Source organism: Mus musculus, chromosome 12, assembly GCF_000001635.26.
Source record: "Mus musculus strain C57BL/6J chromosome 12, GRCm38.p6 C57BL/6J".
NCBI lineage: Eukaryota > Metazoa > Chordata > Mammalia > Rodentia > Muridae > Mus > Mus musculus.
Window position 1 is genome coordinate 100,527,466 of NC_000078.6, and position 234,159 is coordinate 100,761,624.

Sequence of the window (234,159 nt, forward strand, 5' to 3'; positions counted from 1 at the left end):
CACACACATAAACACAAATGAGGTTGATGTCATATCCTGAATTTTAAAGAGAAACCAGGAGCCGGGGAGACACATCAAATAATTTTAATGTTCACCTGAAACATTATACCTTGAATAGAAGTTAACAGTGAACGGTGAGTTTCGCTGTTAAATACGTGAGTAGAGATTGAGAAGCTGAAGTTATTCTGTCAGTTAATCTGTCAGTTATTAGGGAAGATGACAGCACCAGCTATCACCAGCAGTCACAGGCCCAGGGCAGGAGATGTGCACTCTGGCCGGTTGAAGAGTTATTCGGCTCTTTTCAAGACTTTACCCGCTACAGGATCAACTATTTTAAGACACATAGCCCAGGTTTGCAGACCTGCCTAGGAACTCCAAAGCCTGAAGCTGCACGGCCGAGCTTTTTTGAGGTCCAATGGGATGGACAGGAGCGGTAGCAACAGCCAATGAAATTACTTTCTGATGAAGTCATGGAGTCCCTCGGAGTTTCATTGGTGGCTTTTGGGAAGAGGGGCAGGGCTGTGCTGGGGTGGGGCTAGCACTGAAGCCTGGGTCAGATCTTGCAGCCCCAGCATCTGCTAAGGGGGATGAGTTATGTGCCACGCTTTCTAATCAGCTAGAAAAGAAAATCCCCTGGGAGAGGGAAATAAAGTCTTGTTGCCCACCCGAGAATTTTTTTCTTGCGTTTTAATCCAGCCACACATACTTTTACCGTTTAAAGATCTGGTTGGTCACCTTGCGTCTCTACGATGACCTAGTGACCTACTCCTCATCTTGAGAACACCCATCACTAGCTTTATTGTTGTTGTTTATAAGCAGGGAAACTCAACCCAAGTGACCTGCCCTGTCAGTGGAGCAGGGAGGACAACAGAAGCGAGTCCCAGGTCTCTGCCTTCCCAGGACACTCACTCACGACCTTGGGTCATGGCCCAGGACTTTCTCCACAGCAGGACAGCAAAACACTAGGGCCTGGTTGCTTTTAATAAATCATTTTTCCTTTCAAAGTACTGCCCAGAATAGTCTGTGGTCACTAGAAGCTGACAGCCTTGTCTATTTTAGGACATAATTTCCTGATGACAGTGAAAGTGGGTGGTGTGAATCTCTGTGGCAGGCACTACGTGGTTTTTCCCCACCAAGATGTCCTTAAAAAAAAAAAAAGGTGAATCCAGAACCTTTATGACACTTTCATTTAATAGAGCAACTGATTCGTGGCCCTTGGGGTCCAGGAGAAAGCTGACAGTTACGGGGGAAATGGGGTTGGGAAGGGCCCAGGACACCCTCTTGAGCCAGAGCAAATAGGCTATAAAGTCCAGTGTGCTAACTGAGTGGCAAGGCAGACACCAGAGCTCCTGTGCTGGCCAAAGAAGATGGACGCTTTAAGGGAGAGGTCTTTGTCAAGCTTTGTAGCCGCCTGCCCCCCACCCACCATCTCTTCTGTGTTTGAGGACACCCCCAGGTGAGGAGGAAGACCCTTCCTTACAAAGGGAAAATGACATGCCCTTGGAAATCAGGTGGACGGACATTCTGCCCTGCAGGTTCCTGGGCCAAAGCTGTTTCAGAAAGTACGGCTGGTAAGGCAATGGGGTTGAGCAGAGACTCCGTATTCTCTCAGGCAGTCCAGTCCCAAGGGATACCTGAGCCTCTGTCCTGGGCTGATCAGCTTTTCCAGAGCTGCTGGGCCTCCAGAGATTTATTCTTGCTTCCCTAAATTGGCCTGTTCTTGTGGCAAAGTCTGGGTTGATGGGAGAAGCCTCCTGAAGGAGCGGCAGGGACAGGCCGTAGCTGGGCATGAGGAGGAGGCCCGGGAGGGGAAATGGCCTCAGGTAAGGGGCTTGCAGAGCTGGGAGAGGCTCTAAAGCTTTATTGCAGATGAAGTCCTGAGGCTGCAGGGAGAAGTGAGTCACAGCCAGGTCACGTGGGGCATCCGGCAGCTCCTCCCAGGGGTCACACAGGGTCATGGGAACAGCAACATCTCAGTTAGAAGTCTTTCTGCAAGCGGGGGTTTCTTCCCTTACACCGCTTTCCCAGTGTTCTAAGATGTGTGGGCTTGTCTCCCTCAGGGGAAGACGGTCAAGTGGAGTGGAGACTTAGGCAGTGACTATGGCTTAACTCAGAGAGATACTCTGGGCTTCTCTCTCCTAGACAGCCGTTTGTCACCTCAAGTATTTCAGCTAGGGTAAAACCTATCTGCACTGAATAGTAAGGCTTTCAATGCCCTTCCCTGGCCCAGGACAGCTTTCCAGATTGTGCCTTTCAATGGAGGCAGCTCATAGCTCTGCCTCCCTAGACAGCTCAGAGTCTCAGAAGGACACCGAGCCCGGGCACATCTTTTCCATTTGGGAAGCTCTGGGGCCATATTGCAGTCCCAGGGGCAGGGACAGGATTTTCTTGGAAACAGGATTTGAGAAATCAGTGGGTAGCTGGGGATGGAGAAGGCTGAGAGAGCAAAGAGCAGGCCAGGGAGGGGCAGCCCCAGACATTACTCCCTGTTCTCCACGTCCGGGAGCTACAAGCTGATGCCTTCCTTTGCCTGTAGACAAGACAGACTTCCACGCTCAGCTTCCTCAGACCTGGCTGAGGTAGAAAGGAAAAGAGAGAACTAGCTGTCGAAGTCTGGGCTGCTAGTCTGTCACCACAGATCTCAAAGTGCAATGCACATGGACAAGCTGGGGACATGCGCCCACACCTAGGATGTAAGAAGCACAATCCAGAAAGAAGGTGAAGCAGGGCGTAGCTGACCTCAGCACTTAGCATCCTGGGTCCATGAGTCGTCAGGTCTGCTACTATGTCTGGCAGGTCTCCTCTCTGTATGGCAGCCCCTCAGTCCCTCGGACCCAGTGAGCTTGGGACCCCTGGGCACTGTTGGCCATGCCTTTGCCTCCTCATACCCTCCAGATGCCCAGCAGTCAGGGACTGAGTCTTTTTGTTTGTTTGTTTGTTTGTTTGTTTGTTTTGAGACAGGGTTTCTCTGTGTTCCCCTGACTGTCTTGGAACTCACTCTGTAGATCAGGCTGGCCTCAAACTCAGAAATCCACCTGCCACTGTACTGGGTCACTCCTATTTCTCCTCTGGCCCCCAGGGCTAGGATTCTCTGCGTCTATGGATTGACTGCTCATTTAAGCACGCCATATAAATGGTACCATACAATATGTAGTCACTTTAAACTGCCTTCTCTCACTCAATGCTCCAAAGGTTGCTTCATGTTGAGGCACAAAGCCGGACTTCATCTAACTGAGTGGCTGGCTGGCATCCCTTTGTGCAGATACCTCATCAGTTCGTCCATTCATCATCGGGGGTACACTGGGTTATTCCCAGTGTGGGCTGTTGTGAGTGAGGCTGTTGTATGTGTTGTCTGACTGTACTTTTTCACTTCACACAGGTTCCAGCTCAAGAGTGGAATTGCAGGGGGAATTTGTTGCTTTTCTGGTGCTGTGATAAAATGCCGTATCTAAAGGCAACCTGAGGAAGAAAGAGCTTATTTAGACTTACAGTTCCAGAGGGACAGAGGACATCATGTAGGGGAAGGCACGGAGTGATAACAGAAGCAGGAAGCTGGCATGACATGCCATTTTGTTAGTACACAGGAAGCAGAGAAAATGAACAGGAAGTGGGGTAACGGTATAAACCTTCAAAGCCCAGTGTCCAGCGACTACTTCCTCTCAGAAAGGCTGCACCTCCTAAAGGTTCCATAATATCCCCCAAACAGTTTCAGCAACTAAAGAACATGTGGTCAAATACACAAGCCTATTAAGGCGTTTCTCATCCAAACCACCACCCTGGACCACATGGTAACTTGGCATCTAACCTTTTCCAAGAACAGTCAGCCTATTTTCCTAAACAGCTGCACCATTCTATATTCTCACCAGCAAGGTTTGAGCTTCAGTGTCTTCAAGAAAGCAGGAGTTATCACTGATCCCTCTCCTACTCTCAGGCCCCCCAAATCGACACTATGACCTAAATAATATGGAACTCTATTAACTACAAATAAGCAACCAGTTTTGCAGTGCCCTGCCCCCATGCAATTCAGCTCAGACACCATCTACCTCATAAAAGGGCTAATCACTTCCCACAGGTCTCAGGTTCAGTGCCCAAGACTGTCCCCCTTGACCCCCAGCTTCCAACTTCAGACGCTGACTGAAGGCCCCAGGTTGTTCTGCCTGCACTTGTGACCAACAGTAAACCAGGTTCCCACAACTTCTTGATTTTCTTGATGAATTTGTAAAGCAGCCCATAGAATTCAAAAAGACATGTTTTCTGGTTATTAGAAAGAACACTACCAAGAATTCAGATATGAGGAGACCCACAGATGAGAAGACTTGTGAGAAAGGCTGTGGGGCTCCCTGCCATCTTGGGGGGGGTGTGTGTCTCTCTGCTGGAACTTCATGAATTCAGCTATCTCAATGCTCTGAAGACAACATCCTTTTGGGGGTGGCAGCAACCAGATTCATTAGCATACAGAAAGTTCTTATCTTTGGGAAGAGTCCAAGGATGATAGTTCTTTGCCAGGAAACTGGGATGAAGACCTCACGTGTATTTCTTAAAGTAGGCCATGGTTATGGTGTTTATTTCAGTAATCCTGGGTGTGATGGCACTCCTTATGACCTTGGTTTTCATTTCCTTAGTGACAATGAGTGCTATCCAGCATGCCTGGTGACAATGAGTGTTATCTAGCATGCTGGCTTTGTATGGTTCTGATTTTGCTTACCTTGAATTTCTTTTTCTTTTTTTTTCTTTTCTTTATTTCTCTCTTTCTTTCTTTCTCTCTCTCTCTCTTTCTTTTTTTTTTTTTTTTAAGAGGAGTTGTAAAAGTTACTTTGTTCTAGGAAGAAATCCCTTTTCAGTTGTCTGCTTATACACATCTGCCCTTCCATGGGTGGCTTTTTAACTTTTCCCATCATGATCACTGAAGTGCAAAGGTTAATTTTTATCAAATCTGGCATATTTCAAAATTTGTCACATACTTTTGGTAAGAAGTGAATGCTTAATTCAAGGTCATAAAGGTTAATGCTTATCTCTTAAGAGCTCATTGTTTTTATCCTAATGCGCAGGCTTCTGCTCCACTTTCAATTAGTGTTTTGTCTGTGGTGGGAGCTGAGGGTCCAAATCATTCTAAGATGTACATACTTATTCATTAGCATTCTAAGATGTATATACTTATCCATTAGCCAAGGCTCTGTGGCTCAGGGAACATTTGGTTCCTTCAATTGTGCTTTTCTGGTCCCCAAGAAGGCAGGGACCAGAGAAGCTCTTGGCAAGGTCATCTCCTATGTGACCAGAATTCCAGGGTCCCATTCTAGCTGAATCCCACCTTACCCTTCACTACATGTGCCCTCCATCACAGGCTAAGAACCCCACCATATTAGCACAGCCGTTATAGGTCTTTTGTGCTTTTTATAGCAATAAATGATGAAGTCATTCCAGGCAAGCAATAACAATGTTAATAGTCACTAAAAATAGCTTTACCCCAAAGTATCATGCTCCCTCCCAATATCTCCCCCACTTAGAGATCAGGCGAGGTGGCCACTGATGTGCCAAAGTGTCTGAGGTTAGACCCACAGCCACTGTCTGAGTTGTACACTCAGTAAATTTCTAGGTGCATCAGAGTTGGAAGAGATTAGAGAAGATGACCAGCATATACGCTTGTTGACAGAAGTATCAAAACACAGCCCAGGCAGAGAAATGCTGGGCCTAAGGTTGTGTGTACTGAGAATAGATGAAAAACTGCTCTGAATGTAGACAGCTTAGAAACCATCTGTTTCCTTGGTGATCTATATCATTCTACAGAGCTGACATTTGCTGATGGTAGCTATAGGCCAGAGCTACCCCTCCACTGGTGACTGGATGGTCTGAGGTTAGCCAGCTTTGTTCCGCACCTCTGTGTAGCAGTTTAGTCCATAGCTGGCAGCACCACTAGATTTAACCCCGAGGATTACAACTTCTTGGTCATATAAATAGCTAAGCACCTGTTTGAATTAGTTGTTGATCCATGGGGCTGCCTCTTAAGACTTCAGAACTGGTTCATATCAGCTGGAGGCACACACAACTGAGCTGGCCAAAGTTAAAGCACAAAATAAAAAAAATTTGGGCTGTTTGGGAGTTGGTAGCCGGATCTAAGACTTGATCAGGGCGGTGGTATCTGCTGAAGAATCATTGTGGTGACCCTGTACGTGACCCTGAGCTGCCTCCAGGCTCCCATCCTTCAAGTGGTGTAAGAGCTCACCATAGTGTTGAAGTGGCCCCTATCAACAAGATATACTTTGTGGTAAAAGTTGTTTCTTTCATTAGGGAAATAGAGTACAGGTTCCAGTGAGAGAAAGGAAAGCTTAAAAGCAAGGACTCAGGAACCTGGGAGATAGGGATAATTCCTTTAAATGATTTATTTTATAATAATAAATAATAATGGTAATAAATATATATACATATATATACATACATACATACACACACACATACATAGATGCATGTATATATGTGTGTGCGTGTATGCATCTGTACATGTGTAATTACAGATGTCCTGAGTCCTGAAGTGGGTGTTGGATCTCACAGAACTGGAGTCACAGGCAGTTCGAGCTGTCCCATGTTGCTGCAGAGAAATGAACTCAGGTCCTAGCAAGAGCAGTGAGCACTATTAGGCAGAGAGCCATCCCTCCAGCCCTGTACTAGCTGAAGAAACAAACCCAGAAAAAGACAATGGCAGGAAGTCATGACTGTGATGCTAAGCTGCTTCCTCAGCAAATGAAAGAACCCCATTGTGTCTTTTAAGCAGAAGAGAACTCCCTGTAGCCTCAATGGAAACATAAAAAACTGCACTGACCTTGCCACAGTGGAGGAGGGCTAACTCTTGCTGGCCAATATCTCCGTCCTAACTGCAGCCTGAGAGACTCTGAGCCAGTATCAATCCAGCTAAGCAACTCATGGAGGAATTTCAAAATAATAAGTGCTTATTTAGTCTCCGAGTCTGGGTGCTATTTGTGCTAAGGCAGCAGATGATTAATCTGGCCCGGAGTCTGCCTCTTTCCACCGACTCCTGCTGCCTCCCAAATCATCTAGCTAAGCTGTCTTGTGTCTTTTGATGACTGAGAGAAGCTGGCCTCGAGGGATGAAGGTGGCGAGCTGAGCTTCAGACCACAAAAGTGAAGAATAAGTGGCTGCTGGAGCAGAGCAGAGAGTGGTTTGAGGGAGAATCTGGGTGGGGAAGAAGCTAAGGGCCCAGGGAACCAGCGTCTGAGAAGGGCCGACGAAGGCCCAGGTAGCTGCTGCCCCTTAGTAGTCTGATTGGACATCTTCTTTCTACACCCGGCGGCTGCACAATATGGGCAGAAGGGAACAAGAGATGGATGGATGAATGGATGTACAGACAGACAGACGGATGGATGGATGGATGGGTAGAGGCCCTTTGAACCACAGCAGGGGGACAGTGTGGTTCTGAAACACCTATCCATTCTCCACAAACACATAGTGACTGAAGCCTTACAAGACAGCAAAGTACTGCTATGTACCCTGTCCTTTTATAGTAACCCTAATTAAGGAGAAACCAAACGGCCCAAACCATAAACCTCATCTACCCAAAGAAAATCCCCACAAGCTCGGGCCAGAGAGCAGATACGTACGCTTTATTAAGCTTTATTTTTTTTTAAAGCTTGAACAAATGCATCTTTATACCAAAACAGGTGAAAAGGAAGCCCCTGCTGTTTTGTTCAAAACAAAACCCATGCGGGAAACGTTCCCACCAACGCCCCCAAACAAGCACACAGCGCACATCACCAATGCATCTGGTTTTTTATTCATGTGGCCTTTTCTTAGCAGACCTGCCTGAACCAGGCAGGGGAAAACTCACTCCTAGACCCTGTGAGGATAAAATACACGCCCGCTGTAACAACTAAGGAGACGTTAGCGACAGGATCGTGAGGATTTTTAGAGTACAAATGTTTCTTAGCTCCAGACAGCTCACCTTTAATCAAAGGCAATCACAACTACCAATACAGGAAAGCTCCAAACACACTAAGACAACTATGAGTATTTAAAGCAACAAAAGGGACCAATTCCACTTAGCCCTCTTAAATGATCTGAGAAGAAAGCGATCATCATAAGTTAATGCATGGAGATTCTAGCCCTGCTAGGACCAATCAATTAAAAAAAATCTGCCATGAAGAATATAAATACAAAATTCAGGAAAGCATGTTAAGAAAAACTGCATTTACTAAATGCAGTTGGTGTTAACAACAACAACAACAAAAAGGCTAATAAAAAAAAAAAAACGGAAGAGGCATAGATTTATAAAGTAAAGTTGACCCCTGACATGACAAAAACTCTTTTTTGCATAAGATTGAGTTTCTTTAGGGAGGCAGAGGCAGAGAGAGAGGCAGAGAGAGGGGCAGAGAGAGAGGCAGAGAGAAAGAGGCAGAGAGGCAGAGGCATCTCTCTAAGTCCAAGGCCAGTGTGGTTTAAAAAGTGAGTCCAGGACAACCAGGGCTATTACAGAGAGAACGGAGAGAAACACTGTCTCAAAAAGCCAACCAACCAACCAACCAACCAACCAACCAACCATTATGTTCTTATTTCTTCCAAGGATACCTGTGGGATGGTAAAACCATGCCAGGAAGTTCGGTGGATAGAGCGGGTTGAGACCTGGAGACTCGGTGGGCACACGCCTGAGACTTGGGCAGCTCTCTGCTCCCTGCCAGACTCCTGGCCTGGAACAGGTGCCACACTCCCCACAGAAGGAAACCTGACCTCTGGTCATGTAAGCCCAGAACAGAGTTCTCTATGCTAATGAGGTACCTAGAGGCCCTGAGGGCTCATCCAATAAGCTTCCCTTCCCAGACATCTCTCCTTGAAAAAGGTATTTAATCTTGGGTCAGACCCTGAGGAGGAGATATGAACAGCCAATGAATGATATTAAATACATAAATACAGACTGTCTCTTTCATCTGTCACCGCCATGGGAAACATGGACAAGGCCTTCGCCCACAGAGCTGCAGCTAAATCTAAGAACAATCACCACTGAGACAAGCCAGTGCTCCCCTTTCCCCTGGCCCCAGGCTATTCTCAGCCTGTGGGTGCCCCCATTCTATTCTCAGCTCTTCTGTGACTCCCTACAGAACATGGATGTCCTAGAGTCTGAGAACCTCTTGGTCTTGGCCTCACTGAAGGCCAGGGATCCCTAAACCAGCTCCCATTTTCCCAAATCTCAGATTCACCTCCCCCGGCCCCCCAAACCCGAGTGTCCCTGAAGTCCAACACCAGCCCTGGGATAAGTGCAGTCAAATTCCCCTCATTTTGCCTCCCAAATGGTTGTGCCCTTGACTGTCAAAGGTTGGCCCCTAGACTAGCTTTCAAAGACTCAAAGACCTGTTCTAATTGGTACACCAAACTGATTCTTCTGCTGAGGTAAGAAGAAATAATATACTCCCAAGGCAAGTCTCACTTATTCCCCTCACGGATTCCTGTACACAGGGTCAGGGTACTTCTCTTGCTTTTTAACGCAAAGTGAGGGAAGGGTAAGAGGGGAGAGAAAGATGTGCAGGCAAAGGACCTCATCCTTCCAGGCAGGAAATGACAAAGATCAGTGAAAGGAAAAAATGTAAGCAATTCTGCCCACGGGCGAGGTGAGGAAGAGGCTCAGTCTGCTAAGAGGGTCTGCAGGCACAGGCGCTCCGTGCCTGTTTGGGGAATCATGACCGGACACCCCCAACACTAGACCGTTCTGGCATGAGATGAGCCTGCACTCACACGGCTGAAAACAAACTTTTCAAAAGGGCTACTGACAAGTACGGGCCCTGCACTTTGTAAATCTACCCATTCTGCCTGCAAAAGCTTCTGCCCGCCTGCCTCACCTCCACAGACGCCTAGGAGGCAGATGAGACTGTCCAGAAACCGGTTAAAGTGGCTTATGGTGGGAAGACAGATACTTATGCTAATGGCTTCGTATGGCAAGTAACATGGTGCCCTGACCGGGGCTCAGGTGAAGCATTGTGTACCTTAGGTGGGAGAAGGAAGGAATTAGATGGTGTGTGTGTGTGTGTGTGTGTGTAAAAGACCCAAGGTAAAATGATTTACTTACTGATGCCAATTTGGGGGCAGTAAGCAAAACCCAGGTTCTAACATTTCCCCCAAATGAACAAAGAGTGAATCCCAAGTCCAAGCTGTAGGATCAACATGGAGTCTCATGGTCTGGCATATATTAGAAATGGAGTCTCCTCAACAACCTTAGGTGGAAACACTGGCTGAGAATATTTTAATGTTATGGTCTGACTCTGGTCCTCTGTGTCCCTACAGGCACGAACAAACTCAATTCCTTTCTCTGGGACCTCACCAGTGCCCCCACATTCAGGTCCTAGCCTTACTTCCTCTACAACAATCTTGTTACCCTAGCAGGACACAAATCAAGCATAAATGCAGAGTATTAAAAGAAGAAGAAGAAAAAGAAGAAGAAGAAGAAGAAGGAGGAGGAGGAGGAGGAGGAGGAGGAGGAGGGGGAGGAGGAAGAGGAGGAGGAAGAGGAGGGGGGGAGGGAGAGAGGGAGGGGGAGTGGGAGGGGGAGAAGAAGAAGAAGAATAACAACAACAACAACAACAACAACAACAACAACAACAAGAAAGAAAAAGAAAGACATTCCCCCACCTCCTTCCCAGACACTATAAATGTTACATGAGAGAAAAGTAAAAAAGAGAAATTATTAGTCAGGCAGTGATGGTGCACACCTTTAATTCCACCTCTTGGGAGGCGGAGGAAGGCAGATCTCTGTGAGTTTGAGGCTAGCCTGGTCTACAGAGTGAGTTCCAGAAGAGACGGGAATATACAAAGATACTCTGTCTTGAAAAACCAAAACCCAGAAATAAAAAAACACCCCCAAAGAAAAAGAAAAGAAAGAAAAATGAGAGGGAGAAAGAAATAGAAATTACTTTCAAATTATTAGGAAATTAAGAAAAAACAAACAAACAAAAAAACAATAAGAGAAGGAACTCGTGGAAAAAGCCTGGAAAATCCTGCACAGCTCAGCTTCTAGGAAGAAGGCGAGACTGAGTGTTTGCAGCTTTTAAAATAACACGACTGCCTCCACATTTTGGGATGCTCTGGAACAAAAGGAATACATCAGAAGATGGGGTCAGCTCAAACTTCTCCAAAGGTTCTTAGGAAGAGGTCACATGGGTGGCTCTCAGTGACATCACCAGGAAGGAACCGGGCTTCTGGCAGGAAACTGCCTTGGTGTACAGCCAACTCAAATGACAAGACATTCTACACATTACCCAAGTGAGATGATATTATTTTAAACCCATACTCAGGTCTACAATACACACTACAACTCTTTACTAATGTACTCAGCAACAGCAAATACTAAAGGTTGGTCTACTTTACACCTGCAAAAGCCTCAGACTCTGTTATTCTAGTCACGATTCCTGCTTCTAAAGTTGACCTGCTAGTTAACAGGGTCTGCACTTTAAAATCCGGCTCTTTGTTCTGCCCATCTTTGGGGTTAATGAACCTTAGTGACATATTTCTTCCTGAACTGGTCCCAAAAGGAGGATGGTCAGATACAAATATCTACATTTTGCAGATGAAAAAATAGAGGCATAAGATGGCTGAATGATTCACTCAGTCACCACGTGTCAGTACAGAATTGCCTTCCTGATCTGATTTCACAAAACTGCCCTTTTCTTTAAACGTGGGAAATTTATCTTGAAAGAGTCTTCAAATCAAACCACTGATTTTCAAAATCTAGAGGGTGCAGGGAGCAAATATTTACTCATTAATCTACTTACGAGGAGCCTATCAAGAAGAAAGGCTTCCAAAGGTCTAAATTTCACTGAAGAACAGCTGGTTGGAGCCGAATGCTGTTGGGACAGATCACATTTACCTCTACAACACAAGAATGCACATTTCCTTTGCCACCAAGAAGCACACCTGAAACTTTATTTCCTCCATGCTAAAAATACTCTGAAGTCGAAGCGTTTCAGGAAGCCTCTGCTCGGGGGTGGGGAAAAGGTTATGAAGTGTGTACAGCAGTTATTAGGGACGGAGATCAAAGACCTGAACAGCAAGGCCGGCTGTCAGTCAACCACGGAGTGAGTGAGCTCTCTTAGAAGAAAAGGAATTTGCGATGCCATTTTAATTCATCTTCTGTCATGGACAAAATAAATCAAACCCTAAAACCTAGCAGGAAGAATAACCCAACAAAAATTTCCCATCAACTATATATAAAGCAAGCAAGCAAGCAAGCAAGCAACACATTTATGGTGTCTAGATAAAATCAATCAAGTCAGTAATTCCTTACTTCAGCGTGAAAAAACAAAACTCAAACCAAAGTACTTCCTCTATGTGTGTTGTGTTTCATATACTGCAAGTTTAATGATGTGGTCCCACCACTGTATTCAAATTCTGCCTTTGATGCTAAGTGTAAATACACCCAGACAATTATTTCTCGCTACAGTCACCAGGGCTTTAGGAACTCCAAGTGAACCATTTGAATCTGTATCTTTCGTGAAAAAGAACCTAACATGAATTTCTCATAACTTTGAGACTCACCCATCATTTTCAGCAGACAACACTTCAGTACAGGAGGGGGTCCCTGGCAGGGCAGATGGTCAGTTCTATGTTGTTAGCCAAATGTGTGTGTGTATATATATATATATATATATATATATATATATATATATATATATATATATATATATATATAAATACACACCTGTGCACTTCATAATCAATTACTTATGTAACTCAAAATATTTTAGTTAAAGATAAAGCATTAATATAACTAAATTTTAAATAATTACAGTGCAAGAAACCTCATTGCATGACTTTCATACTGCATGTGCAATTTTAACAATTTCCAAATATGCTATCAAATTTAAAATACAACTTTCTATTATAGACATTGTACTCTAACTTTGAAAATAGCCACAAACCAAACACAGAGGCAACTTCTAAAGACCTATCTAAGAAAGACTGCATATCATTGAATACAGCCACCGATGTTTATAGTTGTTTTTTTTTTTTTAAGATTTATTTATTTATTATATGTAAGAACACTGTAGCTGCCCTCAGACACTCCAGAAGAGGGAGTCAGATCTCGTTATGGATGGTTGTGAGCCACCATGTGGTTGCTGGGATTTGAACTCCTGACCTTCGGAAGAGCAGTCGGGTGCTCTTACCCACTGAGCCATTTCACCAGCCCGATGTTTATAGTTTTAAGCTTCATAACATTTGCTGCTCAAATTAAAATTCTAAATAGAATTCTCAAAAATGCAAAATTTTCACAGAATGCATTTGCCTTAGTTAGGGTTTTAGGGTGAACAGACACCATGGCTAAGGCAAGTCTTATAAAGGACAACATTAATTGAGGCTGGCTTACAGGCTCAGAGGTTCAGTCCATTATCATCAAGGCAGGAGCATGGCAGCATCCAGGCAGGCATGGTGCAGGAGGAGCTGAGAGTTCTACATCTTCACCTGAAGGCTGCTAGCAGAATACTGACTTCCAGGCAACTAGGATGAGGGTCTTAAAGCCCACACCCACATGACACACCTACTCCAACAAGGCTACACATCCTAATAGTGCCACTCCCTAGGCCAAACATATACAAACCATCACAATATTCATATTTAGAAAACATTCTATGGATTTTTCTTAAGAATTTGATTATTATTCTAACTTTAGAAAGCAAACATCAAAGCTGGCTCTGGTGATAAGCACCTGTAATCCCAGCACTTGAGAGGTGGAGGCAGGAAGATTAGAAGTTCAAGGTCATCTGTGATTGCATACTGAATCTGAGACCAGCTTGGGCTACACAAGAGGCTGTCTCAAAACCAAAACCAAAAATCAGAATCAAAATAAAAAAGAAAACATACAAAAAATAAGCAAAAGAGGCTAATGTCAGACTCAGAAATAAAAGCTGTGGCAGTGTTCTAGAACATTCTGACAGTAGACTATTCAAACTGTATCAGATGAAGTCATAAGCTGACTTAGTATAAATAAGTCTTTATCTCCCAGCCTAGTCTAGCTTTAAAAAAGATAAAGAACTAGACTATGATGCAATATGATACTTATTCATGTTCTTACATGTGGGTGTATTTTATTCCAAATTTATTAAGGAAAACATTTCAATAATTATCAGTACAAATAATTTTCAAAAAGTTTGCCACTCAAAAATTTAGTTCTAATTTTATTATATGGTAATATATTCACATTAATATCTTATGAAAAAACAATCTACAGTTTGAAAAAAATCTATTTATATTTGCTATTAAAAGCACTCTGAAAAATTTAAAACCTATTTTGTTCTCTCCAAAACAGTTTATCATTGCCTCCTCCAGAAACTAATGTTATATCATGTGACGTCTCAATCAGGGGATAAAAAGATCTTTGAGTTCAGTGTTACACTGATAAACTTTTTTAGGTGTTATGAATATAAATTAACCAAGCTAAAGACATTTGGGGGCTGGAGGTGTGGATCTTGTCTCAAACACAAAGACCCGGGTTTGTGTTCTCACCTCTAGCACTGTTTTTAAAAACTGGTAAATGTTGGAGTTATGAGAGATAAGAAAGATATTTCTGCAACTTTTAAAAGTATTTTGATTGCTTGAAAGGTCAGTGCTTCGAATGGCTTTGTGAGTATGTAACAGTTCAGTTAGCTGGTGCAGCTGAACATGCCTTTGAGAGCATCAGAAAACACAGGATCTAGAGTCCAGGAAGCCCACACCAAACAGGGACAGAGCTGAAAGGGGAATCCAGTGCTCTCATTAGGGCAACTAGCTCTCCGGATTAACCACGAGAGCAGGAAGCTGGATGTGTCAACAGCAACACACAACACTCTGGTCTGTTAGGTACTGGGAAAACATGGGCCCCTTCCCTCCAGCTAGAATACTGGTGTCATCTATAAGAGACTATTTTGTCCCCAAATGTGGTTATATCATGTTAATGAGGGCTGGGTGACATTCTTCAGTCAGGTGTTCTTGTTTGGGCCATTTCTCAAGTGACTGTATTTTTTCTAGAGGTTTTGTTGTCGTTTTGCAGAGTTTTAAAAATTAAAATGAAGGTCAGACTCCTCCGGTTTTCAGTTATTTGGGAAGTGGCAGGGGAAGGCTCCCCGAGGCTCAGGTGTTAAGAGGCCACTCTGGACAGCACATCTCCCCCCAAAGCAATCATTTCAAATGTGCCACTCAGATGTTTTAGAGTATGCACAACACCGTAAACTATTACAGCTACCTAGTCCCAGACCACCTCATCACCCCATGCCCTGTTCCCTCATTCAACAGTCTAAGTGGTCACCCCCATTTCCCACTCCCAGTGGTCTGTGGGAATCACAGACCTTCCAACATCTGTGGATCTAGATTCTGCATCTTTACTCTAAATGGCATTACGCAGTGTGCGGGCATTTGTGCTTTGAGAGCCACCTTTCCAAACACCAAGCCTCGGGTGCTCAGGGCTACTGCTCGGCCCTTGAAATGCATCTTAAGAGTTTTTAGAACTACCACATATAATGAAATTCTACTTTTTTTGACTGGCTTTTACCACGTGAAAACGAACTATAATCAGTAGTACAAACTATTAGGTGGCTGTGTAGAATCCTTCCTTACCTGGCGTGCACAAAGGCCCAGAGTTCAAGCCCCAGCAATACAACAATTACCTTTTGACCCTGTGTTTGGAGAAGAAAGATAATTCTTTTTTAGATTTTTCCTTTTTTCCCCCCGCTTCCTCTCCTTTCCTTTTCTTTCAACGGGGTCTCATTTAACTCAAGCTGGTCTCAAACTCACTTAAGTGGATGAGAAAATCATTCTTTAGCATTCCTAATAATAAGATTTATTTATTTTATGCTTATGAGTATTTTGATAACATATTTGTCTATGGATCATGTGTGTGCCAGGTACCCTCAGAAGTCAGAGAGGATTGGACTCCCTGGTACTAGGTTTTACAGATGGTTGTGAGCTGCTATGTAGATTCTAAGAATTGGCTCCTCTGTAAGAACAAGTGCTCTGAACTGCTTAGCTATCTCTCCAGCCCCTGCAATGAGGAAACTGGTCTCACGATCCTCCTGCCTCCACCTCCCAGGTGCTGAGATTAAACGTGCAGACACTCCAGAGTGAATGCAGTTTTTGAAGGAAGAAAGAATAAGAAAAAACAGTGAAACACTTCAGGTGACTGAAGTGTTTAATAGTGGTATGCACCCAGCATGCATTTTTTTTTCTTGATAACGCTGACATTTAAGCTATTCTGGAAGACTGACTTGAGAACACCAAACCACTTTTAAGCATCTTGATACATTTAATGAGGGCTTAGTCACCTGTGAAATGTTTTTCAAAAACTGAAGTTAAAATAAGAAGCCTTAGAGTACTGATGATCAGGTCTCACAAAAAATGAATTCCTTCCAGAGATTTCTTTGCTCTCCATAAATTTGTTCCTATGGGTTTCATTACTTTTTTTCCTTGTTTTAAAACAGTGGTGTGTGTGTGTAGGGGGGGGGGGAGGGGGGGTTTATGTGTGTTCGTGTGTGGTATGTGTACTGTATGTGTGGTGTGGTGTGGTGTGGTGTGGTGTGTGTGTGTGTGTGTGTGTGGTATGTGTAGTGTATGTGTGGTGTGGAGTGTGTGTATGTGTACACATGGAGGCCTAAGCTAACTGGAAGCTGAAAGAATTGGCCAGAGGTCTTGGCAGCTCTTGGTGCTGAGCAGACAAATGTGCGAATTCAGGATCATTATGGTAAAGTGGCCCCGATAAATACCCCAGATTTTCAGTTGGGCCAATTGAAACCCATAGCAGCCAATTGCTAGGAGTAACAGCTACGTTTAGTATGTAAGCCCCAATTCACCCAAACTCCAACCCCTGATGCAGTCATGATGCTCTGCCTACATTTCATGTAACAGCCAGAAGAAAATGTAGCGCTCATAGAGATCATATAACCCAGAGCTTCTGTGATCTTAAAACCACAATGTAAGATGCTTGATCAGCTCACGAGGCAAGCCAAAAAACAAGAGGAAGCGACTGAAACCTAAGAGAAAATGTGGACAACAGAAACAACCAATATGAGGTAATTCAATCTGATCTCTTCTTTTCTGAGAGCTGAGATAATTTTAATAAATATGTTCAAGAATATAAAAAAAGGAAGAATGGGAATTCACTAGGGACTTGGGTATATGGAAGAATCAACGAGTATTTTAGACCTTGACATAATATAGAAAATTAAATTTCAAGTTCAATAGACATAGGAGAAGAGAGACCCAGTGAACTAGAAGACAGGTTGGTAAAAATAGGTTTAACCACAGGGGAAGAGGATGGAAAAAATGGGGAGATAATTTGTAACATGTCTCAACTTTCTCCCTCCCATCTAGCTAGAGAAAAGAAAGATACTTTCTCTTTGAAATAAGACTTAGAACTGACTTTGCCACAGATTTTAAGGAATGTAACAGTATTTTAAAAGTGGCAAACCTAGGACTGCATATTCAGCAGTACACTTCAAAAATAAAGGCAACACTGAACTGTGCATTTTTAGTGTTTGATTCCTGCTGTTAATACATTGTATCCCAACAAAGGTGTTAGGAAAAATAAAAGCAAAATATTTAGAAAAACAAAAACCAAGAGAACATAGCGAAGGCAGGTCTGGCATTAAAAGAAGCACTGTGTCATATAATGAAGTTTTTAAAGTCAAGGACAGACCACATATGACAATGATCCTGTAAGAGGATACAAGGTAGTGATGTCATAGCTGTCTTCTGTCAAAAATGCTGATTTTTGCATGATGTGAACTCATCTATCTTTAAACTCATCTTAGATTTGTTTTCACGTTTAATTACATGTCTGTGTATGGGTATGTCCACCTAAGTGTGAGCAGCAGGGGGCCTGAGGCACTGGGTCCCCCTGGAGCTAGAGTTATGGTGCCTGTGAGCTGCCTAATATAAAAACTACAGTCCTGGGCAAGAACCCTGTGTACTTATAACCACGGAGCTGTCTCTACAACCCCACCTGACTCCGTTTCAAAAAGAATGCTCCAGACAGAAAAGATAATCTCAGATGGAAATACAGAAGAGTGAAACAGAATGGAGAGCAAAAAGGAGACAATCAAACATCAATAAAATATAGGCTTTAAAAATACATAATGCAAAACCTTGTATTTAAAAGAAGAGGGCGTAAGACAAATCTGAGTCAAGGAGGAAGTGGGACACATGGAAAACGAACGTTAATATGGCGGACTTAACACCAACCGTCAGTGATCACATCAGCTACAAACAGTTCCGGCATGCTTCCATTAAGGGTCACTTTTCCACACACATACAAAAAAAAAAATCCCCTTCTCACTGAGGCCAGGTAGGGGCTCATCACTGTACAGACTTATTAACTTGAAGATGGAAAAGTGATGCAAGAGAAAGCACACATACCAAGTGTGGGAACAACATAACTCCAGTGTAGTCAAGCAAGCCAGTGTCGTGGAGAGGAAGGGGGTCATCTGATCTAAGGCAACTGGGCTCTGGCTCCCAATTATCCACACAGAACCAGAGGAAAGTCACTCTTTTTCCTTCCTCCTTTATCTTTTGGTGAGATGGATTCTTAACTTGTCAAAAGCTGTGAAAGAACAGTTTTATCACTGATCTCAGCTTCAATTATTCTCACTAAGTTTTCCACCCCACACCGGCGGTGTGTGCCACCTCTGAGAGAACTATGCCAGCTGCACCTGGAGCGCCAACCTTAGGAATTCCTCCTCTGCGTGTACATGTGGTTTCCTCTCACACAAGTCATGCCAGTGAGGCTTCTAGAGCTGCTTCCCCCAACCTTGGTACTTAAGGATTCAGGTTTTAAGTCCACAGCATCTGTTGTCCTTCTCTCTCACCAAGAGACTATGTGCATTATTATGTCCTAAGTGGTCCTTTCACCCATGCTCGTAGTCTCAGCCAGCCGGACGACAGGAGTAGAGCACCTAAGGGAAACTGTGAAGAATGCAAATACTCACCACAGTCGTGAGTATTTAGTGAAGACAGCTGTCACATAATCATTCCTGCAGGAGGGAGGGGCTCATTTCTATACAACCACCCTCATAAACTGAAAACAATCACTGGAGGCAAAATGTTAGGTACTTTAATCTCACTGGGTTTTAAAGCAGAGCAAACTACATAAATGATAATTTCCAAATCTGTCTACAAGAAGAAATGTCAGAAAAATCAAGCCACGTTATTTTTTTTCAAAATGTGCTTACATTAAAAAAAAAAAACATTGGATTTCAAAGCAAAGATTTAAAAACCTTCTTAATGTACAAAGGGACAAGAATAAAACTGGATTTTCAAAATAGAGGAATTTTTATAAACACCTGAGTTGCAAAGTGTCATGCAACCCAAGAGGCTGAAGTAAACAGCACAGTGAGAGGCAGGGCCCCAGGTTACTATGATCTGACGAGCAGATGCTGCAAGAAATACAAGTCTTACTCAAAATTAAGAACTCAAAATCTTACACTCAGCCAAGTAGCGCTAAGAAAATACTACAAGCCTTCCTCCTATCCCAGCAGATGGATGACAGAAATGAAGCCTGCTGAATCCTGTCTTTTATTATAAGTCTCCTAATACAAAGTGTTAACCTTTCCCCATGGTTAGAAATGACAAAGGAATAGTTGGTTATCAATCAACAGCACCCACCCTGGGGGCTCCTTTTCAGCTCAGCATTAGGGAGAGAAGGAACATGGCACCTGCTTACTTCACAAATTCACCAGTTAGGATGCACAGTAAGCCAGAGGGAGGGAAGAATCCCTCGGGGTGAAATGAGCTAGTGTCTATGATTAAACAGGGTATAGAACTGGATGCGGAAAGAAAGCTCAGCAGAGTACAGAGGAAGCTCCAAAGCAAGTGACAATGACAATGATGGAAGCGAGGCTCATCAAATACTCTATGTCACCATCTCTTTTCCCTCACAGAAATCACTAAGCAGAGGAAGCAGGCCTGGATCTCCTAACCCCATCTCACCAAATAAATAACTATTCTTAAAGAAAACATTCTTTCCAAAGCATGTCACAATTGAGAGTGCAGTTACCTAACAAGACGGAGATAAAACTTGCATTGCTGTAGGAGTTGTTTTCTTCACGCAGGATATACAATACCTATAATATTGAGACACACTTCCTCTTCCTCTGTGAGTCTTATGGGTTCCCCCATCCTTAAAGTAACTAACAGGGGCCAGGCATGACAGTGCAATGCCTTTAATCCTACCAATAGGGGTGAATCTCTGTGCATTTGAGGGTAGCTTAGTCAACATAGTGAGTTCCAGGACAGACAGGGTTATGTAGAGAGACCCTGTCTCAAACCAAACCAAACCAAACCAAACCAAACCAAACCAAACCAAACCAAACCAAACCAACCAACCAAACCATCACAAGTGAAACCCAAACAGTGACTTGTATCTCACAAGAGCTTGCTGTGATGTGGCAGTAGGCACTCACATAGTATAATTAAAGAGTGAAAATTGGGATGTTTGGATTTAAGAAGACATTTGAGAGGCCAGCAGTTTAGATTAAAGATATTTCATCATAATAATTCTTCTAAGAGACAATTATTCTGACAGAATGTAAGGAACATGTTAAGAATTTAACTTAGAAGACCAAAGACTATTAGAGATGTTGCCAAGCACCCTAAATGATGCTTGTTGCTGATCTCTGGGAAAACACCTGAAAGTAATCAGAAGTTCTAAGAGCCAATAATGTGAAATTTCCAACATTTTAAGGCAGCTTATTCTTAATAAATCTAACAAAAGAAGAAGTCTGAAATAGAAGAAAAGTGGCTAAATGGGGTGGCATGCTGTAACTCCAGCACTCAGGAGGCAGAGGCAGGTGGATTTCTGAGTTCCAGGCCAGCCTGCTCTACAGAGTGAGTTCCATGACAGCCAGGGCTACTACACAGAGAAACTCTGCCTTGAAAAATCAGAAAAAGAAAAGAAAAGAAATAGAAGAACAGTGAACAAGTAGACAATAAATTATATGCTTTTATAAAATACTTGAGTTCATATTTAGATAAAGGATTTTCTTTATTAAAAAACAAACAAACAAATCACTCATTGTTACCCTAGTAGAATTCTTCAAAATATCCACCTTACATTTAAAATACAGCCATTTGCATAATTACTTAATTAGCAGTTAATCTCAAAAGAAAAAGGCAGTTTTCATGCACACATGAGCCTGCAACTTCAAGACAGATAATCGTGTTGAAATTCACTTCATTCCAATAGTTAAATGGTTTTTATAGCGGTTTGGAAGAACCGATGGATTTCAAGAGAGCTAAATTAGTTCATTCAGCAACAGGATCTGGCATAGTTATTACAAGAAAGCTCTCCACTTTAGTTTTGTTCCCCTCTCATATCCTTGCCTTTCAATATATTAGACATACACAATTACACCATGTGTGACTCGGGATATACAGTGGCATAAATTACATACAATGTAATCAATAAAGACTGGTAGGATAATTTGACTCTACAGCCAAAACAATTGTCAAGAAAAGGAACTTAAAGCAGAGATTTATTTTTCTCTCACCTACTTCTATTCACTTAATATTTCTGTGCACAGGAAGACGCATGGGATGCTCTGGAGCTGCAACTCCAGGCTTGTTGAGAGCTGGGTGACATGGATGCTGGGAACGGAACTCACATCCTTCTGCCAAGAACAGTGCCTGTTCTTAATTGCTGCCATCTCTCCAGCCCCTCACTTAGTATTTTTGTATGTAGCATTTCTATTGTTTCATTTTGATGTGAGCAACTAGAGGTTCTGTGGTTTCTAAAGGAGCCTTGCTGTCCACTAACAGAATCTGCAAGGGATCATTCCACACTGCCTTTCAAGCACTTCTACACCAGTGACAGTGACAGCAACAGCATCTTGTTGAGGTTTCCTGAATCTTTTCCAAGCTCCCTGTAGAAGATTCAATCAGTCTTACCAGTTCACAGACAGCAAGCTTCCTCTTCTTACTCTACCTGTCTTTTGCCTGTTTCAGTGACTATGGAATCCTCCAGAAGATACCAGGTGAAGAAATGAAGAACCCATCAATTTCCAATATTCACAATGACCTAATCAATCATGAGGGAATTGAACCCCTTTTCTGGATACTTTCTGTTGGCAACAGTCTCCTTAGTTTGTACTTTGTAACTCATATTTCCTACAGGATACACATTTACAAATAACTTCAAGAACTAACTTATACATTTCCAAATATAACCTAGATATACCCAGTGTAAAAATAAGTGGACATATTCTTATTAAAAACCTCTGCCCAAGGGCATCACATTTTTGTGAAACAGCTACATTTTATTAGTAATTCACACAGTTTCCTATCATTACTAGAAATGACCCAAAGCTAGTAGTATAAAATTTTTATTGACTCATTGAGGAATTATATAGCCATTTGGCCAGTCAGAGTATCAAAAAATATCCCCAGTAATTACTGTGAACAAAAAGTGAACAGGATAATATAATATCTTGAAAATATTTTAATATTTGCCATTTTGTTGCCTATACTATTAATATGTACATTGACTTAGTAATAAATATATTACCATTACACAGAATGCAGTTATTTTTAGTATTCATCACAGATTGAAATTAATGCTGCTATTACCTTAAGAAAGAGATAAATAGGTATAGTGTCCAAATTCCAAACTAATGCTAACGAGGTTATCATTAACACAACTGTCAAATAAACATGTTAGACACTATCCTTTTAAGCACAGTTCTTGTAAACATAGTGAAGATCATTTTTCTCAGTCTTGACATTCCATGTAATGGCTTTAAAGAAAAAAAAACAACATACAAATCCTATGACTTCCTTTTTTGCATAGGGAATTAATTAGTTTGTACTTTAAAATGCAGCAGTCTTTCAATGAAATATCTTCACGGCATAGCACTTGTCTGTATGAATTCAGAACGTTTGAGCAATAAAAGTGCTCTGCATAAGTTTATAAAATGCTCTGTGGATTTAAAATTTAACAGAAACATTTCAAAACAAGTATAGGTTATGGTTCTAAAATATTATGTACATAATCTCTGCCTACAGGAGGAGCTGGCTCGCTGTAGGGCAACACAGTGTACAGATGTGAAGCACAGTGTTGAATAGAATTCCCTTTACTTTCCCTCGGATGGGTGCGTAAGTGGCAAACGAGTCATCAGACAACACGTCCCTTTCTACTTGCTGCATAGAAAGCAGAAGAGAGATGTGAGGACAAATTAAAGTCAATAAGAAGAAGAATGGTAAAATACAGTACCTATGACACAGTGCACCTTCTAAGACAGACTGCAATACTCATACTATTTTATAAAGTGCCATATTACATAAAACCAAGAGACATGTACCTTAATTCCTGCAATAACCATTAAAACAAACAGGCAGGAAAGAGCAGTGTAAAATTAAAAACACACATAGCTCAGCATGCATCGCGGATGGGTCCCAGGAGCAAAGCATGGGGCCTTAAGCTCTTAAATACTTATTTCACTTTCTAGAAAACAATGAATAATAGCAGATTATCAGCATATGTGACCATACAATAAAAACAATAAGTTAAATTCTCTTTTAAGAAACAAGCCACACATAAAATTCATTATAGCATCTTTTTTGAAAACAGACCTTTCTCTCTGGTAAATCACTACCCAAAAGGTGCAAAGTCTCTTAAAAAATTTCCTTGTCCACCAGGCATGGCAGAAGTCTTCAAGTCTTCTTGGCAGACATCTTGGTGGAAACACCTGGGTGAAAATCTGTGACTTAGCTAACCAGTCACTAAAGTTACAGAAACCTTTGCTGTTTCAAGAAGAATCTTGAGCTGGCATCATGTTAGTCTGCTAAAAAGTATCTCTCACGTGTCCTCTATTCACAGTAACGCTGTCTGTCCAGTGCTTTTGGACAAGGATAACCAAATAGGCTTCCCCGGAAAATATTCGTCACGAGGCAGATTCCAATGAGAACAGCGAGACACATCTTTTAAAGCGCAGAACATACCTCAGGCACATGCTGAGGGAGCTGAGGTGCAAGGGTCAGTCTGAGAACTGGAAGAGGGTGTCTGGGTTACTGCCTTCGGTGGGATTGCTGGGCTGCAGCGTCTTGGTAGGCGTTGTCTTGCCGTGGGACTGGGAGGAGGAGGAGCGGGAGCTCTCGCTGGAGCTGCTGCGAGTCTCTGTGCTGGTGCTGGTCCTCTTCATTTTCCTCCTCTTAGCCAAAGGGGCCTTATCCACATTCTGCAGGCAAAATCCTTCTCTCTTATACTTGTTAAAGGCCTGCGGAGAAAGGGGTGGGTAGGGGACATGAGGATCACAGCACTCAGGATTCTCTAGGAGGTTTGACTTGAAGCAGAAGCAGTTTTTCTGGCAACCACAGTTCCAAGTTGCTCTTGGAACAAAACTCAGAAAAACGTTTGTATGAAGTTCTCATGACAGGGACAAAGTTGTCCCGTGCCAGTGTGAAGACAGGCCTCACACACGGCAGGCAAGTGCTGTGACACCGAGACACTGTGTGAATTGTACCAGTTGAGCTGCCCCAGAGCCATCATTACCTCTCTTTGTTGCTTTTCTTGTGCTAACTAAAGTATTTTATATTATAAGAGGAGGTGTTTTGCTTGTATGTATGTCTGTGTCTGCAGAGGCCAGAAGAGGGGATTAGATCACCTGGAATGGAGTGGAATTATCCACCACTGTGAGCTACCACCTAAGTGCTGGGAATGTAACTCAAGTCCACTCAAGAGCAAAGCAGTACTATTCATTATTGAGTCATCTCTCCAGCTCCTGTGTTATGCTAACTATTGAGACGGAGCCTCAAGTAGCTCAACCTGACCTCAGACTTGTAAGTAGCCAAGAATAACCTGGGGCTGATTCTCCTGCCTCCACCTCCCAGGTGCTGAGATTACAGGTGTGAGCTGCCACTATCAACTCTCTCCTGAATTTGTCATGTTGGAAAGTGCCAGTGATGCCTGACCGCCTCACATCACACGCCCCCAAGAAAAACTGGATTCCTGAAGCCATTCTCTCCGTTCCTTCACACTGCACAGTTATCAGATCCTCTTCTGAGGCAGGAGAAGTGCATTTCTTCTCCTTCCCCAGGATAATCCCTTCACATTCTTTATGCCTCTTTCAGCTCATCTTGCACCAATTCTGTGAACTCATTTGCCTCTGCTTGGGACAACTCATTTACTCCACTCCCTTCCTTCTCTACTGCGCACTAATAGTGCTAAGTGGTGGACTTTCACCCAGGCCTCAGTTCCCAATGTTCTGTTGTACACTGTTCCTAGGAAATACTTTTTCATTTGAGAGCGCTCTTACATACGTTTGAATTTTCAAATGTTCAAACATCGGATTACTGTCCCCCTCCAGAAACAAATTCTAAATAGCTAGTGTTTGGTGGGTTAGCAGTAACTCCAACCTGCCATGTGCTTTCTGTTCATGATATGTTCACAACATGAAGCAGTTTATAAAAACACCTAAATTTTAAAGTGCACAATTGTTTTATGTATTTATGGAGACTGTCTTCAAAGCTACCCAATCACAACACATGGTTCAGAGCCTTTTTAAGCCACACTCGCACACAGAACAGGGCCTTACATGAAAGGTTGCTTTCACACAGGTGTGCACAGCTGCTCCTGACGATCCCAGAATGTCTGGAGTCATCAGAGGATTGGAGGACAGCTGACTGCCATCCTGAAGCCATTCATTGTATCTCAAACCAGACATTTTCAGCCTTTTATTTGGATCAACTGTAAGAAGCCCTGCAGGAATAAGGCATTTACATTTTATAGCTTTCCACTTTAAACATAGTTTAACAATCAGCCTCAGATACATGGAGGTCAATTATGTTCTTGCAACATGACTGCTTCAATAAGCCTTTACCGCCTACATAAGTATTTTCATATATACCTAAATCTGCTTGAGGACCCTGGATTTTAAAAAAGGTCACAAGAGCTCATTTCTATGAGGCTGTAAGCCAGGACTTGAGGCTTTTCAAGCAGGAGAAAATAACCAGCCCTCAAAAGGACACCACTGGTGCCTTGGTAAGTTCCAGATAAACCAACACTAACCATCTTCTCGGATAAGGAATGTGGTAAGGCACTAGAGACTTAAGGGCAGGCACTCAAAGAGGAGAGAGCGGGAGACATAGAGACAAAGACAGCTATTCTGACCTGAGGGGACCAGTACAGCAGCAAAATGCACAACACCGGTTAAACACGGCAAACGTGCTCAGCCTACAAGGCTTTTAGGGAATGAGGCCTACGGGACGAGAAGGAGCTAGACTAAAAGGGCCACATGTGAAGAAACAGGGGCCTCTGGGAGCTTGACCGTGAGGAATCTGAGAACTCCGCAACAGCAGAGATGGGTGATGAGACAGGCCAGCCCAGGACATGCAAGGCTGGTTCTCAAGGCCAGGCTAAGGAGCTGGGAGCAAGGCTAAGAGAGAGTCTCCAAAGGACTTTCCCCTGATAAAAGGTATGACGACCTTTGTCCTTCTGTTGGTACAGAATTGACAGGAAAGTCATGTGGGCAGAAAGGAGGGAGCTAGGCAGTCAGGGCGACACCAAGGCTTCTGTTTCTGTGGTCTGGCCTTGAGGTAGTGCCATCGTTCTAAAGGAAGCAGACAGAAGTACAACATAGTTGGGAAAAGCACACAAGAAAAGACGAGGTTTGTTTAGGGTTTGTAGGAAGATGACAACAGGAGCCATGGTAGTGCATGCTGCAAATGGGATGAGATTATAAGGGAGAGTTCCAGAAAAAAAGACGACGAGCCACCTGGCAAGACTTGGAGAATCCTCATGGACTTCTGGAACAATTAATAAACACAGACTTCTGTACTGGGCACGGTGAGATTTCTCTAGTGCCTTACCTTGAATCAAATCTTTAGCCTCTTGGGATACATTCTTCCACGCTTCTCCTTCAAAGGAGAAGTCTCCCTTTTTAATTTTCTTCATGATTTCCACTGCACTGGTGCATGTTAAACTTCTGTCATGAGACTGGAATGGCACCTGCCCTGACAGCATTGTATACTGCCATGGTAAAAGAAAGTTAAAAAAATCAGAATAATTGCAAAAACCACTGTCACGCCATGACAGTAAGCTAATACTGACTCCATGAGCATAACTTACCTGCTACTACAGTAAGCACCAATGGATTTCAGAGACTAATGTCTGTCGCCAAAGTAACATTTCAAAGACTTGCAAAAGGAAGGAAGGAGCACAGCTTTTATGACATCACAATTGAAAATTATATTTATACCTAGAGGAGCCCCAATCAATGAGATCTCACAATTTTTGTTTAACAGCTAGCCATCAAATTCTATAAAGAATAACTTTCTACCTTTAATTGCAAACAGTATAGCAAAAAAAATCAAAGATATAACTACACACATATATGATTTTATATATACATATATATATATATACATACATATATATATATCTGTTTGAACATGTTTTATGTGTGCATATACATATTGACAGAACATGCACATAGGGGAATTATAAAATGCAAATGCAGAAAAATAGTAGACATTCAGAGTTGTATTCTCTTACATTCTCATTTAAAAAAACGAAAACTTTGAGAACAAAGAGAACCATGAGGTGAAGAATAGAACACTTGGAGAAACTGCTGTAATGGGATCATGTGCTAATTCACAGGCATGCTCTGGGTCCTGACCACTGTTTTATAAATATTGTGTTGTGAATGGAAGGTTTGATCTCCCCTAAATTTAGATATGATTATCCAACATAACTGTATTTAGAGAAAAGGCTCTTCTGGAGGTACTGAAGATGAAAGGAGGTTATGAGCGAAGGTCCTGATCCAATTAGTACCCTTGAGAGAATGGACGCCAGAGTCCTGTCTATTCAACCCCGTGCCACAGACGCTGCATAAGCAGAGAGCCAGCAGTCCTCAGAGGGAGGTCTGCACCAGACACCTTACGGCCTTAACCCTCGCAACCCTCTGGCCTTGCACTCTCCCACCTCTAAAACAATGAGAGACTATGTCTCTGATGTTTCACTCGCTTTGCAGTATTATGAGCAGCCCAAGCAGACTGTTAAGCTGGCCAAGCTCTACTTTAATTAGAGTTCTAAGCATTTCAAACAAGAACTGAACATTCTTGATGTACACTAAATTATAATCAAACCACATAGTATATATTTCCTTGGAGTAATGTATTTGATTCAATAAAGATAATTAATTAAAAAACATTCCAATTTATTAAATGCAAGATGAAAGAGGGGCATCTAATTCTAAAGTAAAATAAAGAGCTCCAAATAAATGTTGTGCTTGGTGTGCTTACTGAAGGGAAGTTAGGATCTAGACAGCTGAGACACATTCATTTTATGGGGAAATTAGCAAAACTCTTTTTTGATCATTTGAAATGATCAAAATCAGCTGCTGATTTTGCTCATTTTCTTCTGCAACTGTTTTCTTATGTATCTACAAAAGACGAGGCTTTAACAAACTACAACTGACGTCACTCCTAAAAAAAAAAAAAAAGCAGTAATTTTTTGTAGTATTTGATATCTAATGAATGATCATATTTTGTAATACGAACACTGCATTATGTAAGCTGGGTATATATTATAATTATAGCTATATCAATTAATTATATTTAGAATGTGAATTTAACAAACAATTTAAATTAGGTTTTGTGGAATTAGGATTCAAATAATACACAAATTCTGTACCTTAAGGGTTTCTAGTGCATGGTTTGCACTTTGTATTGTTTGTAGAGACAGGATTTCATACTGTTCCCTAGGCTGGCCTGGAACTTGGAAAGTCCTGTTGCTACCTAGCTGCCTGAGTGATGGGATTATAGGAATGAACCACCAAGCCTGGCCTCATGACATCTTTTTGCTTATAAATCATCTACTGAAAAAACTGGTAGTCTGTACAATACAGTGTGCACTGTAAAAAGAAAGCAGTGCCTGCCGTCTGTGACTGTGACTATGCTCTATGACACCATTAACCTGATTTTTATCCTGTTTTTCTTAAACATATAACCATTAAATCTATTAGGCAGGGCGGCTTCTACCTTGCCTTCCCAGAGGGTTGTTTTCATATACATACATACATACATACATACATACATGAAATTAATATATGTATATGTAAGAAATAATTAGGATATACTTAAGAGCTTGACTACATTTATTTGGATGTCTGAGACTCTTTGAAAACCTTAAAGGAGCTTGATGGTCACAATGGGCCTAAATTTAAAGAACCATCTCTTTTATAATGAAAAAGAAAATACAAAAAATGAAGGGCTCTTTTGTATTTATATGTTTTTAGGACAATGCTAATAAAAATATCATCAACTTAAGTCCTCAAAACTCTGTAGCCTACAGAAGTTGCTTATTTATTTTATTTAAACTTCTTATTCCTAAATTTGTAAGTTCAGTCTGAAAGTGATAAATGATGACTTAAAGTGCCCAGATGAAAGCCATATAAGGCTTAAAGAGCCAGCCTGCAGGGGCAAGTGGCTAGCCACTGGGAAACCCAGATGGAATACAGATGGCCCTGTGAAGGTAAGATGCTGGTTCTGAGGAGTATTTCAGGAACCCTGAATTGAGGGCAGGGCAGTGACAACTTGACATCAAAGCCATGTGCCATGAAGACAAGACTGACATATTTTACCACATGGAAATTCAAAAGCAAAAACACTTCTCCTTAAACTTTTCTAAAAATAAAATCAAGATCCTATTTACTACAAACAAACAAAAAAAAAGGTAAGCCACAGAAACATTTCCAATTATTGATAAAGACAAAGGTTAACTATCTTTATTAGAGCTTTCTCTGTAAGAAAAGCTGCCTAGAGGAAAATAGGCAAACTCATAAGTGGCAATCCATAAACAAAGAAACCAATGTCCACATGTATGGAAGAAGCTCAGACTGCGTATTAAAAGGAACGCCTACCAACATTAAGAACAGTGGTGTGTACCTGAAGGTTAAGATGGGTAACATCCAACATGCTCACATTGAGTTGATGATGTGCACCAACCCTAACAGAAGAAAGTTCAGGCCTCTATGTTAAAATGAAAACAAGGACACCTTCCTGGGAATCTAAGGAACTAAAGGCAAATGCAACTGTGTATAGAGAAAGATTCATCCTTATAGCTTATAATTAGTGAAAAAAGGGGGAGCAAATACTAACAGCTCATTACCAAAAGAATGGTTCAACAAATGTTGGAGACTCCAACTACAGGTATAATATAACATGTAGATTTAATGGTTAAATGTTTAAGAAAAACAGCGTAAAAATCAGGTTAATGGTATCACAGAGCATAGTCACAGTCACAAATGGTGGGCACTGCTATTGTAGAGAATAGTCCCTTGTTTGAAACAAACCAACCAACCAACCCCAGCCACCCTATATACATATGCTGTGTAGACAGGGTAGATTAAAAACCCATGTCCATGCAGTGAGAGAGGGGAGAAGCCTCCATAGCACTGTGCCAAAATGTGATGTGCAGTTCTATTCTTCGGCAGTGGCTGCAAGTTCCTCCGGAACATGCAGCATTACAGGACATATAAGACCAAGTCAGGCTATTTTGAGGTGAACATACTGGAGGTTTCTCTAGTTTCACATCATGCACACTTTGTGAAAAGCAGGTTCTCTCCATATTACCACAGGTACTATTTATATTTCTAGTTGTATCTATTAAATGTGTCGATTTATCCGAAACAATTCTTTTTTACTTACACGTTTAGTGTAGAATTTCAGAGAATATGTGTTTTTATTAAGGAGCCACTATTTTCATACTTTGCCTAACACAACACAAGCTTCTTTCAAAACAACGATGTATACTCTATATGAACCACTGCAACTTATATTTTCCAAAAAATAACTAAATTCTACATTTTTTCTATTATAGGATCCATGAAGCAGAAATATAATTAGTGGGACCACTGCTTGTTATACAGAAAACAGACCAGTACATGGAGATTTTTCATGAACTTAAGAAAAACAGCAGTGAGGGCTAAGCACCAGGCCACCAAAGAGCAGACCAGGCTTAATGGCTGGTGGGACAAACTCACCAGGATGACACCCAAGCTCCACAGGTCACAGGACTCATCGTAGCCATTGTGCGTCAAGAGCTCCGGTGCTGCGTAGTGGAGGGTGAAGCACGGGGTCTTGAGGGGCTGATTGTCAGGTGGCTTGAGGCGTGCAAACCCAAAGTCAATCACTTTAATTTCCAAATTGTCGTTTTCATCAGTGAACAACAGATTCTGTAGGATGCCAATACTCTGGTTAGATTCCCATGGAGATGACAGGAGATCTGCTGATTTCTCTATGGGATATGTTGTCTGTGTATTCTGGTGTTTGACCTGAGCACATAGTCTCATGGGACAATCTGGGGCGTGGGTGTCAGCACACCACTTACCTTCTTCTTTATACTGTTTTGCATCACTTCAGTTTTTGCAGTGTCAAATTAAATACTTCTTGATCACACATGCTTCTCCAAGCCAGTCCCTTAGTCTCCACTTTTTCCTCTGAGTCTGTTTCCCACTCCCTCAAGCATCTCACTTGCACTTGCCTGACTCCTGTATACTCACTCCCATTTAGAGAAAGAGGCTGCCCTAAACGCCTCACTATTTTCTCCCATCATGCTTTAGGGCACTTATCATCTCTCTATTTTTAGCTGGATGTTCTTGTCTCCATGAGACAATAATGATATAAGGGACAGGGACTTTGTGTTCATTTTATGATGCTATCCCTGGGGCCTGGCACAGGTACATACAGGTATAATTCATTTTATTAGACCGTCTTTTTAAAACAGTCTGCAGGTTTGTGGCAGCCCCATGCTGAAGAAACCATTCAACACCTCAGAGGACGTGCTTACACTGTGCCTGTCAGATTTGGGTATTTTCTATAGTATGTCAAGCTTTTTCATTACTATTCCATTTATGTGGTGATCTGTGACCAGTCATCTTAATAATTAGAGATTGGATTTATTCACTTTTGTTTTATGTATAGGAATGTTTTGCCTGCATGAGTGTCTGTGTCTGGTATCTTTGGAAGCCAGAAGAGGTTGGATCCTCTGAAACTGTAGTTACAGAAGTCTGTGAGCCACCATGTGAGTGCTGGGAATTGAACCTGGGTCGTCTGGAAGAGCAACAACTGCTCTTAACCAGCCAGCCCCCGTGACAAGTAATCTTTGCTATTGCTATTACTATTGTCACTGCTTTGGGGACTTTGAATTGCATATATGACAATGAATTAATCAAGAAACATATGTGTTGACAATATCACTGGACAGATGTCTCCCATCTCTCTCCTTCTCTCAGGCCAATATAATCCCTGGAATGTAATATTGAAATTAGGCCAATCAACAGTTCTATAAAGTGGCCAAATGAAAGGAAGAGTCATATATCCTGTAGTGAGAATTTTGGCTTCTTTAAAAAACACAGATAAGGTGGAATCCCAGGGTCGTTTTGATTTGCAATTCCCTGATGACTAAGGATGCTGAACATTTCTTTAGGTGCTTCTCAGCCCTTCGAGATTCCTCTGTTGTGAATTCTCAGTTTAGTTCTATACCCCATTTTTTGATTGGGTTGTTTGGTTTTTTGGTGGTTAGCTTCTTGAGTTCTTTATGTATCTTGCATATCAGCCCTCTACCATATGTGGGGTTAGTGAGGATTTATTTTTCATCCTCTGTAGATAGCCGAGTTTTGTCTTATTGATAAGTCCTTTCCCTTACAGAACTTTTTCAGTTTCATGAGGTCCCATTTATCAATTCTTGATCTTAGAGTATGAGCCATTGGAGTTCTGTTTAGGAAATTCCCCCCTGTGCCAATCAATTCAAAGCTCTTTCCCTCTTTCTCTTCTATTAGATTCAGTGTATAGGTTTTATGTTGAGGTCCTTGATCCACTTGGACTTGAGCTTTGTACAAGGTGACAAATATGGGTCTATTTTCATTTTTCTACATACAGCCAGCCAAGTTGATAAGTACCATTTATTGAAGATGCTTTCTTTTTTCCATTGTGTATTTTTGGTGTCTTTGTCAAAGATCAGGTGTTCATAAGTGTGTGGTTTTATTCTGGGTCTTCAATTCTTTTTTTTTTTTTTTTTTCAATTTTTTTAATTGGGTATTTTCCTCATTTACATTTCCAATGCTATCCCAAAAGTCCCCTATACCCCCCCCCCACTCCTCCACCCACTCACTCCCACTTCTTGGCCCTGGCGTTCCCCTGTACTGGGGCATATAAAGTTTGCATGACCAATGGGCCTCTCTTTCCGACTAGGCCATCTTCTGATACATATGCAGCTAGAGACACGAGCTTCAGAGGGTACTGGTTAGTTCGTATTGTTGTTCCACCTATAGGGTTGCAGATCCCTTTAGCTCCTTGGATACTTTCTCTAGCTCCTCCATTGGGGGCCCTGTGATCCATCCAATAGCTGACTGTGAGCATCAACTTCTATGTTTGCTAGGCCCCGGCATAGTCTCACAAGAGACAGCTATATCAGGGTCCTTTCAGCAAAATCTTGCTAGTGTGTGCAATGGTGTCTGTGTTTGGCAGGGGTCTTCAATTCTAATCCACTGATAAACTTGTCTGTCTCTGTACCAATACCTTGCAGTTTTTACCACCATTGCTCTGTAGTAAAGCTTGTGGTCAGGGATGGTGATTCCCCCAGATGTTCTTTTTATTGTTAAGAATTGTTTTTGCTATTCTGTGTTTTTTGCCTTTCAAGACAAATCAAAATGACCCTGAGATTCCACCTTACACCACCCAGAATGGCTAAGATCAAAACCTCAGGTGAGAGCACATGCTGGTGAGGTTGTGGAGAAAGAGGAACACTCCTCCATTGCTGGTGAGATTGCAAACTGGTACAACCACTCTGGAAATCAGTCTGGAGGTTCTTCAGAAAATTGGAAATAGATCTACCTGAAGACCCAGCTATACCACTCTTGGGAATATACCCAAAAGATGCCCTACCATGCACAGGGGCACGTGTTCCACTATGTTCATAGTGGGTTTGTTTGTGACAGCCAGAAGCTGCAAACAACCCAGATGTCCCACGGCAGAAGAATGGATACAGAAAATGTGGTTCATGTACATAATGGAATACTACTCAGCTATTAAGAATACAGACATCCTGAGTTTTGCAGGCAAATGGATGGAACCATAAGATATCATCCTGAGTGAGGTAACTCAGACCCAAAAGGATATGCATGGTATGTACTCACTAATAAGTGGATATTAGCCAAAAAAAAAAAAAAAAGAAGAAGTACAGAATACCCAAGATACAGTCCACAGAACTCAAAAAGGTCAACAAGCTGAAGGGCCCAAGTGAGGAGGCCTCAGTCCCACTTGGGAGGGAGAAGAAAGCAATCACAAGTTGGGAGGGAGGGGCCTGGGAGAGAACTGTGAATGGGTGTGGGTGGGAGGCAAGAGGGGAACCTGATCTGGTATTGTGTGAGGGAAAAGGACTGAAGCCCTGAGGGCCAGCAGAAAGAATGGCAACAGGCAACCTTGGGAGGTAGTCTCCATAATGTACCAGAGACCTGGGAGGTGAGAGACTCTCAGGACTCAAAGGGCCGGGACCTTAGATGAAATGCCTGACAGTAGGGAGAGGGAACTTATAGAGCCCACCTCCAGCAGGAAGACAGGACATCAAGTGAGGGATGAGGTTCCCATCCTGTCTGAAAGAACTGCAGGGACAAAATGGAAAAGCCTGAGGAAAAGAAGGGCCAGCGACAGGTTCAAAATGGGATCCAGCTCAAGGGGAGGCCCCAAGACCTGACACTATTACTGAGGCTATGGAACACTCACAAAAAGGGACCTATCATGACTGTCCTCTAGAAGACCCAACAAGTAGCCGAGTCAGATACAGATATTTGCACCCAACCAATGGATAGAAGCTGACGACTCCTGTGGTTGAATTAGGGAAAAGTTGGAAGAAGCTGAGGAGGAGGGTGACCCTGTAGGAGGATCAGCAGTCTCAATTAACCTGGACCCCTGAGATCTCTCAAACACTGGATCACCAACCAGGCAGCATACACCAGCTGATATGAGGCCCCCAACACATATATAGTGGAGGACTGCTGGGTCTGGGTTCATTCAGAGAAGATGCACCTAACTCTCAAGAGACGGGAGGCCCCAGGGAGTTTAGAGGTCTGGTTGGGTGGGTGGTGGGGACAGCCTCATGGAGATGGGGTGGGGAGGATGTACGGGATGTGGAACAGTCAGAGGGTGGACTTGGGTGGTGGTGGTGAATAAAATCTGGAGTATAAATAAATAAATAAATAAATAAATGATTTAAAACCCCACAGATAAGAATATGTTTTTGTTTTAATCCCAGGTATGAAATATGGGGCTGCTTCAGATTGTCCATAGCAGTTGACTATGATTTGCCTCACACTCTAGGAGGGATGTGATTTTGCCAGCTGCAGGTAGTTTCTGTGACTGTGTGTTATTTGGAATTCTGGGGACTTCTTAGAGGGTTCATAAATGCCAGAGTCCCAGGAGGTGGTTGTGGGTTAGTTGGTTGTGATTTGTTTAGTAGTTGTGCAAAAAGAAGAAACAACAAGAACAAATTAGATATCCTGACTTTAAAGATTAAACTTGCCCCAAGGAACTCAATGGCCCTAATCATCAGGAAATAGTCTAATGTCACCTCCTTTATGATCCCTGACTTTATTCATGGATTTTCCCCCCCTTTCCTCTCTATCTTTTTTTCTCTCTCTCTTATCTAGTGTTAGGAGGTTGAAAGGGTGGAAGAAAGAAGAACCCACAAGGTAGTAAATAAAAGTGATCTACAATATCCCTCACTTTAAAAGAAGTGCTGAAGTTCATCGAGGAAGGCAGGTAGAGAAGACGGACAGCAGGGGCCAAGAGTAAGGCCTCTTGTGCCGCCGGTTAGCTAAGTTATGAATGCACAGTCAAAGGTACTGAAGGAGATTAGAAGTGTAACTCCAGTGAACACATAAATGACAAAAACCAAAAAGGTCATCTTGTTCACAGAGAAAATCTGATGGCTCAAACCAGCCATGACATTCCCTTAGCTGACCTAGAAGCAAGGCCTTAACTCTTATTCTGTAAAGACAAAGAGGTGGGCCACCTGTTGAAAAGTTTGAAGCTATTTAGCAGAGTTGGCTCCTAAGGCTTACAGGAGAAAAGTCCTTCCCATGACAAGTCATGCGAGCTGAAGCAGCAGGTGCTGATGTGGAAGCTGCAGCAAGTTTTCCAGAAGGCAGCTGAGTTCACTGAGATTACAAGTGGAGAGTAAACTGAGCAATGCCTGGCTTCAGAGCTGCAAAGGACAGGGTGGTGAACCGTTAGAGAGGGGGTATCTGGTGATGCTAAGCTGAAGTCATTAAGTGGACCAACAGAGCATGGATGGCAGCATCTGTGCTTACAACATGATTTACCGATCATTTAACTGCTCAGAAAAAGACACCTTTCAGAATACATATGTTCATTAACCATGTAATGGGTCACCCAGAGCTCTGTGCTTAAACAAGGGTCTGCCAACACCACACCCATTTGGCAGCCCCTACATCAACTGTTATTTATGCATGCATGTTTTAGTATTTAAGACGTACACTTAGGGATATAGCTATCATAGGTCGAAATTCTTCTGATGGATCAGAGCAAAATAAACTGAAAGCCTTGTGAAAAGGATACTCTATGCCAGATACCATTAAGTACACTTGCGATTTCAAAGATAAAAATTCAACTAACAAGGTTTGGAAGAAGTTGATTCCAATCCTCATGGATGGTCTTGAGAGGTTCAAGTCTTCAATGAAGGAAGTAAAAGCAGATGTAGTAGAAACAGCAAAGAAACTATCATAGAAACAGAGCCTGAAGATGTGACTCCTTAGAGCATGAGGAGGAGTTGGAACAAGAATGTAGTTTCTTGAGTTGGTGTCTGCTGTGGTAAAGATGCAGTGGACATTGTTGAAATGACCGCATAGGATTTAGAATCTCACACAAACTCCGCTGATAAAGCAAGCAGTGGGAGAGTTGAAAACATGGCTTCCAATTCTGAAAGAAGTTCTACCACGGGTAAACATGCTACAGTGAAGTCTTTCATGAAAGGCAGAGTCAACTACTCCAGCAACAGAGCATCCTAAAGCAAATTAATCAGGCCTTACTGAAAGCTCAGATGATAACTAGAATTCTTCAACAATAGGAACAAAAATTTAAATTACGATCTTAATTTAAAAGATCTTAGTTTAAAAGGCATACTCAATATAGTATAGCATAAATAAAACGTTATGTGTACCATGAAGTAAAAAAGTTCCCAATTTGCTTTATTGTGATATTCACTTTATGGAATCCAGACCATACTATCTCTGAAGGGACTGCTGAATGAAATAATAAATGAAGGGCCAGAGAGGTGGCTCAGTGGGTAGATGCTTGCTGTACAAGCATAAGTACTTGAGTTCAAATCTCACCCTCAACACAAACACAGAAACACATAAATAAAATAAATATGTATCTACTGCAGTCTATTAATGAAACCACAGTGATCTGTATTATATTCATAAGTAGTTTTGCTAAAACAGGCAATAGTCTGATGTTTGGAGATCTGCCTGCACTGTTCAGAAAGTGCTGTGTTCAATCATTCATTCACTCAGGGCCCTACTGCTATGGCCGAGTGAATCCTTTGGAGTTCCAGATGTGCTAAGAGAATGCTAACTAACTATTGATACAGATAGCTTAAGTCAGTGTGTCAAAGTGAACCTGGCTATTTTGTGTTTAGTCAGTATTAAGCTCTTACTGTGATTAAAGGACTCCAGTTCTGGACAATCATTTACTTTCTTACTGATCTAGCTGAAGTAAAGAACATTTCACGTCTCATTGATACAAAGAAGAAAACCCTCCAGGCCTGTCTAACCCTTTGACAGCACACTGCTGATGTCTAGAAAGTTCATGCTCAAGAATGGACAAATCAAGTTAAAACTGCAAACGTCTGTGTCTGTATGTTTCTTGTGCTTTTTCTCTGGCTCCTTTTCTTCTGTTTGTTCATTCTGTCCTAGTCCAGATTGTCTGTTTTTACTTTATCTTATTTTATTATTTTTATTTAGACGCCTGTTTGTTTCCTAATGAGAGAAAGGATAGGGGTGGGAGGAGGTGGGGGAGGGAAAACCATAATCAGAATATGCTGTGTGAAAAAGTCTCAATAAAGTGAAAGGAAACAATAAATACATGAAAATAAACAGCAAAAGCAAGCACACAGAAAAATATCTAATAATGTATCAAGGCAATCTCTTTTGGGTTGGGCCACACTCACAGCTATCCTGGGGTTTGACATACTTAAACTAAACTTTTCACTTAAAGGAGAAAATAAAAGGCCTTTCTGTCCCACTCCACAGATACTTGCTCAGCTGTGACCATTGCCAGCCTACTCACAACAGACAGGAAATGGAAAAAGCCTTAATGTCCTTCAGCTGATGAGTGGATAATGAAAATGTGGTGTATATATCTCTATCTCTATTTACACACACACACACACACACACACACACACACACACACACACACACACACACACACACTTACTTCTATTTAACTGTAAAGAAAAATAAAATCATAAAAATGTCAGGTAAATGGAAAACATATTGAGGTACTTATATATCCAGAAAGACAAATCACATAATCTCTCTCATCTGAGGTCTCTAACTCCAGATTTTCAGATGTGAGTACCTGCAAAAAGTAGGAAGTAAGATGGGACCATTGAGCGGGGTGGGGAGCAGCTCCAGAGAGGAGGACAGTCGGACACAGGTGTTATGAAGGCAGGAAGAAATAAGAAAAGCAGGTAGAAGAGTTATTAATCTGAGGAGGGTTAAAAAGGGTAGTACAGAGGGTGAGGGAGAGAAAGGGAACAATGACTTTTAGGAAATCTATAGGAAAACATTATTTTATGTTTATTAAAAATACATATACAGAGGCTGGAGAGATGGCTCAGCCTTAGCTGCTCTTCCAGGGACCCAGGTTCAATTCCCAGCACCTATATGACAGTTTACAACTGTCTATAACTCCAGTTCCAGGAGATTTGACACACATAGATAAATATGTAGGCAAAACACCAATCAGTGCATACACACACACACACCCCTGAGATTTTCCAGATTAGTGGATTACATGTACTAGGGAGGCAGAAGCAGATGAACTGCTGAGCTTGAAGCCAGCCTGGTACACAGAGTGAGTTTCAGGACAGCCAGGGCTACACACAAAGACTCTTTTAAAAAACAACAATCAAACTATATACAAGTGTGTGTGTGTGTGTGTGTGTGTGTGAGGGTGTGTGCATAAAATTTAAATGAAATTATACTACTTTTGGTAATAATGATCTCCCCTAAGAGCCATAGACTCAGAGAAACTCAGTGCCAAGCATGGGAAACCTTCCTTACCATTGTTGGTCATCGGAGTTCAATAGACTCCCAAAACATAGGCTACTGCCATTGACCTTAGTGCCAAAGACTACTGCTGAAGAAGATACTACACTTCAGACACAAGAGTTGGGGGAATTGGACTGAAGCTGATCTGGAAATCTCCTCCTAAGGAAATGTTCCCATGGTATTCAAAGCTGCCATTCAAACTGCCAAGGGAGAAAAGCAATCAGCAGTCCTACCCATGTGTAATGTCTGTGAGCCACAGCAATGACCAGCATTGCTACATATACCCAAAGTTAACTGCTATGACTGGTCAAGGGCCCTAGAGGACAATCTGCTAATGACACATTCCTAAACCTATGTATTCTTAATTGTATTGTCATTCCTATATCCTTAGGTAAGTGTAGCTCTCACGTCTCATTAAAGAAGTCTCTCTCTCTCTCCCTTCTTCCCTCTCACCTCCCCCCCCCCTCTCTCACTCACACACACACACACACACACACACACACACACACACACAATTTCTGTTGAGACAGTGTCTCACTAAGGCTGACTTGAAACTTATGTAGACCAGGCTGGTCTCAAACTCAGAGTTTTTGCCTCCTGAATGGTGGAATTCAACGTGTATGCCACCATGCTCAGGTAAGAAGTTTCATTTTACAGCAGTCAAGAGACCATCACCAAAATCTACAACTGGTTAGAATAGAGAGAGCATCACACCATGGGGTGCTCATCTTCAATGGAGAGTTCTACAGCACGACTCCTACATTTCAGGCTCAGGAAACATCCCACAAAAGGAGTTGGGGGATGGTTAAGAGTCAGAGGACAGAACATTTGCTGTGAGAATGTTTTCTGTGTGTGACAGGGAGCTGTACCCATGCAATTGTAACAATTTAGTGGCCTACGTAAGAGCAGCAAATGACAGCATCAGTTGCTATTCCAATATAGATGAGAGAACTCTTACAAAGCCCTACCAGCCTTAGATGAACAGCTACAGGCAATTAATAGCTGCCCAGAAAGGGAAACTCGGTTTTCTCCAAGGATAAACCCTGACAGATTACCTAATCTCAAGCAGCCAGCAGGAGTGAGGGGGCAGGGTAGGTGGAGTGGGGAGAAGGTAAGTGCAAATGATGTAAAGACAGTACTCAGTTATGAAATTATAAAACAGAAAAACTTAATGTAAAAAAAGAAGGGGGTGGAAAAAACAAAGAAAGGAAAAATTGAAATAGTTTTCTATCATACAATGCTCAGACCTTGATTTTTGACGACTGAGGTCACCAATCATGGGTGTTTTCTTGGGACATATCGGTCCTTCAGCAATTATACTAGAGGTTCTCTGTGCAGTGCCAGGCGGTGTGCTACACATCTTACCAGAAGCACGTTTGGCTCCATCTCCACAGGGCCTGTCAAGGCTCTGGCAAGAACGGGTTTGTTCCACTAAGACTAATGAAGGAATTCTTTGGTCATCTTGGAGGAAGTGAGGGCATTCCCTTTACACTGGCGACTCTAACCCTCCTCTCATAGAACACGTAAAACCAGAGCTTACTGCTTACTTCCTCCTGCCCCAGGGTAGCAAGGGAAGTATCAGGACAGTTCCACATGGGTGTGTGCATGGCCAGGAAGGGACAAAAGTAACAGTTGAGCCACTTCTATCCTCATCTCGGTTTCTGCCTGAAAATACTATCATATACAGAACTTTCTTAATCCTTTAAGAGGATCAATATGAAGACTACCAAGCAGCCCTCTAAGAATGCCAGTCAGCTTCTAAATCTGTCTGGTTCTCACCTAGAGCTTAGAGTTCTGTCTATGTAGAAAAAGAACGCCATCTAACTATCTAAACAGTCACAACTAAAATGCTGCCTAGGAAAGGGATTCAACTTTTAGTTTGGAAATAATATACTCTGCCATTTAAAAGTCAAAGTGAGAGCTATAGTTAGGAAAGTGCTAGTTCAAAGGTACGTTTTTACTTTCCTAAAACCCAGTTTAAGAATAAAATGATGGTAGAACATATAGTGTAATCTGACATTTCTGCTTCACTTCAAGCTACAAAAGCATCTATTTGATCAGGAAAGGAAGAAGACAAATTTAAATTCTGCTGCCGAGGACATGTGCCTCATTCGAGACACCATGAGATGACAGATGGCCAGTTATCAAAGAATAAAACATGTGAAAATGAGTTCTATACAGTCATGGAACAGATCTTTTCCATTAAAAAACTACATGCCTGTTCCTTGTCTATCAAGCAAACGTTTAAGTAGTGTGCTCTCACATTTAAACTAGACAGCTCATCTCGGAGCCCAGAGCACCATGTTTTCAGTGGGTGTTACGTAGGAGAGTGAGAATTGGGATGAAGGAAGCCGAGGGGAGCTAGCAGAGCTGTGAGTTCCTACGACACAAGCCACTTCTGATTAATTACTAGCAATGGGAAGAACAGTAATAAAGTACTCAAAAATTTAAAACCTTTAAAGGAATAAATCAATTGTCTTCTGTACCCCTGAGGATCACAACTGTGGGTTCAAACTACTACCCACTAAAAACTTCAAACAAACAGACAAAAAAACAAAACAAAACAAAACAATCTACCCACAAAAAAAAGCAACAAAAACCCCTTCAAAACTGTACAGAATATGAAAAGATTTTTTGTGATTATTCCCTAAAATATACATATTTATCATTTACATCAAAATAGATATCATAAATAACTTAGAGAGAGGATTTAAAGTATACGAAAGGATCACGTAGGTTATATGAAAATAAAATAATATTCAATTTCATGTAAGAGGTTTGATATCCATAGGGAGCTTCGGTACCAATCCTCCACAGATACAGAGAACTGTATTTGAATACATATACTGTAGCTGTCCTCAGACACACCAGAAGAGGGCATCAGGTCTCATTACATGTGGTTGTGAGTCACCATGTGGTTGCTGGGATTTGAACTCAGGAATCTTCAGAAGAGCAGTTAGTGCTCTTACCTTCTGAGCCAATTCACCAGCCCTATGTTTCCACTTTTAAAATATCAATTTTGTTTGAGAAAGGTTTTCTCAGTGTGGTCCTGGCTGTCCTGAACTCACTCTGTCGACCAGGCTGGCCTTGAACTTAGAGATCTCACTTCCTCTGCCTCCCAAGGGCTGGGATAAAAGTATGTACCTCTACTGCCCATCTTTTTAAAACATTTTTAAATAATTTAAGCACAAGATTAAAAAAATTGCTTTTACAGAAATATTCTTTTTTGATTTAATAAAAAAGGAACATCAAGCCCATTAATATTTTAAATAGACTTGAAAATATATTATGATCACATAGAAACTAAAAATAATATCCTATTTTAGAGCAGAAATATATATAATTTCTCATTTGGTAAAGGATAATTTTTAAAAAAAAAGTCATTGGCTTTTGTTTTCCAAGCTCATTATTACTTATTTTTAAAAAGAGAGGAATTTTCATATTTTTGATACTAAAAATGGATCATTCTGAGTTAAAACCTTCTTAATTAGCCTTCTTAAGGAAATATAAAAAGTTGTTGCTCTGCACTGCTCTCCAGGTCTATAAATACCACAGTCGTGAGCATACTGAAGCACATATAGATAGGACAGCTTATTAAACCAAGGCAGGGCCTCGTGTGTAACTATGTAGAACAGAATCCCATACATTACTGTTTAGGAGCTATCAATTTGATTTAAAAATGTGAAAATTAAGGTTTCAAAATACACTATCAAACGAACAAACTCCCCAAGATGGAATACATATAGCAGTGCTTATTATTTTTTGCTACAAAATTTTCCATCGCTATTTTTAGTATACAACTGTTGCATGAAGCATTTTTCCCATAAAAGGCTCTCACACTTACAAATATAACCTCAAGATGATCAGCTGGCAAGAGGGGAAAAAAAGAACAAATTTATTTTAGACTGACACAGAAAAGAGAAGAGAAAGAAAAAAATCCTAGGAAACATCTTCCAGGATTTACTTAGTGGCCCAAGAGAAATAGCAAGCGTCCTAAAGGCTGACAGCTACTCTAAGGCTAGCGAACAAGGAGAGCAGGCTGAGCTGTCCAAGGTCACAGAGGCCCACCTCAGGCTTCAGATCTCTGTGCACCACTCCTACATCGTGCATGTGGCTCACAGCTGACACAAGCTTCCGCATGATGTAGCTGGCCTCAGTCTCGCTGAAGTGCTTCTTTCTCTTGATGCGCTCGAACAGCTCTCCGCCATTCAGAAGTTCCATCACAAGAAACGTATGAAGCTAGAAAGATGGAAAGAAAGAGCAACGTGGGGCCTTACTGAAAAGATACGGGTTACTCTATAGGTTATTTATTATTCAGCAACTTTAAATAATCCCTTGCTTAAACAACCTATAACAATCCTTGCATTTAAAGAGTTGAAGAATAATGTAGCTTTTTAGAATTCTATTTTAGCAATGAAAAATTTCAAATATTTCAGCAAAATCTTTACAGTCTTTTCCTTTACTTCATTTTATTTCTATTGAACTCTATTTTAATTTTGAATTTTTATATTTTCACTTTAAAAACTGAGAGCCGAGGTGACAAAATCTATGGTAAATAATGCAGGGGGTTGCTAAGTAGTGTTATATGCAACTGCTGCCACTCAGCTAATGGGTAGTTTCCCTTGAAAGAAAGATAGTGTTTGATAACTTCAGGGCTCAATGATTAATTACAGGATTTCTGAGAATATTTACTGCAAATACCCGCATCTCACTGTATATGTTTCTGTGGAAGAGACCTTCCTCCTGGCTGTTTGCAGAACAGAGTGTCCTTCTGGCTGCCTTTGGATCAAGATGTATCTTGGCTCCTCTAGCATCAAGTACTTCCCACCATGATGATAAAGGACTGAACCTCTGAAACTGTAAGCCAGTCACAACTAAATGTTTGCCTTTTTAAGACTTGCCTTGGTCACAGTGTCTCTTCACAGCAATAAAACCCAACTGAGACACCTTTATAAACTCTAGGACCCTCAGCAATAAAATGAAGGGGATAAGAAAATCTACAGGTGGAACTGAATGATGGCTCCAGATGCCATGTCCTAGCCTTCAAATCCATATCTCTTATCATAGATGGCAAAGGGGACTTTGTAATTGTAATTAAGGTTCTTCTATTGCTGGTTTTTGTTTGTTTTTTTTTTTTTTTTTAATTTGAGATGGGGTCTCACTTTGTAGACCAGGCAAACCTTGAACTTAAGTGATGTGCCTGTTTCTGCCTCCTGTCTGCTGGGATTATATACTACCACACTTAGCCCCTGATTAAAATTCTTTTTTTGAAAAGATGTACACATATATGTACATATGTATATATGAATGTATGCATGTGTTATGTATGTATGTATGTATGTATGTAAATAAGTATGTATGCATACGTGTCTACACACCAGAAGAGTGCATTGGATCCAATGGGACTATAGTTATAGATGATTGTAAGATGCCTCATGGGTGCTGGCAATTGAACCTAGAGCTTTGAACCACTGGGCCATCTTGCTAGCCCATCATTAATATTCTTGAGATGGGATGATTACCCTGAGTTACTGACCAGCATCTAAGGTATAAGATTAGACTATGCAAGAAGAGATCAGAGTAGTGCATAGAGGGGTAACAAGCTAAAGAAAATGAGTGGCCTTCAGAAGCTAAGTCAAGTATACAAGTTGTCCTTAGGGTCTCCAGGAGGAGCCAGCTCTGTCCACTCCTTGATTACAGATCAGAGAACCTGATTGTAGACTTGTTATCTCCATTCATTGTTTAACAGTAAACATATTAAGCTTGTGGTAATTTGTTACAGCAGCAGTTAGGAACATACAGAGGATATAAAAAGATCCCAGCGCACAAGTGAGCAGCACTACTGTGAAGGCTGAAGAGTCACTCTTGATCGCCATCACCCGTGGTTGGAAAAAAGATTGGATAGAGATGAGGGTCACCTATCATGGGTAAAACTCTAGAGACATATTTCAACAAGTGCATAGCAGCCAATTATTATATTTATACTACATGTGGCATTAGATCATAAGAAAAGCCCTATTCCAGTGACTCTTAAATTTAAAAATTGACAAAAATAAACTTTTAACATAAATTTTAAAACTTGGTATAGAATTCTTGAGATATGACATTAGTCAGAAGTTTCAAGATCCAAAGTTTGGACTGAGATACAGTGATCTGCAAAACTGCAGGTGGGGGTGTCTAAGGTCATCCATCACTTTCTTGATTGATAGGTGAGTTTCCTCTGTATTTGCACCAACAGGACACTGTCTTTAGTGTGCACCTCAAATGGCCAGGGTTTCACTGCTCTCATGAGAATCTGACTGAGTAGGTCAATAAGGCAGAAGGCAGTGGAGGTGCAAGGACAGCAGCCTTAAGGCAGTGGAGGTGCAAGGGCAGCAGCCTCAAGAGCTCTTGCTTCAAAAGCTTCTTTTCTCATAAGAACCAGGGGAAGGAGAAGATGATACCAATTTCAGATATTTGTTACCTGACATAACAACAGGCTGTGTATCTGCCTCCTCTGACTAGCATAGCAAAGTAATTAAAAGCTTGTTGCGTTGTGAAGTTGGGATGGTGGGGCTTAGATACCAGCCTTACCATTAAGGCTAACTAATGGTACCTAAACTTCTATGAGTTGTTTTCTGACTTCACAGTGTTAAGCAAGGACTAAGATAATACATGTAGAGTTTACAGTACAGCACCTGGACCACATACTGCATAAACGGAGGCAAAAGTTATAATTACGATGTGTTCCTGCTACCACCTGATATCACCATAATGAGTCACTCTTAGCTGTGGTACTCAGAACTGAGTCCCAAAAGCTACTCTAGTCAAGAATGTCACAACAATAGAATAATGTGTACCTGGAAGAGGTTCTCTTTTCTAGATTGTCACTGATTACTGATCCTGGTACAAGTCTCAAGACTTTTAGGAATCTCAGGTCCTTTGTTGTTAAAATTAGATTAAAAAAAAAAAAAACCATGTTCAGGACTTGTTTTGGTATTTGTGCCTTAATAGGCATAGAATGGTAACAAGTTAAGGTTCTAAGAAGGCTTTGATACCTGTCCATTATCAGAGAGAAGAATAAATAGCACAATTTCAGGCATGGGAGGTGGCAATGGAGGGAGCTGAGAGGTGCTATGGACCAGCCATGTCCAAGTGACAGGCTTCCGTGTGAGACTTCTGTTGAAAAGCAGAGCTAAGAGTAGAAGAGAGCATAGAACAACCTGTCCTGGGGGCTGAGCAGACGCTGCCACCTGGAACAAGATGAAAGGGAACATCTGTCTTTCTGCTTCCCATTTGTCCTTTAACTTGCACCATGTGGGCTTAAGAGTCAGTCTGTCTGATGCTAGAAATGTAAAGAATGTTGAAGGCTTAAAGTCACTAAGTACTGACTACGAAGTAATTAAGTGAGGGTGGATGGCAGCCACACTCACAATAAGCACACTGCAATCTGTGACAGTGGCACGAGGGCCTCTTGCCCCTCTGTATCCACCCATGCCAAGATGGGTGAAGTAAAGGATGAACTGAGGCAGAGGTGAGGGTGTGTGCGCTACCTTCTCTCCCCTTCCCAGAGGCTGGGTGATAGTAGACGCCCCTGAGCTTCACTCAGCAGCACCAATAAAACTGGTGAGAAGTTGAACCCTGTATCTGACCTAGCCCATGTGCGCGGATGGAGGGAGTCCTTGAAATACCTGATCGTGAAAAACTTCATGTAGTTTCACAATATTGGGGTGTCCTTCGCAGAGTTTCAGAGCTGTTATTTCTTTCTGAGTATTGGCTTCCATCCTACAAAATCAAATAGTTTTCCAGCAGAGTTTCACATCAGCGCTCTCTCCCTGATTGTTTTTATTTATAGTGTATTCAGAATGCCTGTGTCAAAGTCTCAAAATGACATATCCACAAAAGTAGTAATCATACCACCCACCAGGAAAGTAAAACTTTTTTTAAAGAAAATTATGACCTCTGAATTAGAAGAGAGCTAGTCATACAAAGAAATGGATGCTCTTCTTGCTGACAATTTAGCAATGGTAATAACCTGTTACCAGAACTAGCTAGCTCTGTTCTTAAAGCCATCAGGAAGCTTGCTAAATACTTTTGACTGCAAATATTCAACAAATAAAAGTCACCAAGCAAATCTGATTAAATATATCATTACCACAAGACAGTTTTCATATAAAACACAACAGATTCTGATTTGTCCAAAACTGATTACATCATCAGAGAACACTAGTGCTAGAAGTATTGGACCTCAGCTAAAAAGGCAAATAACTAAGCATGTGTGCAAAAAGTCTCGCAAAGGAAACAACTGATTTCCTTCTCCGTAATTTCCAGAACTTCCTAAGTGGTCAAAAGCCCCAAGAAAGACTGCTAGGACTGGCCATACCTTTTGCTGATTATTTTGACAGCAAATGCTTGGTTAGTTTTTTTGTGTACACACTTGCGACAAATTGAAAAACTTCCTTCTCCCAAAGGTTTGTCCTTCAGATCTAGGTCATAGTGTTGATAGAAGGGTGAGTCCTGATAAAAGATCAACATTATTTAATTTAATAAAAGATTGGTAGTAATACACAAAGTATATGTAAAGCTGTAATTTAATGTGAAATGATTCAGAAATTTGAAAGCAATAAATTAAAACTCATTTAGTGTGCTTATATTTTCATCTATACATTTGTCCAAAATATATCATGTTTTATCATGGCAAAAAGGAGCTCATGCAGGTTGGCAGTGACAATCTTCTGGGGAAAACACTGCTATTCCCACTTATTTACTCATTTTCTAAAGTTGCCTTTTAGTTGAGTGATAATCTAGTAAATTTACTAGACTTAAAAACATCAGTTGGTGTTTAAATATTCACACAAATCACAGATCCAAACTGAGGCAGCCAGACCTATGTACCTTCATCATTGCACTCCTGGCAACATTTGTCACTCCAGGACGGTCAACTCCCATATGGAACTGAAGAGGATCTATGACAGCTGCGTTACGCTTGAAGAGAATAGATGGAGCAACGAAGGAATAGCCCTGAAAAGAGAAGAGATGCTAAAGCTCAAAGCTCTGCACTCTCACAGCTAGGCACGGTCTAGATGGCGATCATTTCTTTTCATAGAAAAAAATGTTCAGATGAAGATAATTTTATTTGCATTCAGAATACAGCATTAACTCAATAGCAAATGCTTCTCAGAAGGAGATATTGCCATCTTCTGGCAGAACTAGCCCAACTCAAAAAATCAAGGCAGAAAGACTTCCTCCCTATTCCACTCCCAAATCTGATGCAAGCCTGTGAACCTTTTGCATTGCTGATAATATCTGTTTATAAACTCATCTGACCTCAGAAGAGGCACAGTCAACACATCAAATAAAGTGGCCCCAGAACTGTTTCAAACTACAAAAATAACAAGTTTCATAAAAGTTCATCTTTAATTTAGCAATTATTGAATCTGTATTCTATGTTTTCAGAATAACTAAACTTAAAATTGAGTTTTGGAAAATAATACCCCAGTGGAAGGATGATGTGGTAAGCCAGAGTGATAAATGACACATAATTACTCTGTGCAAGCTAGGGCATTTACTAGTTTACCACCTACATAGATCCTTGGCCATGTTCTCCAGGGTCATAGGACAGGTGAGAGGCACACTCTGAATAGCCAGAGCAAACCACACTACAGGCACTGTCAGTGGTCAGAGAAGTGCAGCTATGACACAGTTCAATAGGCACAGAGTATCTGCATCTGTAAACGAACATTTCCTAAAAAATATTCTGCACTTTTAATTTTTTAAAGTTAAAATACAAAACAATGTGCTTTATATAATATTTCACATACACACATCTACACATATTGCTGTGATAAAATACTGACAAAAACAAACAGGTAAACACTCTTACAGAGAGTCAAAGTGCTCACTACTCTTTCAGAGGGCATTAAGTTCGTCGCATAATCTACATTAGGCAGCTTACAAGCTGAAACTGCAGCTCCAAGGAATCCTATACAATATACATACATACATACATACATACATACATACATACACGTACAAAACTATAAAAATAAATCTTTAAACAATATTTTGGCAAAACCAACTTGGAGTGGAAGGACTTATTTTAGCTCACATTTCCAGATTATAGCCCATCATTGCATGGAAATCATGGACTTTAAACCCAAAGTCTTTAAAAATAAATCTGTTTGTCTCCCTCCCTTCCGTTTTTGATTTTTGTTTTTTTGAGACAGGGTTCTACTGGCAGCTGTGTTCACTGTGTAGCTGAGGGTGACCCTGAACTTCTTACCCTCTGGAACACTGGGATTTCAGGTGAGTGCTACCAGACCCAGTTTTATGCAGTACTAGAAACTAAAGCCAGAGTTTCCTGCCGGCTAGGTGAGCACTCTACATCTCTGGCCCCCTCGATTCAAGACTTTAAGAATTAGAGAGCATGTATAATTTATTATTCACTGAAGATAAAGGTCCAGGTAACACTGAATAGTTTAAAGAATGGAGTAAAAAATAAAATAGCATTATAATTTTCACATGAGCCTCAGCAGAAATGAATTTTCAAGTATAAAATGAATACCTCGTCATAAAAAACAAACAGAGGTTGGTTGTTCGAATGCACACCTTTGATCCGAGCTACGGAGAAGCAGAAGTTCAAGACGCGTCTGTTATATATAGTGAGCTCCAGAATAGCCAGGGTTACACAGCATGACCCTGTCTCAAATGAACAGACAAAATATCCCACTAAACAATCCAAATCCCAAAACTCCAACTTCTGTCTCAAAAAAACAAAACAAAACAACAAAAAAACCTAAAACATACACATTAAAAACTATAATAAAATCTATTTAGTAAACTGCAAACTTCCAGATAGTACCTCAACATATCTCTAAATTTAGTTCTGAAGAGATTATAGAATTCTTATTTTATGCCAACAAACCACCTCACTAGGAAAACTGGCTTTCTTCCAAAGCATGTCTGGCATGCTGCAACTTTACCTGAAACAGTCGCTCGGAGCTCTGTGGCAAGGCAGCGGGAGAGTAGGTGGGGTCCATCTCTGTGAACTCTTCAGCGAAGTTACTCACATCTAACTCATCCCGGATCACCGGCTTGAATGGCGCAGGCACTTTTTTGGCAGCTAAGTCATCCCACTTTATCTTCTAGAGCACAGCAAGAAGATTGGGACAAGTCAAAAAAAAAATCAAACTATATTATGAACAATAGATATGGTTACTTTGTTTTTTCTTTTTTAAAGACAGAGTCTTACTTGGTAGCTCTAGCAGGCTGGAACTCTCTACTGCAACAGTTCTCGACCTCCCTAATGCTGTGATCCTTACTACAGTTCCTCATGTTGTGATGACCTTCAACCAGAAAACTATTTTCATTGCTACTTTGTAACCATAACTTTGCTCCTGTTATGAATCATAGTGTGAATATCCATGTTTTATGATGGTCTTAGATGACCCCTGTGAAAGGTTTGGTGGTCAAACGATCCACATGTTGAGAACCATTACTCTATGTAAACTCACTGGCTTTGAACTGAGATATGCTTGCCTCTGCCTCCCAAGTGCTGGGATTAAAGGTGTGCGCCACCACTCTTAGCTAAGAGCACAGTTACTAGCAAGTCTGATTTAAATAAGAGTACATATTTCAAACTAAGGATTAAAAATATTTTTTTTCCAAGAATGATCCCATTTTCAGTCTGTAGTATGTGGAAGGTGCCTGAAGCTTTCTTAATGCAGGAATCTCAGTGTCCTCTAGAGGGCACCAAGACATAACCTCAGAGATAACAGAATAAATTACTTTTGTACTGAGCCTTGGCAGAAAAGAATTAAGCCAAAATGAAAGCCAACCAACCAACCAACCAACCGACCAACCAACATCTCCCCCAAACCATAAAATACTGCTATAGTGGTTGAAGTGTATTCTGTGGCTGTGATACCAACCCCTATTTTCTAGGGACTCACTGAGTTCTCCTCTTACACTGGTTTCCCTTTGGGTCGCTGGACTGATTACGAAGTAAAAGTGCCATGAGTCAAGTGTGTGTGTACACTGGAGGGCTTGCTATTGTAGCTCATTCAACCCCATTCAATATTGAGTGAGATACTGCCTCTTGTTTCCCATACACACTGTCTGAGTAACTAACTCGTTCTGTATTATTCTAATTCAATCCTCTGTTGTTTCTTTATGTGCCTTCTTTAAAATATTCTCAGTTCTTACTGAATTGAATTTTAAAGATTTCTTACTCAGTCTTCAAAACAAGGTGATACCATCATGCTATATAGCATTAAGACAGAGAAGCACCACCAGTAGGAGACATGATTTCCAACTTAGAGATGGATATTGACTCAGTGGTGGGGAAATGTGAAACCTACACTTGATGAAATTAACAAAATAGGTTCTTTTATAAAGGAAGTAGAAATAATTATGTGGTAATTCTTCAAGCTTTTCAGTTATGATGAGAGAGATAATTTCTTTCTTTTTTTTTTATTTGTCTCAGAAATAATCTGAGGCTCAGAAATAAGAGCTAAATATTTTTCACTGAAGTATTTGTTGCTAGAAGTGTGGACTAGAGTTCTGTCCACTTTCTAGCTAGTGTTCACTCCTCTGTGAGGCTGTGGTAGCTTCTGTTACAGCCATCTGCTTTGTGCTTCCCTGACTGAAGATACACCAAGAAACATTCTGGGCCAGGTGAAGTGGCTTGGCACAGTAAGGATGTCTGCTGGCCAACATGCCACTCTGAGTTTGTCCCTCAGCATCCCACATGGCTGAGCAAAGAACTGACTTCCATGAGTTGTCTTTTCTCCTTCACATGTGTGTGTATGTACGAGCATGAGTGAATGTATGAACACACACACACACACACACACACACACACGCACACACACACACACACAATATTTCTTAAAAATTTTAAGAAGACTCTTGAAAAATGACAAACTTCTAGAGGAAAGGGGTAATTTAAAGAAACACATTGTTACCAGAAGAATGTTCAATGTGTAGAAAATTGAATGCTATTATGATTCTTCCCACCTCTAGAGCATTGTAGAGAAAAGATATTCAGATCTTTGTAAGTGGATTTCTGGTCTACCCTATCATTTAAAAGTGAAAGCAAATACATAAATTAAAATTATTATTCCAAGCTGTCAAGAAGATAAGCACCTCCTATACTAAAGACAGACCATAATATTCACAAACTCAGGGAACAACTGAGAAAAAAAAGTTGTAGAAAAGAACAATAGAGCATTCTGTTTAATTTTACATACTTGTTAGTTTTTAAGCTCAAGTATGAACAAGATATAATGTATGTTTGAAAAGTAATAGTTCTCAGCCAATGTACAATACTGAGTTCATTTCATTCTAACATGTTTGTCTCTGTGTCACCGAACTTTAAAGATTTACAGTAATATTTTTAAAAAATGGGTGGAGAGACTAAAATTAACGTACTCTGTTCTCACAGAAGTGAAGAGACCTCATTTTCAATGAGGAAACCACCTCCCAGCCCCCAAACAGAGGACAAAAATCTATGGCCTCATACACACCACACAAGTGTTCCACCACTGAGCTACACCCCAGCCTTGCATTTTTATGTTTAATAAGCAATAGCAACACTAAGAAAGCTAAGCTGACATAATTGTTTCTTTGCTTGCTATACCCTGTTTATTGTTTTAGTGATAATACTGCACATTTTTACAGAACAAAAACATAACGTGGATGACTCTACCAGACCATTAAACACCAAGGCCATGCTTGTTGATCTGTGAAGTTATTTAAACGCTGTAGCGTTTAGGATGTTAGAAATGGAGGCCTTGCCACGCCAGGCTTTACCATTTAGGCTGAAGTTACCAAGCAGCCCAGCCATCCTCCCCACTGTTTACGCCTGTACTTGGAGAGAACTGAGACCATGGGACTGGCGGATGTGCTGGTGCTCTGTGGAATAGTGTCCCTTGGCTTTTTCATAAAAAAGCGCTGTTACAGGACAGAGAAAGCAAATGGAAATGTATGCCACCGACACTGACTGAGAACCAGGCAGGAGGGAATATTCTAAGATTTCTCCTGGAAACAGAAAGAGGCAACAGAATCGGTAACCAAAAGGTGGAACCCAGTACAACAGCTCATGAATCATACAAAGGATACACATCTCCTCCGTTCATGTGCAACCCCAAAAACCTACAGAAAGCACTGCAGAATTTACCAGCTTTGTCCAACCTACAGGCTACATACAACCCTTGATGGCCATGAATGCGGTCTAACACATTGAAAACCTGAGCATGATGAGACTTCAGGGGCAATATTTTGGGCAACGCATGTGTTCTATTCTTAAGCATATGCTCTGTAGCTGACAACATCCTGTCTTAGTGTCAGAGGCTGGATTCACTGTGGAGAAGATGTAATGCTATCACAACCTTCCCTCCTAGTGCTTTAGGGAGGGAAAGCCATTTAGGTCTAAACAAGTAGAAGTCTGCTCCCTCCTAAACATTATCTGTCATAATAAGAATTAGGGGACTAAGATAGGCGAAATGGGGAAGTGACCCCAAGGGGGATTAAATATACTCATCTCCAAAATTTCACCTCAAAGAAGAGATGTTCTTTGATTTCTTCTGCATCCCGTGGGCCACATCCCAATCGCTTCTTGGGATCTTTCATCAAGAGACGCTGAAGTAGGTCTTTAGCTACTGTGCTCATTTCCTGGGGATACGGAGGCTCACTTTTTAAAATTCTCCTGTGGATAGATAAAGTTTACTGTTAGTACAACTGGATCATGACGTTATAACAATGGATATTTTACTAAAAGTGAGTGTGGTGAAGCATTTGGAAACCGAACTACATATGTGAGAAAACTATTTGATAGCACAGGCTAGGGAGATGGCTCGGAGGATAAAAGCACTTGTTGGCAAGCCTGAGCACTTGAGCTCAAACTCTGGACCCACAAGCTGTCCTGTGATCTCTACATGTAGGGCAGGGAACATGTGTACAACTGCTCCCCCCAAACAAACAAGAACCTGTCAATCAAATAAATAAAGGTATGAGCAGGAATTAATGGAAGACCACTGGGCTATTCAGTATAAGTCAATCTTGGTAAAAAAAAAAAAAAAAAAAAAAACAAAAACAAAAAAAAACCAAACCTATTATCTCAAATATTTCACTTAAAAAAATGTAAAAAGGGGACCTGGGCTAGATTACACCTCCCGCTCACAGTTCAGCGTGATCCTAACAACTCTTCAACAACATCAGGAGAATTAACTCGAGAGAACTATAATCTTCCTCTACCGCACTTCTTCCCAATGAGCAGGAACTTTAAAGACCTAAAAGGCACCAGGGAAGTCAGCCAAGACAGGGCAGCCAGCACCATGTGACTAAGGGCTAAGTCTTGTCATCTGCAACTACAGGTTGGTTTCTCAGTGGCAAAAGCGTCTGTTTCTTCATGTGTTTCCACAACACAGCCCAGCCAGTGCATGGGAGAGTGGGAGTCAGACAGAAAAATGCATTCAGCACGGGAAAGTTAAAAGGCAACTATGTTTGTGTGAGAAGTGTATTCTATGATCATAGTTTTAATAATCCAACCCAAGCATACAATCTCACCTGTGAGGAGGCAGATCAGTGACTTAATGAGAGAAACAATGAGATCAGCAAGATGAGAACCTTTCTTAGCACAGTACACATCATGATAAGCTTCATTACTTTGGTTTACAACAAGATCCCGTGTTGTACATGTTAATAAGTATCACTGGGCTGGAGAGAGAGTGCAATGGGAAAGCCTAGGCTCGTATATGAGTCCCTAGGTTTAATATCCAGTATCACAAAACCATAAAACAAACAGAAACAAAACACCAACTAGAAATAAAAATAGGGACCCCCCCCCCACCCCTGTAAAACCTAAATATATGAAAGTATAGCCTGGTAAAACCATCGACTTAGAGGCAGGATGGAGGTTAAGGCTGGCTCTGCTCTGTTCTTTACTGGTTAAAGGATTCCTTTGTTTCTCAGTTTCCTTGCCTACAAAATGAGTATCTATCTAAAAGGGATATCACGACAGAGAATTTGTATCAGCCTGCTACTGAGAATCACCAAATAATATTGGAACTACAGTTTTTGGCAGAAAATTATAGCCATGATGTTAACTCTACTCCTAAAACTCTATTCTGGGAACCAAAGAAAAGAGTGAGACAGACAGACAGACAGACAGACAGACTCCATTCCTCTCTTGCTATCAGCTATCAATTCGTCTGCTGCTGCTCAATGACTGCAGGGTTTTCACCTCCAGCAGAGGCAGGCCTCTCGTTAGAGTGGCCTTTCTCAGAGAAAAGCATACACATCCTTTCCCGTTACTGTACTTTTGCTATACTTTTTAGAGGAAAGAATTCCTTGTGTATTGGTGACATCTGGTATTGTTGCATCAGGATAGAGAAATATATATCATGGCTGATGTCTCTTAAGGTTTGTAATACCTGCTAGAAGTCTGTCTACTATATACCTAGCAAAGATTAAGAGCAACTGTCAGTCCTAAAACAACACACAGGGCATAAGAACCTACCCCGTGGGTATGTCAGGAGGAGCATCTGAAAACAAGATGGTTCTGCTGCTATGCCCAGCCTGGATACAGGCTCATAGGACAGCGGCCCATGTTGGGAGCTTTTGTCCCGCACACATGAACCAAGAAGGGTGTGCAGAGGGCATGCCCCATATTCAGAGGTACTGGTGAGGTAGGGAGTACAACAGGAAGAAAAATTGGGCTGAAATCTGAAGGATAATTTCTGTGAAAACTGGTAAAGAAGTGTGGAGAAACACGAGTCAATCTCAAGTCACAATATGGCCAAAACCAGGAGTTAGCTTGAGAGTTGGTGATGTGCACCGCTCTTCAGATTGGGAGTGGAGAGGAAGAGGCATGACGGAGCCTCCAGGATGAAGGTGGTGAGGCACCCCTCCTTTGTGGTGTGTGAGGTGGAGAATCCCTGAAGTCTGCTCCTGTTGCCCAGGTGTAGGTCCAGGATGGATCCCTGCTCTGCAGGAACATAAGCTCAGGCTTCCCTTTCTCTTACAGGGCCTTCAGCCTACTGGGTAGAGAACTCAGAAGGAAGGGTGGGTTTCGGCTCACAGTTTCAGCCCTCACTCTGCTGGCTTTGCCACTATGGATGAGGCTGAACACCTTGATTGTGGTGGGGAACATGGAGCGGAGCAGAGATGCCTGTATCATGGGGACTCGAAAATAGAGAGAAGGAAGAGTCTAGGACAAGACACAACATTCAGAGGCCCACTTCCTCCAACTGGGCCCACCTCCTAATATTTCCACAATCTCTCAAAACAGCACCAACTACGAATAGAGACCAAGCTTTCAACCTCCAAGTCTGTGAGAGACACCTCCTATTGAAACCATGACACATGGTTGGGTCTTTATGCAACTTTACAATTTTCTTTTCTTTTCTCTTTTCTTTTTTCCCTCTCCTCTCCTCTCCTCTCCTCTCCTCCCCTCCCTTCCTTTCTTTCTGTTTGTTTTTCAAAACAGGGTTTCTCTGTATAGCTCTGGCTGTCCTAGAACTCACTCTGTAGACCAGGCCAGCTTCAAACTCAGAAATCCACCTGCCTCTGCCTCCCAAGTGCTGGGATTAAAGGCATGCACCACCACCACCCGGGTCAATTTTCTATTTCATGATGTTGTTGGCTCTCACAATCTGGTTTCTTTCTTTCTTTCTTTCTTTCTTATAAATTTTAATTAGGTATTTTCTTCATTTACTTTTCCAATTCTACGCCAAAAGTTCCCCCCATATCCTCCCCCGCATTCCCACTTCTTGGCCCTGGCATTCCCCTGTACTGAGGCATATAAAATTTGCACGGCCAATGGGCCTCTCTTTCCACTGATGGCCGACTAGGCCATCTTCTGATACATATGCAGCTAGAGACACGAGCTTCGGGAGGTACTGGTTAGTTCACAGTGTTGTTCCACCTATAAGGTTGCAGACCCCTTTAGCTCCTTGGGTACTTTCTCTAGCTCCTCCAAATGGGGGCCCTGTGATCCATCCAATAGCTGACTGTGAGCATCCACTTCTGTATTTGCTAGGCCCTGGCATAGCCTCACAAGAGACAGCTATATCAGGGTCCTTTCAGCAAAATCTTGCTAGTGTGTGCAATGGTATCAGCGTTTGGAGGCTGATTATGGGATGGATCCCCGGGTATGGCAGTCTCTAGATGGTCCATCGTTTTGTCTCAGCTCCAAACTTTGTCTCTGTAACTCCTTCCATGGGTGTTTTGTTCCCAATTCTAAGAAGGGGCAAGTGTCCACACTTTGGTCTTCGTTCTTCTTGAGTTTCATGTGTTTTGCAAATTGTATCTTGTATCTTAGGTATTCTAAGTTTCTGGGCTAATATCCACTTATCAGTGAGTACATATCATGTGAGTTCTTTTGTGATTCAGTTACCTCACTCAGATTGATGCCCTCCAGGTCCAGCCATTTGGCTAGGAATTTCATAAATTCATTCTTTTTAATAGCTGAGTAGTACTCCATTGTGTAAATGTACCACATTTTTTGTATCCATAACTAAGGAAGTGAAAGAACTGTATGATAAGAACTTCAAGTCTCTGAAGAAAGAAATTAAAAAAGACCTCAGAAGATGGAAAGATCTCCCATGCTCATGGATTGGCCGGATCAATATAGTAAAAATGGCTATCTTGCCAAAAGCAATCTACAGATTCAATGCAATCCCCATCAAAATTCCAACTCAATTCTTCAACTAATTAGAAAGGGCAATCTGCAAATTCATCTGGAATAACAAAAAACCTAGGATAGCAAAAATTCTCCTCAAGGATAAAAGAACCTCTGGTGGAATCACCATGCCTGACCTAAAGCTGTACTACAGAGCAATAGTGATAAAAAACTGCATGCTACTGGTATAGCAACAGACAAGTAGACCAATGGAACAGAATTGAAGACCCAGAAATGAACCCACACACCTATGGTCACTTGATCTTTGACAAAGGAGCTAAAACCATCCAGTGGAAAAAAGACAGCATTTTCAACAAAAGGTGCTGGCACAACTGGCGGTTATCATGTAGAAGAATGCGAATTGATCCATTTCTATCTCCTTGTACTAAGGTCAAATCTTAGTGGATCAAGGAACTTCACATAAAACCAGAGAGTGAAACTTATAGAGGAGAAAGTGGGGAAAAGCCTTGAAGATATGGGCACAGGGGAAAAATTCCTGAATAGAACAGCAATGGCTTGTGCTGTAAGATCGAGAATCAACAAATGGGAACTCATAAAATTGCAAAGCTTCTGTAAGGCAAAAGACACCGTCAATAAGACAAAAAGGCCACCAACAGATTGGGAAAGGATCTTTACCTATCCTAAATCAGATAGGGGACTAATATCCAATACATATAAAGAACTCAAGAAGGTAGACTCCAGAAAATCAAATAACCCCATTAAAAAATGGGGCTCAGAGCTAAACAAAGAATTCTCACCTGAGGAATACCGAATGGCAGAGAAACACCTGAAAAAATGTTCAACATCCTTAATCATCAGGGAGAAGCAAATCAAAACAACCCTGAGATTCCACCTCACAACAGCCAGAATGGCTAAGATCAAAAATTCAGGTGACAGCAGATGCTGACAAGGATGTGGAGAAAGAGGAACACTCCTCCATTGTTGGTGGAATTGCAAGCTTGTACAACCACTCTGGAAATCAGTCTGGTGGTTCCTCAGAAAATTGGACATAGTACTACCGGAGGGTCCCGCAATACCTCTCCTGGGCATATATCCAGAAGATGTTCCAACCAGTATTTATCTGTTTTTAAAACAGGGTCATCTCATGTAGTTCAGGATAGCTCTAAACTGGCTAAGAGTGACTCTGAGCTCTTCCTATTTCTATGCCTAAGGTATTAAGATTACAGGTGTGTGCCTTATGCATCACTCTTGGTGTTGTTATCAGCAGCACCTGTTGGGTATGTTTTAAATTATTACACATTAATTTTAGAACAGGATTAAGATGAACTTCATTTCACAGATTCACTGAGAACACAGTGTGACAAAGGAATCTAGAACTTTCCATGCATAGGCTCTAGGGTGCCACTGTACACAGTTGTCACCATCTGCTCTGCATGGCACAGCCCACGCTGTAGCTCCATTATGAATACCTCCCTGACAACCTGGTCCCCAAGGAACCACACCTCTTTTGTACTTTCAAGAGTGTCTTACCACTCACACATTTATCAAAACTTCCCACGTGATCTTTCATCTTTCTCCCTTATCTTCCCACACACTACATAAGTTTACCTAGGACAAGGTGTTTTGCTTTTTCCTTAGGAAAAAAAAATACTCTGCAAATACTTCACCAATTAAATCTGTTTCCTACTGTCTTTAGGCCATAATTTGACAGCTTTTTATCAGAAATGAGCCCAGGAAAAAAACACCAGCAGCATGAAAATAAGCACTTCCAATGAGACAGTATGAAGTAACTTTCCAGTCACAATGTGCTTGATCCCAGCCCAACCTCACAGTAGCTGAATCCTTAGGAACACAGCAGTTGGTGCTGTCTGCTTGTCAGGGTCGCAAATTTACCCAGTCATTGACTGGCCCAAATTGAGACCCATCCCATGGGTGAGAACCAATTCTTAACATTATTAACGATGCTCTGTTATGCTTGCAGACAAGATCCTAGCATAACTGTCATCTGAGAAGCTCCACTCAGCAGCTGATAGAAACAGATGCAGAAACCCACAGCCAAACATTAGCTGGAGCTTGGGGAATCCTGTGGAAGAGTTGGGGGAAGAATTAAGGAACCCAAAGAGAATAGGATCTCCACAGGAAGACCAACAGAGTCAACTAACATGGACCCCTTTGGGGCTCCCAGAGACTGAACCACCAACCAAAGAGTGAGCATGGGCTGGACCTATGCCCCCTGCACATAAGTCACAGATGTGCAGCTTGATCTTCATATGGGTCCCCCAAATACTGGAGCAAGTGCTGTGGCTGTTGCTGACTCTGTTGCCTGTCTGTGGATCCCATTTCCTTAACGGGGCTGCCCTGCCTGGTCTCAATGAAAAAGGATGCACCTAGTCCTGGAGTAACTTGATGTGCTAGGGTGCGGTGATACCTAGGGGGACCTCCACCTTCTTAGAGGAGAAGGGAAGGAGGATAGGGGAGGAATTGTGTGAAAGGGGTCACTGGGAGGAGAGGGAGGTCTGATATTGGGATGTAAAGTGAATGAATAGATAAATAACAGGGGAAAAAAAGAAAAAAGAAACTTTACCGAGATATAATGTGGGTAATTTCTCAGCTTAGATGCTTACACACAATATCCTGGCTTCTAGGGCTATGGGGGCAACTTCATGAGTGTGCCTTTCTCTAGATATGGAACTGGCTACCAAGGGGGTAGAAAATTCCAGGCTATCATTTCACTTTGGGTATTATGAATTCCCATTTGGTCTCTATAGCTTGTAACTTCCACAGCCAAAGCAGTTCACTCACTGGGAACAAAGATTCTTCGGCAGCTTTGTGTGCTTCTGAAGGCTCTTTGCTTACACTTGGCCATCTTGAGTTATAAATACATTTATGTACTTTATAACGTTCCAGCTTCCCAGGAAGCCATCCAACCACATGAGATAATGATCCCCAAAGAGTGCATTCCTCATGCCTGCATGATACCCTTGCAGGCCACAGCCCTGTAAGTACTGTGCTGTGACATACCTCCTCATGTCCTCCCTCACGCACTCCATAACCTCTTATGTCTCTAGCCCAATTTCTGGAATGCCTGACAGGTGCCCATTCCTACCCTGCTTCTGGTAGTCAAAAAGAGATTCTTTGTCTCTCACAGGTAGGAGAAACAAGGACGTAAGCTTGTCTGACTCAACTACACTGAAAAGAGGTCACCACCAGGTCCAACTGTGCATCTACTCTTGAACAACAGCAACGATGACAACGGAACCCAGGAGACTTCCAATTGTTTTGTACATCACCCCAAGGCAAGACATTTGTAACTGGAACAAAAATTTAACAATCAAATGAATCCAAAATGATAACTGACAAATCAATCTGGAGAAAATAAAATACACCAGAATCACTGTCTTGTTTTTCAGCTTTTTTAGTCAGAAAGACATAAAGTCATATAAAAATTACTATATTACAGTGATTCTCTAAGAAAAAAGTCCTAGGCAGAACAACTATAAATTAATCACCCAGACTAGGAGTTGGTAATTTTTTTTTTCATAAAGCACAAATGGTAGATAGAATGTCTAGGTTGGTCTCTAGATGTCATAGTTAGTTCTGAATTGACAGCCCCTTAGGTATGTTTGGGTTAAATGCCTTTCATGATGTTATAATGCTTACATGGCGTAAGCTGCCACATTGGGCTAGCCTACACAGTAGGAAATGAAGATGGCTCTTGGTCACCAGTGAGCAAGGAACTAAGGCCTGCAGTCCACCAGTCAGTCTACAAAGAACTGAATCTTCCAACAACCACATTAGCTTGGATATAGATCTTTTCCTAGATGAGCCTTGAAATAACTATAGCTTAACCAAGACACTTAACCACAGCCTTCAAGTAGAACATACACCTGAGCTATACCCTAAATTCTTAAACCACAGAAATTATAAAATGTATATCGATAAATCCACTTAGTTTTGAGGCAATTTGTTACTTGTTAATGGGTAAGAGAATACTAGAGACAGGCAATAAGTATTTTAGGCTTTGTAAGCTGCAAGGTCTCTGTAATTAACTATTTAACTCTGTGACTCTTGTAAAAAACTGTAAGAGAAAATATACTAATAAATAAACATGGCTATGTTTTAATAAAGTTTTACTGGATACAAATGTATATTTCACAGAATTTTCACATCACAAATTTTTTTCTTTTTAAAGAATGTAAACAGCATTCTTAGCTCATAACTCCCATCCTCCCCAGCAAAAACCAAAATGTGAAAACAAAACAAACTGGCAAAAAGAATAACTCTTGCCTACTAACTATAGTTAGCTGACCACTACTAAACAGTACTAAGGGCTGTTTTTTGATATGGCTATCCTTGGCATTGAAAGGGACTGGTTCCCAAACCCCAGGGATACAAAACTCTGAGGATGTCAAGTTCTTTATATAAAAGAACATGGACGTGGTATGTACATACAACCCATGCACACTTTCCCACAGACTCAAAACTCTCGGGGGAACCTTCACATTGTGTGAAGAATTTATGTATTTTCAATTGTTAATTCTGTACCAGCAGAGAGCTAAATGTTGGCAGGACACTGGTACTGCCATTTCTATGGCCTATCACTTATATTTTGTAAATATTCAACCTTCGTCAACCACTTAAAGGCAAACTAGAATTGCATCAGAGGTTCTGATTAGTTGTAATAAAGAGTTGACAGCCAATAGCTGGGCAGGAAGTGGAGGACCGAATTTCCAGGCAGAGAGAGAGGCATTGGGAGAACAGGCAGCCACAGGTGATTCTGTGAGTGGACCTGGAAGAAAGAGATAAGGACTACAGCAGAGCAGAGAAAGGTACTGAGCTAGCCATGTGGTAGGTTGTAGGCTAGAATGGTTGGGTTAAGTTTAGAGTGGTTGGTAGACTGCCCAAGCAAAAGGCCTAAGCTTTAAACTTTGTTAGAAGTCTCCATTATTTATACTACTGGTGGGTCAAGAAAGTCTCACTGTATAAAACATCTCCAGGTTATTTCTAATACCTGATACAACATAAATGTGTAAATGATTATTACATTGCATTGTTTTGGAGATAACTATAAAAAAATCTGAACTTGTTCAATACTGATGTATCAATTATAGATCTAATTATACATTTATGAGTGAGACTTGAATTGGGCAATGCTCAAGCAATGTGAACTAGAGACTGAGGGCCTGTGAAAGGCAAAAGGGTAAACCAGGGTCTATATATCACTATATTCATATAGGGTTAGCACAGTGCTTTGTGTGCATTATATTCAAGTTCTACATTTTTAATTTCCTGAGATGCATTTTATTCCAATATTTTGATTTATGGTTGGTCCAAGGATGTGGAACCTATGGATAGTGAGGGCTGCTTAGACTTTTGATAACACTTAGATCTAGACTTAAATGCAACTATACGTATAAAAATGTAATGAAACACTAATATAGCATACTTTCCTGAGAAAAAATGAAACACCAAATAAACACTTCATGGCAAATGTATTATATCACTTCAAAGGCAGAGAAAAATAGAAACAGTTGTCAAGAGATGATTTTGGAAGATAAACATTTACACCTTGATTTTCAGGTGAAAAGATACTCATTTATCATGGTTTTCATGACCCCATTCTGTAGGAGGAGGAAGAACGACTCTCTTGATGGAGCAGTATCTTCCTGTTCAGAAGTTACACATGCTCTAAAAGGCAAAGTTCCACACAGACAGAGTTAGTGGGAAGACACATGAGAAAGATGTGTACCCATGATACATATATGGCTAAAGATAAGGAACGGGTACACAAAAGCTAAACAGCAACCACGCAAGTCTAAATCGACAAGTTGGCTGTCTAACATGGTGTGAGGGATCTGAAATAATTTCTTAGGGACAGTCAACAGAACTGAAAAGGTCTGTCCTACATAAAACTCTCTTCAAATATCTGCAGTAATAATGTTACCAGTGATCGGGAGTCTGAGCCAGGTGATTCCCGATTCTCAGACTCTAATCAAAGACTTGAAATAAAAACTCAAACAGATTGCAGAGGCAGCAAGGAAATTTTATTCAAAGCCAAGCTACACAGAACAGGTCAGAACAGAGCACAGAAATGCAGCACAGGGGTGCAGCAGGCCTCAACAGTGACACTCAGGGGCCTTGGTTACTGTATGGGCTTCCTTTGATGGGGCCAAGAGAAGAAGTACAGTTACTAAGGGGTATAGTGCCACAGATTCTCTATTTTTGCTGATAGAGTAGATCATGTAAATAACACTACTCTATATGTCCTTTGCCATTAAGTATCTAATTTTAATCAAATGCATACCCAATTATGCATAGGCATAAAATGGTAAATAGCAGATTATATCTAAAAATTCATCTGAGTTTTGCTTTATTGAGCAAAACTAATGGATGAACTGGTCCTTGTGTCTGTTGGGACTACATCTGAAGAGAAACTGAGTTTAACAGTCAAGTGGGACTGTTCAGAGAGGACTATGTATCTTAGTACAGATAAGGGTCTCAGGCTGTTAAGTGCATTATTAGAAGAGGAATGTGTGCATAGCCTAAACCACATAATATCCCAGGTTACTAAACTATCCCTACACTTGCCTGCTTCAACGTCTAGAAAGAATAAGCAGAATTCTTCTATATTCTTGAGAGCACAAGGTCAGAAGTGAAAAGAAAGATAATTTTGGCCCTTTTTGGAGGGAGGTGGTGGGACCAAACACAATTAAACCAACTCAATATGGTACACAGCATCCATGAAAACGTTGACCTAGCAATCCTTTCATGGACAGCATGGGGCAAGTAAGGGATTGGACCCACATCCAGGAAGAGTCTAACTGGAAGAAGAAAGCTGGACTCCTTACTATCTTTTGAAATTTTATATACTAACACTTTTATTCAACATTTTAGACTATCCGTAGATAACAATAGCAAGCAAATAACATGGATAATACATTATTTTGAAGCATCTCAAATAAAAAGTACAGGATGAATTGGTCCTTAGTAGGCTAAGATCTTGAAAATAAAAAATATTAAGTGACAGAGGCAGGGTATGGTGGCATATATCTTTAATCCCAGCACTTGATAGGCAGAGGCAGGTGGATCTCTATGAATTGGAGGCAAACCTGGTCTACATAAACTGCAAACTAGCCCAGGCTACACAGTGAGACCCTGTCTTAAAAATTAGGGACTATAAGAAGTCAATGAAAACAAAAAGGCCTTCAGCAATTAAGCCATTCAGAGATGAGATCATACACCTATCTCAGTGACATGATTCAGTGGTACAATCAGAGAGTATTTTGGTTCTTGAAAATCTATTTGTTCTAGTTTAAAGATTTCAGATAGATTTTGATTCAGGAGAAGAAATGGTTGATGTAAAGGAAAAACAAAATCAATTTCAATGTGAATGCCACTTAAAAAGTCTCTGATATCACAACCACTGTACTTCTCTCTACAGGCAGGCAAAGCAAGAGTGGGAGGAAACCATGACCCAAGTTCTCACGGTGATGGCCAAGATCCCCTATAACCATGAGACATTTTTCCCAAAATGTATTACTTTCTTTTAGATGGGAGTGTCACAATTCTGTCTAGGCTGTCTTCAAATCTGTAACTCTTGTGACTCAGCTTCAAAAACAGCTGGATTATAGATGCGAATCACCACACAGCTGGATTATAGATGCGAATCACCACGCTCCACCTGGAGAATTTTCAAGCTAAAACTTCATTTAAAATTACAATTTAAAGATAGTGTTTAGAATTTTTTTTGTAACAGATATAATTTTAGCTGATTTTAAAAATGTTTCTGCTCATTTAAGTTAGGTACTAAGTAGGCTGAAATATTGAAGTTATTTACTTCTGAGTCTGGTCCTGGAAATGGTACACCTTACTATTTTACTTCATTGATGTACAACACATGGCCAACGAATTCACACAAAGTGGATGAGGTCTGCCTTGTGTATGTAAGTGTAATACTGGCACCACACTCAAGATAATGAAGAAACGCATCACCACCCAAAGTTTCTCATGCTCCTTTGAAGTTTCTTCCTTCTCTTCTCCCTTGCCAGTCTCACACTAACCACCATTTGCTTCCTGTTGCTGACACTCTCCAGAACTGGAATCACACAGTAAATGCTCTATATTGTCTGGCTTCTTTTACTACAATTATTTTGAGATTTATCCAACTTTCTGTATGTATTAATGCAGTGTACACTTTTACCACTAGGTAGCTCTTCATTTGCATGGATACAGCATAATTTGTTTAACTGCTGTTGACAGATACGTGTCCAATTTGGGATCACTTGCTGTAGGAGGTTTTGTAAGCATGTTTGTTCTCCCTCATAAACACTGAGTGCTAGAATGGATGTCATATATTAGATAATGTTTTGAGTTTTAAAGAAACTGGCCCTTTTTAACATGGTACTACTTACACTGAACTGTATGTTCCCCTTGCGCACATTCCCTTACATTTCCTACATATTCTTTTATTGTGGGGGGTGATTTTGATTCTGGTTTCTCAAGACAGGGTTTCTCTGAATTCCTGGCTATCCTAGAACTCACTCTGTAGACCAGGCTGGCCTTGACCTCAGAGATCCACCTGCTCTGCCTCCCAAGTGTGGGATTAAAGGTGTGTGATACCACTGCCCAATCTCCTCCATATTCTTACTAGCAATTAGCATGGCCACTGCCTTTACTCATAGTCAACTGAGCAAGTACATGGTAGCATTTTCTGTGATTGCAATCCGTTTTCCCCCTAAAGACCAATGGCATTACTCATCTTCTTACATGTTTGTTTGCTATTCACTGATGATCTTTGCTGGAATGTCTGTTCAGCATTTTTGCCTATTGTATAATGGGATTGGTTGTTCCCTACGTTTCTATGTATTTCTTGTATCAGACCTTTATCAGATATATGATTTAAAATTTTTATTACAATGACTTGTCACTTTTACTGTCTTAATGCTTTAAAGAACAGAGATATGTAATCTTGAAACAGTCTAGTTTATAAACACGTTCTTTTATTGACTTCTACTTAAGAAATTTTTAGCTGATGCAAGGCCACAGGGAATTTTAGAAAATTAATTAATTTCGAGGAGGGGGATGCAAGTGTCACAACACATAGGTCAGAGAGGACCTCATGACATTCTCTTTCACCTTTATATGGGTTTGGGGAGTCACTAGACTTGAGGCATCTCCCAGTCCTACAGATTAAAAAAAAAAAAAACATTTTATAGTTATAGCGTTTACATTTAGGCCTACTGTTTCTCTTGAGTGCATTTTTTTTCTATTTAGTACTAAGCATTTATTGAAGTTCATGTTTTCCCACCGGAGCAGCCAGTGACTCTAGCATCACTTATTGAAAAGCTCCTCCCAAGTGACAGGTAACTGACACTTTGTCAAAAGTCTGTTGCCTGTGCTATTTCTGGGCTCTCTATGCTGTTTAGTTTATCTTCTTTTCTTATCCTTCCTTCCACCCTCTCTCCTTTTTTTTTTTTTCTTTTTAGAGAACAGGTCACGCTGGATAGATAGGTGGGGCTGCTCTACATTCGTGACATTGACAAGGCAGGCTAGCCTTGAACTGATAGCAGTCCTCTTGTTTATACCTTCCATGTACTGGGACTGCACGCACACAAATCATTTCCAGTAGTCATCTGTCTGTCCTGATACCAAAACCTGAAGTGTGTAATCATTACAGCTTAGGCTAAGTCTTGAAATCAGTTTTGTTCTTCTTCATAGATAATCTGACTAGTACAGGTCTTCTTCATCTCTACCTAAATTTTAGATCAGATTGTCAATTTAGGTCAGATTGTTTCTACGAAAACAAACAAACAAAGCAAGCCAGTAGAAACTGTAATTGTACTGAATATGTAGATCAATTTGAAGAAAAGTAACTATGATATAAACAACTATAAAATAATAAGCATTTTATGGTGTGCATTTTCCATATAACACTACGTCTGCAAATCTCTGGACTCAGGCACTCCATCCAGTCAGCAACCTAGCTGTCCAGGTCTCCTTAGACCATCAGTTCCATTTCTTCAATGGCTCACGGGTTTGTCCTTCCCTATGATTCATCCTGGGCGCTCTTATGGCAGTCATGTGGGACAATCTTAGGCATTCCTTGTTTATTTTCTGTATCTTTGAAACCTTTGCCCTCCATTGTCAGATGTTCAATGTCCTCAAAACTGCTGTTTCACATTTTTTTCCATTGTTAAAAATGTTTCAGGCAAGAAGGCAAATTGATCCCTGTTATGTCATGTTCATTGAAGTGGACTCAATATTTACTTCTGTCAAATCTGTTCTCAATGTTAGAAAATTCAAGTAAAAATAGGACAAAAACATAACACTGCACTGTGATATTATGTTATTATGTGTGTTATGAACGAACAGAGGGGGTAATACTCTGGAAGCCTGCAGGAGGTTACTTTGATGGTATTTGTTTAAGTCTTACCTAGATATCTCAGCCTGGGAATTTTTTTCTCCATCGACAGTGAAAGGAGATGCTCCAGTTAGTAGCTCATACATTAGAACACCTAAGCTCCACCAGTCAACTGCCTATAAAACAATAACAAGTTCATTTTGTAGAATTAGCAACTAAAATATACATTACAAAAAAGGACCAAAATAAAGGTATATACTTAAAAATATTTTACAAAAACCAGTTTTCTTAGTTTTCTGTGCAAGGGTACTAAATTACTACATATAAGAGATATTTAGAGGACAAATGCCTACATATTCCTAGATCAGAAAGTGCTGTAACAATTTCCTAAATCAGTCAGTTTTACCATTGTTAATTTAAAACACTTTAACTTAAAAATGTTTTTCTAAAAGTTAAGATAGGTGGAACATTGGACTTAGGATCTGTGGGAAAAAATATCAACCACATTTTATAAAGTATTCATGCCCAAAGAACCAGATGGAGTTCCTTAAACTCAAAGGCAAAAATATATGAATCTTACACAAGGGTGTTATTTTTAAACACCCCCCTACAAGTCAATTCTCTTACAGAATATACCTAAGTATTCCCACCTATGGGGAGATTTAAAATAATAAAAAAAAATAAAGTGTACTCTAAACTAGAAAACCATTTACAAATTATCTGAACAATAAATATTCAAGAGAATATTTTTTGGCTCATTATAACATGGATCTTAATCATGCAGAAATTCTAGGTATAATACAAAGTTTTCTTAGTTGAAAATTAGTTCCACTAAGCTCTTAACTGCTAAGCTATCTATCCAGCCTCAGTTCCTTTAAGCTTTAGTAGAAAAATTTCAAAATCTAAGTTATAAATTCACATTAAGCTGCACAATAGCTTTAAATTATACCATGAAGCAAACTAAAGCAGCATTTTAATTCCCGAATTCCTAGAAGGCGTTTCAATGCCAGTTGAGTCGGTGCTCTCAGACTGTCCTGCTCAGGGCATGAAGCCCTGCTGCTTGGCTAGTGCACATCTGAGACCAGGTGCTAGCCATGGGTCAGTAACCATCGCCACTGCAACTTGGAGAATGTGCTTGGAGGACTGCTCATAACGACAAGACCAAGCCCTCACCACAGACACCGAGACTGTATATGTGGTGTACTGAAGGGGGATGAAGGAGAGAGAAACAGTAAGGACAAACCAGCCAGATTCACTTGGGAATGGGATTAATAAATCAAAAGTGATGGGAAATTATTAGCCTTTAATACACGATGGAAAAATGAGCTAGGTTTTATAACAACTTAGAACTGACGGCTTCTTTCTTCTCTCTTCATGGGCACATACACAAGAAAGAGGATAAGGAAAAAGAAATGGAGCTTTGAGGGTTAGGAAAACAGACTATTATGAGTGTAGAATTTTCCTTTCCAGGTTATAAAAAATGCTATTTCTGTTAAGAGAGTCATCAACAAAGGTATCAATATCTTTGTGACGCTAAAGGCAAACTGGGAATAAAATGAGTGGTTTTCTTGTTCAGTGGCCTGTCAACATCTAACTAGGGTTTATTAACCAAAGGTGGCAAGCACAGCCTCCATCTTTCCCTATAGCTTTCCTGAAGAACTTAGCCGTGACAATAAAACTTTGTTCAAAATCTCTCCCCACGACGCAGAGGAGCCACATACATAGGTATTCAGTTGTACTTCTATGTTATGCTTGGTTCAAATGAGCCTCATACAACAGAAATTATTTTTAAATGGAGTCACATTTGGTGCTTTATTTAAGCTCTTCCAATAGAAATAAATTTTATTTATTTATTTATTTGTAAATAATTGTTTGAAGAATAACTCAAGGTCCCAACCTTAACAAAAATGTCACTCTACAAAAGCCTTCATCAATAAAACCTTAAAAGGAAAACCTAAATTGTCTTAAATTTTGTGTTTTTTCATACAAAATGTTAAAACTCATAGTGTGTTCAAGCACACAGAATGGAGAAACAAATCAGAAATATGGCCCTGATTAAGAGTTTATACAGAAAATTATTAATGAGGAATCACTCTTACTGAACAATTTCTAGAAATACACAAAGAAGGATCAAAAGCAGAACCTACCTTGTCGTGTCCCGAATCACCCCCTCTGACAATATCTGGAGCCATGTATTCAATAGTTCCACAAAAAGAATATGCTCTTTCAGTCTTGAACAAACAAACAGAAAGGGGGTGTGATTTCAAGCTAGTGTGACAAGCAATGTACGTCAGTGCTTGAGTTACAGCAACAGTCGCAGTGGTGCTGTCTGCCCGACAGACCTCTATCAGGACAGAACAGGCTCTGCCTGCTATGGAGGGCACTGGGTAAACATTTTGCCTGAAACACTGATGGCTAGCATCCATCAACCCTCTCCCACATTAACCCATTTATTACTGCTTCTTTGTTGTCCTTTGAACTTTGGTGGCATAAAAATGTTTCATAAATGCCAAGTGTGGTGGTATATGAACACTTTTAATCTCAGTACTCAGGAGGCAGAGGCAGGTGGAATACTTGAGTTTGGGCCAGCCTGGTCTACCTAGTGAGTTCTAGGCCAGCCAGGGCTATAAAACTGTTTTTACAAAACTTTCATGGGGAAAGATCTCTGATTTATACTTTATCCCTCCGTCAGTCCCAAGCCAAGTCAGCACTCTCTTCTTATGTCCCAGCGGAACCATGAAGAATGACTACTACTGAAGCTGTGACACAGACCTAACAGAATCCCCTGATTTATTGGTTCAAGGTTAAAAAACCCCCACAGAAACAGTGCTTTTAAGCACTATGAACTAAAACTGTGAATCATAAGACACATATCCATAAGAATAACATTAATATAATGATTGACTTTGTTCCCTTTACAGTCTATGGACACTGAAATATTATTTCCCCAGGGAACTAACAGTAGTAACCCAGGTATGGGAGAGTAGGGAATTGTTGCTAGCTTGCAGAACTATGCATTAAATAGCCAATGTAAGTCATGTAACATATGCCACATCTCTCTGCTTCATCATCTCATGACCAACCGATATTACAGAAACAACTACCAAAAGGATTAGAATTAAGTAAAATTAATTCACCTAAGTTTATATACAAAAGACAATGCTTTTAAACAGTTTATTACATGGGAAAATGTGTTTCAGGGCGTATTCATCAGATTATTAAAAACACATCAAAATGTATTTCTAAAAAAATCCTTAAAACTAAATTGTTTTTATGTTAATATAGCACTTAGTATGCCATATCTCTTTGAACACAAAGCAAAAACACTGCAGAGCCAACCTCCAGCAATATATAAAAAATAAATGAATCAAAGTTATTTATTACTATTCATATTTTTAAAAATTAGTTTTTATTTTTTGTGTATGAGTCTTTGCCTATGGCCTGAGGAAGCCAGATGAGGACCCTGGATCTCCTGGAACTGGAATTCCAGAAGATTTTGAGCCACCATGTAGGTACTGAGCATCCAACCCAGTTCCTATACAAGAGCAGCAAGCAAGACATATCTCTTCAGCTTCATTTGATATTACTTTTAAAGATGCCATCAAGACATTTCTAAAACATCAAATGCTAAGTCAAGTTTTAGAAACTCAAAAATTATGATGAATTTAAAGGTATTGCTTCTCTTAATTTTTGTTTAGAAAACTAACCTTGTAGGAAAATTTAGTAAAACTTTCATTTCCTCTTATAGGTGGCTCTGCTTCACATATTTAAAATTATGCTGATTTCCTTCTCAGTGTGACACAATAAAAATCATTTTTTTTCTGTTTTTTGTTTTGTTTTTCGAGACAGGGTTTCTCTGTTTAATTTGATAAAAAGTCCAAACTAGAGCAGGTAAGATGGCTTAGTAAACAAGGGAGTTTAATACTTAGATTCCTTTAAGTTGTCCTCTCATCTCTACATGTGCATTGTGGCATATGTGTCCATACATGCATACACAATGAATAGATGCAGACAAACTTCAAATTAAAAGTCTTAAAAATCTGGATTTTCTTCTCTAAAACACTATCTGTAACTGTGACTTTAAGAGTATATGAAGTATACGTACTGGTTAGTGCCAGAAAGATGTGACGGTCACTAGCAGTAACGGTTTACTTTTCAAATCTTTTTGCTGTAAATAGAACTTTTCCTTCTCTTTTTCTTCCTTCCAGCCCCTTCCAGCTACCTATTCAAACCCCACTCTCAAGCTGACAGCTACCTTTTCTTTTGCTGTTATTGGTATGTATGTATGTATGTATGTATGTATGTATGTATGTATGTATGTATGTACAAATATAAATAAATACAATCTGCGGAGCCTGTCTTTGCTGTTTATGTATGTATGGTTTCAGGGCTGGCCACTCTGCATTGGAAAAACAAGGAGGCTCATCCCCAAGAGAGGCTACACTATAGTCTAAGTCATGTACTATTTTATCTGACACAACAACTATAAATCTCATTCTTTATTGTCTTAAAATCAACTTCTAAATAATGCACACATCACTCAGAGACAAAATGACAATGAGTTTTAAAACAGTAAAAATAAGAGATTGGGGAGGAGGATATGGGGGACTTTTGGGATAACATTGGAAATGTAAATGAAGAAAATACCTAATTAGAAAAAATAAGAGATTACCAGAACTTGAGAGATAGCTAAAGGCTGTTCCTAGAAGTTCTTATTTTATTATTTTTAAAAGTCAATTAGTAGTGAGATAACTATAAAATTCTAAGCTTTGGGAAAAAAAAAACACCAAAGTAACTTACAGAGAATAAAGGAAGAGAGGAACTAATGAAAGAACTGGGAAACCCTGTGGGCTGAGTGGAGCACGTCTTATACAAGACTACGAGAGGACAAACAAATACCAAGACGATCAGGACCATTATAAATTGTAAACAGTGGTGACTGAAAAGAAAACACTACAGGAGGTATAACAAATATTAAAACAATAAGGAAATTTTATGAACAAATGAAAGCCAAGAATTTTAGACATAATGTAGTATTTTATATAAAATTATAGCAACTTACCAAAAATGATTCAAAATTAAAGTCTAAATATACCTATGTGCTTATATAAGTCTGTGAGCTACCTGTTATGAAAGTAGAAAACAAAACACATGGGCCATGCTAGCTGTGGAAATGCACTCATCAAATATTCACCAAAGCAGAAGTGTGCAAAACTATTCATCAACTTAAATCAACCCTTCTCTCTCTTCTCTTTTCTCACTCTCCTCTCTCCTCTCCTCTCCTCTCCTCTCCTCTCCTCTCCTCTCCTCTCCTCTCCTCTCCTCTCCTCTCCTCTCCTCTCCTCTCCTCTCCTCTCCTCTCCTCCCCTCCCCTCCCCTCTTTCTTTCTTTCTTTCTTTCTTTCTTTCTTTCTTTCTTTCTTTCTTTCTTTCTTTCTTTCTTTCTTTCTTTCTTTCTTTCTTTCTTTTTTTCTTTTTCTTTCTTTATCTCTCCCTCATTCCCTCTCTCTTTCTTTCCTCAGGGTTTCTCTGTGTGGCCCTGGCTGTCCTGGAGCTCACTCTGTAGAGCAGGCTGGCCTTGAAATCACAGAGATCCACCTGCCCCTGCCTCCCAAGTGCTGGGATTAAAGGCGTGTACCACCACAGCTCAGCAAATTTCTAACATTTCTAACAGATATTAATATATAAAGCTAATGAAAAAAATCAAGAAAAGTAGAGTGTTCTAGGAACTGGAAGATGCTTTGTCATAGAAAAACAAGCCTGCAGAGACTAATAATAAAGTTTACCTATTAAAAACATAAATACTGGGCCTGAAGAGATGAGCTGAAGGTTAATAGCACTTGCTGCTCTTTTACAGTTCTTGGGTTTGATGCCAGCACCCACATGATGGCTCACAGCCATCTGTAACTCTTGTTCCAAGGGAACGGACTCTTGGGCACCACACACACATGTGGTATATATGCTATTCCCAAACATACACAAACTAAAAGGCATGAAAACAGAAAAGAAACAAATCATTGCTACTTGTCAATAGTAGCGCTATCATGTGGTGTGTGAAGTGGGCTGGTGAGCCTTGCCCCTTCCACATTAGCATCTACTGGTGGTGTCCTTACTCAGATCATGTGTGGGCTACCATCATTTTTGAGGCCATCTCTCAGTGATGGCATCACTGAGTGAGCTCACCCACTAGGTTAGGCTGTCTGGCCAGTGAGCTCCATGGATCCTTGTCTGTACCTCCCCAGCACTGAGACTACAAGCATAATGCCTGCATCCTCAGCTTTTAATGTGTGTGCTGGGGACTGACTCAGGTCCTCACGCTTACACAGTGAGCACTCTACCACCTCAGCTATCTTTCAACTTCAATGTATTCCTTTAATATGGTTATCTACATAAAACATCCAGATGAATCTATAATTCACAGAATTATGCAGTTATGTACACAATTAACACTGTTCCTGTGTTTCATGGCCAGCCAGTCTCGATGAGCTGAGGTTCAGTGACAGGCTCTGTGTAAACATGTAGAGCAATAGAGGAAGATACCTGACATTAATATCTGGGCTCTATGTACACACATGAACATATACCCACATACACACGTGCACAGCCACAAACATATATATGTACATACACACGCATGCACACACACTCCAACTTATAACAAGATACACCATTAATATACATTTAAAAAATACAAGATAATAGTATATTTCTCTTCCAAATTCCAGACTGATAATAGCAAGGAGACACCTGCTTTTATGTCTTGTGGATCAGGTAACTTCAGCTTACCCAACTGAACTCAGTCCTGTCAGTTGCTCTAGCAGCTACCCTAGATTCTTCAGGCTCTCTCATATCCCATATCTAACTCATAAAAATTTCCATTAGGGCCTCAGAGATGGCTCAGTGGTTAAGAGCACTGACTGCTCTTCCAAAGGTCCTGTGTTCAAATCCCACAACCGTGTGGTGGCTCACAACTGTCCGTAATGAGATCTGACGCCCTCTTCTGGTGTGTCTGAAAACAGCTACAGTGTACTTACATATAACAAGTAAATAAATCTTAAAAAAAAAATTCCATTAGTTCTATTGTCAAAATACACTCCAGATGTGCCTACCTCTGAAACTCCTCTCCATCACTGTTGGCTCAGGCAATGCCATCCTTTGCTGATACTCTAAGAGCTTCCTTAACCTGTTTCCTGTCCCCCTCTGAGTTACCATCCATGCCAAGCAGAATTACATTCTAAAACAGCTCGGTTCAGGCCATGCTACTCAGATTCTCTAGGGGCTACTGGCCTGTACAGAGAAGCTGTAACACTTACAAGGCCCTTTCTGACCTAATAATCTTATTCTGCATGGTTCCATGTCCTTAGACCACTACTCTAACCATCACTTGTTCTACACAACCCACAAGATACCCACGTGGCCACTATCACGTCTCACATGTCCCCTTCTTAGCAAAGCATCTTCAGAGTAACCTAGTGTGTCCTGATCCTTCCATTTCTTTCCTATGGAATCTGATTCCCTGCCACCAATTACAGATACACTATCTAGGTACATGACTTACACATGTCTGCTGCCTGCTTAGAGGGGAAACTTTTGTGTCTCTGGCTCACTATTAGCTTCCCATACCTTGACTGAACACTGGCAGACAATGATTCACTAAGTCCTGAGTATGCAGGAAAAAATGGAAAATGTACATAGTTGAAAGTGTGATTGCTGAGTTTATACAGTGTTGTATTACCTTCGCCCTCTGGCTTTCATACGCACATCATGCCATGGATATGCACACACACAGACATGCACAAGGCAGAAATGTACTGCTATTACTCTGCTAAATGGACAATGCAACAAAATGACTCCTAATGACTTGCTACTATCCCATCAGTGAACTCCTCCCTCAGCCTTCATCTTTGAAGCTTCCTGCAGTAGAGGACAGTTAGCTCAGACACCCACGACTCATCAGCATGCAGAGACTAGGAGAGTTTGGTGGCTGGACCCAAGTGGGATGTCCCTACCACACCCCTCTCTCCAGGCTCAAGGATCTATGTGTGTGGTGGGGGTAAGCAGGAAGAATGTAAGAAAGCCAAGAGCATAGTGGCACCTGCCTTTAATTCTAGTACTCTGTAGGCGGAGGCAGGAGGATCTCTTATGAATTTAAGGTCAACCTGGTCTACATAGCAAGTTCTAGTCCAGCCAAGATCACATAGTGAGACCTTGTCCCAATCCTGACACACACACACACACACACACACACACACACACACACACACACCTAAAAGCTTGTACGACCCAGAGGGGTAGGAGTGCATCATTTCAAGGCCACTGTAATTTTTTTTCATATACAACTGGGCAGACTGCATAATATCTGACAAAGTTCAAGTCAGACAAAACCCAAACACAGAGGAGGGAGACAGGCAGAAGGCCCTTCTACTCTCTAGGAGCTATTGCATTTAATTGCTGCCAGGAGAAGAAAAGTCCATTTCTTTAATGGTGTGACAGCTGGTACTGACCACACCTCAGAGCAAGCCCCATGCCCAGGAGTACTCAGCCAACACAAACTGGACTCCATGGGTCTAGGAGTCAGGGAGACAGAGAGAGAGAGAGACAGAGACAGAGACAGAGAGAGAGACAGAGACAGAGAGAAGGAGAGGGAGGGGGAGGGAGGGAGAAAGAGAGAATGAGAATGAAGTTAGATGGATAGGGAGGTAAGGAGGATCTGGAAAGAGTTGTGGAAGGAGGGTGATTATGATAAAAACAGTATATGCAAACTGTAAAAAAATCTGATAAATAGTATTTTACAGAGAAATTTACAGAATGCAAACATTAATCATGTATTTTCAATCTTATTATCCCAAAGTAAATTGTGTTAAATTTCCCTGGGTTTATTCCTGACACTCAACATAGTTTTAAACACTTTCTGTTTGCTTCTCAGAAAGTAAATGTGACAGTCCTACACTGACAGATGCACCTCATCCACTCTTGCTGTGGCCAGTGGCCCTCTAGTGGACACCTCGTGGAAATGCTTTCCCTGATCTCCAAGGCAGTGTGATTAGCCTACTCTCAGGGACACCAGTATCCAACAGCAGTTCATCAGAATAAAACCCAAAACAATAAAGATAATTAAGATAAAACTAGCAGATAAATATTTCTCAAGTAAATAAAAATATTTAACATTTCTTGAACAAATTAAGTATTCAGTACTTAGAAGTTACTAGGAAAATGTCAGTTCAAAAGTTGTCTCAGATACATCGACTCAAAAAGAGGGGGAAAGACAACAATATCCTGAGTAAGGTTAACCTAAGCCAGTCATTTATGACATAAGAAAAAGCAACAGTGAACTGTGGATTCATCTAGTGCTTGCTCTGTGGAGGGGGCAAAGCGTCTGCCCTGATGTCTGGGGTAGGGGAGGCGCATGCAGAAACTTCACAAATGGCTAGAGTGAAATATGGTAACATTGGAATAGTTTATAGTTTATCTTTTCTATTTCTATTATGTTTATGTATTTATGTGTGTGGGGGGTCAGAGGACAATTGTGTAGAGTCAGTTGTCTCCTTCCACCCTGTGTGTCCCATAAATCAAACTCAGGTGGTCAGGCTTGGCATCAAGTCCCTATTCTCACTGAGCCAATTTTCTGGCCCAGTTGTAACTGTTTTAAGTGAAGGACAGACTTTATACTCTAGTGTTCTTCCAATACCTCCACTCACCTAAAAAGTAATAATTATCCAGAGTCACTTATTTTGGCAAATGAATGACAGGAGTATTTAAGAGAGACCTAGTAGGCTTTTCAGGAGCATATATATATGAAAATCCATCATGAATACATGTTACTACAAATCAATCAAGACAGGAGGTAGAGGTAATCACAAACTGCCATAGTTACTGTGTATTTATTTCTCAATTTGAAAATGCTTGTGTGGATCCCAACTCTGATCCAGTACTGTGGTTTCAAAGAGACCGTCTGCCCTAGGCTCTGGTATTTTAATATTTGGTCCCAGTTGGTGGTGCTGTTTGGGGATTTTTAGAAGGAATGGCCTTGCTGGAGGAATTATGTCACTGGAGGCGAGCTCTGAGATTTTAAAACCTTGCCCTACTTCTGGTGTGCTTTTTCTGCCTAATGTTTTCAGTTCAGGACGTGACCTGAGCTTCCAGTTCCAGCTGCCACATCTGTCTGCTACCACACCTCCTGGCCATGACAGACTCATTCTTTAGGAACTGTAAGCCAAAATTCAACTCTCTTTTTTTTTCATAAGTTGCCTCCAGTCATAATGCTTGATTACAGCAAAAGAAAGTAACACACCTAGCCATCTCGAGATATACGCCACATTAAGCAAAGCCCGGAAATGGCGTTACTAACTAGACATTTATTAGAGAAAGATACAAGCTTTCTGCAAATAAGAAAACAAAGGAAGAATAACAAGATTCTTGTGTATAAATTTTAACTTTTCTCACAATAGTCTGAAATCTGAATAGTATAGCTTACAGACAGAAGCGGATACTGGCAGTGTTTACATACAGACTATCCTTGCACGAGGAGCTTGTTACACTGCTAGGACAGTCCAGTAAGTAGCTAAGGTAGCCCTTGTGTCATAGATGGAGAAATTAGGATCTGGAGGGCTAATAACTAAAGGCCCAAAGATCCCATCCTCAACACAACTGAGTGCTGCTTACACATTCAGATAACTCGTCAGCTCAAGGGGTTGCTTTTGCTTCTTTAGTCATGCTCTTCTAGCCTTTTCCTTTTAAGCATAAATACCATGACAGTGGGCTGTAACTTAGCTATCTCACTTTTAAGTGTTGGGGATTTATTTTTCTTAACTAAAACTTAAACTTTTGTCTACCTGAGGATTCTTGTTTGTTAAGAAAAATTTTAAACATTGGCTGCCAAAATGTCAAAAGTATGTTTAAGCCATATTTATATAGTGAACAATACATGAACATATATTCTCAACATTATTTCACTGTGTATGAATAAAAAAGATAATTTTGTCAAGGATATTATTTTCATATTATTATTTCAACTGTCTTATTCCATATTAGAATTAAAAATACAATACATAGCAGATTGCCTGCTTAGCTCAACAAACATTTCTTTTTAAAAAGGATTTGTTGGTTGTATTTCATATTTATGGGTGCTTTGCCTGCTTGTTTGTCTATGTGTATTCTTTGGTGCCCATGGAGGCCAGAAGAGGGCACCAAATCCCCTGGGACTAGAGTTATGGACAGTTGTGAGCTACCATGTTGGTGTTGCCAATGAAACCAAGGTCCTCTAGAAGAGGAGAAAATGCTCTTAACTGCTGAGCCATCTCTCCATCACCCAGCCAACATTTTTAATGATCAAAACAACACTTACGAATGACATACCCTAGTCTATAGAGACTTATGTTGTCTTTTATTTCCAGAACCTTAAGGGGTTAACCAAATTTTGAGAAAAAGAAAATATAAATTAAAAAAAAAAACTAAAAAAGGAAAATACCAATAAAAGTTATCAAACTATACAAAGTAGTTATTATCACAAAAAGATGTTTAAAATTACTAAAATAAAATTTGTTCTGTATAGAATTCAGAATTAGCAAATCTATCTAGAAATAATCAAGCATATACATAAGAAATCTAAGATGTATGATTTGTTAGGGTCACCATCCTGTTTCTAGGGTCCCTTATAATACTTAGCATATAGGAGGTACTTGGTATCATTTGAAAATAAAATAAATAATTTTGCTATTAAAACAGTATTAAACATACATAAAAAGTAAGTTGCTAAAAGGTAAACATAAGTACATTTCCCAGATCATGTGAGGTCAGAATTTACAGATTTTGAAACAAGCAGATCTGGGTAAGAAATGGTCTGTTCAATTCTAGTAATGTAGAGTTCAAGGTGCCTAGAAGTTAAAGGAACACAAGACTACAGACATCTTTAGGGCTCGAGCCCAGAAGAGAGGTCAGAGTCAGCAGTACATATGGACGGCATACAAGGAGAGAGGACAGCTAACAAGACCTGAAAGGAAGTCATGGAGAAGCCTAAGGTAGTAGGAGAAGAAACTGCAAAGCAACAGTAAGCCAGAGGCTGGTGAACTGAAGCTCCAAGGTCAAAAGTCATTTATTGCTTAAGGCTATTGGACAAATAAGCCAGGTAAGGAAGGAAAAGCACTAAGTGATACTGGCTAGACAGCATCAGTTAACTGCTGAGGAGTAGACTTAGGAATGCTGATGTGTAAGTGGAGGCAGTCTACAGGAATGGACAGACAACAAGAATAAAAGAGCTAGACATACAGACATGGACAGACAACAGGAGCAAAAGAGCTAGAGGGAAGATAAGACACCCAGGGGTTTTTGTTTGTTTTGTCTTTTTAAGTCAGTTCATTTGTCCATCATCTCCTTATTTTTAAATTTTTTAAAACAGAAGCTACTAGGCATGCTTGAAGGACGAGTGAGACCAGAGTGTGAATGGAGGAGTGGAAGATGAGATGAAGCACATACAGATAGAGTCAGGCTGAAGGGATGGGGGAAAGAATCCATTTGCTCCTACAAAGACTTAAGTATAAGTGACTTAGGCTGACACATGAACCAAAAAGGAACCGAAAAAGAAATGCTAACCCAAACAGAACAGTCTCAAGGAGTATCTGTTAAAAGGGAAGGGGCTGGGTCAGGACACTTAAACAGCTGCTGGGTGGGGTGGGAAACAAAAGGCCATTAGATCAAGTTTTAGAAGACTCCAGAAAAGAAAATTCCTATCTGGTCCTTGAGAATATACACTGAGGTCTAGCCTGACAGTATGATCTTTATGGCCAAGAGAAAGAATGGGTTGGCAGTAAGCTGTGAGAACCCAAGAGTGTAATTTTCTGTCAAAATATAGTTGGTTGCAGTCAGTGAGGTAGTGAACCTATCAATGACTTACTTCTCTGGTTTAGCCTGAACTCTTAACATTTTTGCATCTAAACAACAAATGCCGGCATTCTCTTAGGGGAGAGCACTTGGCCTGACCAGCAGAAAACAAGGACCCTTCTATCATAAGAGGAGAAGCAATTGCTGCAGTCACATAGGACGTTTGCTGATGTGTGACTATTCCATCCAAGATCTACCTAATTCTGGTCAGCTTTGCTTATTGTTTTTTAGCTTTCTTTTGTTCCGAGTCCCAACATTTCACCATTCTGTAGGAACCCAGTCTGTTTTCTCCTGCTACTAAGTAACCAGCCACCCATGCCTAGAAATACTCACCAAGTGATTCTTTCCAGCTTTGTATTTAGCCTAATTACCTAGCACGTAGAAGGGTCCTCAACAAACACATAGACTAAATGAGCAAATGGATGTGTGCATCTATGGGGAGAGAGGAGAGTAATTATCAGGTCTCTCTGTCAGGGGATAGCCCACACACTACATGCCAAAGACACTTTAGCAGTGTGGTGAGATACTTTAAACATGCCACTTCAAAAGAATCCACTGCCCTGAAATATATATCATAAAACTAGTCACAGGATCGAGACACCACCACAGACATGCTTCTGTGCAGCCTAGGCTTATCGGGTTGCAGACTCCTCTGCAGAGGTGTGGCTGCAAAGTTTCACGCTCAAAATCCCCAAATGACAGCATCTGTCAACTTTCTAAAACAGGGCGTCCTTTTTATTTATATGTCTGAGTGTTCTTCCTGAACATATGTATCTGAAGTGTGTCTGAGGTCATAAAATCACATCGGATTCCCTGGAACTGGAGTGACAAAAGGCTGTGAGCTGCCATGTAAGCACTGGGAACTGTATTCAGGTCCTCTGCAAGAACATAAAGTGCTCGTAATACTGAACTATCTCTCCAGCCCCGATCTGTTAAGTTTTTTGCTCTTGGTTTCCCAGTGGGAACCCTCGATATCCCTGTCTAAGACACTCCTGTGCTCACAGTGAGGTGCTGGAACAGGCCATGGGCCCCGGACGGTACAGGGTGTCACAGTTTGTTTTCCCCAGTAATTTCCATATGGCACACTCACTCTCAACTGTGCCTTGGATACAGTCCATCTTCCCTCATAGGTACCTAATCAACAGGGGTGGCCTAGGACCTGGGGATACAGGGACTCTTTTCTTTCTTTCTTACAGGACACCCAAACAACACTCCCAGCTCCTTAATAATCTACACTTCTGCTTGAGAAACAACTGGTCGCTATAGCCCAGAGCAGCTCTGGGGAGGCAGAGGAGCAAAGCAGTCTGCTGCTGAACCGCTTCCTTTACTGCTCTAGGATTCAGCTCAATCGGCCGTCTCATCCACCAAAATGTAGTTCCCGCTATCTGCCCTTCCCTTTAAGAGTATATACACACTTCTCTTTTTTACTTTAATAGAGTTTAAAGAGGAAACAATAAACATGTAATCCTCTTCATTTTAATAAAGTTGCCACTAAAACTTTTATAAAGGAACAAAATGTTTTAAAATAAAAAAAGAGACTTGGCAGTAGAGCTGGAGAGACAGCCTGGCAGTTAAGACCACTTGTTGCTCTCTCAGAGGACCCAGGTTCAGTTCCTAACACCCACGAGGCCACTCAAATCTATCTAAAACTCCAGTTCCAGGAATCCAATACCCTCATCTGGCCTCCACAGCACTGCAAACATGTGGGGCACAGACACACATGCAGGAAAAATACTCATATACATGCACACACACACACAAAAATCAAATAGAAGTAAATTTCTCAAAATCCATCTAAATCTATTTTATAACTATGATTCTATATCTAAGAAAATTTATAGCTACAACCACAGTGTCATGAAAGTAAGAGCTTCCCTAATTTTTTCTCATTTTACTATCTAGCTTAGAAGCAATCTGTAAATACATAGTGGATGAGTAAACAAAGTTAATATACCTATGATAAAAATTTAGGACTTTTAGTCTTAAACTAGAGTTATCTGGGAGGAGGAGCCTCAGTTGAGAAAATGCTTCCACCAAATTGCCTGTAGGAAGTTCGTATGCTAGTCTCTTGATTCAGTATTAATGTGGGAGGGCCTAGTCCATGGGCTGGGACGTTCCGCACACTCTGGCCAGGTGGTCTTGAGTTGTCTAAGGAAGGCCGACGGAAAAAGCCCGGGGAGCATGGCAGTAGGCAGCACTTCTTTTTGGCTTCTGCTTCAACTGCTGCTTCCAAATTCCTGTCCTGACTTCCCTCAGGGAAAAAGTATGACCTGAGAGTTGTAAGATAAAATAAACCCATTCTTCTCCAAGGATTGTGTGGGCATAATGTTTTATCACAGCAACAAAAATCCTAAACAAGACACTCGGGACTAGTTTTGGAAAATTCCAAAAAGCAGTCAGACCTGAAGACCAATTAATTATTTCGTACCTACAATGCTTAAGACCAGAAGTGCTTTAGATTACAATTTTTAAACTTGGATTCTAGCATATTATCACATATAAATGATATCTTGAAGGGCTGTTGTATTTTATCAAATGCTTTTTCAGCATCTAATGAGATGATCGTATGATTTTTTTTCTTTGAGTTTATTTATGTAGTAGATTGCATTAATGGATTTTTGTAGTATTGAACCAACCTTCCATCCCTGGAATAAAGTCTACTTGGTCATGGTGAATGATGGTTTTGATGTGTTCTTCAATTTGGTTTGCTAGAATTTTGAGTATTTTTGCATCAATATTCATAAGCAAAACTGGTCTGAAATTCTCTTCCTTTGTTGGGTCTTTGTGTGGTTTAGGTATCAGAGTAATTGTGGCTTCATAGAATGAAATAAGTAGTGTTCCTTCTGTTTCTATTTTATGGAATAGTTTGAGGAGTGCTGGTATTAGCTCTTCTTTGAAAGTATGGTAGAATTCTGCACTAACGCCATCTGGCCCTGGGCTTTTTTTGGTTGGGAGACTTTTTATGACTTTTTATATTTCCTTAGGGGATATGGGTCTGTTAGATAGTTTACCTGCTCTTGATTTAACTTTGGTTCGTGTTATCTGTCTAGAAAATCATCCATTTCATCCAGGTGAAAATGTGGAGAAGGAAGAGCACTCTCCTCCATTGCTGGTGGGATTGCAAACTGCTACAACCACTCTGGAAATCAATCTGGAGGTTTCTCAGAAAATTGGAAATAGATCTATTTGACCCAGTACTATTTCACTCTTGGGCATATTCCCAAAAGATGCCCCACCATACCACAGGGGCACATGCTCCACTATGTTCACAGCGGCCTTATCTGTGATAGCCAGAGAAGCTGGAAACAATCCAAATGTCCCACAACAGAAGAATGGATACAGAAAATGTGGTTTATTTACACAATGGAATACTATTCAGCTATTATGAACAAGGACAGCAGGCAAATGAACAGAACTAGACAATATCATCCTGAGTGAGGTAACTCAGACCCAAAAGGACATGCATGGTATATACTCACTAATAAGTGGATATTAACAACAACAACAAAAAAAAGTACAGAATACCTAGGATACAATCCACAGGATTCAAAAAGCTTATCAAGCAGAAGGGCCCAAGAAGGGATGCCTCAATCCAACTTGGGAGTGAAGAGAAGACAACTGTGTGAGGCAGAGGGAGGGAGGGATCTGGCTGGGAGACTGGAGCGGGAGGGGAAGAGGGAAACATGGTCTGGAAGGGGAGCAGGAGAGAAGCCTGAGGGACAGCAGAATGAATGGAAATAAGGAACCTTAGGGGTGGGGTGGGATGAGAGGCGGGGATCCTCAAAAAGTACCAGAGACCTGGGAGGTGAGAGACTCTCAGGACTCAAAGGGAAGGACCCAACAGTGGGAAGAGGGAACTTGTAGAATCTACCTCCAGTGGAAAGACAGGGCATCAAATGGAGGGATGGGGTTGCCATACCACAGTCAAAAACTCTGACCCAGAATTATTCCTGTCTAAAAGAACTGCAGAGACAAAAATGGAGAGGAGCCTGAGGGAAAGGCAGTCCAGTGACAGGCCCAAATTGGGATCCATCTCAAGGGACGCTCCAAGGCCTGACACTATTACTGATGCTATGGTGTGCTTATGGAAAGGAGTTTAGCATGGCTGTCCTCCTAGAGGCCCAACAAGCAGCCGACTTAGACAGAAGCAGATACTTACACCCAACCACTGGAGTGATGTCAGGGAGCCCTGTGGCTGAATTAGGGAAAGGCTGGAAGAAGCTGAGGAGGAAGGCTACGTCATAGAAAGACCAGCAGTCTCAATTAACCCCTGATATCTCTCAGATACTGAGACCAACATACCCTAGCTGGTCTGAGCTACCATCCAACCCCCAACACCTATACAGCAGAGGACTCCCTGGTTTGGCCACACTGGGAGAAGACACCCCTAATCCTTGAGAGACTTGAGGCCCCAGGGAGTGGGGAGGCCTGGTTGGGGGAGTGGCATCCTCTTGGAGACAGGGGAGGAGGAATGGGATGAGGAATTGTGGGATGGCAGACTGGGAGGGGGACAAAGACTGGAGTGTAAAAAAAAAGCAGTAAAATTTCTTAAAAATAAATTTAAAAAATGTATATGTGATAAGAAAAAATGATATCTTGAATAAGACACAATTCTAATTGGGGGATTTATTTAGGTTTTATATACAGTGTGTATGTGTGTGCACACACATAAAAGATAAAAACAAATAGAGCTTGAATATAATTCTATGAGATATTATAAATGATTTTGTGCAGGAAGCAAAGTTGATACACACTAACCTATCAGAAAGCTACAGTTACCACTACTTCAGCTGCCCACGTGGACAACTTGTGATTGTTTGATATCAGCTTCACTACTGGGTCTAAGTTTATACACAACCACTGAACAATCACTCTTAAATACAACTCTGTATTTTATACTAAATATATGGCATCCCCTTAATGCAGAAAACCATCATGCAGCGCAGTGGCTTGTCCAGAACCCTGGGCTGGCTGCCAGAAGGTGTCAAGGTCACTAGACCCCCCCCCCCGCCCCCCTCCCCGTCTGTCCCGGAAGTTTTGGTGAGAAGATAAGGGGATACCCTAAATACCCACTGGGTGCTGGTACAAAAAAAAGTGAACCCAATAAAAAAAGAGAGGTCTCTAGCGACCCAGCTTTCTTGCTAGTGCAATAATGGACTTGTAAGAAATTCATCTCCAAAAACAGCACAAGGACATAGTCTACCCTAAGCTTACAATCTGTGCAACATGCCACACCCCAGATTTACTCTATTTGTGGCCATTTTAATTCCTTTGGGAGTTGTATAATTATCTGTGACTTTCTGGGCAACAATGCCAACAATTACCAGTCTTACAGACTTGCTGGAGCATCAGCTTCCTTTCAGTGATGGCCCCAGCAAGTGTGTGAAGGATTTCCCTGCTGCCTTGTGAGAAGGAGCTATGGTGTAATGCTAATCTGTCTGCTTTTGTCTACCTAACATCCATTTGTCCATCATACTAGGATCAACTATAGGTCCTTGCATACACTAATCACCACTCTACCACAGAGCTGCGTCTTCAAGGCTTTTTACTTTGAAACTAAGCCCAACATTAAGTTGCCTGGGCTGCTCTTAAGGTCACTTGGTTGCCTTGAACCTGACATCCTCCTGCCTCAGCCTCCCGAGGAGATGGGATTATAGGTCTAAGCCACCAGGCCTGGCTATAACCATAAATCTTTTCTAACATAATGTTTTTATTGATGCTTTGAAGATTCTACATCGCACATCCCTATCACATTTACTTCCTGGTCCTCCCTGTTCCCCCATGACCCATTCCCAAAAAAAAAAAAAGTCCACCAGCATCCAATGGAGGGATGGGGTTGCCATACCACAGTCAAAAACTCTGACCCAGAATTATTCCTGTCTAAAAGAACTGCAGAGACAAAAATGGAGAGGAGCCTGAGGGAAAGGCAGTCCAGTGACAGGCCCAAATTGGGATCCATCTCAAGGGACGCTCCAAGGCCTGACACTATTACTGATGCTATGGTGTGCTTATGGAAAGGAGTTTAGCATGGCTGTCCTCCTAGAGGCCCAACAAGCAGCCGACTTAGACAGAAGCAGATACTTACACCCAACCACTGGAGTGATGTCAGGGAGCCCTGTGGCTGAATTAGGGAAAGGTGTGTTATGTACATGCTCACAGGAGTGAGTATACTCAAACTCTCAGTGGTCTGTCCTTTAAACAGAGATGAGTCCATCCCCTCCTGTACCCCTGCTGGAAGTCATCTATTGTGGAGAACGACACCTCAGCATCCTATCAGTTTTAAAGAGTTTTCTTTGATGGCCCCTATTTAGGCTGTTAAGGGGCTGTGTGGTTATGAATCTTTTAAAATTTAAAACTGTGTCTTTTCCTAAATTTCTACAACAAGCCATTGAATATTTATAGTTACTTTCAGACTTAGTTCACCACAATACAATACTGCTAGCTTTACAATCATCACATCATGAAGTGTCTTGAGTTCACTGTGATACTAATAAAGCTATCCTTTCGTTATTTTTTAAATTGTGTGTGTGTGTGTGTGTGTGTGTGTGTGTGATAGGACAATGTGAGGGAGTTGACTCCCTCCTTCCACTATGTAAGTCCTGGGAATCAAACTCAGGCTTGGTAGCTGGTACCTCTATTCATAAGGACCCTGCTGGAACAGTTCCCTATTTTTCACTAATTTCTATTCATTGCTTTAAGTGTTAACAGTTCCTCCTTCTGTTTCCTCAAGTTTGATTCAGTGGTCATTCCCACACAATATTCTTCAATGAGCCATTCACATCAGCACCGCTGTGTAGCTTCTGCAGCAGCCTGACTTCTGCTCGAGAAATAAACATGAATGCTTCCTCTTTTTCTTATCATTGTACTCCATGAGGATCTGCAGCCCTGTCTGAGACTCCCAATGGATCTTTACACCACACCACAGAGAATATGTCAACATTAAAATAAAAATAAACTGAGCAATATACACAGGCTTTGGCAAAAAATGGCAGGAGCATCCTCAAGAACCTGTTCTTGTGCATGAGGCTGCATATGTCTCACCTTACTGTCTTCTGTGGGTCAGAGGCCTGCACTAGGGAAACTGGCATTCATGCAAAAGATGTACCACAAGTGACAGAGACTTTTGTCTCCGAGGGACCTTGAATAAACTGTGTTGTGTTCCTGTGTTTTGACTGTGACACATGCCAGTATGACAGGTATGATGTTTTTCATTTGTGACATTAAGTTGCCACTCAAGCAGTCTCATATTTGAATAAGCCTGCACAAAAACCTGCAAGCCCTACAGCACTACTGTCATATTCACTGTTTACTGGCAATGAATCTCTCATCCTTGTTTATATTCTGCTATTACTAACTTTAAATTAAAATAGAATACTTACTTCATCGGCCACAAACTCCTTACTCAGACCGAAATCTGTCAGCACCACATGGCCGTTAGAATCCAGGAGAATATTTTCAAGCTTAATGTCACGGTATATAATCCCCAACTGTAGAAACAAAACAAAACAAGATGCATTTTAAGATACGTTCCAGACGAATTAAGACAGCATCTGTCTACCTTAAGGAGGCTCCTGTGGCTCTTGGCAACTCTGCGAGCAAATGCCCCACCCTGGCTCAGGGGCTGGCTTCCCCAGGCTCTCCAAATGTATTTTAGTTCTCTCGGGACGAGGCGCTATCCCTGGGACCGCTTCTTCGGGGTCTCTTTGCTGCCTATTGCCTTTCCTGCCTCTCTTCTCCTTATTTCACACTCATTCCAAATCATCTTCACAGGCATTCTTGGACATTCTCATCCACAGCTCTGCAATGGCTTTAGCAAAGCTTCCTAAAGAGCCTACCCTATGCTGATCATTTCTGTGTTTTCAAACTGTATACTTACCTGTACATATTTCTTAGGGATGTACTACTTATCATATTATATTTGCACTGTCTGCTTTTTCAGATTTTATACACTTATCTGGTATCCTGTATAATGCAATTATCGAACAGGCATTTAATAAAGGTTTTTTGAGTAATAAGTTCTTAAATATAAAGGCTAAAGAGCACAGGTTAATTTTTATGTTTAGTTCTAAATCAGCAAAACAAATCATTAAATAACATTTATACAGTCAGTCACGCACTGCTTTATGACAAGGGAATGTTCTGGAAAATATGCTGTTAGGTGATTTTGATTGTGAAAGCATCATGGAGTGTACTTACACAAACCTTGATAGTGTAGGGGAAAAAAATCCCATCCCTCCTGAGGCCACAGAGAGTAAAACAAGTGGACAAATCAAGCAGAAAGGATCACAGAGTAAACATGAGATGTATAAAGCTGCTGCCAGTGTACGCAGCAGACTGTCTTACAGTAAACCCTCTAAGGTGATGGCTAAATGTATACTAAATACATAAGTCAGAAGCATGGCTGGCTACTGGCCATTATCAGGCGCTACTCTGCTGTACTTAACGACATGTGCTGCATTATTATATGAATGGGACCAGAGCGGGTTTATTTACACCAGCCTCATGTAACAGGGATGGGGTCAAATATAGCAATTGGACAGCTACAAAACCACTAATTGACAGGAAATTTTAAGTTCCATTACAATCCTATGAGGTCACAGTCAAATGTCTGGCCCATCACTGAGTGAAAATGTTATACAGTTCAAGACTGTAAGCCTCTGTTTTGTTTCTCATGTAAGCAGCATAGTAAAATGTTTCAATTGTAAAATGTAAATCTAAGCTGTGACTAACGGATCCACTTCAATACTACTTTATGTGTCATTAATATCTGCATGGATGAAATGTTTTGATACTTTGAAATACTGCTTTCCTCAGTGTTAAATACAGGAAAACACAGATTTCTAATATTTTCTCAAAACTGAAATCAAAATTATACCTCCCTTATCAAAACCCCAAAACAACCCCCCTCAAGCAAAAACAAGAACAAATATCAGTAGGCAGTTTTCCTATGAGAGCTAAAGTGGTTTATGGGAAAGGCGGGAAGGACAACACGACTATGCACTGAACAGACACTCGAAGCACTGCACACATCTAACCAGCAGCCATTCACCTCTCAACCTCTTTGGAAAGACTTTTAGAAACAAACTATGCAGTCCAGCTGACTTCATCAATTCCAAATAAGTGTATTCTTTCTTTCTTCCTATAAGACTCAGTACTAGCAGCTTTATTAAGATTAGCACTGCTGGCTAATCTTTTTGGGGTAAGACAGCCTAGAACTTGTTTACTATACTGCATTCGTTGTGTAGCTATCACATTTATTCCCAGTTCCATTACGTTATCGACATCCATGTTTTTATTACTATTTAATAATAATGAGTGGAATGGAATCTTCCTTTAGTAAATAAAATTAATCAATTGAAGTATATAATTTATAGACTATTTTCCAGCTTACCCGTTTGTCTTTGTGTCTTGCTTTTGATTTAGTACTTATGGTGAGTTTTATTGTCATTTTTATATTATAAAATATTATACCTAATTATCAGCTACAAAGTTCTTTGTGGTTTACTCGAATAGTAATATTTCTGATATAAAAATGTTTAAACTAAATCATGCCACCCAAAAATAAGCACAGCCGTTAAGTTTGTCACCATAGTGAAAATTCTTAGTGAAAAGCAGCAGAGAATGGCCATTTATGACCCCTGCTCTCCTTTCCCCCCAGCTCTCTTCTCTTCCTGTCTCTCACATAGTGTTAATCGGTCTTGATTTGAGACAGGGTCTCACTCCATAAAACCGGATGATCTCAAACTCACAACCCTGATCCCTGAAGCTCCCAGGTGCTGGAATTTTCTAAAGATTATCATTTTGTCTCCCTCTACCTGTCTGGTCTTGTTTCTATTCTGGGTTAGATCAGCCATTGCTGGACTCCTGCCCTTTTTTTTTCAAGTACCTTTCAGAATCTTTTCTCAGTCTCTCCCATCTACTATTTCCATCTTTGACTCAATTTTGATCAAAACTCCCTGCACCCAAGATTTCTATGTTATATATTTGAACTTTAATCTGTTCCTCTTAACTAAGGGCGACATGGCAGGCATGACAAAGAGTGGCTTCAGAATATATCTGGATTGTTGAAATTTAGTGACTCAAATCCTATTGTTCCTTTATGAACTTGTACACCTTTGATATAAATTACTTTACCATTTTCTATTTCTGAAGAAAACCATCCACACTGAAGCAACACAGAAACCATTTGCTTCTCTAACTTAAGTAAGTTAAGTCAAAATTTCATGGACCAAAGGTTGAGTATCATGGAGTTTAAACTAATTTGTACAGAGTTCTGAGAAGATCATAGATACAATGGCCAGGCAACAGTTTCCGTATCTGAGTGCATGGCACACAGAGGCAATGGTGGGGAGCAGGGTAGAGCAGGTGCAGGGTAAGTTAGCACAGAGGGAGGGAATCACTCTAACTCAGCAGCAAAGCCAGGGAGTGCCTTCTGAGTACAGACAGATGGACTGTGCCATGGAGCAAGTCACAATCAAGGAAATATACTGTACAGCATGGGCTTCATTTTAAAAACCAAAGACCTTTTTTTCCCCCTAATGAAGTACTGGGATTTTTTTCATAAAGACAAAGAATAAGAAAAAAAGCTCATTATTTTGTTTCTTTTGGTTATGTTTTTTCAGACAAGAATTTATTTATTTTCTGTTCAATTATTGAGTTGGGGTCTCATGTTGTGACTCAGCTTAGCTTCAACTCATGACCCCACCTCAGCTCCAGCGTGCTGGGACTGTAGGCATACCACACCAAGCCCAGCAGAAAGTAAAATGCGTAGAAAGGAACTATGAGACTGAGAGAACAGTAACATTCATAAGCCCAAGGCAACGTGTGGAAACATCAACTTGTTTAGCTCCATCCACAGCTCTGCTAACAGACTATTCAAAAGGAAACGCCAAAGACAAAGCACCTTACCTTGTGCAGGTGTTCCAGGGCAAGCACAATCTCTCCAACATAGATCTGCACTTCGTGCTCTGTGAAACGCTCTCTTTGAGAAAGATGAGTAAAAAGTTCTCCACCATTTATATAATCTAAAAATGAAATATATTTTTCTTTCTTTGACTTGCATTCATAAATGAAAGGAAATAACTCCTTTTAATCACTCTGGGCTAACCATTAATTTATTTTTGTGTAATTCTCAGTATATGACAGTTTCATTAGAAAGTCTTATTAATTTCATATTGTCATACAATTTCCTAAAACAATGATCATCCTAACCAAACCAGATTAATGTGCAAGGAGTACTGCCATTAAAACTATGACACAAAATCTACACAGATTTAAGAATACTTTTCCAAGTCCTCTGCCACCAGTGTGTAACTTACTGTAGATCATCAAACATCAGCCACATGACGACCAAACCCTCCCCTAAGAAACCCCACACAGATCCCCAAAAGAACATAAGCAAAATCCTGTCTTGTTCCATGCAACAATGGCTGCCAATCACTAGTGTTAAGACTTATGATCGATTTCCTATTTCCCACAATTGTCTGCACACATTTTGAAAGAATACAGTTAGGCGGCAGGCAGCAGTCTCACAGCTCCATAGGGAGCAGACTAAAAAGAACTATGGGGAAAAGAAGTACAGCATGGCTCATCAGTCCTCAAACCCAGAGATGCCATTTCTCCTTATCACAAGGGAAATGGTGAAAGAGGAGGCAAAGTGGCTAAAGTTAAGAAGGAAGGTCACCTCATTGAAGGAAAAGAAAGAAACACTGATATTACTTGAAAAACTGAAATGGATGAATTTAGGTAACAACAGATTATTATTATAAAGTGTTTAAAATCATGCAAGAGAATGATCTCAAAGAAAAAAATTGATCGCTACTTTCATCAGAGACTAACCACAAAGAGCATTCCCTTTCTAAAGCTTCTGTATTTTACTAAGACGTTTATAATGTAGACGAACACAAAGTTAATTATAAAGGAACAACATTCCTACAAATGAACAATGGAATTTCCTTTCTTTCTTCTTTCTTTCTTTTCTGTTTTTTTGTTTTTGTTTTTCAAAACAGGGTTTCTCGGTGTAGCCCTGGCTGTCCTGGAACTCACTCTGTAGACCAGGCTGGCCTCGAACTCAGAAATCCGCCTGCCTCTGCCTCCTGAGTGCTGGGGTTAAAGGCGTGCGCCACCACTGCCTGGCAGGAATTTTCTATTTTTAGGTAGTTATTTACTTAAGCCTAAATTTCCATCGTCATGACACAGAAATATACACCAACCTATAAAAGGACAAATTCTCACCCAGTCTCAAATGTTCAGCTCAGTCACCTCATCACCTGTGCTCACACTCAGCAGAGCCAACCTCTCCCTCACGGCAGCACCATATCAGTAAAGACCTCGCTACCAATGCATTTCTCTCCCTGTGTTCCCAATCTTGGCTGTACTTTCTCTGCTACACTGCAGTTTTAAGCATTAAGACCAATATAGTCACCACACTACGTCACAACAAATGCCTGTATCCATCACTCAATACTTTCTAACTTTAAAAAAATTATTTTTTTACCGTTGTTCTATATGTGTGTATCTTTGTTTCCTGTTATTTTACTCAGCATACAAAACAATGGGTTTCATTCTGACATCTTTCTATGTATGGTGAACTCTGCTCATATTCCTTACCCCAGTCTGTTCTCTTGTCAAACAAATACCAGCCCCCAATGATGGTTTCCCTCTCTGAAAACAATTATTAAAACCAAAGGACATTCCAATGTAAAGCAAAACAAAACACCTTCAACATACTCCTGTCTCAGAGGCGATGTGACACATTCAGGGAGGGCAATGAGAGATTTGTAACTGAAGGACTCCAATGAGACAGCGCTCTACTGTTGCCCTGTTGTGAGTCAATTAAGTCCCTCTAATCTCCAATTCTCTATTAAACAGAGCCAATAGCTATTTGTGAATTACTGTTGCTTGGGATATAGGAAGTGTTTTTCCATTGCTGGGGAGACTCAAGAAAAAGAAACTATAAGTCTAAGAAGACAAGCTTAATAAATCAAGATGTAAATGTAAATAAAGAAAATATCTAATTAAAAAACATTCTTACTTTTTATCTTTGACCATTTATTTTTGCGTTAACTTTTGTTTATGTTGTGAGGCTTGGGTCAATTTCATACTGTATCATACAGCGATCCGGTGGTCCCAGCACCATTAGGTGAACACCTGTTCTTCACTGTCCCTCTGCTGAAAATCCAGTGGGCTGTAACATAAGGATCTCTGCACTCCAGGACCACATCAGTCACAGGTCTATCCTTACACTGGAGTCCTATTTTTACAATCGGAGTAATGCTGCTGACTTTTCATTGTTGTTGTTTTGTTTTGGCTTAAAGTCACAGTACTGCCCAGGCTGGCCGTCAACTTCTAGAATCAAGCATGCCTCCTTCCTTTGCCTCTCGAGCAGCAGGTGGACAGGTGTAGACCTGGCTTACAATATTATTTTGAATTCAAGAAGTGAGGTTTCTATTCTGGTTCTTTTTAAAAAAAATTATAGTTCTCCTTAGCTCCCTAAGTTTCCACCTGAATTTTGGGATCACCTTGTTAATTCTATAAAGAAATGACCTGAAGTTGTGAAAAGAGCTGAATACTAAGTCTGATAATTGATTTAGGAATCTTGTTGCTCCTCATGTTCCTTGAAGATGTCGTGTCTTTTCATTTACATAGATCACTTTCATTCTTGGAACACTGTGTAAAGTTGTATACTTCTTTGTTGCCAAATGCTTTACTGTATTTATTCTAAACTAATTGGAAATGTAAGAATATCAAAACTTCAGGGCTGGAGAGATGGCTCAGAGGTTAAGGGCACTTAACCTGCTGCTCTCCAAAGGTCCTGAGTTCAATTTCCACCAACTACGCAGTGACTCACAACTATCTGTAATGAGATCTGATGACCTCTTCTGGTATGACTGAAGAGAACAAGAGTGTACTCGCTCAAATAAAATAAATATATAAATCTTTAAAAAAGAATATCAAAACTTAGTTGTATGGTGCTTTATATCCTGCTTAACTTCTTTATTGAACCTAATATTTTAATGGATTCCTTAGGGCTTTATATGATCATGTCATCTTAAAGTTGTCTTTTTACTTTGCAAGCTACAGGCTTTAGTGTAAACACTGATATTCATTCCACGTTTGATTTCAGGAGAGCAACGCTTGATCTTCCATCACTAAAACCATGTTCCCTGTGCTTTGCTTTGTTTTCATACATACTTTGATCCCATCCAAAAGCCCACTTCTTTGCCTGTTTTAGTAAATGTTTACCATGATAAATGAACACTGAGTTTCAGCCAATGCTTTTCCTGTGTTTGCTGAGAAGACCATACGATCTTTTTTTCTACTGACGCGGTAAACTGAGTGGAGGCTTTTAAGACTGTCTTTTATTCCTAGAACTAACCCTGCTTAGTCATGCTATATAACCCTTCTTACTTATTCCTCAATTGTTTGGTAGTATTTTGTTGAGTAATTTTGTATTTTATTCATAGGAGATGTTAGTTCATGTTTTCTTGTGATGTTTTTGTCTGGTTTAAATACTAAGATAAGAGTGGCCTCAAAGGTCAAGTTGGGAAGTGTTTTCTATTTTTGGACGATTTTAAGAAAAAATTGGTATCAAGTCTTCTGTAAATGTTTAGTTTACATGCACTCATGAAGACCCTGGACCTTGAGCTTTCTTCAAGTATGCCTCCACTTCCTTGAACTCTTCACCAACAGTAGTAACAGAAAGTGTTTCTTCTTGAGGCAATTTAAGTACTCTGTATTATTCTAGGAATTCGTTGCTGCCTGGGTAACCTCACCCTTACAATTCTGCTGCCCCAGCTTCCTGAGTGTTGGAATTATAGCCATGACCACTATCCTTGGCTGGGCATTTAGGTTACCTTAACACCCAGTAAACTATATGTTCTTACTTAGTTCTTCACAGAATTCCTTGTGATTTATTTTAATTCAGAAGTCATGCTCTCTATACCGCTACTGGTTTTACATTTACTCTTTAAAAGAAAAGAAAAAAACGGTTGGTTTAGTTAAAAGCTTATTATTAGTTTTTCTTTTCAAAGGCCACTTTGGCTTTCATTGATATCTCCCGATTGTTTGCATGGTCTCTGTTGAAATTGTCTTCTGGTATTTATTATTTACCTCTCTTCTCTTTGCTTTGAGTTAGTCTGCTCTTCTTTCTGCAACGGCTAAATGTGGAGAATTGAATTACTGACTATGGTGCTTTAATTTTTCTCTTAAACTTGGGCAATTACAGCTATACATGTGCCATTAAGCACGCCCTTAGCAACGCCTCAAAGGTTTAAACAAGTCTTATGTTCATATTCTCTCATTAAATTATTTTCTGGTTCTTCTTTGACACATTTTCTTTTTCAATTTGGGGATATGTTCTTGAATTTGCATCTGTAAGGACTACACATTTCTATTTGCTATTGATTTCTAAATTTATTACCCTGTACTCAGAGAACACACTTCTTAATGTTTTAAACTCCTTTAACTTTTGAGGTTTTTAAGGTGTGGAAAATGGCCTATTTTAATGTTCCAAATAGATGTACTTTGTTGTTGTTCCAAAATATTCTGTACTTTGTTGTTACTGGGGCTGTTTAAGAGAATTCTATACAAGCCTATCACAAGTGTAGGTAAAGTGCTGATTTTTATCTCCTTTTTGATATTTTCCTAGGTATGTTTACAATTATTGAAGTAAGACAGTATTATTGCATTGTCTATTTCTCCTTCTATTTCTTTCAGTTTTTGCTTTATGTATTTGGTATGCATGTTTATTTATAATCATTACATCTTGATAATGAGTTGGCTCTTTAGGCACTGTGAAATGTCCCATCCAATATCTAGTAATATCTTGTTTTGTTTTTATGACCATTTTGTCTGAGATGTGTTTAATTATCTGTCAGGTCCTAAAGAAACCAAGGACAAATGGCTGAGATACCCATGAACATACTAAAGCTCAAGCTGGCCTCTAGGCTCTCTCAGCAAGCGTTTGTTTCAGAGTCATCTTGGCTGGCATACCCCATACCCTACCCTGCACCTCTCTAGGTCACAGTTCTTCCTTCCCTTCTCCTAGCTTCTCATTCCTATATAACCCTAACATTTCAGCCAGGAACTTTCCTTGGTTTGGTTCATGCCCCTCCTCCTCTTAGTCCTTGGCTACTCTCTTGGTCTTCTTTTCTCTTCTCTTCTCTTCCTTTATGCTACCAGTCCCTCTCCAGCCATGTTCAGACTATTGGTCATGTTTAGTCTACTTTCTCTCTCTGCTCTGGACTCTTCCAGATGCCTCTGGCTGTCTCTCCCTTACATCTACAATAAAATCCTTCTCCTCACCCATACCTTGGAGAGGTCATGTCCTCATTTCATTCATCTGGTGTCAAAACTCGAGAGAAGAATACATGAGGCCCCTTCTAAGGGGGAATCCCTCATAATGAAACCATGCTGCTGACATCCAAAACCACTCTGCCTATTGCCTCCCCTGAGTACACCTTTATAGGAACATATAAACCCTGATCAAATGTATTTTATTCATCAAACATATGTTGTTACTTATTTTAAAATTTCTCATTTCCTTTGGACCGGACACTATCCATCTTTGTGGTTACTTTCTGCAGAAGAACATTTTCCATGTTCTCATCTCTCTCCCATTAGAATATTTATATATTTAAAATCTGCAGTGTACCTCATTCTAACATCCTGCAGTTCAATTTTTTTTATCTTTTTTGCTCAAGTCCGACAACTTCTGCTTTTTAGTTAGAATAGGTAGCTATTTGTATTTAATGTTGCTATTGATTATAGCTAGATTTGTGTTTGTCACTTTACATATACCATTTTTTTTTGTTTCTCTGTTGTTTTTTATTTCTATATCTTTCATCGGATATATAGTAACATATACTATATATAATTTTTAAAATAATTTTTATTTTCTAATGTTCTCTTGCTAGCTTTCTACATATTGACATAGTAATGTATAAAACATTACTCCTAATCAGCTTTATCCTCACTCCTCCTTTTTGTGCTATTAATATTACACACAGTATAACTATGCACAGCTGGCACTCTGGATCTTATAGATTTCACATCTATGAATTCAATGAGCTGCAGATTGAAAATATTTGGGAGGAAGTCTGTGTCTGAACTGAACTTGTAGACTTTTGTTTTGGTTATTATTCAATAAAAAATACAGATAACAACTATCTGCACTGTGTAAGTTATTATGAACAATCTAGAAAAGATTTAGTATATTCAGTAGAACACATACAAGGTACACACAGTACTACGAACCACTTTGTAAAGGAGACAAGCATTTGCTGGCTCTGGTCTGCAAGTAGAGGCTATGTCCCCAAGCCTCTATCCCCAAGGATACTGAGGGCAACTATATGTTCCACATCTAAAATGTTGCTATGATTATTACTTTACATTTTTTTCTCTGCAAGTACATATTTATAGTTTGTTATATATCAGTCTTCCAAGTTATTTTTCATTTTCTGTTTCTGTGGGAGGTCCAAATTATGAACTTATTCCAACTCCCCTAGTCCACCCTGGCAATGTGTGTTTGTTTTGTCTTGAGCCACTCTTACATGGTAGCACAGGCTGTCCTCAAACTTGTGGTGATTCTTCTGCCTCAGACTTCTAAATGTTGAATTACAAGTAGAAGCCACATACTCAGCTTGGCTTGTTTTTATTGTTTTGGCTTTTTCCTTATTTAATAGCTTGGCCTGGCAATTTAGTCAAGTCTCTTTGATCTTCAACATAGACCTCCAATGTTGCTCCTCAGAGAACAGAGCCCTGAGAATTTGAACAAATTTCCCTTACTGGCTAGGTTCTCTGCCTCTACTAGTATTACAAACAGCTGCTAGGCTTCACTAATTACTATTTGATTGCTCAATTGTTTCAAATAATTCTCTGGGGCACTAACTGTTCCACAGCCTGGTCCAATAAATTCAGGCTCTTAAATGAGTAGTCTGAGGACAGTGTCTGAGCTCTATTCTTACCCTAAGAGGACTTTTTAAGTTGCCTACATCCAAAAATTCCACTAATTGCCATAATGTAGTTACCATACTCCGCATAATCACCACCATACTCTAATGCACACTCTGTCTCAAATCGTCAGTTTTGTTAGTAAGAGCTCAAGCTATCTCTGCTCTTATGAACTACCTCTTTCTCTGGCAAAACCAAAACCAAAACTTCCTTAGGACAGTGGCCAGATTCTCTTCACGTGCCGTCCCTTCTTAGTTTCCCTCTAACAGCATGGAACCCCACCCTACAAACAAAGCAGAACTGGGGTGACCAGAGCTCTGAGCCAGCAGAGTTTGTACCCTAGCAGTATGAGGTGTTAGAGGAAAGGAATTCTCAACTTCTCAGATATTTTAGTTATTCTCCATGTCTTCTTTTTACAGAACTGGATTTTTATTGAGTTATTGTTGAGATCAGACTGCTCTAAATCTCTCCATATTGGTAAAAGCTTTCTTAAGGCTGTGCCTTGCACTAAGAGTCTTCATTTTACAAGCCTCATTTGACTCCAGTTTAAGTGCAAACACGGCAGCAGGATGACTCTGCTTCTTGTCAGGCATCTAAACAAGGAAATGGCTCAGTTGGTCCAGTTCCTGCACAAGCATGAGGACCTGATTTTTAGACCACAGCACTCAGGTACAAAGACAGGCAACTCAGAGCATGCCTGTAACTCCAGCACTGGGAGTAGGGTGGGACTGGGGAGACAGGCAGAATTTACTCCTAAAAGTAGAACAAATAAAATCCTAAAACTTATCAAAGTAAAACTGGACTATATGAGCACATGGGCATATTAAAAATCACACCAGAAAAACTAGGCCTGGGAATTTACTGAACTTAGCAGACTTTGGAAGAGGTGTTACAATGCTCACATCTGGACCCCATAAAGAGGAGCTATGAAAAGCCCTCAGCAACCTGTCATCTGACTTATTCACTGTACACATAAAGAGACTGAATTCCCAAGTTTCTCTGGGGCTCTGTCCTCATTGCTGACTGGGCCTATGCAAGGCCTAGTCTAGATCTGTTTCTGTGCTTTATCCCTAGAGCCTCCATGATCCTACACTTTGTCTGGGCAGCTCCACTTTACCCTGAGACTCCTTATGGCTAGACTTTGAAGCGAAATTGCCACCAAAGCTCCTAGTGGAGTCTTAGTATTTTACATACCTGTAGTGAGTCTCTTTGCATCTATATCTGCTTCCTACTTTCTCAGGAAGTTCTCTTCTACTCTGCTGCAACTTCTTTAACCTTAGCCCACATTGACACTTATATAGGTTGATCAATTTACTGTGATAGGTAGTATGTGGCCTAATGGCTAACTTAAGATTATAATAAAAGAAACCAAGAAACCATTTTTTGCCTCAACTAGCTATCATGGGAAATCTGGGATACTAGGGAAACCGCGGCCAACAAACAAACATAGCATGTGAATTTACAGTTCAATAAATTCTGACAGTGTGGAAAGCTACAAACATGCTCACCTATGTTTCTGACACTGCATGCTCAGGATAGCTGTTTTTCTAGTTTGTTTTGTATTTGCATGGAATTATAACGTCTGTTTCTCTACAAACACAAAAGGCTTGTTTGAGGTTTTGACATGGACAACTTTGCATGCATAGTTCAATACGGTTAAAACAGAAAACAGCATTTAAACAACATAGAGTTGTTAAACATGGTACAATTCTAAGCAGCAAAAAATGTAAAAAAGCATTCTATTCTATTGACTAAATTTATTAGCCAAGTATGTCATATTTTTAAAAGTATACTCTAGTTTTCACTTTATACTTGCTTTATATTCATATATAGAACTGGACCTTGTTGCTTACTTTAAATCAACTATTAACACACAGAAGACTTGTAAGTACAGCATGTAGAACTCTTTTTACAAAACAGCTAAGCCACCAACCAACCAAACTGATGTCTTATCATTAATATACACTTTCATACAACATAACCACTTACAAATCAGGAAGTTTACATGAATTTATCATTACAATCTAATCCACAAGCCTAAATTTTTTACTTAAGTTGTTCCATAAGTATCTTCTATAGTGAATAGGTTCAACTTGGAACATATTTTCTCAAATATGCAACAAATTCTCATTCTTTCCTTGGTTTCCATAACCTTGGCACTTGAGGTTACAGTGTGTCACTTTGTAGGCCCTGTCCCTCACACAGGGCTGGCCATTATCATACTCAGGTGTGCACCTCTGGGGGCATGCTCATCTTGCAGTACCTTCTTGGTTGGTACATGATTTCAACGCATCCTACTCTCAATGAGTTTTACTTTGATCATTTGAGTAAGGTAGTTTTCTTTGAGTTGTCTACTACAAGAGAAAGAGAGCACACATTTCATCTTTATAATTAACACTCACTTTTGGAAAGGTAATTTTAAAGTATATAGCTACCCTAGGCCTCATTAAACATTTAGTTCTTTAGTTATATCTGGATAAATTCATGGTTTCTTATTTTATTCAAGAGGCCAGGATGTACCACTGTTAGTTACCAAGTTCTAGATCCAGAAATCATAAGACAAGACTAGATCCAGAAGAATATGGGGGAAGTCATTACAGGAATGTCAGCTAGAGCTGATGAGAGACACAACACTGACCAAGAGCAAATCAAGCTCCCTGACCAAAGAAAAAGAGTAGTTTAATTTTGGACAAGTTCATGGCAAAGGTCTCCATCCAAGCACTTCATGCAAATAGGGGCTATCCAGTCAGAATGGTTAATATCTAAACTTAGTTGGAGATAGTTTATGAGTTACCTTTAATAGGCAAGGCCAGCTTTCAGGCCCTTGTTTATGGCTGTGGTAGTGGGGTAACGTAAGAGCCAAAGTTAACCTATAAGTCCCAATTGCCCAAGGATAGATAACTTCTTGGAATGCTGGGTGCTATAGTTCTTGGGAAATAATAAGCCACAAGATTTTTACTTCCCTTAAAAAGTCTGTTTGACACATCTACACCAGATGTGCTTGACCACATCTAGGCAGGAGGTACATCGGCGGAAAATATATTAGGATGGATACTTGCTCCTGATAAAAGCGGGTTTTGCCTTTTTATGCCCTTGCAAAATGTGACTTGTAACCATTCCCTGGGAACACAAGGGTGGACCTGGCCAAAGTCCATCAACCAGGCCAGTGTTTAATTACAGCATCCTTCAAATTTGGCTCGAAATTGTGGAACTGTTTTTTCTCTCATGAATCTCAGGATTAACAGTAAGTTTGTAACTATTCTATTTTACAATCTAGGTGTTTCAATATATAAAACTGCTGGCTCTGCTGTGAAAACACAAAGTAAATATGACACTGCGAGGCCCTTTCCAAAATCTAATCACTCTGCCCTTTTTGTGCAGCCCTTGAATGCCTCACTGCCATCTTTTTTATTTGTTTATTTGTTTGTTTGTTTGTTTGTTTCACTATGTAGCCCTAACAGGCTAGCTTTGAACTCAAAGAAAACTGTCTGTCTCTGAATCCTGAGTGCTAGAATAAAAGGATGAGATACAATGCCTCCTCTTTCTCTCCCTCTTCCCTCTCTGTATTTTGGGGTATGGGGGACAGTACACACATGCATGAATGCACATGAGTGCAGATGCCTATGGAACCCAGAAACTTCTCTGGAACTGAATTCCAGGTAGCTGTGAGGTACTCAACCTGAGTTCTGGAATGGAATAAAGGTCCTCTGCAACTGTAATATAGCTCTTAACTGCTGAGCAATGGCTCCAGCCCTGGATGTGATGGTTACTGCTAAAGCATGCTCTTTCTAGAATTCTAACTACAATTTTGTTGTGTTTACCAGGTCCAAACATCTTGAGAGTAATTAATCCCAAACTCTCTGTCCCCCAAATCAAGGAGTTACTAGAATCTCCATTCAGTATCTCTGCCTTAAGGAGCTGGGTGACTTCTCCAGTACTCATTCCCTTGTTTGCAGAATTCTCCTCGTCCATAACCAACAGCCCCTCTACTGGCCCCAAAGCACCATTTCTAACTCCTTAGCCCTGTCTGTCACCTCTCAACTACATTTTGACCTCTGGGATGGCCTTTGGAGGGAAATACTTAGAAAGATGAATGTAGTAATTTAAAACATACGTCTTTGATATTAGATAATAAAAAGGCTACAGCCTTTATCAACTGTAATCCAAGTCATTTTTAAAGCTATATATATATATACACACATACATAGCTTCATACACATATGAAGGTCGGAGGGCAACTCCTGGACCTGGATGCTATACTGGCCCAAGCACTCACACAAGGCCGTTTTCCTGAGCACTTGGTCGATCTACTTAAATGACCAAGTTTGGCACAGCTATTGTACTCTTTAACTGTAATTACAATTGAGCTGGTGGGCTTCAGAGCTTCAGAACTGTAATAGGGAGCACTTTGTATGCAGCTGACTACCAAGGATATACTGAAACTGAGGCTCTGGAGCCTTCACACTTCAGTAGACCAGATGACTCGAGTAAAATTCAAGCATGCCCACCTGGCAGTGCAACCACAAACCAGACAGAAAAGGAGTCTGGTGATAGCACTATACCAAGGTGAACTTCAGTTCTCTCAAAGGAGAGCACTGAGCCCAGTATAATGGTAAATATTTGTCCTTCGGCACTCAGAAGGCTGAGGCAGGAGTATCTTGAGTCCAAGGCCTGCCTAAATAACCTACTCAAGGTGAGTTTGAGGTAGAAAGACAAAAGTCTCATCTCAAAACAACAACAGAAACAGCATCTGCACCAAGTACTGCAAGCCAACTGCAGCCCTGCCACTTCAAAATGGTCAGTGATACCACAAGTAGTCAGTCCTCACTGCCCTCAGCGGCTTAGGGTTCTCAGCCCGTTAGCTCAAGGAAGCCTGCCCCGGCACTGGCTAGGTCAATGTACTTGCTGAGCTGGCCACAAATCCCATTTCACATTGGAGAGGCAATGAACACTCGAGCTGAGTAAGAACGGCCACCAGAGTTACACACGGCCATCTGCCTGCTGGACTCTCAGCCAAGCTGGCTCGTCTGCCCTCAGTCACTTTCCTGATAAAACTATGAAAATTTTTCATAAGTACTGTACTGACTTGTGGCACAATTTGTAAGCCTGAGTTGTCTTTTGTTTGTTTGTTTTGTTAAAGCCAATGCTAGTTTTAGTTTCTTGTTATATGAACACTGTAGGAATAGTATGTGATGTCTTAGTTTTTGCCTCTTTAATTATTAGTTTATATTACAATCAACAACAAAATAAAATCACAACAAACATGGACTGAGTGATACTGTCAGTACACACTATTGCTACGATACCTGCACAGAAGTCGTACCTTAAATCCCTATATTGGGGACAAAGAAAAAGCTCCTGGAAGGAACTCAATCCAGTGTCTGAGACTGGCCTGAACACCTAACTTACTGCTTCTGAGACTAGCCCAAGAATAGCAACTATAGACACTGGGCACTTATTTTATACTGATTCTGTTTAGGAAGGAAATATCTGATCCTCACAACACTATAAAGTACTATTAAAGTAATATTATAATCTTAGAGAAAATACAGTAATTGTCAGAGGTAAGTGAAATGTGGAGGTTAAATAAACTTCTCTGAGTTATCCATCTGACTACGTGGAGAACAAAGCTGAGGAGGCTGAGAGACACTGCTCCGTACCACTCGCTGCCTGGGGATCCCTTCTCCCCTCTCTGCTCTGCTCCTGCTTCCCTTCTCAGAATGCTGACCTTGCTGATCACTCTCAGCTAAACTACCTGACAGCAGCTATGCTACTTTGCAATACTTAAATTACTTAGGGTCATGTAATCTTCATATTTTGGTCACATAACTTCACTATCTTATGTAAGTTTAATTTTTTTCAAACCCTATTTTTTCAAATTGTATTGTTCCTTTGTTTTTATTTTATTGAATTCAGCCCCAAGTTTGATTATTTCTTGCCATCTACTTCTTTTTTTAAATTAGATATTTTATTTATTTACACTTCAAATGTTATTCCCTTTCCTTGTTTCCCCTCTGTAAACCCCCTATCCCATCCTTCCTTACCCTGCTTCTATGAGTGTTCGCCCCACCCACCCACCCACCCACTCTCGCCTCACCACCCTAGCATTCCTCTACACTGGGATATCAAGCCTTCACAGGACCAAGGGCCTCTCCTCCCAGTGATGGCAGATAGGCCCTTCAGCTCCTTCCTTCCTTCCCCTAACTCCTCCATCGGGGTCCCCATGCTCAGTCCAGTGGTTGGCTGTGGGCATCTGCATCTGTACTGGTCAGGATCTGGCAGAGCCTCTCAGGAGACAACTACATCAGGCTCCTGTCGGCAAGCACATCTTGGCATCAGCAATAGTGTCTGGATTTGGTGTCTGCATGTAGGATGGATCCCCAGTCTTTGGATGGCCTTTCCTTCAGTCTCTGCTCCACTCTTTGTCCCTATATTTCCTTTAGACAGGAGCAATTCTAGGTTAAAGTTTTGGAGATGGGTGTGGGCAGCCCTATCCCTCAACTGAGGGGCCATGCCTAACTTCTGGATATGGTCTCAACAGGTTCTCCCTCTCCTTTGTGGGGTATTTCAGCTAATGTCATCCCCATGGAGTTCTGGGAGCCTCAGGCTTTCCTGGCATCTGAGACTTTCTGTCAAACCCTATTTTTAATGATGGCATTTAAATGCTTTAATCTCCCTTCTAGGCCACTACCCAACAGAGGTAGTAGAAAAGAAAGGATATGGGGGAAGTGGACCTGTTTAGAAATAGTTCTTTGGAGCAAACCCCATCTGTGTTGTCAGGAAATCAGCAGCTCAGCTCACAGGGATAAATCACAGTGATTCAAGTTTGGCAGAGTCAAGATTCAGCAAACACAAATCAGCAGCCAGCTAGGACTCAGCCAAATCGGCCCAAGTCAGCAGGAGAGACCATAGCCGACACCAGGAACATCAGAAGTTCTCAGCTGTGCCTCTCTCAGCAAGCAAAGATCAGCAAAGACTTGAGACCAACAAGTGTTGCATAGCTAGTTCTACCAGCAAGCCTCTCTCACAGTCGGTTGAGTACTATTCATACACCCTCCAGACATCACGAGTCCTCCAAGGCTCTTGCCTTACCACCTGTCTTGCCTCAGCATGTGCAAAACTCCAAGTGTGTCTATCTCAGCTGACATCACTGTGCCAATCAGCCCGAGTCCACAGAATCGGCAAGAAGCTGCAGCACATCACCAGAAGTTTTTTGGTATGTTTCTCTCTATGGAGTCCCGACAAACCCAGCTCAACTATGCAATGTAAGGCCGACCAATACATGACATGTGTGTTGTTAGCAAAGACTCCTCCATCAGGTGTCCTTTCACGTGCTTGCTTTAGCAGAACATCCTTTCACCTGTGTCTGCTTCTGCAAAACCTTCCTTCATGAGTCTGCCTTAGCCTTTCACCTTGCTCTCAAACTGCTTCAGCGAAATGTTCTTTCATGTGTCTGCTTTAGGAACACATCCTTTCACTTGTGTCCGCTTCAGGGAAATACTCCTTACTGTATTTGCCCCAGCAAAACACCATCTGACTCAACTGACTTTCCAGAGAACCCGCTTGTCCCAGTTAAATTTCTGAAGGCTCATTTGCAGTCAAAGAACCCCAGAGTAGACATTCTATGGGGATTCTATGTAGGATTAAAAATGTATAGTAAACACTTAGTGTAAATCTGTTTTATGGAGTCTTGGCTGGCTTGGTACTCACTATGTAGCTCAGGGTACCCTTGAATTCCTAACAGTCATCCTAACTCAGCTTTCTAAGTGCTATGATTATAGGTGTGTGTGCCATCATTCTCAGATTAATTTTTCCCCCTAAAGCTGTGCTAACGTACAATAATCAGTGGTAGATTTCTAGGGTAGAAAATTCAAAGGCAGCAATTTGTGTCTTAGACTAGTGAAAACAGAGCTGTGTGTTCCTGGAGAAAGAAACAAATAGGACTTGGCTTTGCCTACAAGAATGCTTGCAGACTTGCAAACCTCTTAAACTTGTCCTGAGATGTTATCATTTTAATTTGTCTACCTGTTCAAACAGATAGATGAGAAATGGGTAATAGAGAAGATCTACAGTCAAAGCTTTTACCAGGGATTAGAATCTCAGATAGTTTACAACCAAGAAACATCGAATGTCCAGTTCTGAGAAATGCTGTATAATCTATTATACTGATATAATAGATACTGCAATATATACATCTTTCTGATACACTATTAATGGCTTTGGAGAAGTCCAAACAGCAGGAAGCTACAAACATGGGAAGCATGGTTTTAGAAAACTTGCATCCTGTTTTCAGGTGCACAGTATGGGGCCTGCGGGTACTCTCAAACTGTTTCTGCCTTTAGTCTAAGAAACTAAGAAAATAATCCTTTACTCCACACAGTGCTCCTAAATGAGGAAAGATTGAAGCTTCTCCTAGGATACAGGGTCTCAACTATGGCCTTATAAAAACAGAATGAAACAAGCAAACAAAACCAAAACAAAACAAGCTTAATGGTACAACATCAAACTGTAACAGTAAAAAGAACCCCCATAAAAATCCAACACTCCTCCATTTGCTCACTTGCTGTAGAATTCTCTGCTTTTAACATCATATCTCCCCTGAACCAGTTGAGAATACTGTTCTTTATTCCTAAAACTTTCCAGAGACATTCTCTCACATAACCACATCATAAAAATACCATTGCTTTATCTAGACTTCCTGCTCAAATTTTGTCATTTGCCCAGGATTCTTTGTAGTGACTTTATTCCACTCTAAAATCCAGCTCAAGATCACACAGCTCATTGGAAATTACATAAGACATGTGTGGATGCTTCCATCATTCTTTTCTTACTCCTGACATCTTTGAAGAGGATACATCCTGAGTGTACACAAATCTTCAATGTAGATTTTATATGATGTTGTCATGGTCATATGAAAGTAATAAACTCCTCAAACAAATGCCAATGGATGACGCCATCTTCTTAGGTCACATGGGAAATACAGATGAGTTTTCCTAACACTAGAGTTAATTTTGATCATGCCATTAATTTAGTCATTGAAGTGTTGATTGTCAGTTTTCTCCACTGTAAAGTTACTATGTTTTTCCTTGTACTCAACTGGCAAACCATGAAGAAATGAACTGAGATTATGCAAAACTATCCTGCTTCTCACTAAACTACCACCCACTCATTTTAGTGTGGAGTGATGATTTTATAACTCTCTTTCCCTCTCTATGTCAGTATTATTCCACAAGGGAAAGCTTTGCTTCTGCCCCCATTACACTTTCTTCTTTATACCACAACAAGATGTTCTAGTTCCATCTTGTACTTTTCTCAACTTTATTTTGATAGTTAATCTGATGGATCACTATCTGCCAGCGATGGCACTAAGCACTTTACAGACATCAAATCATTTAAGTCAAACAGCTCCAGAAAAAGTGGGCTAGCCGAGGGCTGGGGAGATCAAGAATTGCACCTGACACTTTCAGTTAGGAAATGCCGAAATTGTTTTCAAACAGAAAAAAATTTAAACAAAAAATGCATGTTTACAGAGGAGTGGGTAAATAATTTAGCTCGGTTACAGTGCGGGTAGGACAGCAGAATAACAGGAGATTGGTAGGAGAGGAGACAGGATGTCAGAGTAGTCTGAAAACCTGACTATAGAGTTAAGAGTATGTCATGGTTACTCCTGATTGGCAATAAGATTGAATTGAGATTGCACTAAAGCCCCCCCCCCAACCCCGTATGTCTATGCAGTCTAATTATTAACAGTTTAACAATCAATTGATAAACTCAAAAATCCAAATAAACTGTAGAAAGATGGTGCAGGGTGGGGCCTGATTAGAGGAAATGTGTTGCTGTGGTCAGGTCTTTGACAGGTATATCTTGGCTGTGGCCCCTTCCTGTTACTGTTATGTTTCCTGGATGGTGTAAGTGAAGAGTATTTTTCTAGCATGCCCTTCCACCATGGCGTTAAGCCTTGCTACAAGCCAAGACACAGCGGAGTTGGCAAACTATAGGGTAAAATTATGAGTCAAAAAAAAAAAAAACTTTCCCTTTTGAATTCAGTCATTTGTCACAGAGACAAAAAAAAAAAAAACCCACAATTCTATTTAACATGCATTGTTCTGTTTCAAGTATATGAAAGTGAGTGAGCTTCTTTAAGCAATGGAGTGGCCTAAGTGTGATGACAGGGTAAGAAGGCTGGTAAACTGGGAAAGATAAAGAAAAGTAACAAAAATAGACATTGCAGTTGTTTTCCACAATCTGTTACTAAAATAAATGTGCTTGTCCTGATGCACCAAAATAACCCAGGAGTTGGACACACAGATGCCACATTATCTCGTTAGAGGTCAGCCATCTCACTCAAGTCACTTCATCTGCATCACAAAGGCGATAAGAGGGGTCCTATTCAATCCTAATCCAATCCCTAAGGGCTGCCTGCAAAGGCCTATGAGTTGCTATACTGAAAAATACCCAAAGTGGTGCCTGGTGGCAAGTAAATACTAAAGCAATCAAAAAGCGACTGTAAAAACAGTTGCCACATTCCTATCACACCCCCACTCTTTTGTGATTCTGGAGGAAGAAATCTAAAATTCTCTGGCTTACAGACAACCTGCATTCCCATTCTTATAATATGTAGAGTAAGAAATGTTCTCAAAATATACTTTATTTATCTAGCTGGGCAGGTATTTGGTAGCTCAGATACCTAAAACTACATTGCTGAGTCACAAGATATTTGCATATTAATTTAGTAAATACTGCCCATTTTTATTAAGTTGCTGTGGTTGGTAAGATGGCCCAGTGGCTAAGAGTAGAGAGTGTCCTTTTTTTTTTTTTTCTTTTTTTCTTTTTTTCGAGACAGGGTTTCTCTATAGCCCTGGCTGTCCTGGAACTCACTTTATAGACCAGGCTGGCCTCGAACTCAGAAATCCGCCTGCCTCTGCCTCCTGAGTGCTAGGATTAAAGGCGTGCGCCACCACGCCCAGCTTAAAGATGTTATAGTTTTGTTTTGTTTCTTAAAGATATACAGACACACTGTAGCTATCTTCAGACACACCAGAAGAGGGCATCAGATCCCATTACAGATGGTTGTGAGCCACCGTCTGTTGCTGGGGAATCGAACTCAGGACCTCTGGAAGAGCAGTCAGTGCTCTTAACCCCTGAGCCATCTCTCTAGCCCCTGAGAGCATCCTTACAAAGGACCCAAGTTCAGTTTCCAGCTCCCACATCGGGCATCAGAGGTCCACTCCAGCTCCAGAGGTTGTCAATCCCTCTCTGAACATTTTGGACACTAAAAGTCATTTATATTCAACAGTGTGTCCAAAAAACAAAATAAAACAAACCGAAACCCCTATAACTCTTAGGTGTCTTAATTTCTTTTCCTATTGCTGTGATAAAATACTTTGATAAATGCGACCTTAAGGAGAAAGGGTTTATTCTGGTTCACAGTTCAAAAGTGCTCGCTACCGTCTGTAGTGGGGAAGTCAAGGTGACAGCGCCTGGTCACACCCCATCCAATCACGAAGCAGAGGACAAATGCACACGGCTGCTCAGCTCACTTTCTACGTTTATATAGCAGTCTAGGATCCCATGCATGGAATGGTGCCACCCACAGTGAGTGTGTGTGTCTTCACATATCAGCCTAAGCAATACAACTCCCCACAGGCATATCTGGAGGCTCATCTCTCAAGTAGATCCTGTTAAATAGGCAACTTGCACTAACCATCACAATCAACGTCCTTATTCACTGTCGATCTATGACGCAGTCCCAAGTTACAGGTAATTTTAAGTAAATCTGCGTTTGTAGGAATTGGATCTGATAAATTTTCAGTGAAGTCGGGTAAGCTGTTGCAAATGGACAGAAAGACAGCGATGGAGCTTTAGGTGTAAGAGATTCTATGAAGGCTCCTAGAAGGTAAGTCTTTAAGATTCTTACCCAAAGATAAACTCTGAGCTACAGTGCTAATCAACCTGGCTGTTGCAATACTGGCATAATGCCATGGGGGCAACATGCTACCTTCTGGTAGATGGAGAAGCCTACCCCACAGGACAGTACTCTCGTCTAGGACTGTAAGCCCAGCCGCAAAACCAATGTATGAATGCCATAGTCCAAAGGGGAGAACTTACTATTATTATTTTGCTAAACAAATATAGTAAGAACTGCCTTTTATAGACTTATCTTTGTACTCATAGATGAGTGCAGCCTTCAGCAGAGGCCCTTTTTGTGGTGGTTAAAATACTAGGATTCATAACTGGTTAAAAGTATGGAGAATAAGTGACTATGGAGTGCTCAGCTGTTAAAGGAAGTGCATATCACATATACACAAACCCTCAATATTAAACGAACACCATAGAAGGGGCAAAAAGAATTTAAGAGCCATATTGGGGAAAGCTGATGTAAAACATCTTCTGAACAGGACATGCCTTCTATATAAACTCACTGCAGCTGAGGTTCCCTGTACAAGATCAGAATCATCAAACTTTCATCGAAGAAGGAGGAAGAGTTTATGAGGCCTCACACCTCCCGGAAGGATTACAAAGTTAACAGTGGCTGGAGGAAGGAGTGTCACTCTTTGGTGGTCTAAAGCTGCCTAGTGAGTGACTAGGCAGGCTCATGCAGAAGTCCTGCTCAGGTACATGGGTAACATGCCTAGGGAGACAAGACTGTAGGAAGGGGGCTTCCTGGGAAGAAGAAGGATTCAGTGAAGCAGCTGGGAAAGTAAAGCAATGGGGGAGAGTAACTAAAATTCAGTGTACACCTTAGAAACTGTCAACATCCACAACAAACCCTTCAAAACAAGTAAGTAACCACAGTCTACAGGCTTATTCTGAAAAACAGATAAATCAAACTTTTCCAGGGTTTATTAAACAGAACCACCACTGCAAATAAAGTCTCTTGCTGTGAATAACAAACATATAGTATTTATCCACTTGGTATATTTCAAAACTAAAAGGTCCGATTCTGCCGTATTTGTAACAACCTTTTCTCTGGAATTGCCTGTCCTGCTTGTGCAGGAGCCGTATTAGCCTCTGTACGCTTCCATTTTAATGTGTGTGCTGCTGAAGCAAGGACCCTCCTGGCGCTCTTACTCTCCCTGACGAGAAGCCCTTGTTGGAGCAAAGGGGGTAACTCTCTCTGATGAAAGGGAGCTGACATCTTTCTTTGGTAGAGCACACTCACAGGTTTCCGTTTGTACACACTACCTAATGTTGAGTACTGCTGGACTACAGAACGGCTCCAGTGCAGTTTCCACTGAGGATGCAGTGCAAGAGCCACAGGTGGAGCCCACGAGCTGCTTCGGAGCTGGCGTGCTCACAGCTTCTACAAGCCTACTTGTGGGAGGGCAAGCACAGAGCTGACAGGCAAACTACAACCTCCTGCTTTCAAGGAAAGTCTCTCTTCTGCTTTCAGTCTCCAGTCCCACTTGCTTTCCTTTCTGTTTCTAGTTTTGTATGCCCACTCTTCATATGATGACACCTTGCAGCTCGTCAAACCCGCCACAGGGAGCCTTCTCTTGTGAATCAGCTGTATTTACTTAAAAGAAGGAATGTCTGACAGCAGTTCCTGTCTGTTCTGTGACATCTGCTACTACAATGCACAATGAACCATTGTTACCATCTCATCAAGCATCAACACCTTTGCAATTTCTGAGATAAAACTAGGACTCAAACATGAACTTCAATATCTAAAACATCTAGCTCCTATTGAAAAGGATGACACATCAGGACAAAACTGTCTACAAGACTGAGGTAGCATTTGTTAAAAATGTTCTAAATACACTTGGAATTAGCTTCTTTTATGTCTGATGAATCCCACTGATTAACCTGACTGATTATTAAAGTCAAAGATCAGCCAGTGTTTTGAAAAATCACCATTTTCAGAGACTATTAGAAGAAAAAACTGTTTTGTACAGATTATTTTCCACATAGAATTTCGACTTCTGTTGAAATAATGAGCTCCAAAAACCAGAAAATAGATGAAAATGTTTTTATATTTCTTGTATCAGAACATAGGTAGAAGGAAACTTATATAAAAAAAAGTTAAGCTATTCATATTATAAAATTTGGAAAAGCTGCAAGAAATACAAAAGGGGGAAAACATCAAATATATATGATGTCATATAGTTAAGATAAGACAAAGGAACATAAGAAGCTATAGAACAACATTTTATAGAAAAATGTGACTTAACTGAACTGGAGACTTGACTCAGTCAGTAAATGGCTTGCTCTCTAAGTGTGAAGACTTGAGTTTAATCCCCAGAACCCATGAAAAGAGTCAGATATGGAGGCACACAACTGTACTCCTAGAGCTGGGGAAGTTCAAAACAAGAGAATCCATATGGACCCTATTAAATCCCCAAGCTAGCCTAACTGATGAGATCCAGGTGCAGAGAAAGACCCTTTCTGAAAGATAAGGTGAAGATAGATTGTAGACGACATCTAATGTTAACAACCTCTGACTTCCACATGTGCATGTACACACACACACACACACACACACACACACACACACACACACACACACACCTTTCAACGGGCGAGTTTAGAGCAAGGGGCAGTAAATAATAACTCAGAGGGCAAATCTAGTCCACTACCAATTTATAATTAAGATCTTGCTGGAACTGTACTATATTTGTTTACTACAATCTATGGTCAAAAAGACTTGAAAGCCTGCAAGCTTAAAATAGTTACCATCTGGCCCTATACTGGTCAGAAAAAAGTACTGCCTACTGACTTAGAGAATGGAAGATAGAATATAAACAAATGAGAGATAATTATAATTAAAGCTTATTGTGGGAAGCAATCATACATGCTCAATTCTGTTAGAAAATGCTAGTCTATTCCATAACTGGGTACTAAAAACAAATGTCACAGATAGCATCTGGTAAGATACTACTATGATCACAATTATCTTATTTGGAGAAGCCTGTGCCAACCAAGCAAATTTTATTCCCCCTAGAGTCAGCCCTGTCAAACATTCTGCAGTGAGCCAGATGATAGCCTTGACTTGAATCTCTAAAACATCCCTTACTACATTATGGATGGCTATAAATCTTGAGTTAAACATCAGGAAAATAAGAGATAAAGAAACATCATAGAAACCGAACAACATGTCCTGGGGCAGGATGAAAAGATCTCAAGATATAAAATTAATGCAGAAAAGTGGAATCCATCAGCTTTAAGATACAGTAGGTCATACTCACAATAACAACAAATGATGGTACGTTCAATATTAATAAAGACAAAGGTAGAAAGGTAATGCTAAAACATTCTTGACAATCTCAGTTGCAGATTCCTACAGACAAGGAAATACCATCTTCTTCAAATAACCAGTATCATCAAAATTTCAGTTTGCTCAAAGTTAAAAATTTTAATTCAAAGACAACCCAGTAAAACCACTAACAAGCTTTTCTCTCCCTAGAACAACATACTTTGATTATAAGGGTCATGTTGTAAAATAACAGAAAGATCCCTTCATAAAGTTCTCAGTATCATCAATTAAAAAACAAGGGTTGTTGGAGAATTGGCATTACTATTAGAAAATACTGTAATGCCTTGATAAAGGTATCACAGTACGTACAGTGCTTGGGCATTATCTAATAAGACAAACAGAACAGAAAGTCAAGAAATACATCCAGATACATCCAGATGAAAAAGGCTGCAATTCAAGCCAGGGTAAACAATGAGCTTTCTCTCTCAATAATGCAGAAAAGCTGAGTGGCCATCTAAAAAGCTAGACCCTTATTTCTTGTCATACTCAACAATTTTTGTCAAACAAAAATTCCACATAGATCAAAGTTCTCTGAATAAAAACTAGACCCATGAAAATGCTGAAGAAAAAAAGAAATCAACAAATTCCTTTTAATCTTAAGAGACAGAGGGTCTTTCAAATATGATTCAAAACTGAGGCCATAAAGATAATTAAAAAAAATTCTACTGTATATAAAATTTTATTTGCTTGATAAAAGCATTATAAACAAAGTTAAGAAATGAAAAATATGCTAATACTTATCACAAATAGCTAATCTTTCTAAGACATCCTAGAAATTAAGAAGAAAAAAAATGAGCAAAAAGTACAAATAAATAATTCTCAGAACCATAAAATGGTTCTTCAAGAATACATGAAGATGCCACTGGCCCCAGGGAAGCAAGTAAAAAGAAAGTTGACCCTACAATGACACACCATGACTCCTTGTTTAAGAAATCCACAAATATACAGAAATTTGGTGACATACTCCGAAGGAGTTGAAGGGGTTTACAGCTCCGCAGGAGGATCAACAATATGAACTAACCAGCACCCCCAGAGCTCCCAGGGACTAAACCACCAACCAAAAAGTACACATGGAGGGACCCATGGCTCCATTTGCATATGCAGCAGAGGATGGCCTAGGCGGGCATCAATGGGAGGAGAGGCCCTTGGTCCTGTGAAGGCTCGATGCCCCAGTGTAGGGGAATGCCAGGTCAGGAAGCAGGAGTGGGTAGGTTAGTGAGCAGGGGGAGGGGGAAGAGAATAGGGAATTTTCAGAGGAAGACCAGGAAAGGGGATAACATTTGAAATGTAAATAAAGAAAATATCTAATTTAAAAAAAAAGAAATGCATACTTTCATACAATTGAATGGTATTTGACACAATCACAGATGGTTAGAATACAGATTTTTCCCATATGGCTTTTCTGTAGAAGTTGAGTACAATGGATGTGTATGTTAAACCCAGAAGCATCAATGAGACGGCAAACAACAACTTAAGGACCCAGCATTAGGGAACTGCACGAGTACACAATGGAGTGGATAGAATACTGTGCAGAAATTTAAAAGAGCAAGGAAAATCTTTATGAACTGATATAAAGTTTACAGAACTTTTTTTGCTACATGAACCACCTGTTTTAGTATGCTGAAATCATATACTGTCAAAGTACCACACAGCACATATTCACTTTTTAGGGAAAAATGTAAGAAGGTAATGAAGGAATCATATAGTCATCTACTAGTCCAACTATAGCATTCTGAATTAGGAATTATAGATTTCTCCTAATGTTTTATAATATAAAATATACAGCATCTACTGTATAGTCCAACCCCAATTGTCTAACTTCAATCTATCTAGCCTTTATATCTAACTTCCCAAATTCAACAGAAGAATAAGCTTAAAGACATAGGCAGCTATGGACATAGTGGAACATGTATCTTTATTACATGTTTGAATATCTTCTGGGTATATGCCCAGAAGTGATATAGCTGAGTCCTTGGGTAGTACTATGTCCAGTATTCTGAGGAACCATCAAACTGATTTCCGGAGTGGTTGTACCAGCTTGCATTCCCACCAGCAATGGAGAAATGTTCCTCTTTCTCCACATCCTCACCAGCATCTCTGTCACCTGAGTTTTTGATTTTAGCCATTCTGACTGGCCTTATTTATAATAGCCAGGAACTGGAAAGAATCCAGATGTTCTTCAACAGAGAAATGGATACAGGAAATGTGGTACATTTACACAATGGAGTACTACTTAGCTATTAAAAACAATGACTTCATGAAATTCTTAGGCAAATGGATAGAACTAGAAAATGTCATCCTGAGTGAGGTAACCAATAGCAAAAGAAAACACATGGTATGCACTTACTGATAAGTGGATATTAGCCCAAAAGCTCCAAATAACCAGGATACAATTCACAGACCACATAAAGCTCAAGAAGGAAGCCCCAAGTGTGGGTACTTTGGTCCTTCTTAGGAGGAGAACAAAATACTCACAGGAGCAAATATGGAGATAAAGTGTAGAGCAGAGACTGAAGGAAAGACCATCTAGAGACTGTCCCACCTGGGGATTCATCCAATATACAGTTACCAAACTCAGACATTATTGTGAATACCAAGAAGTGCATGCTGAAAGGAGCCTGATATGGCTGTCTCCTGAGAGGCCCTGCCAGAGCCTTACAAATACAGAGGTGGATGTTAGCACCCAACCACTGGACTGAGCTCAGGGTCCCTAATAGAGGAGTTAGAGAAGGGACTGAAGGAGTTGAAGGGGTTTGCAATCCCATAGGAAGAACAATATCAACCAACCAGACCCCCCCAGAGCTCTCAGGGACTAAGCCATCAACAAAGGAGTACACATGGCTCCAGCTGCATTTGTAGCAGAGGATGGCCTTGTCATGCATCAATAGAAAGAGAGGTCCTTGGTCTTATGAAGGCTCGATAGATGCCCCTGTGTAGGGTAATTGAGGATGGAGGCACACCCTCATAGAAGCAGGGGGAGGGAGGATGTGTTAGGGTGTTTCCAGGAGAGAGGGAAACCAGGAAAGGGGATAACATTTGAAATGTAAATAAAGAAAATATCCAATTAAAAAAAAAAAGACATAGGCAAGGAAGTTTTCCTGAATTAGTCAAACCATTTTTAATTTGTTACATCCGAATGCATATTTGTTTGGTAGATGACTACAAACTCTTTGCCGTTCCCCCTCAGGAAGAGATGAATCTAGGCGATCATGTGTTGATAGAATGACTGCCTGAGTTCCTGGATGAGCTGTGCCACCTCCACCAGTCTTCATGTGCTACTCTCAGACTGCCAGGCTAAAGAAGCTGAATTGCTGTCCTCAGGGACGGAAAGTAGCCCTGGGGAGAAACAAGGTGCCCAGCCAACAATAATACCAAGTATCAGATATGAAACTGTATCTACCATGAATCTTCTGACCAGTTAGCTCTTCTACTACATACCGTGAAAATGAGAGCAGCCAAAGCAGTAGAGAAATGCCCTCCCCAGCTTCCTAGAATTATAAGAATTCTAAACATTCTAATCTAAAAAAGTCTAAATCATTGCTTAGATACTCCATTCAAGGTAGTTTATTTGACAGCTGTAGATAAATTCAACAACTGAGTATTGAAGAAAATAAAAATATATTGTTTGGGAAATGTCTGACTCACTATTCTATTGCTGTGAAGAGACATAAGGAAAGCAACTCCTGTTTTTTAAAACAGTACTTAATTAGGGACTAGCTTTTGGTTTCAGAGATTTAGTCCATTATTATCATGGTGGGGAGTATGGCAGCATGCAGGCCAGCATGGAGTAATGACAGAGTGTTACATCCTGATCCAGGGACAGACAGGCAGACAGACTGATGGGCTGACTGGCTCTAGGTCTGGCTTGGGCTTTTGAAACTTCAAAGCCCACCCCTCTCTCTCCTAGTGACACCTTCCTCCAACAAGGGCACACCTATTGGAACAAGACCACACCTCCTAATCCTTCCCAAATACCCCACTCCCTGATGACTAAGCACTCAAATATATGAGCCTATGGAGGCCAATCTTATTCAAACCACCACAGAAAAGGCAGACATCGCTAACTAATATAAATAAATAATTAATTAATTACACAAGATACTCATTTTAATCAAACATACATATATTTTTAAAGACTTATTAGGCTATTCTAAGTCTTAACAAAAGGATATATATGGTTTCTTTACTTATGACATTACTCTGTCCTGATAAATCCACTTAAGTTGAAACACTAAGTTGGAAATGCATTAAATATACCTAATATATTTAATAGCCTAGCTTAGCAATACAATGCAGCAGAGCTTTAGATGTGTGTCCCTTGTGACTGCACTGTGACTCAATGACACTGCCCACATCACAGGACAAGAGTGTCAAATATTGCTAGCCTGGTTGAGGGGGAATCAAAGTTCAGAATCTGAGGAACAACTACTCCTGAATACGTACTACTCTTTCACCATCCTAAAACTGAAGAACAAGAAGGCAAACTTTCAGTCAATAACTGTACAGAGTAAGGTAATAAAACTTCTATATAGTGTGTGTGTGTGATACCTTTTCATAACAGAATTTTTTAAATGTGCTATTCTCTATTTGTTTTAAACATCTATGATATTTTCCTATAAGACAAAGCCTTAAAGAGTTAAACATGTAAAGACTTGTTACAACCTCACAGAAATACTAGATAAAGTCAGTTAATAATAAAATAAAATAATATTAGGGATTTTAATGGTCTGACTGAGGATATCCAAAATTCATATTTTGAAGCCCTAACCCAAGTAACTGAGAATGAGTATATTTAGAGTTTGAATGAGATCATTAGCTCAGTATCTTTACAGGAACAGGACTTATATAAAAAGAGGGAGGGGGCATCAGGGCTACACACGCACAGAGGAATGACCATATAAAAGAGGCAAAAAGAGGAAAGTCATCTATAAGCCACAGAGGACACCAACCCTGTCAACACTTGAATCCTATAGTGACTAGAACTCTGAGAAAATAAATCCATGTGGGTAAGCAACCTAGCCCGTAATACTGTTAGGGCAGTCTTAGACATCAACATAGGAACTAAACATAACACCTTATTTGGAAATCTCTGCTATCAGAGTACTGCAAACAATAACGGAACCAAAGTATAGTGTATAAGAAATTCTTGTACTGAATATCTAGAAAATTCATTTTTAAACTCAAATAAAAAAATGGCTTTCAACGTGGACAAAGAACAACTGTGCAAATAAATCTAGTGGACAGAATGGCCTGTTTTCTACTGTACTGAAACTTACTGTGGAAAGAAATGTTGCCTGGACCATATTCCATTCTTGGGATGGTATAAGAAATATTTCCTTATTTTATTTGTATTTGATTATGGGATAATGCCTGAGATTAAAAATAATAGAAAATAAGTGATTTAATGGGAATTTAATCAAATTCCCATCTTCTTTTAAAAGTAAAATACAATTTATTTTTAAAAAGAGAGAAAACTAAAGTAGTTGCAATAAATAATAAAAAACAAAAGAAGAAGAGGGGATCCAGCCAGAAGAAAGGAGAGAGTATGACATCAGAGAGAAAGAGAAGGGCAGGCTATAATGCAATAATGCAGGATGGAGAAATCTAAACTCTTACCAGCTTTTGGTTCATGCACCTATCAAAGTAGAATACAGACCACCGACTAGACAGGACCAGAAAATAAATACCCATGACACAAAATAATCAAAACACTAAATGTACAGAACAGAAAGAATATTAATGTTGCAGTATCCTAATTAACAAAACCAGAAATGAAAAGGGAAATATAACAACAGAACCTGAGGAAATCCAAAAAAAATCAACAGATCCTACTACAAAAGCCTATACTGAACACAAATGGAAAACCTGGATGAAATGGACAAATTTCTAGACAAATACCAGGTACCAAAGTTAAATCAGGATCAGATTAATGATCTAAACAGTCCCATATCCCCTAGAGAAATAGAAGCAGTCATTAATAGTCTCCCAACCAAAAAAAGCCCAGGACCAGATGGGTTTAGTGCAGAGTTCTATCAGACCTTCAAAGAAGACCTAATTCCAACTCTCCTCAAACTATTCCACAAAATAGAAACAGAAGGTACTCTATGAAGCCACAATTACTCTGATACCTAAACCACACAAAGACCTAACAAAGAAAGAGAACTTCAGACCAATTTTCTTTATGAATACCAATGCAAAAATACTCAATAAAATTCTCACTAACTGAATCCTAGAACACATCAAAACAATCATCCATCATGATCAAGTAGGCTTCATCCCAGGGATGCAGGGATGGTTCAGTACACAGAAATCCATCAACATAGTCCACTATATAAACAAACTCAAAGGCAAAAACCACATGATCATCTCATTAGATGCTGAAAAAGCATTTGACAAAATCCAACACCCCTTCATGATAAAAGTCTTGGAAAGATCAGGAATTCAAGGCCCATACCTAAACATAATAAAAGCAACATACAGCAAAACAGTAGCCAACATATAACTAAATGAAGAGAAACCTGAAGCAATCCCTCCAAATTCAGGGACTAGACAAGACTGCCAACTCTCTCCTTACCTATTCAATATATTACTTGAAGTCCTAGCCAGAGCAATTAGACAACAAAAGGAGATCGAAGGAATACAAATTGGAAAGGAAGAAGTCAAAATATCACTATTTAAAGATGATATGATAGTATATATAAGTGACCCAAAAAATTCCACCAGAGAACTCCTAAACCTGATAAACAACTTCAGTGAAGTAGATGGATATAAACTTAACTCAAACAAATCAATGGCCTTTCTCTACACAAAGGATAAACAGGCTGAGAAAGAAATTAAGGAAACAACACCTTTCACAATAGTCACAAATAATATAAAATACCTTGGTGTGACTCTAACTAAGGAAGTGAAAGGTCTGTATGATAAGAACTTCAAGTCTCTGAAGAAAGAAATTAAAGAAGATCTCAGAAGATGGAAAGATCTCCCATGCTCATGGATTGGTAGGATTAATATAGTAAAAATGGCTATCTTGCTGAAAGCAATCTACAGATTCAATGCAATCCCCATCAAAATTCCAACTCAATTCTTGACAGAGTTAGAAAGGTAAATTTGCAAATTTATCTGGAATAACAAAAAATGTAGGATAGAAAAAACTATTATCAACAATAAAAGAACCTCTGGTGGAATCACCTTCCCCAACCTTAAGCTGTATTACAGAGTAATTGTGATAAAAACTGCATGATACTGGTACAGTGACAGACAGGTAGATCAATGGAATAGAATTGAAGACCCAGAAATGAACCCACACACCTACAGTCACTTGATCTTTGGCAAAGGAGCTAAAACCATCCTGTAGAAAAAAGACAACATTTTCAACAAATGGTGCTGGCACAACTGGTGGTTATCATGTAGAAGAATTCGAATTGATCCATTCTTATCTCCTTGTACAAAGCTCAAGTCTAAGTGGATCAAGGAACTCCACATAAAACCAGAGACACTGAAACTTATAGAGGAGAAAGTGGGGAAAAGCCTTGAAGATATGGGCACAGGGGAAAAATTCCTGAACAGAACACCAATGGCTTGTGCTGTATGACCAAGAATCAACAAATGGGACCTCATAAAATTGCAAAGCTTCTGTAAGGCAAAAAGACACTGTCAACAAGACAAAACGGCAACTAACAGATTGGGAAAAGATCTTTACCAATCCTAAATCCAATAGGGGAATAATATCCAATATATATAAAGAACTCAAGAAGTTAGACTCCAGAAATTCAAATAACCCTATTAAAAATGGGGTACAGGGCTAAACAAAGAATTCTCAACTGAGGAATACCAAATGGTTGAGAAGCACCTAAAAATGTTCAACATCCTTAATCATCAGGGAAATGCAAATCAAAACAACCTTGAGATTCCACCTCCCACCAGTCAGAATGGCTAAGATCAAAAATTCAGGTGACAGCAGATGCTGGCGAGGATGTGGAGAAAGAGGAACACTCCTCCATTGCTGGTGGGATTGTAAACTGGTACAACTATTCTGGAAATCAGTTTGGTGGTTCCTCAGAAAATTGGACATAGTTCTATCAGAAGATATAGCAATACCACTCCTGGGCATAAACCTAGAAGATATTCCAACTTATAATAAGGACACATGTTCCACTATGTTCATAGCAGCCTTATTTATAATAGCAAGAAGCTGGAAAGAACTCAAATGTCCCTCAACAGAAGCATGGATACAGAAAATGTGGTAGATTTTCACAATGGAGTACTACTCAGCTATTAAAAACAATGAATTTATGAAATTCTTAGACAAATGGATGGATCTGGAGGATACCCCGTCCTAAGTGGGGCAACCCAATAACAAAAGAACACACATGATATGTACTCACTGATAAGTGGATATTAGCCCAGAAGCTCAGAATACCCAAGATACAATTTGCAAAACACATGAAACTCAAGAAGAAGGAAGACCAAAGTATTAATACTTTGATCCTTCTTAGAAGGGGGAACAAAATACCCATGGGAGGAGTTACAGAGACGAAGTTCGGAGCAGAGACTGAAGGAATGACCATTCAGAAACTGCCCCACCTGGGGGTCCATCCCATAAACAACCACCAAACCCAGACCCTATTGCAAATGCCAACAAGAGCTTGCTGACATAGCTGTCTCCTGAGAGGCTCTGCCAGTACCTGACTAATTCAGAAGTGGATGCTCACAGTCATCGATTGAACAAAGCACAGGGTCCCCAATGAAGGAGCTAGAGAAAGGAGCTGAAGGGGTCTGCAACCCTATAGGTGGAACAACAATATGAACTAACCAGTACCCCCAAAGCTCATGTCTCTAGCTGCATATGTAGCAAAGGATGGCCTAGTCGGTCATCAATGGGAGGAAAGGCCCTTGGTTCTGTGAAGGTACTATTCCCCAGTACAGGGGAATGCCAGAGCCAAGAAGCAGGAATGGGTGGGTTCGGGAGCAGGGGGAGAGGTGAGAGGATAGGGGATTTTCAGAGGAGAAACTAGGAAAGGCAAGCCCATTAGAATAACCCTGACTTTTTCTTCTGAAAGCCAGAAGAGGCAAATGAATGTTCTAACAACTTCTGAAAACACATACATACAAGCTCAGACCAGTATCCCATGCAATTACAATCCACAAAGACAGAAAACCTTTTACTATAAAAAACAAATGTAAGCAATTTCTGTTCACCAATCAGCTCTACAGAAAGCACTTGAAACAGAAAAAACTCAAAGTACTTAAGTTTTATCTTACAGCAATAAAACAACTGTAGGAGGTCAAGGGGAATATAAACAAGAAAGGAAGAAGTCAAAGAATCTTTATGTAGTTTATGTAGATGACATGAATGTACACATAAGGGATGCTAAAGACTTTATCAGCAAACCTCTACAACTCATAAACACTTTCAGCAAAGGAGCAGGACAGAAAAATAACACACAAAAATCACTTGCTTTCCTATACAAAAATGATAAACAGACTGAGAAAAAAACAATACCTTTCATAATAAACTCAAAAAGATCTTAGGATAACTCTAAGCAAACAAGCAAAAGACTTGTATAGTAAAACCTTGAAGATATTGGAGAAAGAAATGGAGAAAGACATCAAAAGATAGAAAAATCTCCCATGCTCCTGGATAGGATTAATAGTGTGAAAATGGCCATCCTACCAAAAGCAACCTACAGATTCAATGCAATCCCTATCAAAATTCCAACACAATTTTCAACAAGTAGAAAACAATATTCAACTTCATATGAAAACACATACATATTTACACACATCCATACACACACATCCACACACACACACACTCCAAACAAACAGGATTGCTAAACTAATTTCAAATAATAAAACAACTACAGGAGCTATCACCACCCCAGACTTCAAGTTGTATTACAGAACTATAGTAATAAAAACAGCATACCATTGGCATAAAAACAAATGCATTGATCAGTGGAATTGTACTATAGACCCAGGTATAATTCCAGATATTTGGATTTTTTACAAAGAAACCAAAAATACACACTGGGAAAAAAAAGACAGCATCATCAATAAATGGTGCTAATCAAACTGGTTATCTGCATGTAGAAGGGTGCAAATAGACCCATACTTACATCCTGAACAAAATTCAACTTCAAATGGATCAAGGGCATCAATAGAAAACTAGATGTTCTGAATCTAAATAAAAGAGAAAGTGGCAAATAGGCTTGAACTCATTGACCCAGGAGAAGACTTTCTGAGCAGCTGAGACCAACAGCCAATAACTGAGACCTCGTGATGCTGAGAAGCTTCTGTAAAGCGAAGAGCACTATCAACCCAGAAAAGCAGTGGGAAAATACTTAGCCACTACACATCTGATAGAAGAACTAAAAAAGAAAAAAAAATCAATTGAAAAATGGGGTACAGAATTGAACAGAGTTCTCAAAAGATGAGAACACAAATGGCTGAGAAGCATTTAAAGAATAGTTACCATACTCAGGAGTCAGGAAACTAATTCTCTGCAATTTCTTCTTACCCTAAACAGAATGGCTATGATCAGTTTTAAGAAGATAGCAGTGCTGGTGCAGACAAAGAGAAAGACACAATGAACACTTATTCATTACTGCTGGAAAGTGCAAATTGGTTCAGCCACTATAGAAATCAATGCGGAGGCACTTTAAGAAGGTGAGAATAGATCTACCTTAAGATCAGGCTAACTCACTCTTGGGCACTTGCCCAAAGGATTCTACATCTTACTATAGAGATATCTGCTTATCCATGTTCACTCCTGCTCTACTCATAATGGCCAGACATTGGGAAGAGCCTAGATGTCCACCAACTGATGGATAAAGAAAATGTGGTACATTTACACAATGGAATAGTATTCAGTTATTAAGAAAATGAAATTATAAAATTTGCAGGTAAATGGATAAAGCTAGATATAATTGTACTGACTGGGGCAATACGATTCAAAAGACAACCTTTTGAGCTTGTAATATGTGCTACAATCTGAATAGCCACAGAGGGTAGGAACCTAGAAAGGGATTTGGGGGAGGGGAGTTAGGCGTGAGGAGGGGACCTCCCAAGGAGGGCAAATAGAATATTGTTACCAGAGAGATAAAAGGGAAAATAGAATAGGAGAATTACATGGGGAAGGAGACGGGAGGGTAGGATGCGGGAGGGTCTATAGGGAGGAACAACTAACACTAAAGGTCTTTTGAAAAACCGTATGAATGAAAATAAACATGATCAAAATATAGTGTATGAAAGAAATTTAACAAAACAAATATAAATAGTCACTTAATACAGTGGACGTACACGGGAGGCAGAACACAGGGCCAGCTGACACTGGAACCATGGGAAGAAGATGAGGTTGCTAGGCACTCTGATAGGACATGAGTGATTGTGTCTCATACTCATATAAGATTTGGTATTCTAGTTGATGACAAACATTGCAGTTAGCCTAACATGTAACTTCATGGCAGAAAAATAACTCCAAATTTTAGATAAGAGCATATAATAAAATTGCCACATACATATTAAAAAACTCTTACAACTAATCAATAAATGGAGACAGCTTTGTTTCACCAAAAGAGAACAGACTTTACACTGGGTCAGACCTGAGTCCCAATCTTAATTTTCAAGAGTATACAAGATATGCAAGCTCAGTACATGCAGCTTCCAGCACCTCGACACACTGAAGAGGGGCTCTTGCAGGGCCAAGGGATCTTGCTGTGAGTCAGATAAGGTGAAGATTAAGTAACAAGAACATACTCTTGACACTTAAATAGATACTGCTTCCAGAGCAACATGAAATTCTAGCTTATCTAATTCTCATACCAATTCCAGGAGGAAGTTATGATACATATCTGCAAATAATACCATGAAATCCGCAATTATGTCAGAGTGCGACCACTCAGAGTGTTGTCATTTACTTCTAGTAGGACCATTTTTCTATGGCACTATATGCTGGGGCTTTCCCAAAGATCATAAACAACAGGCCAAGGAGGAAAGGAAAGGATTCAGAAAATACCTATGGGGGATGAGAGGGTTTGGGGATTAGCAGGTACTCCCTTTATATTCAGGCTTCCCACCAGGCCATTGAAGAGTATCCCTAGAAATACCATTCTGTTTATGTTTTCTCACTATCAGCTTCCATAACTGTCCCCTGTCAACCCAGACCTGTGCAATCTTGAGAACTAAGTACCAATCAGGGCCCACAGGGCTGTCAAGTTCCTTACTCTGGTTGGATGCACACTGAGTAATCACGGAGTGTGGAATAGAGATGTACAAAGTTCTTCATGCTGGGGGGGGGAAGAGTCTTCACTTCCAGAGCAAGATGCTAAAGGAAATGCCACCACAAAGAGAATGAGAGGCAAAACAATTTCATTAAGTCCAAACTATGCTGCCTCAAGACCTAAAGAAAAATGTTCTCAGAGAAAGTATGACAACAATGAACACTTACCTAAGATGAGATGAAGCTTGGTCTCTGTCTGGAAAGCATAGTGCAATGTCACCAAAAATGGCGACTGTCTAATGTGCTCCAGAACCTGTCGTTCTGTCCTTGTATGCTCTGTAGTTTTAGCCTTCTGAACTATTGTTGCCTTTTTTAAAACCTTCATAGCATACAGCTTTCCAGCATCATGGCCGCTTATTTTACGAACTAGAAATACTTTCCCATAAGCTGAAAAAGAAAAGAAAAAAAATCCCATAAGCTGAAGAAAAGGAAAAAAATTAAAATACCACATTGGCAGAATAGTATTTTATGGAAATAAAATTAATGCTCTCAGCCAACACACACAAACACTCACTCAAGGGAAAAACATGCTTGATGCTATTTCAAATAGTTCTTTGATAATTTATTTAGCCTTTTGCCAAACATATTTCTAGCTCTAGCCCTCAGTATTTACATATCTAGCCACTTCTGATGAAGTTCTGCTTTCAATCTACATGTTATTCTCTCCTCAATATTTTTAGGTCTGAGAAAGTAACTGTTATTATGGCCAGCTAACCAGCCTAACTCAGGAACAAGTAGGACATTTTAGACATCAGATAGAACACTGAGGTATATAGATATATATCTACCACTGGATCAATCTATCTTTCTTTTTTTTTTTTTTCTTTTCCTGAAAGGGTCTCAGTATGTTCCACAGCCTGGCCTTGATGTTAGATCCTTCTACATAAGCCTCCTAATGTCTGAGATTCTAGGTGAATATCATTATTATTAATAATATCATTAATAATAATATCGATATTATCATTATTAGTATCATTAACTCCAGTCTCCAAAAGGTTTTTTCCCTTTTCTTTTTCATATTCGTGTGTGGTGCGCATGTATGCATATTTGCATATACGTGAACATGCTTGTTTGCATGTATATGGAGGTTAAAAGTTGATGTTAGGTAGCATCGTTGATTGTTCTTCTACCTTATTCACTGAGGCAGACTCAATCAAATCTAGAGCTCACCGATATGTTAACCAGCTTGTTCTGGGAATCCTGTCTACCTCCCAGTCTTGCTGGAATTAAGGTCACAAAGCCAACCAATCATTTTTGTGGGTTCCGGAGATTCAAACTCTGGCCCTCACACTTGTATGGTAAGCATTTTAACCACTGAGCAATCTTCCCAGTCCTCCAAGACACTTCTTAATGTGAGTCTAATAATTCAGATCAATAAAGTACTTCAAGTATTCCTCTCTATCTATTAAAGCAATATAAAGACATCATATAAAACAAAGGAAGGCTTTACACTTAAAAAACATTAAGATACCCAGAACTGAAGGTCATATAGACAGAAACTCCTTTAAATCTCTAGGCAGAAATGATTTGTGGCTTCCTGGGTCAATGTCATGTGTTTCATAAGTAAAGCCTGTGGGAGACACAATCCTGTATATGGCACTGCTCCTCCAGACTGAAGAATTAGCCCTGTGGGTAGAGCAGCTTCCCTGAATGTTTTTCCTCAAGGAAAATAAGGAGGAAGAGGAGGAAGGAGCAGGAAAAGAGATGAAGAGAGATGAGGAAAAGAGGAGGAAGGCGTGGAATTCAAATGTGTCTTGGAATGGCTATGCTCAATACTATTTCAGGAGTTAAATCTTTAATGAGACCACTTTGAGTTTGGACTCAGTTTTAATCCAGATCACTGCTCCTATTACTTTGCTAACAACTCCCCGTATCTAGCCCATAATTCTATTATCATCTACCTACTAGAGTAAGAAAGCTTTATGAGAAAGGCTCTCCACTCTGATTCAGTTCAGTTAAGAACTAGATCAGTACCAACACTTGATATGCCATGGATTAATGCTAGACTAGACTAATCCTGAGGGAAAGAATCCAACCCTTGAGAGGGAACAGGCCATGCCAGGTCCTCAGCTAACCACACCCTTCTACATACCGATTCACAATCCTCACCACAGCCAGTGAAGTGGTACTTTCAGGTATTCTATTTCAGATGTAAGGAAATAAGTTCATAGTAATTAATGAAACTGGCCAAAAGGCGTGATCTAGAGGAAAGATAAACAAATAACAAGTGTGTGGAGAAGAGCTAGTCCCATTCCAGTTTATGGCCTCGGTTGACAAAGGAGTCCTCCATCCCCAGGGTACAGCTCACAGTCCGAGGAAAGGGCTCCCTCCATCCTATGGCTTCTTTCTTGCTCCCTACCTCTCTTCGTCCCTCTTAGAAGTTCCCAGGATAATTACGGTGACAGTTTCAAGAGAGAAAAAATAATTTAAGCAGCAGCAGCAGCAGCCACCACCCTGATTCAAATGCAAGTAGTGTGAATTCCAGAATCAGTCTATCAGTAAATGAGTAAAAAAATCAAAATCTTCCTGAATGCTAGGAACCTGATTTTCTAGATTATAATAAAATCAGTGCTATAAAACATTTAGCATATTCTGAATAAAAGTCTGTGTTGTATTAGGTATGTGTTATAATTATAGGTTGAGATCTCAGAAAGGCTGAAGTGAATCAAAAAAGAAAATTACAACTTTCAGGATCTAACAAATCAACCTAAAGAATGAAGCTAGAACAGCATATTTTGTACAGCAGCAATGAAACCAAGATAGAAGCCACTCTAATAACATATACTTTGTCTTCCAGCAGAAGAAAGTGCTATACAATTTGGGGAAGAAGCAAAGTCCTATTCAGGCAATCTTGGTGCTTCCATATATCTTACATACATACACAGACCCTACCACTAACTTATATTCTCCCAGATGCCAATCTCTAGAATGTTACAGTGCTAGAAATTTTGAAAAGTAAGAATCCTTTCTGTGTCGCTCAAACACCTTCTTAGCACACCATATTTGTCTGCAACAAAACAACAAAACAAAACAAAACAAAACAACGTGGATCCTGTGAGAGATACAGGCTATAAGCACCCCAAACCAAGTATGTGTCAGAGCCTTTAGACACATTAACTCTTTCAGTTCTTAGAACATCTTCCTAAGAGATGCTGATGAGCATCTCAATTTATAGAGGAGGAAACTCAAATACAGATGAGTTGCCCAGTCGTTCATGATCACACTTGCCCATTCTGCCCAAATTCTAGGTGTGCACTCTTAGATCTGTTTCTGTTGATTACCTTAAAATACGTGATCTCATCAGCAAATAATAAGATCTGAACATAAAACTGGATACACGAAATCTAATAGAAGAGAAAGCGGGGAACTGCCTTGAACATATTGGCACAGGAGACAAATTCCTGAACAGAACACCAATATCTCAGGTACTAAGAACAACACTTAATAAATGAGACCTCATGAAACTGAAAAGCTCCTGTGAGGCAAAGGAATATCATCAATACAACAAGATGGCAGCTTATAGAATGGGAAAAGATCTTCACCAAACCTACATCTAACAGAGAGCTACTATCTAATATATACAAAATAACTCAAGAAATTAGCTACTAACAAACCAAATAACCCTATTTTAAAATGGGGTACAGAACAGAAAATTCTCAACAGAGGAATCTCTCTAATGGCCGAGAAGCACTTAAAGAAAGATTCAATGTCCTTAGTCATCAGGAAAATGCAAGCCAAAATAACTCTGAGATTCTATCTTATACCTATCAGAATGGCCAAGATCAAAAACTCAAAGTATGATGGTTTGTACACGCTTGGCTGAGGGAGTAGCACTATTAGAAGGTGTGGCCCTGTTGGAGTAGGTGTGTCACTGTGGGTGTTGGCTTTTAGACCCACTAGCTGCCTGGAAGTCAGTATTCTGCTAGCAGCCTTCAGATGAAGATGCAGAACTTTCAGCTCCTACTACACCATGCCTGCCTGGATGCTGCCATGTTCCAGACTTGATGATAATGGACTGAACCTCTGAACCTTTAAGTCAGCCCCAATTAAATGTTGTCTTTATAAGAGTTGCCTTGGATCTGCAACCCTATAGGTGGAACAACAGTATGAACTAACCAGTACCCTGGAGCTCTTGTCTCTAGCTGCATATGTATCAAAAGATGGCCTAGTCGGCCATCACTGGAAAGAGAGGCCCATTGGACACACAAACTTTATATGCCCCAGTACAGGGGAACGCCAGGGCCAAAAAATGGGAATGGGTGGGTAGGGAAGTGGGCGGGAGGGTATGGGGGACTCTTGGGATAGCATTGGAAATGTAATTGAGGAAAATACGTAATAAATTTAAAAAAAAAAAGAGTTGCCTTGGTCATGGTGTTTGTTCACAGCAATTAAAACCCTAATTAAGACATCAAATGACAGCACACATTGGTGAAGATGTGGAGCAAGGAGAACACCACTTCATTGCTTTTCAGAGTGCAAACTTGTACAACCACTCTGGAAATCAATTTGGCAGTTTCTCAGAAAACTGGGAAAAGTTCTTCCCCAGGACCCAGCTAGAGTACTCTTGGGTATATAACCAAAATATGTTCCACTATACCACAGGGACACTTGGTCAACCATATTCATAGCAGCTTTATTCATAATAGTAAAAAACTAGAAACAACCTAGATGTCCCTCAACTGAAGAATGAATAAAGAAAATGTGATATATCTATACAATGGAATACTATTCAGCTATTAGAAACAAAGATATCCTGAAATTTTCAGGTAAATGGATGTAACTAGAAAATATTATCCTGAGTGAGGTAACATAGATCCACTAAGATATACATGATATGTGCTCACTTATAAGTGGATACTAGCTGTAAAGTATAAGATAATCACGATACAATCCCCAAACCCAAAGAAGCTAAGTAAGAAGGAGAGCCCAAGGGAGGATGTTTGAATTTCACTCAGAAGGGGAAACAAAATAGACACTGGAGGTGGATGAAGGGAGGTTATTGGATGGGGTAGGGGGTGGGAGGAAGACAGGGTGGGGACCAGTTATGGGGCCAGGGCATACAGATGAAGACTGGGAAAGAGAACAAAAATCGTGTGTGGGGGGCATATCTGGGGCAAGCTGGAGATCTGAGACAGGGGACGTTCCAGGGAGTCTCTGGGGATGATCCTAGCTGAGACTCCTAGCAGCTAGAGATACAGAGACTGAAGTAGCCACCTCCTGTTGCCAGGTAGGACTTCCAGTAGAGGGAGGGGGCCACCAACCTACCCACAAAACCTTTGACCCAAAAATGTCCTGCCTACGAGATGAGCAGGGATAAAATGAAGCAGAGAGTGAGGGAATGGCCAACTTGAGACCCACCCAACTCCTGACACTATTAATGATACTCTGTTATGCTTGGAGACAGGAGCCTAGCATAACTGTCTTGTGAGACGCTTGAGACCCAGCGTCTGATGGAAGCACGTGCAGAGACCCACAGTCAAACATTAGGCAGAGCTTGGGAAGTCTTGTGTAAGAGTGAGGGGAAGGACTGAGGGAGATAGAGGGGTCAAGACCACCACAACAAGACCAACAGAATCAACTAGCCCAGGCCCATGGGGGCTCAGAGAAACTGAACCAACCTAAGAGTACGCATGGGCTAGACCTAGGCCTCCTACACATTTGTAGTAGACGTGAAGATTGATCTTCATGTGGGTCACCCAACAATTTAGGAGCAAGGGCTGTCTCTGACTCTGTTGCCTGCCTGTGGATCCCCTTCCCCTAGCTGGGCTGCCTTGTCTGGCCTTAGTGGAAGAAGATATGCTTAGTCCTGCTTCAACTTGATATGCCAGGGCAGGCTGGTACTCATGGGCTATCCTCCCCCTTCTCTGAAGAGAAGGGGAGGAAAGAAAGGGAGAAGGAGCATGGGACTGAGGTGGGACTAAGGGGAGAGGAAGGAGGGTGTCTTGGATTGGGATGTAAAGTGAATCAATTAAAAAAAAACAGAAAACACCAGAGGAAACAAACATATTCTTGTAGTCCACCTATAAATATATAAATTCTAAAAGAATTATAATTTTAATATAAAATGCCCTGCATAGACTCTTGTGTTGACTACTTAGTTGCTAACTGATGGTCTACTCTGGGAGGCAGTAGAGACTATCTGGAAGAAGTCTGCAGGTTATTACTACCTGGTTCCTTATTCTTTGCTTCCTGTTTGCTACGACATGATTGGTCTCTCTCATGTGCTCCCTCAACCATGATGTTCTTACTGACCCCCCCCCCAAAGGCCCAAAAATCAGCAAAGGCAAGGACTAGGGAATCAACAAAACCCAAAAACCTTGAAAAGTGACAACCAAGCGAACAACTGCTCCCTTTACATTGTTCTGGGAGGCATGTTAATCATAGCTCTTTAGTAACAAAGAAACAACTGTAATTGAAGGCATGCAAACTTTTAATTTTTATTCACATGCATTATTTTGAGTGAAGCATTCACAGGTCATAAAAGGTTAAGGGCAACTGTTTAGAAAGCCTCTGTCTCATGTCCTTCCTTAAGTCACTCAACCTGGGCATGCTACTCTCACTGGGATTTCAATGTGACAACTACTCTGAGACCCATTTCCTGTCACTCAATTTTTCTAATGCTCTTTAAAACTATACATTGCACAAGCCTCTTATTATTTAAGCTCACATCAAATGACTGCTTTTTTTTTTTTTTTAAGCAGCAGAAATTCTAAGGGACTTGCACTTAGAATTCTCGGGACTGGCATTCTCTCTAAGTGCACGGCATAATCAACGCCTGAGCCTACTTCACTCCCTGCTTCCCACCTGTCACAGACACTTGCTGCCTTACAGGGCTATGCTTTTTGTATATGCTGTTCTGTAGTTGCACTATCATTAAATATTACATAAACCAAGAAAGTGGATATGAAAAAATAGGCCAATTGTTCTGAACAGATAGTTAAAAGTAAGACACTTAAAAAAATGAACTTCTAATGTATTAGTTGTGGGTGAAATGACTGAAAGGCCAGGACAAAACTAAATCCAAGATGCCTCTGTAGTCGGATTACTTCAAATATGTCTAAGCTCTCATTACACCTGAAAGAATCTGACACTGTTACTTTTAGATGAATCAGTACAAACATGCCTTTTTAGCAAACTAAACCATTATGAGCCAGTTCTCAAAATCATATGTCTACAGCTAAACTTTGGCAACAAATGTATATGGGTAAATTTTAAGTGAAAAGTACTCCAAGAAATGCATATAACTCTCCTCCTTTAATGATTCCAGCCCTTTTGACAACCACAAGTCTCAATCTTGCCAAACAAGAGCCTGACTACTAACTAAAGGATCACACTACTGACAAAATGTAATCCTCTCCTTATTTTGGATTATTGGAATCTTTTAAACAGGGCCAGGCCCATCAATCCTTCAAGTTATGTTTGCCTTATCCATAACCTGATAAACACATCTTTTGTACTGTCATCTAACTTAAAAACAAAAACAAAAAACCACCCTTTGCATTCAAATACTCCATGCCACACTGCTCTCGACATTGACAGCATCTTTAGCATAGCCCAGAAGTTCTGAGCTAGGTGGCTCATGCCTCTCCCATCTGCTCCGCCCTGACACTGGCTTACTTCTGTGGACATTGGTTCAGTCCTTTTCTGACTTTCCAGACAAGCACATTTCTTCTTACTTTGCACTCTCATAATCCAAGGTATTTCTTTCATGAAAATGATCACAAATGTATTTTACATTTAATTCTATGATTATTTTACTGACTTTCCATTACTCAATGAAATGATAAAATCCCAGATGAGATATGACTTTATTTACTTTCTCACTAGCAATGAGCTCTGGAACTCACACATCATGGAAATGCAATGCTAAGTTCATGGGAAAAAAATGAACACCAGAAAAAGAGCTTTTCAGAGTGCTACCAAAATGTCTGTTAATGACTTTGACTTAAAGTTAAAACTGGGTCTTTAATAGAATAATCTTGTGACTTAGATCTGTAGCACAAAGCAATGGCTGGCCAACTCTTTTTCTTTTGGGAAGAACAATGGATTGTCGTGAAGTAATCTTTTAATTCTGGTGTTTTTTGTTTGTTTTTTAATTCTGGTGTTAAATCTGAGTTCCTGCTATATTCTATGATGAAAGTGAGTTCAGGAAACTTCACTGCCACCATAGTAGAACAGAAAATATTGTAACATAATAACATTACATGTAGCCTCTGCTTGTAATCTGCCACAACTGTGTAATCACAAGCCCTGGCCACACACCCTTCTCACATGCTATTCAACTTGGAAATAGAGATGCTTTTCCACAAGTGACAGGGCCTGGCACAAGCTCCACCTCTAAGACTCATCCACCTGCCCATGTCCACCTGCTTGCCTGCTGTCCTGTTGCTCTTAGGCTGCTGCGATAAAACACCCTGACACCGAAGTGGAAGAGAGAAAGGTCCACTCTGGCTCACACGTCAAAGCAGCCCATCATGGCGGGGAAGTCAGGCAGCAGGAGCTTGAAGCAGCTGGCCACCCTGCACTCACAGCCATCTTTCAGCTGAGTCTAGATTATCAAGTACAAAACTAGTTCTGATCATCACACCTGCTTAACCTCAGTCCTTCAACATAGCAGAACTGGAGCCAAAAAAGAAATATATTCCTTGAACTGAAATTTTCAGAGGTCACCTTTAAAAGTTAGGATCCTTACTGGATAGCTGCATCCCTCCTGTATGAACACAGCAAGTACCAGGGCCGTGACATGTTAGGCCGCTGTAAAGTCACTGCGGCTGGAAAGAATGTTTACAGAAGGGCTTCACATCAGCATACTGCAGTACGATTGTACAAAAAAGCAAGGTTCAGCTTAAAAAAAAAAGGCAATAAAATTTTGTACTTCTAAAGTACCACGGGGAAAATCCAGTAAGATTTTAGATCTACAAACCCTTCACTGTCCATCCTAGAAAAGGTCTAAAATCTACTATGCAGCACTACAGCCAAGATCTATGAAGAAAAGCTTTAGGAACTAGAAACCCTCTAAGATGCCTTAGCAAGAAGGGTGTTTAGCTCAATCCTTGGGGCCCACAAGAAAGGAGGAGAAAATGACTCCTTCAAATTGTCTCTGGCTTAGACAGAGGGTGCCACAGCATATGTTCACCTACCCACCCACCACTACACACAAATAAATATAACAAAAAAGGTAAAGACTTTAGTTACTTGAGGGTTAACCTGTCACGTTAGCACTTTCCTTATGTTATTATCTATGTGGGAGGAGCATGCGCAGGTCTTGATGTGTGTATGGAAGTCAGGGGCTGATCTGCAGTTCAGTTCTCTCCTTCCACCATGTGCTTCCTGAAGATTGAACCTGGGCTTGCAGCAACTGCCTTTATCCCCTAGCCACCTCGCCAGCCCTTCCAGTCACTTTATTATAATAATGATTTTAAATTTTATGTGTATGGGTGTTTTGCCTGCAAGTTTGTCTGTGTATCACGTGTGTGCCTGATGCCCATGGAGGCCAGAAGAGGGCATCAGATTTCTTGAAATTGGAGTTATAGATGGTTGTGAGCCATCATGTGAGTGCTAAGAATTAAACCTAGATCTTGAAAAAGCAGCTAGTACTCTTAACTGCTGAACCATCTCTCTAGCCCCTCTGTCACTTAAAATAAAAATCTATATGTAATGTTTCCAAGAGTCTCTCTTCGCCAAAGATGCCATTCTCATTATTTAATGTTCATGATATAGAAGCCATCTGATAACTTCAGTTCTTGTTAAGTCTGTTCACTAGTGTTCGTTTAAACATTGGCTGTGTATTGGTTGTGGATGACTGTATCAATGCATTAAGAAATGAAAGAAGATGAAGCATAGGAAAAGGAATTCATGAAAGATCCATTTCCTCTTCTTCTTCTTCTTTTTTTTTTTTCTTTTTTGGTGTTTCAAGACAGGGTTTCAGGTTTCCAGCCCTGGCTGTCCTGGAACTCACTTTGTAGACCAGGCTGGCCTCGAACTCAGAAATCTGCCTGCCTCTGCCTCCTGAGTGCTGCATGCACCACCACACCCAGCTCATTTCCTCTTCTTAAACATACACATATATGTGCATAAATATCTGAATGTAAATAAATCTGAGCCCAAGGGAGGAAGGAAGGAGGGAGAGAGAGGCAGTGCAGAAATGAAGAACAGATTCTGGTGTCAGACTATATTCATTTGAAGCCTAGATTTGTAGTTTACTAAATGTGAGGTTAGAAAAATATTTAATATATCTGTCTCTCAGCTTTCATTTGAGTTAGAAACAACTCCCATATTATGCAGTCTGGAAATTAAGTTACATAGAAGAGGGCCTGGTAGATTAAAAACCAGTGTTAATTATTAGTGAAAAAAACTATGAGCCACGCAGTGGTGGCGCACGCCTATAATCCTAGCACTTGGGAGGCAGAGGCAGGCGGATTTCTGAGTTCAAGGCCAGCCTGGTCTACAGAGTGAGTTCCAGGACAGCTAGAACTATACTGAGAAACCCTGTCACGAAAAACCAAAAGAAAAAAAAAAAAAAACACAAACCTATGTGTTTTTGTGCTTATATACATAATTCCAAAATAATAGTGAGTTTCAACACACAAAAAAATGTACCTACTTCTTGCTATGTAGGTAGGACACACCAAAAAATACTTGAAAGTTCCCTCAAGTCCCCAAAACAGCACAGGGTATTGCCACTGCTGTTAACTGTCCATTATAACTAGATGCTAAGAGCCTCTGCTTAAGATAGCACATGCTTTAGGCATAGGACAGAAAGAAATCAAGCTGGAGGTGTTGTCCCTGCTGTCAGCCCTGCTGGTGTCAGAAAGTACTATGCTGGCTGCTAGGGGTGGAGGTTACAATAAACAGTGTTACTTAGCTGTGGACCTTGCATGCTAACACTACTGACCTGCCAAGAAAGAATAGCACCAAGTCAGTTGCAGGGATATCCAAACACTTTCTGACTGGATTTGAGGCCTACTACACACACCTGGTATTACAAACATGGTCAAAAGAGCCATAGTTGGAGAGGTCACAGGCCCTAGTATAGAAGCTCCTGTTAAATACTACTTTGCTAAATGGACATCAAAGTGACTTCTAAATATTTATGTTTATGACCGAGTTTACTGCTATTTTCAGCATTGGTCAGAAGTTTTTTTTTTTTTCTTTTTTTACCGTGCCTGATAAATACTGAAGGGACCATTAATTGGTCAATATGCTGAAAATAAGTGACTGCTGAATGCTCAGCTATAAATAAACATTGATATTATCCCCTCTAAAACTCAGGACATCATGGAAGAGGGAATAGAAAGAACAGAAGGGCCAGAAGGAGTACTGTGGAGGGCAGACTGCCTGCTACCACATGGTCTTCACACTCTTGAATTCACAGCAGATGTCATCATATGAACAAGACTGACACAGGACTGGCCCCATCCATAGCTTGCCACAGAGAAAGGGAGGAGCTCACGAAGCCCCACGCTCCCTCCCTGAGGATCTGAACGCAGCTAATGGTTACTAGGGGAAGCAGTCACTTTTCTCCAGCGGGTGAAGCCAGAAGGTGCTATTTCTTGTACTTGGTCCCAAATAATTTGAAAATTCAAAGAGTCTTTGTCCAATTGGAGAGAGAGAGAGAGAGAGAGAGAGAGAGAGAGAGAGAGAGAGAGAGAGAGAGAGAGAGAGAGAGAGAGAGATTGGAAAAAAAGAAACCAACATGTTTTACTCTGAGTTTTAATAAGATCCTTTGGGAATTGATTCCATGGGTAAGTTTTGCCAAATTTAGGCTAGAAAAAGTTATCCATGTATTTGATTCCCAAAGGATCTTATTAAAAGAAAAGCTTCCAATGAGGAGCAAGAAATCGAAAATGGCATATTCATAAATAACGTTCACATATTCTTAATAATCAAGATTACTATAATTAATAATCTTAACTACTATAGTTGATGAGCATTTGCAAAGGATGCAGATGTGAACCATGAGCCCCAAGTCCCCTAGCGTGGTGCAGCAGCTGCCCTGATTTCTAATGAGATACCCCATTTTCTAACTACATGCCCCATTTTCTATTTCTACCTCACCTCCGTTCAAGCAGCCTTCAGCCAGCAAATAACAAGGGCATTGAAAGTCTGCTTCCCTCTTGCTGACAGGAGCCTGGTAAGGCCATTCCCCGAGAGGTTCTACCAGCACCTGACCAATACAGATGCAGACACTCACAGCCAACCATCTGACTGTGCCCAGGACCCTAATGGACAAGCTAGGGGAAGGACTGGAGGAGCTGAACGGAATTGCAACCCTGTAGGAAGAACAATATCAACTAACTTGACCACCCAGAGCTCCCAAGGACTAAAACATCAACTAAAGAGCATACATGGAGGAAGCCAGGACACCAGATACATATGTGGCAGAGGATGGCATTATCTGACATCAATGGGAGGGGGGAGGAGGCTTAATGCCCCAATGTAGGGAGATGCTAGAGGGAGAGACGGAAGTGGGTGAGTGGGTGGAGGAGCACCCTTATTAGAGGCAAACGGGAAGGGGAAAAAAGAGGATGGTATGGGGGGGGGGTATGTGGAGGGGTAACCAGAAAGGGGGATATCATTTGAAATATAAACAAATAAAATGATTAATAAAAAAAAAAGAAAGTCTGCTTCCTCTTTCCTATCCAGAGCTACCCATGAGTTCAAGCTAAATATAGACTATTCAGACACAAGCTTGCTTAGGCTCACCCCACTCACCAGTCTTCTCTACTCTTGCTTTCCTGAAGCACTCTCAGAATAAATCCTATATACTCAAACTCCACCCTGGGCTCTCGCTAGCTACAGTGATTTCATATGGCATCAATAACAAAAATTGTTATTTATACTATGAAGGCAAAGTATCTCAATACTTTTCATATTGTACAAAACATCATAAGCAACCTCTAGGAATTATATACACACTGTAAGCTTACTACACACATGCACACACACACACGACATACCCTGATGGAGTTTTCAGAACCCGGGCCATTGGGTTACGACATATTACAGAGTACATTATTTAGGTGGCTCACAGGATGTAGGGTAAGCAACCCAAAGAGTCTCTACCACATATATCATTACTTCCACAGTACAACTGGCAAAAACTGTTGGTGACTAATTGGTATCATCCACACAGGGAACAATGTGTATTTTAAGGAGAGCCCCAGTGAGGAGGATGGGAAGAGGTGGTCCTACTCATTAGACACTACAATGAATAGTCTAGATTTCCACACTTAGCCTCATTTCAAGGTTTCACAAACCTTATTATTACATGAAAATCTGTTTCACTACATTGTGAGCTTTTTAAAGTAATTTTTTTAAAAAATCAACTACTCTATTCCAGCATTTAATTAATTAATTAATTAATGCCAATAAGTGAGTGAATGAATCTAACAAGTAACAGAAGTGGACTGATAATTTTTGGGTAGAAAATTATTATGATCTAATTTGTACTTTAGAAAGATAAGTCTTGCTATGGACAATGGACTGGCAAGGGGCAACTTGATCCCAAGTGCTGTGGTGGCTGTAGGTCCCTGTTTCTGAATCCCTCTAGGGGTCACAAGTCAATTCTGGGCAATGGTAGGCAGGTGCTACACCCCTGAGCTATACTACCAGCCCTCTTTTAACTTCTGAGGTAAGAGCTCACTAAAATTACACAGGCTGGCCTTGAACTTGGGATCCTCTGAACTTGGGCTGCTGCTGATGATGCTACTTCCTGGAGCAAGAGAACCTGGGAGTTGAATGTATCAAGCGATCTGAGCATTTTAGCACTTGTATGGATATATATCTTAGAATGTATCTGCTAGTGTCCACAATACACTGTTTGAGATTTTATTATACTTCAGAAGTCCAATTATTAAATAGTTAGGGAAAAAAGATAAAGAATGCATTCTTTTTATTTGACATGAAGGCAACATTCAAACCCATGTTTTAAAAATGTTAATAGAATTTTCAACTTGCAAGCATTTCATTTATAAAATATTGTTCACAGTTGTATTTTTATTAGAAATACTACTTTGTAAAAATGCTAACAAAGTAAGCAATTATATGAAGTAACTGATAATCTCTCCTTACATGGAAGGTCTAAATAATTTTATTTTTCCAACCTAGGATATAATTTCACTATGGATTTCTGACTCCGTATCTGACCTCTGAGAAATGATAGGTACTCTAACACCCTACTGTACACACAGCTAAGCGCCATGTTTCAGACTTCAGGAGAAACTAAAAGGAAAAGATAATAGAGAAGAGTCTAGTTTATTTCAAAGTTTCTAGATTGTGAAAGTAATCAGCAGATTAGTAACAGACTAAAGAAATCTCAAAAAGAAACCAACCAGCCTCCAAGTAAAGAGTTAAGAATATCACATGAATTTAAATATAAGATTTAAAGAGCCTGGGCTGGTCTTATAGAGCAGGCCTATAACACAGATCCTCAGGAGGATTCCAAGTTCAAGGCCACCTTAAACTAGAGACTGACTTCAAGGCTAGCCTGTGTAATTTAGTGAGCTCTTACCTCAAAGCAGAAGTTAAGAGGGCTGGTGGTGTACCTCAGGGGTGTAGCACCTGCCTACCAGGCACAGGGCCTTAGGTTCAATCAGCAGTAAAAGAACAAAATAGCAGAGCCTCTGAATGTTCAAACATTCAGCAATGCCACATTTCAGCAATTCGATGAACAAGTTTTTCTAGTTCAGAATATATATAAATTAATTTATCAGAAAAGAGTTTTAAGTTTTACTTCCTAAGAAAAACCTTACATGACACACAAAGACACATGATGAAGTTCTTCTATTATTCTAAGTGGTGCTGGAAAAAATTATCTTTTTAAAAAGGTAATAAAACCGAAAGATTAGTGGTGAAATTTTGAATAAAAATTGATTTTATTATATTCATAATGAAACTGTCCACCTACTCCATTTAGTCATCAAAACTTTGATTTTAAATTCAGAAATGTCTACAGTGACAGTTCTTAGTTACCCATCTTTCTTAAGAGCTGCAGTGTCACAGAGAGAGAGAGAGAGAGAGAGAGAGAGAGCATCTGTGGCTAACAATAGACCCACTAAGGCAGGAGGGGAACAGAAAAGGAGATGGTTGGACAAGTTCAACAAGACAGAGACACAATTACTCCCCTGAGGGCCGCCTTCCAGGCCTGTGAGCAAACACCCAGAGGCAAGAGGGACATTAATCAAAGATCAGATGTGCTGAAAGCAGCCCAGGGTTTGGTTCTGCAAACATTAGACACGATGCTCACATGTGAAACAGCTTCTGGCTTCCCCTCATTATACTCCCCTGGCATGTTCTGGGAATCAAGGTATTAGTATCCTGAGAAAATGAGTGGGAGGAAAGAACTTCATTCTATTCTGAGTTTGTAGAACTTAGAACTATCTTTAAGATCTGGTAACAACTTGTTTTTCAAACTGCACCACACAGCTTCCACTTGGAAGACCGTTGCTTACTGACCACACTAATGGTTACAGGGCCATGCAGATTTTCTTGTCTCATTTTTGATGTAAGTTTGGTAATTTGTTTAAGACAGGGTCTCTGTACTGTCTTGGAACAGGATATGTAGAGTGGGCTGGCCTCACACTAAGATTGAGTGCCAGGATTAAGAGCATGCACTATCACACCCAGCAGTATGATTATTTATACACTTACGATTCATATGCACTTTATAGCATGTACCTCAGAAAATGAGTTCCTGTCACCTCTGAAATCATGTAACTTTTGTCTAATATTCCAGCTGTCTTAATTTAATTACACAAATGAGATATTATGGCCTTACATAAGTAATACTGTTTATATTTTATTTCCTCTTAATCCTTTTTGTATCTCAGAAACTCTCCTGGCATAATTTTTCTTTCCCCTAATAGCTCATCCTTTGCAATGTGAGGAACTATTGGTGTGAAACATATTCAGCGTTTATATGTTTAAAGTATCTATTTGGGATTGGAAAGATAGCTCAGTGTAAAGTGTCTGCTGTCACACGCATGAAGATCTGAATTCGATCCCCAGAACTTACATAAAAAAGCAAAGCATGGGTACACTTGTCACGTCTGTACTGGGAAGGCAGAGACAGGAGGATTCCTGGGGCTTGCTAGCCAGCCAGCCGAGCTTCATTACTGAGTCCCACACCAGTGAGGGATCCTATCTCAAAACACAGCGTGGACTGTAGCTGAGGAACTACAGCCAAGATTGTGCTCCGGCTTCCATATGCACAACACACATATACCTACATGCTCACACACACATGCTCATAGACACTCATACACGTACATACATATATAAATCTATTTTGTCTAAACCTCCGGAAAACAGATCGGCTAGAGACACAATTCTAGATCAACAGCCATTTCACTGTACAATCTGCAAAGATCTTTCTATGGCTGCCGTTGAAAACAGCAATTATGATTAAATTAAAGTCGCTATGGTCCACACAATCAACTGGCTGGGACTCATGGGGCCAGCAGAGATCAGGAAGCTGGTAGGGTTTTACCTAGGTTCTCTGCATCTATGTTATGGTTGAGTAGCTTGGTGTTCTTGTAGGAATCCTAACAGCAGGAGTGGGTGCTGGCTCTGACTCTTGCCTACTTTTCCTCCTAACTGGGCTGCCTCATCCAGCCTTGATAAGATGTTATGTGCCTGGCTGTATCTTAGCTTGTTATGCTTGTTGGCATGTCCCTGGGAGGTCTGCTCTTTTCTAAGGGGAAGCAGAGCAGAGGTGGATCTGAGAGCGTGGGGAGGTGGGGGGAAGAAAATAGGGGAGAGGAAACACTGTGGTCTAGATGTAATATATGAGAGAATTTTTAAAAAAAGAAAAACAATAATTGTTCTTTATTTTCAAAACATATCTCACTGCTGCTTTTGGGTTATCTCTATGTCCTTATGTTCAGCCAGCTTCCTTCATTTATTTACAGAAGAACTTTTTACTTGCCTGCTGAGGATTTTCTGTTTCCTAATTCTCAGAATTCATGTTTAATCAAACTTCAAAATACTCAGCTGTCATCTCTTTAAACAGGTCTTTCCTTATTCTGTTATCTCTTCTGCGGGCAGACAACTGTTACATCTTCTTTGCTTTGACCTCACTTTTTATATATGTTCATTTCCCTCATGATATGTTATTATGCATCTTTTGCTCAAATCTATCTTCCAATTCATTCTCTTTACTTTTATCTCATCTTCAAGTTAAAAATCTACAGTTTTTAAAATTTGAATAATTTTTTTTCTACTTTTTTTTTTTGGCGGGGGGGGGGGGGGGCGGTTCGAGACAGGGTTTCTCTGTGTAGCCCAAGCTGTCCTGGAACTCACTCTGTAGACCAGGCTGGCCTCGAACTCAGAAATCCACCTGCCTCTGCCTCCCAAGTGCTGGGATTAAAGGCGTGTGCCAACACCGCCCGGCTTTTTTTCTACTTATAATAGTAGCACTGGTAAAATAAATAGTATTCTGCTGGTCTATACCTTAAGTAGACGTTTAGAAAAATTATTTTAAATTTGTGTGTGCATGTACATGTATGTGTGTGTGTGTGTGTGTGTGTGTGTGTGTACAGGTGCACGTAAGAGTCCAGAAGAGGGTATGAACCCCCTGGAGCTGGGAGTACAGACAGCTGGGGGATACTTGAACTTAGGCACACTGAAAGGACAGTAAGCACTCTTAACTGCTGGGCCATCTCTCCTGCCCCATGGTCTTTGGGGAGGGGGGAGGGGGGAGGGGAGGAAAATCTGCATAGTAGTTTGTTTAGCATGTCTTGTTCATTGACTCATTCTTTCTTAGTCTCTCTCTCTCTCTCTCTCTCTCTCTCTCTCTCTCTCTCTCTTTTGAGATTGCCTAAACTGACCCTGAAAACGCAGTCTTCCTCTCCTCATTTCCCAAGTGCCAGGATTATAGGCATGTGCCAAACCCTGATAGCATGTTTTGTGTTTTTAAAAAGATTTACTTATGTCTATGAGTATTCTGCCTGCATGTACATATGTATGTGTTTGTTGTCTGCCTTTTGAGACAGGGTCAAATCTATGTAGCTCTGGCTGTCCTGGAATGAATTATGTAGGCCAGGCTAGCCTTGAGCTCAGAGATCTGCCTGACTCTGCTTCCCAAGTATTGGAATTAAAAGTATATACCACCAGACCCTGTGAGGGGCAAAAGAAGCTTTAGTATTGTGCTACCGTATGCATAGTAGCCACAGTTAAAAATAATAATGTATAGCCGGGCGTGGTGGCGCACGCCTTTAATCCCAGCACTCGGGAGGCAGAGGCAGGCGGATTTCTGAGTTCGAGGCCAGCCTGGTCTACAGAGTGAGTTCCAGAACAACCAGGGCTACACAGAGAAACCCTGTCTCGAAAAACGAAAAGAAAAAAATAAATAATAATGTACTGTTTATTTCAATATTGCTACTAGACGTTTTTCACATCTTTACTACAGAAAAGTCAGTGAAGTGATAAACACGTTAGACTATTACCTTCAGTAAATCTCTGTACAATGTATAAATAAATGGGAACATTATATTCTACCCCATAAGTATACACTGAATTTTCCAACTGAAATGAGTTATTAAAACAACCATAAGCAATTACATCATATTTCAAATCTAAAATAAATAATCTGTATCTATGATTCTTTGTTATTTCCAGTCTCTCAAACATAGTCCCTTGTTCCTGGATGTTTGCAATGTTTGTAGCACGGTCTTTACCTGTATAACTTTCTCCAGAATTAGATATCTATGTAAAGGCTTGAAAGATTACTCAGTCTGTGAAGTGCTAAGTTCAAATCCCCAAAGACCATATAAAATCTGGATGCAGCAGCCTTGGCCTGCATCCTCAGTGCTGGGGGAGGAGATGGGCTCGTTGGGGAAAGAGCCTAGTTGAATTGCTGAGTTCCAGGCTTAGCAAGAGGTTGTTTTAGAAAGAAAGAAAGAAAGAAAGAAAGAAAGAAAGAAAGAAAGAAAGAAAGAAAGAAAGAAAGAAAGAAAGAAAGAAAGAAAGGAAGGAAGGAAGGAAGGAAGGAGAGGAAAGAAAAGGTGAGAGGATTGAGAAGATATCTGATGGCAAATAATGGCTTCCACACACCTGTGCACATACCCAGACAAATACACACACACTCCACTACATAGAAAGAGATGTGGGAAGAGTGTATTCCTCCTGAGAGGATTAATGGTTGCTTTTTCTATAAAATACTAGTTATAAAGTTAGATTCCAGTTTGACCTTAATTCTTACATAGCATATATTGTTGAGACTGCTTGTAGCTGAGGATGCTCTAAAGAATTGCATTTCTTGAGCCAATGCTGACCAGAAAGCTTCTTTTCCATCCTTTTGCAGGCTGATTCCTTTCTTTAATGAGCAGTAGCTGTCGGTATCTCTCCTGTGCCTTAGATACAATCTGCCACACCAAGCATGCAAACTGCAAATGTAAAAACTAGCTCACTTTACTGTAGACTTCCAGCGAAACTCCTGTCTTCAGGGAGCTTATTCGGTTCTTTATACTCTTGCTCCATTGACTCTTGTGAACCTGAGGCTTTCCCTTATTTCTGTGAATTAACCTATGCAGTCAGTGGCAGACCTAGTTTTTAAAATACATTTTATCTAGCACTTTGGGGATTTAATAAAGGGGTTTTCAGAACATCTTAACTGTCATCTAACCCAAAAGAGAAGATAAAGTAGCTCTCCATTTCTACTTCTGTAGCTAGAACATTGAGTTAATTTTACAAGTCTTGTTACATACTATAAAATGTGATATGAAAACTAATATTTCATCTTCACAGAATGCTTTTTAAATTTAAAATTCAGTAGATGTCAGAAGTTATCTATTACCACTGATTTAAGTGTCATGCGGCTTTATCCAGAGCTGGAATAAAACATGACCTCAGTATGAATTTTCTTTTTGAAGTAGCTGGTATACTTCTATTGAAGTAAAATGGACAGTATTTGAATTGATAAAAGCAGAGGTTAAAGTATGTAAAAAGTTTCTTTTGGCTAATCTCGCTGCTGACTTCTACTTTTACTAAAGAGCATAGCAAAAGCTAACATTTCTAAAACTTTCTATGGAAAAATATCTAAAGTCTCTTCCAGAACATAATCTCCAAAATGCAAAGTAGTCCACTTTCCAATATTCAAGGATCCCTTGGGGGACGGACCCTGCCTGAGGATTATAGTATCTGGCAAAGCTCTTGCTCCCTACTTCCTGAGCCACAGAGATGTGAGCAAATTGCCTGCCTCATGCTTCTGCCACCATGTACACCACTATGCCTTCTCGCCAAGAAACTATTAAGTAAAATAAACCCTTCCTCCCTCTACCTAATGTGTGCCAGGTAGCTGATCAGAGCCACAGGAGAGGCATTAATGCAAATGGTGAATAGGGGCTGAGACAGCTTTTATGGAAGAACAATGTTTTCTAGTGATGAGTTGACTCAGCTTAATAATCAAGATATCACACTCAGTTTAGACCAAACAGCATTCACGTTCATGTTACCCAAAAGGAAATATACTTTATTATTTTTAAATATATGAAGCTCTATAAACTTATCAACCTTAGAGTACTCATTAAGTAACAGTTAATGAATGCAAAGAGGTTAGAAAGATAGCAGTGTTAGATTAATGGGGTTTCAATATTTTAGTATGAGTTATGTTTTTAATTTCCAATTTAGTTCTCAGAGAGGAAGTAAATGGATATCTATGAGTGTGAGGCTAGCCAGGTCTACATGGCAAGTTCCAGGCCAGCAAAGGCTACAAAAAAAAAAAAAAAAAAAAAAAAGATGATGATGATAGAAAATGATAGTTAAGAAAAAAATTTCTATTTTAAGATCTTTGTATCAGGTATTATATAGTAGATTCCATTTATGGAATAACTTAGTTTTCCTGCAAATAAAATAAAGGTAATGATGAATGGGGAGGTATTTACCCAAAGCCCATTTTCCTGAAATAGCAATAAATAGGGAAAAGGTATGCCAGGGGTACTGAATTCCTGTAACTTACACTGCCCCAGCATCAGACTGTGCCTTCCATTTAACGAGGGCCACACTGGGTTTATCCTGGGATGCCAAGAACACAGGGTTGAGTCAGGTATCAGCAAGTGAGCAGGTAACCTGAAGTGCACATGAGCAGACAGAGGTGACAGACGTCTGAGAGTTCCAACAGGTTTCCTGTGTGTCTCCTTGGCTGTGAGCAAACACGAGCCTTGGGCTAAGTATCACTGAGGAGTATCCTATGGCAATGTCCGACTTCCCTTCACCCACAATGGGAGAGCTCCCAGCCGCTCTGGTGGGAATACTGGTTTAGTTGAAAATCTCTTCAAAACACCAAGATGCTATAAACTCTCCAAACAACATAGACAAAAAGTGAAATTTATACTTGTAATATTTTTTTCTGCCTCAGATTTATAACTAATATATGAATTGTTAAACCCAACCTTCAGTAAACAAACAAAACCGCTATCACATTAAAGATGACTTAAAACTGGAGAAAATCTAGGAGGAAATTTATATAATTTTTATGCAACCAATGTAAAATTATGTATGACTTTTTGTAAAATATCTGAAAATGGGCAATAAATCCACTAATACAATTTAATCATTTGGCTAGACAATAAGAAATATTAATGGATGTTTTCCTTGAAGATTGACCTAAGTGATTTTACAGGTAATAAAATGATAAAAAATTAGATAACAAATGTTGACAAGGATGTGCAAAACCTGAAACCCTTACATACTGTTCACGAGAATATAAATGGTGCAGACATTTTGGGAAACAGTCTAGCAGCTCCTCAAGAACTTACACAGAGTTGCTATTTAAATTGGCAATTTGCTTCTAGGATTATACCCAAGAAATGGAAACCTAGGTTGACATGAAACACTGAGTTTGATGTTGACAGCACTCAAGTTTACGATTCTCTGATAAAAGGTGGAGTCAGTGTCTTAGTCTCACTCCTGCTGCTACGATAAAATATCCTAACAAAAAGCAACATAGGGTGAAGGGGAGTTAATTTCAGTTTCCAATCACAGTCTATCACTCCAGGGCAGTCAAGGCAGGAATGAGCAACAGCTAGTCCCACCACACCCATGGTCAAAAGCAGAGAGCAATGGATGCATGCTTTTGCTTGCTTACTTCAATTCCTCCATTTCTAAAACAGCTCAGGAACCTCTCCTAGACAAGGGTGCCACACACACTGGGCTTGGTCTTCCCACATCAGTTAACTTAAGACAGCAGACATGCCCACCACCAACCTAATGAGTGCAGATAACTCTCCTCCCATGGGATTATAGGTTTTATCAAGCTGACAAACAAGCTAACCTTTACTGTCATCAGCTGATGAACAGATGAGGAAAACGTGCTATAGTCACACAATGAACTTCTTGGTCATAAAGGGAAAGAGGTGCTATCTGCTATAATATACTTTAACCTAGAGAATATTACGCTGTATCAAAGAAGCCAGACACCAAAATCCACATATTATATGAAACCACTTATAGGAAATAACTTAGTGGTTGTTAGGGACAGAGAGGATGGCACGCTTACAAAGTAACAGCTAAAGGACTTGAGGTTTCTTATTGAGGTTAAATCAAAAAGTTCTGAAACTGACTATGGCTATGGCTACGCAGCTCTAAACACACTGGAAGCATGCACTGAATACTTTAAATGGGAAAACTGCATGGTATATGCATTGTATCTCAACTAAGCTGTCACCAAAAAGAAAGAAACTACGAAAATGTACCACACTCTGTGAGCATAACTTGACCTGAAAAGTTTTTGACAGTATGTTGCAAACACTATTTTTAAGGGAGCCATTCACCACGGCTCTGGACTGTTTCCCCTGTGAGTAGATAGGTACTACCTTTGAAACAGAAAACAAAGGTAGGACTAGCCAACATTACTTTGATATTTCAAAAGCATTCTACCTTGTGAATTAGGTAAGGTGGGCCTAACTTTGTTCCTGAAGAATATATACCTATCAATGATCCAGAGATGAGTGGGCACTGGAGAATGCACAAGTTGAGCATCTGATTTAACACTAAGATGGTGATGCCTTTCAGGGATCATAGCCTTAGCTGGTAAGAATATCCATCAGGCTTGTGCGTTGGTACTTATAAAAGGTGGCTCTACACTGTATGCTAAATAACTACAGATAGCTATAAAACAAACCTTTGTATGACAGGACCCAAGGCACAAAAGCTCACTACTGAATTACCGTAAGGTAATTTGTTCATGTGAATACAAACATATGTGATGTAAGCAAGGGTAGAGACAGAAGCCCAGATTTCTCTTCTGCTGGAATGCTGGTAGTGGTAGCAACCTCCTATCAGACCTGAAAAATCTAAAAAGGCAGATGCTCCTTAAACTTCGAAATTAAACTTTAATGGGAAGGAAAAATGGTCTGTCCTCTAAGGCCTTGCTTCTCCTTCCATGGAGATGGCCAGAGTCTGCTAAGGACAGAAAAAGAATTCAGAACTTCTTCAATAGGACTTGGTGGAGGAGAAGGAGAACAGCAAGCTCGCCTGGCTGTGGTAAGGCAGAGCAGGACATTCCAGGGCCAGGAACTCATTGATAAAACCAGCTACAAGACTGGCAGGGCCCAATGCAAACGTGTGGCTTAATTTGTGAATTAACTAGAGAAGAGTGACAGTGGAGCGTCACACTGCACACAGGCTGAGTGCAGGATCTTGATGCTATGCCTGGAAGACCAGCCGGGCTTCTGAACAAGAGAAGTTGAGGCAGAGAATTTTCAAAATACAAGATCACCCAGACATCATATCATGTTACTGTTTGAGGATACATTCCAGAGGTTTTTCTCCATGCAAATACAAGTAGGCATTAATATAATTGTCTCTATTATATAATTGTATAGTATATGTTCTCCTTTATGACTGCTTTAAATTTATGACTTGGAAAAGCTTTCTAAAATGTTAATGAATACAGATCATTTCAATCTTACATAGAGGATGGAACATAAATAGAACTAGGCTTCAATTAGCCAGACTCTTAAGTGTTGGGTTAATGAAGAGAAGAATTCTGACTTGTTCATTATTACAATGATGTGCCCTGAATTACAACAGTCTTAAAAAGAAGGCTTAATTCAATCAACATAAATCACTTTATAAGGTGCTGGCATATAATAAGCTACCTACCTATGCTAGTGACTTCTAAAGACTAATTTATATTCCCAACACATAAAAAAGATTTAAAAGGCTTTCTTTGTTGTTGGCATGTTTGTGGGATTAGGTCCTGCTGTATAGCTCAGGCTAGCCTGAAATTCTGGTTAGTGTTGCCCTGGCATCTCACATACTGGGACTGTATCAGGCAAAAGAAATTCCTGAGTTCTCTTAATGGATGCCTCATGCTTCTAAAACTGCCAATGACTTCCACATAAAGGCTATCAACCCTATGTCACAGAATAACAAGTGCGTGTTGTTCTTAAAGGGGAATAAACCTGAGATTTACCTCCAGTTCCTAGGACCTTCAGCAGCTCAAAGTTTTCAATCCCCACCTTCTCTGCGTGTCCTGTTAAGTTGGCTAAAGAGAAAAAAAAGAAAGAAAATTAAAGGGTTTGGCAACAAGAGGAGTCACTGAGGACTTTGAGAGGATCAGCAAAGTTCTGTTTCTTAACCTGGGCTTTTTCTAAGTAATTACTTGTTAAATTGTATGGTTGTACTTTGTACCTTAATTTTAATAAAACCATGAGGGGGAGGTATGGCACAAGCATTTAATCTCAGCACTGAGCATGGAGTGGGAGGGACACAGAAGGATCTCTGAGTTTGGGGCCAGCCTGATCTACAGAGTGAGTTCCAGGATAGACAGGGCTACACAGAGAAACCCTGTCTCAAAATAAAATAAAATAAAATAAAATAAAATAAAATAAAATAAAATAAAGTAAAATATAAAATAAATAAAGGAAGCTTTCTTAAAACTGTAGTGACCAGACATTGTACCCTAGGTAAATCAACATGAAGTCTAAACAGAGGTAGATTTGTAGTGAAAACTGGATAGACTGACAAGTATTTATTTATGCAATACATACTAAGTGTGTAACTACCTTGTTAACTACTGGACTACATTCTAGATCCATTTGTGCCCCTAAGAATGTGGGCATGAGCTAATCTACACTAGCTATGTGCACACTCTGTCTCCGTCCGCTTCTGAAGTGGATGTGCTGGCTAGAGAACTGTAAGACTCCTGTCAGCTTTAGAATTCTAAGGGTGGCTGAAATACACACACTCTTCAGAACATATTCTCTCCTAAGTAAGCAAAAGAAGGATGTGTTAAAAGTGAGCACTTCCCATAGTCTTCCACGGAGCTCTAGTCCTGCTGCCCTGTTACATGTGAAAATGCTGTTGGGAGAAAAGGGGGGAATGGGATACTCTGGTGGAAAAAAAATGAAAAATGGTTGGCTTTTGCAGACTGAAATGGCTTCTTTACCACAGGACCTCACAGATCTTGTACTTCAAGGCTGAGATAATGCAGTCTTAAAACTTACTGAACAAAGTGCTCTTTATAATAATGCCTATGGATATTATGTGACAATTTCTGTAGAAGTTGTCAAGAATGTTTGATCCAACTACTAGATCACCTAAATGCTATGAACCCTTCACACTTCTCTGTGTCAGTTCCCAATAATGTAAGATATTACATTATTAACAACAGCCACAAACTCTACCCTTACAGCACACTGCTGTCTATAATCTACTTTGAAAGCATTAAGCAGGTAAGGTGGACTGATGGCTGAATATAAACAGCTAAGTCATAAGCCAGATATAACAAATACAGAATGCAGACAGTGAGTATACAGGGTATTCAGCATACAAATCTTTCAAAATGTCTAAAATGACAGAAAATAGAATGAGACCTACCTCATGGAGTTGTGATGAGGACTGAATGAGTCAAATTTTATACAATATATTTATACAGTACTTGATATATACAAGTCTAGTGTTTGTAAATAAACTGTGAGGCCTGTTTGGTTTCAGCCTGGGGACAAGGGACTGAGGTGCATATTTTACACACCAAAGCAGACCTGGCCTCCAGGTTCTCCCAGCATCCCTCAGTCCCTCCCTGGCATACCCTGCCCCCAACCCTGAACTCTCCAGCTTCCTCCAGAGGTCCGTCCCTATATAATCCAGACATTCTGTCTCCCAGTGCTCCCCTTCTCTCCTCTTCCTCTTCCTCCTCTTCTTCTTCCTCCTCCTCCTCTTCCTCTTCTCTCTATGCACACACACACAAGCCCACACCCTTTCCTCTTTCTCTTCCCATAGTGATTTCCCTGGCTTTGGCTCTTGGGGCCAGTGAACTTGCCCAAGAGCAGCTTCCCAATAAACCTTCATTTAATGTAACCTAATCTGGCTTGAATTGGCTCATTTAACTGAGGGAGAAATAACATCAATAACTTTAAGAAAATTTGGCTCAAGTAAGAAATTTAAGAGCTACAAGTTTGAGGCAATAAGTAATTTCAATATTTTGTCAAAGTTTAACTAGATTCATATTTTAAATTAAGTTTTAAATTATTTTAATTTAAAAATTTTAAAGGGAGCAGTAAGTCTTAAGCAGATCAATGGGTCCACCCAGCTCACCATGACTAAGGTTTCTGTTTGGGGTATGCAGTGTTCTGAATAAAAAAAGGCCCCCATAGGGTCATATATTTGCATGGTTCGCCCCCAGCTGATGAACTGTTTGGAAAGGATTAGGAAGCATGACTTTGCTGGGAAAAGTACTGGAGAGAGCTGCCTCCATGGGCTGTGAGCTTCCAAAGCCCACAGCAGGCCTAGTGTCTGCAGCCCACTGCCACGCCTGCTGCCTGTGGATCGGGATGTAAAGCTCGCTCCACTGCTCCAGCACCACGTCTGCCAGGATGATGGACTCAGCCAGTTAAATGCTTTCTCTGACAAGAGCTGCCTTGGTCATGGTGGCTCTTCTGAGCAATAGAACAGTAACTAAGACAGGGAAAGGATTTTTTTAAGAAGCAAACAGTAATATTGTATTACACTCACATAGATTCTGAAACAAACACATAATCAAACATGTGAGTCTCAACAGTTCTCACTTCTATGCTATTGTTTTGTCAGTACAATTAAAGCCTTTGAACATGAAGTGCTAAAAATAAACTGTATTTTTTTCTTAATTAAATTGTTAGCCTCAAGAACAAGATCTCAAACTTCCAAATAAAAATACTAACACTATTAGAATAAGACTTAAAATATTTACAGATATTATTTCACCATAGAGGTGAAATAAACATTACCAACTCATGACTGTTTTCTACATTTGTGAGCAGTCACAGGCTTAATAAGTCCCAATCATGTTGCTCAGAAGATGAGCTTCAGGCCTGGGGCCAAGGCACCAGAGCCAACACGGCTGGAGCAGTTACAACTGTCACTGTCCTTGTCCCCACCACAAAGGTGATGGCACTTTATTGTGGTTGTGGTTGTAAGAGGACAGCAATCTTTGTTCCTTCTCCTATTCAGAGTATTCCTCCAGCACACTCCTTTCCTAGTTCTCCCCACAGCTAAGAGGGGTTAGTAAGCCTGTGTAAGTCCAAAATTCTGAAAGAAAACTAAAAATTACATTGTTCTCAATACATGAGTGGGGGAGGGGGGGCAGGTAGCAGGTAGAGTTCCTAGTAAAAAGATCAGCTGCTGACTAAGGCAGATACAGATACTTACACCCAACCAGTGGGCTGAAAAGGGCTGTGGTTGAATTAGGGGAAGGCTGGAAGAAGCTGGAAAGGAGGGCTACCCCATAGGAAGACCAGCAGTCTCAACTAACTCACACCCCTGAGATCTTCCAGACACTGAGCCACCAACCAGGCAGCACATACAAGCTGATCCGAGCCCCGTCTCCCTCACCCCTGCCCGGGCACATATACAAGAGAGGACTTCCTGCTCTGGCCTCGGGAGAAGATGCGCCTCACCCTCCAGAGACTTGAGGCCCCAGGAAATGGGGAGGCCTGGTGGGGGTGGGGTGGGGTGACACATCCTCGTGTAGACAGGTGGGAGCAGGAATGGGATAAGGAACTGTGGGAGGGCGGAGTAGAAGGGGGTAACTACTGGACTGTAAAAAAATAAAAATGATATAATAATAATCAATCATATGGGTCTTCATTTTTTCCATTTATTACTTACTGACTTATGTGTATGAGCTGTGGCATGTATGTGGCAAGCAGAGCATATCTTCTGGTAACCAGGTCTCTCTTTTTACCACGTGGGTCCCATGACCACTCAGGTTTCCAGTCACTGCAGCAAGCACCTTTACCTGTTAAACCACCTCACCTGCCCCATTTGAGGAGTTTTGACTCAAATTTCCAGCACGGCCTGACTTCTTAGGGAAGACAGACAGACGGCTCTCTCGTTCTTCTTCCTCAGTGTGTATGGCAGTTAACAAAGCAGATGTGGTTGTCCTGATGCTATGTTTTGACCAGTTTGTTTGTTTGTTTATTTGTTTGTTTGACAAGAGGATAACATGATGGATATGTTCACAATATACTACATACATCTATAAAATTGTCAACATTTAAATAAAAAATAATTTCTAAAAAGAGACAGGAAAGAATATGTTTCTTTTCTTGCTCTGTTTTCTCCCACATGAGAAATCAGTCACCAGAGACTACAGCTGAAAATGTCTGATCCTGGGCATTTCAGCCTCCAGAAGGGAGTCATGGCTATTTATTGAATTTGTTGTTGTTATTGTTTGGGAACATATTTTTGGTTTTAGAGAAGGTCACTTTAGATAAACTCACTTTGCTGTTCAGGTGGGCCTATAATTCAGGCTAGCTTCACATCAGCAGCAATTCTACTTGGCCTCTCAGGTACAGTGAGTATGAGTGTGAGCCCCATTCCCAACTTATATGTCAATGGTATTTTTATTATGAAAGTCTGAATAAGATAACTGGAGTTCCTCTCCCTTCTAACATTATAAACCACATGCCTAGATGTGCTGGTCCTGAGATCATGACTAGACAGAGCCAGTCGGGAAGGAAAATTCATATAATAGTTCTATGCTGACATAATGGAAGTATGCACAATTACTGCTAAGGTGGCTAAGTACTCGGATTCTCAGAAGCAACTGCTGCTTGCTGTACATGGACAGGTCCCTGTGGCTCCTGAGGGCTAGAAGAGCAGCCTGGTAGACCAGAGTTTGGGCATTTCTGGTTAGAACAGAAAAATGACACCAAACCAGAACCTGAGCCTAAACTCTAAAAGAGTTAACTCTTTCCCTCACAAACACCACCTTATGAAACATTAAAAAAAGAAAAGTGCATCAACAGACTTAAAGACATAATTTGGAGCTAGCCAGTTAGTCCACAGGAGTGTGAGCTTCGTCAGATTCTCAGAGCTGGGATTGAATGTGGAACCCACAGGAGGTAAACATGTAAATATTAGTAAAGCTTGATTAAAATATTTTATATTTTTCTAAGGTCTCCGACTAGCCTGTCTCTGTTGTTAATTAACTGAATCAGAAGCAGAAGGCTCTCTGAGTTCAGATCCAGCCTGGTCTACAAAATGAATTCCAGGCTAGGTGGGGCTACATAGTGAGACCTGCCTAAAACTACACAAATAGAATTTTCCGATTAAAAATTCCTAAAATACATTCTGATCACAGTTTCCCCTCCTCCGTCTCCTCCCAGACACCCTCACCCCCACCCCCACCCCAACCCATGTCTGGCTTGAACCTGTGTTGTCCCTGTACATGCTGCCAGTCTCTGTGTGTTCCTATGTGTGTCAGTCTTACTGCAACTGGAAGACACTGTGTCCTTGTGTCTTGAATCCCCTCTTACAATCTTTCTGCCTCCATTCCCACGTAGCTCCCTACATTTATAGTTTTTTTTTTTAAGTAACACATTACTGAGCTTTAAATATTATTTAGGAAAAGAGGGGAGTAAACAACTTCAGTGCTTCCCCAAAACTAGTCTAACCAAATACTTTTCTCATTAAAATACGCTGAAAATGCCGGGCGTGGTGGCGCACGCCTTTAATCCCAGCACTCGGGAGGCAGAGGCAGGCGGATTTCTGAGTTCAAGGCCAGCCTGGTCTACAGAGTGAGTTCCAGGACAGCCAGGGCTACACAGAGAAACCCTGTCTCGAAAAACCAAAAAAAAAAAAAAAAAGGTTAGAAAAAAAAAATACGCTGAAAATCCTTTACTTCTTGATCAGCATTATTTTCTTAAAATGCATGTTCTTTGGTTCAGTGATCCTCCCTGAAAGGGAATTTAACTACTCTCTTCACAGGCACATCCAATGATAGTTTTTAAATGTCAAAACTCAAATAATCACTAAAATGATTCACTTTTAAAACAGTTTGATTTATTAACAAGTCATAGAGGAAAAAAAAAAACTTTCCTTACATAACAGGTTTAAAAGAATTAGTTCCTAAGCAGGATATGGTATATGCCTATAGTCCCAGCACTAGGGAGGTGAGGCAGGAGGACTGCAATTTGAAACTTTCCTGGTCTACAAAGTAAAATCCTGCCTTCAAGGGAGAGAAAGGGGAAGAGAAGATTAGTTCCTTCACCATCATTGATTCTTTCAGCCCTCTCAGTAGTTGATAAATACATACTAATACAGCCACATGCAGTTTGGGAAAGCATGACTGACCTACCTTTTCAATCGTTTTCATAGTAAAATCCATGTAACAGAAAGTGGACTCTCTCAGTCATTTGAGGTGTACCAGGCACCGTTACTAACCACACTCATTTTGTTGTGCAGCCACCACCCCTGCGGAACTTCCATCTTGTGACAGTAAAAGCCCTATGACCCATAAGTGGCTACTGCCCGTGACAACCAAGTCTGTACTTTCTGTGTCTGTGACTTTTGCTACTCCATATGTCTTGATTTAAGTGATATCATACTTTATTGTGGCTAGCTTGTTTTATTAAGCATAAAGTCTCTAAATTCCATCCATGTTAAAGCATGTGTCCAATTTTTCTTCCTTCCTTTCAAAACTAAGTAGTTTATCATTATCTGTATATACTACATTTGCTTGTAAATTATCTGTCAATAGTCATGTGAGTCGCTTTCCAATTATTAGCTATGAACATGGAGACTGCTTTCAAATATTATATAGGCAGAAATCTTAGGGAAAGTGAAAGTGCTACTGGTAATTCTGTTTTTAATTATTTTTCAGGGATTTCCACATTATTTTTCATGAAGGCTGTTATATAACTTTTAAATTTCCAGCAATACTGCACAAGGTCAATTTCTCCCTAAGTGACCAGCACTTGCTATTTTATTTTATTTTTTATAAAAGCCATCTTGGTAGGTTTAAGATCAAAACTGATGTAATTTAAAAAGCACTAATTTTTTTAAAACTTTCACCCCTTATTTAAATAATTTTTATTTTCCAGGATCACTGCTTAATAAAAGAAAGATGATATTAAATAGGTTTAAAGTAAACCTTGCAGTTTGAGAGATGGGCCAGCAGTTAAGAACATGTGCTACCCTTAAGAAGACCAAAGTTTGGTTCTCAGCACCCTTGTTAGGAGCTTACAACCATCTGTTAACTCCAGCTCCAAGAGATCTAACATCCTCTATTTTCTTCAGGCATTGGCACATACACACACACATGTATGCACAACACCAATATAGATAAATAAAATAAATGTAAACATTAAAAATAATTAAGCAGATCTTTAAAATATGTCATAACCCTATACCTCAAAAATATCATTAATTTTTACCATATTCTTCATGGCATATTTGAATCACAAATCTGTGACTGATGAATAGTTTCTTAATCTAACTTTCTAGACAATTCAATTATCAAATTAATTTATAATACTTATCACCCATAATCTTTTTCTTTTCTTTTTTTTTTGTTTTTGGTTTTGTTTTGTTTTTCGGGACAGGGTTTCTCTGTATAGTCCTTGCTGTCCTGGAACTCACTTTGTAGACCAGGCTGGCCTTGAACTCAGAAATCCGCTTGCCTCTGCCTCCCAAGTGCTGGGATTAAAGGCGTGCGCCACCACGCCTGGCTACATAATCTTTTTCTTAAATTATAAATGTTTAACTCAGAATTCTCCACTCTTGTGGAAAAAAACAATCACTAAAACACATTTTTCATCCTGTTGCCATAGTTTCTGCTAAACACATGCAATCCAATGTGCTAAAATCATTTGATTACATCTATCTGATTATATTCACTTATGTTAAAGCTATGAAGAGGCTTAATTTTTTAAATGTGTTTCTGAAAATTCAAATTCAAGTAGAAATAAGAATAATGATGTTTTTGAAGTCATGTCAAATGTTTCATGCTATATGATTAGAACCCCAATATAGTTAACAAATTAACTAAATTCTATATTAAATTTGCATGACTATGAGAAATATAAATTAGTAGGCTAACTGACTCTATAACACATCAAGCATGATTATCACATGCATCTAGTCAGAACAGTCAGTGTCAATATACAGCCCTCATCCATTTGTTGCAGAAAAGTTTACAAACTCCTAGTGTCGGTCTGAAGTGGTACAGTTCAGTGGTAGACTATTTGTTTAGCATGCATCAAGGTCCTAGAGTCAGCTCTTTATACCACAAAAGAGGTTGGGGAATGGCTGAGGAATTATAGGTGAGAAAGATGCCGGAATAAAGCACGGAGGTAGGAGTAATTATTTCCCTAATAGATGAGGAGGAGGGCTGTTTTCATTAACTATGTTATGTGGAAAACTTTTATAATGTAAAAAAGGCACTAGCTGACTGAATACCTAGAACGTCCAACTAATTGTCTTAATTAAATCTGTAAGTCATTAACAGCTTTTAACATGCTAAAAATAATGCTCCAGAAAAAGTTACTCTAGCAATAGTATGCTATGGAACTACAAGCAAAGAAAGCCTCAATGCTAAAAGATGGCAAGGTTACCAAAATAAGCTATATATAGTTCAGTAAGTCTGACCTGAATACAAACTAGAATGAGGAGGAAAGAATGAATCCAAGAATCATTGTAATGTTCAGTTCAAACACAAAACCACAGAATAGATGCCTTGTATGCTGAGACAACAAAAAGCAAACATCTGAGCATCACTTTCAAAGATTCATTGAAATCCTGTGGTGGGTACTGCCACAATGGAAATCAGTGAGAGGCCAAAAAAATAAAAAGCTAAAAGAGCATCTAATATAATCCAGCTAGACCACTCGTTGGCATACATCCAAAGGACTTAATATCTTTCTGCAGAAAGACTTGCTCAGCCATTTTTCTCCACTGGCTTCAGCTATGGGCTGAATATTTGTGTACCTTCAAATAAATAAATAAATAAATGTGAAAATCTAATCCCAAATGTGATGGTACTAAGCGATGGTGCTCTCTAGAATGGTATGGCTCCAGCCTCATGAGTGAGGTAATTCTCCTTATACAGGAGCTTGAAAGAGCCTAAGTGAGGACATAGCAAAAAGGGCTACCTATGATGCAGAGCTCTTACTGGACACCTAGTCTGCCAGGGCTTTGATCTTGAACTTCCTCAACTGTGAGGAACAAATTTATATTGTTTACAAATGCCTAATCCAGCTATTCTGTTATAGCCCAAACAGACGAACATGGTCACACAGCAGAGTACAAGAAATCTAAGTTTGGTGGATAGCGGTGTTAAAGGTAAAAGGGATTCTGGAGTTTCAATATGGATGTATAGTAATGGCAGAACATCCCAAAGGGCTGGTGTGCTTGTTCTAGATGAGAAACTAGGGTTCTGTGCAGACATCTGAACAAAGTTGTAATGAGGGCACTAGACCTAAAACTTAAATTAAGAAAAACCTTTAAGAGACCACACACACACACACACACACACACATAAAAAACAAACAAAACCCACCGTTATTACCTGAGTTATAAGACAAAAAGAAAGAGATGGATACAAAAAAAGTTACAAAACTAGCCACCACCTGAATCTAAGTAAACAGAGAGAACATCAATAAAGAGAAAGAAGGGCTGAAGCTAGAACACTAGGAAGACTGAGAAGCCCTAACTCAGGGTGGTTCTTTTCCTTTTAGGATTCTTAACAGAAGGCAGCTTGAGCATTCCCTAGGCAGAGGTCCTAAACTGTTTACAAATGAAGAAATCCAGCTGAGCAGAAGAAATCCAGCAAGCCTGTGTGTGCACTTCTGTCTCTCAGCTCGGGACTAGATGGGATAGCTGTTTGAAGTTCCTGACTTGACTTCCCTTGCTGTAGCTCTGATGATAGACTATAACTCTGAACTGTAAACTGAAACAAACTCCTTTCTCCCTTAAGTGGCTATCTGTCAACACATTGGAGGTGAAACCAGGACCCAGTAAGAGCAAATACTGCCCCTCTACCATATACACAGTTCAATGCTATCAAACTGCCACTAGTTAGTTCCTTATCACTCTGAGCAATGTTGCCATATTAGGTTTCAGTACTAGTCTCTGCTGTAAGCAGGCTGCATGCACACTTGCCATCAGCTGTAGCCAGACTGGCTTCTATGAGTAAAAACCCATGTTGCTGAGCCCATGTATGATCCCTTTTTACCATAGCCATTTTGTTCACTAGTCTCTTGAACCATACTGCAGTGATTATTAGTATCTTTTTTTGTTGAGTTCAAAATTTTGGTGGGCACTGATATATGACACAGATATCATCATGAGTTTTCTCACTTAAAGAGTCCAAACCACAAACATCCTCAGCCTTCCTAGACTCCACTTTCTAATGGTGTTCCATCTAACCTGACTAGCCAGGCAGACTAATGGCTATATAGTCCCCAAGTTAGTGTAGAATCACCCATATATGATCATTGTTCCTTCCAAGCAAAGTAAGCATCCATATACACTACTCAAGAGTCCTGCACTCCTAAAATCCCTTCACTACTGCCTCTCAGGGATGTCTCAGAAATAAGTGGTAAAGCTACAAATGCCCTCTTTGATGTGCTACCTGAGTATCATGCAAAAACATTATAAGTTATGTGTAAATTTTCTATTCCTCTGTCAATTAACCATTAAGGACTGTCCATGAGATCACAGGCACAGGCAGGGAGAAGTCACCAGTTTAACTGGAATGAGAAACATAGGTATTTAGGCAACTTCATGTAACGTTACCTTCAGAACTTGCTTGGCTTAGTATAAAACTTTCATTTTATGATAGAATGCTGCTATGAATGCCTACCTTTGTGAAAGTGAGTGTGCTTAACTTAAAACCTACCAATTTAAGTATTACTTTCACAACAAGTCTTAGAGAAATACCCAGAATAGTACTTGACCACTGTCTGGGTAGTCTAGATCCACAAACTAATATAGTGTTGAATGTAAATGTGTGTATGGGGCTGGAGAGATGGCTCAGCGGTTAAGAGCACCGACTGCTCTTCCAAAGGTCCTGAGTTCAAATCCCAGCAACCACATGGTAGCTTACAACCATCCGTAACAAAATCTGATGCTCTCTTCTGGAGTGTCTGAAGACAGCTACAGTGTACTTACATGTACTTACATGTAATTATTAATTACAATTAATTAATTAATAATTATTAATTATAATAAATAAATAAATACACAAACAAAACAAACAAACAAATATTTAAAAAAGTAAATGTGTGTATGTGTATGAGAGCTCTTACGGATAAATAAGAAAAAAGACGAACAATACAGAATGCTAAAAATCAGGGAGAACAGCTGCACATGGTGGTACATGCTTGTAATTCCAGCACTTGGAAGGTGGAAGCAAGAGAACTTAGAGTTCAAGGCCAATGTCAGCTATAAGAACAGTCGCACTACTTGTGACATTGCTCAAAACATAAATAAGCAAACAAATAAGAGTAAATAAATACATGATTCCTTTATATTATGAATTAATCAAAGTTTATAAATGTGAAAGTTATCTGGTTACTTTCTGTTGTTGTTGCTTTGTTTTGTTTTTTCGAGACAGGGTTTCTCTGTATAGCCCTGGCTGTCCTGGAACTCACTCAGTAGACCAGGCTCATTGAACTCAGAAATTTGCCTCCCAAGTGTGGGATTAAAGGTGAGTGCCACCACTGACCGGCACTATCTGGTTACTTTTGCATCTGTGGAAGTTAGTTCTTTCAACATAATTTTAAAATTGACTACTATATACGATATCTGTGTTTAGAAACACAAAGACCTATAACTTATTGTAGGGCAGCACTGTGCTAACATAACACCTCGTAAGAAAATTAGAAGCATTGTTTATGTGGTTTTAGAGTTCATACAAACCTTGAAATAGGAAAAGTAGGGGTGCCTATGCCTATACCTGGAGCTAGAGCATGGGTTTGTTTGACAGTAAAACTGAGACGAGAAGGAGGGTATTTATTAGACATCTAGTTTCTTTGGCCCCTGGTTTCCACAGCATCAGATTATATAATCCATTGTGAGTTAAAATTAACATTTTAAAGTAGGATTATTGTTAATAAATGAGCTGTCAGTAGCCTTTTGAAAGTTTTAGAGCTGTAAGCACAAATTATTCCAAACGAACATGTGATTCAAGGTTGCTACATTTAGTACCAATAGAATTCAAATTGGCTCTATTAGCAGCGTGTCGTCTTCAGAACAGCAAAGGGAAGGGTGTGGATAAAGTATTTTCTCACAGAAGAAATAAGTGCAGAGGTGACAAGAGACCTGGAATGGAAACAGGAGGTCATAACTCAAGAGGAACAGAAAGTCACTGTACTTTCATGTATCAAGCTGAAATCCGATCCTTGGGAACATTACTTGGGACTATTAAAAACTGACATCTTGCATGAAAAAATTCAAAATTTGTATAAAGTAAATAAAAATAATTTTGATAGTACTTCGGAAGCTAATATACATATCTTGTTTTAATGAATTTATCATTTGTTAAAAAGCTAATTTTTACTTGCTAAATAGTAAAGTATGATTTGCATTGTAAGTTAAAGTCTGAATTTAATAGGAAATGCTGTTGAGTGTAAACAGGGCGGATCTGTTCTGTATCTATTCTAGAGTCAGATCTGAGACATGGCTATCTGTAATCTACATATCAAATGGTTAATAATTTATGAGCTAACAATAGGAAAAATGCATTTTTATAAATAAAGCTCTTGAACATCTCTACACATTCCTTTTGATTTAGAGTATTGTTCCCTAAGTTATCTTTTTAAAAATAATTTTTTAAGTATTTAAATTTCAGTCACATTACACAGCCAGGAAATGCAGTAATTAAATGTAAAGTTCTCTTAAATAAAGTTGTGTCTTATAATAGCTACAAGATATCAAGTAATTCGATTATAGTAAATGATTTACTGCTGACAGGCCATCTTCATTTTAAAATGCTATATACATGTTCTCTAAGCTCATAAGCTTATGTTCATGAGATCTAAACATCTGCATAGAACTACACGTAACAGTAATGTGCTACTAAATCACAACACTAAAGCAAAGCCAAAACCCCGCAACATATAAAAATAATACTTTAATAGGCAAAATTTTTTTAAACCCTAGTACTTTATAGAATCTCAGGATCACTTAAGGATTATCACAGACTGCCATAATGAAATGAACGTAGTGCAGTTAGTCAGAAACCAGTAATTAGTAATCCCTAATGTCTTCTTTGGTGCAGAACTGGTTAAATAACACATTTAAGGAATTTGCTTTTCTTCCCTTTCCCTTCTTCCTGGGGTCTGTGGCAGCCCTGCCATTTGCGTATTTACTGTTGTATTAATCGGTACACGGTGTGCTGGCTCCATCTTCTACACGATCGCTTCTAGTCTTTCTAAGATACAACCGACTTATTATTTCACTTAAAGTCTTCCAGACTCACATGCATTCTCTCCCAAGCTGGTTCCTTCCTGGTGGTGTCCTGTGCTTGCTTGCCCCTTGCTCCTGGCAGCCGAGGTCTATACTCCCAGTCTTGCCATCTTCTGTTGTCTTGGTGATTTTCTGTCTCTCCTGACTTTCAGGGTTTTTTTCCCTACCCTCAGCAGTCTGACATCACCAAACTTTCAGGTGTTTTCTTGTACTCATCAGTACACTATCTACTTGAGACTTCCTAATGTTTAGATCTGATCACTTTTAAGGGTAAATAGGGCAGTAAATAGTCCTAAGTGTCTCTTATGGACTCAGTGGTGCCTGGGCTCGGGGGTGGGGTGGGGGTCTGTCTTACTTCTGTCAGTGCTTAGTACAACACTTGATACAAGGAAACCTTCAGGATGCCTGCTCAATTGGTGGCCTGTATAATTACATGCAGAGTATGGTGACAGGAAACACAAGATACAGCCAGGAAAGCAAAACATCACAGCAGAAGGCAGAATTCCTTGAATAGAGGGGATCTGCACTGGGAGGACTACCTTAATGCCATGCTCTTTCCCAAAGGCAGGGAGCACCTTGAGTGTGGACATTAGCTGGGGCCCAGGGTAACCTCCCCTTCCTTCCCTCAGGCTAGATGATGCAGACAGATGCAAATGCTGCCGCTTTTGTTTCTTTCCTGCCTTGCCAGAGCAGCTGTTGTTGCCCCTACCTTTCTTCACACTTCGCAGAAGTCTAGAATGCTTTATCTGGAGCACGATTGTTTCTCCTACTGCAAGGGTTAAACAAGACCCATGTGGTATCTGAATCCATGCAGTACAGAAAAGAAATGGTACCGAATAGCTCTGAGAGGTCACAGAAGCTGAGGGAAACTGAGGCACTGTACCTGCACAGTCCTCAGCACTAAGTAAATTGAGTCCACTTGTCAGAGTAAACAGGGGTTGGCAAGCCCCATCTAACTAGGGCACAACAGCAAAGACAAAATGAGCACACAACTAACAGTGAGAAGAGCAGCATGAGGAAAATGGGCTGACTGTAGCTTTTAGGGGGACACTATCCACTATCCTTGTTACCGATCAGAATAAAAGGAAAGTTACTATGGGGGCAGTATCTATCTACACTACATTGATGCTTCTTGACTTGCAATAGGCTTATGTTCTTGATAAACCTGTCTGAAGTCTAAAATACCCAAAGTAAAAAAAAAAAAAAAAAAAAAAAACCAACCCTGAATATACACACCCTGCTTTATTCCCCACCTTAACAATACAGCACATGGCAGAAAAATCAAAGAATTCCCCTCATGAGTATCAGGCTGGCTGAGATCCTACAAGGAGGTAAGGCTCTTCAGCTACCTAACATCAGAAGACAGGACTGAATCATGCATCACTATCCAGGAAAGAGATTAAAATAAAAAATTCAAAGTAAGAACATTAGTTGCCTTCACACCATCATAACCAGAGGCCAGAGTAAGCTGTTTACCACTGAGTGTCCTGGACCATCTACAGCACTTTCTAGTACCAAGATGCATAGTTTCTTTATTTTGTCATGTTTCTTTTGTCATATTTCACCTGGCAGAAGATTTCAAATTTTGTTTCTTATGACTAACTTCTTGAAGAATAATGGCTTGAGTTATGACTTATCTAAAATTTTGTCACTTTCTCATGATTTGGGTTATAAGTGTCCAGTATTTAAGTAACATGCATCTTGGTGTTATCACAGCCAGCAGCATCTAATGTCAAGCCATCTGATGTTAGTTTTGCTCACCCAGGCCAAATGCTGCCCAGGCTCTCCACTATCTGGTACTAATTTTCCCCATATAATAAGCAACCTTGTGGAGATACTATAAGACCATTAAAATACCCTGTTCATCATTGTCTTAGGGTTTCCATTCCTGTGGAGAGACACCATGACCAAGGCAATCTTTATAAAGGACAACATTTAATTGAAGCTGGCTTGGAGTTTCAGTCCATTATCATCATGGCAAGAGCATGGCAGTGTCCAGGCAGGCATGGCACTGGAGAAGCTAAGAGTTCTACATCTTGTTCCAAAGGCAACCAGGAGAAAACTGTCTTCAGGCAACTAGGAGGAGGGTCTCTTCTGCACTAGGTGGAGCTTCAAAGTCCATCCCCACAGTGATGCATTTCCAACAAGGCCACACCTCCTAATAGTGCTACTTCCCATGGGCCAAGTACATGCAAAATGGCACAATTGCCAAATCTTAAGACCTGCATTTGATAGTCATTGATGATTCTTACCCAAGCCAGTCTTTAGCCTAATGAGTACAAAACAGTGGGTTTCCAACTCTTCCACTCATTCCAAGCTTACCAACCAATACCATTCTGTGGAGAATTTGCTTATAATCTCCTCATATAGGAAACTATGTAGATATGAAATTATTGGACATTAAACTTGTACAGTGGCATAAGGCATCTCCAATGAACAAATAAGCATATGGCCTACTTATCCTGACCAAATAAGAATATGAACACAAGAGTCATGATCTAACTGCATGATAAAACCCAAGTATTATGTTGAAGCAACAGAATGTGAATTATACCAATAATACTCATGTTTCTAGGTGTTATAAAAGCCTGGCCTGTCATAAAACCACCAAGCCACTTCACATTAAATAAACTGTCTTTCCAAGAATCACCAGCAACTAGAGAACATGGGTGGTGGTTAAAGAAGAAAAGACATTAGGCATTTGGAAATTCATGTTCTATACTCCTTCTTACAATTAAGTCTTCTTTGATTCCTGGGATTATTTTCTTGGACAGTTTACTTTTTCTTCCTGCTGTGTTTATGTTTATCGTCTTTATTTTTATCCATTTTGATCATTTTTAGCTCTGAAAAAAAAAAACACTGTATCTCCTATTTTTTTAAGAATTATTTATTTTATGTATATGAGTACACTTTAGCTGTCTTCAGACACACCAGAAAAGGGCATTAGATCCCTATTACAGATAGTTGTAAGTCACCATGTGATTACTGGGAATTGAACTCAGGATCTCTAGAAGAACAGTCAGTGCTCTTAACCACTGAGCCATCTCTCCAGCTCCTATATCTCCTACTTTTTCTTTTTTTTTTTTTTTTTTTGGTTTGGTTTTTCGAGACAGGGTTTCTCTGTGTAGCCCTGGCTGTCCTGGAACCCACTTTGTAGACCAGGCTGGCCTTGAACTCAGAAATCCGCCTGCCTCTGCCTCCCAAGTGCTGGGATTAAAGGTGTGTGCCACCACGCCCAGTATCTCCCACTTTTAAAAAGCAACGTTTCCTTGTTTTTTCAATGTCTGTATTAAAACTGTATTGGAATCTATTATCTGTTCCTCCTTGGAAACTATATAAACATAGCTGTCATTTGTCTTTTTCTTATTCTTTTTCCCAGAATCCAGTTTATTCTCACTGCATTTTCTTCTTTGTAAATCTATTTCTTTCTTAGCTTGTTCTTGTTTTTTCTATATCACCTAATCCTTGCCTGAAGATATTTATTCAACATGTTCTTGTTTTTATCTGCACAGTGTGGAAACCTGTTTTGATTTGTATTTTCTGGTTTGTTATTACAATAGGGTTTTTTTTTTTCCTGTTTGTAATCACTCCGTGTTCAGGGTTGTGAACACAAAAGGCCAGTGCAGACTGGTGAGAAGGCTGAGTGAGTGTAGGTACTGCAGCCAAGTCTGACAAATTGAGCTTGATTTCCAGGACCTACATGGTAAAAGGAGGGAACCAACGCTCACAAGGTGTGCACTGGCTGTCATTCATGTACTATGATACGTACATATGTATGTGCATGCACAGGCATAAATCTTTAAAAATAAAAACACTTTTAAAGGTCTGTATCTCTATCCATTCAGTGAAGTTTACTTGGCTTAGGAGATGATGATGAAGAAGGACTGGTATGTCATTTATCGTGTTTTTGCAAAATCTAATCATTTCGATTTTACTGGTCAAATCTCCGAAGTGTCCACCTGCTGCTGTTTATCTAGTCCTTACCTAGAAGCAGTATTCCCTAGAGCCGCCCCTCCTGGCCCTCTTACTACCATGCCCCTTTCCTTAGCTAACACTCCAAGACAAGTCCCAAACTGGAGCTGAGTATCTTGGCACACACTGTTGATGTTTTCTGGGGCTTGTTTCATTTGGTTTGGTTTTGTTCTAAATTAAGGGGGACACTTTCCTCTTTTTTCCACGGTGTTGCTTAAGATTCCCTTCCTCCATTCTGCCCCCCCCCCCACAGGACTTTGGAGTACAGAGTCTACAGAATTTATGCTTTTTTTTCTTTGCCTAATAATAAGTAATCTAAAGATTGTAGTGTACTTCCTTCTCTCTCAACAATACTGAAAGTATGCGCAACGTACGCTTTCAGTTGCATTTCTTTCAGTATTTGGATGGGGTATGAGCAATTTCCAACATGGAATTGTCATTCTCTAGACCTAACATCTATCCTGTGTTCACTATTAACATATAATTTCTGATGTTCCTAAAATTCCCAAGGCAAACTAGAAGCTTCCAAGTTGGTCTAAAAGTTTCTGAGTATTGTTTCAAAGGTCTAAAATCCTCCAGTCCTTTTTGCATCTAACTCTCAGTGAAAACAGAATACTTTCTTGTGCTTAATAATATTGTGGACCCTCCGGAGCGACAGAAGTCCTAGAAAGTCATTCTGAGATGCTTCCTACCAATCCTCCTCACAGCAGATCATCTCTCAAAGTCCTTTACGTTAAAGTATTATCATGTATTAGCTTAAATGGTCAGCAGCTTAAAACAAGTTTATTTTTCATTCATTCTAAATGGACAGCATGGCTTATCTAAAAGTTATATATTCCAAGTTTTCATAGGACACAAGGTCACAGAGAAGTCTTCAACTAAAAAACTGTCAAGATCTTAAAGGAATAGGAACAAAATGTTTTAATAAAAAATCATACTGACAATTAATGCACCAGCCCTAAAAAAAAACTTTACATGTAAGCTGCTCAATTTCGTTGCCCAGATGGCTCCATGACTCTGTCCTATTAAAGCTCAATGCATATGCTTCAGTAAACACACCAGTGAGCCGGCTGCAGGGAGAAGAGCCTCCAGCTGACTGCTTTCCATCTGCCGACTGCTCTGGGCCCTGGAACTAAGTGACTCTTAGAGAAACATACATCCGGACAAAGAAATAACATAATGCACAGTAGAAATAAAAGACAGCCCAAGAAAAGCAAAAGAGTCTGCATTGACAAGGGATTACTATCCAGAATGTATAAAGACCCCATAAAAAAGGTAGTGGCATCATAGAAAAAGAAACAGAAGACATCCAAAGGAAAAATTATAAAAGATTTGTAAAAGTCAAATAAGTGTAGAAAATGACCTCTTTAATAGTAACCCAGAATAGACAAACTCCAACATCATAAGAACAGTGATATTCACACTTTACACTTTAAGGGGTTTGGTTTTTGTTTTGTTTTGTTTTTGAGGCAGGGGTTCAGGTAGCCCGGACTGGCACTGAACTCCATACATAGCACCTAGCAGAGGATACCCCTGAACTTTTGACCCTCTTGCCTTCACAGCCTGAATGTTAAGATTACAGATGTGTGCTACCACACTTGGTTTAGGTGGTGAGAGAGACAGAATTTAGTTTCTTGTATCCTAAGCAAGCATTCTACCAAATGAGCTACATGTCCAACCGAATATTACTCTTTAATCTGACAATAAAAAGTTCTGAGCAGAGTTTAGAGCAGTGTTACACATTTATAATTCTAACACTAGGCAAGTACAAAGACAGCCTGGTCTATACAGTGAGTTTAGACCAGCCAGGGATATAAATAACAAAAGGATAACAATAGTAATAGAACATATATAAACAATTTATAACTAAAGAGAACAAAGGTGTTATCTTAAGAGAAACTCTTAGCATATATGCATCAAGAGATATAGCAAAAAATGTTCACAGTAGTACTGGTTTTAACACAAAAAAGAAAACAGCTAAAATATCCACTGACTGGATAATCAATTAAATTGTAGTCTTCATAAATGTAACAATAGAAAACCATAAAATGAATAAAATATACCTACAACAGTATAGATAAGCACAAGAATATAACATTATGCTGTACATAAAGAACTCATCAAAGACAATCGAATAAGCCAAATTTTAATAAGAGAAAAATTATATAAAACAAACTCATGGTCATGTTATATACTAGACTAATTTATCACAAAATATGCTTCCTAGATAGTAAATAGCTAAAAAAAGTTTGTCTATTTAGATATACTATTGATAGATAGATGGTCTTAAAAGTTAAACTTCACAGAGATCCACAGAATATAGCATTTAAAAAAATTTTTTTTAATAAAATGCCTTTTTTGACAATGAGACAGGTCTGCTCCTGACAGCACCCCTCTCCACTTCAAAAAAGATGATGAGCACCAGAGACCCTCCTATGGAGTTTGCTTTCAAATGCGGCAAGCTGCCACTGGGCAAAACTGCCCTTGCTTCAACTGCCAAGCTTTGCAAAGACAAGGTAGCCTTTCATAATTTCTGCACCACAAAAAAAGTCTGACAAACATACTGAGCCAGAAGGCTAAAGATGGATGCTCCAATGTTCTAGAGACATTTGGGGGGAACTGTTCAGGCATCCAGACCCTCTGTCATTTCTATGGTTGTGGAAGCTGTTTGTCTACACTTCCTGCATACTAAGGTAATATTTACTCTTTATCAAGTCTCTGATGGGGCTAAAGACTAGATAGTTATGGTCTCACGACTAAATTTAAATTATTAAGAATTTTAAAAGTTGTTTTTAAGTCTAAAAAGATATTTTTAGGTTAGTAATGCAAGTTATGACAGAAAATGATTTAGCGACAGAACTCTGAATTCATCAAGATAGGACAGACAATAGAGTACTTTATCCCATGGACTAAAAATTGTAAATATAATTATTACATGATAGTTTTCATAATTGTTCTCACTGTATGTAGTTTATTCTTATAAGAGAAAGAATCTTTTTATTAGACAAAAGGGAGAAATGTTGGAGGTTGGTCTTATGTATACAAATGCTTAATTCTGAGCTCCAAGATCTGGCCATTCAGACGAATGAATTCTCACAAATGCCAGCCATAAGGAGCAACCCAATAACCAGGGTTCCTCCATGGTTTCTGCTTTAGACCCAGCCTCCTGGTTCCTGCTCTGATTTCCCTTCATGATGAACTGTGTAATTTGGACATGTAACCTGGATGGACCCTTTTCTCCCCAAGTTGTTTTAATCATGGTATTTTGTCTTAACAGTAAAGATCCTAAGTATACAGACAATGGTACCAGAGAATATAGTATTGGCTGTAACAGACATGACCATGTTTTGGGGGGAGGAATGTGGAAAGGTTATGGAACTTAGGACTGGAAAAGCCATTTAAAGTTCAGATCTTAATGAGTTGTTCTGTAGAAGTTTGGAAAAGAATGTTGAGGGCTATGTAGACAAATGGATGCCTAGCTTGTTAAAGTGCAGAGGGAAGTTTGAAACTTCTTCAAAAACTCTATTGGGATTGTTCATGTGATATTCAGAATTGAGAATACGTGGCTCTAGTCAGTGGGGGCTGAGAAATCAAATGTGATTAAGAGGCCAGCAAAACTGAAGTGGAATCTTCTGGGAATATTTCCTCTAGGAAGCACAGAGGGGCTGTGGTTCAGAGAAAGCCAAGGCTGCATCTCATGCTGGCAGATGAAATTGGTCATGTGTAAGAGTCTCTCATGGTAGCAGTTTTGAAAGCATAAAAGGGTCTTGGAGAACAGCTGAGGGCTGGTACTGTGAGGAGCCAGGAGAAGTCACTGGTGAAGATGCAGTTTCAGCTACAGTAGAAGCCCCACCAGGTTGGAAGAGTTCATTGAAAGAAGTTGAAGCTTTGTACCATGTGGCAAGGTTAGAGTCACTCTAAAGAAACAACTGTGGAGTGAAGCCAGGCTGAGCCTCTGAGACAAGCTGGTGCTCGGCCAAGGGCAGAGGTGGAAAAATTAAACCCTTTGAGCCCAGAGATCACGAGTGGGTCACAGACATCAAGCATTAACCTTTTTACATCGTTTAAATTTGGTTTTGATTTGATTTGACAGTGACTGTGCCTGATTCTTCATCTTGGAGTAATTTTATTTTTGATTTTATAGTAACCCATAGTTATAGTAACTTGTTGCAATTTTATAAAGACTTTGGACTTTTCAGAAAGGGCATTTTATAGAGTGCAGGACTTTTAAAAGTTAGAATGTCTTATATTGTGATGCTGATATTAATATGAGATCTTGGGGACAAACAAAAAATGAAAGTTGTGGTTGAATAGTAATGGGTATTATGATAAGAAGTTAATTTTGTAGGCTAGGTTCTTTGTCAATTAGACACAAACTATGATCATTTGGGAAGAGGGACTCTCAGCTGAGAAAATGCCTCTATAAGGCTCGCCTATGGCAAGCCTGTGGGGCATTTTCTTGATTAATAGTAAATGAGGGAGGGCCCAGCCCACTTTGTGAAGCGCTTGCATCCTGGTCAGGTGGTTCTGATTGTATGAAGAAAACAGGTTGAGCAAGCCATAAAGAGCAAGCCAATAAGCAGCAGTAAGACCACACAGATGGTCTCTGTTTCAGTTTCTGCCTCCAGGTTCCTGCCTCGAGTTCCTATCCTGATTTCCCTTCATGATGAACTGCAATTGGGACACATAAACTGAAATACCCCCACCACATGCACACAAGTCCCAAGTTGCCCTGGACATAGTCTTTTATCATGGCGATAGAAAGCCTATGACACCACCTTAACTTATTATCTCTCTGCAACAAAAAGCTGATGAACATGAAGGGATGTATATGTATATGTATATGTATATGTATATGTATATGTATATGTATATGTATATGTATATGTATATGATATGTATATGAATATGTATATATGCTTCAACTAAATTAGTAATGCTAAGATTAGATAATGTTAAGGTTGTAGTTTTATGGGTATATATACCCATCATTATTCTGATGGGAGTCATCAGAAAAGATCCACAATTTTTGAATGATCTGTCAAAACAAAAAGAAAAAATAAGAACTAGAGACCATGGGGGTAGAGAGATGGCCCTGCAGAGTTAAGAGCATGAAACTGAAGTTCCTAACATCCATGTAGCAGCTGACAATTGTCTGCAATTCCAGAACCAGAGGAGCCCTCTTCTGACCTCAGCAGGTACCTGGACATGTGCAATATACATATATAAACTCAGTCTCACACACACACACACACACACACACACACACACACACACACACGCACACACGTACACATGCACATTATAAAAAACTAAGAGACCAGCATCTGAACCAGTGTCCTAGCATCCATCGTTCCTCAGTTCTGTTCCTGGAGCCTCCATAGTTGCGCAGATAGTTTACCTGGAACTCTGTCTCACCTTTCTTCTGTCACCTCCACAATGCAAGAGTTTCTACAAGGAATATAGTGTTCATTCTACTGTCAAAAGTTTGTCTCAGTGGATCTGGAACTTCACTAGTATCTCATCCTCACGATCATCTTTGAGAGACTTCTTTGATTACAACTCAAATAGTCCCTGTTAAACCTCTCCCCTAGGCTAATTCTGTTCTCACCTGTGACAAAGGACAACACATGTACAACAAATCACCTATTCTTCTGTCTGAGCTGAAAAGAGGGACTGGAGAAATCAGACAGAAACAAAAGACCAACCAACCGACCGACCAATTAGGCATGGTCACACACCTGTGATCCTAGCACTAGAGGTCCAAGGCAAGCCTAGGCTACATGACAAGACTCTATCTCAAAAGTAAATTAATTTGAATTGAAAAGATAAAGTACCAATCCCTAAGAAACAGGAAGATAATAAACAAATAAAATTATGTTCTTCTGAGGCAGGACTAAAACAAAATCAGTCATGGAAAAACATCAGAACACAATTTCTGAAATTGAGAATTATGGATTCACATCAATTTCAGCCACTTACAAGATGTGTGAATTTTGAATGACTTACAAACAACAGTGCTAAACAATGTAGAGCAAATCAGAGATAATGACCAAATAGAACTAAAATATTTCCAAAGAAATTGCAACATGAGTATAATCTCATATGGCTTACTATTTCTGAAGTGGATACGTGCAGATATTCATATACAGTGGTACAGTTTAAGTTATACAAACAGAAGTAAAGAAAACTATCTTTCAGTGAAAAGAAAAAATGAACAAATGTAGCTAAGATATAAATATCCACCCTACTCCCTTTTCTTTTTACTTAATTTCAGAATACTGGAAACTAAAAAAAAAAAAAAAAAAAAAAAATCTAATTTGAACCAATTCGTGTCAGGGCCATTTTCCTTCTGATTTATACATCAGCAGACCAATGAGGTTCAACACTAGCATCTACCACGTAGAAAAATATTCTTTTTCTATAGGGGTTTCTGAAGTAAGACGGTCTTTTTGAGAGCTCTGAGAACTATCATAGAGCTATATACAGACCTCTTACTTGAGTTTCCAAAATCTCACTTTTTTTTTGTGTCCAACACATGGCCACAACATAAAATGGAACATTATAAAAAAACAAATGGATTAAGTGGATCTGTTGATCTGAAGGAAAGTCAAACTTTTTAAATGCCATGAAAACTTGAATTAAAAAACGTAAAACATTAAATTTCTATCACTAGAAACATTAACATGCAAAGAATCTAAATTTTCATATAATCAGTTTTCTAAGGATACATAATCATATCATTGAACCTTTCAGTTCAAAACCAGCTACAAAAAAAAAAAAAAAAAGCCCACCAAAATCATAGGCCCTACAAAAGCATATCTACCTAGCACATAATGGTATTCTGCATAGCCACGTCCAAAGCCGAGGTGGAAGTCCAAGTACGATACACTTAAGAACCAAAGTTTGGCACTGGTAGTTCAGTACTAGGGAGCTTTCCCAGTACGGTTAAGGTCCAGTATAACCTGGTTAGTATTCTTTCCCAGTGCAAAGAAAAAAAAAAGAACCCAAATTCATCTTTTTCACAAGGTTATGAGATTTTTCAACCATTTGACAGGTAGGATACATTTCATATACAAAACTATATTAGATAACTTATATATTTAAATGACTTATTTAAAAAACAATATTTTTACAGAACCCTTTTACAAATAGTATATAAGAAATTTATTTCAGATTCCAGATTAACTATTTAACATCATTAGAGAAAAGATGAAAGGCACTTTAAATCTTAAAAAAATAACATTATAAACTATGTAGGAGAAAGTGGTGATTTTATTACCTTGGACTAGTGGTTCTCAACTTGTAGATTTCAACCTCTTTGAGGTCAAAAAACCCTTTCACAGGGGTTGCCTAAGACCATCAGAAAACACAGATACGTATACAATGATCCATAACAGTAGCAAAATTATAAAAGTAATTTTGAAGTAACAAAAATAATTTATGGCTGGGGTCACATAAATGTGAGGAATTGTATTAAAGGGTCACAGCATTAGGAAGGTTAAGAACTACTGCCTTAGATCTTAGTATTATGACAATAATAAACCCAATCATTATGTAACTTTTCTACCTATACTTTTTTTAAATTGAAGATCAATCTGATGCAAATATTCACATTATTCATGGCTGACAGAGGTAGCATTCATCGATTGTCTCTATCCTGTACTAAGTCATTTAGCAGATAAGATTTCAAAGAAGAAAAGATAGGACTTTAACCAGAGCCTTGAAAGTACAATAAATTTCTAGATTTCAGGGTCAACTAATACTGTCTATTAATTGCCTATTCATCCATCCATCCTAAAAACAAACAGACAGACAAATATAGAGAGAACAAAGAAAGCAAATAAAATAACTCTGGGTCATGCCTTCAATAGTAAAGATAATACCACAGCCTCTAAATTGTTTGTAATGGAAAAAACAGCCAAATTCCAGCAGAGTTCCCTTCCACAGGAAGTCTGGTGTGGAGACGGGAAAGACTTCTGCAACACTGAGAACGAATAGAAGGGCACCAAGAACTTAGACAAAGTGAGACAAACCATGCCCAGAAAAGTACAATGGTATACCACTACACTGAGAACAGGTCTGAGTGGTGGGTTAGAGCCCAGCTAGGAAAGGGGTCAGCCTTGGAGGAGCAGTTTCTGACAGTAAGTAACCAACCAGATAGAGCAGCACATATGCTTGGCTGCACGGTAATGAAGGGAAAGTAGATAGAAAAAAGTCAAGGATCCAAAAGAAACCAATGAGAAGTAAGATGTAACAATGCCACCAGCCTGCCAATACCATCGGTGAGCACATGAATGAAAGCGCTATGGATCATTCCAAGTAGGGAGCAGAGAACTAGCACAACACCAAAAACACAGGCAGCAGACACGAAAAGGACTGTAAAAATGTCTACCACAAAACGATAACGTATTTCAGCTGATGAACCCTTCCTGAAAGAAAAACATATGCAGCTGAAGGAAACAGGAATATAGCACTCCAAACTGAACTTAAAATCTTCAACCAACCAGTTAGGATGTGAAGAAAAAAATCCTGAGGAAGAAATATAAAAACTAAGAATAGAAAGAGGCAAACAAACCAAAAAGAAACAAATAATACAAGTATACAGACATGTTCCAACTAGACAGTGGGGGTGACCCACAATGAAGCCCAGGGAAAGAACGGAAGTAATTAGTTAGCCTTGAGCATGTGACTAACACAGTTTAGACTGGTGCACTATAAACAACCATTCTAACCCACAGGCAACAGGACAAGACCACTGAGAATGTTGACCAAGCTAACTAAGGCCTATCAATTTAATCTTCAAAGGTGAGGCAGAGGTTTAATCAGGAAAAAAAAAGTTTTGTTTCAAATGACTCCAGTTCAGAACTCAAGCTGTACCACATAATTAAAGATATGCATGATAATTATTTTCACCATTCTAAGCCCCTTATTTCTGATCTGTAATTGGATGGATTGATGGATGGATGGATGGATGGATGGATAGATGAATGAATGGATGGGTGGGTGACAAAACATACATACCCAAATGACAATTGTACCTGTCTAAATAAAGGGTCCTCCTTTAAAAGGAACATCAGAACACTGTGTTACAGGTAATTTAATTGGAAGAAGTAAAAGACTAAGGATGGTAAAACCAAAATGTTGCATAAGTCAATGCAAGGACCCTTGCTGACACAGTCACTACTGTATCGGATACTGGAGCTTAATCTAGCTGGCACTCTCTGAAGAATGACTGGAATGTTCATAGCACTGTGTGGGCAAAGGTGAATAAAAACATTTCTCTAATGAATTCTGCCCCTACTAGATAAAAGTTGCTATAGGATTTGTATTAACTTCCTACACTCCCAGCACTTCGTGCTTACAGACCCTCCCATCTTTATTTCCTGCTGCGTGAGCACTGGGGAAATCCTAGAGCAAAAGATGCACAGGAGCATGCCTGAGACTAGACACTGCTGGGGAAGACCAAGCCAAACCCTGCAATAGAAGAGTGTGAGGATGATATGAGTCAGCGCTTAAGAGGCAACTGACAGAAAATCTTTTCCTGCCTTTTGTTACTGAGTTTACAAGGGATCAGAGTTGCTAGTACGTACTAAAAACAAAGAAGTTACCTAGATCTCAAGGGATAGACTGATGTTTCTTGTCACTTCTATGATTACTGTAAAATGAACAAGGCTTGAAACAACCATAACCAACAAGTGAAAGCCAAATGAAGATTTATATTCCTCAGAGACGAGAGTCTGATTTACACTAGTCAAGCAATACTCAGCTTTCCATGACTTCTCAGCCATTCACTGCATACCAGTAAGTGTATCCCAAATGCCACTCCAGTCTGTTATAATAGTTATATCCACCTTGTTACAAATGGTAAAAGAACTATACAATTTTCTTGTCTCTGCCACTGAAGAATACCATCATTTCTAAGAATATTACTGAATCCTATGAAATTCCAGAATAGTACCTCTTAGTAATTCCACACTGTCTGCTTCATCAGGAACTTCTTTATTACCTGGGTGAGGCTTCTTCTTTGGGCCCTCCTATGAACACAGCCAGACAGTAGATTCCCCTGGCTTATATACTAAGTCCATTCCAATTTTCTCTCTTCTATGAGACTTCTGACCATACTGTGCCAAAAACTCATGTTCACACTTTAAAGATCATCCGGCAGTATATTAGGACAAAGTGATTAGGCTATTTAATTGTGAGTTTTACTAACAGGCTTAAGATTAATATGTTCTCCCTTATCCAGCCTATTTCCTTCCTACCTTGCCATACCTGCTTCATTCACTGCCTCCCAGATCCACTTCCCCCACATAATCCTTCTATCTGCTGCCATATAGACGACCGGGAGCTAGAACAGCATTATCTATTTTCTCCCATAAAAAGAACACGACCACCTGTTGAACTATATTGAGACTTATGTCTAGTTACTGTACTAGGGGAAATGATGAAAGATATGAGGCAAATCGTAAGAACAAATGTGTGAGGCATTCCGTTCAAAAGATCTTTGCAAGGCCTCCTAAGAACCATGGGGTCTTTCCATGTTAAGGCCCTGTCTTTAGTCCTGAACATCTGTTAAAAGAACATTAAAAAAAAAACCCAGTATGACCATTGTAAATGATATATAGTAAAAGGCTTAAATAGAGTTTAGGCCTGACCTAAGTGTGGGAGTTAGTCTCTCTGGAGTCTATATCTGAAGCTAAGGTTAAGGAGAGCACGGTAGATAGCTTGAAAAGAAAGTCAGATATGAAGAGGTAAAGAGCAAGGATAAACCAGAGTCCTGAGAACAAGCTGGAACCCACAAGGACACACACAAGTATTTACCTTTCGGTATCTTCAGAGCTCTAACCTGAAGGATACTAATGACCTACAAGAAGTTTGACACACTGGCCCTAGATGCCCAGAGGCTGATGGAGGTAATCCAACAGAACTGGGAACTGCAGGGCTGGTCAATGCTCCCTGCCAACAATATGATATAGCAGATTAGCTAGCAACAACACATAGGGTCTAGAACATCACTTCATACCATCAGTGAAAGAAACTCAGCTGTTGTTTCATTTCTGTCCCTCTGTCTATCTCACCCAAAATGTTTATTATGATAAGTATTAGCTCAAAATCCAGAAGGAAGTTCTGAGGAACAATTTCAGTTAAGCCCAATGGCAATACAAACTTACCACAGTAAGGGTACAAAGTTCTGCTACCCTTATGTTTAAATCCTGAGACTGATATTTAACCATAATTTGTCCATTGCCCATATGCTTTGAGGGTCTTTCCAAAGGCTTCCATGAAAATCCTCTTTTTTGTTACCAAAGTTTCAAAAGCTGAGTCAGTCAACTCAGAGGTCAAACACTCAAATCCTAGAGCTATCACATGTCCAAACCTTCCCCTTCTATTCCACGCTAGTTTTGATCCTGTCACATATGACAGGGTCACATATGTTGATCAGCACCTACTGCTACCAACAATGGGATCCTTGTTATGGTTTCCAGTGAGTAACACTAGACCTTAGAACAAGGATCAATGTCTTAAGCTGAAAGTGCAACACCTCTACAATAGCACATTTGAGGGTATGCTTTTTAAGCTACTTTATAAACACTAGCAACAGTCTTATACTAGACTGCTATGCAAGTGATTTATTTGGACGGTAATCCCAATGAGATGAAATAAGGAGAAATTGACAAGAGAAAAACAAGGCTACATTATCATCTCAATCTAATCTAGTTCCTTTGAAGAACAGATGGAATGCGCCTGAGAACTTTCCCCTCTAGAATCAATACAGAGCAATGCATATGTTATCAGCTCCCACACCCCACTAGTTAAAGGTTGCCCCAGTGGACTATTAATGCTTTTTTACTTTGGAGGCAAATATCCATGCTTGCTGAGCTAGCTCTCACCAGGAACCTAGGCCTTAGAACAAGAATCAATGTCTTGAGCTGAAAATGCAAAATATGTAGTATGTGACCATTAAAGTACATGCCATCAACCTGAAGTGGACTAATGAAGAAGTGGTTCTGATGCTAGGTCCTGTTCCCCTATTGTTTCCTGATCTGTCATTAAAGAAAGCTATGGGCCGATTGCTGAGCAGAAGGTACAGACCAGACTTACGGGTCCCTGGAGGAAAAGGGAGACACAGGAAGGGGAGACAGAATGAAGAAAAGTTGAGCAGTCATGTGAGATTTCATATGGACTGGCCACACAGGCCACTCCTACAGGTGAATAGTCAGGGATAAAGTTTAGGGCAGGTGGAAGGGATGGAGCTAAGAATAATGATAAGGGCATGTTTTCCAGGCAGGAGATAATAATTGTGCCAAGAAGGCAAGTTAAAAATGAATACTGTCAATGGGGCAAAACAGCAACTAACAGATTGGGAAAAGATCGTTACCAATCCTACATCTAATAAAGGGCTAATATCCAATATATACAAAGAACTCAAGAAGTTAGACTCTAGAGAACCAAATAACCCTATTAAAAATGGGTACAGAGCTAAACAAAGAATTCTCAGCTGAGGAATATCGAATGGCCAAGAAGCACCTAAAGAATGTTTGACATCCTTAGTCATCAGGGAAATGCAAATCAAAACAACCCTGAGATCCCCCCTCACGCCAGTCAGAATGGCTAAGATCAAAAACTCAGGTGACAGCAGATGCCGGCAAGGATGTGGGGAAAAAAAAATTCACTCCTCCATTGCTGTCGGGATTGCAAACTGGTACAATCACACTGGAAATCAGTCTGGCAGTTCCTTAGAAAATTGGACATAGTACTACTTGAGGACCCAGCTATACCACACATATACCCAAAAGATGCTCCAACATATAACAAGGACACATGTTCCACTAAGTTCATAGCAGCCTTATTTATATTAGCCAGAAGCTGGAAATAATCCAGATGTCCCTCGACAGAAGAATGGATATAGAAAATGTGGTACATTTACACAATGGCATACTACTCAGCCATTAAAAACAATGACTTCATGAAATTTTTAGGCAAATGGATGAAACTAGAAAATATCATCCTGAGTACGGTAACCCAGTCACAAAAGAACACATATGTTATGCACTCACTGATAAGTTGATATTTGCCCAAAAGCTCAGAATACCCAAGATATAATTCACAGACTACATGAAAGGGGGAACAAAATACTCACAGGAGTAAATACAAAGTGTGGAGCAGAGTCTTAAGGAAAGGCTATCAAGAGACTGTCCACCTGGGGATCCATCCCATATAAAGACACCAAACCCAGACCCTATTTCAGAGGCTAAGAAGTACTTGCTGACAGGAGTCTGATATAGTTGTCTCCTGACAGGCTCTACCAGAGCCTGACAAATACAGAGGCAGATGCTTGCAGTCAACCATTGGACTGAGCATGGGGTTCCCAATGGAGGAGTTAAAGAAAGGATTGAAGGAGCTGAAGAGGTTTGCAATCCCATAGGAAGATTAACAATATCAACCAACTAGACCCCCTCAGAGCTCCCAAGGACTAAACCACCAAACAAAGAGTACACATGGAGCAGCGACCCATGGCTCCAGCCACAATATGTAGCAGAGGATGGCCTTATCTGGCATCAATGGGAGGTGAAGCCCTTGGTCCTGTGAAGGCCCAATGTGCCAGTGTATAGGGGAATGCCAGGGTGGGGAGGCAGGCAGGAGTGGGTAGGTGGGTGGGGGAGCACCCTCATAGAAGCAGGGAGAGGGGAGATGGGATAGGAGGTTTCCAGAGGGGAAACCAGAAAAGGGGATAACATTTGAAATATATATATATATATATATATATATATATATATATATATATATATATATATATATATCTCCAATAAAACAAACAAACAACTGTGTATATGTCTTTTATCTGTGGATTCAAGGGAAGTGACGTGGGGACTGGTAGCATGACCCTATCCTAGAGGTCAGGTGGGGTAGCAACAGACTGATGCTGACATAGAACTGTTTATGACAGCTATACTTGGGACTCCAAAGTGAGACAAACAGGTGGGAAGACTGCGCACCAAGAGGTATGAGATACAGTATCTATTAAACAGATGTGACACTACCACCCTCAAGTGTCTCCAGTGCAAAATGGTGCCTGTGACCTACACAAACACACACACACACACACACACACACACACACACACACACACAGAGTTAAATAACTGTTAGCTGTAACTGTTAAGACCCTAAACTAAGACTGTACTATTCTAATAGTGAGCAAGAAACAAAGGAGATACGTCAGTTACAATTGATCCAACAGAGAGAGTAAACTGGTGAGCCAAAAACATATAGAGAGAAATCTAATGTTTCTAGTTAGAGTCTTGGCAGGATGAGGATAGCAATGTCATAAAATAAAACATAAAGGCTAAAAGAAGAAACATTGTTTAGCTTGAATGACTAAGTTATCTGTGGACAATTTGAATGTTTTATGTGTAGTAGGCTGATGGAAGTGAATAATGAAGAATACAAAAAGAGATCTAAACTAGAAACAGAGACTCAGCTAATCATTCAAGCAGTGATAACATTTTATCTTGCATAAGAGTGGGTACAAGAAAAGAGGGCTCAATCAGAGAGAGAATCAGAAACACCCAACGAAGGAGATAGTGCAAGCCAGTGGGGAAAAGAACTAGGCAGAAAAGCATTCTGTTGTTAAACAAGGAGAGCAATAAACACTCAAGCACCAGGTACTCCAAAGAAGTGACAATAGATTCAAACTGAGACATCCTATCAGACCAGCAAAGCAGGGACAAGCTTCATAACTGTGGAGCAGTTGAGAACTGACACTAAAGCACATCAGAGTCTAGGGGGAGAAAACATAGAAACTAGTGGAATAAAAAGCCTATGCAAAGCCCTGTGCAAAGAAGACTTTTCAGTAACTAGAGGACTTGGAACGGTTGGCTGGTTAGCTGGCTGGCTCATATGATAAGAAGACACAAGTATGTTTATGGGAAGGAAAACAGGGAAGGGGGTTAACTCTTAATTAGCCAATTTTTAGTAGGTTTAGAAAACAATCTGATTTGATCTTATTTAATATGCTTAAAATCTTTTAATATACCAACTAGAAAATGTATATTTTATAATCTCATTTTCTGGGACCAACCAAGTAGGATTATAAAATAGCTTTTCCCATAAAACCTTATCCTTGATTATTCAGTATTACAAAACACAATATTCTTGGGTTAATTTAATTTCAGTCAGAAGGTGACAATTGTATGCAGTGAGAAAAAAAGTCTGCTGCTGCTATTTGAAGGGTTTGTTTTCCCCTTTTTCTGTCATGGGAAAAAATATTTATGAAGTAACTTACCAGATAAGCTACAGTTAGGAAGTGCCCAGCATAGTCCTAACAACACACATTAACTGTATGCTAAAGCCTTGACTCCTATCTACAAAGTCCAAGTAGTGCAATTTTAGTAAATGCATGGGAACTTGAAAACTCGGCGAAAATGCTAGCACATCGAGTTCCCTTCAACTGCCAGGTGGTAAACTGCTGTGAAGCTTTTTCGAGTTGTGGTTGGGCCTCAAACCATGTCTCTGGAGAGCACTGGCAGCCGAACAAAGTTATATTTAATATCTGTGCACTTTAAACAACGCTGCCCACTTTATTGCTGTGATCACATACCTCGAAGATGTACTGTACTCTGGGTATATACGACAGCAGTGTATTATCACTTATCCCAGTGATTCTAGAATTATACAACGAAACATATGCAAAACTTATGCAAAAACTGAGTCAAAACAAAACAGTAATGGTCTTTCCCCCCAATACATGTACCAAAATAAGTATAATTTAAAACTAAACTAAACTAAACTTAAACCACTTCAAAAGGAAACAGAAAATTAAGCTTACTAAGAATCTGGCATGAGCTAGAGACTATGTTCAGTTCTCTGACCATGGAAAGCACAGAAACGCCTGATTGGCTGGGCCTGAAAATGTCTTCAGTGAGTTGCTCTGCAACATGCTACAAGCTTTTCTTCATAGCCTGAAAGTAAAATAATACTCTTAGGATGTTTTTCTGTATCTTAGAACTTTTTCCAAAGACCAGAATAACATTTTTCTTAAAACAATGTAGCTATTTATCTTGAATAAAGCATTGCCTTTTCTTTACAATTCACAGAGGAACAAAACAATCATGCCCTCAAAACTTCCATATCTTCCTGTCACCAAATCTACAAATGCACCTGCATCCTCTCCCCAGTCCTTTCCTAACAAAAGCAGCTTTCTTATCAGACACCAGCCTGCCCTGCAGCCCCAGGTAAACTAAATGCTCCCCTTCTCGGGGTTCTTGACATCATCATTTACGGTCTAATGCCATTTCAGTCTCTGTGACACACGGATGTTTCAGCATGATCTAGCATCAGTCATCCTAAAACAAGGAAACAGGAAATAAACCTCCTTGAAGTCCCTATTTCAATCCCCTCCAGAACAAAGTCTCTCAAAAGTTACGGTCCTTGCAATTCACCCTTCAAACATTCCAATCCGACTCTGCCCCACTCATCTTCCACCAGACTGCCCTTAACACAGCTCCTCTGGCCAATGGAGCGGACACTGCATACACACCCCATCCTCTTTAGTAGCCATCCACATCCAAAACCACAAACTGTGAGATTATATCCAGGTTCTTCCTCTGTAGTCTGTCTTAGCAACTCACTTTCTTGATAATCCTTCTTTATTTTTGTTTTTTGTTTGTTTTTCAGTACTTAGTTCTAAATCCTCTCTCTAGAGCATCTCCAAAAGAAAACTTCCCTGCTTACCTGGCTTTAGGGGTATTTATATTTTTGTGACACCAGGATTCTTATTTGAGCCCAAACCTATTTGGGTTTCAACTGATTCTTTTACTCGCTTCTGGGGTAACATTGAGCAAACCACCTGTTGAAGACTGAGTTTCCCAATTTGCTAAAGTAGAATAACAGGACATGATTCACAATGTTACTGTCTGAGCTAAATGAGTTAAAGTACATACTGTAACACATACAGTTCATCATCCATAGTTACTACCACCATATATATATATATCCATCATAATCTGGCAAAGGCTCCTAAAAGTTACCTTAGTTACGATGTTAAACTAGGTTCCATGTTTTCTGCAGAGCTATGTAGTCATCTCTCCTAGTTCACCATCTAGAAATCCTAAAATGACCCTAGTCATTTCACTACCGCTCTTCATACTCTCTCCTCCCAGAGTAAGTAAATTTATCACTTTGTAAAAAAGGGCTCTACAGATATGAGGCACCAAATTAATTGACTTTATAAGTGGGAAAATAACCCAGGCAGAGCTAGGCTAATCATACGAGCCGCTTTAAATCTGGGCCTATAGGTCAGAGAAGACCCAAAGGCAAAGCGCCTGAAGAAATGAACGTGCTTTTGCTGACTTAAAGGAGGAGGGCACTGGAAAAGGAATGCATACTATCTAGATTCTAGAAGCTTGCAGTGATTCCTCATTGATGGCCAACAAAGAAATTGGAACTTCAGGCTGACAATTACGGGTTCTGAATTCTATCAACAAAAAGCTGGAACTTAGAAGTATGTTTTTACACAGAACCTCAAACAACAATCAAGTCTGACTAACCCCTAGGCCCCCATTTTGTGATACCCTAAGCAGAGAACCCAGTCAGGTCAGGAAGACCAAGAGAAACCCAAATGTGAGTTATGATTAATACACTACCTCAATGAATAGTATCTTCAAACACATTTGTTCTTGCCAAAGAGCTCATATCAATATAATACCATGTTCTATTTATTCTACCTCCTATAGACGTCACAAATATACTCACAATTCTCAATATTAATTATCACCTAATCTTAACCTTTATATTCCATCTAAATTTCTGCAATAGAGTCCTAGCCAGCCTTCTCACATCCCCCTCAAAGCAGTGGGAATCATTTTTTATAACACAAATTAACTTAATCATTTCCCAACTGGTTTCGTGTTTTCACACAATGCCTAAATAGTTTACCATAACCTACTAAATCTTACATTACATGGCCCTTGCTACCATTCCCGTCATATTTCCTATAGTTTTCTTAGATATGGTAGTCTCCTCAGAAGCTTTTTCTTCAGAAACTTGGGCGTACCAACCCATTTCTGACTTTTGAACCATCTGTGTTGCTCCTTTGTTCTGCCATCCTTCACCCATCCACGATAGCCAGGGCTATAGCTGCTTGGCATCCACAGACTCAACCATCCATCGTACAATGTTGTTACCATTAGACAAAACCCTGAACCTATTGATGAATACTGAAATCCCAAAGATACTTATATGATCAGATATATAGGGTCGCTGTGTCAAGTATTAGACAGTGATGGTAGAAGCCATTTCTCATTGTTTTCTACTAAAAATTTAATAACCCTAAAATGGATGAATAAAAACTGTCACCACTTTGCTCAATTTATAATGAGAAACTTGGGTCAAAATTTTGACTTTTATACATAGGAGGCCAATTACATATGTTCCACCTTAATCCTAACTATGATGTCTGCTTACAAATAAATGGTGTGAGTATAAAGAAAAAACAAGCTAAGATCATGGGAGCTGGTTAGTCAGGTACACTGCTAAGACTCTGTATATTTGAACAGCAGTGATATTCACTTTACAATGTCTTTTGATTAATCTCCCTTTAAGAGAAACACATAAGTCCAGATCAGATGACTTACATGGTCAGAGGACACAGTTTTCAACTGACTGAATACTTCAGTTACTGATGAAATTTTCCATTTATATAGAAAAATGTCTGAGCCCTGTATACCGTCTCGGGCTTCCTGCCGACACAAGTCCTTTGAGTATGCCTTTATTTTACTGATTTATCATTTTGTATCTGACCAAAAGATAAAAGTTCTACTAATTAACAGGGAATTCACTCCCCACCCACTTAGGATAAAGTTTAAAAAAAAAAAAAAAAGAATAGAATGACCAAGATTTTACTTAAGCAAAACACTAGAAAGTCAACTCTCTTCCCACATTTTCCATGTTATTACTGCTATGTATGTGTGTGTGTGTGTGTGTGTGTGTATATATATATATATATATATATATATATATATATATATATATATATATATATATACTTAGTTATATGTATTAATCCACAATTTGGTATAGAAAGGATAAAGGGAATATTATTAGGATTAAATAAAGAAAAGAAAGAAAAAAACAAGAGAAGCACAACTGGCTCAAAGGGGAACTAAGGCTACAATCACACTGTCAGATGAGGGTACCACCCCCCAATACAAGTCTTGTAGGTCAGGAACCCTGGTACATGCCTGTAATCCCACCTTTGGAAAACTAAAGCAGGAAGCTCACTGTAAGTCGAGGCTAGCCCAGGTTATGGCAAGAACCTTTACAGGAAAAAAACAATCCACTCAAGCACCCACTCAGAGCATTCCTATGAAAAACAGAATAGCTGGTTCAAAGTTTAGGGTAAGACCAGAAAGGAATGTCATGTCTTAAGGCCCCAGAAAGGACAACATGCTACCTCTACAGAGAATGGCACTGTTATTATTTTCAACATAAATGGTTTAATTTACTGTTCCATGTTCTGTCATCACAGCCCTTGGACAAAATTGTCTCGGCACAAACTGAGCTGCTGGGTCAACCCATCTTCAGGAAAATGTTCTGGTTTCGTTCTGCTGCTGGGAAAGATTAACATGAATTTGATGCCTTATTTACAACATGAATCTCTTTTCTTACTGCTCTGGAAATCAGAAGTCTGAAAATGAGGTAAAAATCAAAGTGACCACAGAGCTGTGTTCCTCTGGGACATCTGAGGGAAAACTCAGTCACCCACCATCAAGAGGCTATAGGTTTTGACCCTTCCCAGCTGTGGCATCACCCTGCTCTGCTCTGCTTCCACCCTCAAGGCAACTCTGACTTTGGCTCTACCAGTGTGATTAGATAAACCAGGATAATCTCTTAACCCTAAGATGTTTAATCACACGTGCAGGTTTATTTTGCCATGTCGTATGTAGCATTGCCCCAGGAATCCTGGGATTAGAATGTGGGTATCTTCAGGAAGAGGAAGGACAGTCATTTTTCAGTCTACCACACAAGATTTCATCATGAGCTAAGGAGCAGTTTGAATGAGTAAAGTGTTTGATCCTCGGAACACATCTAAGAAAAGAAATCTGGGCCTCATAATTGGAATACACACTCCTTTATATTCCAAATAATTTGGTATAAAATATTATTTACATTATTTTCAGGTCAGGAACACATAGATTAGAAATTGCCCATACTCATAAGACAGAAACAGGCAGATCCCTAGACTCACTAACCAAAAAAAAAAAAAAAAAAAAAATTATGGTGCCTGAGTTTATTCACTATCCTTCACAGGCATGCACACATGTGTGTATGTATGCCTGCACACTTGCAAACATATACATTTGAACAAGTACCTAAAAACGTATTCGCATTACCTAAATTACAAAGATAGCATGTTAAAAGTCTACACAACAGTATATGTCACAAAGGGAAACCCAATCAGAAAAGATTTTTAAATAAAAGAGCTAATAATGGAATTTAAAAGAATAATGGAATTCTTTTAAAAACCAAGTTTACTTTCTCTATTCCAAATATTTTGATACTCAAAATACCATTTACATAACTTTTCAGAGGTCAAGAACATGTAGATTTTTTTTAAGAGACCACTGAGACAAAACTTGAATGTGATAAGATAAAACACCAAGCACTGTACTAACAACTGGGAACTGGAAGGCTGGCGAGATGGCTTTGTGGGTAAAATGACTGCAGTGGGACCTGTGTTCAGATTCTTAGCACCCACAGACAACCTGGGCATGGTGGTGCTGTAATCCTGGAACTTCAGAAACATAGGCAAGTGTATCTCTGTGAACTCAAGGCCAATGACAGTCTATACTCCAAGTTCCAGGACAGCCAAGGCTATGACCCTGTCAAAAACAAAAAAACAAAAAAACAAAACAAAACAAAAAACAAAAAAAAAGAAGGAAGGAAGGAAAAAAGAAAAAAGAAACAAAAGGAAAAGAAAGATGTGTGGTGGCATTTGGTTGTAACCCCCTTATTAGGAGGCAAAAACGGATCCCATGGGCCTTCTGGCAGCCAGCCTAGAAAAAAATGAACCCTGAGCACACACAGAGAACTTTATCTCCTTATTCTCCCTTTAGTCTCAGGGACAATATCTAATGGATGATTGAAAAAAAGAGTAAAAAGTGAGACTTCACTTACAGTTGTAAGGATTTATGAAGTCCAGAAACTCATTTGGCTTGCGGAGGCAGCTAAATGAACAAGACAGACATTGCTAGAAACACACACAGCCAGGCTATCTTTGGCCCTATTCATGGTCCCTGATAAACACGATAAATGCAAGAGACCCTACACCTTTGCAGTGAATATAAAGATCTGTAAGTCATTCAGAGAATTCACGGGTGATGCGGTGGCAGCCTCTTCCCTCCCCCTCTGCATATGAGGAACGACATTGCTCAACCTGAAATTAACTGTGAAATTAACCAACACAAAAAGGTGTCAGACTTTCCCTACAGAAGCTCTCACAGATCTCTTGTTCTCATGAAAGAATTCAACTCTGCCCATCAAAACATATCTGTCTGCAGTTCAAGGCAGACAGACTTCCTTGCTTTATAACAGAGGGTTGATACAACATCAGATCACTAAGGCTTTTTCCTAGGCTGAAAATATAAAATACACTTGAATCCCCTTTATATGACATAGAGATGCCACTCTCTTTACTTAGATTATTTTCTCCATCTATGACATTCACAATAGAAATTTTAAAAGTTGCTGTCTTTTAGACATCTCTTAAGCATCTAGGTGCAGGGTGGGGGGTAGGAGGGAGGGTGGCTGGCAACAAGACAGCTTGGCAGGTAAACCTAAAGCCTAGTGGCCTGGATTCAATCCCTGGAGCCCATGTGGAAAGGGAAGGAGACAACCAACTCCACACACAGCAGGGGGCTTCTCTTCTTCAGTGGACTCTACTTGATTCATCTGGTAAAGTAGTAACTTTTAAAGCAAGTCACAATCCCTGGCCTTGTCTATTGCACAGAACCTGCTTAGTTCTGGGTAGGCTGGAAGGCATCCAGTGTAACACTGTTGCTTTGTGAATAAGGAAATTTAGGCTCAGAAAGGCAAATAATATACTCCAGGTCATATAGCAAGTTAACTAGAAGCAGATTCAAAACCACAGCCTATCCTCCGACCTCTGTCAAATCTTTACTTAATACTCCAAATAAGAGTATCAGTAATCAAACTCTACAGGGAAACTCTATAGTTGGTGGGGGAAAAAAAGTCAAGATTTTTTGAGAAGCATCACAGAATAAGAAAGCAGATACTTCTGGTGTAAAATAAACACAAAAGTCATCAACAAAATAACAGTCAATTGACTCCAGCAGCATGTAAGAAGAATCATGGTTAAGTGGGGTTTATCCTAGAGTGTGAGGCCATCCTAACATACAATAATCAATCAATGTAATAAACCTCATCAATAAAACAAATCTACAACCTCATCATCTCATGATGAAGAAAGAGCATCTCACGAAGCCCACCACCCTTTTACCACTTACAAATTCCCAAAGTAGGAACGAAGTAAGCTTTCTCAATTTCTACAAAGCACCCACGGACAGCCTAGCCTGTGTTTAGTGATGGATGATTAAAGCGTTCTTGCTAGATACCGCACTAAACAAGGATGTCTGAATAGTGTAGTTAGTTAGTTAACACTGCTAGCCAGGGCAATTAAACAAGAAAATGGCACCAAAGCATTCATATTGGGATGCAGTAAGATAAACTGACACACACTCTCTCTCTCCCTCTTTCTCTCTCTCTCTCACTTACACACACATACCATATATATAAGTATGTATGTATATAAAGATAATCACTGTGTAGTCTAGGGAATCAAAATACTAAGATGTGTACTAAAATACTTTTAGAGCTAATAAACTAGCTTAACAAGTTTGAAAGACAAAATAGATCTCTAGACACAATTAACATTCCAAAATTAAAAGAAAATAGTTTCATTATATTATTATAATACATCAAAAATGAAATACTTAGGAATAACTTAAACAAAAGGATGGACTTGTAGTCTAGGACTAACAAAGTACTGTCAAACAAATGAAAGAAGAGCTACACAAGTATAAAGTCATCCCATATTCATGAGTCAGACTTAACACTGCAAAAAAAGCAACACTCTCAATCTAATCTATTAACTCAACACAGACTATATCAGAACATTGCCCAAATAGCTTCTCTGAAGAAACGGACAAGCTAATACTAAATTCTTATGGAAAAATGAACAACGGACCAAGAATAACCAAGACAATCCTGGAAAAAATAAAGTTGGAAGATTTATACTTTCCAACTTCAAAACTAAGCTTATAACTTCCAGTTTTATGGTACTGGCTAAAGACAGACATACAGACCAATGCAATAGAACTGAGAATCTAAAATGAATCTATGCATCTATGGTTAATTGATTTTTTTTTCCAAAGACAGTGCCAAAACAAATAGGAAAGGGTAGACTGTTCAAAACTAGCACGAGAACAACCGAGTATCTACATATAAAATGTGAATCTGGGTCACTATCTCATATACTACATAACAATGCAAAGTCATCAAAATCCTAGTTGTAACAGCTAAAAAGCATAATGCGCTTAGAAAAAAATGAAGGCGCGTCTAAGGCAGAACAAGAAACAATGGGAGGAAAAAACTAGGTTTTTAATCTAAATTAAAGCCTCTTGTGCTTCCCAGAATACCAGCTGCCCCCCAAAGTGAAAAGCCTATCCAATTTATGAAAAATTAATATTTGCAATCTTGTATCTGATAAGAGATGTGTATCTAAAATAAAGAATTTTCAATAATAAAAAAGAAATTAGGATCTCTGTAAGTTCCAAGCTAGAACTCCTGGTTACACAACTCCTGGTTACACAGGAGTTCCAGGCCAGCCAGGTTTACACTGTGAGGCTCTGTATCCAAACAGAGGGTTGGGGAGGGAGAAGGAAAGAAAGAAACCAACTGCAAAATAGGCCAAGGATAGAAGTAAGTACTTCTCCGAAGATACAGAAGTGGACTAGGTGCTTAAAAGCATACACAACATCATTAGAGAAATACAGTCAAAGCCATAATAAAAGATACTGCTTCACTTATTCTAGTATGGCTAAAAGCATAAAGACAGATTATAACAAACACTGCCTAGGCTGTGGTGAAAATCTCTCATACACAACTGTTGGAAAAAGTTCACAGTTTGAAAAACTTTGGCCCCATAAAAATCCAAAAAAAATTTATTGATGGTAAACTGCCACAAAAAATGAAAACAGATCTGTGAAAAAGTTTGTCTACGAACGTGCATGGCACAAAAGGAAGAAATAACCCAAATGTCAATCAACTTATGGATAAGCAAAATATGATCTATCTAATACACAGAAATACAATTTGTTAGCAGAAAAAATTAAGTGTTGATACATGCTACAATGTAGCTGGATCTTAGTAACATATTTACTGAAAAAATTAGACAATTATAAAAGTGTACAATTGTATTATAATAAAATAATGGGCAAATATATAGACAGAAAATAGATTAGTGGCTGGCTAGCAACTAGATAGTGGGAATGCAGGATGACTAATGTAAATGGGCATAAAGTTTCTTTATAGGTTGAAAAAATATTTTAAAGTCAGATTACAGCAATGGTTTTGTCTCTGTAACTATGCTACAATTTGTTGTATACTTAAAGAGGATTGTATCATATGTAAACTGTACACCTTAGACAAAGCTATTTAACAAAAGCAACATGTAGCTTCCACCTTGCTCTCTTGGATCACTTGTTTGGGAAGAAGCCCACTCCTGTGTCCTTCCAACACTCAAGTACCTTTACAGAAAGATCCACAGAGAAAGGAACTGACACAGCCTGCCAAGTAAATGAGGGAGCAAGCAGCCCCAGGTAAGTTCAGCTGTGGCTCTGGCTAACACCTTAATTATTAGGGAAGCTTTAATTTTATTTTTAAAATGGCATTTCATAATTTTACATGATTACATAAACTCACATATGTATGCTGTGTTTGCATCTTTTCCCTCTCCACCTTCCCCATACCTCTTCCTTGCTCCCTCTCAAATTTGAGACCCCTTTTTCTCTAACAACTATTGCTGCATATATACAAATAAAGCTATAAAGGCAACGTGCTGAGTCCATTTAGTGTTGTTCATATGTAAATGATTTTAGGGCTAACCACTTGTATTGGATAAGGAGGCTCATCCCTGGGGAATACTGATTCCCCCTCCCTGGGCAATCATCAGTTTCCTAGTTCTTTGCCTAGGGGCAGGGCCTACTGAGAATTCCCGCTCTTGAGGGTCTGAGTCAGAACCACCAACTAAGCAACTCACACAACCCTAACAAACAGAAGTCACGTTCTAAAAGCCATTAGAGTTTCCATTGTTACAATACAGTAACCTTCTGCAACCCTCTCCTTAATGTTAGGCAGACTCCCAAAGATGGAATCAAATGAATTATCCCCCCAGCAACCCTTCATCTTCTAAAGGGTTTAGATTATGTTTACCCATGGTTTTGCTGTAGTTGTTGGCATGTTAGTAGGAAACAATTCTATCACCTAATGTTAACTGAATGAGCCAAAAGCAGACACCTGATCAAAACTAAGCCAATAAAGTCAATAAATTCTCTCAGAATTTAACTGAAACTGACAAAAGGATGGTGTCTGTAGAACTTTAATCCTGTCCATTTTCTACCTCCTGGGAGGAACCTGGACAGCAGTGAAAAAAACTTGGCATATGGACTAGGAGAGATTTAAGACACAGGAGCGGCAATGCGAGTGTCTGGTGCTAGTGATTCCTCAGCCTTCCCAGTGGAGAAGCCACGTTATTAACCACAGCATGTAAGACAGCACTCAGTATATAAGAGGTGACAAAATATTTGTTGAATAAACGAGTGGGTAAAATAATTTCCATTTTTCCACTAGTGTTCAACAAAGTTACATCTGACTATTTAAAGGCTAATGGCTTTAATCTTTCTTTTGTTGCATTTATACATTTTATTTATATTATTATACTTAAGAAATAATATATCCTGATTATTAGTTTATATGGTCTCTTCCTTTACAGTTGGACACAGAATATTTTCTTTGGTATCTTCAATACCAGAAAACAGAAAATACTCAAGAATTTATGTTTAATTGATTTGCTTAATCTTGAATTCTGTACTCTTCAGCTTTTATAGCCGCTGCCATCAATTTATCAAGACCTGACATCTGCAAACCTTGCCCTTATTTTTCATCCAAAACTGAATTCACTCAACAAATATCTGAACATCTACCACACGCCACAGGCTACAAATAGACAAAAAAAGTCTCTGCCCTCAAGGGCCTTACTTACTACCTGACACAGACAGACTGTGTGTTTGGGGACATGGATGTCTGGGGTGCATGTATGAGTGTATGAGCACACACATGCCACCACATCCATCCTTACCTTCCATTTTGTTTAAGACAGGGCTCTTTTGTTCTTCAGCACTGTGTGTACCAAGCTAGCTGACGTACAAGCTTCCAGAGACTCTTCTGTCTTTTCCAGCTCTCACGGTGCCATACAAGCACTGGGATGACAGATACACACTACTAAACCAGCTTCTGTGTAGGCCCAAAGGATTCAAACTCAGGACTTCACACTACATGGCAAGTACTCTATCCCAAAGAGCCATCTTTTCAACCCCAGGCAAATGAATTATTGTACTACTGTGTGTTGTGATGGGCAAGATAAATACAAGCTATTCAATAGCAACACAGATTACAAGGAGTTTACACTCTGCTTGAGAAGGCAAAGACACATATGATAATGCTAACCACCCAATGACTTAGTTCGTTTCCCAGCTACACTAGATTAATTCGTATGTTTTACAATAAGATCTGATTGTGGAATTATTTTTTAAATTTTCATTCAATAAATATTTCCTACTATGTGCCAAGTAACCTGATTAACATTTTTCCAGTAGTGTCTCATTCAATGTCCACATTTTACAGATGAAAGGAGTAAGCCTGAAAGAATGCAGTGATTTCCCAAGTCTATACACCCAGCTAAGTGGCAGAGCTAGTATTCATCATCACGTCTTCCAACTCCATGTCCGGGTATGCCATACTATTCAGTCTCCATAATGGAGCCATTTCCACGCCCTTATACTGGGTTTCTAATTCAATTATCATTTGTCCTATGGTATTCAATATAGCCACCAGCTACCACACTGCTCTAGCTCCTATCAGAGCAACATGTGCTAAGAGGAGCCCAGCTGGCTGGTGACGGAGGAGTTACTCTTTCAAGTTATATTTTAACAGTGTTTTTGACCATTACATCTGATCAGTTGTCCACGTGCTTAGCAATACATTTAAATGGCCGTTCCTGTCCTTTTTACTACATTACTAGTGAGTTCAGTGCAGTCTCGTCATCCATCAGAAGAATTTCTAAATGCAAACTTGATGATTCACACACAGTTAGTTGACAAAGGGAAATAAAACAGCGCTCATTGTTTTCTACAGAGTTAGCATTGTTTGCAAAATCCAGAAACTGAGCAGTTGGCTGACTACTAACAAGTAGGTTGCCCCTTGGTCTTTGAGCAAAAGACTGCTTGCTGTATCATGATCAATGGCTGAGCATAGAAGACTTCAAGCAGCATTTGTTGTACTGTATGATTCCACACACTTACAGCAAGGAATCATTATGTAAGATGGGGGGGAGGTGGACCAAAATCCTTACTCTAGAAAATGTGACACTGCTCCTGGTGTAAACTGGGCATTAACACTACATACATGTATACTGAGAAAAATGGCTTAAAATCCCGTTGAAAACATCACTTTTTGATAACATTTGGAGTGAAGATCTCAACCAAGGGAATCTACACTGTTTATGTGAGGAATTCAAAAATACTATGGAATAACTGGGTCAGGATACATTATAGAGTCAGAACCATCAAAACTGCAGTGCTTATACTGATAAATGAGAAGGCATGAATTTACATCTTATACTAAGTCATAAGACTGGCACCAAAGATACTAATGGGCAATCAAGAATTGTGGGTTGTAGTTAACTTTATCCATCTGTTTCAATCTGTTCCAAACAGCAGCAAGGTGGACCCGCTTTCTACCTGAAACCTGCCATTTGCCATTTGTGTCTACTTAATATAATGTGCCAAAGACTTAAGTGTCAAAAATCTTAAAACCACTGACACTAATAACTATCGATCCACTCTAACACATTCTCCATGCAGAAATGATAGTGTAAGGGGAGACCTGACTCCATGGGGCTGGGGAGACCCAAACTTTACCAATTGGTCCAGATAAGAATTTTCCAAAACAAACCCCGGAATTACACAATGAAAAAGCAAAAGTAAAAAGCTTAGCACACGGAGCTTTACTGATCTCCAGCACAGGGGATGCAAGCACTTAAGTCGCCTAGTGAAGCCTTTCACCCAAAACTTTACATTTATAGAGGCTGCTTGCCAAAAGACCTGGCAAATTTCAGAGAGTATAGTACTTCACGATAACTCTGAGAGAAAGGACTTAATTCCAGAGGACCACGAAGCCTTTTTCCTTCACCAGAGACTAACCGAGAACCAATACCCCTCTCGCAGGATCGCTGTCCCTTAGGGATGGTACAGACATACATACACACACAAACACACACACTCCCCTCACACCTGAACCATCCCAGGCAGAGGTGCAGGGTAAAGTGAGTTCAAGCTTCAAGCTCCATCACACACAGCTCCACACAGCTCACCTCTTGAGGGAAAGAGTACCTTTCCCTCGAGACAGCGTGTAGTGACAGATATGTCACCTATGCAGGAAAGGGGGCATAAAGGCATCTTCCCAGGCTGGGTCGGAAACTGGGGGCCCAGCAGGAGCAAACTTTCCTCTCCGTGCCCAGAGCCTCCCAGGACCCCCGGACTATTCCCCGCCCGCGAAGCCCCGCCCCGGGCCCGTCCCCCCCAGCCCGCGCCCCTTTTGGCCTGTGCGCGCACCCATGCCGGCTCTCAGGCGCGCCTCCGCGGCTGGCCCGGCCAGCAGAGGGCGGGGTCGCTCACCGGTCCGCAGCTCGTGCTTGACAGTAAGGAGCTGCTCGCCGCCGTCGCCGCTGTCCCCGCTGGTGCCCGCGCCGCCGCTGCCGCCGCCCTCCCCCTCCATCTTCACCCTCTTTCCGATCGCGCGGGTCGCTCTTAGGGGAACCTGATGGGACAGCAGACGCCCCGTCTCTCCACAGCTCCAGGAGCCGAGCTGCCGCAGCGCCACAACTCCGACACTGAGGCGAGTCTCTTTCCCGCTCTGGCCGTGCAGCTCCTCCGCCTCCTCCCCTCAGCGGGCACCGCTAGTACGGCACAACCCCGCGCCCTGCGCCTCCACCTCCTCCTCCAGGCCGCTCCTCCCACAGCCAGCCCAGGAGACAGCCCTGAGCCACCAGCGCTATTGGGCGCAGCGCGCGCGCGTCTGCCAGCGCCCGTTCCCATTGGGCGGCTAGTCCTGACGTTTCAGGAGCCGCCCCGCCCCGCTGCTCGAATTGTTGTTGCTTGGCGGGGAGGCAGGAGAGGGAGGAGCGCGAACGCTCCGATTGGCAAGACCCACGGAATGCCCCACCTACTCGCTTTGGTGCGCACGCGCAGGCAGGCCTTCCCTCTCCTGACCTCCCCAGAATGGTCACACCCCTTATTCCCAGCTTCGATCTGTTAGTAAACAGTATCTAGTAGTCAGGAGGCGCTCCGGACCTCTGATTGGCTACTGCGGAAAGAGGCGGGGAAAGACGATTGGACCGCTTGGTCCGCCAATCACAGTGGACAAAGGAGGGTCCTGGAGGGAAGCACTTGTCACCCACGTGTTTGCGCTCGCGCGCGTCTGAGGGTCCTAGGGAACGGCCCACAAATGTGTGACTGTCTGGAAGATGGCATGTCTTCGAATGATACTATTCTCTGTAGCACTAAATAAATTAAATGAATTTTGTGTTTAAATACAGGTAGGAGCCGGCAAGATGGTTCCGTGGGTAAAAGTGCTTGCGGCCAGACGTGGACAACCACAGTGCAGTTCCCATATAATGAAAAAGAACTAACATGTTGACCTCCGACCTCCACACAAGCTTTAATTAAGGGCATGTATCGCTCACACAAGGCAAAACTAAATTACGTTTAAAAATTAAATACAGGTAGCTCCTATACACAAAAAGTCAAGGTTCTGGCTCCGGATGAGAAATCTGAAATAATAACTTGTGGAGGTGGGGAGTGTAGCTCAGCCTAGCCTTGACCCCCTGGTACGTCTAGCACCACCTCCCAGTGCTGGAATTCGCAGTATGTGCCACCATGCCTTGCTTATGACATGCGGGAGATTGAACTCTCCAGCTTTATGAATGCTAGGCGAGCAGTCTACCAGTTAAACTACATCCTCATCCCAATTTTTCATGTTTAAGAAACTCAAAGAGTGTGGTGAATCATAAAATAAGATTCAATTTCTGCTCCTGAAAAGCTATTAACGGAACTCGAGAGATGGGCAACTTGTATACAGGCACAGGAAACTATAAAGAATTTAAACAAAACTGTGAACCAGTATTAAGCATTAGAGAATGGCACAGATGGCAACGATTATTCTCAAGGCTTTTAGGGCAAGGAGAAAATCTGGATAGCCAATTTAAAGGGCAAGTAAGACAAAACTGGAGACATTTCACACAGAGGTAAGCTGTGAGCCTAGGTCTAGAGGAGATCAAATGCTGGTGACCTAAGTAACAGGTAGGCTAAATGAAGTGTAAGGGAAACAGCTGTATAGGAAAGATGAGTGTATCTTTATTTTCCTTCTTGGAAAAAAAAAAACAAAAAAACAAAACAAACAAACAAAAAAAAAAACCAAAACAAAAAAACCCAAAACAAAACAAAAACACCTGACAGAAGCATTCTAAAGAAAGAACAGGTGTGGTGGCACTGACCTTTAATCCCAGCACTCAGGAGGCAGAGGCAGGCAGATCTCTGTGAATTCAAAGCCAGCCTTGTCTACATATCGAGTTCTAGGATAGTCAGGGCTACACAGAGAAACCTTTTCTTAAAAACACTCAAAAGAGAAAAAAGAAAGACCTGGGCAGGGTCGGGGAGTGACTTACATTTTAAGGATAGAGTGTATCATGGAGGCGGGAAGATGGAGGAACAGGAGACCACTTGGTCAAGTTGTGTCTGTGGTCAGAAGCAGACAGCGCTAAACTGTGGTACTCAGCAGTCTCCTTTCTATTAAATCCAGGACACCCAGCACAGCTAGGGTGGATCTTCCCTGTTAAGCCTCCCTGGAGATGCCATTAAAGAGACACCCACAGGTGTGTCTCCCAGGTGGTTCCAAATCCGGGCAAACTGAGAATGAAGATGAACCGTGTCCTTAAGACAATGAGGGATCGTAAATGTTACACTGAGGCACAGAAGTTATTTAGTAATGAAGTCCCCTACACTAGTTAGAACAGCAAAGTCACTCTCTTATAACTTGTCGAATCCCATGAGGCTGACGGGAAGAGAGGACTCACTGGGAAAGAATGTATTGCAAGTGTAGCACTGACAGCTTAATTTCTGTAGCGGAAGTAGGTGATAATGAGAAAAGAAAAGACGAGCATAAACAATGCAAAAATGATCTTCTAAATTGCACATGGATTAGATGAAGAATGGGCAAACTATCTTCCTGTTAGAGGACAGATAGCAAATCCAAGGCTGTGTGAGCCGTAGACTCTCATTTATAACTACTCAATTTTTCTGGAAAGTGGTCAATAGAAAACAGAAAGACAATAACAAATGGCTGTGTTCCCCTAAGATGTCTTAATGGATATTGGAATTTGAATTTCACATGCCATAATATATTATTGTTTTAATATCTTTTCAAACATTGAAATATGCAAAACCCATCCTTAGCTCATGGGCCTTTAAAAAGTAGAAAGTGGTCTATATTTGGTAGTCTCCATAGTTGGCAGATTTTTGTACCAAAGTACCTGAAGGGGCTGGAGAGATGGATCAGCCGTGAAGAGCACTGATTGCTCTTCCGAAGGTCCTGAGTTCAAATCCCAGCAACCACATGGTGGCTCACAAACATCCTAAATGAGATCTGATGTCCTATTCTGTAGCAAGCTGGCCCGAGGCTTACAAGGACCCGGTACCGTACACCGGGGAAGCAGGCTGGAGCTGAAAGAGAGAAACTAGCCGGTCGAGAGAAATAATGGAGCCAAGATGATTCCCTGTTCAAGGCTCAGTGTTTATTAGCAGTCTGCGCTGTTTTGTTGCCAAGTTGTTAGCACTAGTCCGCCAGAGCAGAGCCATTAGCAGTAAGTCGCCAATTTCACAGGTAGTCAGCTACCTCAAGAACCTCTCCGGAAGACATGTTCAGCCTCTCAGCAGGTAGCAGAATCTCAGGGCAATTGTCACTTCAAAAGAAGCCAGCCAAGTCCGAAAGCAGCACTGCAGGTGGCCCCACCTCAGTGTTGACAAGGTCTGTACAGCTTCAGGCTGGGGGAGGCTACACTATTCTGAGGTATCTGAAGACAGCTACAATGTACTTACATATAATAAATAAATCAAGAAAGAAAGAAGGAAAGAAAGGAAGGAAGGAAGGAGGAAGGAAGGAAGGAAGGAAGGAAGTAAGGAAGGAAGGAAGGAAGGAAGGAAGAAAGAAAGAAGGGAGGGAGGGAGGGAGGAAGAAAGGAAGGGAGGAAGGAAGGAAGGAAGGAAGGAAGAAAGAAAGGAAAGAAAGAAAGAAAGAAAGAAAGAAAGAAAGAAAGAAAGAAGGAAGAAAGAAAGAAAGAAAGAAGGGAGGGAGGGAGGGAGGGAGGAAGAAAGGAAGGGAGGAAGGAAGGAAGAAAGAAAGGAAAGAAAGAAAGAAAGAAAGAAAGAAAGGAAGGAAGAAAGAAAGAAAGAAAGGAAGAAAGGAAGAGAGAGAGAAAAAGAGAGAGTGGAGACATCTAGGTGCCCCCATTAGATCGGTGCCCCACAGCTCCCTGGGTGAACCTGCCTGGCATGCCTGTTCTGCTACACTGTGACTTCATACTTAGCAGCGCTATGCAGAGCTGATCAACAGCTGTGTGCAATTGTTCATTTGTTCGTGCAACAACTTTCATTCCCATTATGTGCCAATTACTGTGGTAGGTGTCAAGGGCACAGTGCACACAAGACAGATGCCATCCTTGTTCCTTATTGAGATTACAGTTTAGGAATGGAAATAAATTCTAGGTGATTCTACATAAAGAAACTGCAAGCTTTTCATTTTGCTCACACTGAAAATGTATATCAACGTGCTATAATGGGATGCATCAGGAGTGCCTGTTTAGGTTAGAGTTGCTGGAAAGCCTTTGTATGGAAGTATTTTTTTTTTTTATTCAGAATCTTTAAAGATGCATAAGATTAACCAGAACTTTGAAAAAAAAAAAAACTGTCCTAATGCGCGCCAATCTCATTTCCTCTTCTTGGGCAAACAGGAAGAACTTTTTTCTTTTTTCAGTCCTTTTGTAGCTTGGTTCTTATGACAGTTGGCCAGTGGGCAGACACGGCCAGACACTTTCAAAACTAGCCAAGTCACCCCATGCGCGGTTGCAGTTTCCCACACTAGCTTTTGCCTTCTGCAGCAACCACGAAAGCTTCCCCTCCTCCCGCCCCGCTCTACACACCTCTCTCATTTTGTTGTTGAGACAGGGTCTCACTCTATAGCTGTGGCTCTCCTGGAACTCACTCTGTAAACAAGGCTGGTCGAAACTCTCACAGATCTGCCTGCCTCTGCCTCCCGAATACTGGGATCAAAGGCACGTGCCACCATGCACAACAAGCCACATTTTGAATACGGAGGCACTTCGTTTTGGAAGACTCCTGGACTGAGTTCTTTCTGGAAGCAAAACCACCTGACCTGCAATAAGTCTTTTAAGTACAAGCTACTGAGGTGGCAGGATGGTCCACGACAAAAGTGTTATGTACCCTACACTATTTCACAGGGGCATTGTTCAGGGGAAGAGAGTTTTCAGATGATGTTCCAAGACAGATAAAGAACCTGTTGCACTTGAGAGACCAAGAGAAAGCCAGTGGAGCTTTTATTACCATAACCAGGAGCTTGCTATGAGATGTATGCAAAGACATAATCACAAGGTATATGCCTGGCCTTATTAATATTTATGAGATTTATCCATGAAAGGGATTTAAAGTGGAGAATGATATAATTGGGATAGTGTTTTTAAAAAGTTATTTCACTGTATGTGTGTAGAGTGTGTGTGTGTGTGTGTGTGTGTGTGTGTGTGTGTGCATGTATGTATGTATGTGTGTGTGTAGTGTGTATATGGTGTGTGTATGTATGTGTGTAGTGTGTATGGTATGTTTATATGATGTGTGTGTCTGTCTGTCTGTCTGTCTGTCTGTGTGACACCTGAAATTGTCCTCCAACCCCCTATTGGTCATACAGTTGTTATTCACAGGCAAGCTGGTGGCCTGGCTTACTGAGGTAGTGTGCTCTATACAAGTGTGCCAGTTCCTTATCCCTGGATGTCCTCTGCCTCCAACTAGGTGGAAAATGAGGACCAACTCCTGAAATTGTACTCCGACCCCTTTATGTCCTAGTCCTTATTTTGTACCTAGTCAGAGGCAGGGTATTTTTGTCACTGTGGTGGATAGCTAGCCTTGCTGGCCCATGAGTTTCCAGGGATTTTCTTGTCTCTGCCTCCCATTTTGCCATAGGTACACTGGGAACATTAATGTGAGCCTGAGCTCTGGGACTCTGAGCTCACGCCCTCACGCTAGTGCAACAAGGGTTTTACCCACACACCAGATCTGCATAGTTTACTGACTTCTAGATAATATAAAATTGCAGAAGAGTTGCACAATTAACCAAGATTAGCAATAAGGATGTATACCACCTTTCATACCCAACACTGTGTACCACCTTTCATACCCAACACTGTGTACTACCCAACACTGTGGTGGATGACAAGAGAGGATGGAAGGGGTGCGTTAGGGACTTGGGGGAGCTGGGAGCACTTTGAAACAGCCACTGAGAGCAATAGATGCAGCGAAGCAGCTTTGATCACTGCTGACTAGCACTGGGGTCTCAGATGGAGTTAGACACCCTGATCACCACTGCGTGTCTTTCTCTAGCAATGTAATTTCCCTTGGGGTTAGAGGTCAGCAATTGGGCAACAACCTGGCCCAAATGAATGACCCCAGAGCCTAAGTGAGAAACAAAGGCTATGGAAGATGGAGTGAATGGGGCTCACCTCAGGGAAAAGGATAGATGTGGTTCAGGAGTTGGTGCTAACATAGATGCAGAGGGGATCCTCCAAACCCAACTGCATCATGGGATCCCCACTTGAAACACCTTTGAGAGAGGAGAATATAAATACTTGAATAATTAGCCCTGGACGAGGCCTGAACTTTTGGGGTTTCCTAAAGCTGCTCCCCAAGTAAATATAATGTACATCTGGGTTGCAAGGCACAGCTATGTTGTACAGTCTTTCCATTAGAGGCTGATAAATAAGAACCAGTGGAATTTTGAAAAACTAGCAGCTTTCCAGAAGTGGTATCACTATTAGATCGTATAAGGAAAGCCATCATAAAGCCAGACTTACATATGTAATTTGGGGAGGGATCTACCCCACTCTAGCCCATATAGTTCCCGAATAAGAGACACAGAAACCTGGTATTTTTATTAACAAGCTATAAGCCTAAACTGGGCAGGTTCTGAACTATTCTAACCCACATCTCAGCCACAGGCCCAGTGTTACTTGCCAACTGATTCTTACTTTGTTTGTTCTGTTCCATGTGTGTCCTCAGGGAGGTTTTTCTCTTGGCCATGTGCTCATGGTCCATCCTCATGGTTCATCCTGCCTCCTGGAGACCTCCTCCTTCCCCTACCTTCTTCCTTCTCCCGTGGTCCATACCTGAGATCTCCCTACTCAGTCTCAAGTCGCACCTTCCTCTCTCCTTTGCAGTCATAGCCTTTTCTTATCCAATCAGAGGTTAGTGCGGAGCATTCTTTACAGCACATTGGTCAGTACGATGCCCATGTCCAGACTGCAACCTAATCTTGGGATGGATCTTGGGTCAAAACTCAGCATCTGAATACACATTGCACAAGATCAACTGCAGCATAGGCTGAAAACACTGAATAAAATGGCTAATTTAACTGACTGGATCAAGGCAAGAGTGACAGTAAGAAGCCAAAGGAGGAAATTTTTGAAAAATGGAGATAATGAATACACTTTGGGCTGTATGTAGCAATTAGAAGTGAGGAAGCCATAACTGCCCTAAGAGATGGGTACGTGCAGCATGCGGGTTCTGTTCACAACACATTTGGAAAGTGAAAGTTTAGGGGAAGTGAGGTTCCTGCTAAAGCTGAGAAGAATCAAGAAGAAAGCTTGGATGTGTTCATTTTCTTTTAACATTGGCTTTTCCTCTGCTTGGGGAGTAGACATCTTTACTCAACCTCTGAGTTATGAGCAGGCATCTATGGTACCATTCCACGTAGCTTCATAGATTTCAGCTACATTCCTTTTATTAGCACAGGGGCTGAAGACTATGAGAGGCTTGACCTGCTGTGAGCCACTACAACTTGATGAATCTCCTCTCTCAAGTAATAAAAGCAAGAAGCTCCTCACTCTGGGATTTGGGCAATGCCTAGATTCATTGTGTTAGATGTAATAGCTTAACTCTGAAATGTCCCCAGAGACTCACGTTCCTAAATGCTTGCTCCCCAGTGTGTTTCTTTTACAGAGAAGCTGTGGAACCCTTAGGACAGTGGTTCTCAACCTGTGGGTCTCGACCCCTTTGGGAGTCATACATCTCTTTTACAGGGTTGCCTAAGACCATCTGAAAACACCGATATTTGCATCATGATTCATAGCAGCAGCAATATTACAGTTATGAAGTAGCAACAAAAATAATGTTATGGTTGGGGTCACCACAACATGAAGAACTGTATTAAAGGGTCACAGCATTAGGAAGGTGGGGAACCACTGCTCTGGGATGATAAACAAAGCCTTTGAAAATAAGCCCCACCCCGGTCCTTGCCCTCCTCTCTGCTTCCTGGTCCGCTGCCATGGGAACAGTCTCCAATACACACTCCTACTGCCATGAACCAAGCCATTCTGCCATGCTTTCTCTGCCATGACGGACTGAAATTATGAACTGCAGTGCATCTTTACTCCTATAAGGTGTTTCTTGTAGGCTTGGGTCACAATAATGCAAAGTAAAATATATCACACTGTCCCTTAACTCTGCCAACAACAGCCCAGGGAGTTGGACACCAACCTTGCCTTCATAGTGTTATATATACATCGTGAGACCGGGAAAAGAAGGCAAAAACTACGCTATCTGATCTTAATGCTCTTTTGAACCTGTCAGATCTTTATTGTGCAATATTGATCCAAGCAGTTTAAGGGACTAAGTACAGGATACAGAGGGCCACTCAGTGAATAGGTGTCAGATTCAGGCTGAAGGTCTCCCACTCTCAGCCGATGTTCCCACGATGCCTCTGGTCTGGAGTCAGGATGCCGGGAGGTAGGTTCACAGACCTGAAGGAATCTCAGGCAGGGGACAATAGCAAACAAACTGTTTCTCACTCTACCATCTGGCACCCTAGACAGAACCTAGAGGTGCTGAGTTCCAGACCAAATCAGGAGACTCAAGTCCGAGAGCGGCTTCCACTGTTCGGTGAGCCAGTCCTCGGCTGTAAGAAGCCACACAGAATGCAGGGAGCATCTGCAGTTATTAATGGAAGGTACAGAGGACGCTTTACACTCTTTCCTTTCCCTCTCCCTGTTCCAAACACAACAGAGAAACAAAACAAAGCAAAGCAAAAATGTAGCGGGGCGGGGGGGGGGGGGGGGGTTGGGGGGGAGGGGAAGCCATCCTACTTTTTAATGAAACAAGGGAACTCTGAGAACCTCAAACCACAAACCATAAAGTATGTCTGCTAGATACTGCAAAGTTAATAAAATGCTGAGCTCTAACATACCCTGCCTCTAGCCTTGAGTAGAAAATATGTCTCCTTGGATATCATTGTCACAGGCCTAAAGGACAACATCATTGGCCCTTGGTGTCTCAAAAGGGTGAGGGACTTATATTGGGACAGTCATCTAGCTATGTTACATAACATAATTTTTGAAAGTGGCACAATTTTGCTTAGCTGCCTTCCCATTCGATTTCATCAAGAAGATCTGACAGGGTGAAAAGAACATCAAGACCTGATAATGTAGTTTTTTACTTTTTTCAGGGTCTCATGATGTATAGTGCTATGTAGGCGAGGATGGTCTCCAACTTGTAGTAATGCTGCCAGTAGCCTTTAGTATCTCTGAAATTCACTCTAATCTCCTAACAAAGGAAAGATTTAGCTTCCAGCAAGAAATAGATCTAGCCAGAATCTTTTTTGTCTTCCTTGCATTTGTTTTAAAAGGCAGGTGTATCTCTGAGCCCAAGGCTAACGTTGTCTGCACAGTGACCTCTAGGACAGCCAGTGCCACAGAATGAGACCTTGCCTCAGAGAAAGGAAGGGAGGGAGGAAGGAAGGAAGGAAGGAAGGAAGGAAGGAAGGAAGGAAGGAAAAGGGAAGGGAGGGGAGGGGAGGGAAAGGGGAGGAAAGGGGAAGGAAGGAAGGAAGGAAGGAAGGAAGGAAGGAAGGAGAGAGGGAAGGAAGGAAGGAGAGAGGGAAGGAAGGAGAGAGGGAAGGAAGGAAGGAAGGAAGGAAGGAAGGAAGGAGAGAAGGAAGGAAGGAGAGAGGGAAGGAAGGAAGGAAGGAAGGAAGGAGAGAAGGAAGGAAGGAGAGAGGGAAGGAAGGAAGGAAGGAAGGAAGGAAGGAAGGAGAGAGGGAAGGAACATGACACAGGTTCTCCATTTATGATAGTGGTATGGCTTTAGCAGAAATTGACCTAGAAAATGTTGATTTTAATGGGAGTGACAATAGATATGGGACTGAAATTGAGACCTGACACCCTCCATGACTCCACCCACAGGAGAACAGTACCATTTCTGTAAAACACCAGCAGGATAAGGACAGTCTGTCATGAGCACACTGTCAAAACCACAAGCAGACATGGTCATATCTTCCCACATGTCAGAGTTTATGGATTAACAGTAAATTCACAGACTGTGCAATTTACCAAGTAATCATGATTTCTTGCCCTTGATAGCATGGCCTTTGGGAATCACAGGCTTTTTTTTTATTTTTCAGATTTAGTTTTTTCCGTTTAATTACATACATGAATATGCACGCACACAGAAATGAAAGTACCCAAGGAGGCCGGAGGAGGCCTTGGATGCCCTGGAGCTGAAGTGACAGGGGGCTGGGAGCTGCTGGATGTGGTACTGAGAACTTAACTCAGGTCCCCTGTGAGAGCAGAATGCTCTGAGCTGTTGAGCCACCTCCCCAGTCAGTCACAGACACTTTTAGGCCAATCTCAATTGTTAATACTAACTCTCAGATCACACATTACAGTTCTCAGAGTAATGCACATGTGTGCACACACACGTAAACACAGAATGTCTAGAAAAATGTCAGAGTGGCCTTTCTGGAGCCAGAGCCAGAACACTGAGACAGATGCTGAAAGCATCATTGCAGGTGGTTAGATGACCTAATTAGAGCTAATTAGCAGTTGGAGAGCTACTGAGAGCAGCTAAAGTCCCATCTCCAGGCGTAGGAATTAATTGTAGAAGGGGAGACACAGGACTGGGCTGAAACAGATGGATGGACGGACAGCAGTCGGTGTGACTCACCTCAGGCAGTGGGAAGGTGCTGAGCAGAAGCCCTGGAAACAGTTTTCTGTCTATTGGTCCCTTAATGCACACCCCCCCCCCCGTGGTCAGGTGACAGCAATGGGGCCATTTACCACTGCAGTGTTGGCTGTTTCTCATTTGATAGGTTCCAGGTGATGATTTTTTTTTCTCTGCAGCCTTCGTTGATCTGGTGTGTTCCATAAGTTCACAGGCCTAGTTTTTCTGATATGTTCCCAATTTACTTCAAAAAAAAAAAAAAAATAGATGGACTGTTTTTTACTTGTGTGAATAACTATCATTCTGTTCCTTGTGACTCATGCTGGACAGGTGGTGGTGCCTGCGTATACAGACAAGATGCCAGGTCACTCTGCCTCTGTGCTTATATTCAGAATGGAGTCAGTTGCTGCTTATAAAAAAATAGAGCCACCAGAAAGTCCTTCATGGTGGCACAGACCTTTAATCTCAGGGACCTTGGAAAGCAGAGACAGAAGAGCTCTGAGAGTTTGGGGCTATCCTGGTCTACATAGAGAGCTCTGGGTCATCCAGGGATCATATTACAATCAAAGCAATAAAGAAAAACAGAGTCACCCAGGGCGAGGCATAAGAAGAAAGTCACTGTTTCACACAAATTGGAGTAACTTAAAGTAGGACACAGTTCATCTCCACAGGCAAAAATCAAGGAGCCACCAGGCTGTAATTACCTATCTCTGCGGTCTGTGGCCTCTAAGCCAAGCATCTCCTGGAAATGGAAGGGTGGGGAGGCAATAGATGAGCCAGAACTAAAGGGCGCAGGGTTTCGTTAGGGGCCTCAGCAGCCTTCCACATAGCAACATCTGAGAAAATCTCAAAGACATGACTTATAAAGAGGAGCATTTCTGAATCACACCAAAGTGAAGCTGTCAACTGGCTCCAAACCCTTCTTCCTCCTTTGGCAGTGCTACTTAACAAATAACTTTTTTGTTGCAAGGGAGAAAAATTACAAAGCTTCCTTTCTCTGAAATTAGGAAAAATAAAAACAACTGAAACAGGAGTTTCAGGGGCTAGAAACAAGGGACTCTAGAACAAAAGAAGGGAGAAAACTGAGCTACAAAACTCAAGAGGAGGGGGAGGAAGCCGTTTCAGTTCTACCAAAACCAGGATGCACACAGTGAAAACACAGTAGAGCACTATGGGAAAATAAAAAAATAATAATAATAAAAATAAAAATAAAAAACCTGATAGCTAAGGAAAATGGAGTTCTAACGTGCATACTTGGCATTTTCCAGGCACCGAGAGAACGTGGAACAAGAGAAGAAGAAACCCAATTGAAGTGAAGACTTAAGTCAGCAGGTAAAAAGCACACACTGTGTGTCAAGGTAAAATATTTTCAGAGTAATCAGTAATAAATTATACAAGATAAAAGCAGTCAAGAGTAGGGGCTGGGGGTGGGGCTCAGTTGGTCCCCAACAACAACAATAATGATGATGACCAGTTAGCACTTAATGTTGTAGCAAGCTCTACAAAATTTAGTAAGATAAAGATACGATCAGTTACTCACATTCTGTCAAGTTGCCCCTTGGTCACCAACTGTCATTCATGAGAATGAGTAAATTCATTCTTTATGCTCTTTATGAGGAAATTTAGTCAACCAAGAAATGAACTAAAACAAAGACAGACTCATGAGGAGATCTTAAGATTCCAAGAAAATACTAAGACTAAGTTTTGATTTTACATAGGCATTAGGACTAAGGAGCTATGGAGTCTGTGATTAAATAAAAAATGAAAATTAAACACACTTACAGTGTAAGAATATGCCAAACAAAAATGTAGAAATTAGGAGAAAGGTCTATGAAAGTTCTCTTAAATATGTACTCATTCTTGATGGCAGAGAAATAATTCACCCCCAAAATAAAATGTACCAGGCTTGGTGGTGCACACCTTTAATCCCAGCATTCAGGAGGCAGAGGCAGGTAGTTTTCGTACGAGTTCAAGGTCAGCCTGGACTACATGGAGAGTTCCCATGTAGTCCAGCCAATGTGAATAGTGTGTACCTGCCTTTAAAAAGAAAGAGGGTGTGGGGAACGAGAGAGGAGGAGAGAGGGAAGGAGGGAAGGAGGGAAGGAGGAAAGGAGGGGGGAATGGAGGGAGGGAGGGATAGAAAAAGAAATTCATACACCACAGTTTGTTGTTGTTGTTTTACTTATTCCTTCTTGAAGAAAGCATGATTACAATGTCTGGATGATATTTGTAGTGATTTTCTTATCTTTAAAGTTCATGGTTTAGGATTTTTTTTCTTTTTCTTTTTTCTTTTCTTTTTTTTTTTTTTTTTTTTTTGTGGCAGGGGAGAGGTTGCTGACTTAGTGAGTGTAGTGCTTGCCAAGCAAGAGTGCCAAATAAGTTCCCAGAATTGATAGGGACACTGGACACATTAGTGCAAGTGTGCCACCCCAGGGTTCCTACAGCAAGATGGGAGACAGAGACAGGTGAATTCTTAGATATTCATGGGCCAGATAGCCTGGTGTACACAGCCATGAGCAACAACAACAACAACACCTCAAAAAGAAAGAAAGAAAGAAAGAAAGAAAGAAAGAAAGAAAGAAAGAAAGAAAGAAAGAAAGAAAGAAAGAAAGGAAGGAAGGAAGAAAGAAAGAAAAAAGGAAAAGAAGAGAAAAGAAAAGAGAAAAAGAAGAAGAAAAAGAAAAAAGAAAAAAACAGATCCTGTCTCAAACTAGGAAAAAGGTGAGGACTGGCACCCCCGGCTGACCCCTGACCTCAATTTATGCTCTGTGGTAAGTGTGCACCCTAATTCATACGTACACAGACAAAGAAAAATAGTGACTTTGTGTGCCATAAAGTTGTTTAGCTGAAGCTCAGAAATTCCTTCTAATTTTGTTCAGCTTCTTTTTTTTCCTGTACAATTAAACTAAATTTTATTTAAAATTAATTTGCAAGTAAAACCCCACCATTGTCAATTGCTCTTTCTGCTTCATTTCTGCACAGGGACCCATTCAGACAATGTATTCTAAATACTGTTGGCCTGCTTCCAGGAAGTGAAACTTAGTGCGCCAAAGAATAAAACTAAACAACAACAAAAAAAGCAAAAAACAAAACAGAAACACAAGAAACACTTTGTAACATTCATATACTTATTATCTTTCTTACTCTTTAACCAAAGGCTCTCTCTCCCTCTCTCGATTTCCCCCTCCTCCCTCTTTCTCTGAGAATCTCCCCATATCTCAGGCTTCTTTCCAACTCACTTTGGCATAATGATCCAGTTTATACCAGTACTCAGGATCAAAGCCAGGGCTTCACAAATTCAAGGCAAGCTTTCTGCGAACTGAGCCAAATCCCCTGAGAAGTATGTCTTGATTCTTCATTTTCTAAGATGAAAGCAACACCATCCTTACACTTCCTTTCAGAGTCTCTCTCCTGCCTATCACCCAGTGTCTCGCTGTGTATTAAAGGGCTGATTCTATTCTTAAGCGTAATTAACTAGTCCACATACTTATCCTTAACAAACGAGAATCCCTTAACCAGCATCCACGTTGCAGTGAATCTACAGATTGTTCTCTGTAAAGACAAAATGTCTGCGGGGGTTGCAGTTCATTTCAGCAAATGTTTTCCCCTTGGGTTTTCTATTTCCAGTTCTTTTACCTTTTTGCCATTTCTATATGGTAGCTCATTTGATTGCTGGTTCTTCAGCCAGTCAATTTTCTTTGTGTTTAAAAAACTCTGTGCCCCGCCCCCACTCCTATGCTGCATCCCTGACACTGTGGCGTCCACGTCCACGGGGCAATTCCAGGTCTGCCAGGATCATCTCTGCCTACTTCTTAGGTTAAACTTTTGTTTTTACCCCAAAGAGTTTTCAAGCAACTTCCTAAGAACCAGTGTGTCACAGGTCAATTTCCAAGCCATGTTTGTCCCACAAGATCTTTATCCTGTGTTCACCCTTGGCTGATATTTTGACTAACTATGGTAGTCTAGATCAAAGGTCATTTTTCCTTGGAATGCTACAGGCATCACACTGTTGCCTCTAGAGTCTGGTGTTGTCAGAGAGAAGTCTGATGTCTGTTTTGTTTTCATTCCTTTATAGCCAACCTTTTCTTCATATTTTAAATTTTCAATTGTTTTCTTTATCTTTGATGTTCTAAAAAAATCAGATTATTATGTGACAAATTAGAGATCCTTCTCCCCCAGCGCTGTGCCTTTTTAGTACAGATATGTGGACAAGAATGCTGGGAGAGCTTCCTCCTCCTCTTCCTCTTCTTCTTCTTCCTCCTCCTCTCTCCTCCTCCTCCTCCATTTTCTTCCTCCTCTTTCTCCTTTCTCCTCATCATCCCATTCCTTCTCCTTCCCCAGTTTGTTTTTCTATAAAATTAAACCTAATTTTTATCTGATACTAATTTTCACAGGTATTAGTCAGATGATATATTCCAAATACTGATGACTAATTTTCAGGGAGTGAAATTTGGTTCACTGACAAAACAAACAAACAAACAGACAAACGCCACCCTGTGACATTTCTATAACTTGCATCTTCATTTACTGTTCCATCACCTAAGGTCAGTCTCTGTCTCTCTGACCACCTTCTCCTCCTTCCCTCCTTTTCCTCTTCCTCTTCTTCCTCTTTTTTCCCCCTTCTTCATTTCTTCCTCTCCCTTGGTTATTTTGTTGTTATTCTTGGCATGTTACTTTGGGTTTGGTGTTTGGCTTTTTTCAGATAAGATCTTGCTGTGAAGCCCAGGCCTGGAACTTGGAACCCTCCTGCCTCATCATCTCCAATGCTGGGATTACAAGTGTGAGCCACCACAACCCATTCTGCCTTGATGTCATATGACTTTTCTTCCTGACTCTACTAACAGTGACTGTTGGACCTCCTTATATTTTTTTCCCCCTAATTTTGTTTGTTAAGGGAATCGCTTTTAGTTCTCACTTCTGGGCGAGCAGCACAGTGTAACCCTCCCATGTTCCAGTGGTTCTTTTATAATTTAATGGTCATGTCTTTTAACAATATAACAATACAAGCTCTTCTGTGCTCCCTCTGTCATCTGTCCTACTTCTTCTTTTGTGGAAACATCTTCATCATGAGTCATTCTGAAAACAGTAATGGTTCAATTTGCTTGGGTTTGGGGTTTCTTCCTAAGTAACCGAGTCCCGTAGACTAGCTAATTGGACGTATTTTTCTCTCTTAATTGTAGCTTTTCTATTTCATTATGGAGTGTTGTTCTGATTATGCCCTGATATTCTTATTGTTCATTTGTGTTTGAGAATGAACCACACACTCTTTTTTTTTTTAAAGCTGACTATGGTAGGGCTTGTTTCTTTTCTTTTATTGAAAATAGATCTTTTTTAACTCAATATATTTTTATTATGGTTTCCCATCCTCCTACCCCTCCCAGTTCCTCCCCATCTCCCCTCTTATCTGTATCCACACCCTTTCTGTCTCTTCTTAGGGGGAAAAAAGGCATATAAGGAACAATAATGAAATAAAATAAGATAAATCAAAAACAAACAAGTCAGAATATGACAAAACAAACAAGAAAAGGAAACAGAAAAAAAAAAAAACCACAAGAAATGCATGTAGGGTCACACGGCCCCCAGTAGAGGAGCTAGAGAAAGTACCCAAGGAGCTAAAGGGAACTGCAACCCTATAGGTGGAACAACAATATGAACTAACCAGTACCCCGGAGCTCTTGTCTCTAGCTGCACATGTATCAAAAGATGGCCTAGTCGGCCATCACTGCAAAGAGAGGCCCATTGGACTTGCAAACTTTATATGCCCCAGTACAGGGGAACGCCAGGGCCAAAAAGGGGGAGTGGGTGGGTAGGAGATTGTGGGGGTGGGTATGGGGGACTTTTGGGATAGCATTGGAAATGTAAACGAGGAAAATACCTAATTAAAAAAAAAACTTCAAAAAAATATGAAAGGCAAAGGTATATAAGAAAAAAAGCAAAGAAAAGAAATGCATGCAGATGCAGACATACACATTCACACACTCGGAGGGACTCTCATAAAAGCCTCAAACCAGAAGCCATAAGATATACATGAAGGACCTTCAAGATGGGGGACAGTGTCCTGACTTAACAATATGAGACAAAGAACCTCCAAAGATGCCATTGGGTTCATTTTCTGTTAGCCATCTACTGCTGGGCATGGAGCCTACCCTTGAGAGTAGTTTGTTTAGGGCTGGAAAGATGACTCAGTGGTTAAGAGCAGCGACTGCTCTTTCAGAGGTCCTGAGTTCAATTCCCAGCAACCACGTGGTGGCTCATAACCATCTGTAATGGGCATCCGATGCCATCTTCTGGTGTGTCTGAAGACGGTGACAGTGTACCCATATATATGAAATAAAATATGGCCAGAGCAAGCGGGGTCAGAGCGAGCAGGGCCAGAAAAAAAAAAAAAAGTCTTAGAAAAAAAAAAAAAGAGTGGTTTGTTTAACCAATGAGACTGCTATAGAGAAAACTACTTTTTCATTTACAAGTGACTACTAGTGGAGATACCCTCTGGGTTAGGGATGGGAGCATGTGTTCGTGTCTCCTTTCTGCTCTAGGACCGCAGAGACATGTGTGCTTCCATAATCTCTGCGAGTTTACATTTGTGCCAGCCCTGTTGTGGATTAAAGACATTGATTCCTTGGTGTCCTCCATCCCCTCTGGTTCTTGCCCTCTTCCACTTCCTCTTCTCTAGAGTTCTGTACGGCGTTGATCAGAGGGATTTGATGGAGATATCCCTTTAAGGGCTGAGTATGCCAAGGTCTCTCACACTTTGCATATCTTTGGGCTGTGTGTCTCAGTACTTTTTCCCATTTGCTGCAGAAGGAAGTTTCTCTGCGGATGGCTAAGCAAGGCACACGACTTTAAGTATAATAGACTATAGCAGAATAGTCATTAGGCATCATTTTATTGCTACATTGCTTTAGCAGAACAATAGTATTTGGTTTTCCCTTAGTCCCCTGGCTATCTAGTCTTGGGTTCTTGGCCACCACGGTGTTGTGCATAGGTTCTATCCCATGGACTGAGCCTTAACTCAAATCAGGTATTGCTTGGTTACTCCTATAAGCTTTGTGCCACTATTACACCAGCATATCTTGTAGGCAAGTTGCTCTTGTCGCTGGGAGGGTTTGTATCTGGGTTAGTGAGTGCAAAGTACCTTTCAGTTCTGGTAGGTAGGGCTTCTAACTGGAATGCTCTGAGGGCTAGGAAGTACTGAATATGCTGATTTCCTCCCTCTGGAGATAGTAACAGAAATTAACACTGAAATCTGATAGCATCTCTAACTCAGCTAGAAGAGCAGGAAGCCTCTCTGCTTTTCAGCTTTTGAGTCACTTTGCTCAAAGAACAACCTCCACCCCCACCCAAGCACCCTCGGTTTTTGAGATGGCAGAGCCATTAGTACATTTCCCATGTTCCACACAGTCATGGTAGAAAGTGGGGAAGTAAGTCAAGATCAGAGCCCCTGAGCGGTGGTCATATGCCCGTGGATGCTCTGCTCCGTTTCAGGACTGTCTGTGACAGGGGACTGTCACTTGCAAGATGGAACTAGGGGAGACCAAGAGAAGAACTCAGGCCCTCTCATCGCTATCTGAGAGCTGCATCTCAGTCATTAGCTACAGCCTGCCTGGAAACTGGGAAACAGACCAGAAATCATTTTATATCATCAAGCCCAAGCTTCTGCAGTCATAAAACTGGGACAATAGAAATAACTGTTTGTACTTCGGAGGACTGTTCCGAGAATCCAGTGAGATAATGTGCAAGGTGGCAGGGATTGTTGTTGTGAATAAACCATTGCCTCTGTTGGGGAAATTAAGAATGCATTTGGATTGCACAAGGTTGGAGGAGGAAAACAAAAACTGACAAACACCCCAAGGTTATTCCATGATGAAATTTCCAGTCATTTCAGGATCCATGTCATTTCATCTGATGCAATGGGCTATAGTTTATTTTATATAATCAAGCCCATTTCCATAACACGATGCTTAAAATAACAAGATACATCAGAAAAGGTAGAGACTCATCACCAGAAGTCCTTGGAGTGTCCTGATTCCTGTATCTAAATAATGTGGTGTGAGGAGCTGCTCCAAACACACAAGTTCTTGGTTTTCTGGGACTTTGTGTGTGTGCTGGTCTGCTTCAGAGACTCTCCTTTACATTCCATGATCTTTCAGGAAACTGACAGCACTATAGTGTCAAGGGTGCACAGAGTTCCATTTCAACTTGGTGATTGAGAGCAGGCCCTTACAAAATTCCTTTAGTTGAGAGAGTCTGACCTACTCTTACATTGATGGCGCCTTTTTGTCATTCTGCCTCATTGATGACTATACGCATTCCCATCAAACGGCAGAGATTCACATACAAATGTTCACAGAAGCAATTTGTTATATAACAACAAACAATTTGAAAACGATGTATTCAGAAAACAGAGGAATGACTAAATAACACGTTTTTACCATGAAGGCTTTTGCAGCCTTTAGAAATGTTCACCACACAGAAGCATGACTTTAAATAATGCCCCTAGCTGTGTCACTATGGTGAGCCTCTGGGAACCATGGGCAGGTGAGGCCTGCAACTGTGAGAGGTGGGGCTCTTCACATCAGGAGGACATAACTGCCCACCTACGAGGTGACATATAGGCATACTTGCACCAGGAACATCTTCAGCGGTGTGCATTTCCTGAAAGGGATGCATATAAGATATGACCCAGTCAGCAGTGTCGTTGTACAGGAAGCAGTCAGGAGATCCAGGAGAGACACATATGTATCACACAGTAGAAGCTCTGTGTTCACCCCAAATCCAGTGGACAGGGACTAAGTTGGAGAAGACTGTGTTCAAAGGGTTTGGGAGTCCAGACGAACAATCCAGAAGCAGCAGAATTTCAGCAAAACATAAAGAGTTCTCCCTGATTAGAAAAACAAAGTCATGGTCACTAAAGCTATAGGGCAGTTCTAACAATTGTCTCCTGATTGAGCCTTGGAGGGCTCGGGTGGCTCAGGTCCCAATGATCACCGTGGGTTATGTAGAGGCAGGACTGCCATAAGAAAGATTATGTTGTGGATACTCTCTTTTTTTTTTTTCTTGTTTTCAGGTTTATTGAAAATATGGCATAACAGATTAAACAGCTCCACGTGATGTTTTGAAATTCATGCCAACTGTAGGCTGAGTGACCTGAAGGTTAGAGAGACTGCCAAAGTCCAGGAGCTTCAGCATCTCCTTGGTGTCGGGATCCACCTCAATGATCTCCTGATCTAGGGCTGAGACCTCAGGAACGTAATTATCTCTCCTCTCTCTCTCTTCTTTCTGCAACTTGATAGAGATGCCTCTCACAGGACCTCTCTGAATCCGCTTCATCAGATGCGTGACATAGCCGGCTATCTTGTTCCGAAGCTTCTTGCTGGGGATAATGGCGATCTCCTCGCACACGCGCTTGTTGGTGTGGAAGTCATTACCCAGACGCGTTTAGTACTTCTCGATGATGACCCGGGCAGCCTTCTTCACGGTCTTGGTGCGAACTCGGCCCATGTTGGCGGGTCTCGGTAAAAGAGGAAACAGGAAACACAAGAGAGGCCTATCGTGGATACTCTCTTAAATGTCAGACCGTAGGTAATACTGCTCCAGTGCCCTTCTCTCTGTGAACCATGGATGGGACAGGCAGCCACTCTGATCCATCCAAAATCACCAACCACACCACTCTGGGGTCATTGGCAGGATCTGGACATCATCAGTAATGACATCGGATGGAGTTACAGCAGCCCCAGTAGAGTCTATGGTCCTTGGTTGAACTATGGTATCACCCAGCAGGTATAGGTTTGAACAGATATGTAGGTGGAGTGGCTAGAAGTCACTGAGAGAGGTGTTAATAGGGGCTAAGGGTCCTGTATGAGAAACTAGTGACTGACTGCAGTTTTGAACACACAAAATGGAGGCTTTAAAAGCAGGTTATGCATGAATGGGGGAAACTGAGGTAAGGAGAAGATTTAAAAAAATAATAATAATAATAATTCCCCCAAAGATGTAGAACCAAAATTCTGACCAGATCTTGACTTCTGCTTAATTGAATGCACCATGAAGCATTTTGGAAGTGTCCAAGGACTATCAGTAATCCCCCAGGTAGAAAATAAGAACACACTAGGGACGACAGCAAGAGCCAAGTGAGGGAGATATTTTGGACTGCGTTATGCAGGAATTGGCACTAATTTTGGCAATAGTGGCTTGATTTGGAAGTCAACAAACTACAGCCTGTGGGTCAGTTCTGCTCACTGTTTGTGACCGACAAGGTAAGATGATCTTAAAGGTAAACTGTCAATCAATCCAATGATATAGTTGCTTCCTTAAACCTCATGGGAATAAAGAATTACTCCAAGCTGGGCTGATGGTGCATGCCTTTAATCCCAACACTAGAGAGGCAGAGGCAGACAGATCCCTGACTTTGAGGCCAGCTTGGTGTACAGAAGAAGAGTTCCAGGACAGCCATGGATACACAGAGAAACCCTGCCTTGAAAAATACAAAAAGAAGAAAAAGAAAAAGGAGGAGGAAGAAGAGGAGGAGGAGGAAGAAGAGGAAGAGGAGGAGGAGGAGGAAAAAGAGGAAAAGAAGGAAGAGGAAGAAGAGGAGGAGGAAGAGGAAGAGGAGGAGGAAGAATCATTCCATAGAATAAACAGTTCCATTCTTATTAATAGATCTAAATAAGAAAATATTATATCCAACTATTATTATATATTTACTATTTGGCCCATCACAAAAATGTGTTGCTGCCCTTGGAAGTCAGTGATTGAAAAAAGTCATTATACACACACACACACACACAAAACACATATATATACACACACATATATTACATACAAACTACACACAGACACACACAGAAACACACACATACAACACATATACAGACACACACATATATTTCAGACAAACTGTACACAGACACACACATAACACATATACACAGATATACACATATATTACAGACAAACTACACACAGACACACAGAAACACACACACATTACACAGACACACACAACTACACATATACATTACACATACATACACAGACACACAATATACACACACTACACACAGACACAGAGACACACACATTACACATACACTACTCATACACATACATACACACACATATTACATGTACACACTATGCACATACACAGTACATACACATGCACACACATCATACTTTCACCAGTGACAATTTGGTGCATGAGCTGGTAGGAGGGCACTGCAATCCCAGCATTCAGAATTTTGAGGTATGAGAATAGAAAGTTAAATCCCACCCCGACCTACAGAGTGAGACCCTGCCTGTCACTACTAATATATATAAGCAACATATACACATAGGACTATAAATATATAAATGAGGCTATGCAGTTAGACTACCAAGTTCAAATCCTTAAACAGCCATTAATCAGTTTTATAACATCAGGCAAACTTCCTAAGTCTCATGTTTTTCCCATCTGAAAAGTTTTAAAATGGAAATACTAATAGTATGCATCCTACTGGATTGTGTAAGAGTTCATTGATTAGTATATGTAACATGATTGGTACATAGTAAATGCCAAATAAAAACAAATAATGGTGGGTCGTCAAATGGTTCAGCAGGTAAAGGCCATCTCTTTCTCCTGACCCAGTGAGACGATAAAGTCACATCTTGTTACCAGCAGAGACACAGTATTAGCCCAGGTGGTTAGTTTGATCATTCATTACACAATCTTTCTTGAGACCCTTCTGGGACCCAGGACTACAGAGGTTAGAGTAATGGATCATAAGCAGCACTTGGTCTTGAGGAGATCCTGACCAGGCAGGAATGGAGCCCTCCTAGTCATGATGATACCTGGGTGAAAGATTAAAGGCTGAGTCCATAGAGGCAAGGCATAGAGTCAGCATTTCGTGCACAGGAACAATCAGAACAAAACCACCAAACACTGAAATGGAGAAAGCACAGAGCTTCAAAGCAATGTGGCCAAGAGGGAAGGCACTGTGGGCCAGGCCACAAGGTCTATGTGCCACGTCTCTATGACAGGTGACCTTCAGGATCTAAGAACCACTGAGACCTTTGAAGCAGGATGGTACCATAGGGAGATTTTTTGTTTGTTTGTTTCAGGAAGATTACATTTTAAAATAACTTCTTAAAAAAATAATACAAGCCAGATTCCCCACATAGACTCTGATTAAAGTTGCAATTAATACTGGCAGGCTTTTAAGAAACTTATTTTCTTAATGATCCTTTAAAAATTTTATTTTTGAAAATTTTGAAACAGTGTCTACTTTGAATAGCTAATGATCGATTTAATTGAATTCCCCTCAAAACCAAATTTAATAACTTTGAACTCTTTTGTCGGTAAATGACTTGGATGTCTGCTTTTGTCCTAAAAATGAAAGCTGGTGGTTTAGGAACTTAAGTTTTTATGGTGAAGTTGTTGTGGAGGAAAATGAAAGGGTTTTTTTCCCCTAGAGTGAGGCTCAATTCTTGGAGTTCTTTTCTCCCTCAGCCCTCTCATTTATTCATTTACTGAATTGGACAGTCTGTCTTTTTGTGGAGAATGCTTTAAAGATGTTGGCTTGACCTCCACAACTAATATTAAAAGGACAGTGGTCACAAAAGAAGATGGTGGACTAGAGACATAGTTCTAGAGTTTTAGTCGTTCTGGTACTTGGGTGCTTACCTAACCTGCACAAAGCCCACCACAGCATCACAGATAACTAGGCATGGCAGTTCTAGGGAGGTGGAGGCAAAAGGACTAGGAATTTAAGGTCATCTTCAGCTTTGTAGTGAGTTAGAAGCCAGTCTAGACTATGTGAGACTTTTCTCATCCAATCAATGATGACCTACCCCAAATAAGTAAGAGCTACGTCACAATGAACTTTCGGGGTTGTTACAAATACTACAGTGAACACTGATGTACAAATTTCTGCTTGGGTCCTCGCTTTCAGTTCTTGTAGTTATCTGCTGAAGAGTAGAACTATTGGATCATATCACAATTCTATGTTTAAGATTTGAGGAAACTCTAGGGACCAGAATTTGAAATTTGGATGGTACATATACAAAATATAAAAGGGATTTCTGTCTATAGACATAAATTCAAAGTCCTTGGTAACCCATCAAAAGAATAGCAAATGAGGGGCTGGAGGGATGGCACCAGTTACTGGAGATCTGATGCTCTCTACTTGTCTCCATGGGTACTAGACATGCACTTGGTCATGGGATCCCCTGGAACTGAAGATGGTTATTAACTGCCATGTAGGTGCTGGGAATTAAACCTAGGTCCGCAACAAGAACAGTAAGTGTCCTTAACTATTGAGCCATATCTCCATCCCTTGAACACATGCTTTTATGTTTTAAGCTCAAGTTAATGCTTAGAGAATATCACTTTAAACAATTTCTCTACTTTAACCAAATCTTGCTCCACAACCATTTCCTAAACAGGCTCTGAGTATTACTGTGGGACCAGGGTGCAAAAGTGGGATCCTAGAGGAAACATTTTAGATTTTAGGACAATGTTCAGCAAACATAGTGTGTCTTCACATACATCATATTCAATTTTTCTGAGACACAAAGGAAATATATAGGAAATCAGTTCAGTTTTCACTCATCTATTCAAAAGAAGTTATTAAGGAAGTACAAGCGAGGCATGGTGGCAATGTCCACAATCCCAGCATTTCAGAGGCAGAGGCAAGAAGATTAGGAGTTCAAGTCCCTCCCCAACACATGGTGAGTTGAAGGTATAATCTACACCATGTGAGACCCTGTCTCAAAAAAAAAAAAAAAAGGAAGGGGACTATCCTTGTTCTATGTTCCACATAATTGAATGAATGTCATGTTACCAAAACAAAAGAAGCACTTAGAAGAAACCAAGAGGCCCATCCCATGTGTGCTGGCTAATTCTATGCCAACATGACACAAGTCAGAGTCATCAGAGAGGAGAAAAACCTCAACTGAGAAAATGCCTCCATAACGGTAATCAAGCTGTAGGCTAGCTCCTAGGGCAATTTCTTAATTAGCGATTGATCGGGGAAGGGCTCAGCCCCTGGTTGTGAAACCACCCCTCGACTGGTAGTTTTGAGTTCTATCAGAAAGCAAACTGAACAAGTCATGGGGAACAAGTCAGTAAGCAACACTCCTTCATGGCCTCTGCATCAGTTCCTGCCCCAGGTTCATGCCCTGCTTGAGTTCCTGTCCTGACTTCCTTCAATGATGATCTATGGTGTGGAAGTCTAAACCAAATAAACCTTCCCTCCCCAAGTTGCTTTTGGTCATGGTATTTTATCACAGCAATAGCAGCCCTAACCAAAGTACCTGACAGCTAAGTTCTAACTTGCAAATGGCTGCATGCTAATTAGTAGGCAGTCATAAGACATTCACGGCCTAAACGCACAGATACTTTCTGAAGACTGAAGGACTTCAGCTGGTAGATTTCCTTATGCTATTGTAAGAAATATACATATATATATATATATATATTTCTATAGTGGCTTAAAACAGCACAGCTCCCATATGTTTTTGAAAATCGTAAGTCTAGAGTGTGTCTCTCAGATTAAAATCAACTTTTCATCAAGACTGTGATATGTTCAGAGGCTCTAGGAAGAAACCATGTCTTTGCCCTCTGGGTTCTGAAGACCACTTGCATTCCTTGGCTCATGGCCCTTTCTTCATCTTCAAGGCCCATTTGTATAGTCTCCATATCTTGTCATATCTCCATTTTCTCTGGCCCTCCTTGGAATGACATTCGATCCACCCAGAAAACCCACCAATAGCTCCCCATCTTCAGACCCTCAATCGCCTCTCTGAAGAGCCTTTTACTATATCAAGTGACAATATCACAGTTACAGGGATTGGTGTATGGATGCCTTGTGGGAGGAGCAATTACTTGGTCTGCCACTGCTGGGTAACACTTGAAAGAGTAGAGAAGAAAGAAATTGTGATAGAGCATGGAGAGGAGTTTGCCTATTTGACCACAAATACACAAACATCCTTTACTACTTGGGAGTAAATGTAAGACAAAACATAAAACCTGCCCCCTCTTTTCCTTTGAGAGAGGTTCAGGACCTAAGATTTGAAGTGTGTTGACTCTATTCTTCATTCTAACTAGATTGCTTCTCTTTTATTCTGTTCCTCTTGGGCTTGCACTTAAAAGCCTTAGAAACGATCCTATGAAGCTTGCTGTGGTGTAACATCAAAGACATCATATAGAAGAAACCCTACTTCATCTTACCCCTCAGGAGAGGAAATCTCTCTTAGGTCACAACACTAGGAACGCCATCTAGTCTTTGAAACATGTGACTTACTTTCAATGTGTATAGGTGGTGATCCTGTAATTAGATATTTTCCAGTCTTTACTATGCTCCATAAGTTCGAGGCCAGTGCTTAGAGGTTTGGTGGTACCAGTTGATCACACTCTCCTTACCATTCAAGGCTGGAAACTGATTAAGGGCAGACTCAAAGGCCCCAGTAAAGATCATATTCAGAGTTGGCTGTATCAGCCAGAACACATGTGCTGGTGACCATTGATGGATATGTAGGCTGTGTATCTTTAGCTCAAGGAGATCGGCAGGTGTTGTATGCCCCACCCATCCACACCTAGAGATGTGTTTAGGGGCCAACCCTGAGCAGGTCTCCTCCACACCCGAGAGTCTGCCTTATCTCACAGCTAAAACACAGAGAAACACAGAAAAGAGAGCATCCTCAGGTAATGACCCAGATGTCATATTGTCAGCAAGAAGCAAAAGAACACATGTCTTGGAGTATCTTCCTAAGGAATGGAGACACCCCCCCCCCCCATCACTTTTATACCAACTCTAACAGCACAGATGTTGTCAATGTTTCTTCTTTTAATTAAAAAAAATAATAATAATACAGTAACCTGGGCTGAAGACATGAGTCACTCAGTAAAGTACCTGCCATACAAGCCTGAAGACCAGAGTCTGAATCCCATGATTCATTAAAAACTGGTCAAAGAGTCTGATCCTGAGAGCTTACTGGCCAGCTAAAGGACAAAAAAATCGGGCGGGGCGGGGCGGGGCGGGGCGGGGCGGAGTCAGATTCATTTGTCTCCCTGTCCCTCCTTATGTAGGCAATAAGGCAGACAGTAAGTAATAAAGCAGAACACAGCTGACAGCCCCTCCCGAACCCTGCAGGTGTGTTCATGGGTGCATGCTCTTGAACATACTCGTACACATACCTGGCAGAAAGAAAGAAAGAAAGAAAGAAAGAAAGAAAGAAAGAAAGAAAGAAAGAAAGAAAGAAAGAAAGAAAGAAAGAAAGGAAGGAAGGAAGGAAGGAAGGAAGGAAGGAAGGAAGGAAGGAAGGAAGACCTATTTTTTTAAATAAAAAATAAAAAAGTGGTTTAGCCTTGGAGCCTTCTGTCTAACACTCTGTCTAAAAACCTTCCCATGCTCACTGCTAAAGCATCATTCAGAATTCATGCCCACGACCACCTCACAGGGCCACTTCCCCAATCCCTCCTGATGCAGTAGAGCATCCTTTACTCATCTCTCCCATCCCTCTCTTGTCTTCACAGCGTGGACCACTTTCTGAAATGATCTCGTTCGTGCATTTGCTTGCCGCCCATCCTCTTTCCCCTTCTAGAAGGAGGAAACCCCCAGGTTCCACAGAGGACAGGGGCTTCTCTTGTCCTTTATTACCTCGCAGTACTCAGCTCAGTGTCTGGCATATAGAAGAGCCAACAACTGTCACTGGTGAGTGAATGAGGGGTGTTTCCTGAACCCCCGGGTACCCCGCTTCTATTAAAACCCAAGTGTTAGCAGTGCTCCCCTCTGCTATCCATCCCTTCACACTTAAAAAAAAAAAAAAGATGTATGTATGATTACATTTACTTACGTGTACTAAAGACGTACATGCAAGGGCTCTCAGAAATGAGAGAGCATCAGATTCTTTGGAACTGAGCTTATAGGCAGGTGTGGACCTCCTGATGTAAGTGCTGGGAATTGAGCCCAGGTCCTCACTGTAAATGCTGAGTGTTCTTGCCTATTTATTTTATATGCGTTACACTGTAGCTGTCTTCAGACACACCAGAAGAGGGCATCAGATCTCATTACAGATGGTTGTGAGCCACCATGTGATTGCTGGGAAACTGAACTCAGGACCTCTGGAAGATCAGTCAGTGTTCTTAACCGCTGAGCCCCCTCTCCAGTCCCCTCTCCAGCCTTCCTTACCTGTATCTTTTTCTACATCTTCCTCAACTTCAGTGGAGTCCCTCAGTGCTGTGTCCAAAGCTCTGATGGCCAAAATTATACACTTCACAAATAAATTTTAACAATTTTAAAAACCTCAGCTTTCCTCTACCACCCTATATTAGACAGGACTAGTCATAGGTCCAAGTTGGCAGGGCAGATTCTGAGACTCACCTGGGAAATTTAGAGGTTCACAGGCAGTCTCACAATTTGTATTAATGTTTAAGAGCTGCAGCCATTTTGATGGCATTAACTGTGCTTTCTGTCCCACTCTGTCCCGCCCTGCCAGTGGGTGCCCCTCTTGAAGCTTGCATACTGCTTTTTTCTCTATAAACCCTGTGTTCCATGCTAACTCCACCAATCCCATGGATGGCTAGCCTGGAAGGAACCTAGGGCCTAGGGTAGAGCAGGGATATGCACAGAGAGAACCATCTTTCTCTCCCTCCCCTTAGCTTTGTTCTGCCCTCACAATGTTTAACTCTCTGTGTGTCGAAGGTGGTTAAGGGAAATTTGAGGTTGTGTGCTTATCAGAGGGACTAGGATGTGGCTTCCTTGAGAGTTAAGGGAGTTGCCATCTGTTCTCTCTCCTAAACAGGCCCTGAAAGTCTGCCCCTTGGTGCTTTAGCTATAGAGTCTTCAAGAACCACTGGAGGGCCAGCCCTGGGTAGCCCTGCTGTCATTATTTATTTCCTCTTCCCCAGAAGTCACCCCCACTCTGTAGAAGTCACCCCCCTCTGTGCTGTGTTGGCAGCTATTGTGGGTCCATATTTTGTAGCTATTCAGATGCTCTGTCAGATTGAGTGGCCTCACGGACAAGACACCCCATAAATACCATTTAATAAATAAAGAAGCTTGGCTGGTCAAAATTTCCCCTGAACACAGGACTGATCCCAGGGTCCAAATCAAGGCATGTACCTGCTGTGGCTGCAAATCATGGGGCCTACTTAGGAATGTTAGAGGCTCAAAGAGAGTCTATAATTTGCTACAATATAGGTGGAGGTGGTATTATCACTTGGTCTCATCTCTGGAGATTGAAAAAGTTAAGCCTCAAAAAAGTTCAAGTAACTTGACCACTATCTTTTTCATCTTATCTGTGCCTAGGATCAGACATTGCTTATAAAACCATCTTTACCCATTCAGCAGCTATTTACTGACAATCTGCTGGGAGCCAGGACCTTTATTCTCTTTAGAAGCCCCTCTGGTTAGTAGGAGAGACAGCCCTGTCTGGCTAATGAGACAATCCAGGAAAGAAGCATCTAACCCAGCTGGGACTGGGGGAGGGGAGTGAAGGTCAGGGGAGGTGTCTTGGGGAAGTGACACATGAGTGGAACCTCTAAGGAGGAGGAGGAGGAGTTAGTTAGGCAAAGTGCCAAAGGAAGATGTTCCAGGCAGAGGAGGCGAGCTGGAAGAGAAGAGAACAGGGCCCTGTTGGGAATTGCAAGTAATTATTGAGAATTCAGCATATGTGCCAAATACTATTGCCAACTCTGGGGTTACACAAAATAAAATAAATTAAAAAAAAAAAAGGACCCTGACTTCAAGGAATTTACAGTAAAAGATAAATGAAAAGATGACCATTTGGAACCTTGGGTTCCACTTCAGTTGACTGGGAATATGGTTTGGCACTTAACCTTTCTTCCCTTCCAGAGACATCTCCAACTTCCGTGGTAAGTTCCACATCTCAGGTATCCTGGGACAAGGTTAGTAACTACCCCAGGAAGAGAAAATTAAAAAATGGATAGATGAATGGGCCAGAGGGTATATTCTCTGCCTTTGTTATTGCTACTGTCATTGCCAACAGGACCTGGAACCTAAGGCAGAGGTTGTCCAAGGGAGAAAGGGCTTCTGGGTGAAGATGACAGCCATGGTCAGGAAGAAGAAACACGTGACCCTGTCAATAGGGTCACTCTCCATAGATAGGAGTCGCTGTCAGCTACACTGACCTCTGCTCTCAGAGTCTTAGAATATTGACTTTATCAGGTAAACACATGTGCACATAGAGGTAGACAGAGTCACCTTCCAAGGGCAAAGTAGGACCCACCTGAAACCACATGCATTCAGAAGAACTGCATCTTCCCCCAAAGGAAGTCCTTGGCTTTCCTGTTGCAAGGCCAGCCCTGTCTCTGCCAAGGTTAGTTTTTAGTGGTCAGCCTGACACACCTGGGAAGAGGGAACCTCAACTGTGAAACTGTTTCAACTCGATTCACCTGTGATCACCTCTGTGGGGCAGCGGCTTGACTAATAATAGCTGATGTAGAAAGAACCAGCCCACTGTGGGCAGCACCATCCCTAGGCAAGTTCTGCGAGAAAGTTAACTGAGCAGAGCCAGAGAGCAAACCAGTAAGCCTCAGTTTCAGTTTGAGCTCTTGCCCTGACTTCCTTCAAAGATAGACTGTGACCTGGAAATGTTAAGTCTAACCCTTTGTTTTACAAGTTGCTTTTGGCGTTTATGGTATTTATCACAGCAAGATAAAAAGCAAAGCAAACTAGAATAATCTTCCACTTCATGGCGGATGGCATCTCTCTGTATGGAGTGAGAGAGAAATAAGACTCTTCTTTGGATCATAAAGTAATAACCAGGATATTTGATGAAGATGAATGCCAGGAAGCATACTCAATAAACATGGGGTATTTATTGTTAAATATGGGGTGTTTATTGTTAAACATGGGTGCTTATTGTTAAAACATGGGGTGCTTATTGTTCTGGACCCTGAAGAAACTGCACCTCTCTACCTCTTCAAAAACTGCACTTTCCCCCAATCTTACAGGGATTCCCTTGGCTTTACCCACTGCCCTAAAGTTCCTCCTCTTATCTCCTAGGGCCTAGCAACTAAGAAACTCCTGGGCTCTCTAATAATAGAAACTGTCAAATGTACCACTTAGGGATAGAGTAAACTCTGCCTTGAAGAAAAGTTACCAGGCAGAGAAAAGAAAAGCAACAACTAAAGCCACACAGTAAAAAACAAACAAACAAACAAACAAACCAACCAACCAACCAACCAATCAACCAACCAACCAGGAGGCCCAGTGCAGGCCTTTATGGGCTGAGTCCTTGGTTCCTATCCTGTCTGACTCGCTTGTGGTTTGGGCAGTAAAATCCTCTTCCTGCTTAAGCTACTTTTATGCCTTATGTAAGTCAGTCTTTATAACTAGACTGAAGTGACAGATATAACCTGGTCCCAGATAAAGCAAGACTTCTGCTCACCCTCCTTATAATCCACTAATTAAGAAGATGGAGACATGGCTGGAAAGATGGCTCAGCGGTTAAGAGTACCTACTGTTCTTCCAAAGGTCCTGAGTTCAAATCCCAGCAACCACATGGTGGCTCACAACCATCCATGATGAGATCTGATGTCCTCTTTGGGGGTGTCTGAAGACAGTTACAGTGTACTTATGCATAATAATAAATAAATTTTTGGGCACGAGCAAGCAGGGACTGAGTTAGCGGGGTCGGAGAGAAAAGATATCTGAAGACAGCTACAGTGTGCTTGCATATAATAAATAAATAAATCTTAAAAAAAAAAAAAGAAGAAGAAGATGGAGACAATCATTTTATCCTGTGTCAAGATACAGTGATCCACGAAACTATCTGATTATTTAACTGTTATCTGGAAGAAGGGTCTAAATAACGTGTCCTCTCTTCCTTCTGCCTAGTCATGTTCCTTTCACATCACTACAGTGAAGAAGACGCCTTGCTCCAAACTGGTCCCAAGTTGCCTCACAAATAATTTAAATTTAAAAACAGAACAAAGGGCTGGAGAGATGGCTCAGGGGTTAAGAGCACTGGCTGCTCTTCCAGAGGTCCTGAGTTCAATTCCCAGCAACCACATGGTGGCTCACAACCATCTATAAGGGGATCTGATGCCCTCTTTTGGCATGTGGGTGTATATGCAGCAGAGTACTTCTACATTAAAAAATAATAAAATAAAATAAAAAGCATCCATTTGAAAAAAAAGAACAAAATTACATTATGTTCTTATGAGGTGTTATAGTTTACATCTACAGTATTTTCTAAAGGTAAATGAGTTAAACTCTTAGCAGTAGTGGACACTTCCAATAGGAAGGTAGAAGGTCTGGGGAGTTGCTACCTCTTATCTCCTAGGCCTGGCAACTAACAAAGGCCACTAGCTTGTTGGGACCTGTCCTGAAAGGGAATTTCCGGATTCTGCCCTGTCCTCTTGCTTTGGCTTCCTAGCCTTGAGCTAAGCAGTTTTTCTGTCATGTATTCCCCAACATCACCATCTGGCAACCATAGCAGAGGCCAAACTGATGAATCTACCCAATCTTGAACTGGATCCTCTAGCACCATAAACTCAATAAGGCTTTTCCTATATAATTATCTCTGGATTTGCTATTGTTGTTGTCTTAGAGTCATGGGACACTAATAGAAAACCCGGTACCAAGAGCGAACTGCCGAGTGTAGCTATTGTCGCTCCTCGATGGTAGGGAGGTCTGCTTTCTCCTGGATGGATTTAGAAGACTTCGAAGGAACAAGAGAGAGAAGTCGTAAAATGTTTTCAGTGGTGAGGCATTTGCTTACCACTCCAAAAAAGAAAACGCTTTTTTAGCATTTTTTACTTTTAATAGGCAATTCTGATGAATGCTGAAAAGACTTAGACGACTGATAGAAATATAGGCAGTAAGAGGCTGAGGGGGTTTCAGATGTAAACGAGGACTCTGTTGGGGGTTACACTAGAGGCATCGTTGTTACACCATGAGATCCTTTGGCTGTGTCTTATCCTTGTCTTGATGCTGTGTGGAAGGTCACACTTCAAGATTATGGGTTCTTTTATGTGATGGGAGAAATCCAAAGCAATGAAATATTCCGGCTGAAGCATGGGTTTTACTGGCTGTTTTCAGCCAAGTTTAGTGAGAATGAGGAGCAGTGAAAGGGAGAAAAACAAAAAGGGTAGACTTGGCAGAAAAAAAGGAGCCCCTGCGAGGACATGGTTGCCAAAGGGATTAGCACCCATAAAGAGAAGCCAAGTGCTTTGCATGAGGAACAATAGGAAGGATGCCTTGAGGACAGCTCAGAGATCTGCAGAGGTGCCTCGCCCATCACAGTCACAGAGATGTGCAAACACCAAGTAGCTTTCCAGGTCAGAGTAACTTCAAAAGTGTCCTTCGTGACCAGCATGGCCTGTGATCTGCACTTCCAACACACACACACACACACACACACACACACACACACACACTTCACATATTCAACTGACAAAATGTTCTGTGCCTGTAAAAGCTGTAGTTTAAGCAAGTTCAAGTACAGCCTGCACTGGCAGCAGACTTTGGCTCCATCCATGCTGGTTTTCCTGGCCTGCAGAATGTAAGAGTTACAGGGTCATGGCAGCTTCCACCAGCTTTCCAAGGAGAGTGCAGGGAAGGCAGTTTGTGGTAGGGTCCAAGGCCTTACAAGCAACCCGTGAAAGAATAATGTGAATCTAGTGTAAAGAACATGAATCTAAACTGTAATAGAGATTCCCAGGGTGTCCGTCGTGCTCAGTGTCTATCTGCTAAGGGAAGCTATATGCAATAAGAAAAACCAACCTGAAAGGACAGGCCATTTAGGGCCAGCTAGACATCGAAGCCAGCAAAAGCACCTGCCACCAAGCCTGGCAATTTGAGTCCATTCCCTAGGATCTGCATGATGGAAGAAGAGAATCAACACCCTAAAGCTGTCCTCTGACCTCTACAAATGTGCCAGGGCACATATGTGCATGCATGCACATAGAATATAAGTAAGTAAATATAATAAAAATGAAAAAAAAGGTCATTTAGACTGCAACTAGCAAATTCAGAGAGACAGGGTTGCCCAAGCTCTTGCAAGCCAACATTCCACTTCAGTGTACCCCAGATGCTAGGCACGGAGCTTGAAGAATGAATGTTCCCTGGGTTTTGGTCTTGCTCTGAGCACAGCTCTCTCACTGTTTCCTGCTCCTCCCTTTCGATATAGGAGTATTTATACTGTGGCTAGCCTACCATCATATCTTGGATATATGCAACTTTCATTTTTATTTCTGCTGTGGCTCACTTATCGAGTTGGCCTTGCATCTCAGGGGAGACTTTGGATTTAGGCTTTTAAGCAATGGCTGAAACACTAATGAGAATCTTGGTGATGGATCAAAGGCCTTGTGCATACTAAGTTGGAAACGAACCTTTGGGTCTCAGGAGCGGGGTGCTGTGGATGGAATCTGGAATCAGCTGATATGGTGGTATTGATGAATGGTGGGGATTTTAGGAAGTAGAGCTTGGAGCAAAGCACGTAAGTTATTAGGAGATGCTCTTCATGTGGGTGGTGGGACACTGCCTTCTTCTTGTTGTTTTTGCTTCTTGGCCATGAGGTAAGTAACTTGTTCTGCCATGCATTTCCTGTATTGCCATCTGACACCCCCATCAGAAATCCTCAGCAATGAGTCCACCTAACTTTAGACCAAGACCTCCAGAAGTATGAGCTAAGCCTTTTCGCATATAAAACTCTTGGGTACTTTATTATAGTAATAGAAAATTAACATATGGGGGAAAGCCACAGATTACGAACAAGAATGGTTCTCAAAGCCGATGGACTTTGACTCAAGTGTGCTGTTGGAAAAATAAGTGTGCATTTCCACAATGTCAGAATTTATTGGCTACCAATAAACGCACAAGTTATACTGGTTTCTTTGGCTGCCATTTGGTAAGTCATCTCAACTTTGATAGTTGAGATGACTTTCATTAGCAAACTTGGGTTCTTCCAATTCTAATCAATAACAGTAATTATCAGATTCAATACTACAACCTCACATAGTAATGATATCTAGAGAGAGAGAGAGAGAGAGAGAGAGAGAGAGAGAGAGAGAGAGAGAGAGAGAGAGATTGCAGAATGGCTATTAAGGTATTAACAAGACCACAACAGAATTCAAGGAATTCAAGGAGGCAGAGACAGAGATCTGATTTAGGTGCAAGGAATGCTTACATAAGATATTAATATGCACAGCTGGAGAGTGGCTGGTGGTCCTGAGCTGAGCTGCAGCAGTGAGATACAGGATGATAGACACAAACAAGTATAGGTTTGTGGATGCTAAGAGTATCTAGCAGTGCCTTCAGTGAGTGGTACCCAATCCTGACCCCATGTGGTACTGTTTGGGGAATCACACAAGTGAGCTTCCAGCACAGGTAAGAAGATGGTGAGGGGATGTTCAGGCCTTCTACAGTCCAGTATGTCCTTAATACTGTCCCTCTCAGAATCCCAGACATGTGCAGACAAGAACAGGCATGTCTCTCCTCCAGGGTAAGTTAGGGCAACTTAACAGAGAACTACCAAGAAGCTTTGTCCTCAGGTGTTTAATCAACTGATGATGTGGTGGTGTGGGCCTGTCCAAACATACCAGTCTTCAATATTCTGCCCTTTGCCCTCTACAGAACAGGGAGGAACATGGTCAAGATGGACTTCAATCCATGAAAGCCATTGCCTTAAAGAGTACTGAGGGTGGGAAGACATTTATCAAGCCAACCCCGCAAGCTTTCGATCCATTTGTCTACTCCCAGAGGGCATACGCCCTTTCCCGAACCTGGAAATAATGCAAGAGGTTCTCTGGCAATGGGGGCAAGGTCCGCAGCCCGCCTGAGCAATGCGAATTTGCATGTCTGTGTTAGAAGACTGTGAGTGAGTGTGGAGGGCAAAGATACTGTGTCAAAGAGACGGTGCTGCAGGCAGAGTTTGATCCTGATGGAGTTCTTGAAATAACCCCAACATGGAATGGAAACATTTTCGAGTCTGCCTGCATCCCTTCCGGGTTCTCATCTCCGGCTTCAGCTAGACAGGGTTTCTCTGTGTAGCCCTGGCTGTCCTGGAACTCACGCTGTAGACCAGGCTGGCCTCGAACTCAGAAATCCGCCTGCCTCTGCCTCCAAGTGCTGGGATCGAAGGCGTGCGCCACTACACCGCCTCCCACTTCTTATTCATAACCCCATTACCTTACCTAGAACGTGAGTTGGTACCAAACTCACAAATGTTCACTAAACTCGCACGGATGGTCTCATTTCCATCGGAGCTGACTGTTTTGAGTTTCTCGTGGTGTTGCTATATGCTAGTGGTTTTTCATCTCCAATATTAAGATTATTGGATTGAGAAATCATACAAAGAAAGGTAAGACGCTTGATACCAGTTATCTTTTATTTGTCCTAACAACAACAGTATACATTTGAGAAACAGTTGTGCCTGTGTGTGAGAAAAAGAAGAGCTTCTGGGCACTAGTTTGCTTCCTGTGCAGGTCAGGAACTTGTTGCTGTAGCAGTATAGTGGGAACCATGGCGGTAGTATCCTCCCCACCCCACCCCTTCCAAGATGGGAGATGAAGTTCAATGTTGTTCTGAAAGGTACCTCATCTAGTTACCTTCTTTCTGGGGCTGTCAAGTCCCGGAGTATATACAATTTATTTAAGGTATATTGTAAAATAAATGAGATAATACAGCGAGAAAGGAGAGATAAGGAATTCATAGGCTCGTAAAGATATAGAGAGATTATAATGGCTATATATTAGTAATACTGATGAACACTGATTGCTAAATGCTTTTGGTGACTTCATGTGGTACATATTATTTAACTCCCACAGCATACTATAAAATATCATTAGCCACAGGAAGTAGTGGACATCACTGTGGTGATGGAGGAAAGGGCTGAGCACTGTGTTTGGGTACATAGTGGGCAAAAATGTAACAGAAGATAGCCATACTGGGATGGGTCCATGCAATGAAAAAACTATTCAACACAAAAGGGGCACACTACAGGATGGTGGCTCAGGGGGTGAAAGTCCTAGATCCCACAGCAGAAGCAGAAAACTGACTCCTAAAACTTGGCCCTCTGGTTTTCACACATGCTGTGGCACATGGACATCAGCACACACACACACACACACACACACACACACACACACACACACACACAGACACACACAGACAGCAGCCTGATGCTTAGGGAAAGAAGCCAGTCATGAGAGGTCACATGCTGTATACTCATCCCACTTGCATAC

The 234,159-nt window shown here is 40.6% G+C and overlaps 1 protein-coding gene and 1 pseudogene across 5 annotated transcripts; both read right to left on the reverse strand.

Annotated features, from left to right (window-relative positions):
* Window positions 1–20,973: 20,973 nt before the first annotated feature.
* On the reverse strand, window positions 20,974–197,863 carry Rps6ka5 (ribosomal protein S6 kinase, polypeptide 5). Of its 5 annotated transcripts, NM_153587.3 has the most exons (18): window positions 197,316–197,655; window positions 151,053–151,124; window positions 126,806–127,024; window positions 92,061–92,176; window positions 88,532–88,639; window positions 70,425–70,508; window positions 68,350–68,453; window positions 53,831–53,981; window positions 50,257–50,418; window positions 48,170–48,295; window positions 47,658–47,791; window positions 46,966–47,059; window positions 46,333–46,527; window positions 43,364–43,534; window positions 30,984–31,175; window positions 26,809–26,968; window positions 25,536–25,699; window positions 20,974–24,218 (listed from the first exon to the last, which is right to left on the reverse strand). In NM_153587.3, the coding sequence occupies exons 1-18, from the start codon at window positions 197,413–197,415 to the stop codon at window positions 23,979–23,981; spliced, it is 2,592 nt and encodes an 863-aa protein (NP_705815.1). In that variant the 5' UTR covers window positions 197,416–197,655; the 3' UTR covers window positions 20,974–23,978. The 5 variants fall into 5 exon arrangements, with proteins under 5 accessions (NP_705815.1, NP_001317631.1, XP_006516338.1 ...); NM_001330702.1 differs by lacking the exon at window positions 46,333–46,527; XM_006516275.4 differs by lacking the exons at window positions 46,333–46,527; window positions 151,053–151,124 and having other exon boundaries at window positions 22,313–24,218; window positions 197,316–197,863.
* Window positions 197,864–217,012: 19,149 nt separating this feature from the next.
* On the reverse strand, window positions 217,013–217,484 carry Gm2614 (annotated as a pseudogene).
* Between the last annotated feature and the right edge of the window lie 16,675 nt (window positions 217,485–234,159).

What these genes read in the sequence shown, in the direction of transcription:
- Rps6ka5 (NM_153587.3), bottom strand. Translation starts at nt 197,415, where the DNA reads ATGGAGGGGGAGGGCGGCGGCAGCGGCGGCGCGGGCACCAGCGGGGAC. An exon ending in GAAGGTCCTAGGAACTGGAG is followed by an intron (nt 127,025 to 151,052) that starts GTAAATCTCAGG and finishes TTTCTTTTTCAG; the next exon opens with CTTATGGGAAAGTATTTCTA. An exon ending in CCAGGAGTGCAATGATGAAG is followed by an intron (nt 47,792 to 48,169) that starts GTACATAGGTCT and finishes ATCTTTTATCAG; the next exon opens with GACTCACCCTTCTATCAACA.